Source organism: Arvicanthis niloticus, chromosome 17 (assembly GCF_011762505.2).
Source record: "Arvicanthis niloticus isolate mArvNil1 chromosome 17, mArvNil1.pat.X, whole genome shotgun sequence".
Taxonomy (NCBI): Eukaryota; Metazoa; Chordata; class Mammalia; order Rodentia; family Muridae; genus Arvicanthis; species Arvicanthis niloticus.
Genome location: NC_047674.1, coordinates 16,872,370 through 17,116,162, shown reverse-complemented (window position 1 = coordinate 17,116,162; position 243,793 = coordinate 16,872,370). Strand labels below are relative to the sequence as shown.

Sequence of the window (243,793 nt, the reverse complement as noted above, 5' to 3'; positions counted from 1 at the left end):
AACCTCCTCTTCACTTTGCTTTCCCGGCTGCATCTCTTTCTGTCGACTTATGGTACTTCATCCTTCTATTTAAAATCACAGATATACCTTACACTTTTATTCCCTAGCCAAAAACCAAGCACTGTAAGGCAAGATCCACAGACATAGGAGGCCTTCCCTTCTAGGCAGCTATATCCCCTTATACCCATGTGCTTGTTAGTTAGGTTTTGATAGTTTTTTGTAGGTTGTTTGTTTTTGTATTTTATTTTGTTTTGTTTGTAAACTGGACACAAGTTAGGGCCATATGGAAAGAGGGAACCAATACTGAGAAACTACCTCTATAAGATTGGCCTGGAGGCAATTGTGAGGTCATTTTCTTGATTAATGATTAATTTGCGAGGACCCAGCTCACTATGGGTAGTGCCAACCTTGGGAAGGTGGTCCTGGGTTGTATAAAAAAAACAAACTGAGGGAGCCAGAGGAAATTCGCCAGAACGCAGGGTTTCTCCACGGCTTCTGCTTCAGGGTCTGCATCTAGTCCCTGTCTTGAGTTTTTGCCCTGACTTCCCTTCATGGTGAGCTGTCTGAAATAAACCCTTTCCTCCCCGTGTTGCTTTTAGTGATGGTGTTTATCACAGCAATAGAAAGCAAACTCGGACACCCTAGCCAGCTTTCCAGTGCCTGGCTTATTGTAAGATCTTAATATTAACTGAATAAAGGAATCGGCCATACTAGTAACGAATAGAAGGCAGTGATGCTGAGAGAAATGGAGACGATGATGACCTTGCTTTCAGGTTCTTGTCTCCAGCCACTTCCAGAGGCTTTCCAATTGTGTGTCCACTAGTCACAGCAACAGCGCCATTCTTGATACCTGTTGTGGATTAGTTATTTTTATCATCGTTGTCTTAAATACTTAATACCGTTTAAGGAAAGTAGTTTCTTTTATGCTTCTAGCTGGAGGGCTAGTCCACCATGATGGAGAAGACAAGGTGGTGAATGTGACTCTAGTTGTGGTGGCAGGAATGTGGGACAGCTTGCTCACAGTGTCTGCAATCAGTATGGGGGGTGGGGAGAAGAAGGGGAAAAGGTAGAGGGAGAGAGAGAGAATATGAAGGAAGAAATGTCCACAAGCCTCTTCATTATGTTCTGACTCATAGTCCCATTCCACCACCTGTCCACATATTCCTTCTCTCTCTGGGGTCAACTTACTGCAAGTGGCCATACCCCCAAAGCTATCTTATCCCTTAGATTGGCTTACTTTCTGTGCTTTTTCTCCAATTCTGGGCACTCAACTGAACAGTTCTCCGCCACCCCCATCCCCACCCCCCACCCCCATCACATTTTAGGTCTCTCTACAGACAGTCTCTTCTACGTTTGTCTGACCCACTTTATTTTCTGTTCTTTCACGGCTAAAACTCTGTAGTTTGTCCCAACCTTTCGACTTCTCTCACACAATGAGGCAATATCCACCAATTGAGGTACATTCATTCCCATAGCCCCTTCTAACTTTTAGATTTTCTCACAAATTACAGAAACCTATTGTCCTACAAAAGTCATGGAAACCATTCTCATATTTTCTAGGGTCTTTGATCAATATCCAAGTATTTTTTGATATTCTACAAAAATCCTTTTAAAATTCTTGGGATTCTTGTTTGGATTTTAATGGACTTTCATATTTTATTTAAATTTCTCTGCCTGGGAAACTCTTCACCTGTTTCTTTCAAAGTGCACTGTCTGTACCTATCCAATTTACCCTTCTTGCACTGTTTGACTTCCAGCTAGGTTCAGTTGTTTTGAACAGCTTCCGAATGGGCTATTCTTGATGGACACACTGAGATTCCTTAGCAGCCTTGCCTACTATCTCTATTTGGATAATCAAACATTTAAAAACAGCATTAATGTCTGATCAGTTGGATTAGTGAGTTGAAAAAAAAAAAAAAGACTCTCAAGCCCAGTGTCCTAGACACATCCACAGAAAGTAATTTAAAATAGATGATAGTCATATACCATTGGATTCCTGGGATAGTCTATGTCGGTGAATTTTCAATTTTAACTTAGCCACAGAGAAAGGATTGTGTCTAGAAAGGGAAGAAGAATCCTGCTGCAAACAGAGCAGGACAAACAGCAGTGCCTATTCGTGGCAGAATTGCTTATGACAGACACCCACTGCCAAACAAGAGATCAGGAAAAACAATCCTCTCAGGGCTTGCTTCCTTGGAAGCTGGTTGCTGGCTTGTTTCTGAGGAGAAAGTTTTCATTAATCTGAGCACACATCCCAATAATTGTTTCTGAAAAAAACTCCCAAAAGTCAATGTGTCTTCAAATTTCCTCTCACTTTAATCTTTCTGAGGTTTCAAAGTCTAAGATCACTGATTAAAATTCTGTCTCGATACTTACATTGCAGAACACAATTCTCTCTATAGCTAAGAGCATATGCCATTCTTTTTAGGAAAACTAAGTGTCTTGGCAATTGCTATGCATTAATTGTTGATCTTCTGAATTCAGTCATTGGTGGTGGGCATAATATTTTATCAATATGTAAATATGAAAACACACCTGTGGGACATTTGTGCTTGCATTTCTCCACTCGTGTTATAAGAGCACAGGGTCAAATCAACTGGATCCCCCATGGCTGTACATCTCTCATGGCTCCTGCAGACTTTCCAGCCTCCCTTCCTCTCTGGGTGTGTCTGCTACTGGACTCTGGATGATCACTGGAAAACTCAGGACAGTAGCATATTCTCTCTATCACAACATCCAGCCAGCAGTTTCTTTGAACTAATATTTTCACACTGTAGGAGTTTGTTTAACAACAAGAAGTTAGTGGAGTACTTGAAGCAGAGATTTTTTTTTTTTTTTTTTTTTTTTTTTGAGACAGGGTTTCTCTGTGTAGTCCTAGCTGTCCTGGAACTCACTCTGTAGACCAGGCTGGCCTCGAACTCAGAAATCTGCCTGCCTCTGCCTCCCAAGTGCTGGGATTAAAGGCGTGCACCACCACCGCCCGGCGAAGCAGAGATTTTTTTTTTTTTAATGCAGTGTTTCTGGATCCTTTCAATGTGTGTGGATTAACTAACTGTTGCCAAGTGCTTTTCTCTTCCCTCTGTGGTCTTCAGCAGGGGAATATTTTGCCACTACCTTGAAGAGGGTGCCCGGTGCCCCATTCCCATCTTATGTTCCTAGACTTTTCTCAAAATTCACAGACACCATGACTTTCAAGGAGAGAGTGTGGAACCATCTTACCTACATTGAAGAACATGCATTTTGTTCCTATTATTTCAAAATTGCTGTAGAAATTGCCTCTGAAATTCTTCAGACCCTGGTGACTATGAGAGAACTCTTGATCCCAGTGTCCATTTGGATGTTTTATACTGACTTTGTGCTGGAGTTCCCCAGACCTGTGGTGCCCAACATGGTTTACATTGGTGGGATCAACTGCCTCCAGGGGAAGCCACTTTCCAAGGTATGTTATTTCTCCTTTAGCACATGAAGTGTGTCCTTGCTTTGGACAATAAAATTTCCTTATAAATCCATGATTTGTTGTTATATTAGTTACATCTTAGATTTCTTCCTGGATTAGAGAATTATTTTGTGCCAGGTCCTTATAAATCCATGATTTGTTGTTATATTAGTTACATCTTAGATTTCTTCCTGGATTAGAGAATTATTTTGTGCCAGGTCATTAATAGAGCAAAAATGTATGTATCACTTCCTTGTTGACATGTTTGTGTATATTCATGGTATAATTAGATAGAACTTGGAAACATAATCCAGATTTAAGTGTGTATGTGTGTGTATGCATGTAATGAAAGTTGAAAGGAGAAGAAGAGGCCTTATGTGAGGCAGGGAGGGGAAAAAGAGAATGCTGGGATATATAATACATAAAAGTATGAAGGGAACTCATTGAACTAAAGGAGGAGATCAGTAAAAGAGGCCAGAGGAAGGGTGTAAGGTCTCACTGGGCAGGTTTTAGCCTCTGAGCTCTCATCATGATTAGGGGGAACCAAGATATCCTTGATGTGGTTGCCAAAGCTCTGATAATCCAGAGCTACCTGAATCTCTTGCTTGGGGCGCTGTCTGTCTATGTTCCAACCATCCAACCTGTTTTCTGTCTCTCAAACCATCACATTTGACTCTTTTTGGGGGCCTTCATGGCTATTGCCTTCTCTGAAATCCTGCTTCTCCCACAAGTATCTGTGCAGAACATACCTGTTTGAGTTTGGTCTCAGTGATATCTTTTAGGAAACTTCCCATGATCCCTGTAAACAGCTCAAGTTCAGTTTCATGGTGGTTGGGGGCATTTTTCTCCTAGGATGACTTATCACAATGCCGACTGGTAAATTATTTTCAAATCTCTCTGTCTGGTCTGTCATGCTTCCCTGTGCATCAACATCCCCAGAGCAGAAATCAGAGTTGACTCTATGTATCTGTCCAGCCTGGTGTCAGGAGATCTTCTGTTGGACATATAAAAACAGGGCTGGAATTTAGGGCTGTGTGAAGGATTTTTTCCTCTTGCTTTATGTCATATTTTATGACTGGCAAATTGTGCCATTTCCAAGTCCAAAGGGACCTGTGAAACATGATGCTGGAAATGGTGGCTGATGTCCAGTCTTTCAGTCATTAACCCAAGTGTACCCCAAAACACACATACACATGAATGTGCCTCTTCCACCCCAAACTTCCAAATAGGTACACACACAAAGACCCTTTGGTACATAGCATGGAGATAACATAACTACAAATCTGATTTTTTAATAAATAAAATTCCTGGTCCCCAATAAGTTATTCGAGTGCCTAAAGACAGTTCTTTTGATGCTGTGTTTCTGGACCCTTTCAATGTGTGTTGCCAAGTACTTTTCTCTCCCACCCGTCGTCTTTCACCAGAGTTTTTGTCACTATGTTGACGATCATACTCAGTGCTCCCATCCTCTCTCTTACATTCTCAGATCTCATATCTATCCTGCAAAGAACCTAGTGTGAGGAACAGGAGCAGTGGTGTCTCCACAGTTAATAGGTATGCCAAGGTGGGAAGTGTCATTCCTCCTGGTCTATAAAAGATAACAGTCACACTTTGATGCTTATGTCCTGGTTAGAGATGGGGCAGAATCAGGGATGTCTCAAGCAGAACAATGCCTGCAGGAAGAATTCTATGTTCTCCTCTTCCTCACAATTGGAGAACCAAGGTGGGGAAAAAATGGTATTATAAGCCTATTGGTAAGAGAACATAAAGACCAATGCTGGTAGAGATGGGAGCTCCAGTGGGTCATTAATGTTTGAAGAAGGAAGAAGGGGAATGGGAGATGAGTGTGGTTGAGTATGTTTATCACAAGGAGGGATGGGGCTGAGGGACTTCTTTTCAAAAACCGTTTTGGTCTGCCTGATGATCACACAATAGAAGAATTGGGGTCACCATGAAGGAGTACCTGCCTCATCACATTTCAGTCTTTAGCTGGGATGACAATACCAAATGCCCACTGGGAATGTGCTGAGACCCAGTTGTAAACTGCCAGACTAGAACCTACCTATGATGGGCTGTGTGCAGGCACCCCTCTCCTGTGATGTCAGATAGATCCACATTGGGGTTTGGGATCAGTTGGGAAGGAGGATGTTATCATCAGGAAACTTAGAAGAGAATTCAGACTAGATAATCCTTGAAAGGACTCTAGCCAGGCACAGCATTTCATCTGTTAACACATCCCATAATAGCATAATAAAGAGGTTCTTGATAGCCAGTGCTTTACAGCAGTGCTTCTTAAACTATCTGGTTAAAGAAAAAGAAAGAACAACTCAAATTGATTATTACTTTATCATAGATGATAGAGATTGTATAAAAGAGAAAATATAAGACCCTGCATATTGGTGATGGACTTGGTTGATGAAGCAATACCCTTTGCTATGAGAGTCTCAGCTCGGTGCTGTGGTACCTCCCTGGTGCCTGAACCTGCGCTGTGTGCTGGAAATAGACCCAGAACAGCGCTATTTTGGACTTAAGCAAAAAGAGTTTGCATGACTGCTGTTCAGTCAGAGATAAAACAAGGTTAGAGTTCTAGTTAAACATGCTAATACATTGCCAAGTGTCCTAATGACTCAACTCGAGGACTAAGTCCAATGTCATCCCTTAGTGTTCTTGTTGCCTGTTTGGGAACCTGGCAATGTTTTTGTTCTTAATCTGTGATGACATCTAGAAGTCTTAAGTCCGATGACACTTCAAAGTCTTTAGCAAAGATGAACCCTTGGTTATTTTACCTGGAGCTAATAAACATGGCCATCAGAATTGGAGGGCTCGGACCTTGACAGGCTTCAGAGGCTCAACACTCTTCTTCTGTCTTCTGTCTAGATGTCTGTTGAGAAGCCAGGCTCAGAAATAGTCATCCTTTCCTGGAAGGAAAAAAAGGAACCTTTCCATTGACTATCAAGCAGGCAATATTTCAGAGATACTGCTTTTATCATGGATGGTTCATGGATTAGTGATGTACAAGGGTTCTGTAGGAGGATAGAATTTCTAGTCTCAGTGCTTGTCAACAAAGTCTCAGATCTGTGAAGTTGTCACACCAAGAGCAATGTAAAGTTGTTTTGGCTCTGTCTCAGCCCTTCCTAATACAATGTGTCCTTTAGTGAGGGACTAGCTTTGCTGTGACCTCCTCTAGCATTCTGTGCCTCTTCCTCTTGACTAACTCATTCTTCACTGCCTACCCTTCTTAGCCTACCTTCTTATGATGTACAAACAACACATGATGCATACTGAGACTCCATATAGGTCATGAATTCTGAATTCTAAAAAATCAAAATACATTGTTCCATTACTCTTTCAAAACTAGTATTACATTAGAGGACATAATCTTTCCAAAGAAAAGATCACACTTTTTTTTTTTTTTAAATTTGGAAAATACACAGGTAGATATTTCAGGTAGTGAAGTTCCTTAATTTTTATTCTTGTGGCTGAATCACTACCACTGAATTGAATTTTCCTCATGCATATAAAAACTGTCTTTGCTGCCTGTGCTTTGTTGTCTGTTTTCTCCTCCTGTGTTATAAGAGCACAGAATCTCAACCCCATCATTATATGGAGACTTTGATAGGATTGCCACCCTATTTTAGGAAGTTTCAACTGTACTAGGTTTCTACATGGCCACTTAAATACTATTCAATTCTAGCTGGTTCTCCTCCTTATGGTCTCACTCAGTATCATCTCTCTCCAAGTTTTGCCTCCTCTGCATCCTCCAGTCCACCAAAAAAAATATATTGTTTTCCTTTCCTAGGAAGATCCATGTGCCCCTCCTAGTCCCTGATATTGGGAGATGGGTTTGTGCACTAAGAATTCAGATGCTGATTTCTCTACCCAAGGATCTGAAAGCAGTCTGGACATTGTCACTGTCATTATTATTGGGGCATCTCAAAAGCCAAAGCATTGTTTCATAACTCATTCAAAACTGTTTCTGCAATAGAGGGCGTGATCTTTCCTAAGCAAACATCATGACGCTTTCTTATGTGGACAGCACACAAAAGATATTTCAGCCAGAGCAGTTAATTATTGCTTTTTTGAGTAAATCATTAACACTGAATTTAACCCCACTTAAAAACATACAAATACATGTGTCCACTGCAGTAGGTCTCATGCCTTTACTTTTTAACCAGCTCTATTAGAAAAGCCTATGGTCATAGCAACAAAATTGTTCTGGGCTGTGTGGTTTTACTATGGCTTCTGCAGGCTTTCCATCCTCCCTTCCTCTCTATGTGTGCCTGCTGATGGCCTCTGGCTTGGTCCAGGCAGGCAGGCTGCTGGTGGTGCCCATGGATGGGAGCCACTGGTTCACCATGCAGATGGTTGTGGAGAAACTCATTCACAAAGGCCATGAGGTGGTGGTAGTCATCCCAGAGGTGAGTTGGCAGCTTGGGAAATCACTGAATTGTACAGTGAAGACATACTCGATTTCCCACACTCTGGAGGATCTGGACCGTGAGTTCAAGTATTTTTCTCATACTCAGTGGAAAACTCCAGAATACAGTACACGTTCTTTACTGACAGGCTCAGCCAAAGGTTTCTTTGAACTAATATTTTCACACTGCAGGAGTTTGTTTAACGACAAGAAGTTAGTGGAGTACTTGAAGCAGACTTCATTTGATGCTGTGTTTCTGGATCCTTTCAATGTGTGTGGATTAACTGTTGCCAAATATTTGTCCCTCCCATCAGTGATCTTTGCAAGAGGTGTATTTTGCCACTATCTTGAAGAGGGTACCCAGTGCCCAAGTCTTCCTTCTTATGTTCCTAGAATTTTCTCAGCATTCACAGACACCATGACTTTCAAGGAGAGAGTGTGGAATCATCTCTCCTATTTTGAGGAACGTGCATTTTGCTCCTATTATTTCAAAACCGCTTTAGAAATTGCCTCTGAGGTTCTGCAGACCCCGGTGACTATGACAGACCTCTACAGACCAGTGTCCATTTGGTTGTTACGCACTGACTTTGTGCTGGAATTCCCCAAACCTGTGATGCCCAATGTTGTCTTTGTTGGTGGGATCAACTGCCTCCAGGGGAAGCCACTTTCCAAGGTATGTTATACATTCTTTAGCACATGAAGAGAGCTCTAGGTTTGAAAAACATAAAAAGAAATTCTTTACTGAGCTGTGATTTTTTTTAATATTACTGAATATGTAATTTCTTTTGAGTAGGAGAATTGTTTTGTGCCTACTTACTAATTAGAAAAATAATTCTATATAGGTATCTCATTGATGTGGATATGTACTCCTGTGACATATATTGTATGTAAATTCCAAGGTACAACCTAATTTTCAGTATATATATATATGTGTGTTCATATTTGTGTGTGTGTGTGTGTGTGTGTGTGTAGGTCATGAAATTACAAAGGGGGTGGGGTAAAGAAAACATGGATGAGTAAGAACAAAGACAGCAATGATAGACATGTTATATCAAAGCAGAAGATTTATTATTCAGGGACAAGAAGAGAACATAAGGAGCTGAGGCTGGGTACCAGGGGAGTGGAGTAACCAGAGAAAAGCACCGCACATCTGAAAAATGCCATGATGCCACCAGATAATTTTTATTCTCACCTAGAAAAGTAATTTGAAAAGACAACAACAACAAAAACAATAATAACACCCCTTCAAGCAACATTTTAATGTTTTTGGAAACAATGATAAAACACATCAAGCCTCAGAGCAGCTCTCCCTATTTGTAGGTTGTTCTCTATAGGAGTATGCATACAGTTTGCCAAAATTTCAAAAGTTATTGATATGTTACATAGGATGGAATGTGTGTGATTTTCTTTTTTTTTTTTTTAAAGAAAATACAATAATAAGATAAAACAGAAACCATCGTATCAAAGTTGAACAAGTCAACAGAAAAATAAATGTGCCTCAAGACAAGTCACAAGAACCATACTATTCTCATAGACAAGAATGTGGAAACAGCTTGTTGACACATTCAAGAGTTCCATAAAAGTACTAAACTGAAAACTATTGTACATCTGCAGAAGACCTGGTGCAAACCCATGTTGGCCCTGTGCATACTGTTTCAGTGTTTGTGAGTTCATATGAGCTTTTCTGAGTTGTTTTAGAGGGCTTTGTTCTCCTGGTGCCCTCTGTCTGTTCCTTCTCCCCAATGCTTGCTGCCTCCTCCTCCTTGGCGTTCCCTGAGGTCTGAGGGAAGGGATTTGATGGAGACATCTCCTTTAGAGCTGTGTACTCCAGGGTCTGTCTCTCTGAAATGTCTTGCTGTGGTCTCTGTGCTTGTTCCCATCTGCTGTAAGAGGAAGTAGCTATGCTGATGGCTGAAGAAGACATCAACTATGAGTGCAGCAGAAAACCAGTGGGAGTCATTTTATTGTTACCTCTTTCTTAAACAGTTCAGAAGTATTTGGTTTTCTCTGAGCTCTTGAGGCTGTCTAGACCCAAGCAGTGTCAGGTGTGAGTTCCATCTCATAGGATAGGCCTTAAGTCAGATCAGACACTGGTTGGTTAATCTCACAAGGTTGGTACCTCCATTGCTCTAGCATATTTACAGTCAAGACAGATTGTAGGTCAAACCTTTTGTGGTGGGCTTGATGATTCCTTTCCCTTTGGTATCCTGCAGCATACCTTTCCATGTAATAGAATCTAGAGCATGGGGTTGAAGGTTCTATGCAGCCAGCAGCTCAATCTCTCCATGTTCAGTGAGTTGTGTGTGTGTTGTCTTCAACACTGGGACCTTGCTGTCATTGTGTGGAGAGCAACCTATTATCTTGGCACGGCCTGGGTTGTTTGTGGATTTCCATGGGGTCCTTTTGACCCACAACTGAATTACATGAACCTGAGTCCCAGTACTGGGGGCTTCATTTGGAGAGAAGATATGGCAAGCAGTGTTTTTGTCTCCTTTACGACATGTAGACCTTGCTAGCATTGCCTTCCCGTTACAAAAAGTTTCTACTGCACTGGGCTTCCACACTGCCACTCAAATGGTCGTCAGTTCTACCTGGCTCTTCCAACAACCTTTCCTTAGCCTCTGCTCCCCTTCCCCATCCTACCTGATTCTTCCGTTCTTGTTTCTTCTCTTGGCTCTAGTCTACTCATAAAAGCTATTCTACGTTCCACTCCCAAGGAGATCCATTTTTCCCTTCTAGTCCCTACCTTTATGCCTAACCTCTCTGGGTCTATGGATTGTAGCTTGGTTATCACTTATTTAAAGGATAATATCCAAATATAAGTGAACACATACAATGCTTATCCTTCTGCGTCTGGGTTTCCTTACCAAGGATGATTTTTTTTTTTTTTTTATAGTGCCATACATTTGCCTACAAATTTCATGATGACGTTTTTGGATTTTTGAGATCAGGTTTTTCTATGTTGCCCTGGCTATCCTGAAACTCACTTTATAAATCAGGCTGGCCTTGAATTGTGAGATGCACCTGCCTCTGACTCATGAGCGCTGGGATTAAAGGTTTGTATCATGATTACCTGGCTCAACTTCCTGCAACCTCTAAGGATTCAGGTCTGTTATTATTCATGATCATTTTAGCTAACTTGGTCTTTTTGGTTTCCATATGAAGTTGAAAATTGCCCCTTTTTTGTCTGTGAAGAATTGTGTTGAAATTTTGATGAGGATTACATTAAATCTGTTGATTGTTTCAGGGAGGCGGATCATTTTGAACTATGATAATCCTACAGATCCATGAGCATGGGAGAGCTTTCCATCTTCTGATATATATTTCCATATCTTTCTTCAAAGACTTGGCTAGAGTTCCAAAGATATTTTTTATTGTTTAAGGACATTGTGACAGGTGGTGTTTTTCTGATTGCTTTCTCAGTCTGTAATTTGAGTATAAGAGGGCTATTGATTTTCTGAGTTAATTTTGCTGAAAGTGTTCATTAGCTATTCAAGTTTCTGGTGGAATTTTTAGGGACACACACACAAATATATATAATATTTTCTGCAAATAAAAGGAATTTGACATCTTCCTTTTCAATTTGTATACCCCGATCTGTTTCAGTTGCCTTATTGCTCTAGCTAAGACTTCAAGTATTGTATTGAATGGGTGTTCAAAGAGTGGACCATCTTAGGCCACGTGGTGGTGGCCCAAGCCTTTAATCCCAGCACTTGGGAGGCAGAGGCAGGTGGATTTCTGAGTTCAAGGTCAGCCTGGTCTACAGAGTGAGTTCCAGGACAGCCAGGACTACACAGAGAAACCCTGTCTCAAAAAAACAAAAACAAAAACAAAAAACAAAAAAAGATACTTGATGTTCTTTTTCATGCATTTTGCTTGCCAATATATTAGAGACACAAGCCAAAGCTTAACTGTCCTTTAGTGGTCACATTACAATCTTTTCATAGAATGACCTTATTTTGTAAGTGATGCTTAAGTGATATTTACTTCCTTTCTCTGGATTTTGTGAAGAAGTCTGTGTTGACTGTTCTTCAATACATACTTTACATCCACATGTTTCCATAGTATATTCTGATGTCTCATGAAGCAAGAGGTAGGGTTAGTGGGTAATACATCTGTGCATGTGCCACACTTCAGCACACCCCACACAGTTAGTTACACACACCACCCTCACCGTCACCCTCACCACCATTACAAACTTTAGTGTCACTCACACACACAATGCTCAGCCACATGCAATCACATATATGTGCATATGTGGAGGTTCTTGATAAAGAGGTTGTATACAGTACAACCACAGACCTAAATAAATGAACAAACAAACAAAAACAACCCTGGGAACATATATGTGTCTTATTATTTTATATGGCTGCCATGTTTCACAGTTACTCTTTGTGTTGCTGGGGAACAGAAGTTATGGATGGATTTATATGTGTGTGTTAAGATAGAACCTGTGTGACTATATGTGTCTAGACATGTATTTGTGTTCGGTATGCTAGGGGATTTGATGATGGTCTTATAACACAAACCCCATAAATCTCTCTGGAGAATTCTTTATAGAGGTGTAATTACATCTCACAGCAATGGTGACTGTATGGAGTTGTCATGTACACAAGAGGAACAGCATTGGTTTGGCCTGCACCAGTCTTCCCCTCACAGGGTGTCCTCTGGTGTGGCCTTCTCTGACAATCTTTCCTTCTTCCTGAAAACTGAATGTCATATCTTACCTTCTTCCATTCCTAGCCCCTGTTATGAGGTTCAGCCAAGCAAGCACACTGTAAAAGCAGAGACTCTTAGTGGGGTTCATAAATTTTCTGAATTCTCACAATCCAATTATCATTTCGTAACTGTCTTTAAAAACCTGGCATTGCCATAGAGGGCATGATCTTCCAAGGCAAAGATCACAAGCTTTTCTTTTTGGAAAACATGTAAATATCTAGTCAGCAAAAACAGCTCATTAGTTATTCTTCTGGATAAATCATTGGCAGTGAGTTTAACTGCCCTTGAAGATGAAAATACACGTCTTCACTGAGGAAGGTTTGTTCCTTGTGCCTTTTCCTGCTACTGTGCTAGAGATGGAGATAGAGTCTCACTGGCTAGATTGCTCTGGGATATGCTTCTTTCATGGCTCCTGCAAAGTTTGTCAGCCTCTCATTCCTCTGTGTGTGTGTCTGCTGCTGGTCTCTGGCTTCATCCAGGCAGGCAGGCAGGCAGGCAGGCAGGCAGGCAGGCAGGCAGGCAGGCAGGCAGGCTGCTGGTTGTGCCCTTGGATAGGAGCCACACTTTTACCATGAAATCTCTTTTGGGTAAAATGTCCCACAGAGGGCATGAGTTGGTGGTTAATGGTTCCAGAAGTGAGTTGGCAATGGGGAACACCCCTGAGTTCTCCAGGGAACACTTATTTGGCTTCTCACACTCTGATGGATTAGTGTTTTGCTGACACTCAATGAAAAACTCAGGAGATTGAGTATGTTTTCTGTAACAGTGACCTCACCTGAAGGTGCTTATGTCATCACCTTTTCACTATGTAGAAGTCTGTTTAGTAAAAAGCAATTAATAAGTTACCCACCACACAGTTTTCTGATATATTCCTTGACCCTTTTGATTCCTGATGTGTGCAACTTAGTGGTTGCAACTTATGGTCTTTCCTTTCAACCTATGTTGGTCATCAGGGTAATATTTATTCTAACGTTCAAGGAAGTACTCAATGCACCAGTCCATTTCCTGTTGCTGGACTTTTCAATCTTATTAAACCCACATAAAACACACAGTTCTGATACATCATTTATAATCTATATGCTTAATTGGGCATATTTAGGGCTATACTATCTTAGTCCCCAGCTATAAGACCCCTTGTTACTTGCTGTTTCTCCTGGCCAGTAGGTTCTAGTCCATGGTGGCTTCCTCTTCCTCTGTCTTCTCTGTCTCTCTTCCTCTCTGCCTGCAACTCCCTCTCAAGCCTCCAATCCCACATTTCCCTTCCACTGCCCAATCATAGTTGACCAGTTAAATTGGGTGAAAGTTCACATGGCATCACATGAGTTAGTGATGGCAACCACCTCTTGAGGAACCAGTATTAGCATTAGAATACAAGCAGCATCAGGCCAACCCACTACAATTTCCCATGTTTGTAAGCTTCCCACCTACCTCCCAGATACAAGGGCTTTCTCTCTTCAAAGAGGGAGTGTGGAATTATTTTTGCGTTTTGCTTGAACAATTATTTATCATAGAAATCACATCTAACATTCTCCAACCCCCTGAGACAGTGATCTCTACAAAGGCACATTTTGTGTACAGACTTTCCTTTTGACTATTCCAGGCCTGTGGTGGTCAACATGGTCTTCATGGTGGGATCAGCTACTACCAGAGAAAGTCACAGTCTCAAGTGTGTTATCTGTCCCTTATCATAGGACAGATGGCCTGGCTTCGGACACTAGGAGGGAAACATTTCTCATTATACTGTGGTTTGTCATTTATTTTTTCATGTAGACAGTTTCTTGCTCAATGAGTTACTTTTTGCCAAGTTACACAATTCTAGTTACCCAATCTTATTAACTTGCCTCTATTGGTATATATATATATATATATATATATATATATATATATATATATCTACAGTTGAATTAGTTCTTTATAAATTTCAGATTGTTTAAAAAAATATCCTGGTTCAATTTCAGTCTCTTCATATCAGTCTTATATTCCATCTCTGGGTTTCACACTTAGATGATGAGTATGCTGTTTTAAAAATTATTTGAAATAATTTTGAAATGTGTGTATACATAGGATGTATCAGTTTATATTCCTTTTATTAAAATTACATATAGTAATTGGTTGGGAATAGTGTACCTTACTTTGTGCTTTTTAAGATAATAGATCAGAGATATCTTCATAAGCAGGGCTTAAAGATTTGCCTTAGTCATTTAAGTGCCTTAAAATGTTCCTATTTTCATCCAATCAGTAACAATAGACACTTGAGCTTTTGCTTCATCTTTCATGATGGACAGAAGTGTGCCAAGCATCCTGAAATACCTGTTTTCTGTTTAACTCTTTCCTTTTTTGTTGTCATTTTTATTTCAGCCTGGTGTCCTACATACAGAATGGCCATGTCTACTTGTATACATGTTATTGTATGTGTATCACATAGCACATCATAATTTGAGAAATAGATTTGAAGCTACAAATAATGTGACAGTAAGATCAGTGCTGGATGACAGTGGTAACTTTCCCACTGCCTGACTCTTCCAGATGTTGTCTAATTAATAAAGTTATATATTAACTTCTCTTGAGCAATAACATTGTTTATAGCTACTTTTTTCTTGATAATACTAGAAATTGAACCCCATTTCTTATACATGCCATGCAAACAAGCTACTACCGAGCATATCCTCAGCCCTCCTTTTATTTTTTGTTTTGAGATGTGTCTGACTGAGTTGACCAGGCTGCCTTTGAACTCACTCTGCAGCCCAGGCAGCCCCAATTCAGTATCCAGTGAGTAAACCCAAGGCCATCCCTAAAGATTACTTATCTTGGTTTTTAATCAAAATCTTCAGATTCATACAAGGGACCCTCTATAGTGCAACGGATATCTTTCTTACACCCCTCAATCTATCTTTTAAAAAGAATACAGTGTGTGATGAGTGGTAGTGTCTGTCAGGTGTGTGAGTCTGTGGACCCCAGAGTGGGACAAGGATGAGTAGTGATAAGCAGGGACATATCTCCAACAAGGTATGACACTTATTTGTTTTTCCCTAGTTCACCATGGCCAGTGCTGCACACTCGTGCTTTTTAAACTGTCTGACAGTGAGGAGAAAGAAAAGAAAATATGCGATTTATTATGGGTTCATGATTTCATGAGTGGTACTTGAGATCTAGACAATGGGAAACCCCAGGGATATCCAATGTAAGTCCTTGGTGATGGGATTGCATAACCAGACAAATTCTGGTGCACTGAGAGTCTCTCCACAGGTGTCCCATGTGTGTCTGTTCTGCTGTCTCCAGGATGGAAGGGAACACTGCACCTGCACTGTGTGCTGGGGACAGATCTGGGACAGCACTGCTTTAGATCTAAGCAAAGGCTTAACATGACCATGGTTTAGAGGGAAGAAAAAGTGATTAGAGTCCTTCTGTAAACAATACCGGCCTGCTGCCATGTGCCCCGATCGATTGATTACTCCATATCACCTGTCAGATGGCATCTGGGCCCATTTTTTCCCTGCTACCTGTGCTTCATTTTCCTTCAGAAGTGTGAACAAGGTGTGCACGTTGATCACTATGAACTCTCTCTCCTGCTTTCTGTCTATTAGATCTTGAATGGGTGTTTCTGTGTCATTTCCAAAAGAAAAGAATGCTGTTAGTGTTTCCAAATGGCCCATTGAAGAAAATCAGAAATGCACAGCTACCTGACATCAAGTTACTCTAGGTTGGGAAAGATTTGGAAGAGGTAAGTGGTGTGACAAGGAGCTCATCAGGTGCAGGGGCAGTTGGGGCTGCTTGAAATCCTGGGCTTAGAACCTGGCTCTGGTGTCAAGACACAGCTTGAGCATAGTGCTAGGGTGTCTGGTTTGCCCTTCTCATGCACTTTTCTTTACCTGAGAACTACTGTGCTTATTTATTTCATTAAATAGTTGTGGGTCACTTAGAAGCAAAAGTAAGGAGGGCAAATACTTGACAGACGGCCAATGTCCCCAAAGCGACCTTAGCTGCTCAATGCAGATGAGCTGGTGGGCAATGGGCCAACCCTTGTGACCAGCTGCCCTTTATTCCTCATCTCTGCAGTTCTGAGTGCTGCCCTGCTGGATAGAGGAATTATGTCTTTCAGTGTCGATAGCTGTGGGCAAGCTCAGTAGGTTAGAGACCTGGAGTCTGGTCCCATACGGACTGGATACATGTTTTCCTGGCTTTTTCTTGTTGTTTTATTTTTGTTTGTTGACACAGCATTTTTCTGTGTAGTCCTGACTATACTAGAACTCACTCCACGGTCCAGGCCAATCTCAAACTCACAGGGATCTGCCTTCCTCTCTTCCTCCTGAGTATTGGGGTTAAAGGTGTTTGCCACCACCCACCTGGAGCATCCTGTGTCTTTATTGGAGTGTGACTTTTCTTTTTGTACTGAATAACAGAGTCCTTGTGTGGCTGTGGGCTGTGAGAGAGTACTCTGCTTTCTCATCTTTCCTTTGCCTCTCAGACCTGCTTGAATCCACTGGCATTCAAAGGAGTCCATGTATGTGATGTCTATGAGCAAGTAGGGTATTCACATATGCCTAAGTATTTCCATAGTTGGCTTCTCTTCATTCCCAGTTCTAGTGCTAGGACCAGGGAGTCAGACCCATGCCCAAGGGCAAAGGCTCCAGTGCCTGTTCTGTCCTAGAGATGCTGAGACCCCCTTTTATTTATTGTGCCAGTGCTATGCTATTTAATGGCAGTAACCTTGAAGTATACTTTGAAAACAGGTATGTGACACACCACAGCTTTGTTCTTTTGCCTTGACTAAGTAGATTCCTTTGTGGCTCCCTATGAACTTTAGGATATTTCTCCTGTGTGAAGGCTGTTCTTTTGTATTGTAGTAGGGATTACACTAAGTCTGTAGACCTCTGTGGGGATGTCCTTGTTAGTTAGGTTTCTGTTGTTTGGAAAAGTACCGTGACCAAAAGCACCTCAGGGATGAAAGGAATTATTTCACCTTCAGATTGCAGTCTATCATGAAGGGAAGTCAGGGCAGGAAGTCAAGCAGGGTAGGAACTCTAGAGGCAGGAACTGAAGCAAGGCCATGGAGGAACACTGTGTAGGTTTGCTTGCTTTTTCCCCCGGCTTGCTCGACCTGCTATTTTACATAACCCAGGACCATGTGCCCATAGGTGATACTGCACAGAGTGGACTAGGCCCTCCTGCATCTGTCATGAATCACAAACATGACCCATGGGCTACAGGTCAGTATCAAAGGGGCAATTTCTCAGTTGAGGTTCCCTCTTTCCAAGTAACTCAGTTTGTGTCAATATTGTGTGATATTTTAACAGTACTAATTGATCTTACCAGTGAGCATAGGATGTCATGCATTATTTTTTCTTCCTTATTTGTATTGATATTTTATAGTTTTCATGACACGAGGCTGAAAAATCTGTTCTAAGTCATTGGGGATATCCTTTGTGTATGATATGTTTCTTCTTTCTTTTAGCTTTGGGGGGATTATTGTCATGTGGTCAGAGGTTGGGTGGGGAGAATGACCACACTGGGACAAAAGCTAGGTTGATCTTTCCTCTTGTGATTTTCTGAAATTGACAGACATCTTGGCAGGCACTACAGAGGCAGGGCCACTGATGTCTGGCTGAGGGGTGGATGCTGCCCACTGTGAACACCTTGTCTTTCTTCTTTCTATTAGAGGCACAGATGCAGTGTTTAATCTGTGTTCCCTGTGCAGTGTGACAAGAGAGAGCTCCCTGGAAGCACCTCAGAATGCTGGGGAGATAACCTCCAGCCAGAGAGTTTCCCCCACTACTGATATGCTCTGGGGAAGGGAGTGGATTGATGGGACTGAGGTGGTCTTCTTATGGTTCTCAATTGGATTTCATTCACGGCTGTGGACCATGAAGCAAGGTGCTTCTCTCTAGGCATTCAAGGACCAACAGTCTCCTGATTTGTGGGTAATTGCTAATGAAAATTTCTGTGAGCAGAAGGAATTTGAGAATTCAGATTGTGCCAATTGCTGATTCACTGTCCTCAGTTTTGTCAAACACAATGATCAGAAAGTGCCACGGTCACTGAGTCACATGGTGACTTGGAAAATGTTCAGTTTTGCTTAGGTTCCTCAAATGATCTGTGTTGTCTTCCTAAGGAAGATCATATAACAATATTGGCTGCAGAACCCCTCACCTACTCCTCCTCGGATCACCTGACATATTTCCCATGGAGGGAATCTGTAAACCTGTGTAATATCATGGAACTACATGCAATAATACAGATGTTTTGTGTGCTTGCTCTATGCAGGCCCACTATAGCTTCTTCCTATACTTGTGGCCTTGCATTGGTTTCCATGTGCTTGAGGATTCTGCTTCATCTTCTGGTCTTTCTCAAGTAATTTTTCTCCTCCTCTTTCTCATTCTTCTTTTCCTTCTTCTCTTTCTCCTTCTTGTTATTTTTGTAAAGATACACATTTGTATTCTAGACTATAATTCTAGAAGTATCAAATAGTGACAGTCTTCGAGAGCCAGAGCTCATGTTGAATTTTGTAGTTGGATGGACTATTGCCTTTGCTTGATTGGATAGCTGGTCTTACTGTTGTTAATACACTGTCAGGGTAGATGTTGGGGTTTTATAGTATTTCTTATCAAGTTAATCATAAGCTATTTTCACTGGCCAGGCAAATTTTCAATTTGTATCTGACACTAATCAAAGCTGCAAACTACTCTCTGAGTTTAGGGGACCAGATCTGCACAGAACCCAATGTTGAACAGAGTTGATTGTGTATCTTCTGGGGCAGAGAGCTATGTAATATGTTTTTCGATAAAATGAGTGGTTATCTGGTTTACCAAGTAGGTCAAGCCTGGTTGATTTGAGACCTGGCATGTCCATTCCAAGAAAATGTGTCCTTTAGGGAGGGAGCTGCTTCTGTGGGACCTCTAGCACTCTAAACTGTTCTTGGGTGACCTTCACTGTCCGTCTTGCTTAGCTTCACTTCTAATGATGTACAAATGACCATGTGGTGGTTGTAGAGGCCCCTTTAAGGCAGCATCTTAATTTTTCTGAGTTGTCAACATCCAAATCACTGTTTCACAACTCTTTCAAAACTGTTTCTGCAATAGGTGACATGATCTTTTGTAAGCAAAGATCATAACCCTCTTTTATCTGGAGAGCACCTAAAGGATATTTCAGCAAGTGCACTTAATTAATTATTGCTCTTTTCAGTAAATCATTATCACTGAATTTAACCTGACTTGCAAACAGGCAAATACACGTGTCCACTGAAGTAGGTCATGTGCCTCTACTTTTTAACCAGCTCTATTAGAAAAGCCTACGGTCATAGCGACAAGATTGCTCTCGGCTGTGATTTTACCATGGCTCCTGCAGGCTTTCCATCCTTCCTTCCTCTCTGTGTGTTCCTGCTGCTGGCCTCTGGCTTTTCCCAGGCAGGCAGGCTGTTGGTGATGCCCATGGATGGGAGCCACTGGTTCACCATGCAGATGGTTGTGGAGAAACTTATTCACAAAGGCCATGAGGTGGTGGTAGTCATCCCAGAGGTGAGTTGGCAGCTTGGGAAATCACTGAATTGTACAGTGAAGACATACTCGATTTCCCACACTCTGGAGGATCTGGACCATGTGTTCAAGTATTTTTCTTACACTCAATGGAAAACTCCAGAAAAAAGTATGCGTTCTTTAATGACAGGCTCAGCCAAAGGTTTCTTTGAACTAATATTTTCACACTGCAGGAGTTTGTTTAACGACAAGAAGTTAGTGGAATACTTGAAGCAGACTTCATTTGATGCTGTGTTTCTGGATCCTTTCCATGTGTGTGGATTAACTGTTGCCAAATATTTGTCCCTCCCATCAGTGATCTTTGCAAGATATATATTTTGCCACTATCTTGAAGAGGGTACCCAGTGCCCAAGTCTTCCTTCTTATGTTCCTAGACTTTTCTCAGCATTCACAGACACCATGACTTTCAAGGAGAGAGTGTGGAACCATCTCTCCTACTTTGAGGAACGTGCATTTTGCTCCTATTATTTCAAAACTGTTGTAGAAATTGCCTCTGAAGTTCTGCAGACCCCAGTGACTATGACAGACCTCTACAGCCCAGTGTCCATTTGGATGTTACGCACTGACTTTGTGCTGGAATTCCCCAGACCTGTGATGCCCAATGTTGTCTTTGTTGGTGGGATCAACTGCCTCCAGGGGAAGCCACTTTCCAAGGTATGTTATATATTCTTTAGCACATAAAGGAACCCTAGCTTTGGATAATATAAAAAGAAATTCTTTACTGAGCTGTGATTTATTGTTTCTCCTATTGCATATGGAATTTCTTTTGTTAGACAATTGTTTTGTGTCTGCTTACTAATTAGCAGAATAATTCTACATAGGTGCCTTAATGATATGTATATACACACCTGTGGCATTATTGTATATAAATTCCAAGGTAGAATCTAATTTTAAAAATATACATATGCCTTCATATTGGGTGTGTGTGTGTAGGTCATGAAATTACAATGGGGAGAGGAAAGAAACCTTTCATGGGTAAGAATAAAGACAGCAATGATAGACATGTTACATCAAAGTAGAAAGAGGATTATTCAGGGGCAAGAAGAGAACATGGAGCTAAGGCTGGGTAGTAGGAATAATCAGAGAAAAGCACCACACATCTGAAAAATGCCATGATGCCACCAGATAATTTTTATTCTCACCTAGAAAAGTAATTTGAAAAGACAACAACAACAAAAACAATAATAACACCCCTTCAAGATGCATTTTAGTGTTTTTGGAAACAATGACAAAACACATCAAGCCTCAGAGCAGCTCTCACTATGTGTAGGTTGTTCTCTATAGGAGTATGCATACAGTTTGCCAAAATTTCAAAAGTTATTGATGTGATACTTAGGATGGAATGTGTATGATTTTCTTCTTTTAAAGAAAATACAATAAGATAAAACAGAAACCATCGTATCAAAGTTGAACAAGTCAACAGAAAAATAAATGTGCCTCAAGACAAGTCACAAGAACCATACTATTCTCATAGACAAGAATGTGGAAACAGCTTGTTGACACATTCAAGAGTTCCATAAAAGTACTAAACTGAAAACTATTGTACATCTGCAGAAGACCTGGTGCAAACCCATGTTGGCCCTGTGCATACTGTTTCAGTGTTTGTGAGTTCATATGAGCTTTTCTGAGTTGTTTTAGAGGGCTTTGTTCTCCTGGTGCCCTCTGTCTGTTCCTTCTCCCCAATGCTTGCTGCCTCCTCCTCCTTGGCGTTCCCTGAGGTCTGAGGGAAGGGATTTGATGGAGACATCTCCTTTAGAGCTGTGTACTCCAGGGTCTGTCTCTCTGAAATGTCTTGCTGTGGTCTCTGTGCTTGTTCCCATCTGCTGTAAGAGGAAGTAGCTATGCTGATGGCTGAAGAAGACATCAACTATGAGTGCAGCAGAAAACCAGTGGGAGTCATTTTATTGCTACCTTTTTCTTAAACAGTTCAGAAGTATGTGGCTTTCTCTGAGCTCTTGAGGCTGTCTAGACCCAAGCAGTGTCAGGTGTGAGTTCCATCTCATAGGATAGGCCTTAAGTCAGATCAGACACTGGTTGGTTAATCTCACAAGGTTGGTACCTCCATTGCTCTAGCATATTTACAGTCAAGACAGATTGTAGGTCAAACCTTTTGTGGTGGGCTTGATGATTCCTTTCCCTTTGGTATCCTGCAGCATACCTTTCCATGTAATAGAATCTAGAGCATGGGGTTGAAGGTTCTATGCAGCCAGCAGCTCAATCTCTCCATGTTCAGTGAGTTGTGTGTGTGTTGTCTTCAACACTGGGACCTTGCTGTCATTGTGTGGAGAGCAACCTATTATCTTGGCACAGCCTGGGTTGTTTGTGGATTTCCATGGGGTCCTTTTGACCCACAACTGAATTACATGAACCTGAGTCCCAGTACTGGGGGCTTCATTTGGAGAGAAGATATGGCAAGCAGTGTTTTTGTCTCCTTTACGACATGTAGACCTTGCTAGCATTGCCTTCCCGTTACAGGAAGTTTCTACTGCACTGGGTTTCCACACTGCCACTCAAATGGTCTTCAGTTCTACCTGGCTCTTCCAACAATCTCTCCCTCAGTCCCATCTCCACCACCTCCTTCTCACCTGACTCTCCTAATCTTTTCTCCTCTCTTGGCTTCAGTCCACTCACAAAATGTATGTTCCACTCCCAAGGAGATTGATATGATCCTCCTACTTGCTTCCTCTATTCCTAACCTTTCTGGGTCTATGGACTGAAAGTTGTTTATCACTTATTTAATGACTACTATCCAAATATAAGTGGACACATACAATGTTTATCTTTCTGCGTCTGGGTTTCCTTACCAAGGATGATTTTTTTTTATAGTGCCATACATTTGCCTACAAATTTCATGATGTCGTTTTTGGGTTTTTGAGATCAGGTTTTTCTATGTTGCCCTGACTGTCCTGGAACTCACTGTGTAGACCAAGCTGGCCTTGAATTGTGAGATGCACCTACCTCTGACTCATGAGCGCTGGGATTAAAGGTTTGTATCATGATTACCTGGCTTAACTTCCTGTAATCTCTAGGGATTTAGGTCTCTGTTGTTCATGATCGATTTAGCTAACCTGTGCTTTTTGGTTTTCATATGAAGTTGAAAATTGTCCATTTTATGTCTGTGAAAAATTGTGTTGAAATTTTGATGAAATTTATTGCTTCAGATATGGGGGATATTTTTAACTATGATAATCCTATAGGATCCATGAGCATGAGAGATCTTTCCATGTTCTGATATCTTCTTCTATTTCTTTCTTCAAAGACTTGGCTAGAGTTATGAAGATATTTTATATTGTTTAAGGATATTATGATAGATGTTGTTTATCTGATTTCTTCCTCAGTCTTTCATTGTAAATAGGAGGGTGTCTGATTTTCTCAATTAAATTTGTCAAACATGTTCATCAGTTTTTGGAGTTTCCTGGTGGAAGTTTTAGGAACACTTATATACTCTATTGTATCATCTGCAAAATAAAGGCAATTTGACTTCTTTCTTTTCTGTTTGTATCCCCTGATCTCTGTCAGTTGCCTTGTTGTTCTAGTTAAGACTTCAAGTACTACATTGAATGGGTGTTCAAAGATTGGACCACCTTAACAAAGTCAGAAAGATAGTTGATGTTCTTTTCCATGGATTTAACTTGCCAATACATTAGAGACACAAGCCAAAGCTTGGCAGACTTGTCGATGCTCTTTAGTGATCACATTACAATCGTTTCATTGAATGACCTTATTTTGTAAGTGATAATTAGTGATATTTACTAACTTTCTGTCTTTGGATTTTGTGAAGACAACTGTGCTAACTGTTCTTCAATACTTTCTTTACATCCACAAGTTTCCATATAATGTTCTGATGTCTCATGAAGTTAGAGGTAGGGTTTGTGGGTAATACTCTGTGTATGTGTCACACTCATGCACACCCCAAACACTTAGTCACAAACACATACACCAACCACCACCACCACCATCACCCTCACCACCACTAAAACCCTCAGTTTCACTAATTCACACACACAGTGCTCAGCCACACACAATCATATATATGTGCACATGTGGAGGTTCTTGATAAATAGCTTTACAGGTGTGAATTAGGGTTTTGCTGACACTCAGTGAAAAACTGAGTGGATCAGTATGTCTTCTCTAACAGTGGCCTTAGGTGAAGATTCTAATGACATCATCTTTTCACTATGTAGGAGTCTGTTTAGCCAAAAGCAATTAGTAATTGTGTTGGTTTGAGTAAGTTTGACTCCCATAGACTCATATGTTTGCATGCTTGGCCCATCAGCAGTGGTATTATTAGTAGGTGTGGTCTGTTTGGAGTAGATGTGGGCTTGTTGGAGGATGTATGTCACTCCGGAGTGAGCTTTGAGGTGTCCTTGTGCTAAAGGTCTGTCCAGTGTAGAAAGAGTTTCCTCCTGGCTGCCTGTGGAATCCAGTCCCCTTCTGCTGCCTACCTTTGTGTCAATATGTCGAACTCTTGAGTCTTCCAGTACCTTGTCTGCCTGGAGACTGCCATGCTTCCCACTATGATGATAATGGACTGAATCTCTGAAACTGTAAGCCAGACCCAATTAAATGTTTTCCTTTATAAGAGTTGGTCACGGCTTCTTTTCACAGCAATGAAACCCTAACTTAGACAGTAAGTTACCCACAGCCGAGGTTTTCTGATGTATTTCTGATGTACTTTTGATGTGTACAACTTAGTGGTTGACAAATATCTTTCCCTTCTATCAGTGATGGTCAGCAGAATAGCATTTGCTGTAATGTAGAAGGAAGTATCCAGTGCACTAGTCTCTTTTCCATGTTTCTAAGCTTCTCTCGCTCTCCTGCTTCCCAGATAATATGACTTTCTCTCTTTAAAGAGAGAGTGTGGAATTATTTTCCTTTTTTGCTTGTACAATTATTCATCATGGAAATCAACTCTGAAATTCTCTAAACTCCTGAGACAATGATTTCCACAGCCACGTGTCAATTTGGTTGTTGTGTACAGACTTTCATTTTGACTATTTCAGGCCTATATGATGCTGAACATGCTCTTCATTGTGGGATCAGCTGCTACCAGAGAAAGTCACTGTCTCAAGTGTGCTACCTGTCCTGTAGCATAGGTCAGGTTGCCTGGCATTGGGCACTAGGGGGAAAGATTTCTTACTAAACTGTGGTTTGTCATTTATGTTTACCACTTCGACAGTTTCTGGCTCAATGAATTACTTTTTGCCAAGTTACATAATTTAAGTTACTAAATCTTATAAAATTGCTCTCACTGGTATATGTGTATTTACAGTTGAATTAGTTATTTATAATTTTCAGGTTGTTTAAAAATACTGGCTTTATTTCAATTTTGTCTTAGGGTTTCATTGCTGTGAAGAAACACTATGACTAAGGCAACTTTTATGATTTTTCTCTCATTTATAATTTTTTATAATTTGGTTGGGGCTGACTTACAGTTTCAGAAGTTCTGTTCATTATCATCCTGGCAAGAAATGTGGTAGTGTCCAGGCAGATATGGTGCCGAGAGACAAGGAACTGAGAGTTCTACATCTTGAACCAAAGAGAGTCAGGAGAGTACTGTGTTTTCCTCAGGCACCCAGGAGGAGAGTCTCTTCCACACTGGGTGCTGGCCTGCTCATAGGATCTCAAAGCTTACCCCTGACAGTGACTCACTTCCCCCATCAAGGCCACATGTCTTAATAGAACCACATCCCATGTACTAAGTACATCCAAGCCTCCACAATTCCCTTCTAATCACTGTTTTAATCTGTCTCTGGGTTCTTCACTTACAAAGGTGCTTAGGCGATAAGTATGCTACTTTAAAATTTTTTTCTTGAAATTATTTTGAAATGTGTGTATACATGGGATTCATCAGCTTATATTTATTTTATTAAAATAACATATAGTAGTTGGTGGGGAATAGTGCTCTTTTCTTTGTACTTTTATTTTTAGACAACAGATCACTGATATCTTCATAAGTAGAGCTTACAGATTTGCTTAAAGATTTAAGTGCCTTAAAATCTTCATGTTTTCAATCAATCAGTAATGCTAGACATGTAAGCACTTGCTTCATTTTTTGATATGGACAAAAATGTGCCAAGCATCCTGAAATACCTGTTTTCTGTTGAACTCTTTCTATTTTTGTTGTTTTGATTCTTCTCTTCCTCTTCTTTCTCTTCTCCCCTTCTTCCTCTTTCTTCTTCTTATCTCAGTCTGGTGTCCTAGATTCAGAGTGGCCATGTCCAGTTGTATGCATGTTATTGTATGTGTATCATATAGCATAACATATGTTTGAGAAATAGATTTGAAGCTACAAATAATGTGACAGTAAGACAGTGCTGTATGACAGTGGTAACTTTCCCACTGCCTGCCTTCCTCCAGATGTTGTTGAATTAATAAAGTTATGCTAACTTTTCTGAGCAAAAATATTGTATGTAGCTACATTTTTCCCTCAATAGTGCTGGAGATGAAACCCAAGTTCTTATACATGCTAGGCAAACAAGCTACTACTGAGCCATATCCCCAGCCCTCCTTGTATTTTTTTATTTTGATTTACTGAGTTGACCATCAACTTACTCTGTAGCCCAGGCAGCCTCAATTCAATATGCAGTGGTGTGCTGGTTTGGGTACAACCAGCTTCGATAGCTCTATATTGAGTGGCATTATTAGGAGGTGTGGCCTTGTTGAAGGTGTGGTGATACGGAAGGAAGTGTGTCACTTTTTCTTCCTTCTGCCTGAGGTTCAAGATGTAGACCTCTCAGCTGTCTCTCCAGTACCAAGTCTGCCTGCATCCTGCCATGCTTCTCCCTATGATGAAATTTTGTCCTTTATAAGAGTTGCTGTGGTCACCGGGCAGTGGTGGTGCATGCCTTTAATCCCAGCACTTGGGAGGCAGAGGCAGGCAGATTTCTGAGTTCAAGGCCAACCTGGTCTACAGAGTAAGTTCCAGGACAGCCAGGACTACACAGAAAAACCCTGTCTCCAAAAAAAAGTGTTGCTGTGGTCATGGTGTCTCTTCACAGCAATGAAAACCCTAACTAAGGCAAGTAGATAAGCCCAAAGTATCCCTGAAGACCACTTATCTGCTTAATAATAAAAACCTTCAGACTTATATAAGGACATTTTATAGTGCAATGAATACTTTTCTTATGTTCTCTCATCTATCTTTTTAAAAAGAATGCAGTGTGTGGCAAATGTAGTCTCTGTCAGGTGTGTAAGTCTATGGACTCCAGGGTGGTACAGGGATGAGTAATTATAAGAAGGGACATATCCCCAACCAGATATGACACTTGTTTTTCCCTAGCACACCATGACACTAAGAGCTGCACACTGGTGCTTTTCAAAGGTCTGACAGTAAGGAGAAAGAAAAGAAAACATACAGTTTATTATGGGTTCATGATCTTATGAGTGGTACTTGAGATCCTAAATGATGGGAAACCCCAGGGCTACCCAATGTAAGTCCTTGGTGATGGGCTTGCATAACCAGAGTCTGGTGCACTGAGAGTTTCTCCACAGGAGTCCTGTGTGTGTCTGTTCTGCTGTCTCCAGAATGGAAGGGAACCCTGAACCCGCACTGTGTGATGGGGACAGACCTGGGACAGCACTGCTTTAGATCCAAGCAAAGGCTTTACATGACTACTTTAGACAGAAGTAAAAAGTGATTAGACAGATTTAGACAGAAATAACTCTTCCTCTAATAGGAGGAAGAGTTCATAGTGACCAAAGGGCTTGTCTTGTTCACACTTCTGCTTGTCAACATAGTTCCAGGAGACAAATATAGCCAATATGGACTGTGCTAATAATGCAGACCTGCTGCCATATGCCATGATCAGTTACAACATGTCACATGTCAGACAGCATCTGTGCCCATGTTTTCCCTGCTACCTATGCTTAGAAATCTTGCCAAATTTCTCTCCACAGGTATGGACAAGGTGTGCATACTGATCACTATGAACTCTTTCTCCTGTTTTCTGTCTATTAGATCTTTTTTCTTCAATTTATACCCCAAGTCCAGCTCCTGAACCCTGCCCTCCCCTCACATAGCCCCACCCCCATCTCCTTTCCCCTTCTATTCTGATAAGGAGGAACTCCCCATCCCCTCCTCATACCAACCTATTCTGGTTGATCAAGTCACTGCAGAACTAGGCACAGCCTCTTCCACTGAGGCAAGACAAGGTGGCCCAGTTAGGGGAACAGGATCCACAGGCAGGTAACAGAGTCAGGGACAGCCTCCACTCCAGTTGTTGGAGGACCCACATGAAGACCAAGCTATGTATCTGTTCCATATATTCAGGGAGGGGGGTTCTAGGTTCATGCCCTTTGGTTGGTAGTTCAATTTCTGGGAGCCCCCAAGGTCCAGGTTAGTTGATTCTGTTGGTTTTGTGTGTGTGTGTGTGTGTGTGTGTGTGTGTGTGTGTGTGTGTGTGTGTAGTCTGTATCCCCCCGCCCCCCGGGCCCCTCAATCCTTCTTCCAACTCTTTCACAAGACTCTAGCTCCATCTAGTGTTTGTCTGTGGATCTCTGCATCTCTTTCCATTGGCTGCTGTGTGGAGCCTCTCAGAGGACAGTTATGCTAGGCTCCTGCCTGCAAGTGTAACAGAATAACAGTCAGGAATTGGTTCTCACCCATGGGATGGTCCTCAAGTTTGGTCCATCATTGATTGGCCATTCCCTCAGTCTCTGCTTTATCTTTGTCTTTGTACTCCTTGTAAGCAGAACAAGTTTTTGGTCGAAGGTTTTGTGGGTGGGTTGGTGCCCTTATCCCTCCACTGGGAGTCCTGCCTGGCTATAGGAGGTTGCCACTTCAGGCTCCACATCCCAGAATGCTAGAAGTGTCAGCTAGAGACACCCTCATAGACTCCCTGGTCTAGATTCCTCATAGAGCCTCTGCCATCCCAGGTCTCTGGCCTGTCATAGAGATCCCCTCCCTCCCATTTTCATTCATTCTCCAGGTGCTCTTTCTCCATCTCTATTGAGAAGTCAGGTGTGATTCTGATAAGTCTGCTCTTATATGTAACTTTGCCTTTTTCCCTTGCAGCTTTTAGTATTCTTTCTCTGTTCTATACATTTAATGTTTTGATTATTATGTAGTAGGAAGATTTTCTTTTCTGATCCAATCTATTTGGTGTTCTGTAAGTTTCTTTTCTCTACTAAGAGGTTTTTCAACTCGATTTTTCAAATTGTTATTTTCACACTGTAGAAGTTTGTTTAGTGACAAGAGGTTAGTGGAGTACCTTCAGTAGAGTTTTTTTGATGCTGTGTCTGGATCCTTTCAAGGTACGATGCTTAACTGCTAACAAATACTTTTTGCTCCCATCTGTGGCCTTCACGAGAGTAGTATTTTGCCACTATCTTGGAGAAGGTTCCCAGTGCTCCAGTTCCCTTTCTTACATCCCCAGACTTCTCTGGCTTCTCTGATAGCATGAATTTCAACAAGAGACTATCCAACAAGTTTATTGACTTGGAGGAACATTTATTTTGCCATGTATTTTTAAAAACACTCATAGCATTTACCTCTGAAGTTCTCCAAACCCCTACAACAGCTTATTCTCTCTTCAGCCACACATCTATTTGATTGTTAAGCACAGAGTATGTTTTGAACTATCCCAGACCTGTGATGTCCAATATGGTCTTCATTAGAAGCATTAACTGCTACCAGGGAAGCCACTGGCTGAGGTGAGTTCTTTCTCCTTTGTAGCATGAATAATAAGCTTGTCATAAACTGTTAATGAGAGCTTTTCTTACTAATCTCTGAGTTCTCATGTTTGGGGATTCTTCCTGGTTGTGTACTGTGGGGCAGTGGGCTGTAAGGGGCAGCTGGGTACCTGGTTGAGCACAGGGCTCAAACCCTGGAGACCCTAAAGGGACAATAGTTGTTCGGCCTTGTTCCTGGGCCCTGGTTGCTCTCACTTAGCTTTAGCCCTCCACAGCCTCTCCCAAAGAGAGGTTTGTGGCCATCAGTCATGTAGCACAGGTAGAGGGTGTGACTACAGGCTGCAGAGCCTCAAGACATCTCCATATTCATGAGATACCTAAAGGCCAGAGGGCGTAGTCCATTGAGCATTTCTTCCCAGACCGTCCTCCTACTTACAAAAGGTATTTAACATCAGGCCCTCCCTGAGAACATGAGGTATAGCTTCATCCACTTTCCACTGTGACAATAAACGTTTTAAGACCTGGACTACCTCTCTTCTTTGGGGCCCTGCTGTGGGGACCGTGGAGAAGGCCTTCAACTATAGAGCCACCCTCTAATCTCCCACCTACAACCTCTCTGCGTTCCAGCCATGGAGCCCACTAACTCAAGCAAGTAACTCAAGCCAGCTGAGGCCCAGCCAAGTGAGTCACCACGACCAAGAGTCTCATTCCCTGCAGGCTTCCGCCAGAGCTCACCTTCTTCCCCTTCCTGCTTTCAGCTGCTGGTCGATCCAGCCTATATGTCCTGTCTCTGTCCTTCTGCAGCCTCTCAGCAGGGCGGTCACCTCCTGGCCCGGGTATCCCCAACCCAAGATCTCTGGCCCATGCGGGGGTCTCAGACTGTGTTCTTTCTACCCTGGAGTGGAGTCATTCGGCATCTCACAGCCCGGCTTTCACCCAGCTCAACATGGAGTGAGCACAGTTGAATTCCTGTACTTCTGCCTCTGTGAGCTGTGGCCCTAGCCCCTTGGGGTGGCAGACACTCGGGATCCACAACTCAGCCCAACAGGACCCACACCCACACTCACACCACAACCCACAGTGTACCATTCATTTGGTGGTGCATTACTGCTTTTTAGAAATCTGTGCTTGTTGATGTGCATTGGTGAGTCGGTGATAGTCTAGCATATAATCACCTTGATGCATTTAAATATTGTGTTTGGAAAAATGGTGAAACTTTTGTTTTTGCTCTTTTCATACCATATTATGTTGACAAACATTTAAAGAAGTTTTGTATTTATCAGTTTGAGGGGGGTTGTTTTATAAATATTATGTATAGTAACAAATTTGTGGGTCTCCCTGCCCTAGTGGATCATCAGCCAATTCAGTCCACAAGGGCAAAAGGAGAAGAGACATTGAACCTCATGGGACCTGCAGTCAGTTGGCAGATCAGCTTTACTTAGGGTGGTTGAAGACTTATAATTTTTGCATGGACTGAGGGTAGGGACATCCAGAACAATCAAAGACCATTGGCTGGGGTTTAGAATACCTGGAATGCCTCATTACCATGGGGGAAGCATTTCAGGGATCTTAGGTGCTGACCAAACAAGTTTTGTCAGGAGAAAGAAAATTGATCCTACAAACTAATTGTGGACAATTGACATTCCTCAGGTCAAGGGAAGTATAGGGTGTATGTCAAAGAAGGAGAAATTCTGCTAAAATCAATGGTAGACTTAAGACTTCATTAAAACAAAAACTAACATTAGCCTGGGCATAAGGTTCTTTTTTTTTTTTTTTCCACGTTTCAACTTCAATCTTGTAATCACAAGCTATCATTTAACCTTGGGTGTATACACCCTAAGCCCTACCCTCTAGGGCAGCATTATCCCTGGGGCATAAGGTTCTTTATCTTCATTTTGTACTTCCTATTAACTGATAGCAGTTTTTGTTGTTGTTTGGTTTTTTGTGCTTTTTACCTTTCAGTAGTAAATTTATCATGTTCTATTTTCAAATAAAATTTTTATTTTGTATTCAATAGTCTCCTACTTGCATACAATTTATTTTGATCAAATCCACCCCTCCCCACTTCATCTTCTCCAATTCTTCATACCCTTGCACTAACAATGCATTGTTTTAGGTGTGCCTTTGTCTTTTTAACAAACCAATATTGATAGATACTTAGTTCCAGACTGGAATAACCCTTCCAGTCCTTCAAATTTTAAATCATTTCCTAATACTGCTAATTTTCTCAGCAGCACAGAGCCCCAGAGGCAGAGTGGCTGGAGCTAGGTAGGCACACAGCACATTTTAGTGCATCTGGCTAATTGTTTTTGCAATTCTGTTGCATACATTCTTGCACTTGCCTTTTGCCATCTGGTTAACTCTAGTGCTACCTGCACTCACTGTCTCTGACTGGAGCCTGCCCTTCCAGTTATCTTGCTTGTGTCTGAACTCCTCAGGGTTCAGATGTCTCTGTGATCCAGTGATCCTGAGCTCCAGCTGCTCTGAGTGCAGTGGCTCCTCTAGGATGTCTCTGGCTATGGTGTCTTCACGGGAGCAGATCATCTGGGTGTCTGCCCCCGCCACAAGGCCCAGGCAAGGGGCAGAAGGGGAGTGGTATTCCACAAGGGCAGGGTTTGGGTCTCTGGTGGGTCCTGAGTGCTCCCTGCTCCCAATTGTAGCTCTGGGGCTTAGGGAAGTGGGTGAATGTTCTTACCTGCTGCTCTGAGTTCAGTGGCCTCTCTAGGATGTCTAGGGATATGGTGTCCACACAGGCACAGATCAGTTGGGTGTCTGCTCCAGCCACAAGGCCCAGGCGAGGGGTGCCTTTGTGTTTCTAATCCACACATGTGAATACATATTTAATATCCCAGACTGTACCAATCGTTATCCTTAGTCTTGTCTATCTTTCTGTCTTTCTTCTTTTCTTTTCCCTTTGTTTGTTGGTTTCCTTTTTTCTTCCCTCCCTTACTCCCTCCCTTGTTCCCTCCCACTGTTCTTTCTTTTTTTTCTTTCTTTCTTTCTTTCTTTCTTTCTTTCTTTCTTTCTTTCCTTCCTTCCTTCCTTCTGAAGACCCCCATACTCGGGAGACCCTTCCTCAAGCCTCCGGAATCGAGACCACCCAAAAATCACAAGAAACCATACCTGGATGCAATCAGCAGAGGTTTATTAGAGGAGGAGCCGGAGGTCAAAAACGACAAGCTCTTTAGCTCCAAGAGCAGGGTTTTTGGCCACGTGTGGTGGGATAAAGGATCTTTTATAGCATGGGGTGGGGGGGAGGAAGGCATTTTCACGCGCTTACACATGATTGGTTGTTTTACAAATTTTGAACATAGCACTGGGAAGACCAAGGGAGGGGTAACCAAGAACAGTGGAACATTTCAGAGAATCTAGCCCAAATGATCTAGAGTCATGTGAGATCACTCTGCACACTCATTCTTCTCAAAAATGTGGTTTTCACCATGCTATTGTGTTCTATCCTGCCATTTCAGATTACTATCTTTACTTTTTCCGGCTATAGGGCTATGGCCCCACCTAGGTGGTAGCATCTTTATCTGTAATCAGGAATGCCTTCCTGCCTTGGGCGAGGCTTGGGGAATGTAATCCAGCAAGTGTCCTTCACCTGGAATGTGAAGGCCTGAAATCTTATTTTCAGTTCTGAGTTCTGTAAGGTGAAAAATCTACACATGTTTCATAAAATGGCCTTTATAATTTTTCACTCTACACTTCCTTCCTTCCTTCCTTCCTTCCTCCCTTCCTTTCTTTGTTTTCTTTCAAGTTAGGACATCTGCTTGCCTCTGCCTTCAGAGTGCTGAAACTAAAGGCAGACACCACCATCCCTGGCTCTTAAGATCTTTCTTAAACACAGAGTCTTTCCTAATCCTGCTATTTTCTCAGCAGTACAGAGCCTCAGAGGTAGAGTGGCTGGGGCTAGGTATGCACACAGCACATTTTAGTGCATCTGGCTAATTGCTTTCCAAACTTTGAGCAGCTCACCACTTGGTCACTGTGTGAGAGTTTCCCGTGGTGCCCCCTGCTTCTCTGCATATGGTCCAACTTGTAAAGTTTTGTGAGCTTTGGTGATGATACATTTTGTGTGGATGCTTCTGTGTTTACTAGCTGTTTCAGTAGGTAGTTGGGACATTTGTGTACTTCCTCCTTGGTGAATTACACATTGGTATCCTTGTACCAATCTGTCCAATTGCTACCAGCATCTGGAGTTCAGGAACATTAACACTTAGCCCTTCAAATATGTGCTGTACCTTTTTCTTAGCTGTTTATTTTTCAATTTGTATGTGTAAGGAGTTTTGCTTTGCTGTATGTATACCATGTGCATGTAGTACACACAGAAGTCAGAAGAAGGCATGGGATACCCCGGAACTAGACTATGTGCCTCTGTACTGGTTGGTTGTATCAACATGATACCAGTTGGAGTTATCTGAGAAAAGGAAACCACAACTGAGAAACTACTTCCCTAAGACTGGCCTGTAGGCAAGCCTGCATTTTCTTCATTAGTGATTGGTCAGGCAGGGCCCAGGCCAGGGGAGGCAGGGCCCAGGCCAGGGAAGACAGGGCTCAGGCCATGGGAGGTGTGGTTCTGGGTTGCATAAGGGAGCAGTCTGAACAAGCCATCAGGATCAAGCCAGTCAAAAGCATTCACCCTTGTCTTCTGCTTTAGTTTCTGCCTCCAGGTTCCTGCCTGGATTTCCCACCCTGCAGTCTTTTACAGAGGTATTGTGCCCTGAGAGTGGAAAGCTAAAGTCACCCTTTCCTTCCTAAGTTGCTTTTGGTCATGGTCTTTTGTCACAGCAACAGAAACCCTAGCTAAGACAGCTTTAAAGACTTTGGAATGACCTGCTGCTTTAAGTTGTTTAATTTAGGATTCAAGTGAATTTAGAACCAACACTGCTTTTCTCTCTCTGGATCTGTTTTCTAACAGCAGACCTGTGCATTTTCATTCTCATTCTGCCTTATTCAGCATTTTAAAAGACTCTGTTTATCTGTAAAACAATAACAGCAGAATATTAAGATGCATACTTGGATTTATTTGTGTAGAATGTATATAGCACTTTACCAAGCAAAACACATGCATTCATTGACAACATAGTTTTCAAAACTTATCAGAATTAAAAATATGCTTAATATTAAGATAATTGGGATAACAACAAACTATGCTTATCCTCATGATCACTTGAAATAATTCATGGGGCCAGAGATTTGATTCAGTGGTTGAGAATATCACCTGCTTCTCAGAAGAACCCAGATTTAATTCCCAGCCTCCACATCACAGTTTGTAAAGTAACTCCACACCCCCAGATTTCTTCTGATCTCCATGGGCACCACATGAAGATGGTGCACATACATACATGGAGGCAAAATGCACAACACATAAATAATAAATAATAACTTAAAAATATACAAAATAATCAGTAATATACCCAAGTTTAAAAAATTAAATAAAGGTTATTATTTACAAATCTTTGTAAGTATGCCAAGGATGGTGGTGCATGCCTTTCATCCCAGCACTCATGAGGCTGAGGCTGATGGATCTCTGAGTTCAACATCAGTGTAGTCTACAGAGTGAGTTCTAGGACAGACAAGGCTACACAGAGAAACCCTGTCCCAAACAAGTAAAACAAACAAACAAACAAACAAATAAAAAACAAAAATTCCCAAACCAAAAATCAAAGCCAAAACAGAAACCTTGCTGATAAATCAAAACATCGCATATCAAAATTAACCTGACCCAAAGTCTATACAGTTCAAGGAATGTCTGTCGAGTTATAGCCACTCCTCTGAATAGATGCTGTGCTGAAAGTCAAAGGCTTTCTTGTAGATGAGTATTTTTCTCACATTCTAGTGTATTGGGTGAATGAGAGATTTTCAATAAATTGATGGGGAAGGGAGACAGTGTTATTTCTGAGTTAGGACTTTCAAATTGAAATGTTGCTCTCTTGTCCTAGCAAGATCAGGTGAGATATGGGAGTGGTCACAAAAAATCAAGCAGAAACCACAAAATGGACAAGATGCCATTCATAGCACCAGGAAGAGTACACTAAAAATAGGAAAAGTAAGAATACCTTCAGAGTGGTTGTGGAGACCAGACAATAATGCAAGTCTGGTGGAAAATCAAAATGATACCGCCCTGTGTAGAGCTTTCTGATAGTTTGTTAGCAGTGAACACTGGAATTTCCTCATGAACTAGCAGCCTTTATCCTAGTTGAAGGACTTGAGATCAATTCCTAAGAAGAACCTGCATGTGGTGCTGATGGCAGCACTATTCAAAGTAGCCACAAGGTGGAAACACACCCACAGATGCTGGAAGGCCATGAGAGACAGAGCCACAGCTCTGTGGAGAAGTTTCTCCAGGAACTGAGGGGCATCACAGCAGAGCTCTCTGCTTCTTCATAGAGCATGTCTGCTTATGGCTTCAGGAGCATCAGAGGGGATGTTGTAAGGAGGTTGATGGTCAACTTCCTTTAAGTCCCTGGAGTGGTCCATGGAGATGGTTGTTGATCTCGTGTCAGCAAGTCAGAAGACAGAGTGTTTGGAAAAGGAACAAGAATCCCACTGCATGTGCACAGATACCAGCAGTGTTGCTCATCTGGCAGAGTTGATTCACTGTCTCTGGGAAGGACAGGCTCAGGAACTCCCCCTTGAGGCTTGGAAGCAGAGACAGCAAATCTCTTTAGAACAGAGTCAGTCTGGTCACCTAAAAAAAAGTCCAGATTTTGCTTTGAGACCAATACTAAAACTGTAAACTTCTTTGATACTTGCTTCCTTTTGTAAAAACATTTAGACTCCTTAAGGTCCAGTATATTTCCTCATAACTATTTCAAGGCTCACATTGTGTGATACTGCCCAAGAACAGGGTCACAAGCCATTCTCCTCAGGAAAGCAAACAAGTATGTTTCTCAATAATGGTTGTTCAGTTTTATTGTTCTCCCAAGTAAATCATTGTCTTGAATTGCTGTGTGAGTACACATTCTTCTGAAGGTGGAGATTTATCTCTGACTCACACTTTCTCTGCTGTATTAGGAGAGCACAAAATCTCAGCAGTCCTATTGTCTTGGGCTGAGTTTCTCCCATGGCTCTTGAAAACTTTTCAGCCTCTCTTCCTCTCTATGTGTCCCTGCTGCTGGCCTCTGGCTTGGTCCAGGCAGGCAGGCTGCTGGTGGTGCCCATGGATGGGAGCCACTGGCTCACCATGCAGATGGTTGTGGAGAAACTCATTCACAAAGGCCATGATGTGGTGGTAGTCATCCCAGACGTGAGTTGGCAGCTTGGGAAATCACTCAATTGTACGGTGAAGACGTACTCGAGTTCCCACACTCTGGAGGATCTGGACCGTGAGTTCAAGTATTTTTCTCACACTCAATGGAAAACTCCTGAACACAGTACACGTTCTTTCCTGACAGGCTCAGGCAAAGGTTTCTTTGAACTAATATTTTCACACTGTAGGAGTTTGTTTAATGACAAGAAGTTAGTGGAGTATTTGAAGCAGACTTCATTTGATGCTGTGTTTCTGGATCCTTTTCATGTATGTGGATTAACTGTTGCCAAATATTTGTCACTCCCATCAGTGATCTTTGCAAGAGGTATATTTTGCCACTATCTTGAAGAGGGTACCCAGTGCCCAAGTCTTCCTTCTTATGTTCCTAGAATTTTCTCAAAATTGACAGACACCATGACTTTCAAGGAGAGAGTGTGGAACCATCTTCTCTACATTGAAGAACATTCATTTTGCCACTATTTTTTAAAAACCGCTGTAGAAATTGCCTCTGAGGTTCTGCAGACCCCGGTGACTATGACAGACCTCTACAGCCCAGTGTCCATTTGGTTGTTACGCACTGACTTTGTGCTGGAATTCCCCAGACCTGTGATGCCCAATGTTGTCTTTGTTGGTGGGATCAACTGCCTCCAGCAGAAGCCACTTTCCAAGGTATGTTATCTATTCTTTAGACATGAAGAGAGCTCTACATTTGAAAAATGTAAAAAGAAGTTCTTTACTGAGCTGTGATTTACTGATTTTATTACTGAATATGTAATTTCTTTTTGGTTAGAGAATTGCTTTGTGCCTACTTACTAATTAGGAAAATAATTCTATATAGGTGTCTCATTGATGTGGTTGTCTACTGCTGTGGCATAATTTTATATAAATTTTAGAGTACAATCCAATTTTTAATATATATGCATGCCTTCATATTGTGTGTGTGTGTAGGTTATGAAATTGGAAATGGGAGTGGAAAACATGAATGAGTAAGAACAAAGACAGCAATGATAGACATGTTACATCAAAGCAGAAGGAGGATTATTCAGGGAGAAGAAGAGAACATGGAGCTAAGGCTGGGTACCAGGGGAGTGGAGTAGCCAGAGAAAAGCACCACACATCTGAAAAATGCCATGATGCCACTAGATAATTTTTATTCTCACCTAGAAAAGTAATTTAAAAAGACAACAACAAACACAACAATAATAACAACAACAAGACCCCTTATTGCTCTGGCTAAGACTTCAAGTACTATATTGAATAGGTGTTGAAAGAGTGGACCACCTTAACAAAGTCATAAAGATACATGATGTTCTTTTCCATGCATTTTACTTGTGAATACATTGGAGACACAAGCCAACACTTAACATATTTGGTACTGTCCTTTAGTGATCACATTACAATCTTTTCATTGAATGACCTTATTTTGTAAGTGATAATAAATGATATTTACTAGCTTTCTATCTTTGGATTTTGTGAAGAAGACTGTGCTAGCTGTTCTTCAATACCTTCTGTACATTGAAATGTTTCTGTATAATGTTCTGATATCTCATGTGGCAAGAGATAGGGTTGTTGGGTAATACTTCTGAGCATGTGCCACACTCATGCACACCCCACACACTTAGTTACACACACATACACAAACCACCACCACCATCATAACCACCACTACAACCATGACCCTCAGTCTCACACAGTAATTCACACACACCATGCTCAGCCACATAATCACATATATGTGCATATGTGGAGATTCTTGATAAAGAGTTTGTATGCAGTACAACCACAGACCTAAACAAACAAACAAAAATAACCCTGGGACCATGTATGTGTCTACCTTAGTATGTCCATGTGGCAGCCATGTTTTACATATAGTGTTTTTGTTGCTGAAGAACAGAAATTTTATGTAGAGTTATATCTGTGTATTGAGAAGGAAACTGTGTGACTGTATGTATCTAGGGATGTGTTTGTGTTCAATGTTCTACATCCTACCGAGGGGATTTGATAAAAGTCTTGTAACACAACACCCATAAATCTCTCTGGAGAATTTTTTTTTTATAGAGGTGTAATTAAATCTTACATGGGGTTGCCATACACACAAGTGCAGCACAGAATGGCTCTGCACTAGCCATTCCCTACTCAAGGTGTCCTTTGGTTTGGGATATGCCTTTCTGCAAACTTCTCTAGCATTCTTTCCTCCTTCCTGCCAAGTAAATGTCAACTCTTACCTTCTATCCTTATTATGTTTAACTATGCAAGCACATTATAGATGCAGAGAGTCTTAGTGGAGTTCATAGTTTTCTAAATTCTCAAAATCTAACTACACCATTTAAAAACTGTGTTTGAAAACTGGCATTGCCATAGAGGGCATGATCTTCCAAAGGCAAAGATCACAAGCTTTTCTTTTTGGGAAAATACACAAATATAAAGTCTTCAGAAACAGCTCATTAGTTAATCTTCTGGATAAGTCATTGGCAGTGAGAATAACCACCTATGAAGATATAAACACATGTCTTTAGTGAGGTAGGTTTGGTACCTATACCTTTTCCTGCTACTGTACTAGAGATGTAGAGTCTAATAGATTGTTCTGGGGTGTGCTTTTCCCAGGCTTCTGCAGTTTTCCTAGCTTCCCTTCCTTTGTGTATGTGTCTGCTGCTGGTCTCTGGCTTTGCCTAGGTATGCAGGCTTCTGGTGATGCCTGTGGATAGGAGTCAAACCTTTACCATGAAATCTCTTTTGGAAAAGCTCACCCACAGAGGCCATGAGTTAGTGGTAATGGTTCCAGAAGTGAGTTGGGAGTAGGGAAAACCATTGAATTCTCCCAGGGAAGACTCATCTGGCTTCTTACATTCTGGTGGAGTAGGGTTTTGCTGACAATGGAAAAGTCAGGGGATGTGTATGTTTTCTCTAACAGTGACCTCAGCTGAAGGCTATAATGAATGACATCATCTTTGCATTGTGTGTAGTCTGTTTAGCAAAAAGCAATTAATAAGTACCCACAGAAGAGTTTTCTGACCCATTCCTGTACCCTTTTGATGTGTGCAACTTAGCTTTTGCCAAATATCTTCCCCTGTCTACCTATTGAAGGGTCCTATTCATCCCAGTTTGTCTCCACTCAGAAACTAGGACATAAGCCTTTGCTCCAGCAGCAGATCCAAAGTCCTGGAACAAGACAATAAAATCTCCCACTTGAGGAACAACCTAAAGATAGCCACCTAAATAAAAGATATCTTATCTCAGGATAGGCTATCTGTCCTGGGCAGCCCATCCTGTTGTTAATCATTCATGGTGCTAGAATCCTATGGTTAATCATTCATGATGCCCATCTGGGGCATCCCAGCACCCATCAATGAGGTTTTAGATTACCTCACCCTAACAATATAATAGCAAAATGTTTACCTATCTTAAGCTTCTGTAGCTGACCTGCTTGTCTGAATTGTTCTAAGGCTAGAAGCTGCTGAGTCTGGCATTTAACACCCCATAGTAAAACAGCAGGGGACTAAGTAAAGTAGCATTTGTTCTATCTCCACAGGAACTGCTGGGCTCTAGGTTGAAGTCTAAGGAAGAAAAAAAGGAGGGAGGCCTGTCTCTGCTCTATGTCCTCAGCACTTGTATGTCTTTCAGAGTGTATGGTCAAATGATAAAAAGTTTATCACAAGTTTGCACATAAATTCAGGTCATAAATTAAATAAAAGGTTTATAACAGAGAATTTCCACATGAGTATCCACTAAGAGTAAGTATCTGGGTTAACATTCATGATTTGTTACTAGCTCTACAGGTTCATGGAGAGTTAAAGACCATAACTAAGTTATCCTTGAAGTTTTGTATAGATAAACCCAGTCATTATTTTATCTTCTGTCTGTGCACTTATAGTAAATCCTTAGGGAGTCCTCAATTACTGGCCAAGTCCCAGAAGGCTATCTGGGCACTTGTAGACTTTGACCTTAATTAGCAGAGTTTTCCCATATAAATTCTTAAAACAGTTTCATTAAAGTAAAAACTAACATTGGACATAAGGTTCTTGATCTTCATTTTATACTTTCTGTTAACTGATAGCTGGGTTTTTTTTTTTCCTTTCAGTAGTAAATTGTACAGATAACTGGGTTCACCTGAAAGGAAGGCTGGGAATGAAAGGGGAATGGAGGGTGAGAGAAAACATGGGGCCAAGACAACCTGAAATAGTTGGTAATGACATGGTAGAACTACATTTTTGAGAGGAATGAGTGTGCAGAGTGATTTTCACATGACTCTAATCATTTAGGGTGAGTACCTCTGAAATGTTCCACTATTTTTATGTTTTCTATCCTTGACAACCCCTCACCCCCCCTCCCCACTGCCCTGGTTTGTGGCGTTTCCCTTTAAAACCCTTCTCAGACTGGCTGGCGGGGTTGAACTCTACTCCTGCGCGACTGTGTAGTTAGACCGCTGGCTGCCAGCTTTCTTCCCTAATAAACCTCTGCTGATTGCATCCAGGTATGGTTTCTTGTGATTTTTGGGTGGTTTCGATTTCCTGAGACTTGAGGAAGGGTCTCCCGAGTTTGGGGCTCTTCAGTTACATAAGTCCCAGTATCTATTAATCCTTTAAAACTTTTTCTTCAATTATTAACTTAAGACTAGGTCTCATGCTAGTAATAGATTGAACCCAATATACATTAGAGGAACCAAAGCCATCTTGTCCTCTCTCTTTCTTAACAAATTTGGATGGAAGCAGATGCAAAGGAACTAAAACAAATTGAGCAATTCTTTGCCAGCAGGTACAGTTACAAGCAGACGTAATTTTAATTTCTCAAGCATAATCATTATCTATAACTCTTGGACCATAAACTGTCTGTTGTGAATGTCTTTGGGTCTTAGATTTACCCCTCCTCTGCAAGAAACAAGCAAGGCAATAAACAAATTCCAGAAAACACCTTTCTAGGAGCTGGTCATGAAGACCAAGACAAAAGGAATGTTTGTCACCCAGTCTTCTGCTGAGCTCAGACTGTGTTGTCTTAATTCAAATGTAAATGTTCTTAATCTCGCCTGTTTCCTGAGGCCTGGCCCAAAGATTATTTTTTGTAGGCCTATACTGTGCCACAGTTGTTGGGTTTTTTTCTTAACTTTAATTTAACTCTACCTGCTGTATCTTCTTCCCTATAAACATGGGTAAGTCAAAAAAATCCCAAACTCACGATTGAACTGCCAACTGCAGCCAATGGAAAAGTGGCAGTTTAACCATATTTTTAAGTTTCTTTTGCAACATTAGAGTATAACCATAATTCTGGGAAACAAAACCAATTTTTAATGATGTAAACAATCCATTTTTTTCTAAAATAAACACCAAGTAGATTACCTTTATGTTACCTTTATGTTTTGCTGCCAGTTCTTATATATGAATGCACGATAGTGCAGCTTTTAATATCTCATTAAAGAGACATTGTTTTTAAATCTTATCTTTATACATCTGGTCTCTGAATGACTCCAACCCTGAGTTGCCAGTCTTAAGCCAACTTTTTGTTACCAAGGTTGCAAATTTTTAATCAAACCTAATAACTTATAGGCCAATAATCTATAACCAAGACATGTAGAACATATTTATACCTTTAAAACCAATCAGAAACAAAAATGAAGTGATGACACATCTTATATAATTTAGACCAAACAAATTTTCTTGCTTTTCCTAGCTGTTATTTCAAGAGAAAAGCACCTTGTCACAGAGATTTTTCTAGGACAAACAACTCTTAGCTTCCTTATAAAATCCAAAAAAACTGCTGGTCCCTTTAAAAGCAGCTTATACCTACAATCAATTTTTGGAAAAGCTCAGCTCGACTCTTAGCTACAGTTGTAAGGTAATTTACTTATCAGCTTCTCCCATGCATATTAAGACTGCCTTTAAAACCAAGTTAAATTAGGTCAAGGGTTGGATACATAGCAGCTTTAACCGTTTTTTTGTTTGTTTGTTTGTTTGTTTGTTTTTTGTTTTTTTTTTTTGTTTTTCCTTTTGAACATGAAACAGAACACCAGTCAATGAAACAAAAAACAGACAATTGACACATGTGGACATTGGCACGTCAAGGACAGACAATAAACAAAGAAAGCAGAATTACGGATTTCTCCTGTAAAAGCCAGAGAAAATTGCAAGACGTGTCTTGAATTTTCTCCTGTTTCTAGGAGAGTTCTGAAACAGCTTTTTCATTCTTTTTTTTGCTGACACAGCCCAGAGAGGACAACTGCTTTTCTGAAGCCCTTTCTCTCTCTCATATTTAAGATCTAACTCTTCATCTCTTTCTTTAGGAGATATAGTGGTGGCTACTGATATTTACTACTCAGTGCCCTGATTTTTTTTCAGTCTTCCAATTCCTTCTAACCCTGCTCCTCTCAGCTGAGGCAGCTCTTAGTCTGTGGGCAAAAGCCTATTTAGAATTCTCCTATCCCAAATTTCGTTGTCACTTCCTACGTGAGGTTGGTGTTGGGTCAACACTTAATCAATCTAAACAGTATCCCCTTAAACACACTTCCTGCAAACACAACCTTCAAAAAATAACCATAACTAGCGCTAGTATCAATCGTGTTTGCTGCTTACCAAGTGTGCAGGATACTCTTTTTCTTCCGTTTTCCATAGAGCTCTACCCCAAGACAGCGTTCCTCAGCTGGTCTTCCGTTTTCAGGCCCCAAGTTGCAGCACCATTCTGTAGCTACAGATAACTGGGTTCACCTGAAAGGAAGGCTGGGAATAAAAGGGGAATGGAGGGCGAGAGAAAACATGGGGCCAAGACAACTTCTGATCAAAGCCCAAAGTTTAATATTCTGCTTTTAAATATAAAGGGAAAGCCTCACCCCCCCTCCCCCAACAGAACTCCTTATCACTTCAGCCAGTGTGGGTGAGGGGATTGCAGCCTGGAGGTATCTCAAGGCAAAGTCAGCAGGCAGTCTATTTTTCTTAGCTCATGTAGCAGACAGCAGGCTGCCATGCCTCCTGGGTCCTATAGTTTGGTCTACCTTGGCAAACAACTCCTTCAGGCCTGCTCAAGGCTGGAGGAAGGGCACAGTAAACTTATGTTCTCTTTTCAAATAGAATTTTATTTTGTGTTCAATAATCTCATACAGTCATACAATTCATTTTGATCAAATCCACCCCTTTCCAATCCATCTTCTCCAATTCTTTATACCCTTGTACTACCAATGTGTTGTTTTAGGTGTGCCTTTGTCTTTTTAACTAACCAATATTGATAGTTATTTAATTTCAAATGAGATAACCATCCTAGTCCTTTAAACTCTAAAGCATTTCCTAATCCTGAGATTTTCTCAGCAGCACAGAGACTCAGGAGCACAGTGACAGGGTCTAGGTAAACTCACAGCATGTTTTAGTGCATCTGGTTAATTGCTTTTAGCATTTTGAGCAACTTTACCATTTGGTCAACTGTATGTGAAAGCTCTCATTTTCCTGTGTCCTCTTCTGTTGTGAATATTGTTCAACTTTTAAAATTTTGTTTATTTTGAGGGTAAAAAATTCTTATTATAGACAAGCTCAAACAACAACAACAAATACTTCAAGACTGAAGTCTAATCTCTTCCCTCCTAGAGGAACTCCTTGGCTTCTGTAACCATCCATTATCATGGTTGACTTCCAGTCAATGTCCCCTTCCAATCTTCAAAATACTTATTGAATTGCAAAAATGCTATCATGTATTGCAATAACTGGGCTGGCATTTTACAGAGCTGTCTCATTGTAGTTTTTCTACACTGGAAGTGAGTGTACATTGGACTAGCACATGTCATAGATAATATTATATGCTTGGAATTCTATCAGTCTCATAAGACGCAGGTATTCCATTTTTAATGATACTGAGATTGATTTGATACTGAGAGACAGGTGGTCTTTTTCTTCTTTGTAGTCCTGAAGGAACTCTTGTTCTTTTACACAGAGAACTTGTCAGATTGGACAAGTTTTAGCCACTGAACTCTCACCATGATGAGGGAAAATCAAGATGTCCTTGATGCAGTTGCCAAAGCTCTGGTCATCCAGCCACTACTTGTCTCTTCTTCTCTTCACTGCCCCTCTGTGTTTCTGTCAAGCTGCCTTCTTCCAGTCTTTCAAGCCACCACATTCCACTCTTCCTTAGGGTTTTCCTGACTTCTATTTTTTTTCTCTAAAATCCTTTGTCCCACAAACACTTATTCAAAAACTACTTGTTTTGATTCTGATTCTAATGATATATCATTGGAAAGCTTTCCATTAGCCCCTGAGAAGGTCACCTCTTCAAGTTAAAGATCTTGTGGTGCCTGGAGACATTTTTTTAACTTTCATATCGTAATCATAGCTGGTGATTCATCTGCTGACCTTCCCACAGTGTCTACACCTCTCCATGTTTTAATTGCCTGGTGCAGGAACCACAGTTGGTTTCCTACTGCCACGTTTCCAGAACCTGCCTGGAACTTGGAGCACATTTGCTGGATGAATGCAAATGGATTGACATAGAGGGCTGTGCCTAAGGATTTGTCCTCAGAAGGCACTGGCTAAGTTGAATTGTGGGGCCACCAGACTTGGTATTGCTATGAGGAATCCAGAGGGACTTGCAGGACAAGATGCATGGAAATGTTCATTGCTTTTTCATAATTTAGTTCTATTCCCATGCATTCTCAGTGTCAGTTAGGAACCCTGGGGAACCCACAGTGTGTTGGATGATTAAGGTAGGTTTGAAAGAGCCAGTAGAGTGACTTGGGGGTATGTTCAAAGGTAGTTAAACTTAGTATACGGAGTTTGAGAACATGGCTTTTGGAGCCATCCAGTACTGACTCCCCACATCACCCTTTACTGAACCTTGCCCATCTGTAAGAAGTTTCCAGTGCAAACAGCTAATATCCAGATGAAATTCCATCACATATTGAAAGTGTCTGCCATATAGCAATGATTCCCCAGTATCCCTGGTGAGGTAGACATTTTGCATTGTCTAACACAGCTGCTTCCCATATCCACAGTGTTAATGGGAATAAGCACACCTCCAGGCCTTTTCAAAATAGTCTGAGCAAATGTCACACTTCTCATGTTGAGACCTTCCCACAAACAACTGTGTTCTGATGGGTGAAGAACTTGCAAGTTAGATAGAACAAAACATAATATGCTCTCAATGTTATCCTAAGCCCTTGCATGCAGGACAGCAAAATTAGGATACCTATTTTACATATAATAAAATTGAATAAATTGTCCAAGATTACATTGCCCAAGATTCATTGTTGTATAGTTTGAAGTTGCCTAGTATGATGCTTCTACATTTGTTCTTGCTTGTGTTGCCCATGGTTACATTGGGCCAATGGACTCTTTCATGGTCAAAACAAACATATGGATTGTTCTGTTTCTGTTAAGAAAGCCATTGACACATTTATAGGCAACACATTGAATCTGTAAATCAGTTGAATATTATTGACAGTATGACAACATAAATTCATTTAACCAGGAGCACAGGCTATCTTTTTTTGTTTCTGTTTTTATTTCTCTTCAAAGTTTTTTTTCCCCCTCTTCGGTGTTTTGTAATTTTCAATGTGAAGAACTTCCATCTCTTTGGTTAAATTTACTCCTAAGTATCTTCTTTGGGGGGTAATTACTATAAATGGAATTTTCTCTGAGTTATTTGTGTGTGTGTGTGTGTGTGTAGTTCATAGCTAGTGTGAAGGACACTACTGATATTTAGTGTCTTCATTTATTGGTTCTACCTTGTTTTCCTTTTTGTGGTGGAGTCTGTGGGGATTTCTATATTATGAAATCAGCAAGCACTGACAATTTCACTTCTGCTTCTATGTGGATGCTGTACTTCTCTTGCCTAATGTATTTGGCAACAGCTTCAAATATTATATTGGCCAGAAATGGGAACAGTGAGCATTCTTTTTTTTTTTTTTTTTTTTTTTTTTTTTTGAGATCTTAGGGAGAAAAATTCATGTTTTGTGATATAGACAATATCTTAAGATTTCTATTGCTGTGATAAAACACCATGACCAAAAGCAACTTGAAGAAAGAGTTTATTTTGAGTTTACATCACCAAGGAAATCAGGGCAGGAACTCAAGGCAGGACCCTGGAGGCAGGAGCTGAGGCAGGGGCCATTGAGGGAACTACTTATAGATTTGCACCTCATGGCTTGTTCAGCTGCTTTGTCATAGCACCAGGACTACCAGTCTAGGGATGGCATTACCCACAAGGGCCCCTAAGGTAATTCTAGGTAGGTACCGCATTATTACAGATCTGTTAGTTACCTTCTAATTTTGGAGACAGTACTTTTGCTGTTCCTAAATTCTTGCTGCCTCTTGGTTTTGTTTGTTTGTTTGTTTGTTTTTGCAGTACTGTGTTGTGAAGTTTGCTCACATGTGCTGCTTGTCTACAAAGGAGTACTCCAAAGCCTCCACAGCACGTTTACTACTCTCAACATTCACTGGGTTTTACACACATCCCATTTTATGTTTCAGACCTGAATTTGAGTCTTGTGTGATGTGTTTGATTTTCAGCTTATTGTAGGTACACATTATTCATAGATTCATAGTTTATCCTTGATAGAAGGAGGAAATCTACTGCATACTCCATCCTGACAGGCCTAGAGTGTTGTGACTGTAGAAATTTTTTGCTTTTGCCATTGTGATGTGATGTAAGCAATTGGTGGTCCTCTCAGGTTAAAGGACATTAGGGCCTGTCCATCAGGTCTAGTGACCTCCCTAAGTGGTTGTTTATGTAAGCTTTATCCTTTATCATTTACTATTTTTATTTTGTTTTGTTTTTGCAAGCCAGATCTAATTGTGCGGCTTAGGTTGAGCTCAAACTGAGCTGCTGGAGTTACAGGCATGTGCTACTACACCTTGCCGCTCACTCATTTTCAAAAAACAAATTTGCTAGGTAAAATATTGTTAGCTAGTATCCTACCCCCTACCCCTTGCAACACCTTGAATATATCATTCTATTTTCTTCTGGGCTGTGGGGAATGTCCTGACAACTCTGATGACAATGAGTAGTCATTATACTTTATACTTTATACTTATTTCTGTGTGATTTGTTTCCTACCTGCCTTAGTCACTGTTCTTTTGCTGTGAAGAGAAACCATGACCATGATAATTCTTCTGAAAGAAAGCAGTTAATTGGGGGCTTGCTTACAGTTTTAGAGGCTTAGACTGTTATCACCATAGGGGAGCATAGCTGCAGGCATGGCAGACATGGTGCTGGAGAAGTCATTTAGAGCTACATCCTGATGTATGGGGGGGGGGGGGGGGAGAGAGAGAGAGAGAGAGAGAGAGAGAGAGAGAGAGAGAGAGAGAGAGAGAGAGAGAGAGAGAGACTCAAAGGCTACCTATGGGTGCTATTCTTATTCAAACTACCCTACTACCTTTTTTGTTCTCAGAATTGTTCACTGTCTTTAGTCTTTGGTAGCTCAGAGTCTTGGTGTGTGCAGTTCAGGTACCTGAAAATCTACTGGCAATCTTTGTTTCTTTTCCTCCCTCTTTCTTCAACTTTTGTCCTATGCTAGTTTGACCTCTTTGGTGCGTCCTACCATTCCTGCAGGGTCGCCTCATCCCTTTTCCTCTGTGTCTAGACAGTTGCAGCTGCTCTGCCCTATTTTCTGATCTGCCTGGGTGATCAAGTCTGCTGCTGAAACTTTGTTTTTGTCAGTTTGGTTGTTGTATTCGTCATCTGACTTTTTACTGTCTGTTGTTCAACTCCTTTTTTTTTTTTTTTTTTTTTTTTTTGCCTACTGTCATTAAATTTTACTCCCTATGTTCTGCTAGTCTGTTGATCATTTTTATGACTCTTGTTCTGAATTCTTTCTTATTTCATGGATCTCAGCTTCTTTGTCCCCACTTAGTTTCTTTCATATATGTCACAGGTCCTTGATTCTCCATTAATGTCTTTGTGTTGAAAAGTCAAATTTCTGCTTTGAATTCTTGACCGATTCTCTATGGGTGATACCTATTGTCATTTATTCTAGCCCATATCTTTGAGTTAGAAGGCTTCTTGGGAGCTTCCTAGTTGACTAAGATGAACACTGCTTCTGTGCTTATAGCTGGGTAGAGCTACTGGCAGGCTTTGCTGATGCACAGTGGTGGAAGTCTCTCTGCCTGTGCAGGGCCAGTTGGTAGGTCTTGTTGACTGAAGGGGGCTGCTGATCAACTTCCCTGATCAAACACAAGTATGGCCTTTGGTGTCTGAGATCCATAGGATTGGGCTGATTTCCTGTCTGGTCAGGATCATTAATCAGGGGATCTAGCTGAATGAAACTTCTGCCTTATACCTTTTATACCTAACCTTTTATACCTTATTAGTAAGGGTTTTCTATAGGAACAAAACTGATGGGATGGGTATATGTTAAAAGTGGGGTTGTTACATTGGATTATACAGTACAGTACAGTACAGTACAGTACAGATAGTCTTCTAATAATGGCTGTCTTTACACTGGAGAGCCTGAGAGCTTGGTTACTGCTCAATCCATGACACTGTATACCTAACAAGTCTTAAGATGGCATTGAAGTCCTAGATAATTCCTGGAGAGCCACTGGTCATCAGTCAATGTTGGAAGCTCAGTGAAGCCTAGTTCTGATATCAGGAAAGGAATGTTATTAGCATTTTGTCTAAGCTCCATCCCACAGTTACCTGGCAACAGCCAGGTATGTCTGACTCACTATAAAAGGGGCTGCTTGCCCACTCCTCTCTCTCTTGCTCTTGCCTCCTTGCTCCAGCTCTCCCCTTTCCTCCTTCTCTCCCTATTTCCCTTCCCCCTCTCTCTCCATGAGCTTATGGCTGGCCTCTACTTCTCTACTCCTCTGTTCTCTCTCTCTCTGCCTTTCTCTGTCTCTACTACCCTCTCAAATCCCCTCCCCATACCCTAAATAAATGCTATTCTATATTATACGGTCGTGTGGCCAGTCCCTTGGGGAGAAGGGATGCCTCAGCATGGGCACCCCCTTCCCCACATCGCACCACACATTCACCAAAATATATCCTCTCTCTTTCTTTATCTTTTTATAAACACAACAAATGTAGTAGAAGTGCCAGCAATGAGATAGATAAACTGTCCAGTGGAGCTTGAAGGCAATGAGGTCAAAAGCCAAATGTCCCTCTGGGAACTCCTTTTACCTGGACTGCCACTAGAAGGCACCATCACATTCAACATGGGTCTTTTTTCCCATTCCAAATAACTTGATGGAGAAAAACTCTTACAGGTCTGACCAGCAGCTTAGTTTTTAGATGGTTCAAGATCTGATCAAGGTGATGACCAGCATGAACCATCACAGCCAGCCCCCACGCTTTTCTGAAGTGGGCAGGAATGCAGCTCTTTGTTTATCTAGGGAAGTCAGACTGCACTCTGGGATGTGTTAGAAACGCAAAAGCATAAAAAGGGATGCTAATTTGAATGTCTTCCTATGCCTATGAAGACTGACCAGGCTGGTTTTGTAGGTGAGCTAGGATTTAGTAGTTATCTCTGGATAGGTTCCATAGCTGATAAGTGATACAAAGGTGCCATGGAAGTATGTCTTTGCTTCCTTTCTTTGATTCCATGTGGTATGACTATGTCCTTTCTCCTAGTAACGTCTCAGCCATCAGATATCTTTAGAGTGGTTCTGGGAACTCCAGGGAACACTAAGGACTTTGTGTTATGAGCACTAGCTCACCTCTGTCAGAAGGTTGATGTTCAGGGTAAATGATCTCCTTATCTTCATCGCACTGATTTGGGGATAGGAGTTGGGTGGTGTGATCTGAGTAAGACAATTGTTCTTTCTTTTTTACTTTACTTGAATTTCATGAAGTTCTGGGACCCATTCATGCTTCCTGGCCTTGTTTTCAATTGTTAAGGTTTCAAAATGAGATCTTGGGGAATTGTTAGTTTATTATTATTATTATTATTATTATTATTATTATTATTATTATTTAGGGGGGAAGATCGGAGCCTGTCTTCCCATACCAGAAACATATAGATGTCACATTAGCCATTCTTTGGTTGGTTTTATTTTGAGACAGGGTCTATTATATAGCTCCAGTTGTTCTAGAACTTGCTATGTATACCGGGCAAGCCTTGAACTCACAAGATCTACCTGCCTCTGCCTCCCTAGTACTGGAATTAAAGGCATGGCATCCTAGATGTTTTTAAGTCTTCATAAATGATCACCTGACTGTTCCCCAGTCACCAAGGTAAATAGATGACAAAGTATATATCTATTAACAGTGACATTTAAGGTTAAAAGGAACAATGTTTTGGCACTAACGAGGATCACCATTCCCCCCACCCCCCAGCTATAACATTCCTTGCTAACTGTGCCTTATTACCTTATATATGCCACTAAGCTACCCATGAAACTATATAGAAAACCTGCATGATGCAGTTGAGTCTGAAGACAAACTCTTTTTGTTCTTCTCCGGAGAAGACATAGCTGGATACTGTGCAAACAGGATGAATACACAAGGAAATCATATGCCCTGACTTCAAGGAGTGCTTAAGGGACTATGGGACAAAATTACATAGATTTCTTGTGGAAACCCACAGCAGAGGTCTCAGCCTCTCTTTAGAATATGTGACTATTCATTGCATTGGACCTATGAAAGGGAAAAGTAAGAGAGATGGCAGTCACATGCCACCAGGTCCCTGGAGTGGACCATACTATAGTTGCCTATCGTACTTTAGCATATCCCAACTCTCCAGGAGTTTAGATGTGGAACAAGAATCCTTCTGTAGACTTTGCTCATCTGGCAGAGTTCTTTCACTGTCAGAAGGGCCATACCCAGGACCCTCCCCTTAGGCCTTAGAAGCAGAGGCAGCAAATCCCTTTGGGACACAGTGTAGTGGCCTAAAGAAAGTATCCAGATTTTACTTTGAGATCAATTCTAGAAATTCGAGATTCTTTGACACTTTCTTTCTTCCTCTTGGGAAAATGTTTGGACATAGATTCAAGTGTATTTCTTCATAACTATTTCTAAACTCATGTTAAGTTATTCTGCCCAAGAAAAGGGTCATAGGCCCTGCTTATCTAAAAAACAAACAAATAGGTATCTCAATAATGGCTCGATTGTTATTGTTCTCAAAAGTCTGTCATTGTCAGGGAGTGTATTTTCTTAATGAATGTGAGTGGATGCCCTCCAATGGGGGGAGGTGTTCTAGCTTCTACAAGCTTTTCTTTTCCCAAATTAGAAGAGCACACAGTCCCAGCCCGTGTATTCTCTTGGGCTGCATGTCTCCCATGGCTCCTGCAAACTTTCCAGCCTCCCTTCCTCTCTGTGTGTGCCTGTTGCTGGCCTCTGGCTTGGTCCAGGCAGGCAGGCTGCTGGTGGTGCCCATGGATGGGAGCCACTGGTTCACCATGCAGATGATTGTGGAGAAACTGAGCCACAGAGGCCATGAGGTGGTGGTAGTCATCCCAGAGGTGAGTTGGCACCTGGGAAAATCACTAAATTTCACAGTGAAAACTTACTCTGTTTCTTACACCCTGGAAGATTTAAACGACCACTTCAAGTTTTTTGCTCACAACCAATGGAAAACTCGAGAAATAGGAATGTTTTCTCTACTGAAGCATTCGGGCAAAGGTTTCTTCGAATTACTGTTTTCTCACTGTAGGAGTTTGTTTAACGACAAGAAGTTAGTGGAGTACCTGAAGCAGACGTCATTTGATGCTGTGTTTCTGGATCCTTTCGATGTGTGTGGCTTAACTGTTGCCAAGTACTTTTCTCTCCCATCTGTGGTCTTTAGTGGGGGGATATTTTGTCACTACCTTGATGAGGGTGCCCAGTGCCCCAGTCCTCCTTCTTATGTTCCCAGAATTCTCTCGAAATTCACAGACACCATGACTTTCAAGGAGAGAGTGTGGAACCATCTTTCCTACATGAAGGAGCGTGCATTTTGCCCCTATTTTTTCAAAGGTGCTGTAGAAATTGCCTCTGAAATTCTTCAGACCCCGGTGACTATGAGAGACCTCTTCAGCCCAGTGTCCATTTGGATGTTTCGCACTGACTTTGTGCTGGAGTTCCCCAGACCTGTGATGCCCAACATGGTCTACATTGGCGGGATCAACTGCCTCCAGGGAAAGCCACTTTCCAAGGTACATCATCTTTCCTTAAGCAGGTGAAGAGAGGGTCAGCTTTGAATGATGAAGTGGTTCTTCACTGAGCAGTGCTTTGTCATTTCCATTTGTTGTTTTCGAGTTTTGTTGTTTTTTGGTCCAACAGAATTGCCATAGTGCGATTTTTCACCTTGCTCTTTGATATGTGTGTGAACCACTGACATTCTCATAATCACCAGGCTGCATTCATTATTGCTTTTTGAAATAGACTGAGAAGCACAGTAAGAAATGAAGCTTTGGTTTGCTCCTTCCTGTACTCTACCTCTTTTTAAAAAGCACTCTCTGGAGCTTTGTGTGTTTCCCAGGTTCTGGGAGGTAGTTCACAAATAGTCTGCTGTTGTAAACATCCAGAACTGTGTCCTTAAAACAAGATGCAGTGTCAGCCTGGACAACAGTGTCTTCTCTGTCCCTTTTCACATTCCAACGATTGATAGTCTTCACCAAAGTAAATTTATCGTGGTCTTTAAAAGTAGTTTTTGATTTTTTTATTTGTGAATCTTATACATGTATGGAATGGCTTCTGAGCGGGTCTACTCCTGCTCCATCCTCTCCAACTCTTCCCATGTGGTCACAGGGCAAGTATGTAGTTTTAAATTTGCCTTTGTGTTTCTTTTTTTAATTTATTTTTTATTGGATATTATATTTACATTTCAGATTTTATCTCCTTACCCCATTCCCCCCACCACCCAGGAACTCCTTATCTCATCCCCCCTCCTCATGCTTCTATGAGGATGTGCCCCCACCTACCCCCCACTCCCACCTCCCCACCCTCAAATTTCCCACCCCACTCAGTGTTCATCCTTCATGGGACCAAGGATCTCCTCTCTCACCTATGCCCAACAAGGCCATCCTCCCCTACATATACAGCTGGAGTCATGGGTCCCTCCCTATGTGCTCCCAGGCTGGTGGTTTAGACCCTGGGGGGCTCTGGTTGGTTGGTATTGTTGCTCTCCTCATGGGGCCACAAACCCTTTCAGCTCCTTCAGTCTTCTCTCTAACTTCTCCATTGGGAAACCCTTGATCAGATCAGTGGTTAGCTGTGAGCATCCGCCTCTGAATGTGTCAAATTCTGGCAGACCTCTAAGGAGACAGCTCTATCAGGCTCTTGTCAGCATGCAGTTCCTGACATCCACATCAGTGTCTACCTTTGGTGACTGCACATTGGATGGATACCCAGGTGAAATGGTCTCCAGGCAGCCCCTCCTTCAGTTTCTGTCCCACACTTTGTCTCCATATTTGCTCCCTTGAGTATTTTTGTTACTCCTTCTAAGTAGGACTGAGGCATCCACACTTGCTCTTCCTTCTTCATGAGCTTCATGTGGTCTGTGAGTTAAGTCTTGGCTATTCCAAGCTTTTGGGCTAATATCTGCTTATCAGTGAGTAAATAGTATGTGTGTTCTTTTGTGATTGGGTTAACTCACTCAGGATGATATTTTCTAAATCCATCCATTTACCTAAGAATTTCTCGAATTCATTATTTTTAATAGCTGAGTAATACTCCATTGTGTAAATGTACCACATTTTTTGTATCCATTCCTCTGTTGAAGGACATCTGGGTTCTTTCCAGCTTCTGGCTATTATAAATCAGGCTGCTATGAACATAGTGGAACATATGTCCTTGTTATAGGTTGGAAAATCTTCTGTGTATATGCCCAGGAGTGGTATAGATGGATCCTCAGGTAATGCTATGTCCAATTTTCTGAGGAACTGCCAGACTGATTTCCAGAGTGGTTGTACCAGCTTGCAATCCCACCAACAATGGAGGAGTGTTCCTTTTTCTCCGAATCCTCGCCAGCATCTACTATCAACTGAGTTTTTGATCTTAGCCATTCTGACTGGTGTGAGGTTACCACCTCTCAGGGTTGTTTTGGTTTGCATTTCCCTGATGACTAAGGATGTTGAGCATTTCTTAAGGTGCTTCTCAGCCATTCGAGTTTCCTCAGTTGAGAATTCTCTGTTTAGCTCTGTACTCCATTTTTAATAGGGTTATTTGGTTGTCTGGAGTCTAATTTCTTGAGTTCTTTGTATATATTGGATATTAATCCTCTATCAGACGTAGGATTGGTAAAGATATTTCCCCAATCTGTTGGTTGCCGTTTTGTCCTATTGACAGTGTCCTTTGCCTTACAGAAGCTTTGCAATTTTATGAGGTCCCATTTGTCAATTCTTGATCTTAGAGCATAAGCCATTGGTGTTCTGTTCAGGAACTTTCCCCCTGTGCCTAGGTATTCGAGGGTCTTCCCCACCTTCTCTTCTATTAGTTTCAGTGTATCTGGTTTTATGTGAAGGTCCTTTATCCACTTGGACTTGAGCTTTGTACAAGGGGATAAGAATGGATTGATTTGCATTTTTCTACATGCTGACCTCCAGTTGAGACAGCACCATTTGTTGAAAATGTTGTCCTTTTCCCACTGGATGGTTTTAGCTCTTTTGTCAAAGATCAAGTGATCATAGGTGTGTGAGTTCATTTCTGGATCTTCAGTTCTATTCCATTGATCTTCCTGCCTGTCTCTGTACCAATACCATGCAGTTTTTATCACTATTGCTCTGTAGTACAGTTTGAGGTCAGGGATGGTGATTCCCCCAGAAGTTCTTTTATTGTTGAGAATAGTTCTCCCTATCCTGGGTTATTTGTTATTCCAAATGAATTTGCAAATTGCTCTTTCTATCTCTATGAAGAATTGATTTGTAATTTTGATGGGGATTGCATTGAATCTGTAGATTGCTTTTGGCAAGATGGCCATTTTTACTAAATTAATCCTGCCAATCCAGGAGCATGGGAGATCTTTCCATCTTCTGAGATCTTCTTCTATTTCTTTCTTTAGAGACTTGAAGTTCTTGTCATACAGATCTTTCACTTGCTTGGTTAGAGTCACTCCAAGATATTTTATATTATTTGTGACTATTATGAAGGGTGTCATTTCCCCAATTTCTTTCTCAGCCTGTTTATCCTTTGAGTAGAGGCAGGCTACTGATTTGTTTGAGTTGATTTTGTATCCAGCCATTTTGCTGAAGTTGTTTATCAGGTTTAGGAGTTCTCTGGTGGAAGTTTTAGGGTCACTTAAGTATACTATCATATCATCTGCAAATAGTGAAATTTTGACGTCTTCCTTCCTATTTATATCCCCTTGACTTCCTTTTGTTGTCTAATTGCTCTGGCTAGGACTTCCAGTAATATATTGAATAGGTAGGGTGAGAGTGGGCAGACTTGTCTAGTCCCTGATCTTAGTGGGATTGCTTCAAGTTTCTTTCCATTTAGTTTGATGTCGGCTACTGGCTTGCTGTAATTGCTTTTACTATGTTTAGGTGTGGGCCTTGAATTCCTGATCTTTCCAAGACTTAACATGAAGGGATGTTGAATTTTTTCAAATGCTTTCTCAGCATCTAGTGAGATGATCATGTGGTTTTTTTCTTTGAGTTTATTTATGTAGTGGATTACATTGATGGATTTCCGAATATTGAACCATCCCTGCATTCCTGGAATAAAGTCTATTTGATCATGATGGATGATTGTTTTGATGTGTTCTTGGATTCGGTTTGTGAGAATTTTATTGAGTATTTTTACATCAATATTCATAAGAGAGATTGGCCTGTAGTTCTCTTTCTTTGTTGGGTCTTTGTGAGGTTTATGTATGAGCGTAATTGTAGCTTCATAGAATGAATTGGGTATTGTTCCGTCTGTTTTTATTCTGTGGAATAGTTTGAAAAGAATTGGTATTAGGTCTTCCTGGAAGGTCTGATAGAATTCTGCACTAAAACCATCTGGTCCCAGACTTTTTTTGGTGGGGAGACTTTTAATGACTGCTTCTATTTCTTTAAGGGCTATGGGACTGTTTAGATGGTTTGTCTGCTCCTGATTTAATTTTGGTACCTGGTATCTGTCTAGAAAATTGTCCAGTCCTTCCGGTCTGGGCCAGAGCACTGAGCAGATCTGGGGTGGCAGCTCTGCCCCCCAACCTTCAAGAACCCAGAGGAAGCAGGGATCCCAGGTGCTCTAACTCGGGCAGTATCTTAGAATACACAGCCTTGGTGTATCTACTCATCAAGTATACAGAGCAGACCTGCCCAAACCTCCGATGTCCTGGAATTCCATCTGGATTCAGTGAAGACACAGCATCAGAGGATTATCAACTTACTCTTCCCCCCCACCCCTCTTCTAATATCTCAACGCCCGTAATCAGCCTGAAGAAGTTACAGAAGAGTCAGCGCCCCTATTCCCTGGGCTTGGGGACTAATGTGGTTAATAATGGTCTGTCTTTCTAGGGAAAAGTAGTGGTTTTGTTGGAACAGGGAGGATTAGCTAGGACTTATTGCACAGCCATAACCTATTGGTAGAAATCTGTATAATTATTATCAAGATGAAGTTATAATTTCTTAAATGGTACAAAATTTACTTTGATTTCAAATTTAAGGTTTTCATTGGTACGAGCTCCTTATTAATATAAAAGTGAGATGAATATTGATACTCTCATGGGCAATGTGCTTGTATAACACATTTAGGAATACAAGGCCTAGACCCAGTCCTTCCTTAACTTTTTTTAACTGATTTGGGATGGTTAACCTATGAGTTAAGGGACTATAGCAAATTTATGGCTTTGAGTTAATTGTTAGGAGGTTAACCATATTTTATTTAGAAATAGCCAAGAGGAGTGAACAGACAACAGTCCAGGTGACCTTACATGGATAGTTGGTTTTCAAAACGTCAGAAGTCCATAGAATTGACGCTACAAAAATTTATATAAATGTCCATTCTGATTAGAGACCTGTCTGCTCCTGACAGCTTCCTGTTGTGGATTCTAAGAAGAAATTGAGCATCCTTGGAGTTATGCCAGTTGTGTGGTGACAGCCACTAGGCAAGAATTGCCTCTTTCCATCTACAGACTAACTACTGTCCAGAAGAGGACACACATGCAGAATAGTCGACTGATTATATCTGCCCAGACAGAGTAATCAGCCCTTAATAATCCTGCATCACTAAGGTCTGTCAGATGACTCTGGGCCAGAAGGCTGAAGATTTGATGCTCGAACATTCGGTAGTATAGGGGCTTCTCAGGTGTTCAGAGGTCTCTATAAATTGGCTAAGTTTTAGAAGCTATGTTTAGTGCTTCCCATAACTTCAGTTAACTCAGTCATTCTGGATTTCTGACGGGGTTGAAGACCCATAGTCTCATAGCCAATCCTGGCTATTTACTTTGAGAGAAAAGATCTGAGTAGATAGTTTTCAGCTGACATTCATTATTAAAAAAAAAAAAAAAAAAAAAAAAAAAAAAAAAAAAAAAAAAAAAAAAAAAAAAAAGCCAGGATCAAAAGTAAGTGTTTTAGTTAGAAGAGATGACAGAGGTTCTGGTTAGTCAACAAAATGATGGACTGGGTATTAGAACTATCTTATACCTCACTGGTACAATTAGGAATAAGTATGCTCTAACTGTATTTTGAGAGAAAAGTTTTACTTTAACAGGAAGAGTGATATGTAGGAGGAGCTAAGTGGGAAGGAGTACTGAGAGGAAGAGATGGAGTAAGGAGAGAAGATGAAGGAGAGGAGAAGCTAGGTGATGAGAGAGAGAAAGAGAGAGGGGGCATGGAGGCACATTTCACAGGTCTCCACCAGTCAAAGATAGTCTTTATATCTAGGTTGGGTATTGGATTACCCTTCTGATTGAGCATTACCAAACTTATAAATCCTTTGATTAACATTAAAAAAAAATTGTATAAAAGCAAAAAGGAAAGGGGGGCATGGGACAGGGGTTTTCTAGGGAGGGGAAATGGGGAAAGGGGATGGCATCTTAAATGTAAATAAAATAAAATAAAATAAAAGAAAATTGTCCATTTCATGCAGATTTTCCAATTTTGTTGAGTATAGGCCTTTGTAGTAGGATCTGACGATTTTTTAAAAATTTCCTCAGTTTCTGTTGTTATGTCTCCCTTTTCAGTTCTGATTTTAGTAATTTGGATACTATCTCTGTGCCCTTTGGTTAGTCTGGCTAAGGGATTATCTATCTTGTTGATTTTCTCAAAGAACCAGCTCCTGGTTTTGTTGATATTTTGTATAGTTCTTTCTGTTTCTACTTGGTTGATTTCAGCCCTGAGTTTGATTATTTCCTGTCATCTACTCCTCTTGGGTATATTAGCTTCTTTTTGTTCTAACGCTTTCAGGTGTGCTGTCAAGTTGCTAGTGTATGCTCTTTCCAGTTTCTTTTTGTAGGCACTTAGAGCTATGAGTTTTCCTCTTAGTATTGCTTTCATGGAGTCCCACAAGTTTTGGTATGATGTGTCCTCATTTTCATTCTAAAAATTCTAAAAAGTCTTTAATTTCTTTCTTTATTTCTTCCTTGACCAAGTCATCATTGAGTAGAGCATTGTTCAGTTTCCACGTGTATGTGGGCTTTCCATTGATTTTGTCATTATTAAAGACCAGCCTTAGTCCATGGTGGTCTGATAGGGTACAAGGGATTATTTCAATCTTTTTGTATCTGTTGAGGCCTGTTTTGTGACCAACTATATGGTCTATTTTGGAGAAGGTACCATGAGGTGCTGAAAAAAAGGTATATTCTTTTGTTTTAGGATGAAATGTTCTATAGACATCAGTTAAGTCCAATTGGTTCATAACTTCTGTTAGTTTCATTGTGTCTCTGTTTAGTTTTAGTTTCTATGATCTGTCCATTGCTGAGAGTGGGGTGTTGAAATCCCCCACTATTATTGTGTGAGATGCAATGTGTGCTTTGAGCTTTAGTAAAGTTTCTTTTATGTTTGTGGGTGCCCTTGCATTTGGGGCATAGATGTTCAGAATTGAGAGTTCATCTTGGTACATTTTTCCTTTGATGAATACGAAGTGTCCTTCTTTATCTTTTTTGATTACTTTTGGTTGAAAATAGATTTTATTTGATATTAGAATTCCTACTCCAGCTTGTTTCTTGGGACCATTTGCTTGGAAGATTGTTTTCCATCCTTTTACTCTGAGGTAGTGTCTGTCTTTTTTTCCCAGAGGTGCGGTTCCTGTATGCAGCAAAATGCTGGGTCCTATTTATGTATCCAGTCTGATAGTCTATGTCTTTTTATTAGAAAATTGAGTCCATTGATATTAAGAGATATTAAGGAAAAATGAGTGTTGCTTCCTGTTATTTTTGTTATTAGAGGTGGAATTATGTTTGTGTATCTATCTTCTTTTGGGGTTGTTGGAAGATTACTTTCTTGCTTTTTGTAGATTGTAGTTTCCCTCCTTGTGTTGAAGTTTTCCATCAATTATCCTTTGAAGTGCTGGATTTGTGGTAAAGATATTGTGTAAATTTGGTTTTGTCATGGGATATCTTGGTTTCTCCATCAATAGTGATTGAGAGTTTTTGCTGGGTATAGTAGTCTGGGCTGGCATTTGTGTTTTCTTAGCATCTGTATGGTATCAGTCCAGGATCTTTTGGCTTTTATAGTCTTTGATGAGAAGTCTGGTGTAATTCTTATAGGTTGGCCTTTATATGTTACTTTACCCTTTTCCCTTACTGCTTTTAATATTTTTTATTTGTTTTGTACATTTGATGTTTTGATTATTATGTGAAGGGAGGTATTTCTTTTCTGATTTAGACTATTTGGAATTCTGTAGGCTTCTTGTATATTTATGGACATCACTTTCTGTAGGTTAGGAAAGTTTTCCTCTATAATTTTGTTGAAGGTATTTACTGGCCCTTTAAGTTGGGAATCTTCACTCACTTCTATACCTATTATCCTTAGGTTTGGCCTTCTCATTGTGTCCTGGATTTCCTGGATGTTTTGGGTTAGGAGCTTTTTTCATTTTGCATTTTCTTTGACAGTTGTGTCAATGTTTTCCATGGTATCTTCTGCACATGAGATTCTCTCTTCTATCTCTTGTATTCTGTTGGTGATACTTGCATCTATGACTCCTGATCTTTTTCCTAGGTTTTCTATCTCTAGGGTAGTCTCCCTTTGTGATTTCTTTATTGTTTCTACTTCCCTTTTTAGATCCTGGATGGTTTTGTTTAATTCTTTCACCTGTTTGGTTGTGTTTTCTTGCAATTCTTTAAGGGATTTATGTGATTCCTCTTTAAGGGCTTCTACCTGTTTACTTGTGTTCTCAAATTCTTTGAGAGTGTTATTTATGTCCTTCTTAAAGTTCTTTATCATCATAATGAGAAGTGATTTTAATTCTGAATCCTGCTTTTCTGATGTGATGGGGTATTCAGGGCTTGCTATGGTGGGAAAACTGGGTTCTGGTGATGCCAAGTAACTTTGGATTCTGTTGCTTACATTCTTGCACTTGCCTTTTGCCATCTGGTTAACTCTAGTGCTACCTGCACTCACTGTCTCTGACTGGAGCCTGCCTTTCCAGTTATCTTGCTTGTGTCTGAACTCCTCAGGGTCCAGATGTCTCTGTGATCCTGTGATCCTGTGATCCAGTGATCCTGAGCTCCAGCTGCTCTGAGTGCAGTGTCTCCTCTAGGATGTCTCAGGATAAGGTGTCTTCACAGGAGCAGATCAGCTGGGTGTCTGCCCCCGCCACAAGGCCCAGGCGAGGGGCACAAGGGGAGTGGTGCTCTGCAAGGGCAGGGTTTGGGTCTCTGGTGGGTCCTGAGTGCTCCCTGCTTCAAGTTGTAGCTCTGGGGCATAGGACAGTGGGTGAATGTTCTTACCTGCTGCTCTGAGTTCAGTGGCCTCTCTAGGATGTCTAGGGATATGGTGTCCACACAGGAGCAGACCAACTGGGTGTCTGCTCCAGCCATAAGGCCTAGGCAAGGGGTGCCTTTGTGTTTCTAATCCACACATGTGAATACATATTTAATATCCCAGACTGTACCAATCGTTATCCTTAGTCTTGTCTATCTTTCTGTCTTTCTTCTTTTCTTTTCCCTTTGTTTGTTGGTTTTCTTCTTTCTTCCCTCCCTTCCTCCCCCCCTCGCTCCCTCCCACTGTTCGTTCTTTCTTTCTTTCTCTCCTTCCTTCCTTCCTTCCTTTCGTTCGTTCTTTCTTTCTTTCTTTCTTTTTTTTTTTCTTTCTCTCCTTCCTTCCTTCCTTTCTTTCTTTCTTTGTTTTCTTTCAAGTTAGGACATCTGCTTGCCTCTGCTTCAGAGTGCTGAAACTAAGGGCAGACACCACCATCCCTGGTTCTTAAGATCTTTCTTAAACACAGAGCCTTTCCTAATCCTGCTATTTTCTCAGCAGTACAGAGCCTCAGAGGTAGAGTGGCTGGGGCTAGGTATGCACACAGCACATTTTAGTGCATCTGGCTAATTGCTTTCCAAACTTTGAGCAGCTCACCACTTGGTCACTGTGTGAGAGTTTCCCGTGGTGCCCCCTGCTTCTCTGCATGTGGTCCAACTTGTAAAGTTTTGTGAACTTTGGTGATGATACATTTTGTGTGGATGCTTCTGTGTTTACTAGCTGTTTCAGTAGGTAGTTGGGACATTTGTGTACTTCCTCCTTGGTGAATTACACATTGGTATCCTTGTACCAATCTGTCCAATTGCTACCAGCATATGGAGTTCAGGAACATTAACACTTAGCCCTTCAAATATGTGCTGTACCTTTTTCTTAGCTGTTTACCTTTTGATTTTTATGTGTAAGGTTTGCTTTGCTGTATGTATACCATGTGCATGTGGTACACACAGAAGTCAGAAGAAGGCATGGGATACCCTGGAACTGGACTATGTGCCCCTGTACTGGTTGGTTGTATCAACTTGATACCAGTTGGAGTTATCTGAGAAAAGGAAACCACAACTGAGAAACTACTTCCCTAAGACTGGCCTGTAGGCAAGCCTGCATTTTCTTCATTAGTGATTCCTCAGGCAGGGCTCAGGGCAGGGAAGGCAGGGCCCAGGCCAGGGAAGACAGGGCTCAGGCCATGGGAGGTGTGGTTCTGGATTGTATAAGGGAGCAGTCTGAACAAGCCATGAGGATCAAGCCAGTCAAAAGCATTCACCCTTGGCTTCTGCTTCAGTTTCTGCCTCCAGGTTCCTGCCTGGATTTCCCACCCTGCAGTCCTTTACAGAGGTATTGTGCCCTGAGAGTGGAAAGCTAAAGTCATCCTTTCCTTCCTAAGTTGCTTTTGGTCATGGTCTTTTGTCACAGCAGAAACCCTAGCTAAGACAGCTTTAAAGACTTTGGAATGACCTGCTGCTTTAAGTTGTTTAATTTAGGATTCAAGTGAATTTAGAACCAACACTGCTTTTCTCTCTCTGGATGTGTTTTCTAACAGCAGACCTGTGCATTTTCATTCTCACTCTGCCTTATTCAGCATTTTAAAAGACTGTTTATCTGTAAAACAATAACAGAGCAGAATATTAAGATGCATACTTGGATTTATTTGTGTAGAATGTATATAGCACTTTACCAAGTAAAACACATGCATTCATTGACAACATAGTTTTCAAAACTTATCAGAATTAAAAATATGCTTAATATTAAGATAATTGGGATAACAACAAACTTTGCTTATCCTCATGATCACTTGAAATAATTCATGGGGCCAGAGATTTGATTCAGTGGTTGAGAATATCACCTGCTTCTCAGAAGAACCCAGATTTAATTCCCAGCCTCCACATCACAGTTTGTAAAGTAACTCCACACCCCCAGATTTCTTCTGATCTCCATGGGCACCACATGAAGATGGTGCACATACATACATGGAGGCAAAATGCACAACACATAAACAATAAATAATAACTTAAAAATATACAAAATAATCAGTGATATACCCAAGTTTAAAAAAATTAAATAAAGGTTATTATTTACAAATCTTTGTAAGTATGCCAAGGATGGTGGTGCATGCCTTTCATCCCAGCACTCACGAGGCTGAGGCTGGGGGATCTCTGAGTTCAACATCAGTGTAGTCTACAGAGTGAGTTCCAGGACAGACAAGGCTACACAGAGAAACCCTGTCCCAAACAAGTAAAATAAACGAACAAATAAGAAACAAAAATCGCAAACCAAAAATCAAAACCAAAACAGAAACCTTGCAGATAAATCAAAACATCGCATATCAAAATTAACCTGACCCAAAGTCTATACAGCCCAAGGAACATCTGTCGAGTTAGAGCCACTCCTCTGAATAGATGCTGTGCTGAAAGTCAAAGGCTTTCTTGTAGATGAGTATTTTTCTCACATTCTAGTGTATTGGGTGAATGAGAGATTTTCGATAAATTGATGGGGAAGGGAGACAGTGTTATTTCTGAGTTAGGACTTTCAAATTGAAGTGTTGCTCTCTTGTCCTAGCAAGATCAGGTGAGATATGGGAGTGGTCACAAAAATGCAAGCAGAAACCACAAAATGGACAAGATGCCATTCACAGCACCAGGAAGAGTACACTAAAAATAGGAAAAGTAAGAATACCTTCAGAGTGGTTGTGGAGACCAGACAATAATGCAAGTCTGGTGGAAAATCAAAATGATACCGCCCTGTGTAGAGCTTTCTGATAGTTTGTTAGCAGTGAACACTGGAATTTCCTCATGAACTAGCAGCCTTTATCCTAGTTGAAGGACTTGAGATCAATTCCTAAGAAGAACCTGCATGTGGTGCTGATGGCAGCACTATTCAAAGTAGCCACAAGGTGGAAACACACCCACAGATGCTGGAAGGCCATGAGAGACAGAGCCACAGCTCTGTGGAGAAGTTTCTCCAGGAACTGAGGGGCATCACAGCAGAGATCTCTGTTCTCCATAGAGTATGTCTGCCTATGGCTTCAGGAGCATCAGAGGGGATGTTGTAAGGAGGTTGATGGTCAGCTTCCTTTAAGTCCCTGGAGTGGTCCATGGAGATGGTTGTTGATCTCGTGTCAGCAAGTTAGAAGACAGAGTGTTTGGAAAAGGAACAAGAATCTCACTGCACGTGCACAGAGACCAGCAGTGTTGCTCATCTGGCAGAGTTGATTCACTGTCTCTGGGAAGGACAGGCTCAGGAACTCCCCCTTGAGGCTTGAAAGCAGAAGCAACAAATCCTTTTGGAACAGAGTCAGTCTGGTCACATAAAAAAAAAAAAAAAAAAAAAAAAAGTCCAGATTTTGCTTTGAGACCAGTTCTAAAAATGTAAGCTCCTTTGAAACTTGCTTTCTTTGGTAAAATATTTGGACTCCTTGAGGTCTAGTATATTCCCTTGTAACTATTTCTAAGCTCAGGTTGTGTGATTCTGCCCAAGACAAAGATCACAAGCCCTTCATCTCAGGGAAACAAACATGTTTTTAAATCAAATATGCTTGTTCATTTGTTAGTGTTCTCCTAAGTAAATCATTGTCCTGAACTGCTGTGTGCGTACACGCCCTCCTGAGGGGGTGGATATTTCTTAAGTTCACACTTCCTCTTCAGTGTGAGGAGCACAGAGTCTCAGCAGCTGGATTGCCTTAGGTTGCACTTCTCCCATGGCTCCTGCAGACTTTCCAGTCTCCCTTCCTCTCTGTGTGTGCCTGCTGCTGGCCTCTGGCTTGGTCCAGGCAGGCAGGCTGCTGGTGGTGCCCATGGATGGGAGCCACTGGCTCACCATGCAGTTGGTTGTGGAGAAACTCATTCACAAAGGCCATGAGGTGGTGGTCGTTGTTCCAGAGGTGAGTTGGCAGCTGGGAAGACCACTGAATTTCACAGTGAAAACGTATTCAGTTTCTCATACTCAAGAGGATTTTAACGGGGAGTTCAAGTTTTTTATGGACGCACAATGGAAAAGTCAACCCGAGGGAGGTGCACTTCCCCTCCTAAGTACTCCAGCCAAAAATTTCTTCGAATTACTGTTTTCTCACTGTAGGAGTTTGTTTGAGGACAAGAAGTTAGTGGAGTACCTGAAGCAGACTTCATTTGATGCTGTGTTCCTGGATCCTTTTGATGTGTGTGGATTAACTGTTGCCAAGTACTTTTCTCTTCCCTCCGTGGTCTTCAGCAGGGGAATATTTTGTCATTATCTTGAAGGTGGCAGCCAGTGCCCCAGCCCTCCTTCTTATGTCCCCAGAGGTCTTTTGAAACTCTCAGACACCATGACTTTCAAGGAAAGAGTGTGGAACTTCCTCTCCTACATGGGGGAGCATGCATTTTGTCATAAATTTTTCAAAAGTGCCACAGAAATTGCCTCTGAGGTTCTGCAGACCCCAGTGACTATGCATGACCTCTTCAGCTCAGTGTCCATTTGGTTGTTACGAACTGACTTCACCTTGGAGTTCCCCAGACCTGTGATGCCCAACGTGATCCATGTTGGAGGAATCAACTGCCACCAGGGAAAGCCACTTTCCAAGGTACATCATCTTTCCTTTAACTCATGAAGAGGTTGGCTTTGGATGAAGAAGTTACTCCTTACTCAACAGTGGTTTGTCATTTACATTTTTCTTTGTCAGTTCTTTTGATCTAATTCTTTTGACCATTCTCACTTAATCGTGCAGTTGTGTGGTGATAAGTGTCTTGCTTGTGGATGTGTGTGTACCACTGACATTTTGTTTATAATTACCAGCCTGCACTGTTTTAGGCAGAAGAGTGGGAGGCACAGTAAGAAATGAAGCTTCCCTTTGCTCGTCCTGTACTCTACCTGTTTCTGTGCAGCTGCTTCTGGCTCTGGATCTGGTTCCTTAACCAGTTGGGCTGTTTGCATTTCCTCCGTGGGAAATGATGCACTCAGGTCTTTAACCATAGTTAGCAATGACCCTGTCTCCATTCGGGGATATTAGCACTCAGATGTTCATGCATGTGGTGCATGGTTCTTATGTTTTTTTGTTGTTGTTATTTGTTTGTTTGTTGTTGATTCTTTTCTGGCTGCTTTTCTTTTAATGTACATAATTTTTATTTGTGGGAGTTCAAACTGGTTAACTTTCCCCTTTGCTTTGCTTTTTAAAAAAAATTTTAGTTTTTAATATGTTTTGTTTTTTCTGAATCTCAAATATCTCAATGTTTTCATCACTCATGTTGTATTCATATTTAAATTCCTGTATAGGCGATCACATTTTTTATCATTTTTTTTTTACACTTTAAGACAAAATAGAATTACATCGTGACTTTCCTCCCATCCTCTCTCCAACCCCACGTGTGTTTTTCTACTCTCAAACTTTTAGCCTCTTGTTTGATAATTATTGTTACATATATATGTGTGTTTCACAAAAATGCAGATACAAGCTGTTGAGTGTGTTTTTGTTTTGTGTATTTGGTATCAGGGCTGACCACTTTGCATTGGACAGCCAATAAAGGACTCATGCCTGGGAGAGGCTGACTCCACCCCCTGTTGGTTTTGAGCCTAACATTCTTGGCGAGTACATTGTACCTAATCGCTGGTGTCTTATCTCAGTGTATACTTTGGCTAGGGATGGGTTGTGCTTTGCTGACTATGGTTCTGGCCACTTACAGGGTCCAGCAGACCTTGTAACTGGGCCACATTTTCTCACAAACTGGCGTATTTTCATGTAAAAAAGGGACTTCTTACACAACGTGAACTAACGTTCCTTCTACAAGGTAGAGGAGGCAGATTTATCTGTGTCTAAGTGAGGAATGGGGGCAGGTGGGAAGGCTCAGGGGTAAGTGCTGTTCTAGAGGATCTGGTGTAATTCTCTGCACCCACACAGCTGCTCATCTTCTGCAGACGAATTCCTAGAGGAGCTGATGCCCTTCCTCTGGCCCCTAAGGGCAACGGGCACACAGGGATTGCACAATTTAAACAAACTGTAAACCATGAGGTGAGTCTCTCCATCCTGTGGAGGTCATGTGAGGGAACTGCAGGGGCAGCACCTTAGGAGCGTGAGTCAGCTAGCTCAGAGATATTCTTCTTCTCCCCTTTACTCCCCATGCATACAGTGCCAGCACTACCCAGGCCATGAGTGCACCCTTTCCCTCCTTCCCAGGGTGGGACCAGGAACGCTGAGCAATAGTGATATTACAGAAGCTCATTGCACCTCTTCAAACTTTACGGATATTAAAGCTGTAAATGATTTTATATCTATATACCTATATAATCTGGATTATTGAACCATGGTTTTACAGATCAGGGTTGTTTTATATTTATATATGGTTTTATGTATCTGCTAAAGGATTTATATGTGGGAAAGGTCCTTTATATGTGGAAGGTTATTTATGCATAAATAAGAAGCAAGACAATGTCACTAAGGATGTTCAGATCTCAGAGGTAGCCCTTTGACTAAGAGCATGCACACGGTGTATGTACTATGGTAAAGTTTCATTGAGTGACCTCTGGATGTATGTATTCCTTCAACCCTGTTTCAGGTGAGAAGGTTATCTCTCTTGGAAACCCACATGGGTTTTATGTTGCTGGAGAACAGGAATTGTAGCCTGGATCTTGTGTCTGATAAGAAGGAAACAGTTCTGGGGACAAAGTTTATGTATAATTGTGTGTGTGTGTGTGTGTGTGTGTGTGTGTGTGTGTGTCTGAGAGAGAGAGAGTGAGAGAGAACGAGAGCGAGCATGTGCATATGTATGTGTGTGCTCATGCCTGTGTGTGTGTGAGCATGGAAGATGACATCACATGTCTTCCTCTATTGCACTCCCTCTTACTTTCTTCAGTCACTGTCTCTTCTCACTGCAGCTCTACTTACCTACTTCTCTAGACTGGCTGGGCACTGAGCACCAGGACTCTTCTTTCTCTGCCTCCCCAGCATTCCACTGGGAATGCAGGTACAGGCTTGGTGCTGCTTACATGCTGCTTCCTGAGAGGCCTGGGTACCAGCAGCCTGGTGATGAGAGAATGAAGACAGGACAGACACACATACAACAGTGCTGGAATTTCTTGAGGTTCTCTGCTTCTCAGCTGGCCCATGTGGATAATGGCTTTGACAATTTATCATGGACAATTGTTCTCAGAATCCTTGGCAGGTCATGCTCATGTCAAAATACTCATTCACCAGGCAGTACACTCACTCAGGGCTTCCCACACTTGAATTTTTATGTAGATGTTGGAGGTCCAAACTCAGGTTCTAACTTTGCATGGACTGTTTGTGTAACTTTATGAATTGAGTTGAGTATATTGTTTTGTGGCTACAATCATACAGATATGTGTTAAAACATTAAAATGACTGTTAATTTCAAATCAACAACTTGATACAACCCAGATTCACCCAGATTATCTATACTGGGTTGGCCTATGACAGATTATCCTGCTTGCTACAAATGATGTGGAGAGATCCCACCTGAGAGCGAGAAGCACCATTCCCTGCTTTGGGTCCCTGGACCACATACAAGTAGAGAAAGCTAGCTAAGTACTAAGCATTTGCACGTTCATTTTTCTCTGTGTTTGCTTGAGGATCTTCTGCCTGCTGCATCAGGTTCTTGCCATCTCGACTTCTCCATAGTGATAGACTAGAACCCAGACTTGCAAGTGAAACTAACCCCGTGTCCCCTGTGCTTCTGTTTACCAGAGTATTTCACCACAGCAGCAGAAATAAAACCAGGGCAGTTCATCAATTTGATTTTGCCATTTTTGTGTTCTGGATTCATTTTTTGTCTCAAATTGTTTTGTAGGTCTTCTGTCATCTTGTAGGTCCTAGGCCTCTTATTCATGGGCTCAGGTATCTGAAGGATTTGGAAGGGTGAGTTTCTGAGAAGGGAATTCCTCTACATGGCTGACCTTTCCATGAAATTGTCTCCCATAAACTTCCAGACCTCCTTCCTACTCCAAATGCCAGCTGTCCTTCATTTACTTTGGGGGGCGGCATCTGCTCATTATCTGTTCACTCCACTTGCATGTGCCCCAAACCCAATTTGTTGTTCTTCAGAAATCCCTAGGTGAAAGCTGACCTTTCCCTCTACAGGCAGGAGAAATGTGATGCAAGACATCCTAAGCCTGTAACATTTCCCTGGGCAAGACTTGGCCTCTTGGGCAATTCTTTAGGGATCAAACTTAGGAGTAACTGACATGGTACATTCACTTTTCTGGTGCTCAGTACTGAAACAGTCCTGACACCTGCACATCCCTGTGTCTGTGTGTCACATGTACACACACACACACACACACACACACACACACACACACACACACACATCAGTCTAAGAAACAGTAAAGTTAAATCTCATCAACAAAGCTTGCAAGTCACCCCTCTGGTGATGCTATGACAGATCCTTGCCTTCCTCTTCTGCCCTCTTCCTAATTTCAGCCTATGATCCTGTGGGCCTGCTAGAAAGAATAATAAGCCTTGCCCCTTCCAGTACCCAGATGAACCTGATGATTTTCCTAGCAAGACTGCCAGGAAGGACCCAGACCTCAGGCCTTGGCAAGATGTGTGTCTGTCATTAAGAATCCAAGGATACAGTTCCTCTTGCTTCCTCCAGTCCATGCCAGCTTGCTTAAAGACTTTCTCCAGAGAGCTTTTGTGGAAGAAGTCTTGCTCAGTTGCTCAGCAAGGACAGAGGTGCAATGTGCTTCCTTTGTGAACCCCTGAGGAGTGGTTTCTCATTGGTGTGAGCCGGTATGGCAGCACCTCTCTTGTCTATTTTCATTCTGAGGAAAAAAAAAAAAAAACCTGATAATACCACAGAAGCCAGAGATCTCAAACCAAGCCAATGCTTTATTGCAATGAACATTTGCATGTGCAGATGTGTGGACAGAGGGACATACTGTGACGGCTTCCATGATGAGATATATTCTATGCTTTTTGTTGTTTTGTTTGCTTGTTTGTGTGTTAAAGGCAAAGGGCAGATAATGAGGGGAGATGGGTGGGTCTGGGGAGCACAATATGAAACTCACAAAGAATCAATTGAAAGTAAAACAAAACCGAACAATCCCACCCCCCTCCCTCCCCTCCAGGATGCCTCACCCCAGCTTGGAGTGAGTGGAGTCTTTGTAAGCCTCAAACAAAAAAACTTTCATCTTGGCTGCGTTCCTTGGGCCAGGCTTGCCCTTGGGCTGGCCCCTTCAATCCTGCCTTCCTGAGCCCCAGCTCACTAGGGGGCCAAGGTTCAGGCAAGTGCTGGCAAGCTGTTCTGAATGTGCCTGTGCGTGACAAGGTCTGGATGAGCCAGTTCTTTGATGCAAAGAACACCCTCTCCCTGGGCAGCCTGATTTCCACATCCATCACTCCCTGGCCCGCCCTCAGCAAGGATTAACAAACAGAACAAAAGTAACCCCCAGTCTTTGGTGGTGGTTAGGAAACCCGGAATTCAGATGCTGGCTGATGGTGGCTGACTGAAAACCGACTTCCAGATTTCTTACTCTTCCTCAAGGGCCCTCATCACTCGCTACCTAGAGGCCAGGTCTCTAACCTTACTGTATTAAAGGCAAGTAACAGATTTTGCATTGTGAAAGAGCAATACAGAATTTGAAAGATATGAATCTTTGTCTTCACCTCCTGTCCTGAGCTTCACAAATGCCTGTTGATTTTATGAGGGGCAGGAGGGAAAAAAAAAAAAACAAAACTGTGCTGGTTCCTTATTTGTAATAAGCTGTTTTACTGTGGTTTTGTTTTTGTTTTTAGCTTATGCTTAACGGGCTACTTTTGGAAAGTTTATAAGGAGGGGAGCTGGAACCAATTTTGAAATTAGAGGCAAGGGCAGAGAAAGGGGCTGAAGTTTGGGTTGATTACTGATCAATGGTAATTTAATCAATCAGTCCATCCCCTGTATTTCATAATGCGTCCCATGTGAAAGCACAGAAAGATTGGGTTGGGACCTTCCAGGATGCTGAAGCTGTGGAGGATAGGCTGCTCCAAGAGCACGGGGACGTCCATGTCCCTCCCCCATGCCCTTGGCATTTCTACACTGCTGTCTTGTGGCACTGTGTGTGCTACGTCCTGTAATGAACCTCTGACTGAGTTCTGTAGTTCTCTGAGTGGTTCTAGCAGAGCCACTGTGAAGCTGAGTAAAGGAGCCTCTGATCTGTAGCCAACTCTGCTAAGTGGCAGGCTTGACTCATATATGCCTGGTAACACAAGTGCTGTGTCAATGAAAGTATGCAAAGGAAAACATTGTTTTTTCCTTATACACATGTTGACGAGTCAGTGACCAAATCCTCAAAAGGGAGCTGGTTTCTGTGCTCGTCCTTCCTGGACTGACCTTTTACGATTTGATTGAAAATGAAACACAAGGCTAAAAGGGGACAGGCAGCCCCAATGCTAGTTCACTCTCCCACAAACTGGAACTGGGAGCCTCCTGTATGCTGGACACTGATCTGGGTGCTGGAGGCACAATAGAGAGAAACACTGGATATGGTAGGGTGGGACAATAGAACACTGATTGGCCCTACCCTGCACATGCTACTGGTAGTTGGGAGAGAGGCAATAAATGCACAGAAGGTGAGAGAAAGATGACAAAGAAGAGAAGGAGCCCCAGAGCGACAGGTTGGGCTGCTGGACCACCAGCTCACCATGTCACAGATGGGACACCAGCAGAACTTCAAAGGAAGGGGGTGACCAAAGCTGACATTGTAAGGCCCACTAGAAAAAGAACTCACGGTCCGTGGAGAACTGCAGACGCACCCCAAATCACTCACGAGAAACACATCTTGATGCAAACGCAAGAGGTTTACTGGCTAGCCAGGGCTGTCCTCCCTTCCAGCCCGTGCAGGGGCCTGAGGGATTCCGCAGCCACGAACAAAAGAAGTTTACAGCTTTTAAGGGTGAATCTACAAACCAGGTGGGGGTGGAGTTAGGGAAGGGGGAAGGCTGAGAGTGGAGTTAGGGAAGGGGGAAGGAGGGGGAACAGGTCACTAGGTCATCGATACATTTGATCTCAAATTCCTAAGATGCATGGTGTGTCACTTTATAATTGGCTATTTCGAAGTAGTTTCACACTATATATCATGAGCTCCAGTTCAAGGGGGTCAGGCTTATCTCAAACTTTTAGCATCCTGGCACCAACTGTCTCAGGGCTGTTAGTTCAAAGCGCGGCCAGGCTAATCTCGGGCCCATAGCATCCTGACACCATGAATCTTAAGGTTTGTTTAGTTAGGGCCATCTGTTCAAATGGTCAGCTAATTTCCTGGGACTGAGGCAACACGGTGTTTGACTTACAGGTTTTTATGTCTTTGCTTTTAAGAGTAGGGTTCAGGGGATCAACTTATGATTTTTCTATCTTTCAACATCTTGTTTATTATACATATCATCTAGGGGGAGCATCTCTGAAGAGACACCATGACCACAGGAGCTCTTAGAAAGGAGAACATATAATTGGGGCTGGTTTACATGTGAGAGGTTTAGTCCATTATATTCATGGCAGGAAGCATGGCAGCATGCAGGCAGACATGGTACTGGAGAATAAGCCAGAAGAAGTTCTACATCTGAGTAGGCAGGAAGCAGGGACTGGGAGAGACACTGGACCTTGGCTGGAGCACCCGAAACCTCAAAAGCCACCACCAGTGATACATTTCCTCCAACAAGGCCACATCTACCCCAACAAGGCCACATCTTGTCCAAGGCCATGCCTCCTAACTTTTAAAATAGTGCCACTTCCTATGAGCCCATGGGGCCCCTTTTCATTTAAGCCACCAACCGGAGAGCTAGAAAGCTGCAGCCCTCTGGTCACCTCAGCCTTGAGCTCTGCTGTCTCTGGAACATGCTGATCATATGTGCTCCTTGTTGCTCTCGCTCTCCAGAGCTCTGTCATTTTTGAGAGATCAATGGCAGGAGTCAATAAGAAAGGCTTGGGCCAGCCTTAAGTGTGAATGTTTACATCCTGCCAATGTCAAACAAGGGGTTTCAAAATACATTCTAGGAGCCCTGTAGCTTTTTGGTGCCTATTTTGGGAAACGACTACACATTTCTCATATAAGTACCAAAATTGTCACTTGCTTTTCCCAAGCGCATCTTTTTCCAAGGGTACAGTGGAATTTCTTCTGGAAGGTTCAGGGTATGTGTCATTGCAACAGAACAAACTGTAAAGCAAATTAGGGATTTCCAGCTGTTACTTAGGAGGCAGACAGTTAATGGACTTGAGGAACAAAGCAACTCTTAGACAGTTTTCTATCCTCTCAACCTGAAACATGTAAGCAAAATGAATTTGTTCTTATTTGTGAATGTTAACCAGGAAGTGTCTGTGTGTGTTTGGGTATGTCAGCTTTGATTTTCAAATAGTCCCTTTGACTTCTTCAGCCCACAGGCACATTTTGAAGGTCTCTGAAGGCCTTTTATGTCAGACCTAGGCTGTCTCCTAGTTGGCTCACTGCACACTCACTCCATGTGAGGCACTGCCTGATTCTAGAACTGCAAATAAAATCCACTTAAGTTCTCTTCTAAAACTTTGTTTTGAGATTTTATTGATTTGAATTGTATGTGTATGGTTGTTTGCCTATATGTAAATATGTGCATCATGGACATGTCCACAGAGGTCAGAAGAGGATAGCAGAGCCCCCGGAGCTTGGTGTACACATTAGCTGCTGTGTGGGTGCTGGGAATTGAACTTTGGTCCTTTGGAAGAGTAGCCAGTGTTCTTAATTGCTGAGCCATATTTTCAGACCTTCTTATGTTTTGGGGACAAACACTAATGTACTCCAGGCTATCCTCAAACTCACTATGTAGCTAGGATAACCTTGAACTTCTGATCCTTGTGACTCTACCTCCTGGAATGCAAAGATTACTGACTAAGCAAGAGTTTTACCAACCAAACTTCGTACCTAGCTCTCCATTAGGTTTTAAAAACTAAACTTGTCATCATTTTTGGCCATGTGATGACTGTGAAGGAATCCTAAGACCAAGAGTTTATGAATGATTGAGCAGAGGTAGCTAAATTTAGTTTCTTTCAAAGCCACAAGGGTTACAACTAATGTCCTTTGCTTAGGCAGCCACCTCAGTTTCTTGCACATAGAAGGCTGGCCATAGCTGCATTCTGAGGTTTGAACCATTTGAGAATATGGGTGGGGGTTAAGGCCTAACTTTCGTGTTCTAAGAAACTACACTGAAGTCAAATAGCCAGTGCTTTTGAAATTGAGCTTGGTCCCACAGTCATTGCAGATGGACTCAGTGAAGGTGAGATCACTAGGATGGGTCCTGCCCTAAAAGATTGGCATCCTTTAATGATAGAGCCACATAGGTCCAAAGACACATAGCAGAAGGTGAGGATAAAGAATTCTGAGGGAGGGTTCTGTGCTGCTTTGAACATCAAATATGTCCTCTGTTAAGTTAGTGCCTCCACCTTGTTATGAACAAAGTTGGCAGGAAAGTGTCAATGCATTGACAGAGAGCCATTTCTCTAACCTTACAAGGCCCAGGTCTGCTGGGGCCTCCAGAGCTCCCTCAAAGTAATGCTTAAACAGGAGCACAGACCCATTGCAGGGATTGTCCCATTAGTGGAGAAAAAGATAAGGAATCTAGACTCTCAAAGGAAGGCTGATACGCTGCACAAAGTCAGCTGCCTGCTTAATATGGTTAAATATTAATTTAGCTTCCTTCATATTACAGGGGGTGATTTAGAGCAAGGGAGAGGAGACTATTGAGATCACTGGGTGAGTGAGAGGGAGTGGCTTAGAGCCCTAAGACTTCAGGAGTGCTCATTGTTGCTTTCCCTTCCCCTAGGATGACTTGCCTTCTTCCTGCAGCCCAGAGACTTCCTGCAGGGTTTCTCTTCTTAGTGCTTTGGGGCTCAGTTCTAGGTGGCAAGCTGCTGGTGGTCCCCCAGGATGGAAGCCACTGGCTTAGCATGAAGGACATAGTGGAACATCTCAGTGAACGGGGACATGATATTGTGGTGCTAGTGCCAGAAGTCAACTTGCTTTTGGGAGAATCCAGATACTACAGGAGGAAAAGCTTCCCAGTTCCCTATGACCTAGAAGAGCTGCAGAGCCGTTTTCGCTCCTTTGGAAACAACCACTTTGTTCCCAGTTTCCCCCTGATGGCTCCTCTAAAAGAGTACAGGAACAACATGGTTATCATCGATTTGTGCTTTTTCAGCTGCCAGAGCCTCCTGAAGGACTCTGCCACCCTCAGCTTCCTCAGGGAGAACCAGTTTGATGCCCTGTTCACAGACCCGGCCATGCCCTGTGGTGTGATCCTGGCTGAGTATCTCAACCTGCCCTCTGTCTACCTCTTCAGAGGTTTCCCAAGCTCTCTGGAGCACATGCTTGGTCAAAGCCCAAGTCCCGTGTCCTATGTTCCCAGATTCTACACCAAATTCTCAGACCACATGACGTTTCCCCAGCGGCTGGCCAACTTCATTGCTAGCATCTTGGACAACTACCTATATTATTGTCTGTATTCAAAGTATGAAACCATTGCCTCAGACCTCCTCAAGAGAGATGTGTCCCTACCTGCCTTACACCAGAACTCTCTGTGGCTGTTACGGTATGATTTTGTGTTCGAATACCCGCGGCCAGTCATGCCCAACATGATCTTCATTGGAGGGATCAACTGCAAGAGGAAGGGAGAGCTGTCTCAGGTGGGTGGACTCATGCCTTCTGGCTGCATTCTCTCTTCACTGGCAGATGTGCTTCCTGTGGGCTGCACCCCCTCCTGTATTTGGCATCAGCTGTCTTTCATTGGGAAGATGGGATCACATGACACAGTGGTACTCAAGAGAATGCCAGGCTCAGAGTAAGAGGATATGTGTCCTTGAAGCTGGATAAATACAGGTTTCTTGCTTGGCATCAGAAGAAAGTATGATTGGTTCAGTGATCTGGTGACAGTTGCAGAATCTTTGAATGAACCTTAGAAATATTTGGTCCACAGAGGTGAAGGCTTGACTCAGGGGACAGGTCCAGATTGAATCCCCCTCAACCAGTTCTGTGGCATGCTTATTCCTTTGGCCCTAAGCCAGAGGTCAGCCAAGAAAGTTCAGAGGTTCTAGCTTCCAGGGTTTTGCTGTCACATGGTCCACAGCTAAGGAAGCATGGACAGTTTTAAATGAATATTGACAGCCATAGTGGAAAACTCAAAACAAGCAACAACAAAGGAAATGGCAGAATGAGGGAGAAAGTGGAGGACAGAAGGGAGGGAGAGAAGAGAAGGAGAGAAAAGGAGGGAGAGAGGGAGAAGGAGATGGAGAAATGGAGAATAAATAGGAGAGGGGAGAAAGGATATGTCATTGTGAATAAAATAAAGGCTGGGTTTGAGTGCAAGCACACTGTCCTCGCCATCCCCCTCCCCACAAGTGCTGGCTCATCCTTAGCGTGCACCTTTTAAACCATGCCCTTTAATCCAGTGCACACACTGCCTGTCATGTGTGGCTTCCCTCAGTGTTTGCCTTCTTCCCTTGGAGATTAGGAAACATTTTGGCTGTCAGTTTCTGTTAATCAGTTATAAAGGCTGGAGTCCAGGCTCCCACGCGGTATTCCACATCAGTGTCTAAAGTGCTGGAGATTTAGCTAATAATTTAGGTAATATCAGGTCAGATGAATGTCTTTAAATGTCTAATATTGTTTTGTTTATCTTTAAAAAATCTGTCTCTTATAAGTGAGTTTAAAAAAGGAAACTGGTTTAATGATTACACTTTAGTGATTTTGTTGGTTGTTGTTGTTTCCTGCCTGTTGCTATGATAAAACAAGCTGACCAAAAGCAGATTAGAGAAGGGAAGGATTTCTTTAGCTTACACTTGCAGGTCCCAGCCCATCCTTGAGTGGAGTCAGGACAAGAACTGAAGCAGGAAGGGACAGGCAGAACCCTTGTGGAGAAGCTGCTTGCTGCTCAGTCAGGCTCAGGCCTAACTAGGTTCTCATACAGTGGACCCACCTGCCCAGGGAACACTTCTGCTCACAGTGAGCTCGGCACCCCACACCAACCAAGGATGGAGAAAATCTCCCGTAGACCAGCCCATAGACCAGTCTGACCTAGGTGATCTCTCAGTGGAGAGACTCTCTTCTCAGGTGAATTGAGGTTGTGTCACAAAGGAAACTATGACAGTTTATGTATAACTTTTTATATTCAGATTGGTCGACAGTCATGACAATTCCCATTCAACCCAAAGACATCCCTTAACCCTAACCCTGGACAATCTTTATCCCCCAACCCCATCTCCATGGACTTGCCTATCATGGAAATTTCAAATAGAATTTGTGATCCTTTGTGTCAACATTCTTGTTATGTTCTTAAAGCTCATTTATGTAGAATGTATCAGCATTTCACTTTTGTGGCTGACCACTCTAGCTGCTCCTCCACGACTTTTAAGAACAGTGCAGGGCTGTGCCACCCCACCTTCTGTAATTCCCTCCGTGCTGAGGAAGAAGCTGCAGCAGGAACCATTGGGAATCACAGTCCTCTTGCAGGCCTTAGAGACTCAAGTTGCATCTCTTGGCCCTGGTGTGAAGATGTTTTCTGGAATGTTTCCAGCAACCAGCACCCTCACTTCTTTCCTCTGGTTCCCCACAGCCTTTTATTCTTCTCCGGTGTAGAGATCCCTTATTCTGCTGTCCTCATTTACCCCTCCCTGTTCTTGTTTCTTTCCTCTGGATATCCCCAAACTATGTAGCTTCTTTGTTGTTAGCAGATATAGAATTCTGAAAAGTTCCCTCAGTAGATTCATGTCAAGGGTTCTTGAGTTTGTGTTTCTTCCAGCTAGCCCCATCTATGAGAGCAGCCAGCACCTGCCAATAGGGTGCCCAGACATTATAGATTTATCTGTTGGTGCAGTGTATGAACCAAGGCAGAAAGACAATGGTGCTTCTTTGTTCTGTTACATTGTTTTTAGTCAACGTCTATGTTTTATAATGGGCCAGGTCTTGAGAATGGGAAGAGAGATTTAAATTTTATTAGACAGTTCATAGCTGTGACAAGTTTCTAAGAGAAATGGGTTAAAGCAGGAAAGGTTTAGTTTGACTCGTGATTTCAGAAGCACCAGTTCATTGTAGATTGGTTCTATGTTCTTTAGGCCTTTGGCAAAGGAGAAACATCATGGCAGAGAGGCTATCAGGGAGTGGCTATTCCTTAAAGGACAGGCAAGTATAAATGTATCTGTGGAGAGTCAGCTCCTTCATCAATAGTGCATCCAGGTGGGGCTTTCAACAAAAGAGCTGTTTTTTTATGGCACACTTCAAATCAAAACTCTGGGATGACACCCAGTGATTGCACAGGGGACCAAGGCATCAGGCACTGTTCAGAGCTCAACTGCAACTTGTTAGATATGGAGGATAGGGGTGGAAGCCATAAAATGAAATGGATTCCCATTGTCTTTCTCAGGGATTGGAAGAAAAGATGTGAATTGTGCCCTTAGTGGGAGCAGTGGCTCATGGGAATTGTTCTAGGAAGGAAGTGAGAAGGTCAGAGTCTTTGAAGATGAGGATGCAAAACAGGACAGTGGTGAAGGGCGGGGGGGGGGGATTTATTCTGTGTTGATTAACTTCAGGACAATGACGTGCTGTCCTGTGTCAATCCACTTTGTCAGGTGACCTGGTGGTAAGATGAAGGAACTAATGTGTAGTGGCAATTCTGGAATTTTGATTACTTTAAAAACAGAAATATAAGAATATGTTTTTGTTTTAATCCCAGGTGTAGAGATATGTGGCTGCTGAGGACTGTCCACAGCAGCTGACTGTGATTTGCCTCGTGCTCTACCAAAGGCCTGTTTTTGCCAGCTGCTGACAGTTTCTGTGATTGTGTGACATTTGGAATTCTGGGAACTTTTCAGAGAACATATAAATAGTAGGGTACTGCTAGTCAGGGGTATTGTTGGTTGTTCAGGGGGGTTGGTTGTGGCTTGTTAGTAGTTGTACCACATGAAAGAAATTCGATTCAGGGATCTCTAACTCTCTCCCCTCTATCATTCTTTCTCTCCTATCTAGTGTTAGAGGGTGAAGCCAGGGGGATAACTGGTGGGAAAAAGAAGATCCCACAGAATAACAAGGACCAGCTAGCCTAATGTAGGGAGCACACAACCTGGTGAGGAAAGTTAACTGCTCAGGGCTTCTGGAAAGATGGCCACAGGACTCGTGGTCCACATGTGAGGGCACACAAGGTCCCTGTTCTTGCTGGATGCCCTGCCCTGGGCTGAAGGTAGACAGGTGCTGATGTTCCCCATGGAGAGCAGCCACTGGCTGAGCATGGGGGATGTGAGGGAGCCACCAGACTCTGCTCTTGGCTTCAGAGTTCAGTTCACACCCCATTCCTTACACCAAGGAAGAACACAAGTACAGTTGCTTGGTGCCTTTCAAAAATCCTAAAAAGAATTATTTATTTATTTATTTATTTATTTATTTATTTAATGTATGTGAGTACACTGTAGCTGTCTGTCTTTAGACACACCAGAAGAGGGCATCAGATTTCCATTGCAGATGGTTGTGAGCCACCATGTGGTTGCTGGGAATTGAACCCAGGACCTCTGGAAGAGCAGTCTGTGCTCTCAACTGCTGAGCCATCTCTCCAGCCCCTGAAGACACTTTTTAAAGGTGTGGCATATTTTAAAAAGTTATCTGCCTCCCATGTGAACTCTTTCCTGGATCTATTGCACATGTCTCTGATTGGGCAATGAACCCAAGTTCCTCCTATATGGTTTTCACAGGTCCTATTTATTTATCCCTGTGACTCAGTACTGGTCATGTGCACATCCCAGCAAGGTGTTACTCTGTCAGGTCTCTGTTGCTGTGTTTGCCCAACTCATGGTTCAGGCCGTGTATGTCCATTCTTTAAGAACTTTATTTTCATTTCTTACATCTCTGATCCTTCCAAATATCAACCCCTTTCTTCTACTAGTCATTAGTACATTAAAGTACTGGAGTATCTGTAGCTGCATGCTTCTAGTTTGCAATGTTTACCAGGAACACTCAGAGTCCAGGATGAATACAGAAGTCTGCAACTCCAGGATTCAGGAGAATGGAACTTTTGGCTGAGCCATATCCCAGGCCAGTCCAAAGCATGGGGCTAATTAAGCCTACTTTACATCATTGCTTAACCTGGTCTGGACTGAGAGTGCTTTGGGTTTTGGTGATTCTCATCCATGGCTGTTAAGCAGAACTCTCAGTAGACCTTGCTTTATAATACAGTCATCTCAGTTTGAGTGTGAAATATCTTCCTATAGTCCCATACTGAACAACAACCAGCAGCTTCAAAAACTGTTCCTGATCATTACAGAGACACCCAGGTAAATGAACCCCTGCAGAGCCACAATTCCTCCTCCTTGTCTGGGGCAAGCTGACTCAGCAATGTTTCTCATCTGATAGGATAGCGAGTGCTCCTTGTGGGTGGGGAGGGAGACTTGAGCGAGTCTTTCAATAGGGTTACAGTCAGAAATGTTACAGTGTAAATCCAAACACAAAGCAGTGCTCAGAGCTCTGTTAGGTGTCAGGCCAACCTGTTAGAATGTGGCCAGCAGAGAATGAGGTCCAGAATGAGATGGGTGTAGACAGCCTTGGTTTTTAAATGGAGGAAAGCCAGATATGAACTATGATGTCTTCTAAGGAGAGCGTTCTGTCACAGTTTTCTAGGAGAGAAACAACAAGATCAGTAATGTGTTTGTGTGAGGCAGGATTGAGCAGGCACCAAGGGTAGATTTATCTTTTAATGATTGATGCCTGAGAGCCAGTGCCACCCAATGACATGGCTTTGGATGGGAGATGAGAGGAGGAAGAAACAAATGCCCAGGGTCATAGCCTGGTGAGGAAACCTGTTCTTGTGGGCATCCACTGAGGTGATGATGGGACTTTCTTAGTGAGTGTGAGGACACACCCTCCTCTGGAGCTCCTACAAGTTCTCTTTTCTCCAAATTAGAAGAGTGCAGAGTGGCAGCCTCTGGATTGCCTCAGCTCTAATTCTCCCTGTGCTGCATTTCTTCATTCGTGACTGGTCAGGCAGGGCCCAGGCTCTGGGAGGCAGTGCCAGCCCTGGGCAGGTGGTTCTGAATTGTATAAGAAAGCAGGCTGAGCAAGCCACGAGGATCAAGCCAGTTAACAGCATTCATCTTTGGCTTCTGCTTCAATTCCTCCCTCCTGGTATCTGCCTAGATTTCACAATTTAAATTTGCTTAATATTTAAAATCATTGAAATAATAACAAACTGTCCTCATCCTCATGATCATTTAAAATAATTCATGGAGCTGAACATTTGATTCAGTGGTTGAGAATATCACTTACTTTTCAAAAGACCTATGGTTAAATTTCAACAACCACATTATAGCTATAAAGTAATTCCAGGCCCACAGATTTCTTCTGATCTCCATGGGTACTACATGCATGTGGTGCACATACATGCACAGAAGCAAAACACACATAAATAATAAGTAATACCCCAAAATGCACAAAAAAATCTGTGATATACCTGACTTTAAAAAATTAAGTAAACTTTATTATTCAAAAATACTTGCAAATATGCCAGGCAGTGATGGTGCACGGCTTCAACCCCAGCACTCAGGAGGCAGAGGCATGCAGATCTGTGTGTGCTTAAGGATAGCCTGGTCTACAGAGCAAGTTCTAGGGCAGCCAGGGCTACACAGAGAAACCCCACCTCAAACCACCAAGCCAACCAGACAAAAACAAAAACCTTGCAGATAAATCAAAAGATCACATACCAGAATTAACCAGGCCCAAAGTCTATACAGCTCAAGGAACGTCTGTCAAGTTAGAGCCACTCCTCTGAATAGATACTGTGCTGAAAATCAAAAGGTTTCTTGTAGGTGAATATTTTTCTCACATTCTAGTGTATTGAGTGAATGAGAAATTTTCAACCAATTAAAGGGAAAGGGATACAATGATATTTCTGAAGATTGGCACTTCAGTGTCAGGACTTTTTTCTCTTTTAGCTTTGTAAGTAAAACTTTTATTAGAATACACACAATATATTGTCATTTCTTTTTTTCTTAGTTTTAAATTATTTTATAATACATTTACATGTAAATAGGTTAATATACTATATACATTTATTTAATCTTTTTGTTTCCAACTGAAAAAATGTTTAATTAGGCACATCTTACATGATAAAGTTCAGAGCATCTCAACATTTCTACTTTAGTTTGTGAAAACTGGACTTTTCATAAACTCCCTGGGATATTGTCATTAGATGTTTGATGCCCTTTTATGTGCTACCTCACCAGGTGCCTAGGGTTGGGACCAGAGAGTGGTTTGGTAAGTACTTGGATGACTGAAAATCTAGAACCTCTATTTTGCTGATGAATAGGTCTTCCAGAAGGCTGTTTTTAAAGCTATCTGCTTATTGATCCTCAGCAACTAAAGTGGACCCCCAGAAGTATGTCTATGGGGTACCAGTCAGTCCTGTGAAACTTTAAAATCCTGTCTAATTTTCTTCTTTGAAGCCATGTGCAATCTATCCAACACCCTCTGGAATTTTCTCTTTTTTATGTTTTTCTGAAATTTTTATTTTTCTTTATGACAGGATAAACCTATATCGTGTATTTGTACCATACTTCCATTACCAATTGATAGGCATCTAGGCAGATTCTAGTATTTTTTTTTTGCAATTGTAAACAGAGCATCAACAAATACAGATATGCAAGTAACAATAAAGAAAGAAGTGGATACATAAACAAGATCTGAAGATTGTCAGTATTAACAGACATAGTAACCTGCAAGGAAAAAAAATTCATGGAGTCTGGGGCTAATTTTGATTGTCAATTAGATTAAATCTGTAATCAACTAAAGTAATTGGGCACACTGTAAAGATTCCCCCCCCTCTCTCTGTGTGTGTCTCTGTGTGTCTCTCTCTCTTTCTTTCTTTTCTTCCTTGACCAAGTTATCATTGTGTGGGGCATTGTTCAGCTTCCATGCGTATGTGGGCTTTCTGTTGTTTTTGTTGCTATTGAAGACCAGCCTTAGTCCAGGGTGATCTGATAGGATGCATGGGATTATTTCAGTCTTCTTGTATCTGTTGAGGCCTGTTTTGTGACTGATTATATGGTCAGTTTCAGAGAAGGTACAATGAGGTGCTGAGAAGAAGAAGGTATAGTCTTTTGTTTTAGGATGAAATGTTCTATAGATATCTGTTAAGTCCATTTGGTTCATAACTTCTGTTAGTTTCACTGTATCTCTGTTTAGTTTGTGTTTCCGTCATCTGTCCATTGATGAGAGTGGGGGTGTTGACGTCTCCCACTATTATTGTGTGAGGTGCAATGTGTGCTTTGAGCTTTAGTAAAGTTTCTTTTATGAATGTGGGTGTCCTTGCATTTGGAGCATAGATGGTCAGAAATGAGAGTTCTTCTTGGTAGATTTTTTTCCTTTGATGAATATGAAGTGTCCTTCCTTATCCTTTTTGATGACTTTTGGTTGAAAGTTGATTTTATTAAATATTAGAATGGCTACAGCAACTTGTTTCTTGGGACCATTTGCTTGGAAAATTGTTTTCCATCTCTTTACTCTGAGGTAGTGTCTGTCTTTGACACTGAGATGGTTTTTTTTTTTTTTTTTTTTTTTTTTTTTTTTGTATGCAGCAAAATTCTGGGTCCTGTTTACATATCCAGTCTGTTAGTCTATGCCTTTTTATTGGGGAATTGAGTCCATTGATGTTAAGGGATATTAAGGAATAGTGATTGTTACTTCCAGTTATTTTTGATGTTATTTTTATGTTTGTGTGTCTACCTTCTTTTGGGTTTGTTGAAAGAAGATTACTTTCTTGCTTTTTCTAGGGTGTAGTTTCCCTCCTTGTGTTGGCATTTTCCATCTATTAACCTTTGTAGGGCTGGATTTGTGGAAAGATATTGTGTACTTTTGGTTTTGTCATGGAATAGCTTGGTTTCTCTATCTGTGGTAGTTGAGGGTTTTGCTGAGTATAGTAGCCTGGGCTGGATTTGTATTCTCTTAGGGCCTATATGACATCTTCTTAATATAGAAGATTCTTCTTAGGATCTTCTAGCTTTCATAGTCTCTGATGAGAAGTCTGGTGTAATTCTGATAGGTTTGCCTTTATATGTTACTTGACCTTTTCCTCTTACTGCTTTTAATATTCTTTATTTATTTTGTGCATTTGGTGTCTTGACTATTATGTGACCGGAAAAATTTCTTTTCCTGTCCAATCTATTTGGAGTTCTGTAGGCTTTTTATATGTATGAGCATCCATTTCTTTAGGTTAGGGAAGTTTTCTTCTATAATTTTGTTGAATATATTTACTGGCCCTTTAAGTTGGGAATCTTCACTCTCTTCTATACCTATCATCTTTAGGTTTGGTCTTCTCATTGGGTCCTGGATTTCCTGGATGTTTTGGGTTAGGAGCATTTTGCATTTTGCATTTTGCATTTTCTTTGACTAGTTGTGTCAATGTTTTCTATGATATCTTTTGCACTTGAGATTCTCTCTTCCATCTCTTGTATTCTGTTGATGCTGCTTGCATCTATGACTCCTGACCTCTTTCCTAGGTTTTCTATCTCTAGGGTTGTGATATTTTTATTGTTTTTATTGTTGTTATGATATTTTTATTGTTTCTATTTCCATTTTTAGATACTGGATGGTTTTGTTCAATTGCTTCAACTGTTTGGTTGTGTTTTCCTGTAATTCTTTAAGGGATTTTCATGTTTCCTCTTTAAGGGCTTCTAGCTGTTTACCTGTGTTCTCCGGTATTTCTTTAATGGAGTTATTTATGTCCTTCTTAAAGTCCTCTGTCATCATCATGAGATGTAATTTTAAATCAGAGTCTTGCTTTCCTGGTGTGTTAGGGTATCCAGGGCTCACTGTGGTGGAAGAACTGTGATGATGCCAAGTAGACTTGGTTTCTGTTGCTTATGTTCATGCCCTTGCCTCTCCCCATCTGGTTATCTCTGGTGTTAGCTGGTCTTGCTGTCTCTGACTGTGGCTTGTCCCTCCTGCAAGCCTGTGTGTCAGTACTCCTGGGAGACTCTCCAGAAGGAATTTGGGTATGGAGAGTTCCAGGCCCAGACAGAAATTGGAAGAATCCTGTCCCAGGCTGCTCCTCAATTCCTGTGTCCTGAGGGCTCTGGGCAGGTCCCTCAGAGCAGAAGTGGTGGTCTTACTTGTGTTCACGGGCGTGTCAGCACTTCTGGGAGACCATCTCTCTCCTGGCAGTATTTGGGTATGGAGCTCCATGGCATGGAATCAGCTCAGGGCCCAAGCCTGTTAGGACTATTAAATTCAAGTGTTGCTCTTTTCTTCTTGCAAGATCAGGTGGGCTATGGGAGTTGTTACAAAAATGCAAGCAGAAACCACAAGATCTACAAGATGCTATCCACAGCACCAGGAAGAGTATACTAAAGGAAAAGTAAGAATAGCTTTGGAGTGGGTGTGGAGATAATAATGCAGGCCTGGTGGGAAATTAAAATGATACTGCCCTGTGTAGACCTGTCTGATAGTTTCTTAGCAATGAAGATTAGATTTCCCTCATGAGCTGGCAGCCTTTATCCTAGTTGAAGGACTTGAGATCAATTCCTAAGAAGAACCTGCATGTGGTGCTGATGGCAGCACTATTCAAAGTAGCCACAAGGTGGAAACACACCCATAGATGCTGGAAGGCCATGAGAGACAGAGCCACAGCTCTGTGGAGAAGTTTCTCCAGGAACTGAGGGGCATCACAGCAGAGCTCTCTGCTTCTCCATAGAGCATGTCTGCTTATGGCTTCAGGAGCATCAGAGGGGATGTTGTAAGGAGGTTGATGGTCAACTTCCTTTAAGTCCCTGGAGTGGTCCATGGAGATGGTTGTTGATCTCGTGTCAGCAAGTCAGAAGACAGAGTGTTTGGAAAAGGAACAAGAATCCCACTGCATGTGCACAGATACCAGCAGTGTTGCTCATCTGGCAGAGCTGAGTCACTCTCTCTGGGAAGGACAGGCTCAGGAACTTCTCCTTGAGACTTGGAAGCAGAGGCAGCAAACGCCTTTGGAACAGAGTCAGTCTGGTCACATAAAAAAGTATTTGGATTTTGCTTTGAGACCAATCCTAGAAATGCAAGCTTCTTTTAAACTTTCTTTTTTTTTTTTTTTTTTTTTTTGTAAATCATTTGGACTCCTTAAGGTCTAGTATATTCCCTTGTAACTACTTTTAAATTCACATTGTGTGATACGGCCCAAGAAAAAGATCACAAGCCCTTCTCTTGAGGGGGGGAAATTATGTTTCTTAATCATGCTTGCTCATTTATTGATGCTTGTCTAAGTAAATCGTTTTCTGTAACTGCTGTGTGAGTACACGCCCTCCTGAGGGGGTGGATATTTCTTAAGTTCACACTTCCTCTTCAGTGTGAGGAGCTCAGAGTCTCAGCAGCTGGATTGCCTTAGGTTGCACTTCTCCCATGGCTCCTGCAGACTTTCCAGTCTCCCTTCCTCTCTGTGTGTGCCTGCTGCTGGCCTCTGGCTTGGTCCAGGCAGGCAGGCTGCTGGTGGTGCCCATGGATGGGAGCCACTGGTTCACCATGCAGGTGGTTGTGGAGAAACTCATTCACAAAGGCCATGAGGTGGTGGTCGTTGTTCCAGAGGTGAGTTGGCAGCTGGGAAGACCACTGAATTTCACAGTGAAAACGTATTCAGTTTCTCATACTCAAGAGGATTTTAACGGGGAGTTCAAGTTTTTTATGGACGCACAATGGAAAAGTCAACCCGAGGGAGGTGCACTTCCTCTCCTAAGTACTCCAGCCAAAAATTTCTTCGAATTACTGTTTTCTCACTGTAGGAGTTTGTTTGAGGACAAGAAGTTAGTGGAGTACCTGAAGCAGACTTCATTTGATGCTGTGTTCCTGGATCCTTTTGATGTGTGTGGATTAACTGTTGCCAAGTACTTTTCTCTTCCCTCCGTGGTCTTCAGCAGGGGAATATTTTGTCATTATCTTGAAGGTGGCAGCCAGTGCCCCAGCCCTCCTTCTTATGTCCCCAGAGGTCTTTTGAAACTCTCAGACACCATGAATTTCAAGGAAAGAGTGTGGAACTTCCTCTCCTACATGGGGGAGCATGCATTTTGTCATACTTTTTTCAAAAGTGCCACAGAAATTGCCTCTGAGGTTCTGCAGACCCCAGTGACTATGCATGACCTCTTCAGCTCAGTGTCCATTTGGTTGTTACGAACTGACTTCACCTTGGATTTCCCCAGACCTGTGATGCCCAATGTGATCCACGTTGGAGGGATCAACTGCCACCAGGGAAAGCCACTTTCCAAGGTACATCATCTTTCCTTTAACTCATGAAGAGGTTGGCTTTGGATGAAGAAGTTACTCCTTACTCAACAGTGGTTTGTCATTTACATTTTTCTTTGTCAGTTCTTTTGATCTAATTCTTTTGACCATTCTCACTTAATCGTGCAGTTGTGTGGTGATAAGTGTCTTGCTTGTGGATGTGTGTGTACCACTGACATTTTGTTTATAATTACCAGCCTGCACTGTTTTAGGCAGAAGAGTGGGAGGCACAGTAAGAAATGAAGCTTCCCTTTGCTCATCCTGTACTCTACCTGTTTCTGTGCAGTTGCTTCTGGCTCTGGATCTGGTTCCTTAGCCAGTTGGGCTGTTTGCATTTCCTCCGTGGGAAATGATGCACTCAGGTCTTTAACCAAAGTTAGCAATGACCCTGTCTCTGTTCGGGGATATTAGCACTCAGATGTTCATGCATGTGGTGCATGGTTCTTATGTTTTTTTTTTGTTGTTATTTGTTTGTTTGTTGTTGATTCTTTTCTGGCTGTTTTTCTTTTAATCTACATGGTTTTTATTTGTGGGAGTCCAAACTGGTTAAGTTTCCCCTTTGCTTTGGATGACAACTTTTTAAAAAAGTATTTTAGATTTTAACATGTTTGTTTTTTCTGAATGTAAAATATCTGAATGTTTTCATCACTTACATGTGGATGTTTTAAATTCCTGTAATTGAGATTATATTTTTGGTCACTTTTTACATTATAAAACAAAATGGAATTACATCATTACTTCCCTCCTATCCTCTCTCCAACCCTACCCATATTTTCTCACTCTCAAATTGATAGTCTCTTTTTCTTGACAATTATTGTTACATATTTGTGTGTGTTTCACAAAAATGCAGATATAAGCTGCTGAGTCTGTTTTTGTTGTGTATATTTGTTATCAGAACTGACCACTTTGTATTGGTCAGTCAACAAAGGATTCCTGCCCCGGAGAGGCTGACTCATCCGGTAGACTATAGATTTTGTCTAGGGCTGAGACCCTGTGGAGTTCTTCCCCCTTTACACTGGCATACCCATTGATGGTGCCAGTATTCTGGTTTCATTTATGCAGAGACCATTCACCGCAGACTTCTCACTCTTGCAGTTTTTGTGGGCCCTCTTTCACAACATGCAGAAGCTGTGATGTAGGTATACCCATCCGGGAAGAGTTTTTCACTTCCTGTGGCAAGCCTTTGTGTGGTGTCAGGAAGGGAAAAAACTGTGCCCCCCAATGCCTTGGAAGCAGAGGCAGCAGCATGTCCTTGAGCAACGGGTATGGTTGTCTAAAGATTTTTTCCCCCTACTTTGCTTTGAGACCAGTTCTAGAAATGCAAGGTTTGTTGTTGTTTTTTGATTTGTTTGTTTGTTTGTTTGGGGTTTTTTTGTTCACTTTCTGCTACTTTTGGAATCCTTGGTGTCACACATTACTTCACAACTGTTTGTAAATTGCCCTATGGCATGTTGCCCATCTCTGTGCAGTGCTAATAGCTTTTTTTTTTTTTTTTATCATGTAAACATACAAGTAAGTATGTCAATGAGGAATGCTCATTTCTTATTTCCCGCATTGGTACCCACTGCCCTGATGGCTTGTGAGTCCATGCCCTCCACAAGGGAAGGTTTGATCCTATACTTCCCCCATGATGAATCAGAGCAGCAAAAACCGAAGGCTGGATTGCTTTGGTCCATGCTTCTCCCACATCTCCTGGAGGGTTTCCAGCCTCCCTTTCTCTCTCTGTGTGTGTCTGTTGCTGGCCTCTGGCTTTGCCCAGGCAGGCAGGCTGATGCTGGTGCCCATAGATGACTATCACTGATTTACCATGCAGAGAAGTTCAGCCGCAGGGTGCATGAGGTGGTGGTAGTCATGCCAGCGGTGAGTTGACAACTGGTGCAATCTCTAAATTTTATTGTAAAGTCTTACTCAATGTCTCACACTCTAGAGGATCTGGACCACAAATTGAAGATTGTTATTGACAAGGAAAGACATAGGAAGATAATAACTTTCTCTATTAATGAGTTCATCGAATGGTGTTTTTGAATTTTTCTTCCCAGGGAAGGAATTTGTTTAGTGACAACATGCTAGTGAGTACTTGAAGCAGAGTTAATTGGTGCTGTTTTCCCTGATTCTTTCACTGTGTATGGCTTGACTCACCTGAGTACTTGTCACCCCCATCCACAGCCTTTAACAGAGAACTCTGATGCCACCATCTGAGAGAGTGTGCTCAATGATTCTGCCCTGTTTGTTACATTCACAGAGCCCTTTTGGGATTCACAGATACCATGACTTTCAAAGAATGAGTGGGGAACCATCTCTGCTACCCGTGGGAGTATGCATTTTTCCAGACTGCACTAGACATTGCCTCTGAGGTCTCAGATACCTGTCATAATGCCTGACCTCTTCAGCCAAGTGTCTGTTTGGGTGTTACACACTGATTTAGTGTTGCAGTTCCCCAGACCTGTGATGCCCAACATAGTCTTCATTGGTGGTGTCAACTGCCATCAGGGAAAGCCACTGCCTAAGCTATATTACCTCTCCTTCATGGAGAATGATCTGGCTTGATGGGGCTCCCTCATGAGTCCTTGCCTAGTATGTGCGAGCTTTGAGTTTAATTCCAGTAACCCTACTGTATGGCTAGCTTTATGTCAATTTGACATAAGCTAGGATCACCTTGAAAAGGGACTCTCAATTGAGAAAATCCCTGCAAAAGATTTGCTTGCAGGCAATCTGTGATGCATTTTCTTAATTAGTCCTTGATTTGGGAGGCCCCAGTTCATTGTGGGTGCATCTCTAAGTAGATTTTCCTGGGATGGGGTGTATAAGAACCAGGCTGAGCCATAAGGAGGGACAGTAAGCAACTTTCCTCCATGGTGTCTGCTTCAGTTCCTGCCTTCATGTTCCTGCCCTGCCCTCCCTTAATAATGGACTTTAAGCTGTAAGACAAAGTGAAGACTTTTCTCCCCAGGTTGCTTTTGGTCATTGTCTTAGTTAGGGTTTCCACTGATGTGAAGAGACAGCATGACCTCAGCAATGCTTATAAATGCAAACACAGAATTTGGGGCTGGCTTACAGTTTCAGAGGTTTAGTCCATTACTGTCATGGTGGAAAGCATGGTGGCATGCAGGCAGACATGGTGCTGGAGAAGGAAGGACCCAAGTGAACCACACTGTGCACTGTTTGAGCATACACAACTTCAAAGCCTGCCTCCATAGTGACACACCTACTCCTACCAGGCCACACCTCCTAACCGTGCCATTCTCTATTGGAGTATAATTTTAGCACAAGTGTTGCATGCATGCACATATCTAATGTAAAGAAAATCATTGCACCTGAAATTAATGTAGGATCCCATGGCAGGCTCAGGATAACATTCTTGATTTTTCTTTTTCTTTTTCATTTTGATTTTTCTAGTAAGCCCTAGGCATTATTCCAGGCACTTCCTGACATTCCCCAGTTAAATGATTGCATGAATGTTTCTATTTTGGTGACATCAAAGATCTGTTTAACCAGAAACTATGGAGAGATATTTCTCGACTTTTGCTTTTTAAAACCAGGCTGTGCTAAGAACTCTTAAATGCTTTTCCTACATTCAATGTTTCCAGACTCTGGCTCATCCCCACAGGCCAGTGTTCCAGGGAGTAAGGTGGGTGGGTTGGGTAATATACACATCTCATATATTTTAAAGTGTTTGAGAAACAAATGTCAAATCTGGAAACTAACATAACTAGATCATGGGAGTTTCAGTCTTTTCAGATCCTTGCCAAATATTGAGATTGTCCATGTCTTAAAATCTGTGGGTTTTCTGGGGAAACCTCCTGCTCAGTGGTGTCCACTTTTACTGCTTGTGTTCCTGGGCATGTGAGTCACTATTGTCTTCTGCAGTTTAGTGAGTTACATATGCACATTCTACAGCCATGGCAGAGATTTAATGATGAGTGATGTAAGCTTCTTGAGCATATGCGTCCCAACATCTCATGTTTTTGTATGGCCTACAGTGTTCCTCTGCTCCTGGCTCTTCATCTGTTTCCATTTGGAATTTTCACTTCACAAGAATCGAATCAATGAAATTTATTTTTGGTAACATTTATATTTTAGTTTTTAAATTTTTTGTTATAAGCCAAACACACATTTTCTCTGTGCTACAGTTAAAATGTTTAATTCTTCTATGGTCAATGACCTTATTTATATAATTTTTTGGTAAGAGATTTTCAAAAGATATAGCATAAAGTATACATTGTGTGTGACTTCTCCAAAGAGAGCCTTAACATTCCCGAACTCCCATGTCTGCTCGTTTCTGTGCTTTGTCCCACTAGCTTGTTCACAAGTGTGTGCTCAGACCCTATTCTGATTGAACAACTTTGGAGTGAGTTAGTGTCCGGAAGACAGTCTCCCCAGTTGAATTCCCAGTTTTCAGAGTTTTCTTGGAGAACTCCAATATGCACTCTCCTTCCTAAAATTTAAAATGGTTTTGTTTGATTCTAAAAACCAACGAACCAACGAACCAACCAACCAACCAACCAACCAACCAACCAACCAAATAGAACCTGAGCATACCACTAGACCCTGTTAATATCTCATTATGTATTTTTCTCATTTGAGAAACATTAGCAGGGTTTTCCTTGATATCTTCCTATTTGGAATCAGTCTGCCTTTTTGCTGCTTCAGACCTTGCTTTAAATCTGTTGATAAAGATTTGTCAACGTGCATTATGTACATACCTTTTTATTACAATTTCTTCCCTGGTATTTTATTGGCCTGGGAGAAATTGTAGTACAAATTGTGGATTTTCCTTTTCCAGATTAAATGGAGACTGGTCAAGCACTGCTTTGCCTTGGCTTGCTCATCTTGCATACAGCCACACTCATGACCTTTGATTAGTTTTAGAAAAGTTTGGGTATACAGTGTCGTACTCACAGAGTTTTCTCTACAGAAATTATTCTCTTGCTAGAACACATAACTCTAAAACATTGTGGAATAATATTGTGGGTTCAGGGTCATTTAAAGTGTGCTCCAATCACTTGCAAGTACAAATGTCTTCATAACAGTGAAGGTAACATTCTTGTCCAGTCAGTACATCATACTTAATCTCTGGTGTCTTATCTCACTGCATACTTCGGCTAGGGATGGGTTGTGCTTTGCTGACTATGGTTCTGGCCACTTACAGGGTCCAGCAGACCTTGTAACTGGGCCACATTTTCTCACAAACTGGCATATTTTCATGTGAAAAATGGACTTCTTACACAACGTGAACTAACGTTCCTTCTACAAGGTAGAGGAGGCAGATTTATCTGTGTCTAAGTGAGGAATGGGGGCAGGTGGGAAGGCTCAGGGGTAAGTGCTGTTCTAGAGGATCTGGTGTAATTCTCTGCACCCACACAGCTGCTCATCTTCTGCAGACGAATTCCTAGAGGAGCTGATGCCCTTCCTCTGGCCCCTAAGGGCAACAGGCACACAGGGATTGCACAATTTAAACAAACTGTAAACCATGAGGTGAGTCTCTCCATCCTGTGGAGGTCATGTGAGGGAACTGCAGGGGCAGCACCTTAGGAGCGTGAGTCAGCTAGCTCAGAGATATTCTTCTTCTCCCCTTTACTCCCCATGCATACAGTGCCAGCACTACCCAGGCCATGAGTGCACCCTTTCCCTCCTTCCCAGGGTGGGACCAGGAACTCTGAGCAATAGTGATATTACAGAAGCTCATTGCACCTCTTCAAACTTTACGGATATTAAAGCTGTAAATGATTTTATATCTATATACCTATATAATCTGGATTATTGAACCATGGTTTTACAGATCAGGGTTGTTTTATATTTATATATGGTTTTATGTATCTGCTAAAGGATTTATATGTGGGAAAGGTCCTTTATATGTGGAAGGTTATTTATGCATAAATAAGAAGCAAGACAATGTCACTAAGGATGTTCAGATCTCAGAGGTAGCCCTTTGACTAAGAGCATGCACACGGTGTATGTACTATGGTAAAGTTTCATTGAGTGACCTCTGGATGTATGTATTCCTTCAACCCTGTTTCAGGTGAGAAGGTTATCTCTCTTGGAAACCCACATGGGTTTTATGTTGCTGGAGAACAGGAATTGTAGCCTGGATCTTGTGTCTGATAAGAAGGAAACAGTTCTGGGGACAAAGTTTATGTATAATTGTGTGTGTGTGTGTGTGTGTGTGTGTGTGTGTGTGTCTGAGAGAGAGAGAGTGAGAGAGAACGAGAGCGAGCATGTGCATATGTATGTGTGTGCTCATGCCTGTGTGTGTGTGAGCATGGAAGATGACATCACATGTCTTCCTCTATTGCACTCCCTCTTACTTTCTTCAGTCACTGTCTCTTCTCACTGCAGCTCTACTTACCTACTTCTCTAGACTGGCTGGGCACTGAGCACCAGGACTCTTCTTTCTCTGCCTCCCCAGCATTCCACTGGGAATGCAGGTACAGGCTTGGTGCTGCTTACATGCTGCTTCCTGAGAGGCCTGGGTACCAGCAGCCTGGTGATGAGAGAATGAAGACAGGACAGACACACATACAACAGTGCTGGAATTTCTTGAGGTTCTCTGCTTCTCAGCTGGCCCATGTGGATAATGGCTTTGACAATTTATCATGGACAATTGTTCTCAGAATCCTTGGCAGGTCATGCTCATGTCAAAATACTCATTCACCAGGCAGTACACTCACTCAGGGCTTCCCACACTTGAATTTTTATGTAGATGTTGGAGGTCCAAACTCAGGTTCTAACTTTGCATGGACTGTTTGTGTAACTTTATGAATTGAGTTGAGTATATTGTTTTGTGGCTACAATCATACAGATATGTGTTAAAACATTAAAATGACTGTTAATTTCAAATCAACAACTTGATACAACCCAGATTCACCCAGATTATCTATACTGGGTTGGCCTATGACAGATTATCCTGCTTGCTACAATTGATGTGGAGAGATCCCACCTGAGAGCGAGAAGCACCATTCCCTGCTTTGGGTCCCTGGACCACATACAAATAGAGAAAGCTAGCTAAGTACTAAGCATTTGCACGTTCACTTTTCTCTGTGTTTGCTTGAGGATCTTCTGCCTGCTGCATCAGGTTCTTGCCATCTCGTCTTCTCCATAGTGATAGACTAGAACCCGGACTTGCAAGTGAAACTAACCCCGTGTCCCCTGTGCTTCTGTTTACCAGAGTATTTCACCACAGCAGCAGGAATAAAACCAGGGCAGTTCATCGATTTGATTTTGCCATTTTTGTGTTCTGGATTCATTTTTTGTCTCAAATTGTTCTGTAGGTCTTCTGTCATCTTGTAGGTCCTAGGCCTCTTATTCATGGGCTCAGGTATCTGAAGGATTTGGAAGGGTGAGTTTCTGAGAAGGGAATTCCTCTACATGGCTGACCTTTCCATGAAATTGTCTCCCATAAACTTTCAGACCTCCTTCCTACTCCAAATGCCTTCATTCACTTTGGGGGGAGGCATCTGCTCATTACCCACACAGGGTAGTTCCATCCCAGGATCTATTTGTTCACTCAGTGGTGTGTGCCCCAAACCCAATTTGTTGTTCTTCAGAAATCCCTAGGTGAAAGCTGATTTTTTTCCTGTACAGGCAGGAGAAATGTAGTGTTGCAAAACACCCTGAGTCTGTATCACCTCCTATGGTAGGATGCCTCCTCCCCCATATCTAGGAGAAATGTAGTGTTGCAAGACACCCTAATTTTTTATCAGCTCCCATGGCAGGACTGGGCCTCCAGGATAGAATCTCTACCCTTAAGAGAAATGTGGTGATGCAACACACCCTGAGCATGTAACCTCTCCCTCGGCAGGACTGAGCCTCCCAGTCAGCAGTTCTTTAAGAATCAAATTAGGAGTGCCAGACATGCCACATTCCCCTTTCAGGTACCTAGTACAGAAACAGAGACATCCCCCACACTTGCATAGCCCCGTGTCTGCGTGCTGCTGAAGCTGTGGAGGATAGGCTGCTCCAAGAGCACGGGGACGTCCATGTCCCTCCCCCATGCCCTTGGCATTTCTACACTGCTGTCTCATGGCACTGTGTGTGCTACGTCCTGTAATGAACCTCTGACTGAGTTCTGTAGTTCTCTGAGTGGTTCTGGCAGAGCCACTGTGAAGCTGAGTAAAGGAGCCTCTGGTCTGTAGCCAACTCTGCTAAGTGACTGACTTAAATCCTCATGCTAGGTAGGTAACACAAGCATGTGAGTGAAAGTATGCAGAAGGAACACTTGAGTTTTTCATGAACATGCACTGCCCTCAGAGGTCAGAAGAGGGTATCAAAGCCCCCGAGCTTGGTTTACACATACTTGTTAGCTGCCACAGTGGTGCTGGGAATTGAACTTGGGTCCTCTGGAGGAGTAGCCAGTGTTCTTAACTGCTGAGCCACATGTTCAGGCCCTGTCCTGTTGTTGAGGCAAACACTCACATATACCAGGCTATCCTCAAACTCATTAAGTAGCTAGGATGACCTTGAACTTCTTATCCTTCTGCTTCTCTCCCCACCTCGTAAAGATTACTAACTACGCAAGTGTTCTACCAACCAAACTTCATCTCTGGTCCTCCATTAGGTTTTAAAAACTAAACTTGTGATTGTTTTTCACCATTCAATGACTGAAAGAATTGTTAATTTCAAGAGATTGTGGACAGTTGGGCTATACGTCACTAATTTAAGCTACAAGGGTTACAACTAATGTCCTTTGCTTAGGCAGCAACCTCAGTTTCTTGCACATAGAAGGCTGGCCATAGCTGCATTCTGAGGTTTGAACCATTTGAGAATATGGGTGGGGGTTAAGGCCTAACTTTCGTGTTCTAAGAAACTACACTGAAGTCAAATAGCCAGTGCTTTTGAAATTGAGCTTGGTCCCACAGTCATTGCAGATGGACTCAGTGAAGGTAAGATCACTAGGATGGGTCCTGCCCTAAAAGATTGGCATCCTTTAATGATAGAGCCACATAGGTCCAAAGACACATAGCAGAAGGTGAAGATTAAGAATTCTGAGGAGAGGGCTCTGTGTTGCTTTGAACATCAAATATGTCCTCTGTTAAGCTACCGCCTCCCCCTTGTTGTGAACAAAGTTGGCAGGAAAGTGTCAATGCATTGACAGAGAGCCATTTCTCCACTAACCTCACAAGGCCCAGGTCTGCTGGGGCCTCCAGAGCTCCCTCCAGGTTGTGCTTAAACAGGATCAAAGTCACCCTGGAGAGGAGTTGGTTCATTGGTTGAGATGAAGAAACCTAGAATCACCGAGAAGGTTAATGGTATGCACCAAGGCTGCTGCCTGCTTAAATGTGGTATCCTTTTCTTCATGTTGGAGGGGGTGGGGAAGGCAGGGAGGAACAAGATCATTGGGTGTGTGAGAGGGAGTAGCTCAGTGCCTTGCTGTAGGCTTCCATTTTTTTTTTCCAAAACCTACTTTTGTTTGGGTTCCTTAATGCTTCAGCCTCCCTTCTAGCCCACTGACCAAAAATAGGGGAGGAAGATGCTTAATAGGACAAGAGGGTTATGGACTTATTTGGAAGTTGTTCTTTGGGGGTGATTCCAATCTTAGTTGTCAGAATATGAGCAGTATAGTCCAATAGCAAAACACCAAACATGAATTAGTAGCAGCAGTCCAGTCCAATTGGTAATCACCAAACACAAATCAGCAGCAGTGGTTTGATCCAGTAGAAACCTTGAGGCTCCATCAAATCAACATGAGTCAGCAGAAATGGTAAGAAGCAGCCAGAACACCACGAGGTCTTTGGTGCATTTCTCTCTATGAAGCCATGATGAGAAAAGAACAGCCTAGAGTAGTGAAGACCAGCAAAGGGTTGCAAGGCATAGCAATGCAAGAGTGTCCCTAGCAAAGCCCAGTGAAACCAAGTAAAGACTATCGAAGCATTGCAAGGTATACCAATGTAAGAGTGGAAACCTGATGTCTGTGGGGTTCCACTGATACCCGCTCCAAACAGATATGCCCTCTCAAGTGTGATTTTCAGAAAATAAAACACACACGCCTGCCTTCTCACCTCACATGCTAAACATCTTCTCACAAGACAGCATCCAGGAAAACATCACCTGACAACACTTAGTTTCCACTTCACCCTGTGGCTTCAAGTACATTCTCTCTTGTTGTTTCCCTTCCCCATCCTAGCTTGCCTTCTTCCTGCAGCTCAGAGACTTCCTGCAGGGTTTCTCTTCTTAGTGCTTTGGGGCTCAGTTCTAGGTGGCAAGCTGCTGGTGGTCCCCCAGGATGGAAGCCACTGGCTTAGCATGAAGGACACAGTGAACATCTCAGTGAACGGGGACATGATATTGTGGTGCTAGTGCCAGAAGCCAACTTGCTTTTGGGAGAATCCAGATACTACAGGAGGAAAAGCTTCCCAGTTCCCTATGACCTAGAAGAGCTGCAGAGCCGTTTTCGCTCCTTTGGAAACAACCACTTTGTTCCCAGTTTCCCCCTGATGGCTCCTCTAAAAGAGTACAGGAACAACATGGTTATCATCGATTTGTGCTTTTTCAGCTGCCAGAGCCTCCTGAAGGACTCTGCCACCCTCAGCTTCCTCAGGGAGAACCAGTTTGATGCCCTGTTCACAGACCCGGCCATGCCCTGTGGTGTGATCCTGGCTGAGTATCTCAACCTGCCCTCTGTCTACCTCTTCAGAGGTTTCCCAAGCTCTCTGGAGCACATGCTTGGTCAAAGCCCAAGTCCCGTGTCCTATGTTCCCAGATTCTACACCAAATTCTCAGACCACATGACGTTTCCCCAGCGGCTGGCCAACTTCATTGCTAGCATCTTGGACAACTACCTATATTATTGTCTGTATTCAAAGTATGAAACCATTGCCTCAGACCTCCTCAAGAGAGATGTGTCCCTACCTGCCTTACACCAGAACTCTCTGTGGCTGTTACGGTATGATTTTGTGTTCGAATACCCGCGGCCAGTCATGCCCAACATGATCTTCATTGGAGGGATCAACTGCAAGAGGAAGGGAGAGCTGTCTCAGGTGGGTGGACTCATGCCTTCTGGCTGCATTCTCTCTTCACTGGCAGATGTGCTTCCTGTGGGCTGCACCCCCTCCTGTATTTGGCATCAGCTGTCTTTCATTGGGAAGATGGGATCACATGACACAGTGGTACTCAAGAGAATGCCAGGCTCAGAGTAAGAGGATATGTGTCCTTGAAGCTGGATAAATACAGGTTTCTTGCTTGGCATCAGAAGAAAGTATGATTGGTTCAGTGATCTGGTGACAGTTGCAGAATCTTTGAATGAACCTTAGAAATATTTGGTCCACAGAGGTGAAGGCTTGACTCAGGGGACAGGTCCAGATTGAATCCCCCTCAACCAGTTCTGTGGCATGCTTATTCCTTTGGCCCTAAGCCAGAGGTCAGCCAAGAAAGTTCAGAGGTTCTAGCTTCCAGGGTTTTGCTGTCACATGGTCCACAGCTAAGGAAGCATGGACAGTTTTAAATGAATATTGACAGCCATAGTGGAAAACTCAAAACAAGCAACAACAAAGGAAATGGCAGAATGAGGGAGAAAGTGGAGGACAGAAGGGAGGGAGGGAAGAGAAGGAGAGAAAAGGAGGGAGAGAGGGAGAAGGAGATGGAGAAATGGAGAATAAATAGGAGAGGGGAGAAAGGATATGTCATTGTGAATAAAATAAAGGCTGGGTTTGAGTGCAAGCACACTGTCCTCGCCATCCCCCTCCCCACAAGTGCTGGCTCATCCTTAGCGTGCACCTTTTAAACCATGCCCTTTAATCCAGTGCACACACTGCCTGTCATGTGTGGCTTCCCTCAGTGTTTGCCTTCTTCCCTTGGAGATTAGGAAACATTTTGGCTGTCAGTTTCTGTTAATCAGTTATAAAGGCTGGAGTCCAGGCTCCCACGCGGTATTCCACATCAGTGTCTAAAGTGCTGGAGATTTAGCTAATAATTTAGGTAATATCAGGTCAGATGAATGACTTTAAATGTCTAATACTGTTTTATCTTTAAAAAATCTGTCTCTTATAAGTGAGTTTAAAAAAGGAAACTGGTTTAATGATTACACTTTAGTGATTTTGTGTTGTGGCCCGAGCTTCCCCATGCTTGAGTGCCAGAAATGTTGAGAACTGTTCTATCCCAGGTTTGGGGTCATAAATGTCTCAGACTGTTCTGTCAATGTTGCAACCAGCACTGCCAAAAGCCTTGGGGGCTAAATTATTAGAGCCTGCACTGCCCCAAGCTGCTCCAGTCTGCGTGTCGGGGTTCAGCAAGAAAGAGAGTGAGGACGGACGTGAAGAATGGAGACCAGACAGAGTGTGATTCAATCTGGTTTATTCTTCAGTCTCTCTTCATAGTCCAAGTCCCAAGTCTTGAGTTCCTAGTCCCTAGTGCCTAGTCCCTAGTGCTTCCAAGTTCCAAGTTACTTCTTCCAAGTGCTAAGTGCCTAATACCTAATAATAATAATTCTTCCGAGTTCTCTAGTCCACGTGTCTTCTTTCTCAATGCCTAATTCCTACTCCAAGTTGTACTGAACTCTTCTTTCTGTCTCTTGCCTTTTATATGTCTTCTAATCCATGCCTCGAAGTCACACCTTTAAGCCATTCCCTTTGGTCTTGTCTCTAAATCTGATCTCTAAGTCACACTCTTAAGTCTCAGCTCTAAATCACAGCTTTAAGTCTCACACACCCAAGAGAAGACCCTGGGTATCTAAAACAAGATGTTATCAGAGTGTGCTCAGCTGTTGTAGGCTATTGTAATGAAGTCTCTTATCAGGGTATATGGCTCAAGATAGCTGCAAAGATGATAGCCGCCTTCTGTCGGCTCCCCACAATTTTGTTTGTTTGTTGCTTCCTGCCTGTTGCTATGATAAAACAAACTGACCAAAAGCAGATTAGAGAAGGGAAGGATTTCTTTGCCTTACACTTGCAGGTCCCAGCCCATCCTTGAGTGGAGTCAGGACAAGAACTCAAGCAGGAAGGCACATGCAGAACCCCTGTGGAGAAGCTGCTTGCTGCTCAGTCAGGCTCAGGCCTAACTAGGTTCTTATACAGTGGAGGCCCACCTGCCCAGGGAACACTTCTGCTCACAGTGAGCTCGGCACCCCACACCAACCAAGGATGGAGAAAATCTCCCGTAGACCAGCCCATAGACCAGTCTGACCTAGGTGATCCCTCAGTGGAGAGACTCTCTTCTCAGGTGAATTGAGGTTGTGTCACAAAGGAAACTATGACAGTTTATGTATAACTTTTTATATTCAGATTGGTCGACAGTCATGACAATTCCCATTCAACCCAAAGACATCCCTTAACCCTAACCCTGGACAATCTTTATCCCCCAACCCCATCTCCATGGACTTGCCTATCATGGAAATTTCAAATAGAATTCGTGATTCTTTGTGTTAACCTTCTTGGTATGTTCTTTAAGTTCACCCATGTAGAATGTGTCAGCACTTCACTTTTGTGCCTGAATATTATTATGAGTATGAATATCTCACTTTCCCCCCAGTTTATTGGCATTTGTATTTCCACAATTTGAACAAGTGTGTGTGTGTGTGTGTGTGTGTGTGTGTGTGTGTGTGTGTGTGTGTGTGTGTGAAGTAAAGCTCTTCTGGCGTGCCACCATATGTTCTAGGCTCTCAGGGTATGCTCCTCCTACTTGCAGTTCTGATAATCCTGTAGACTTGCCCTCTCTCTGCAACTCTTGTGCGCCCCCTCGTGGATATCTTCATTTCCTGAGTTTACATGGCTCTATTGAGGATCAGGCAGCTTTTAAATTCAGTCTCCCCTCTGCAAAGCCATGGGTTCAGGCTGACCACTCCAGCTGCTCCTCCACGACTTTTAAGAACAGTGCAGGGCTGTGCCACCCCACCTTCTGTAATTCCCTCCGTGCTGAGGAAGAAGATGCAGCAGGTGGAACCATTGGAGGTCACAGTCTTCTTGCAGGCCTTAGGGACTCAAGTTGCAGCTCTTGGCCCTGGTCTGAAGATGTTTTCTGGAATGTTTCCCCGCAACCAGCACCCTCACTTCTTTCCTCTGGCTCCTCACAGTCTCTATTCTTCTCCAGTGTAGAGATCTCTTATTTTGCTGTCCTCATTTACTCCTCCCTGTTCTTGTTTCTTTCCTCTGGACACCTCCAAACTATGTAGCTTTATCATTTTTAGCTTTCAACAGACTGACATGTCCCTTCTGTAGACTGGCTGCCAGCACTCAGCTACTGTTGCTTCTTCCATGTTACTCAGTCAGCCCACACTCCTGACAGTAGGCCAGAAAAGGCCACACAAAGAAAAGATGTTCACAGGAGGGCTTCCCTGGAACAGCTCCCCCAAGTGGGCCTGAGCAGCTCCTGCAAAGGTGTTTGAGCCAATCCTAGCCTGCCTCGCCTCTTCGGCTATTTGAACAGACCAATCACAACCTTTCCTCCTTAGCACCCACAGCAGCTCGTCTGCCAGACCAAGGGATGTGCTAGCTAGCCAGATGTCTTGGGTTGATCCATTGCTCAGTGATTTGGAGTTCTGGACGCAAATCCTCTGGTCTAAACAATACTGAAGGGACCCAGTGGACGTTTGCCCTCAGGAGTCAAGACAATCAGCTATAATCTTTGTATGTGGTTGTTTCAAGTCATCTACGGAGAGTTGAGTCTGGTTTGTTCTGGTTTAGGAGTACTCTGGCCGTTATACAAGTCATTTTGCTTAAGGTAGGCAACCCAGCATGGAGACTGTTTCAGCTGCTAATGAAGGCATCAGTTCGCCTTATCCACCAAGCACTTATTTTCAGGAAACTACATATCAGAGACTATTACCATATTAGTTTATTATTAAAATTATAGTGATTTTTTAATGGCACCCCAGAGAAGGTGTGTCCACCTAATCTGTAAGAGTAACACCACAGGCTGAAGAGGCAAGGCACGACGTTTCTTTGGGTACTTACAAGGGAGTGTATCTCTGTTCACATCTGAATTGTACTGAATGCCTCCAAAAGGGCAAGAACCAAGCACACACTCCAGGCCTCCACATTCTGTGTTCTTGGGCTCCACAGCCCAAGGAAGAAAACCTTTCAAATTAAAACCCTCTGCTGCTGTTCTGGCCATCTCCTAAACTCCTGGCATCTCTGCACTTAAGTTTGTGGTGAATGTCAAAGCAGTGAAATGCAGTTACACCTATGTGTGAACCACCATGTGAAATCTGGGAATTCTGGTCCTCTAAAAGAACCATCTCTCCAGCCCCTTCTTCAGGAAACATTTCTCCAGTGTTCTAGTTTCATTTCTGTCGCTGTGGTTAAATACCCCTTCACAAAAACAACTCAAGGGGGAACGGGTTTATTTTAACTAATAGATTCCAAGTTATAGCCCATCAAACAGGAAAGTCAAGGCAGCATGAAATCAAAAGCTATGAGGGCATGCATGCATGCTGCTTGCTTGCTTCCTTGCCTATACTCAGCTGGATTTCTCCACTGTTACACAGTTCAGGATCACTCTGCCTAGAGAATAGTGATACCCACAGTGGGCTGTGTCTTCCCAAGTAAGTTAACTCAAGAGAATCCCCCTCCCCTGCCACAACACAAACACACACAGGGCAACCCAAAATAGATGGTCCCAGACTGAGACTCTCTTCCTTGGTGAAGACAGTTTGTGGTGACTGTCCCATAGCACTTGTGCTCCCAAAGGTCTTTATGTGAGGCATAAATTCTATTGGAAGAACGGACTTTCACAGATGTGTATAGTCACCTCATCCATTCAGTCTCAGGTGAAAGCTAGCTTTTGTCAAGTTGTTTCTGTTACATCCCCTGCAAGGCAATGGGCTGGTTTGTGTGGACTTAGGGAAAAGCTCTTTCTCATTCTCAAATGTCTGCCTCTGGTGTGGGACCAAGTCTACTGAATTAGTTCTTACATGCCCATAACCAACCATGGAACCTCAAGCATTAAGTTAAATAGTTTACTCTCAGCAAACTATTCAAAGAAGCCAGTTCCTATAACACTGCTTCCTCGAAACGAAAGTGAATTCCCAACAGGTGCACATAGGGAGGTGGAGGGATCAGCAGCACTGTCTTGATGTGCCTTTCCACAGGTGTTCAGTGCAGCTGTGGATGCACACAAGATGCAACCCAAATCTAGATAGAGGAGTGGCAACCCACCTCCAGGAAGTAGCTCCCTACCTCAGTGGATGAATTGTTGGCAGCAGTTTTTTTTTTTTTTAATTTTAATTAATTTTAAAAAAATCTGATTTCTTGGCCAGCTGCCTCAACCACTTTGTGACTGTTGTGACCATTGCAATGGACATGAGTGGCCACAACCTAGACTTTGGTCATGTTGTATTGGTCTCATTAAAAGCCTATGGATGTGCTCTGACTCATGTGTAGAAGTGCAAACATTGAGCCTTTTGGATAACAGGCACACAAGTGGTTTGGGGGCAGACGGAAGAGCTGGAGAGAGAAAGAGAGAGGGGGAAGGAGGGAGGGAGAGAACTGAAGTTGCTTTTGGAAGAGGAGGCAAGAAAATCAAAATGTTAAACTCCAAGAAAGTATAAAATGCAAAGGAGGTTTTGCACAGTATACAGGAAGTGGTCTGTATGCATACATCTGCTCAGTGGTTGAATCTGTTTCCAGTGTAAATGTCTTAATTAGGCAAATTCTCTCCAAAGAACCAAGTTAAGAAGGGAGGCAGAGCTGCAGTAAAGTGAAATGATAGACGCCTCAGGGAGCCTGGACACATAATCACAGATGACCACAATCTACTTACCACCCATGAGGGGTAGCACCATGGGGTAGGACCAGCCTCCTGGTCTTCTTCTGCACCTGGGTCACATATTGGCTTTCTTGATCTTATGATCTGAACATGGGGGCTTACAAATTATATAGTCCGTGTGGCTCTTGGAGATTCCATCCTATTAGCAGTTGGGGCTGGCGATAATCTTAAGGAACATTGATCATATAGGCTACTGGAGGTCCAGAATGAGATGGGTGTAGACAGCCTTGGTTTTTAAATGGAGGAAAGCCAGATATGAAACATGATGTCTTCTAAGGAGAGCGTTCTGTCACAGTTTTCTAGGAGAGAAACAAGATCAGTAATATGTTGGCTTGAAGCAGGATTGAGCAGGCACCAAGGATAGATCTATCTTTTAATGATTAATGTCTGAGAGCCAATGCCACCCAATGACATGGCAAGGTTGAATGGGAGATAAGAGGAGGTAGAAACAAATGCCAGGGTCATAGCCTGGTGAGGAAACCTCGTTCTTCTGGGCATCTACCAAGGTGACTATGGGACTCCATTTGCCCCTGCAAGGATTATCAGGGCTGCTTCTGCTGTGTGCCCTGCCCTGGACTGAAGGTGGGAAGGTGCTAGTGCTTCCCCTGGACGGCAGCCACTGGCTGAGCATGCAGAACGTTGTGAGGGACCTTCATGCCCGAGGTCACCAGTCTGTGGTCCTGGCTCCAGAGGTGACCATGTATGTCAAAAGAGAAGACTTCTTCACTCCCAAAACCTATGCAGTTCCGTATACAAGACAAGAATTTAAACAACAAATAATGGGAAACTTTGAAAAGGTCTTTGACACCGGAAACATTGTGAAGACATTCTTTACAACATCTGAGGCTTTGAAAAATATGTCGGTACTTTTCTTAAAGACTTGTACAAATCTATTGCACAATGAGCCCCTGATCTGGCATCTCAACTCCAGTTCCTATGATGTGGTCTTAACAGATCCTGTGTTTCCATGTGGGGCAGTGTTGGCTAGGTACTTGGGTATTCCTGCTGTGTTCTTTCTACGATACATCCCCTGTGACATAGACTATGAGGCCACACAATGTCCAAACCCTTCCTCATATGTTCCAAGACTACTCACAAGGCTTTCTGACCACATGAGCTTCCTGCAAAGGGTCAAGAACATGTTGTACCCTCTGCCCTTAAAGTACATTTGCCATTTCTCATTCACTCCCTATGAAAGCCTCGCCTCTGAGCTTTTGACGAGAGAAGTCTCCTTAGTGGAGGTTCTCAGCCATGCATCACTGTGGCTGTTCTGAGAGGACTTTGTGTTCAACTACCCCAGGCCCATCATGCCTAACATGGTCTTCATTGGGGGCATAAACTGTGCCATCAAGAAGCCCTTCTCTCAGGTCTGTATTTTTAAGCAATTAGTACTCTATGCAGAATATATTTTCTAATGCTGACTTTCCTCCTGGTCTTTAAAAGGATTCTTCCTCTTTCCCCCATATCCTTTCATAACAGAAACTAATAGATTTGGGTCCTTCTCTTTTTACCTTATGTGTATGGGTTTTTGCCTGTATGCCATGTATGTTTGTGCACCACAGGCATACAGTGACCATGGAGGTCAGGGGGGAACATTGAATCCCTTAGAACTAGAATTAAAGATGGTTGCAAGCCATCATGTGGGTGCTGGGAATTGAACTCAGTTCCTCTGGAAGAGCAGCCATCTCTCCGGCCTCAGATCCTTCTATTTTTCTTTGGCCACTGGTAGGACTGGTGGGTGAGGTGAGCGTCTGTAATGGACTGAAGGGTGGTGGTGGGGCTCTACTGATAGTATCCATATGGCAGTGTATTGTTTTCCTGAGAGTGAGATTTCTGAACTGAGGCAGGAGCAGAGACATTGAGCTGCTGACCTAATAGGATGAGTTTAATGTAAGTATTTCTAGGTGAGGATAAAGGGACTTCAGATTGCAGTTGTCAGTTCTGCGGGCATTTCTACCATTTTCTAGTGTCTCCTTCAATATTTTTCTTCAGTGTTAAAAAAACAAAACAACTTAATTGTAGAGTTCTTTTCTGGCCATAATGAGCTTTAATCTAAAGTATTTCTACTTTCACAGTGTGTTGGCCATTGGTGATTTGGAAGACAACTGCTAATTTCATATTCTACCACTTTGAAGAAAGTGTTTCTCACCTCTCAGACTCTCAGGTGGAGTCTTTAGGGTCGCTTCTGTGTGAAGCCATGTCATATGCAAATATACAAATGAGGTCGCTTGGATGTCTTTTTTTCCTTTTTGTTTCCTGTTATTTCTTTCCTTTTGTTTTGTTCTAACAAGAATCCTGGTACTAGATCCGATGAGTGGACAGAACAGGTACCTTGTTTAGTTCCTGGTTTTAGTGGTGGTGCTTTGAATTTCTCTCCGTTTCCTAAACGTTGGCTACAGTTCTGAGGTACAGAGATTTTGTTATGTTAAGATATGTCCTTTCAAGTTGTAGTGTCTACAGGTCTTCTTGTATTAATAAATTCTAGGTTTTGGAAGAAAGCCTTTTCTGTATCTATTGGGATGACCTGTGAGCTCAGTCCTTTAGCCCACTTTACTGCTATTCTGTACGTATTGATTTGCCTGTGTTGAACCAACATTGCACCTCTGATATATAGCCAACTTGATCATGATTGATCTTTCTGATGTGCTCTTGAATTTGGCAAGTACTTGATTGAGGAATTCTTTATCTGTTCTCATCAGGGAGATTGGGTTGTGGCTTGGTTTTTTTCTTACATGTTTTTTTGGTTTGTGAATCAAGGTAATGCTGGTTTCATAGAGTTTGATGATGTTCTTTCCTTGTCAGTTTTTGTGGAGTCATTTGAAAAGCATTGGTGTTAGTTCTTTGAAAGCCTATCAAAACTCAGCAGTACTCCATGTGGACCCAGAGGTGCTGAGTTTGGAGGGCTTAAGTTACTGCTTTGATTTCCTATTTCTACTTCAAAAAGCACCAGATGGACTCTCTCCAGGTCCTAAATTGTGCCAGTATGTTCAAATCCTTTTACCTGTGTGCAGAGGATTAAGAAATGTATTTTTTTAGTACAATTTTGTTTTCAATTCAGTTTAATGTCTTCTGCACCTTTCTTAGAAACCCATGAAGGGTAGGATACTCGGTGACAGACAGTCCCAAGGCGAGCATGCCAAAAATGGTCTGAATGTGAGGCCTAGACTGTGTTAAAAGCATGGACTTCTCAGATGAGTGTGGACGGTCACATCCAGTCAGCTTCTCTGGTCTATATCCCCACGTGAAAATGGGGAGACATGTACACTTAAGTGGAGTGTCTCTTTTTTTTCCTCCAGCCTCTGCCACTGTTGTAGAACCAAGCTAGGGCTGACTGCCATGCTAACATGCCACTAACAACCATGGAACCTTGAGGTTCTCAAGTAAGTAGGTCGTCCCGTGGCTTCAGAAGAGTAAAAAGTGGACTGATTTAAACTACTACATTTGAGGTAACAGGCATCTAGTAGCATCCCTCTTTTACATCTCCCTAAGTTTTAAGTCTGGATTGACATCTTAACAATGATCAAATGCCCCCTCATCTTTTATATGTAACTGAAAGCCCTCATTTAAAATTCATTTTGATTTTTTTCATTTACTAATTCAAAATATAATTACACAATTTCCCTCCATCCCCTTTTATAACTCCAACTCTTTCCCACCCCCCCATTTCCTCATGTGCTCTCAATTTCCTGATCTCCCTTTCTTTAATTGCTTATATATGTATGCATAAATATGTAAATTCAACCTACTGAGTCCATTTGGTGTTGCATGGACATTATTTCAGGGCTGGTGGTTTGGTGTTGAATAACCAGTTTGGGGACTCCTTCCTGGGGGGAAGACTTCTCCCACTCTCAGCCTTCCTTAGTTGCCTGCAGGTTTTTTGTTTTTGTTTTTGTTTTTGTTTTTTTAAATATAAGAGTGAGACTCCTTGAGCACCCCCCCTCCGCCCCCCCCTCCGTCCACATTAGCAGTGTTAGTGGGTTTTTTTTTTTTTTTTTTTTTTTTCTTGTTCAGGTCAAGGTTAGGAAGCTATATTGTAGGGGTATCATTGGTGAAGCTTTCCTGTCATTGCTAGGAGACTTAATTTTACAATTGATTTTTGAGGAGGGGGGCGCTCTGGCTCTTAAGTCTATCTATCCCTTCCTCTGGTATGTTCCCTGGGCCTTAAGTGCAGTCCTTGTTTTGTGAGTGTATCTGTCCATTAAAGCTAGGCACTCCCTGATCAGTTGTTGTGATCTGCATATTGATGGATTGTAGCTCTCTGTAATGGTCTCCATCTGTTGCAAAGAGAAGCTTCTTTAGTGAGAGTTAGATGCTACATTTACCTGCTTGTCTAAAGGTAAGTAGTTACAATGTTAGAATTCAGTTAGGAAATATTCTGGTTTGGGAAAGTGTTGGTAGTAGATACTCCTCTAAGCTCTAAGACTTCACTAACCTCACGTTGTTTGTTGACTAGGTTTCTAGTAGCAGGTAGGATTTCCCTCCTGTTGAGTACATCTTTAATCTGACTAGAGAACTGTTGTTGTCACCAGATATAAGTACCACTATTGCACCTCTAGAGAAATCTTGTTATGTTGGTCATTGTGATTTGTAGGCTGCACAGCTGGGTTTTGCTCCACAGCACACACACACACACACACACACACACACACCCTACCCTTTGGCAGCTTGCTTAGCACCTTCCAGAATATTAAAGTTAATCCTTAGGGAGGGCCTTTCAGTTATACCTAGTTTTGAGACTCCAAGTTCTGTTTCCAAACAGCATGGAATCTTCAGCAATAGGGACCCACCTTCAACCTCTCTGAGGCAAGTAACAGCAGCAGCAACGGCCTGTGGTGTGTGGGAGTGCATGCTGACCAGTGGCTCAAAAGGTTGGCGCTGGGTTTTTGTAAGCTATAGTCTGTGGCCCTTGGAAGCATTTTTAGCCCATGGCTAAACTAACTCTATTTAAACTATATGTGTATATGTTTATAACTATACACATATACACTTAACTGTATTGCATGTAATTTGGGGTAAGAACAGTGATTCCTTATGGCTTTCAAACGTTCTTAGTGCTGTTTCCCTCTTCCTCCCCTCTCCTTCTGCATTAGCCTTCTTCATCCTCCCTAAGGCCCCTCCATTTTTTCCCAATTTTCTTTTCATGTCATTTGTTCTCTGCTATTGCTCCCCACTCCCCACCCACAGGAAACCTTTTACTTTCCTGCTTTCAATGGTTATTCCAAGTTATATACTCCTGATATCTGACGATTTGGAGCTAGGAACCACATATGGGAGAGAACATGTAACTTTTGTCTTTGTAAGCCTGGGGTGCCTCAGGATATTTTCTAGTTCTATCCTTTTACCTGCAAAATCCATTATTCCATTTTTCTTTATGGCTTTTCATAGTGTGCATGTACACTTGCTTCATATCTACGCTGATGGCCAAATGACTCTTCATTATTTATGTGCATTTGAAAATTATATTTTATTTCACTTAAGGCAGAGTCTTGTTATTTACCTCTGGTTGAGCTGGAACTCACTATGTAGTTCAGACTGGCAACGATTGGCCTGCCTCTGCCTCCATGGTGCTGAAATTAAAGGCGTGCCCATCCACACTCAGCTTTTTATTTAAACCCAAAGCATAATTAATGTTCTTAATATCCTTCACTATGAAGTTGTAAAAAAAAGTATAGTTAAAAATGATTCAGAGCAAGTATATACCCTTCTGCAACATGTCTAGCAAAATGGGATGTGGAAGATTGGCAGCTTGTGTGGCAAACACTTCTCCTGCCCAGAAAAGATGAGCAACCATGATTTCTCAACATCTTTAAAGACTTAAAATTAAGACAGTTATAATTAATATCTGTTGTGTGCCTCTTCACAGTTTTAGTCTAGAGTTATGTCTCTTACTCAGCTGAGCCACAGCACCCATGACCTAGTTTATAGGTAAAATCTTTTTCCCCCCGATGTGGGTATTTGAATGAGCCTTGAGGGCTTTCAGAGCAAACAAACACTGGAATTTCACAGTGGGGAGAAGTACCAACATTGTTCTGAAATGATCTCCCACAGCTGTCTACTGAAGTCAGATGTGGACCAGCTGTGTACTTTGAACCTGGGCAAAAGGAGTGTGTTTTCATCCTCCAGGTCCTGAGAGACTCTCTTATCAACAGGTTGTAGACAGTGTCTTTTCTATACTGAGAGCAGAACTGGCAGGGACGACTACAAACTTCAAGCTCCCACTTAGCCACCACCTGCTCCCCCTAATTTTCTTGCTTTTATAGCCTGGTGGTGGTGGGGGCTCATTGGTGTTTCCCAGGGAAAGCAGCCATTGAAAGAGCATGAAGACCATTGTGAGGGATCTCCATGCCTGAGACCTCAAGACTGTGGTCCTGGCTCCAGGTGTTTAATCTGTACACTCCTTTATGCCTCCTGCCTGATAGCTGTTTCCCAACTCTCCTTGGTTTATTCAGTTGCTTTTGGCAGGGACAGGGGTGAGGTGTCCTACAACCAGGAACTAGCTACCTCTCCCACTGGCTGTGGAGCCGGTGAGTTTCTTACAAACAGTGGTAGCAGCATCAGAAGCAGAGACCAATGGCTATCTTCATCATTTCCAGATGTTCTTTGACCATTGTAACAAACAGGAGCAGCCTCAGCCTAGACCCGGGGCATACTACATGGTTGTGGGAGAAGAAAAGTGATAGGATTTTCTGTATGTTAAAGGCCAGAAACTGGGGATAGGGCAAAACTTACAGAGAAGTGGCAAGAACAAGAGAAAGAGTCAGGAAAAATACAATAGAGAAGTTGCTTTTGGGAAGGAAGTGGAATTCTAGACTCTTGGCCTCTTGAAGGGGCACAGAGGATTGCTGCACAGTGGCACCTGGTGGTCCACAGGAAGTATTTTTGCAAACACACACCTGCCCGGCAGTGGGATCTGTTAACATTAGAGGACTTCTCTAAGGCAGTGGTTTCTCCCCACCCAGAAGTTTCTCTCTGTACAACCATAACTGACAAGACTTGACAGAAGGCCATGAGTACCCTGAGGTGGAACGCTAGACATCCCTGGAACATGCCCAGGGGACAATGGAACCTCAGGGCAAGTAGGACCAAGACATGGCAGCAACTGCTGAGCACGTATGTAAGAAGTACTTGGAGTGGGGATCAGACTTCTGATTATATATGATCGGCTGACGTGGCCAGGTCAGTCTCAGAGTGTCTTTTCCATTTTAAAGGTAGAACACAGACCCAAGCTGTTCTCACAGACAACATCCATATCAGGATGTAGAGCTGCCAGTGATCATGGAAGAGTCTCATCACAAACTCAGGAGGTAGTGAAGGCCAAGATTAGTGTCCACCCAGATCCCTAAATAGAGAGCTGAAGACTGTAGTACTTATCACAAAGGAGAACAGAACTTCAGATAAGGTTAGATCCCAGGCCAGAAATAGAATCCATCTTATGAGTAGATCAAGGGAACAGCTCACAGAGGGGAGCAGGAAGGAAGCTGTTCTCCTACAGGCTGGTCTTGCTTGGGTCTGCTTTAGATAGCATTGACTTCCATGGGGTACAACTTTCTACACAGCATTAAGTAGATTCAAATAATCAAACCATGAGTTCAAAATTCTAAAAGTATTTCAATTCTTGGCACCTGACAACCATTTTAAATATACTGTATATAAATATAGTGTATATAAATATAACATGCTATTAAATGAGCTACCTAGAGACTTGAAATACTGTTTTTCCAAGCTGGCTCGGCAGTGATCTGTGTTCTATGATGTCATGAGTGCCACTTGAGAATGGAGAGAGAGAGATTTTAAGGAATTACTCGGTCGGTTGTGTCTAGAGAAGAGAAGATGGCTATGTCTGGAATCCAGCCATCAGCCACTGCTCAGAGCTCAGTGATAAACAGAGAGATGACGAAATGAGCACATACAACATTGTTTTGAAATTGGGGAAAAGGGAAGAGGTGAACCCTGATGGTTCAAAAACAGCTACAGATGACAGATGTCTTTCTACTAGAGAGATGATCTGGTCTATTTTCTCTGTGTGGGGGTAGGTGGTTGGGACATTACTGAAGGTCAGGCATGGATTTATTATGCAATGATTAACTGAAGGTGGGGATTGTGCCTACCAATGGCATATCATGATGCAAGGTGACTTCATGGTGGTATAAGATGAAGAAACTCATGTTTAGGGCACAGATAGGTAAGGAAGGTTCACCTCTATGGGTTTCCCTGGACGTGGCCACGAGAATGCATGTGTTTCCAGGAGGACTCTCAGGGCTACTGCTCCTGCTCTCTGCCTTGCCCTGGGCTCAGGGTGGGAAGGTTCTGGTGGTTCCCATGGAGGGCAGTCACTGGCTGAGCATGAGGACCATTGTGAGGGAGCTCCATGCCCGAGGTCATGAGACTGTGGTCCTGGCTCCAGGTGTGTCTGTGTACATCAAAGAAGAGGACTTCTTCACTCTGAAAACCTATGCTGTTCCATACACCAAGGAAGAATATAAGCATCACTTGCTGGATCTCTTTAAAATATTCTTTAAAACTGAATATTCTCTGATGATGATCTTAAGCAATATGGAACTCATGAAAAATGTATCAACATTCTACCTGAGCTGTTGCATGAGTCTCCTGCACAACAAGGGCCTGATTCAGCATCTGAACTCCAGTTCCTTTGATGTGCTGTTAACAAACCCTGTCAATCCCTGTGGAGCACTGCTGGCCAAGTATTTGCAGATTCCTGCTGTGTTTTTTCTGCGCTTCATCCCTTATGAAGCTGACTTTGAAGCTGCTCAGTGTCCAAGCCCTTTCTCCTATGTTCCAAGGCTCCTCACAAGGAATTCAGACCACATGAGCTTCCTGGAGAGAGTCAAGAACATTCTTTATCCCCTGCCATTCAAGCTCATTTTCCACTTCGCTTTTATTCCCTATGAGAACCTGGCCTCTGAGCTTTTCCAGAGAGAGGTATCCTACCTGGAGATCCTGGGCTATGCATCCATATGGCTCTTCAGGTTTGACTTTGTGTTTGACTACCCCAGGCCCATCATGCCCAACATGTTCTTTGTTGGAGGAATTAACTGTGTCAGCAGGAAGCCTCTCTCTCAGGTCTGTATTGGGCCTTCATCCAAACACTGGTTTCCATGTCTGGTTATGAGTTGCTCACTCACCTGCTCATCTTTTCAGGAACTTTGGTGAATTAAATCTTTAAGGCATCCACAGTTGGCATGTCAGGATTTTAGTGTCTAGTGAGACCCCCAGGATGCAATAATTAGGGCCTCTAATTGAGCCAAGGAGCAGTAGGGTGACTTCATGGAGTGTGTCCACCAGATAGACAGTATCTCCTGGACATGACATCTCCTGAACCTGGACAGGACCAGAGAAGCCGAGCTGGCTCTCAGATGTTCTGGGGCTATGTTTCCAGTGTAGGATATTCCTTAGTCTACAGCAGGCAGTGAGCCTGAAGTGAGCCTGGGTCTCAACTAAAGCTGGGAGGATTTTCTCCAAGGTTCCAAGCAGTTTGACCTGATGGTCCTGAAGTGCAGGCATCCTCCCTGGATTCCTTTTCTCTAGTTTCTATCAGCAGCTCTTCCCCTTGCTGTCTCCTCTGCTTTGCCTTGTGCCTGGTATGAGCAGGAACACAAGGCCTGTTCTCTTTGCTCATTGCCTTCACTGTCATGCTCCAGTACTATCTTGAGTGTGTCGCTCACAAACTCATGCTTTCTTTCTGTACTTACTGTTACACCATCACTTTCTACAATTGTTTTGGTTTCATAAATTCACAAAGTAATGAAGTTCCCTAAAATATATACATAAACAAAAAAACCAAACACTTCCCTTAAATAATCATCCAGGCTTTCTGTAAACATTCTCTTTCCTTAGTAGGGGAATACAGGCACAGTATAGGTTCCTATGTTTGGTCCCGATGACACCAACAGCTCTCTGCTCTGTGGTCACACAAGTTGGTGGAGACTGAGGATACACTGAAAGAGTTTAAGGGAGATGGGAGAAGAGGGAATGAACCTAGACTTATTGAGAAAGTCTGGGGAGAAAGCAGAATACGAAATTGGTAGAAAACTAAGCCAAGTTGGATGTATTTATTGTCAGCCCAGATGTGGAAAGTCACTGCAAGTTTGAGGACAGAGTTGTGACATGTCTTCCTGGGAGTGAGAGCTCCTGGAGGAGCAGAGTCACTGATCACAGGTATTGTTTTCAGCCTTTCAGGAGGAGGATGAAGTATCTAGTCAATTGGTGCTGTTGGTGTGTGTGCATAAGGTACTCACTGGGAAGGTGCTGTCAGTTCTCAAGGGAAATGAAGGAAATACAAGGAGAGCTTTTCGATTTTCCAGCATGTCTCAGGTCATACCAGCTACATTTTACTTGCCTCGTCATGTGGTCACGTCATGGTTCATGTTTGTAAATGTCCATGGATACAACCATACAGTTCATATTGTTTTATATTTTTTTGTAAATTAAAACCAGTTATAAATCTGCATAATTCTTTTTTTTATTATCAAATCATAATTTTTACTTTTTAACACAGGGGTTATAAACAGAAAAATGCAGGATGTGGGAAAGGGGAAATCTGCATAATTCTTAAGAAATTTTCTTTTTATTTCTGTTTATTTTTCTTGGAATTAACTTTTAGGTTAACACACAAGGAAATTTCTTTCACTCTGTGTCTTACCTTTTTATTGCTGTGAGAAAACACCATGCCCAAGGAAACTTGCAAAGAGAAAGCATTTAATTGGATGAGAGTCCAGAGGATTAGAGTCAGAACTATAACAATGGGGAGCATGCCAATAGTTAGGCAGGCATGGTGCTGAAACAGTAACTGAGAGCTTACATTGAGATAGCCACTATGAGGCAGAAAGACAGCTCACTCCTTGTGACACACCTACTCTAATATGGCCACACCTCCTAATCCTTTCCAAACAGATCCACCAACTAGGGACCAAGTATTCAAATATATGACCCTATGGGATTATTCTCATTCAAACCATTACTTGCTGCCTTCTTCCAGTATATCTGTTATTATGTTTTGTTCTTTCTTGTTTCCCTTCCCAAAAACCCTCCTCCAAGCTGCCTTCCTGCTCCAATTGGTCTTTCTTCCCCAAGTTAGTTCTTCATGCCTGCTGTTGTATTGCATCCATGTGATTATCTACTCCATCTCCTTCTCCTTTAAGATCTTTCTACAGTCTCATAATCCTCACTTTGGTTTTGTGTCTTACAGACATACTTATGTACATACATACATACATACATACATACGTACACACATACACACAGTGTGAGAGAGACAGAGACAGAGGAAAACAGAGGTGGAGAGAGAGAGAAAGAGAGAGAGAGAGTTCTAACTCTAGTTTTTACCTATCAGAAAAATAGATTTATGTTCTGAGTTTGGCTTATTTTCCTCAGCATATGTGGATTTATGATTCCATCAATCCACAGATGTCATGATTTACTTTTTTTTTTTATACTTTTTTTTAATGTGTGGATAAAAGGTCTTTGTGTATATGCAACACATTTTCTTTATTTGCCTAGCTATTTATCTGTTGTAGGCATGTTGTCTGGTCTGATGCCTTTCTATAGTAGCTGCTAGAGCAATAGGCATGCACCCGCAAGCATCCCTTTGATAAGTTGCCCGAGTGCTCTTTGGCTGCATACTCAGAGCAGTATAGGTGGGTCATATTGTAACTCTACTTCATGTTCTTGATTTGTTTATAGACAGCATTTCAACAAGAGGAAGCTCCTGCTGCCTCGGCACCCGGAATGCTGCTTCTTCAGGCATATACTTGGCCTATTTTTAGATTTTTGAGGAAGCCTCATGCTGATTTCTGTAAACATGGCTACACATGTTTATATTCCACCAGCCCTGAATAGACTGCCTCTGTCCCTGAATCCTCCCCAGCATTTTTTGTCTTTTGTTTTCTTGATGATGGCCACTCTGACTGAGATGCTGTGAGGAAGGTTTTATGCACTTCATCAGCTTTTTGATTCATTGGATGATTTAGGTTTTTCTGGTGTTTATGTAGTATAGTCCCTTATATTCCCTGGATAGCATCTCCTGACCAATGTGTCTCTGGCAAAGACTATTCTCCATTTTGTTGGCTGTCTCTTGCTCTGGTATTTATTTCTGTTTCTATTCAGAGATTCAGTTTCCTAAGATCCCATTTGTCAATTCTTGGGATTTTTTTCTTGCCATTTGGAAGCCCTATAGTAATTCCTAAATTCCTGGTGTAACATTAAGATGTTTGATCCATTTTGATTTATTTTTGTGCAGGGTGGGAGCTATGGATCTAGCTTCAGTTTTCTATGTATAAATCCAATTTCCCCAGACTTACTAGTTTTTTTAAAAAGCCCCACTTTCTCCAGTGTCTGTTGGAGACAACTTTGTTAAGTTGTAGGTGACTGTAGATGTGTGTTCATGTGTGGGTCCTCTGATCAGTTACATTAATCCATGTATCTGGTTTTGTGTTGGTGCCATGCTGTTTTGATTGCCATGGTTGTTTAGTGTAATTTAAAACCAGGTGTGGTGATACCTCTGCCATTATTCCTTCTGCTCAGGATGGCTTTGGCTCTTTAGGATCTCTAGAGGGACTTTCTCAGACCCACCAGCTATATAAATAATGACATGGAGTCATTTAATAGTTAAATGCTCAGGCCTTTTAGCTAGGGCAGTCTCCTAGCCAGCTATCTAACATTAACATGACTAACTAGCCTACGGCCCACCATGTGGCTAGCTCTGTACCTCTCTGCTCAGCTCCACTACATCTGCTCCTTTCTGTTCCACGCCCTTTTTCGAGTCCCCTTCGCCCACGAAAGAGACACGTGAAGCAGTGTTCGGGTGGTTACCACAGCGAGGCTTTATTCTTGTATCAGCAGAAGCAGAAAGACCCAAAGCCCGGGAAAGACACTGCTATATGTACCCTAGAGTGGCGTGTTCACTTCTGATTGGCTGTTCACTCATCACCCCATATTACGCCCCGGGGATGGGCAGTGACTTTGGCGCGCTTTTGCCTTTTGCACCTGCGCAGTTAGTTGTTTACTTGTGGGAGCACAGGATGCCCGTGCCATCTTGTAATGGCGAATGTTGTCACGCTCACTGCGGCTCCTAACATCTCCCCCTATCTATATATTTAAGATGGAACAGCCTATTGCCTATCAAGCGTGGCATCAACTCAGTGAGGGAAAGCAGAGGCCTGATCCCCTGTGCAAAATGAGATATTGTAATGGGTTTCTTCTCTCGTTGTCGTGCAATGAGGAATACTTCCCATACCCATCTCAATGCCTTTTGACGGGGAAAGGGAGCCTCCACCCTGGGGCGCTACCAGGGGAGGTTTCTTGGCATCAAACCTTTGTGCAATCAGGCATACTTTCGGGAAATCTATCCACACTCGTGGAACATTCCCTATCGAGTACCCACTCACAAACACCTCTAAATATTCAGGCACCACAGTAATTCAGGCAAGGGCTGGCTAGACTTAGACCTCTCATCGATCCAGTGCAATGGGGTGCATCGACTGAGGGTCTCAGTCATCAGCTGCTTTCTTAGCCTAGATAGCCAAATTTCAGGGGGAGATGCTTGCTCAAGGCTACGAGTGCTTGGGCGATAGCGACCTTGTCACGTTTTTGTTGGGCTCTGAGCTTGCAGACCAATCATAACATGAACACTAATCCACAACATAGGGCTGCACCAAACAGGCCTATCCCCACCCTTAAGAAAGAAGGAAAAGGCAGAGGTAAGCCAAGAAGTAAAATCGCCAGGGCTAACGGGGTCCACTCGTGTTCCATTAAGGTTCAAGATCCGGATCTGCAATTGCTGCTGCACCTGGTCCAACTCCCCAGTCCAATTCCCTTGTAAATAAGTGGAAAGATTATGGCTTTGAACAAATGTATCATTCACAAATCTCAGAGGTGTAATACCTAGATGTGGAGTTGCTGACATGCAGCTCATTTGAACCACATCCGTGAGCTGCTCCACATGGGCTTGGAGCAAATCAACCCTCTGATTGACCAACAGGATGCCTGATGCCAGGTATGCATCCACTTTCTGTAGAATGGTCAAAGCCTCAGAGGTCTTTTCTGAAATTTGATTAACAACAGTAGCTGCTGTAACCTGATCAGCCAAGGCTGTGCCAGCTGTCACAGCTGCAGCTGCAGAGATGGTAATAGCAGTGATAATGGCTGCAGTAATGCCAAAGTCTCTTTTATGTCTCAATAATGATGTAGTAGGGAAAGTTTCAGGATCAGCTTCTACTGGGATGGGCACAAAGGTAGGCACAACCAAGGCTAGGTCTAGTGATCCATTCCAGCATTGTGCCAAAAGGCATGTAACATTCTTACAATCCAAGATATCAGAATTATTCTGAAAGTTGGATAACATAAAGAAAAATGGGGGGTCCACACACACCGACACCAGTTGTGCAGATGCATTCCTAAACACCTTATTAATTTTAATGTTATTCAAATGGCTAGAGATATTAGATCGTGTAGCTGAAACATTTTGTACTTCATGAGATATACCATTCAACAAGACAAAGGAAGATACACCTTTTTTAACATTCTAAACAGTGGCTACAACACATAATTTAATTGTGTTGAAGCAGGGTAAACTCAAAAAAATACACATATGATTTAATTACATATACTGTCTTCTCAATAGATGAGGCATCTGTAAATATAGTAAATATAGCAAACATCTTTTTTATGGTCTGCATGCATAGGAAATTTTAGGAAATATAAAAGCATGTATAGAGAAAAACTGTAACATATGATTATCAAATTTGTCTAAAATGTCATGTAATAGGCCAAATTTAATAATTCAATAACCAATTTAATTGTTATGTGGAATAAAGAATAAACCTTTTATCTAAAATGTTTTTAGGATTTTATCATATAAACTTTATTTGTAAATGAAGAAAGACAAATCCATATTAATGGTTTCTTTTGTCAAAGGGCTATTGTGGACATATGAGTAGTAATAACACAAACAGCCAACAATTTATTATAGTCTATATAATTTATCTGTTGATAACTAACAGCTTACTTTATTTTCAGCAAAGTTATCTATCTTTTATTAGTTAATTGTCAAGGGGAATTAGGACTTGCATCCGTTTGAAAATATCAAACAGAGGTTTAAATCCTCCTATGGTAAGCTTAAGATGAGGTTTTAGCCAATTAATATCTCTAAACAACTTTTAAAAATCACTAAGAGCAAATCAAGATTAAAAGTAAACCATTTTCTTTTTGCATGTACACTCATAAGCCAGAAGATGGCGTTACATCCCCACCACAAATGGTTGTGAGCCACCATGTGGTTGCTGGGAGTTCAGCTTTTATATTTTAAATTATAAGTCTAGCCTTTAATGGCTGAGCCATCTCTCTAGCCCCAACTATCTATTTTTATTAGAATCTTCTGTGTCACAATCTGATTAGGATATAACTGAGGTCTCAAATATTGAAAGACACTGTCTTTGAATCTTTTTTGGAGCAATAAGTACTCTAAAAAAATTTTTTTTAAAGCTCGTTATATTGGAGCAAAGGCTTGCGGAAAAAACTTCTTTAGAGAAATCCACTAATAAAGTATCACACAATGAGTAATATACACTAAAAGATTTAACCTCTTAATTTTTTGTATTAAAGCAACAACAATATTTATATATATAAAATGTAAAACAATTAACCATTTTCTGAAGCAATTATTTCTAACAAATATTGCTTCATGGGCTCTTAAAAATTATGAATAAATTTACTGACTGTAAACCTCTCACCTTTACCAGAAATGTAAAGGGATGGTATAAAAACATCTTTTATATCTATAATAATTCTATAAGCATTTACTGAAATGGCAGCTGGAGTAGGCAAGTTAGGCTGTATAAATCTTAAATTTGAACTTTATTTTGGATTAATTTAATAACCAATCTTTTTTTAGTCCAATGAATATATCGGATAAAAGCCAACCTTATTCTCTAATAATTGTTACATATATTAGAGGAATCCAAAGCATCTCATTTTTAACAACTTTGAATATAAAGGAATTAAAACAATTTGAACAATATTTTATCAGCAGGTACAATTATACTCATGGAGGGAAGTAGGCATAATTTTAATGTCTCCAGCATAATCATAACTTTTAGCCCACAGACTGTTGTAAAGTCTTTGGGTCTTAGATTTATCCCTCTTCTCACAAGAAACAATGAAGACAAAAGACGAATTCCGGTAAACACATTTCTAGGACCTGGTCGTGAAGACCCAGGACAAAAGGAACTTTTGGCACCTGAGCTGCAGAGCTCAGTCTGCATTGTCTTAATTCAATGTAAATGCGCTTAACCTCCCTCCGGCCTGTTCTCTGAGGCTTGGCTAGGCCTGAACTGTGCGATTTCGACTTTAACTTTAAACCTTAAATTTAAACTGTAAACTTTAAAAGACGCGTGTTGTATCTTTTCTCTATAAACATAGGCAAATCAAAAATTTTCAAACTCTCGGTTGAACTACCAACTGTAGCCAATGGAATATTGGCAGTTTAACTATGTTTTTAAGCCTCTTTTGTAATATTAGAGTATAACCATATTTTTGAGAAACAAAACCAATCTTTAACGATGTAAGCAATCTATTGTCTCTAAAATCAAAACCAAGTAGATTACCTTTATGCTATAAAGTTTTGCTGCCACAAAACAAAGTGTAAAATTTAATGGAAAACTTGTAGCATTATTAATTTACAGTTTACAGCATATGAGGCCAGTGATGGGCCATAGAAATAGCAATACCAAAATATGGCCAACACTCAGCTCTCTGCTGGTACAGCAGTCAACAATTGAATACACAGAGACAACCTTCACACAATGTATGAAAGATTACCCCCAACAAGGATCCTCTGTGCTTCCATAGGAGTTTTGTGATTTTTTTTTCTATTATTGTAAAAAAAAAGATTATAAATTTATGGGAGTTGTATGGCTTTTGCTGAAAGAGCTAATTTAACAATATTAACTCCTTTCATTTATGAGCACGAGAGATTTTCCCATTTCCTAGTGTCTTCTTCAGTTTTCCCCTGCCCAGTACTTTAAGATGCTCTCTGTCCTGGTCCTTCACCTGCATTGTTTACCGAGATACTTTTTGAGACACTTGTTAATGGGATTGCTTCCTTGATTTCTTTCTCAGAATATTTGCTAGTGATATATATGAAGAAAACTAATTTTGTATGTTAGTTTATATAATACCGTTTTGATGAAAGTATTTATTATATTTAACAGTTTTCTGGGGGAGCCTTTGTCATCTCTCATTCACAGAACAATATCGTCTGTGAAGAAGAATACTTTGGCTTTTTCCTCTCCTAATACATCTACTTTATCTCTTTCTCTTGTCTTGATGTTCTAGCCAGACTTTGAATACTATATTGAATAAGAATGGGAAAAGAGGGCAACTTTGTTTGTTCCTGATTTTACTGGAAGTGCTTTGAGTTTTTCCCCATTTGGTATAATATGAGCTATAGTTTTGTGATACACAGCGTTTATTGTGTTGACATGAGTTTCTTTGTTCCAAGTTTCTTTGGAACCCTTGTTGTGAGAGAATGCTACAGTTTTCCCAAACCTTTCCAACATCTCTTGAGGTTTTCATGTGATTTCTTTTTCTTTGGTTAGTTTGACTCAGGATTTGCTCGTTATATTTATTATTTTTCAAAGAACCAAGTTTTTGTTTTGTTGATTGTAATTTTTAAAAATTATATTATATTTCTTTCTGCTCTGAACTTAATTCTTTCTTTCCTTGTATTAATTTGAGATTTAGCTTGTGTCCATTTTCTGTCCAGGCCAGCTGGACAATCAAGTGGGACCCTTAGACCCTGTGGAGAGGACTGAGATGCGAGAGAAAATAAGGAGGCACAGCAAGTCAAGAAGTCTGATCAAGCTGGCAAAGATTTTTATTGTTCACACAGGTTATATACTCTGAAAACAGGATCTGGGGAGGGGTAGGAAAGGAAAGAGGGCTTTGCAGGTGGAGGAAGTTAGCTGCAGCTGTGGGGTCTAACTAAGTTATTCTCACAAAGCGTTTCTGTTATCAGGGGTTCTAAAAACACCTATCTAGCAGGATGTTGGCTAAATCTAAAGATCAGGAGGAAGGGTTACTAAGGTGGGTTCCTATGAGGCCTTTTTTGAAGTTCTGAGAACTGACAAGTGGATCATGGAAGGTAAGCAGTAAGAAGAATAGTAGATAGAAGAGCCAAGGGTGAGTGTTTGCCAAGAGTAAGGCCTTGCCATGGCTTCCCACAATTTTCAAGGACAGAAAGTATACTCTTTATGTAATTGGGGGCTCTTTAGGATTTTTAAAGGTAGCTATAAACTTGTAGGCTAACCATCCCTTTTAGGACTATTTTCCGTGTGTTCCATGGGTTCTGGCACAGCATATCTTTTTTTCTGTTACATTCTAGGAATTTTTAGTTTTCTTTATTGGTTTTCCCAATGACTTAGTCATCATTCAGTGGTGTGTTGGTTAGTCTCAATGATTCCGTGTCTGTTCTCTTGCTGTTGATCCATTGTGGTTGGGTAGAATACCAAAAATTACTTCAGTTTGCTTACATGAATGAGGACTTTCTTGGTGTCCTATTACATGATTTAATTTAGAGAAAGCTCCAGGGACTGCTGAAAACATTGTGTATTCTGCAGTGTTTGGATGCAATGTTTTATAAATATCTGTTTTATTCATTTGACCTATGAAGTCATTTTGGTGATATCTTTCTGCATTTTTTTTCCAGGCTAGGATGCCCTGTGTATTGGTGAATGTGGGCTACTGAAGTCACCCATTATTGTCTTGGGACATCTTCCATTGTTTGTCTTGTTGAAATGAACTCTGATGGTCCCTAGGGAGCAGTAGCACATTATAGAGTTTTATTAGTAGAGAAGTGATAAGAAAAACTGTTCTTTGGTATCGAGGCAAAAGGTTAGGGCAGTAATAAAAGCCAGGTGTGGGTTTATTCGGCAATTATTAACTTAAGGAGGGTACTGTACCACCCAATGACTTCATGAGAATAAGAAGATAGGAAATAACTTAAGTGGCATAGACATGTAAGCAGGTAAGACTGCTGTGAATTTCTCCGGCGTTAGCCATGGGAATTCAAGTGTTTCTTCAAAAGCTCTCAGGACTGCTGCTCCTGCTGTGTGCCCTGCCCTGGGCTGAAGGAGCAAAGGTGCTGGTGTTTCCCATGGAGGGCAGCCACTGGCTGAGCATGCAGGATGTTGTGAGGGAGCTTCACGCCCGAGGTCACCAGACTGTGGTCCTGGCTCCAGAGGTGACTGCGTACATCAAAGGAGAGGACTTCTTCACCCTCAAAACCTACAGCGTTCCATACACCAAAGAAGAGTACAGGCACCAATTGCTGGGCCACTTTCAAAACCTTTTTGAAACTGAATTTTCTCTGAAGTTACTTTTACAGAATTTGACAGCTGTACATAATATGTCAACATTCTATGTGAGAACTTGCATGGGTCTGCTGCACAACACAGCTCTGATCCAGCATCTGAACTCCAGTTCCTTCGATGTGGTTTTAACAGACCCTTTTTTCCCCTGTGGGGCAGTGCTGGCCATGTACCTGCGTGTTCCTGCTGTGTTTTTCCTGCAATCCATGCTCTGTGAAATAGATTTTGAGGCAACAAACAGTCCAAATCCCTCTTCTTATGTTCCCAGGTTACTAACAATGAATTCTGACCACATGAGCTTCCTAGAGAGAGTGAAGAATATGGTTTACCCCTTGCCATGGATGTATTTTTGCCATGTTAATTATGGTCCTTTGGAGAGACTCGCCTCTGAGCTTTTGCAGAGGGAGGTATCCTTGGTGGAGATTCTCAGACATGCATCTGTGTGGCTATTGAGAAAGGACTTTGTGTTTCACTACCCCAGGCCCTTCATGCCCAACATGGTCTTCATTGGAGGCATAAACTGTGCCAATAGGAAGCCACTCACCCAGGTCTGTATTCAGTCTTTATTTAAATGTTTCCAGCAAGATTGTGTTAAAAACACAAACAAAAGTAAAATACTCTGAATTGCTGTTACCCACTCACTTTTCTAGGGCTTTCTTTCTTTCTTTCTTTCTTTCTTTCCTTTTTTTTTTTTTTTTTTTTTTTGGAAATTCTTCTAATTGCCTGTGGTAAGTTAAATTCTTATGGCATTCAGAGTTGCTACTTCAAGTCGTTAGTGGTCACTGAGGGCTGCGAGGAAGTCCTCTACTAGGACTGAGGAGAGATAAATGGTGGGACTCTGCTGAGTCTGACCACTAGCAGACTGTGTCTTCCTGTAGATGAGATTTTCAGAATCAGAGGAGGACCAGAGAAGCTGAGCTGAGAGCGAACAGACCCATCACAAGGAGTGGTCTTCTCAGCCAGAGGACCTAGCAAGTGGCAGTTGTTATCATGATAGTCTTCAATCGTGCTCTGTGGGAAGGGATGGTGTGTGCTCACAAGAGACCTGGTCACTCAGTCAATGTGGAAGCAATCTCATGGTTCTTTGCCATTTATAGCCTGTCTATTTTGAGACAAGCCACATTTCAAGTACTCCATGGTCATGTGATTGTTGAATGGTCACTGTGAATGTTCTGGGGCACACTCAAATTGCACATATTCATGTTTTGTGTATCAAAACTTGTGTCTGAATCTGCCCAGTTCCCAAGTAGGTGTCTAGTGTTGGTATTTGCTTAAGTTCTATTTGCATTTTAATGGTTTTACCCTGGACATGTACATGGCAGTTAGATGGTGGACTGAGGTTAATAGTATTTTGATTGTATAGCTTTTATCTTATTACTAAATGACATGCAATCAGGTTAGTGACTTCCTCAATCTGGGAGTTCATGTTCAGGGAATAAATGAAGGCACATTCTCAAAGTTTTATTCTGGTTTTTATGTACAGTATTGTTGGCAAGGTGCCTTCCTGACTGGCCCCTGGCTGAAGGTTCCACAGATTCTGTGTGCTCCTCCAACACATTGCTCAGTCTCTGTTCTTTCTGTCTATTGCATGTTATTCATTGGTACACTTTGGTCTTAGGATCTGATATTTATACCTTCTTAACAACAGTGGGGAGGTTTATGAGGTCTTATGAAAAAACTTATTCCCACTGTTAAAAATCTATCATAGTTTTGGGACCTAGATAGGGCCAAATACTAGCACAGTATGGCCCTGACCAACACAAAACCTTAAGGGGTTGATGTAAAACTGTGGCCTTCAGCCTGCAGAGAGACACGTTTTGATCCTCCAACACAATGAGATACTAAATATGAGTTTACCAACTGCTTCATCCATGTTTTCATTTTTATGACCATTATGTAGAAAAGGAAGCTAGAACTTAGGAGTTTGTCTGTGGGTGTCCATAGAAGACATATACTAGATTTTCATAGCATATAGATGTCAGAGACTGATGACTCATAACTATATAGAGAAGTGCCAGAGACACAAAGACAATCCAGAGCAAAAGACCGGAGCAATGGCTTGTGAAGACAGAACAGAATCTTTTTTCCCTGGAGTTTTCTTGATCCTAAAAGGATATAGAAGGCTGTTAGCACTGGACATGAGCTGCACAGTAGAAGCACCATGGGTATGCTTATATGCCTAGTGGTTGAGTTTCTTCTGAATGAAGATCTCTATCTAGGTCCTGTCTGAGCACACAAGTCAGAAAGATAATCGCGAAGTACAGTAGAAAACTATAGAAAGAAAACCTGCGTATCACACCTGAGACAAATCTCCTGAGGCAAGACCAGATTGCCTCTCATGTACAAGATTCCTGAACTGGCTGGTTCCATGTGTCAGCCTGACATAAGCTACAGTCGTCGAAGAAAGGAGCCTTGGTTGAGGAAATGCCTCCATGTGGTCAAGCTGTAAGGCATTTTCTTAATTAGTGATCAATGATGAGGGCCCAGCTCATGGTATGTGGGGATATCCCTGGGATGGTAGCCTTAGGCTGTGTAACAAAGCAAGATGAGTAAGCCATAGGAAGTACTGTATGTAGTAAGGAGGTAAGCAGCACTCCTCAATGGCCTCTGCATCAGCTCCTGTCTCCAGGCTTCATCCTTGCTTGAGTTCCTGTCCTGACTTCCTCCAGTGATGGACTAAGATGTGGAACTGGAAGCCAGATAAACCCTTACATCTCCAATGTGCTTTTTGGTCATGGTGTTTTGTTGCAGCAATAGAAATTCTGTCAAAGGCGTGTACCCTCACCTAGTCCTTGATTTTGTTTTCTGCATTTGGAAAATTCAACATTGTGACCCACCAAAGTGTATCCCATGATAGACAGTGTCCGTATCAGAATTAGTAGCTAGTATGAATGGTGAGAGAGCAGCAGTTATAAGTCTCAAGATCTGCTAAAGGCTTAAAAGAAGCCCGATGTATACAACCCTCAGTATTCAGCAGTAAGCCTCTCTCTCAGGTCTGTATTGGGCCTTCATCCAAAGAGTGGTCCACCAACACTGGTTTCCACATCTGGTTATAAGTTGCTCACTCACCTGCTCGTCTTTTCAGGAACTTTGGTGAATTAAATCTTTAAGGCATCCACAGTTGACATGTCAGGATTTTAGTGTCTAGTGAGACACCCAGGATGCAATAATTAGGACCTCTAATTGAGCAAAGGAGCAATAGTGGGACCCATGGAGTGTGTCCACCAGATAGACAGTATCTCCTGGACATGACATCTCCTGAACCTGGACAGGACCAGAGAAGCCGAGCTGGCTCTCAGATGTTCTGGGGCTCATATGTTGTTTCCAGTGTAGGATATTCCTTAGTCTACAGCAGGCAGTGAGCCTGAAGTGAGCCTGGGTCTCAACTAAAGCTGGGAGGATTTTCTCCAAGGTTCCAAGCAGTTTGGCCTGATGGCCCTGAAGTGCAGGCATCCTCCCTGGATTCCTTTTCTCTAGTTTCTATCAGCAGCTCTTCCCCTTGCTGTCTCCTCTGCTTTGCCTTGTGCCTGGTATGAGCAGGAACACAAGGCCTGTTCTCTTTGCTCATTGCCTTCACTGTCATGCTCCAGTACTGTCTTGAGTGTATCGCTCACAGATTCATGCTCTTTTTCAGTATTTCCTGTTATGCCCTCACTCTCCATGGCTAATTTGGCCTCATAGATTCCCAAAGTAATGAACGTATCTAAATTAGAAAAAAAAGTTTTCACATTAAATAATATCCCAGGATTTGTGTAAATATTTGTGTAAATATTGTGTAAAAATTTTTTTCCCTAAATGGAGGAATGCAGGCAAAGTACAGACAAGGAAGGTCCTCTGCTCTAGGCTTCCCTGGACGTGACCATGGGGATCCAGGTGTTTCTGGGAGGACTCTCAGTGCTGCTGATCCTGCTCTGTGCCATGCCCTGGGGAAAGTTCTTATGGTTCCCGTGGAAGGGTAGTCAGTGACTGGGCATGAGGACCACTGTGATGGAGCTCCCTGCCCAAGGCCACAAGACAGTGGTTCTCGCTTTTGAGGTGACTCTACATCAGAGGAGATGACAAGTCTCCCTGAAAACCCATGGCATTCCATTCACCAAGGAAGAATATAGATATCACTTTCTAGGTTAATTCTTATCTTTCTTTGAAATGCAGTTTTTCTGTGAGGATGCCTTTAAAAATAACAAGTATGAAGCTATCACCATTCCCTAGGAGAACTTGTGTGGGTTGGCTACACAATCTCACGCCTGAACTACTCTTCCTTTAATTTGATGGAGACAGACCCTGTTTGTTTGTTTTAATTTTGTTTTTCTGTTTGCAATGTGCCTGGGTGTACCTGCTGTGTTTTTCTGCTCCATTTTCTGTGCCTTGTGAAATAGACTTTGAGGCCACACAATGTTCACTCTACCCCCCCCCCCCACTCCAGTACTGAGGCTACAGACAAGGCTTTCTTAAGAACATGCTGTACCCTCTGACCTTGAAGTACACTTGTCATGTATTTTCATTCCTTTTGAGAACCTCACCTCTGAGCTTTTTCAGAGAGAGAGAGGTTTTTGGTGGAGGTTCTCAGCCATGCATTTGTATGGTATGGCTGTTCCTAGGGGACTTCGTACTCGACCACCCCAGGCCAGTCATGCCCAAAGTGGTCTTCATTGGGGCCATAAGCTATGCCAGCAGGAAGCCACTCTCCCAGGTTTGTATTGGAGCTGTAATTTATCCCTACAATATTCTGGGCAGGGTGAGTTTTCTAAATATCTCACTTGCCTTTGCTCATTCTCTCCTGACTTTTCCAGGGATTTTTTTTTTTTTTTTTTTTGCTTATTTTTTTGGTTTTTTTTTTTTGAGTTTTCAGGATATCTACAGTTGACATTTCAGGTTTGTAGTGGTCACTGAGAGGTCTGCAGTGCAGTACTGAGGATCTGTACTAGGCCTGAGGCTCAGCAGTGACTCTCCCAACACTGCTTCCCTGTCTGGGTGCTGTCTTTGTAGAGATGAGATTTTTCTGAAGCTGGACAGATGCAGAGAGACTGAGCTGTGTCGTGACCCAAGTAGACATATATTGTTTCTAGATTTTCAGTAGCAAGATGAAGGAAATTTTTACCCAGTACTCCTTAACAGTGTTCTCTGGGAAGGGCTGGACCTGTGCTTACGAGGTGCCTGAGAACAGAAATGGAAGCAGTCTAGCATGTAGTTTCATTTACATGTTTTTACTACTAGGCACCTATCAGTCATGGCCATGCTCCAGAGTCATGGCATTGCTATGGGATCAATGTTTCCAAATGACCCAAGGATGCATCCAAACTGTCACACTTTTATGTTTTTGCATGTCTAATGAATTCCTGAGACTCTTTAGTTCCCAAGGAGGTAGCTTTTACCCTCCATTTCCTGTCATATTGTCACCAATATTTGCAGAGGTTTGATTAGCATTTTTAAATTGTTGTTACCCTGTAGATTGAAAGCTAATTTTCTATGTGGAGGCAATTACGTTGTTGTTATCTACTTTGCTCAGAGTGCTACGTGACATCTTTTATATCCCACCTATCAGATTCCAATCTCACCAACTTAGGCTATTTTCATATTACTCTGACCATTACTTCTAATTAAATATTTTAAGAATTTTTGTTAAACATCTAAACAGTATTTTAAAACTCAACTCCTATAGATTTTCCTTGGTGTAAGAATTCTGTCTATTCAGATAGATTGAATTTGATTTTATTCCTTCTACTTAGTAGTATAAATGCATCCCTTTTACATGATTGTTTTTCTGTCCATCTTTCATCTTACTTTTGTAATTTGGTGGCACTCTCTGTCTCTCCACGGAGATGCAGTGGAATACCTCTCTCCCATGTTTCCTTTGCTTACTAACAAAATCTTTTGTGATGATATTGGTCCAGCCATGTGAACTAGTCCCTCCACTTCAAGACCCTCAAGGACAGCTATAATCTCTTTGCCATGTGATGTAACATTGTCTCAGGTTCTAAGAAGTACCATATGGGCTTTGATCTGGTGTCATTACTTTGCCTTTAGCAGAGAATCCATTTGAATGAGCCCTGGATCTCATTCAAAGCTGGGAGATCTTTGCTAAGGCACCAAGAACATTAGTCAGCTCTCTTCCTTTAGACTCTCACAAGGCAACTATGGACTAGACCATGAACTTTGCTGACAGCATGGACTTTATTTGATGTGTGTAGGGTGACCTATCACTCTAGTGAGAGCCAATGTTTTTTGTCGAGTTGCTTTGATCTGTGTCCCCTGGATCCCACAGTGACTTGGGTGTACTTTTTAAATATTTTTGATCTTTACAGCACCTGTGGTAATTCTGAAACCAAGTTAAGGTTGAGTACAGGCTTAATATGGGGCTAGCCAATCCTGGAATTTGGAGGTATTCACTTGTATTTTGGCCCCAGGCTTTTGGATTGAGAATAGTCTTGGTAGCATTGTTATTCATTCATTGGAGAGATTAAATATGGATTGATTAACACTACTGAGATTTTAATGACCTGTTAGAGGAATGATAGTGATCCAGTTATACCCATTCTATTAGTTTATTTGTGTTTTCTTTAAGACTTGCTCTGTCCATTCTCTTCCTTTTATGGGCATGGCATGGACAGGAGTGGCCACTGCCCAGCCTCAGATAATTCTGCATGGATAGCCATAGAAGGGAAAAGGTGGAACTTGACATGATGTAAAACATGCAGGTGTAGGAAGCAAATGCAGGAAGAGAAAGCAGGGAAGTAATTTTGGAGGAGAAATTGCATAGGACTTACATGGACTCCTACCTTCCATGAAAGGTGATATGCAAAGGCTTCTTGTACAGTGTACAAGTACAAGGTAGCAGCACACAGGAGCCATTTTCACATGCACATCTGCCCAGCTGCTGAGCCTGCTGCCAGTTACATACTAAGGATGTGGCTCTGCTGCAGAGAGAAATCTCAACTTGGACAACCATGGGCAGCCTGACATGTGTGCAGTGTGGTGGGATTCAGGGCACCCCAGGAGCTCACCTGGTAGAGAGGGGAGCCCCAGGGCATGTAGAGGAAGAGGAAGGCAGTAACTGCTTAGCACTTGGTGAGAGCAATTCCTCCAGGCAGGTGCAGACTCCTGGTCATGTGCACAGTCCCCAGAGCTACAGTCCTGCCCTCAGCTGCATCTCAAATTTGCTTTGCCCAATTGATACTTGAGCACAGTGTCCCACAAGATCATGGCCCATGATATTCCAGAGAATCCAGCCTTGTAAGAATTGTGATCTGTCAAAACTGTAAAGTGGAGCCTCATCAGAATCCACAGGAGGCAGTGAAGTCATAGGTTTATGAACATCCACATCCTTTAGAGAAGTGCAGAAGCATGCGGCTCTCAGCATCTAGGAGAACAGAAATTTGGCATCGGCCAAACATTTGCAATACTTTGTCGCTGACCATTATAGTTTACACAGTCCAGGAAATACACACATCTGGAGATCCAGCAACCTCTTTGTTTCTCAAAGCTGACTTAGTAGTGCTCTATGGTGTACTGAAGCAACTTGCAGGGAGAAGAAGCCTGGACATGTTTCTGAGTACATCATGCCTAGCAGAGGGTATAGTAGACACCAACTGTTTTGGTTACTTTTCTATTGCTGTGAAGAGACACCATGGTTGGGAGGGGTTCAGTGTGAGAAGATGACCATCATGGCAGGCAGGCAGGCAGGCAGGCATGGCACTGGGGCAATAAGTGAGAGTATATATCTTATCCAAAGTTGGAGGCAGAGAGAGAGAAGACAGGAGGCAAAGGGAGAGAGAGAGAGAGAGAGAGAGAGAGAGAGAGAGAGAGAGAGAGAGAGACTGAGAGACTAGATTTGGCGTGGGCTTGTGAAACCTCAAATCCCACTTCCAGTGACACATCTTCCAAAAGGTCATGCCCCCTGATCCCTCCTAAAACAGTCCCCCCAACTAGGGAACAAACAATCTAGTATATGAGCCTACGGAGGCCACTCTCACACTAACCACCACTCTAACCCTCAGGCTCTTCTCAGAGCTTAATGACTTACAAAGAAGAAAGCAACAAAATCAAGTGAGTGAACCTTGTTTTGGATATAGGAGGAGAAGCAGGGTGAACTCTGATGTCCACTAGAAAACAGCCCCAGGTCACTTGAGTTTAACTAGCAGAGATGATAAGAGTGGTTTCTCAATGTGCAGAAGCAGAAGGGTAAGATGGTAGTCACTGCTGAGCCTGGCCTTATTCTGTAATGATTAACCGAAGGAGGGCACTGGGCCACACAATGACATGCTGAATGTTAGGGAGCATGGAGATAAGATGACGACTAAACTAGTGTGGGGTCACAGCCTGGTAATGTAGGTCCTCTACTATGGCCTTCTGGAAGGATAGTTCTGGAACACAGGATGCCCATGTCTGGCTTGTGTGGCTGTTGGCTTCCATAGATGTGAAACTGCACACACATCTACAAAATATTTTAAAACACAAGTGGAGTCAATGCTAGTGTTATATCAGGTGAGATGGTTCAGCAGGTTGAGGTGCTGTTTCAAAAGTCTTAAAGAATATTTCTAAGTCCAGTCTTTGCTGCATGCTTCTTCATGATTCTGGCTACTTGTATATCTATGAGTGAGCAGAGCTGATGGTACCCACTAGGCCTAGTTTGCATATATACAGTTTCTTAAAACTTGGCATCTGGCTTGTGTGTGCTTTGGGGCTCTGGGCACAGGGTAAGCCCTCAATGTTGAGGGGAGCCATCAGCATTACATTGCTGTTCTCCATAAACAACCTCCAAAATCAAATGTCCGCAGGAGGTTCATACTGAGCCTGGGCAGGAGAGTGGGGTCTCTCCTCCAGGCAGTGACCTCCTCTTCCACTGGATGTGGTTTGGGCAGTGTTCTTTCTAATGCTGAGAGCAATAGCTGAAGCACCAGCCACAGATTTCAGGTTCTGACCTCTCATCAGGCCTGCTCCCTCTATTCTCTTCCTTTTATGGGCATGGCATGGACAGGAGTGGCCACTGCCCAGCCTCAGATAATTCTGCATGGGTAGCCATAGAAGAGAAAAGGTGGAACTTGACATGAGGTAAAACATGCAGAGGCTTGGCAGGTATAGGAAACAGATGCAGGAAAAGAAAGCAGAGAACTAATTTTGGAGGAGAAATTGCACAGCATTTATCCAGACCCTATATGAAAGGTGAAATATAACGTGTGTGTGTGTTACTGCATTTATTTCAGACTTTAAGTGCAGTGAACAGTATCCAAAGCCATTTTTATATTCCATTTCATACATGCTCTACTAAGGTTTAAGAATTTCTTTTGTTTTGATCCATCCCATCTGTTCTGCTTCTTTCAGATACTACTCAGTCCATACCAATAACCTTGGAGGAGCATTATTTGGTGCTGGACTCTCCCAAGGCCACCATACCATAAAAGCCCCTTACATCAGACATAAACTGTGCTAATTCAGAGGTATAGCATTTCTGGCCCCACAATATTCTTGTTTCCCATTTTATTTTATTTCCCATTTTATTTTAAAATGCTTAAGGTGAAAGCTATTTTCAGGGTTTCATCAGTGCCCCCTCTATGGAAATGCAGATGTTTGCATAGCTTTACTGAGACAGCTCTTCCTATTAACAACATCTGCCAGAAATATAGAACCAAGTTGCATCTAAGGCCATTCCTGACATCCCACCAACCAACCTCGAAATCTTAGGATATGTGTTTAAATATTTTGCCCTCAACCTTCAGAGAAAATGTGGTTCTGGTAACACAGCTTTGTGGCTTCCAGACCTTGTAGAGATTAAATGTGAATTTAAGCCATTTAGTATGTTATGACTTGATACAAGCGTGATAAAAACTAAGAATTCGCCGGGGGGTGGTGGCGCACGCCTTTAATCCCAGCACTTGGGAGGCAGAGGCAGGCGGATTTCTGAGTTCGAGGCCAGCCTGGTCTACAGAGTGAGTTCCAGGATAGCCAGGGCTACACAGAGAAACCCTGTCTCGAAAAACCAAAAAAAAAAAAAAAAAAAAAAAAAAAAAAAAAAAAAAAAAAAAAAAAACTAAGAATTCCAATCTTGTAAAAGGGCAAGATTTAATTTTTAGCCAAGATTAATGGTCAACTATTAAGACATTGTCAACATCTGTGTACAACTAAATTATTTCAAAGTTACTTAAGAATGATATGAAAGTACTCATGTCACCAGGATGCACAAGGTATCCAGGGACAGTTACCTGAACTTGTACACTTCTAGCCCAAAGCAAATGCAAGGATCACAACTCTACACTAAACATCACTTCCTATTTCCAGGAAATAGTACTGTTTCCCTAGCCAGTAATCACAATGAACACCCAAAGCACGAGGCACATATTGACATTTTAAAATAAAATGGAAAACAAGAATATTGTGAAGGCCAGTCTTTGCCATGTGCCTCTTCATGCTTCTTGTTATGCTACATGCTACGTTTATGGCACTTGGTCAGCAGAACTAACAGTATTCCTTTGACCTAGTTTATATGTAGAAACATTGCTCAGACTTGGTATCTGGCTCTTATATGCTTTTGATCTGTCAGCCCACTTCAGGCCTTCACATTGAGGGGAACAACCAATGTTGCCTTAGTTCGATTTTCACCAGCACAGGTACACAGAAGCTGCATAGTGAGTCTAGGAAGGAAGGGGTCTTGCCTCCAGAAATACTGCCTCTTCGGTAGTGTCGAGAGTGTCCCTATTCAGGCTGACAACAGCGGCTAAAAGCAGCAAGCACAGATTCAGGTTCTGAGTGCTTGGCCACCTGTTCCCTTCACCCTCTTCCTTTTATGGGCATGGAATGGACAGGAGAGGCTACAGTCTATACTTGGGTAATTCTGCATAGACAGACACAGAAGGGAAATGACAGGGTTTGCTTTGAGATAAAATATACAGAGATGAGGCAGGTGCAGGACAAAGAGGCCTTTGGAAGAGAAACTGCAGAACACTTTTCTAAACACCTACCCTTCGTGAAAGGGTGAAATGCAGAGTCAGATTGCACAGGGCAGCAGTGGCACACGGGAGGCATTTTCATAGAAATATCTGCTGAGTCTGTTCCCAGTCTATATCTGTAGAGCATGGCTTCTCTTCAGAAGAAACCCTCAGCCAGGCCAACATGGCAGACTAACACCAATATGGAGAGACAGAATGCAAGACACTCCAGGTGCTCACCCAGTAGACAGTGGAGCCCCAGAGCTTGTAAAGGAACGTGGTGGCAGCAACTGGTCATCACATGGGGGGGAACTCTCTGAGCCAGGGCCAGATGCATGGTCATGTACATAGTGCCTAACCCTGGAGTCCTGTCCCCACCTGGCCTTCAAAATCACCTTTTCTTGAATTTCATTCCAATGCCCCCAGAAGATTGTAGTCCATGCTTTTTGGAGAATTCCATCTTTATCAGGATTCTGGTCTGACATGGATTGTGTGAGACCTGATAACGAACTTCAGAATGAAGTGAAGACCGAGATTTGTGTTCACCTAGGTCCCTTAACTGAGCACAGGATCCTGCATCCCTCAACGTTCAGGAGGACAGGACTTGAGACTGAGCCACATGCTTGAGCAATCACACTCAAGACTCTTGGGAGCACTTACAGCAGAAGCAGATCCTAGGATCTTGACTTAGAGATCTTTGCATCATTGCCATCTTTGTCAGCTACTTCAAATCCTGTTCCCTGATCACTTTCTTCCTAGCACCGTGAAGTATAAGTCATGGCAAAGGCATTTCCTCTTTGGTTTGGTCAAGCTGGTTTTGCGGTATCCCATATGCTGTGATTCATTGATTGTTACGTGAGAATTGGACAAGGGAGTTAATGAGCTACCATATAAGGTCGTATGCAGCAGACAGGTTATGTGGGAGACTCATTGTGCTCAGAGCTCAATGGCAGTCTAGGTGGGAAAGAAATGGATGTTCAGCACCTTATTTGGGAATTGTAGGAAAGCTAGAGGTGAACTAGTATGCCCTAGGAAAAGATAAGCCTGTCACAGGAGTTTTTATTAGGCAAGAAAAGAAGAGTTTACATTACTGTGGGTGAAGGCAGGCAAAAGGGCAGGGCATTAATGAAAGGCAGGAGGGGATTTATTTTGTAATGATTAACTTAAGGGCACTCAGAGTAGGAGGGTGGCCTGGTGATAAGAAAATGAATAAACTTACATAGGCACAGTGTGTGGAAGGGCCACTGCTGTGGATCTCTGGGGAGATGGACACAGGACTATGTGTGCTCCTTCGAGGACTCTCAGGGCTGCTGCTCCTGCTGTGTGCCCTGCCCTGGGCTGAAGGTGCAAAAGTGCTGGTGTTACCCATGGAGGGCAGCCACTGGCTGAGCATGAGAGATGTTGTGAGGGAGCTCCACACCCGAGGTCACCAGACTGTGGTCCTGGCTCCAGAGGTGACCATGCATATCAAAGGAGACGACTTCTTCACCCTCAAAACCTATGCCTTTCCATACACCAAGGAAGAATACCAGCAAGAAATCCTGAGCAACTCTAAGAAGGCCTTTGAAACACAACATTTTGTGAAGGCATTTTTTGAAAATATAGCATCTATAAGAAAATTTTTAGAGCTCTATGTACATTCTTGTTCAGCTCTATTGCACAATAAGACCCTGATCCAGCAACTGAATTCCAGTGTCTTCGATGTGGTCTTAACAGACCCCATTTTCCCCTGTGGAGCAGTGCTGGCCAAGTACCTACAAATCCCTGCTGTGTTTTTTCTGCGTTCTCTTCCCTGTGGCATAGACTATGAGGCCACACAATGTCCAAACCCTTCCTCTTATATTCCGAACCTACTCACAATGCTTTCTGACCACATGAGCTTCCTGCAAAGGGTCAAGAACATGTTGTACCCTCTGGCCTTGAAGAACATTTGCCATTTATCATCCACTCCCTATGAAAGCCTCGCCTCTGAGCTTTTGAAGAGAGAAGTCTCCTTAGTGGAGGTTCTCAGCCATGCATCGGTGTGGCTGTTCCGAGGGGACTTTGTGTTCGACTACCCCAGGCCCATCATGCCTAACATGGTCTTCATTGGGGGCATAAACTGTGCCATCAAGAAGCCCCTCTCTCAGGTCTGTATTCTGCTTTTATCTCAAGAATTTTCCAGGAAAAAAATAATTTTTTTACTTTCAAATTCTTATTTATCCAACACATCTTTCCAAAGGTGTCTCTCCTCTCCTGAGAGGCTTTAGTTAAATTAACCTATTAAGGAGTTCACCCTGCCATACTTTGGGTTTTCAGGGGCCACTGTTAGGACTAAAGGCTAAGTGAGGGGCTAGGGCTGAGGTGCTAGACTCAATTGGGACTGCCCATGTATCCAGACATGGTTTTCCTATTGGTGGGTATCCTGATTCTGCTCAGAAGCTGAGAAATTGAGCTGTGTCTTGACCTACCAGAGGGTGTGTTGCTTTCAGATTTTTTTCCCCGAAGGTTAAAGGAATCAGCATGTTGGGAGCCTCAGTGAGCATGTCAGTATCCGCCATTCCAAGATGGCGCGGACATCGTGTCCTCCCACTAGTAAACAATTATCTGCGCAGGTGCAAAGGCAGAAAGCGCGCCAAAAGTCACTGCCCAACCCGGGGCGTATTATGAGTAATAAGTGAACAGCCAATCAGAAGTGAACACATTACTCTAGGGTGTATTTAAGCTGTGCCTCTTCCTGTCTTTGGCCCTTCCGCGGTCTTTTCCGCTTCTGCTGTTACAAGTAAAGCCTCGTTTGTAGTAACTACCCGATCACTGCCTCCGTGTCCTTTTTCGCGGGTGAAGGGGACACGAGAGGCGTGTGGAACATCAGCAAATAGCAGTTGTTGATGTGGCAGCTTTTAATATTGCTCTCAGGGATAAAATGGGTGTGTGTTCACACAACACTGGAGCACTCGGCAGAGCTGGAAGCAAGCTAATCAGTAGTTTGTAGGATCAGTTGGATCAGCCACGTAACAAATGCTCACTAGTCTCTGTGCAACTAGGCAGCTACTGTAGATATAACAGAATTGTGTATTTCAAATTTTATATGTAGAAAACTAAAAGAAAAATAGTCTAAAGAAGTCTACCATTACAAAACTTTTTACTTTATCATAGGGTGAACGTAGAAAACAAGTTGTACATTTATGCCTGAGGCCACTGGCTACTTCTCAGTCAAGTCAGATCGTCAGGCAGTAATTGAAACTGTACAGAAATGGTTTCATGAAGATCTGAGGAAGTTAAATGAGTCTGTATTTAATGAGGAAACCTGTGAACTGGGTTTAGGGAAACGCAGGTCAGTAATCCTAGCACTAGGAAAGATGAGGCAGGATTGAGTCCAAGTCCATCGAGGCTGCATAGTAAATGCCAGAGCTAGGATAAATAATGAGAACCTGAGAGGAGAAGAGGGAAGAGGAAGAGGGGAGGGAGAGAGAATAGAGGGCAGGAGAGAGAGAGGAGATGAGGAAGATGAGGGAGAGTAGGGGAGAGGGGAACGGACTGCTGATAATGTGGAATTTGAAAGTCTAGAAAGGGAAGCTGATACAGATGAATGACTTCCTACAGTGGAGAGAGTACCTTTCTTCCAGTTTGGAGGCTGTGATAAAATCAAAGGGAAAGTGGTTACTTGGAAGCAGTAGTTTCTTCTGAATGCTCTCAGCCATGCTGACTAAGCTAAAACTGCATGTGAACCTCGTGCCAGTGTGACTGGCTTTTAAATTCTTGATTGATTTTAAGTGGAACAGGGCCTCGTAATCTTCTGGGTCTTACAGTGTGTTGCTCTTCCTTGCCTACTCCATTCTGGAAAATGAAGGAATCCTCTATAGTGTATTTGAATGCCTTTTTAAAAATTAGGCCATGTGTGTATGCGTATATGATTGCAGGTGCATGTGCGCCAAGGTGCTCGTGTGGAAGTCAAGAACTTCAACTTCGGGTTGTGGTTCTCTCCTTCCAGCCTAGGTTCCAGGGATCAAACTGTCAGGCTTGTGCTGGAATATGCTCTTACACACAGATCCACTGGTGGATTCAAGAGGCACAGGAAATGCTTTGACCACTATGACAAATATTTCCTAAAAGGTGACCTTCTACAGGCATGTCTTCACAAGTGTTTTGAGACAGAGCAATTTTTGAAGAAAGTTTCAAGCTTGACAATTCATTTAAAAAAATGCTTTTTATAGTTGGACCCGGTTGCACATGCTGTGAATCCCTGCACGTAGGAAGCAGAGTAGATTCCTGTGAGCTCAAGGACAGCCTGGCCTACATAATGAGTTCCAGTCCAGCCAGGAACTTTACATTTATAGCAGCACTAATTCAAGACAGATGAGTATTGATTCTTGTGTTCGCTCTCAACTGTTAAAACAAGCCAGAGCTGAAAAACCATGATCTCTGAGTAACCTTGCCATGCCAGGCTCTTTGCCTACCATGGACTCTCTGCAGACAATCTTTTTGTTTAAAGCAATTATATATAATTTAATTATTTTTATTTTATGTGCACTGGTGTTTTAACTGTATACATGGTTGTGTGAGGGTGTCAGATCCTCTGGAACTCAAGTTACAGACAGTGTGAGCATTTATGTAGGTGCTGGGAATTGAACCTGGGTCCTCTAGAAGAATAGCCAGTGTTCTTAACTGCTGAGACATCTCCCCAGCCCCGACAATCTTTTATCCACTGTGTAGTTTCAGACCCACTCATTATGTCCCACCCAGGGTGATGATTTACTCATTTAACTACCACAGAACTGTATGTGTTCATTATCCTGAAATCCTTGATACCTTCTACGAGTTCAGATAAAAAACCCATACCAACAAACTACTCAGCAACTTTTCCTTTTTTATGTATGTGCATATGTGTCATTTGTGTGTGTGTGTGTGTGTGTGTGTGTGTGTGTGTGTAGGTCCAGAACTGATGTCAGGAATCATCCTCAATTACTCTTGAACTTTTGCACTTTATCCAGGATCTCTCCAAAAAATAAAAAAATAAATCCAGAGCTTAGTCAATATGGCTCATGCTCTGGGGAACCCATGTCTCTGCCTTTTGAGGATTATCACCAGACCTTTATTTAGGTTTCTGGAGATGCTTGCCTAGTAAGCACTGAAACCCCTGGGCCATCTCCCCAATCCTTAGTGACTATCTTTATTAGCTCCTTGGGCTGGAGAAAACATTTTTTTGTTTGTTTGTTTCAAAGTCTGGTGGTTGGTCTGATTTGGGACCTTTCTAAATGTATTGCTTAGAAAGCAGCTACCCAATACTGCAGTGACTATTTGACATGATTTCTAAAGACCCTTGTGTGCCCTGTGGGGTGGGATTGACTCTTGTGCTTCTGCTGTGTGCTGTACATATTGTCACTGCATGAGGCTACATTTTCAGGGTAGTAAGGGTATCCAACATATTTTCACATAGTCTAAGTTTATGATAATGTGCTTAGGTCCCATGACCTCTTGGGAGAGAATTACAAAGTGTGGCATCTTCAACCTATTCAGATCCATTTTGCTTCAATGTCTTATGAAGTCTTCACAGATAACATTGAAGTGAGGTAAAATATTCTGTGCTGTGCTCTCTAAAGACAACCATCTTCTGCAAGGTCTATGAAGCACCCAACTGTGCTACAGAATGGACTCTATTGCTTATATAAGTGTGTGTGTGTGTGTAATATATATGGCAACCAAGGAGTTTGTATATCCTTCAAAAGGCACTTTTCACTTCCAGCATCTTCCATTGTTGTAGAACAAACTTAGGCACTAACCAGCCAAATGTTGAGACCTTGACTGATAAACATAACCCTAAACTTTCAGAGAGAGCACGATCCTAGCAACCCTCCTTTTTGCTCATTGAAATGAATTCCAGACTTCTACAAAACATGGGAAGAATAAGTGTGATACACACTACCAAGTTCGTGGTAATTCGTTGCAGCAGTAACAAGGATCTACTTAAGTCTACTTTGTTCAGTTTAGGTGCTTTAAAAAGCTTAGTTTTAACCTTTCATTTGAACAGTGGTTAATATCAATCAATATATTGTTCCTATATCAGCATGATTTTAGGTAAACTAAAAGCCATTCTTTTCAACTTATCTTAAACTAAAGACTCAATATATGTGTATCTTTCACCTCGGTTCGAATGTGGGGAAGTGGAGCTATAAGGTTCAAGGAAAGGTCTCTGAGTCGAATTTTCAACAAAATGGACACTGTGCAGTTTTAGGTGCTGTGAACAATGTTTCCTGGCACTAGCACATAACGGTGGTCTGCCTCAGGATTAAGTTTAATAAGTGCCAAAGGCATACAAGATATTTACAACAGGCATAAAGACCAAGAGAGATCCTATCCCTGCGATCCCAACAATAACAAGAGGCACCGACATGAGCTGCATATAATGTCTTGAATACAGTTGTTCTGAAAGTAGAGTTCCCTTGAAAACGCGTTTCAACAAAAAAGTCCTGATAGTCCTTACATCGCACTTTATGTCTTTACTGAGTATCGATGCGAAGCAGCTGCTCTTTGCCATTAATTATCAGGGACTTTAACTCTCCATCTTCTTCCACTTCCACCCTTTCTTGGCCATTCTCAACGATTCTCTTGGTGGTGATTTTTTTGCCATTAATTATTTCGGTGGAGGTTGACACCGACTTGTAGTTGCCTGCCGCCCCACCGCCGCAGGACATGGAGAAAGAAGAAAGGCCTGAGTTTCCTGGAGAACCGAAGGATGTGAATCCAGTATCTAACGAAGCGAAGCCACCCCCAAACCCTGGGAATTCGGTAAAGGAGGTAGAGAAGGGTACAGCCCCTCGGCTTCTGCTTCCACGGGTGCTCCTCCGATCCCCAAAAAAGTTCTCGAGCGGATCTCCGAAGAAGTCGAAGGAGAAAGGGTCGTGGCCCCCGAAGAACTCCCTGAAGACCTCGGCAGGGTCTCGGAAGGAGAAGACATACTGGAAGGCGTCGTGGAACGGGCTGCCCGCTGCGCCGCCTCCGCCCACCTCGCCCACCTCGCCGCAGCGGTCATACACCTCGCGCTTGCGGGCGTCCGATAAGACCTCGTAGGCCTGCGCCACCTGCTTGAACCGCCTCTCGGCCTCCTCCTTGTGCTCGGGGTTCTTGTCCGGGTGCCACTTGAGCGCAAGCTTGCGGTACGCCTTGCGGATGGCCTCAGCCGAGGCCTGCCGCGGCACGCCCAGCACCTCGTAGTAGTCCACCATGGCGGCTGGCCGGCCCGCGGCCTCGGCGCTGGAGCGCTGGTGGCAGCTGCTGAACGCCCGCCTACCGGCCGGGGCCGCACTCCCTTATGACGCAGATGTCTCTCATTGGCGGATGCGGGCGGTGCCTCAGCCTATCAGAATGGAGGGTCCCAGGGGTTGGTTGTGCTCCCAGGGGTGCCCAGTGATGCCCTTAGAGACAGGACCAAGTCTAGCATCCTTGCTGTTGTGATTGGGTTGTCCTACAGTACGAAGAACAAAGGACGACTTAGGGGAGAGAGGCTTTGACTCTGGCTGCCAGAGAAAAGTACTATTTCCTCCTTTCCTCCTCCTCCTCCTCCTCCTCCTCCTCCTCCTCCTCCTCCTCCTCCTCCTCCTCCTCCTCCTCCTCCTTCTCTCTCTCTCTTCTTTCCCTCCCTCTTCCTTTCTGCCCCACCTTCCTCCTTCTCTTCCTCCTCTCTACCACTCCTTTTCCTTACTCTTCTCCCCATCCCTTCTCCTGATGTTGCTTGCCCTTCTCTCCTTAGCTGTGTAGCTCAGGCTGGTCTTGAACTTGCAGTAATGCCCTGCTGCCTCAGCATCGTGCATTGTGGGTTTACAAGTGTGCCTCACAAAGCTGGCTTTTTAAAATGGATTTTTGTGCCCTGCCTCAAGTCTTCTTTCCATCAGCCAGGCAATAGGATAAGAAGGTTGACAAGAGTGGGATTTGTCTGACCCTGGTCTGAAGGGCAGTGGTTTGTGAGGAACTGAGGTTCTTGAACATCTTGTCTGCAGGACCCTTTGTTTTCATTTATACGGCTCTGTGAGAAAGTAAGACAATGAAAAACATGTCTATCAGGTGCACGCTAACATAAATCATGTTCTTAGGAGAAAATCGCTTCTTCAAAACAAAGGGTGATGCGCGTTTGTGTCCTTCAAATCACTCTAGCATTGGGCTTCACAGAACCGGATTCTTCTGCTTCTGCATTCAGTCTACTGTGATCTCATACATGGAGTAACCTTCGGAAAACTCCAGCATATGCCTATGAGAAAATGAGATCTTTGAAAAGTCAATATTTCTGTTGATGGAAATAGTTTCAACTTTGTCAAATTCCTCTGGAAGGTCCTTCGGGGATCCTCGGGGTTCCTTAGTTAACACTTGGAGAGCCATTGTTGTTCTGAGCAAAAATAATTGGAACTTGTGGCTGTTTTTGAAGCTCTGCCGGTGAAGTGTTCTTGTTGCCACTAATACTGTTGTAGTATCACTCCGGCCTTCCTTCAGCCTTTGCTTGACACTTGTTTTAATCTCCACTTCTTTGTGGGTTTTTTTTTTTTTTTTTTTTTGAACACTGTATGACCTTATTTGATCAGTGGTGAGGCAACATGCATCTATAAAAGTTACATAGTTCTAAAGGGAAATGGTTAACCAATGAACTTTTAAAGATTCTATCATGAAGGGTATTAGGTTTAATCAGAAGTGCTAGTATGCTAGAACAGTCATTTGAGTTTATGTCACAACCAGTGACTGAACTTGAACCTTTAGGCCTGGTACTTGGTACACATGAAATAAACAGTAATCAAATCCTGATTAGGAGGAAAGGGCACATGGATTGGACTAGTCAGAGGAGCCAGAGATGAGGAATACTCTGCAAAGTGACCCAGGGTCTAAGGAAGAGCAAGGCTAAAGGATTTGAGTTTTCTTATGGGCCCTATGAAGCTGTTGACCAAAGTACCAGAAGCAGTGGTGGTCTGGGATAATACAAGGGCAAACCGATAAAGTGAGGGGCGGAAGCTCTAAAGTAAGACCACAGCAGCTGCATCTGAAAGAGTGAACACTTGGCTTAAGTATTGTGTCTATAGTAAAAGTAGATGAGTTTTGTAGCTATCCAGTGGCCACGGATGAGTTTGCCTGAAAGGAGGGCTGGAAATGAAAAGGAGATGGAGGGGTGAGAGAAACATGGAGCCAAGACAAAGTTTTCTGATCAAGGCTCATTTATCGAAAGGCAATTGTGGGTATATAAGCACAAGCAGGGGAGTGCAGCAGGGTCACTAAACAACAAGTCCAGGATATGTCTGAGAAAAGCAAGATGTTTATCAGAGTGTGCATGGCTGTTGTGGGCTGTTTGCAAAAACATCATGCTAGAAAAACAAGTCTCTTGTCAGGGTGGAAAAGTTTCAACCTTCAAATATATGGCCCGAGGTGGCTGCAAAGATGATAGCCGCTTTCAGCTAGGACTTGCCTCCCAACAGAGTTTGTACAAAAACTCTGTTACTGAATGCACAGCTATGGACTGGCCCCAGGGTTGAAACCCTGCCTATGAGGAACATATCCATCTATTCTTGACTTAGCACATAGGCAGCTGTGGGAACTTCTAGATGATTAAACGGCAGGACAGAGAAAAATGCTGCAGAGATTTGAGGAAAACTACCTTTTCCTCTAAGGGTCCTTAGCTGATTCCCAGGACGACATAGAGCTTGTGTGTTTTGTTTAGTATCAAGCTCCATTCTTATCCCATCTAAGGAGCTAGATGTCCCATAGATGGGAATGTTAGCTTCTGGTTCTAGCTTAAAAAGAAATCCCTCCCATGAGTCACCACATTCTTCAAGGGCCTCCAAAGCAAGACCACATTCATGCTCTGCTCCATGTTTCCTCAGCAACCAGAGGTACATCTTGTGGTGCTCTGGGATTGTTTGGCTTAAGTGCTTCTCTGACTCCTGGGTCCCTCCTTACAGGCAATATCTTTATTTGAGTTTTGGCTCTGAAACCTAGCATAGCACCCAGAGCAGTCAAATTCACATGTTCCATATATATTGGTGAAGGAAGGGATTAGCTTTAAAGTTGAAAGGGCTTGGGTCTGCTCATGTTCCAGAGCACACTTGTCATTTGATTGTTTTGAAGTGGTTCTCCTTGTTGATCATAAGAGATGTAGATTGCTTTGCATTTTGATCAGTGAACAGTGTTCCATGGCCAAAGATAGGGTTGGGCCCCAACCATTCAAGTGCACAGTAGCTGCAAGAAGCTCTGAGGTAGCACATTGTCTGCTTTGCCTGTGACTCTGGGTTCTATCTCTGGCTCCATATAAATAAAAAAAAAAAAACCCTCAAGGTTCTGAATGATAACAGGAACACGTAGTCATAAAGGCATTAGAGTGTTTGCAGGCTCTTTGCCCCATATAAGCTGCAGGTGAGTTCTCACAAAATGGGGCTTCCACGAACTACTACTGATCTTTAAGTTTAACACGGATTGTGAGGGTTGGGGTCTCAGATAAAAGCACAGCGGAAGCAAAGGCATTGCTACATCTTTACCACTTACCAAGAACTAAGAGTGATGAAGTGACTGAGCTCAGGAAGGACTTAAGAGTTCAGAGTGCATTGTGCATGGTGTGTGTGTGTGTGTGTGTGTGTGTGTGTGTGTGTGTTTAAAACACACAAACAAAACTGGAATTCTGTTGAGAAAGAGTGAAGGCACAAGAAAAGAGGAATGAGAAGCGTCCTGTCAACTGTGAACCCTAGAACACCAAATCTTTGAAGCTAAGTTGTTTCCCCCTTAATGTTCTCAGCACAGCCACATGCCGCCAGGACTAGTACTGTGCTCAATACTGGGGTCAGGACTTTCTTCCTGGGGCTGTATGGAACATCAGTGGATCCCGAGAAAGAGTGCAGGCTGGGTTTTGCCCACAATCTGGCTGCTCACTTTGGGAGGCATTTCCATTCGGCAGCTCTTCCCCTAGTCTCCAAGGGCCCCAGGTAATGCTATTTGAATACCTTCTTGAGCTCAAAGTCCACCCTTCTGCCTTTTCTTCATTCATCATGGTGAGGGCATGACCTTAGGTTCACACCTTTCCATTCAATTTCTAACTAGCTGGAATTTCCACTAGAGATGTGTCTGGATGCTGCTGGAGACTGGAAGTCAAGAGTGCAGGCTTTAGGCACTGATATCCAGGGCTGTCTCTTAGCTCTGCTAAGGACTCTGGCAAATGTCTTTGCTTTCATCAGCCTAAGTATGCTTATAAAACGAGGGACATACCATCTGCTTTTACAAGACAGCACTCTGGGATAGGATGTGTTGCAGAGTGTTCAGCTTGACGGCACTTAACACATAGCACACACCTGACGGTGTTGACTTCAATTCAATCATTAGAATTTCCTCTTGGCCTCAGGCAAATGTGATGAGCACAAGTGTACTAGCTGGCCCTTACCTAGTTTGATGTTCTGTTTAGAATATATTTTCTCACTGCCTCTCTGAGGGACTCTTGGAGAGGACTTCTGTTTACAGACCCATGTGACTTTGCCTTCTTGGTCATTTTCTACCCCAGCCTGGTGCCACTCATTTGCATCCTCAAAAGGCCCGATTTATCCGTTTGAGCTGAGAGTCTGTCTCTCTTCATAGCGGAGTCCTGGAAAGGTGGGGCACTGCTCTGTGCTGGTTTCAGCTGCCATCTTGAAACCCAGCCCTGTCCTAGACTCACTAAGGAGGAAGTGAAAACGGCGGCAGAGGCTGTCTTAGTAAAGTCCTCTGCAAGCATAAGGACCAGAGTTTAAACCCCAGAAGCTACATGAAAATTCTGGAAACAGTTGACCATGCCTGCAATCGCAACACTGAGAAGCTAGAAAAAAAGAGGGAGATTTGTTAGTTCGGCAGCCTTCCTATCTGTAGCTTAACTGATAGGCTCCACTCCAGTGAAAGAGCCTGCCTCAAACACAAACTGTATAGCCTCTGAGAAATAACACCCAAGGTTACCCTCTGGCCTACAACCCTTCCCCCCCCCCCACACACACACACCACTTTTTTAAATGATGGAAATGATTAAGAGGAACCCTGGGCGATGATGGAGGGCTTCCATCAACAAAAGTGACATTTCAGTACAATGTTCCTTTCTTTCCAAAAGACTTTCTGAGTACCTGTTAATCTTACATGTGGCAAAGTGTTAGGCTTTGGCACTTTACAGTCCTTTTCTGCTCCCTTTTAACCCTTTCTGGCCTACGAAAATGCCAATTTAATGAGTCCAAAATGGCCAGAGACGGTTGGGCTCACTATATGCACTTTTAAAAAAAAATGCAATTTGAGGAAGGAATACCAGTCAGTTTGACTGCTGTTATTTATTAAGGAAGTCAGTAAAGCTCCACCCACTTTGTCACGGAATGCAAATGTTCTGTGTTCTTTGCCAGTTCGTTGACAGCTTAAGTCATGGGGCACAATCAAACATTAACTGGTTGCACAAGTTTCTTCTCATGAGTCATGAACAGGTTTAAGGTAGACCTCCGGTGGCAGCAGAGGGAGCGGTACCATGCCTGTGGTGTGCCGGAGCTTGCGCTTGCTTCTGCTTCTTCCGAGCCTTCTGTTGTATGTGTTCGGTCCCTCTGCGTCCCATGCTGGGAAGCTGTTACTGTTCCCTATAGATGGCAGCCACTGGCTGAGTATGCTTGAAGTTATTCAGCAGCTCCAGCAGAAGGGACATGACATTGTGGTCATAGCACCTGAAGCCTCAATTCACATAAAAGAAGGATCATTTTACACTCTGAGGAAGTACCCTGTGCCATTCCAAAAGGAGAACGTGACAGCTGCTTTTGTGGAACTTGGGCGGAGTGTCTTTGATCAAGATGCTTTTCTGCTGCGTGTGTTCAAATTATACCAGAGAGTCAAAAGGGACTCCAGTATGCTCCTGTCTGGCTGCTCCCATCTGCTGCACAATGCTGAGTTTATGGCCTCTCTGAAAGAAAGCCACTTTGATGCTATGCTGATGGACCCTTTCCTTCCCTGTGGCTCCATTGTGGCTCAGTACCTGGCTCTGCCTGCTGTGTACTTTTTGAATTCATTGCCATGCGGCCTGGATTTGGAAGCTACCCAATGCCCTGCTCCATTGTCCTACGTGCCCAAGAGTATGTCTTTCAACACAGACCGCATGAACTTCCTGCAGCGGGTGAAGAACATGCTCATTGCTTTGTCAGAGAACTTTCTATGCAGAGTTGTTTATTCCCCCTATGGGTCACTTGCCACCGAAATCTTACAGAAAGAGGTGACTGTCAAGGACCTTCTGAGCCCTGCATCTATCTGGCTGATGAGAAATGACTTTGTGAAAGATTACCCCAGGCCCATCATGCCCAACATGGTTTTTATTGGTGGGATAAACTGTGTTCAGAAAAAAACCCTAGCCCAGGTGTGTATTTGAACGGTGCCTTTCCATGTCTGTTGTTCTTTGTGGGAAAGGAACTTTCCATAGGTATGTGCTGAGGTCAGTGAGCTTGCTGGGTCGGTTTCAAGTGCTCTCTCTTCTTAACTTCTATTCTCTAAGTCTCACAGTCTTGAATTTGTCCTTGGCATCCTTTTCTCACTTACTTCTTTGTATACAGTGTTCTGGGAAAACATATCTTGGGCATTTTATCCCTGGGGAATTCAATTTAATGCAACTAGCATTAATTGTCAGAAGAACTGCTGTGTTTGGGACACTTCTCAGAGAACGGAGCTGTGTTTTATGAAGCATCCCTTTTTGGAACTCGTGTCCTTGATTCAGGCACTAGTAGCTCAAGTCTGAGGCAATTGTTCTTTAACTCTTATGGGTCCTGGCAGGAGTCACTCACTACCTTTATGGTCCTCGTTATTGTTCTAATGTCTAGATATTCTGACAGGAAGCTAGATATTGCAGTCTTCCCCTCCTTCCAGTAGGGCAAGGTGTCATCCCTCTGTCTGAGTGAGAGACAACCTTGGTAAAAGAATGAAATTCAGAACCACAATCATACATGTTGAGTCTGAAGTAAATAGCTAATAGGAGATCCAGGAAGCCAGAGACAGACAGATACTGATGAAAGAGACCAATCATGGAGGTAGGCAAGTTTGGGCTTGGCTCAAGGGAAAGACTTCTGGCAGGTAGTCTAAATGGATTCTGGGAGAGCAACAGATATTTTGTTCAGAGTTCAGAACCAACTCTGCAGCTCTTAGCAGAATGTAAGAAATAGTTAAAGTTCTCGTCAGCTGGAGAGAAGTATCCCTAGAGAGAAGGTCTTCCTTTTGGAGCATTTATCAAAGATTATTTGCAGCTAACATGTTGCCTCACTGTTAGGCTGTCCCAAGGACTGTGATGTTGTGGCAAAGTTTAGGGCATCTTGTGCCAAGTAGAGGGGACTCACTTTTGTTGGATCCACAAAAGTTGATGCAGAATCATTGTCCAACCTGCCTCTGTTGCTTACTCTATGGGCGTCTGTACACAAACTTGCGTGCCAGTTAAGCCTTAGCTAAATCCTGCTATCTGACTGTGGATGTTTATGACCCTACAGATCTGATTTTGTGCCAATCACACACTACTGGCTGCTGAGTAGGCGTGGGAGGCCATGCAGGAAGAAAAATTAGACTGATCTCTTTCCATATAAGATTACATGTATCTTGAAGAAGCAAAGATTCTAGACTGTAGGTAAGCTATGAGCTATCTGGAGGTAGCGGGAAAGCAAAGGGCACTTGGATGTGAGCTGCCTGCCACCAAGAAAGAAGTGCCTGGAGAGGGAAGGAAATCAGGATGCGATCCTAGAGAAGAAAGGCTTTAGAGCAACCAACTCCAGTGTGCTCTTAAACAGATCAAAATCCAGGGCCACGGCAGAAAAGCCTTGCCTGGCCCCTCTGACTCTTTAGATGGGCCCAGTGGGTGAGGCCAAGGTGCCACTGCTGTGATGATCCTCGGGAGTAGGGGTCTGCAACAGCCTGGCCCATAGGTAGGTGGAAGAGGGTTGTTCCTCTGGGAAGGTTGCCCAGGGTATGTGATCCTCATGTGTTCAGGATAGAGTTTGGTAGAAGTTTCTCTGTATCTTACATATAGGGGGATCAGGACATGATTTTCCCAGGAAATTTTGAATTTTAGTAATAAAAGTACCATGTTCCAGGCAGCTCCTCAGCTACGGGCAGCCTGGCATATCATACCATCATGCTAATGTTCTCCGAGTTCTTTGGAAACAGTTGAATCATCTGAGAGACTCTTAGTGGTTAGTTAGCTTATTAATAACGTACAGTATGGGAGAACTGCCATGCTGCTTAGAGTCTGTTTCCTGTATGGGGCCACAGGTAGGAACATGTATATGGACCTGTGTCACGTCCATGGATGCACATTCAGGTGTAGGCACACTCACGTATGTGCCTCTCCTTCTCTTATGGGAAGTCAGCACATTACCTGGATTCCGTATCTCCAGGGAACCCCACAGATAACCCTGTAAGCAAGAAATCCTCCTGAACTAACAGCGGACAAGAAGACAGTTGCCATGGTGATTTTTGTTTATTACATACACCCCTTCACTGACTTCCATAAGAGGAAAGTAACGTGTAACCTAATGTGATCGGTTCCCCAGGAATGTGAGGGGCAAGAGATGAACTAGAAATGTCTTTTTTTTTTGCTCTAGGAATTTGAAGCCTATGTCAACGCCTCTGGAGAGCATGGCATCGTGGTTTTCTCTTTGGGATCGATGGTCTCAGAGATTCCGGAGAAGAAAGCCATGGAAATCGCTGAGGCTTTGGGCAGAATTCCTCAGACAGTAAGATGGTTTTGCATGACTACTTCATATCTGTTTTTAATGACAGTTCTAACTCCAGAGTTATGGGTCTATAAATGCAGAATTTGGGGATCTGGAAATCTTCCGACATTCCGCAATGTTGGTGTTGTTATTATTGTTATTAGCATTAGACGATGATGATTATTACTGTTATTATATTTTGCAATTTCATTCAGACACTCCTACACAATGATCTGTCTCACTCAGATTTCTCCTTTTCTCTAGGAAACTCCAAAGTATTAGGGAGAAACTGGTTAAAAATAAGCATGATACTGTTTGTTTTTTTTTTTTTTTTTTCATACCAAATGATGCTGTTGCACCAAAAAGATTTAGTTTTTGTTTGCTCTTGCTTGGTTAGTTCGGCATTCACTTGCTTAGTTAAGAAAGTTTCCGTTTGCAGTGCAGAAAAGTGAAGAGTTTCCCGGCGCCTGGCTTGGTGGCTTCTCACACTCAAATCACCAGGCTTCAGCATCAAGATACAGTGTTGTCTGAGCTCCATGGACTTCCTATGCACCAGACCTCCCACCATGCAGAGGCCATAGGTGTTCTTTCATATGCCTGGCCTTTCCAGCTGGTATAGCAGATTTTTTTTAAAAAATCACATTGTGTTCTTTTATTAAACCCTGTGCTTTCTGTCCCTACAAGGTCCTGTGGCGCTACACCGGAACTAAACCATCAAATCTTGCAAAGAACACAATTCTTGTCAAATGGCTACCCCAAAATGATCTGCTTGGTAGGTTGAGGACATCTGGCATGGAGGTCAAACCAGGGTAAAATTAAGAAAATGACAAACATGAATGTTTTAAATGATTGCTTGGCTTGATTGTGGCCCATACACATAACACATAGCATATATCACTCCTCCCCCTCCCCCGCCCCCAGTTTCTACAATGGTCACGTGTAGATAACAATCCCTGGGGTATTCTTGGAATCTAGACATTGTGAGGCCGGAGAGCTCAGCATCCCTGTCTGTTGTGCTTCTCAGGTCATCCGAAGGCTCGGGCGTTCATCACACACTCTGGTTCCCATGGTATTTATGAAGGAATATGCAATGGGGTTCCCATGGTGATGATGCCCTTGTTTGGTGATCAGATGGACAACGCCAAACGCATGGAAACTCGGGGAGCTGGGGTGACCCTGAATGTCCTTGAAATGACTGCTGATGATTTGGAAAATGCCCTTAAAACTGTCATCAATAACAAGAGGTAAGTAATAGAAAAGAAAAAAACAAACAAAAGCAAAAAAAAACCTAAAAGCACCTACTTGTATTCATACCTATAGCATTTACAATCAACACAACCACAAATACATAAAAATCTATATTTATATAAGATAATGTGGGAGTTATTCCTCCTTATAAAATGACTTTATATTTTACCATAGAATTTGTTTAAAAATTTTTATTTTCCCTAGATTTAAAATCTTCAATTAAAAATAATATCACCATAGTAGGCATCTCATCGCTGAGATCCTGCAAAGAGAGAAATGTCCCATCTAAAGCTGTGTAGGGGTGGTGTTGGAGAGATGCAGCACTCTGTGGGTAAGAGCTCTTGCTGTACAGGACTGAGGATTGAGTTCAACCTCCAGCTTTTATGTGAGATGCTAGGCCTCAGCACAGTGGAAAGTAGAGGCAAGAGAATTGCTAGGGCTTGCTAGCTACCTGCCTAGATCCTGATCCAGTGAGAGACAGCCTCAGAGAAATAAAGTGAAGTGCTATAGAGGAGAATATTGTCTTACAGCCTTTGAGTGAATGCATAGACACACGTCTGCACAGACACAGATGTGCGAGCGTGCGTGCATGCATGCACACACACACACACACACACACACCCCATGAGATCACTTTGTCTCTACTTGAAATTTAGTATATTGCTGTCAAGGTTACTGGAACTATTTTGCTGAAGAGCTATGAGAAGACCAGCATGGTGACAGACACTTGTAATCTCAGCACTTTGGTGACAGGAGGATTGCTACAAGTTCAAGAAGAGTTCAAGGCTATATAGTCAAGAATCTATTTTAAGACAAAACCAAACAAACAAACACAAACAAATACAAACAAACAACAGCAAAAACCCCAGGCAACAGTTTAAAAAGTAAGGAGGTGGAACCATGGCTTGACAGTTAAGAGAGCACTTGCTGCTCTTCCATACAACCTTAGTTATTTCGCAGCTCTAGGAAAAGCCAGTGCCCCTTCTGGCCTCCATGGGCATTGCACTCATGTGTATACGCACACATAGAGACACAAACACATTAACTCAATAAAAATAAAATCTTCAAAGCAATACCGCAGCATTTTAGAAGAAATAGCAGCCAGTGGTAGATTTAACTCAGCACCGGCATGTTTGATACTCATGAGAACATGTATGTAAAAGAGTTTTGGGCACATGCGTCAGCCTGTCTTCTGTTGCAATAACAGAATACCCAGAATGCCATGACTTATGAAGGGTGAAAGTTTATTTGGCTCACAGTTCTAGAAGTTGTTGGGCTTCTCCAGCAGGGAAACTACATCTAAGGGTCTCCTGCTACCTCCCCACACAGTACAAACCTGGAGGTTCAAAGGATGTGTGTATGCAAGAGACAAACCACAAATGACATCCTTGCTTGATCACAGCCTACTCTCACAGTGACAGGTTCCAGCTCTCGGGACAAAGGCCACCATCTCTCTCAGTGTCTTCTCACCTCCCAAAGGTTCCACTCCCTTTCTGTACCTTCACACTGGGGACAAAAGTTCTCACACACAAGCTTGTGGGCAGCACATTCAAACCACACTACTCTTTCATCTGTAGTTGATGCCTCTTCAACTTCATTTTACCACAAGAAAGGCATAGTATAATTTCCTACAAAGAAATCACTAAAAGCAAGCAAGCAAACAAACAAAAACCAAAATAATAATAGTAATAATAATAATAATAATAATAATAATAATAATAATAATAAAACCCAACCAAACAAAACCCTTTTCTGGTTATATTAGAAACACGCTTCTCTTCTTAACTGGAGTCAAACCTAAGGGGATGCTGTCTGTTATGTGGGTGTCCAGGCACTAACGATTGCCTTGTGTTCAGCTACAAGGAGAACATCATGCGCCTTTCCAGCCTTCACAAGGATCGTCCTATAGAGCCTCTGGACCTGGCTGTGTTCTGGGTGGAGTACGTGATGAGGCACAAGGGGGCACCACACCTGCGCCCAGCTGCCCATGACCTCACCTGGTATCAGTACCACTCCTTGGATGTGATTGGCTTCCTCCTGGCCATTGTGTTGACGGTGGTCTTCATTGTCTTTAAATGTTGTGCCTATGGCTTCCGGAAATGCTTTGGGGGAAAGAGGAAAGTGAAGAAGTCACACAAGTCCAAAACCCACTGAGAAGTGGTGGGAAGCAAAAGAGAAGTATTAGTGCATTATCCAATCAGTTGAAACTTGGAAACGAGTGTTTATCCACGTTGTTTTTATTAGGGAAATAATTCACCATACATCATGTACCCAGAAGATTTTTTTTTAAATAAAAACAATCTAACTGCTGGCCACACCCATAATGAAAGGTACTGGAATGTGTGATCTGCTTCTCCAGTACCTTCAGACTGGATAACCCTTGCCGTCTGTTGGTAACTTACAGAAAGTTTGGCACTCTGCCTTCAGTGACAGCCCCTCAGTTTCCCCTGCCTCTGTCAGCTGATGGTTTCCTTTCCTGTTCTCAGACTGTTGTGACCTTCCCCAGTGTTAGCCATTCCTCACTGTGCTCATGAATTGTGGGTGGCACAGCCTTTGTAGCTTTGGGAGAAAAAGATGAGGCTCTGACCCTGGTGACCCTGTGTTTGAGATAATAATCATTGCTGTGTCTGGATTTGATAAAAACTAAAGTATGTTCTAAGGCAAGCACATCTGTAGTGTTACCAAACCAAAAATTTATCAATAAATTCATATAAATTGTATTACTACTCTTCTTTTCATTGGTGTTATATTTATTGGTTGCCAAAGTATATCCTCTAACTGTAAAAGCACTGCACGGTCATGAAACACAACTTGAAAACTAGAATGGATTCACACATGTGTACACACACACACACACACACACACACACACACACACACACACACAGAGGGAATTACAGTGGTCATTAATAACCATGGTTGCTCCCTAGTTTTGATTCTGAATCTTCCAAAGGTACATTTGCTGATGGCTTTGGGGCTTGCTGATGCTCAGCCTGTGGCATCATTTGCTGATGGCTTTGGGGCTTGCTGATGCTCAGCCTGTGGCATCACTGGGAAGTTGTACAACCATTAAGAGAAACCATTTGAGAAAGTTAGGTCTCTGGGGATGTTCTTTTGAAGAAGATGTTAGGATGGAAGTACCTTCTCTCTCTTTGCTCCCTTACTATCATGAAACAAGAAGCTTCTGGGACAGTCTTTCTGAGTATTCTCCTATTTTGCACAGGTCCCCAAGCAATGTAGCCACATGACCAGGGATGGAAAGTCCATTGCTAGCCCCCCCCCCCCCCAAAAAAAAAACCCTTTGCTCATGGGTTGTTACATCTCAGGTATTTGTTACAGTGACATAAAGTTTATTACCATACCTATTATTTTGACAAATACACATAAAATGTTACAGATATACCAGATATGCCTAAGCATTTTGTACCATTCTGTATTGGTCAGTTTTGCAGTGGTATAATGTTGGTTACAGTGGTAAATAACCAAGGCAAGTAACTTACAAAGAAAAAATGGCTGTTTAGCTTATAGATTTAGAGGTTCAAAGGTTATCCTGCATTGTCTCAGTTCTGTGAGGGTAGCAGAAGATAGCATATCAAACAGAAGCATATTCATGAACAAACCATGAGTTATATCTTGAACCAGGAACAGGGGGCTACAGTCTGGGCTATCACAATCCTCTTTGAGGAAAATCTCTGATGTCCTAAGGACATTCTAATAGGCCCTACCTGAAAAAAAAAAAGGTTTCCCTGCCTCTCAATAGCACACACTAGAGACCAAGATTTTATCACATAGCTCTTTGGAGGCATTTCAGATTCAAGCTATATATCCTGACCAAAAGTTCCAAAAGTTCATGTCCACTTGACAATTCAAAAGTGGATTAATGCCAGGCCTTAACCTAGAGAGGCAGAGGCAGGCAGATCTCTGAGTACAAACGCCAGCCTGGTCCACAAAACAAGTTTCAAGGCATTCAGGGCTACACAGAGAAACCCTATCTCAAAAAACAATCTAACAAACAATAATGGATTAATTCTATGTCTGAATCCAGTCCCAAAATCTATTGTTCTAGCAATAGGCGTCTAAGTCCAAGGTCTCAAGACTCAAGACAGTTGTGAGCCTCTGTAAAAAGAAAGAACCAGAAAAACAAATATGAAAACAAAACCAAAAACCAAATCACATACAAAATCAGTGGAGGCTAGACATCAAGTAAACATCCCCTATTCTGAAAAGGAGTCATGAAGAGATAAAAAGAGGCATCATCCCCCAAGCAAGAAAGGCAGAAACATCAAACACCAAAGATCTTTGTCTGGTACCAGGGACTCACTATGGTGGGATTTGGGCTCCCAAAGAGCATGGTTATTTCCACTTCTGTGGCTTCAGAGGTTGCATCCTATGCACCTCCCCTTTCAAACTGGTTTTCACACTTCCTGGATCCTTCCCCCACAGGTGTGGCAGGTTGATGATGTCTCTTCTGTCCTTGGGTCTTTATTATACCTTTGGCTTCTCCCTCTCAGCTTTACTACTTAACACTGCATTGGGTGTGGCAATCTAGCTAGACAGCTCTGCCTGGTTTCCCAGGCTTTGAGATCTGGTGGAAGCTTCCATGACCACATAACTTGTAACTTGCATAACTGTAAAACCAGCATCCAATGGATGACATTTGGGTCTCTTGCCACAAATACGGAATGAAGGCTGGCTGGATATGGAGATGTGAAACCTGGGTAGCCATGGGAACATAAAGTGCTCTCAATCTCCCGGAACGATTGGAAAAACTTCGAAACAGATTTTATTTGTCTTGAGCTTACACAGGTCTTGTGCATGCTGTCTTAACTGCTTTGAATTCATATGCAAAACTGCCCTGATGTATCCAGGAAACATTTTTTTCTCATAGTCATCGGTCTCCTCTGACTCCTACAATCTCTCTGTTCCCCTGCCTCCACAAACCCTCTGGGACTTGGGAGGAAGGTATAGGATAAATATATCATCTTTGAAGCTGAGCAGTCTAAAGTCTCTTGTTCTCTGCATCTTGATCAGTTGTGGGTATTTATGTTAATCACCATCTACTACAAAAAGGAGCTCCTCTAATGAGGGCTGAGAGATCCACTAATCTACGGGTAGAGCAATGCATCATTAAGAACAAGTTTAATGCAATGGCCATCTAGTCAAGCAACAGTAATAGTGGGCTCTCTCCTGGAACTATGAGTTGTCTAACTATGGGATCTTGAACCTGAAATTAATGCCAAGTACAAATTTCAACTTATGGAGTGTGCCTTAATTTCATTCATAAAGTACTTGGTTACTCCCATGACATAATGCCACCACTGTACCAGTGAGCATGTCTTGCCTGGCCAGTCATTATTGTAGCTCACCATGTTCATAGATGGGATAGGATTGGTGATTATTTTCTCTGATAGTGTGCATAGCACCTTCCATCACTACAAAAATTAGCCAGAAGGAGTGGAGCTTCTGAAAAAGTACCATTTTGAGTTCTTTGTGTTCTACGACTCAAGTATATAGTGTTTTCAGCAATAGTGACTTACCATCAGGTTCTGGAAGGTAATCAAGAGTGCTGGCAATAGCCTGTCATATTGGGGGAGTCCAGAAGAATCCCAGTGACCAACAACTCCAAATATACAAATGAAGAACATACTAAGAGAGAAATCAGGAAAATAATTCCACTCAGTCTCAAAAATATTTTGAAATATATCTAACCAAGGAAGTGTAAGACTTATAACAATAAACATTTAATATACTGAAAAGAGGAACTAATTAGATACCAGGAGATGAAAGATTTCTCATAGGTGGCATGATTAATATTGAGAAAGTAGCCATTTCACCAAAAGATATTTACAAATTCATTGTAATCCATCAACATTCCAATGCAATTCTTTAAAGAAATTTGAAAACTAATCTTAAATTTTATATGGAAACCCAAAGACCCATGATAACTGAAACAATCTTGAACAATAAAAACACTGGAAAGTATCACCCTTCCAGGTTTCAAATTAGTAGTGCAGAGCTGTAGTAATAAGAAAAATATGGTCCTGGCATTAAAACAGATACACTAAACAATGGGACAGAATTGAGGATGCAGATATAAGTCCATACACTTAAAGCTACTATATATTTTGACACATAAGCCAGCAACACATATTGGAGTAAAGGCAACAAGTACGAATGATGCCCGTCAAACTGGATACTTACATGTAGAAGAATGGAACCAGCTCTTTATGTCCCACCCAGCACAAAATTCATCTCCAGATGTATCAGCATAAGACCTGATTAGCCCACTGTCTCCAAGGTCAGCTTTCCTCAAAGTCTCAGTGCACACATAGAGTATAACTAAATTATTCTGATTCTTCCCTCAAAGAATGGGCATTATGGGCTCCCCTCACAGCATCATAAGCCTTCTCGAGGATTCTCTTCCAGATTTTCCCATCAATCCATTTTAACAGTTCTTCCAACCTCTGGAGAGTAACGATTTCACTCTTGGCACCAGTTTCCTCCCTATGTTATCTTCATGTTACTCTAAGGAAACACAAGAAGCAATTAACTGATACATATGAGATTTATATAATCTATACATTTAGGTTCGTTTCTTACTTCCAAGTTAGTACCCAAAGAAGAGAAGCTGGAAGGCTTAATGGAGTTGCAACACAAAAGAATGGGTTGTATGTGAATCAATCATCATTGTTATCATAAACTAAAAACTAAAAAAAAAAAAAAGAAAGAAAAAAGGACATTTTTGTTTGGAAAACCAATATAGCCCACTAATTCCCTCACCAGCTTCATTGTTCAAGTGCCCTCTATAGACAATTGATTAAAGGAATTTTGCTCTTAAATAGTGTGTGTGTGTGTGTGTGTTAAGGTTTGTATTCCTGCACAAGCATCATGACTGAGAAGCAAGTTGGGGAAGAAAAGGTTTATTCAGCTTACACTTCCACATTGCTGTTCATCACCAAAGAAAGTCAGGACTGGAACTCACACAGGGCAGGAACCTGGAGGCAGGAGCTGATGCAGAGGCCATGGAGGGGTGCTGCTTACTGGCTTGCTTCCCCTGGCTTGCTCAGCTTGTTTTCTTATAGAACCCAGGACCACCAGCCCAGGGATGGCACCACCCACAAGGGGCCCTCCCCACTTGATCACTAATTGAGAAAATGCCTTACAACTGGATCTCATGGAGGCATTTCCTTAAGGGAGGCTCCTTTCCCTTCCTCAGTGATAACTCCAGCTTGTGTCAAGTTGACACACAAAACCAGCCAGGACATTGTGCCAGCATGTATGTGTGCACTGTGTGTATGCAGGTGCTTGTGGAGGCCAGAAGAGGGCATCAGATCCCCTGGAATAGGAGGTGATGGGGAACTGTCATGTGGGTGCTGAGAATTAAACTCAGGTCCTCCGCAATAGCAGTGAATGCTTTTAACCTCTGAACCATCTCTTCAGCTTTGTCATTATGCATCTTGTCATGGGTTACACACTCATGCTGGGTGCCATTTTAAAAGATGTTCCCTATCTCTGCCCTGCTGACAGTTACAGCCTCTTGGTTGTAAAATATTTTTGGTTCTGAAGCATTTCCCCTCATGGTGAGGCAAGTGTTTGTCCTTAAGAGTCCTGACTTGCCTCAGCTGATAGAAGGATTCAAAGTTGGGCCCCCACCAGAATCCCTCATTTCTCCTCACTCTCTTGAATCCTGTTGCATTGCCATGAGAACTGCCTAAGCGAGCCTTGCCACATGGCCCCTCAACACTTGTATCTTCTCTGCCAACAGCAAGCCCTTAGCGCAAGTGACTCCAGTTGTATTTAGCTAGACATGACCCGACTCAGCACAGCTAGGGGACCTGTAGTCAATAGTTGGTTGTTTAAACATTTAGACAATGTTTGGTACATGCCAATTGCTGACACATTTACTTCTGGTTCTAATCCATATAATACTTGTGTATTGTATCTAAAGACCCCAGAGGGCAAAGGCATATTCTAGTCCTATAGCCAACATGAACAATAAAAAACATGCTTAGCAGAACCTGGTAGGCTTGTAGTCAACACATGTAGTCCTTAACCTGAAACATGTGACTTGAGAAATAACTAAAGATCATGAGAAGGCCCAGTGGGGAGGTAGAGGAGGTAGTGAGCAACTGTCTTTATGTTTTGTTTCATGTTGACTAATGTGTCTCCAATGGCCAGAATGAGGAACAGTACAGGGGTTTATGGGAAAGACGTATTTGCTGTGGAGTGCAGGAAAGCCACTTTAGTTTTGAGAGAGAGAGAGAGAGAGAGAGAGAGAGAGAGAGAGAGAACATACATTTGTGAGGAGGCCAGAAGAGGATGTTGGGTATCCTGCTCTGTCACTTTTTAACCTAATTTCCTTGAGACAGAGTCTCCCTCTGAACCCAAAACTTCCTGTTTTAGCTAGCTGACTGGCCACCAAGCTCCCAAGTGTCATCCGTCTCCACGCCCCCCCAAAATATAAAGTTACAAATACGCACAGTTATGACTGGTTTTTTATGTAGGGCACTTATTCCTAGGGAGGTAGGACTCTACTCACTGAGCCTTCTCTCCAGCCCAGAAACTCATTTTTAACCCTTTAAATTCCATGGAGTAGAAATGAGATGGAATGAAGAGTTAGAAGTAAGCAGTGAAGGAACTGGTTTGCTTTCTAATGTGATAAACACAAAAGCCTTTTGGGAAGAAAAGAGTTTATTTGGCTTATACATCCCAATCACAGTCAGTTAAGAGAAGCCAAGGTAGGGACCCAGAAACAGGAACGGAAGCAGAGGCCATGGAGGAACGCTGCTCACTGGCTTGCTCTCCTGGCTTCTCAGTCTGCTTTTTCCATATAACCCAGGACCACTTTTCCAGGAGTGGCACTGCCCACAGTGGGCTAGGCCTTCTCACATGATCATGAATCAAGAAGTTATCCCACTGTTGGAGAGATGGCTTGAATGTTCTTGAAGTGGACCTGGGTTCAATTTCTCAGCACCCACATGGTGGTTCATAACCATCTTTAAGTTCAGTTCCAGGTAATCCAATGACCTCTTCTGAGCTCCAGGGGTACCAATCTTGTATGTTGTACAGATATAACCTGCAGGCAAAACACCAGTACATATAAATAGGTCATTTTTAAAGATTAAAAAAAAAAAAAGATAATGTCCCACAGACTCACAGGCGATCTAATGAAGGCATTTTCTCAGCTGAGGCTCCCACTTCCAAGACATCCTTAGCTTATGTCAAATTGAGACAAACAAAACAAACCAACATTATATCCATCTAGCCAGTACAAACTCTCACTTGGTAAAATGGGCAGACTCAAAGTGGAATTTTAATGAGGAAACTTTGGGTCAAAATGACTCTGAGCCTTGGTCTGTCAACCTGAAATGCCTGAAGGATGTCCCCCAGACCAATGCCTTTTGTTGTACAAATCACTGATCTTAACCAGCTCTCTTAACAACAGGTGACCAGGAGATCTTTTGAGGTCCACTTTTGATTTAGGGAAGAATACTTATTCTTCTGTGTCTTTGAAGTTCTTTATATTCTGAGACTCTCCCAGTGAGAACACACATCCTCACCTGGCTGGTGAGTAGCCTAGTGACGAAGGAGTTCTCTCCCCTCAGCCATACCATCCCCTTCCCTCCCTTCAGCTGCTTTGACTCTACCTTTCTGTACTGGGCTCCACCCCCACCCCTTTGATCCTTGGCTGTAGCCCCCACTAGTGATTTCCTTTTCCCAAACAGGCCACCATACATCAGCCCACACCTCTGGGTACAGAAATATTTTATGGAAACTTGATGTGAAGCTTTGATTTCAGCCCAATGTACCTGAAACTCTGGTTGACAGTGCCTCGGGGAGGCAGTTGGATCTCAAAGTTCCAAGGGTCTGGGATATAACGGTGATGGTTCTAATGAAACCTCCAGCCCTGCCAGGAGTCCTGTTCCTCATGAGGATTACCATGGAGGAGGCTGAGTGTCTGTGGTGGACATCGGATCTTGCCATTGTTCATATTTTCTTTGGTGGATGTTAGACAAAGAGCAGAGATCTTACTCAGCCAACATTTTCTGTTCTACCCAGACGAAGACTTCGAGACGAGGCCAGTGTTTAGGTCCTGGGAATCCTCTGAAGAGCTATTATGGGTTGAAGGTTGAGGAACTGGGGCTGGAGGAGGAAGAATCTGGGGAACTTTGATCCTTTGAGGGGGACATTTGTTCTGGCTTGTCATTCATTAAGAAACTTTGGGTGTTGAACAGCCCTTGAAGTTAATAAGATGACTGAATTCCATAGTCCCAAATTTGTAATATCTAGAGAAAAGGGAGGGGACTGCCTTTACTAAGCATATTGGTTTATTGCTGTGTGACAAAGTATAACTACCTTAGCAGATTAAAAAAAAAAGGACCCACTATCTCAGTTTCCACATGGGCAAGAGTCTTGATGTGGCTTGCCTGGGTCCACTGCTCATGATCTTAGAGGACGCAGCCAAGTTGTGAGCAATGCTGCTTTCCTCTTTGGCACCCAACAGCCTTTCCTCTGCATGTGATGGTTGGCACAATACAGTTCCTGTAGTAACAGGACTGGGAAACCCCAGTTTCAAACCACATGGTCCCTCCATAGGCAGTCTGGATCATGGCTCTTCCCTCTCAGTGATGGCAGTGTCTTTTTCTAGTCTGTGAAGGGCCCCATGTGAACAATGTGATCCCGGAAGTCAATTCCCATCACCTTTGCCAACAATACAAGCAACTCAAGGAAGGAAACTCCTACAAGCATAGCATCTAATGGGACATCCTGTTCCTCTCCTTAGTTACTGGTTCAAGTGGAGCCACAGATTCTGCCCACACTGAAAGGAGAGTTTCAAAAAGCTTGTGAACTCCTGGGAGGTCATCTTAGGGAGTGTTGTCACAAAGAGTATTTATTAATCTCATCCATCTTGAAGGAACTTGAGGAGACATGAAAGAAGCCACCGAGTTGAATGAAGACATGCTGGAGGAAGCAGAGCATCTGGCACTTCTAGAGCCAGAGGATGATGGTAAGGAAGTCAACCACATCACCACACCACTGGTCCCTCTTGGCCACTCAACACCACACCTACACCATCTTTGTGTCAGGTACATTCTTTCAAGTCACCAACCTCCTGAACATCATGGACAGTGAATCAGCAAAGACAGACACCACAGTGCCAGGCCTGGACATGAGGAAGACCTTGGCTTCAGTGATAATCACAGAGAAGGCTACCACTGATCCCTGTGTGGTGATGAATGCTCTCATCCGCTGCCTGCAGGTGCCAGAGGTAGGGAGACCCTAAGCCACCACACCTCCTGTTTGACCAGATACATTTAGATGCCTGGAAGTTTACCTACCATTCAGCACACTCTTTCAGTCACCATGAACACAGCATTAAGGGCCAAGATACAGAGATGGCTGACACCAGAGGCATTCAAATTCCTCAGGGCTAGTTGGGGTTAGGGTGATTTGTTCGGGAGGCATCTCTGTATCTGGTGTGGCAAGATTGGGAGACACCTGGCTGGTGGGAACTGGTCTCTGGATTGACTGGGATTGCTTAGGTTGTCATAACAGAGGACCATAAGGCTGAAACTCCAAATATATATATCCTCTCAGTTCTGCATCCTAAAAGGCCAAAGTCAAGATACCCAATGATCAAGTTTTTGTTGAGGCTCCTCCTGGCTTACTGACACTATCTTCATGGCTTTTCTTCTATGGAAGTGATTCTCAACCTGTGGGTCATGGCTCCTTTGGGGATTGTATATCAGATATTTACCTAACAGTAGCAAAATTACAGGTATGAGGTAGCAATGAAATAATTTTATGGTCGGGAGTCAGCACAACATGAAGAACTGTATTAAAGGGTCACAGCATTAGGAAGCTTGAGAACCATTGTTTCATGGAGAGAGACAGGTGCTGGGAGCTCCAGTTTCTCCAAACAGACACCATTCCCTTTGGATTAGGGTCCCATCCTTCTGACCTCGTTAAGTCCGAGTTACCTCCCAAAGGACCTCCTCAAAATGCCATTCAACTTAGGGGGGTTGTGTCAACATATAGCTTTTGAGGGTATTTAATTCAGTCTATAACAGATTTCACTTTCTACCTCAAAAAACATTCACACAAACAACTGGTGAACTATATCCAGGAGTTGGCTGCCGCTGGGAGGGGCAGACTCTCTGGCATTGCTCATCCACAAACCTCAAGGCATCAGTCAGAAAGTACGGAAAAGAAAACATGATTATTTGCTGGCCTTTGTGTAAAGCACAGGTTGCACGTGGTGCATATACACTAAACCTGGGTTATCAAAGGTTCGTTTGGCAGGGACACTTGGGAAAACACCAAAAAGGCTACTTCAGGGGCAATGACAATAATAAGGGCTGAGAACTTGGTCTAGAGCCATGAAATACTTACTGAACAGTTACCACCGTCTCATTGTTCCTCTGTGTTCAGAGCTCAAAGCCCAGACTCAGGATGCTCCAGGTAAAATCACCCATGATTGAATAGCTAACATGCTTGTCTTGCAAACCCAGGGACCCAAGTTCAATCCTCAGAACTCACATAAAAAAATGCTAAGCATGGTGGTGTGCACTTGTAATCCCAGCAATCAGGAGGCAGAGACCGAAGAATCCCTGGGTCTGGATGGAGGAGGCAGCTTAGCCTCCCTGGCATGCTCCAGGCAATGAGAGACAGTCTTAAAAAAAAAAAAAACAAAAAACAACAACAACCCAAGGTGAACAGCATTTAAGGAACCGCACCTCAGGCTCTCCTCTGACCTACATTTGTATGCACACACTTGCACATATGCACACAAGCACATAGTAAGAGTCATTCTCAAATGTAACTGTCCAGATATGTGTGTCCTTGGGCACACAAGCCATCTGCCCAACTCCGTTCTAAACCAGGACACCTTATTTGGTGCTAAGGGCTGCCCACACAGAAGTTGCAGGGGAGAAAGAGATGCGTTTCCTGCCTCAAGTCCTTGGCCAGGGCAAAGGGCAGGGTGAACTTGCCTCTTGGGCTCTCAAGCCTGACACTATTTAGTGTGTGAAGGACCTCGTGTGTTGACCAAATGACACCTTTCCTGCTCAGCATTGACTGAGCCAAGAGAAATGATTTGCAAATTCTAGAGACAGGGAGTGTTGGGTGAGTGCACAGAATTGTCAGGGGCTGGAGATGGAGGAGATCTGAGACAAGATGGCCTTGGAGAGCCTGGAATGGAGGTGATAGTGGGTGGTGCTGGGAAAAAGCCCCACCCCTACTGCCACCTGCCATGCTTGCTCCCAGATTTCTACCCAGCGCAAGATGAACATCTACAACATCATGCAGGAGATCATCCAGCAGGAAGGGGAGATGGAGGAGCACTGTATACAAAGGCTGGTGGCCATTGCCTCCAAGCAGATGCGGGATATCACAGAGGTAGCGGGGCCTGGGTTCCACCATGCCTTCCTTCTGCAGACCCAGGAGCTGGACTGCAGCTGAGCCTGGTCCAGGCTGTCTCATAGAACTGAGGCAGACTGAGCCTGATGGAGCCAGGAGGGTACTAGAGGTGCCTCTCTTGTCCCCTGCAGACGGAGGGTTTCGAGACCGCAGAGGTGGCCAGTGAGACTTTGGTGGCTCTGTCCCGAAACCACTTCAGCTTGGTCATGTATGAACTGCAGCATCACCTCAAGCCCCTCAGCCTCACTGATGAGTTTGTCATTGTCACTCTGGCCAAGTTGGCCAATGGTAATGGTAGGGAGCTGTTCCCGGCAGGATTGGGCTGGCCTCTTGCTCTCTGTTACGCAGTTTATCTGTTTCTGGCCCCATACATTGAATTTCTCTCTTTCTCTGTGACATCTCCTCTATGTCTAGTCCTTACCACCAAGATTCCCTTTTTTGTGTTTCTGATTCACCTTTTCTATGTATGTATGTATGTATGTATGTATGTATGTATGTCTCCTCTCCCCCTTTATCTCCCCACACAACCCTACTCTGTTTTGTCTCTCCCCCTCTGTTTCTCTGCTTATTTTCTTCTCCTGCAAAAACATATGGAGCTCTTGCCCCCATGAGCCTGTGGTGGGTGCTGGGTCCCAGCGGTGAGGAAAACCTATATAGTCCCTGACTTCTGAAGGGGCCACAAACAAGGAAACAGGGAAACAAATGCTTAAGAGATGACAGCTATGAAGAGGATGGCCAAGATGGCTGTGTGGGAGCAGCTAAGGGAAGGGCTCCTAGAGTGACAGCTATATTCTAGCTGAGACTGAAGGATGGGAGAGAGACATATGTGTGGAGAAGGTGGGAACAGGGCCTTTACTGAGGACAGATAGCATCACTGTGAAGTCAGAGCCACTCATAGTCCAGAGAAGACCAAGACGCCACGTGTCCATTTCTGTAGAGGGGACAGTTAGAGCCGGAGGGGTCAGGGCATCGCCCGGCATGCGGGGGATGGAAGCCTGGCTGTTTGCTGAGGAGAAAAGGAGGTAGCAATTGGATGGCCCACAGGCACAGGTGGCTCTACAGATACTAACACCAGAGACCTGAAAGAAGGACCCTGCTGGGAAGGAGAGTAGAGGATTAGTTCATTGTTAGAAACACACTTTGAGTCTAGGGTTTGAGGAAATGTGAGAGGGCCTGGTTTTGGAAGGAAGGATGGACCTAGACTCCAGAGTCTCCTATGGGATTCCCTCATGTCTGAGTCCTGTCTGCCGTTTCTCTTCATCCAAGAATAGAGAATACCGAGTCTTCTTCAAGAGTCATACATATGTCCTTGAGACAGACATACTTCCTTGCCGGGACCCTCGCTCCGTTTCTTTCCACATCAGCCTTCTCCCTGTCCTGTGGGTTTCTGTCCCCCCCTCCTCCCCACTCCTAGATTCCTTGCTCCCTCTCACCTCCTTCCCTTTCTCTTCTTTTCAGTTCGCCCTTTTAAGCCCTTTTCATCTCACCCTATTCCCTGCCATATTATTGATGGCAGTGTTTCCTGGCAAACTCTAGAGTCTTAAGATGGTAGGTGGTAGGGCCACCCTCTCTGCCTTCTCCCTTCTCAACCCATTCCCTGATTCCCTGTGGCCTCTTGATGTCCTACAGTGTTTGAGTTCATGCCGTACATGGGCATCACTCTGGCTACCATATTCACGATGTTGAGACTTGCCAACGAAGCCAAGATGCGCCAGGTGATCTGTAGCGGTGCGTGTCTCAATGGGGGCTGTGGGTCAAGCTTTAACCAGAGGGAGAAAGGGGGTGAGGAGAGGTTTGTTCCCACCCCAGTGGTTGCTCAGTCTCATACTTTGTTTGGTTCACTCCCTAGTTAGGGCTTCCTGTTGCTTTGATAAACACTATAGCCAAAAGCTACTTGGGGAGGAAAGGGTTTATTTTAGCTTATAACTTGACGTCCAGCATAAAGGTATGTGGAAGCAGACACTAAAGCAGAGGCCACGGAAGGCTGCTCATTAGTTTGTTCCTCGTGATACTCAGCCTGCTTTCTTATACACGTTGGGACATTTTAGAAGACCGTGGCCATATCTGTGACTGTGTAGATTGTTCTGCACATAAGCATTTCAGAGAAAGGATAGTGACAGTCACAGGAAGGAAAAGACAGTGCACATATTCTCTGTTGGGCTTGTCTCGGTGAAGTCCTTGGAGGCTATTTACATTTGATCATCTGGCCCTGTGATTTGATTATTTGACGCTAGTTTGAGCCCCCACCCCCAAACCCTAATGTCTAAGAAAAAGAGGCTGTGTTTGTTGTTGTCCTTACTGGAATCTCCAGGCTGTGGTCCCACTTTGATCCTTCATCCCCAAGAGGAGGAGTTAAGACATACCTGTGTGTTCAGTCCTCATGTGGACATGTAGAATCAGGGGGGCTGCAAACAGTCAACAGAGCAGACAGGAGGGGACACAGTAACCCCAAGAATCCCAGGAAGGAGTCGCTCCAACCCTGACTCCTCTGACCCCACCTGCCTGTCCTGCTGCTTGCAGCCATGGAGACATTCTGTGAGACGGTGCAGTTTTACCTGAGACACCTGGAGGACAGCCTGTATCCCGTGATGACTGAGGACCAGTTTGCTGTGAAGCTCTTCCCAATGTACCGATACTTTGTGACCGTGTGGCTGCGCCACCAGGACCTTGAGGTGAGACTGGCTATGCTCAAAGGTCTCAGTATTCTCTGGGTTACACTTCCCAGAAGATGCTGCAAGGCTTCTGGGTTCAGCCTCATTCCTGGAACCCTGAGACCCTAGGATTCTGTGAATGCTGGATGGAGCAGGTGAAGGAGGCTTTCATCAAGGGCTAGAGCTTGGCAAAGGCCTACAAAGAGCTTTCAGATGAGGTCTTGAGACTTGAAGGCACTTACCCCACTCCAGGTAATCTCTGAATATCCTGACTGTGAACGTTGTGTTCATACCAACTCTAGAAGGCGGGGCCACTTTACAAACAAGGAAACTGAGGCACAGAAGGTTTGTTTTGTTCTGTTTGTTTGTTTTGGCACTTTGTTTGCCAAGGTCACTTTGTTTACATGCAGGACTCACAACAGGTAGTCTGGCCCCACTGCACTAACCATGCTGGGGGCTTTAGGGGGCAGCCTAGACACTGTCTATAATACCCCATCTGTATGATGCTGGAGAGTGTTTGAGTAACTGAGATCCTGGTCCTGCTGGGGCTCTGGAAACCTCACTTCCTACACAGGTAAAACTGGGGGTCATCAAGTCTCTCAGGCCCATGCTGAGCCTTCTCCTGCCTAATGACGACCTGAGGGAACAGGTGTACGACTATATCCCTCTGCTGCTGGCTGAGTTCCAGGGTGGCCTGGAGGCCCTCTTTGTCACACAGGTAAGGGCCAAACTCAAGAAACCCTGCTCTTCAAGAGTCCACAGGTACCAGCAGGCCCAACGTCTATACCTCACACGTTGCTGGGACTATGGGAAATAAGCTGTTATTACAGGTAGAAGCATCTCAAAGGGTCCAGGAGGCCACAGGGAAGCTATAGCTTTGTTTTTAGATATTTTAGGGTTACTGTAACTAAGAACCCTGGATGTTTGGACCCTTAAGCAGTTATACCCAAAGAGATTTTATGTCTTAAGTAAAAGGACACAGTCTGGAGCTCTGGGTAGAATAGGCTTTGGAGCCCCCACACCCTCTAACGTGTGAGGTAGAGATGTTGCGGGTTCTGAGTGTAGGACTGGCCTGGGCTGATGCACACTGAAATGGAGCAAATGTACAGGGCATGGGCCTTTATTGAAAAAACAAGGAGCAAAATGAACATGACAGGAACTGTGTGTATCGTTGTTAATGAAGAATAGATTTGGATTCATCCCCCCCACCCTGGTGAACAAGAGAGATGGAAATGGCCTTCTCGGTGGTCCCCAGCGCACTCTCCAACTTTATCAGACACACGAGTCATCCAGGGATGGTGGAAATGCAGGGTTGGATGAAGTTCATCTTGTAGAAAACCAAGCCTCTACACCCAGTCAGCTAATATGGGGTTGGGGTGGGGTCGGAGAACCTGTACTGTCATGCAACAAGCCTGCTGAGTAGCAAGAAACCAGAGTGGAACAGTCACCTGCAGCCTTCTGCCCAACTCTTCTGCAGGTCTTGAGGCAGATTCTAGAAGCATCAGTTACCACCAACACCCCCATCCCCCCAATGCTGCTACACCCCATTTTCACAGAGCTGCATGTCCAGGTGAGTGAGGCCAGTGGGGGCATCCCCAAGGCAATCAGCAGGAAACTGCCTCGGGCATGGTTTTTCCCTCCCCCACTGCATCCCGCCTGCTTGCAGGCACATGGGGCCTGTGCCCAGTGAGCTCCTCACTCTCCCTGCGCACTACTCCTTAGGTGTGCTCCAAGGCTCCAGCCCAGCAGCAGTTCAGCAGTCAGAACCTGATGGAGATCGTGCACTGCTTCATAGCCCTGGGTGAGGTCTGCAGGGACCTGGGGAGGCCCAGCCCCTTGTTGAGTGCAGGCATTGAGGCAGAGCCAGCCAGCCTTGACTGACTCGCTCCTTCTGCCCTGCAGCCCGCTCCTATCCCAAGGAGCTGATGAAGTTCTTCTTCAGCCAGGTGGAGATGAGCAAAGAGGCTATCCGTGTGGGAACACTGGCCCTGATCAGGGCAGTAGTGAGCGCAGATGGTGAGCCAGCTGGAGTGGACAAGCATCCACCATGGGCAGAGAGCAGGGGGAGACAGTGGAATTCCAACCTGGCTCCCATCCTATTCTTGTAGTCACTGTTGGGTGACCAAGTCTCTTGATTACTTCGTATTTCTCTGTCTTGAATTTAACCAGTACCATGGCCCCTCCATACCTCTGCCCTCTGGGCTTGACTTTCACAGCCTGAGTCCCGCTGCTCATCTTCAACTGTCGAGGCTGGTTGCAAGTCTGGCTGTTACCTTGCAGACATAACCCTAAGTCCACAAACTGAATATTTACCCTCAACACCCTCTCTTCACCTTTGTAGGTACCAGGTACAGGCCTGGTGTGTATTTAGACATTAATTTGCAAACCACTCATACACATAAAAATAAATAAATAACCAAACAAACCATTATTACACAAATTGTCTGGATTTCGCTGGATTCAGCTTGTGAGCTATTTCTTGCTTGTTCCTAACCAGGAGCCACCAGAAACTGGCTCCCCATGTGTCATTGATGAGTTCAAATTGCTGAACTATTCTGGGTACTTAGTTGGATAATAACCAAACCTTGAGTTTAACAATCCTTTTTCAACCCTCTAGGCAATAATTACCCAAAGACAATCTGATCAAGATAATCATTAAAACACTGCACTAACACAAAACATTAGACTAGCCTATGTGGAGGCTAGGGAGATGGCTCAAAAAAAAAGTGCTTGTCATCCAGGCATGACCAATTGTGTTCAGACCCCCAGCATCCATGTGAAAAGCTGAGTGTATCAGTGTATGTCTATAAATAGGGATTGGAGTCAGAAACCAGTGGATGCTTGGAACTCATTGGTCCTCCTGCTTAACTGAACTGAACTCAAAGTTCAGTGAGAGCTCCTGTTCTGGGGAAAAAAATGAGAGGAGAATGTTAAAGGAAGATACAGGGCATGGACCTCTGACCTCCACATGTGCGTGTGTGTATAGGTGTGTTTGTGTGTGTGTGTGTGTGTGTGTGTGTGTGTGTGTGAATACGGTTCTGGGAAGAGAGGGCTGTGCTCGGGGAGCCTACCACTGAGGGTCCTAATGAAGTCAGCCTGAGCCTGTGGTCTGTGGAAGCGAACTGAATGTGATGTGTCAGAGACAGGCCACCCGGTATCTTCTCGAGCCATAGTTCCCCAGGCTGGTCTGTCTCTTTCAGACCCCAAAATGAATATCAAGACCATCTACCTGGCCATCCGGGTCGTCAAGAACACTCTCTCTGACACTCGCTCTAAGGTAACAGGAAAGGGACTCTGCCAGGGTAGCTAGGGGTAAGAGATAGAGAATGGAATAGCTGACCTCAGCTTAGTCCTGGAATGGGGACAGGGCAAAGTCGAGTCAGTTGAGAGCTGCAGCTCTGTCACCGAGACCAGGGATTTTCAAAGCAGCATGCCCCCAAGGCTGCTAAGACCATGTATTCAATGTTAGAATGGGATGAAGATGTCTATGACGGGCCCAACTGAGACACTCATGTGAGGACCCTGCAGACTGATGTTTCAGCATGAGGAAGGCAGCAATGGGCGGAATGGGGGCATTGCCAGGTATCCCCTGAAATCCCTTGGCGCCAAGAGCACCTACAGTTCCCAGGTGTCTCAAGTCACAAGATTGTTAGATGCAAATATCCAGGCTGAAGCCTGGCCCTCCCTCCAGCTGTCCCCACCCTGTCCTCACAGGTACGGATGGCAATTCTACGAATCATTGGCCAGCTGGTTCTGTCAGGCTTCCAGGAAAAGATCAAAGGCTGGGGCCTGAAATACGTGTCTGTCCAGCTCACCTTATCTACCTACAAGCTGGTGAGTGGCCCCAGCACTAGCCCGGTGGGACAGCTCCACTTCAGAAATGGATCACCAAGTGCTGAGCAAAGAACAGCTCGCTGAGAACCTGTTTGGACCTATGTAGGTTCATGGTTACCCTTCAAGGTGTGGACCAGACTTGTGCAGTCTCCCAGGCATGAGACCCAGGCTCAGCCCTTAGCATCCTAGGACCCAGAGTCTGGACAGGGAGCCCTCTGGGGAGGAGGGAGACCACCCTTGAGACCTTGACAAGTTCCTGCCTGCAGGATCGCCCTGGTTCTGTCTTCTAGACCAATCGCCGGGAGTGCTTTTATCAGAGGGATTTGGAAGAGAAGATGGTCCACAAAGTAACAATGGATACTGTGAAGATCATAACTTCTTCTATCAGTGGCATGACCAATGTGAGTCACTCCCCACCCTGCGGGCCATTGCCATGACGATGGCTCCGGGCCGCATTCTGAAGGCTGGCAAAGGAACCTAGATATTCTCTACCTCTGTACCCCCAGTAGGTCTTAACATGTAGCAGCCACCGTATTGCCTGAAGCATGTGCGTTATTCTAAAGTTCCTCTTGGGGAGGGCATTCTACAGTTCAGTAAGTTCAGCTAGGGGGACTCTATATGACCTCAGGGACCCCAGGTTATAGGAGGAATCAGTGTACCTGATTTTAATGGGAATAGACGAGACACAGGAACGAGGCAGGGAAAACATATCATGACTTCATCAAGAAAGGGATGATTGGTTGTCCATGAAGCCATAGGCTGGATGGATGCCCCTGTCTAGTGGGAACTGGAGATGAGAGTTAGAGGCTGCAGGCTGGAGGATGCCTGAGTTGTAGGGCTGCAGAGAAACCTGTCGTTTTGTGCCAAAACTTCTCCTTCTGAAGTGTTATGCTCCTTGGGCCCCTCGGCTGCCTGCGCTCAAGAACAGTCTTCTTTATGGATTGTGAATTTTTCATCTCAGCTATGTGATGTGCGCACAGTAATGCTGGACTAGCATTTGGTTAAATAAGTGGGTACACTTGCTTGGCCAAGTTGACAAATATACCCAAGCATCACAACTGTCAGGCACCCCTGGGTTACTGGACTAGTTTGTAACTCAGAGGCCTCTGGGACCCAGAGGAAGGCCCTGGTCAGAGGATGTACTGGATATAGAGTGGATAAGAGGTTAGCAGGGCTGTGTGGATGCCATCTGGATACCTCTGGAAAAAAAAAAAATCCAGGGCGGGCAGGAAAGTTGGTTGAGTATTTGGGATAGCTTTTGGGATGCCAGGTAGAGTCTACACTGTAGGTGGAACCTGGCCAACACTAGACAGGGATGTAGGGCAGCATAGGATGCCTCTAACTGGTTCTGGGCCCTCCTCTCCCCATTCCTGCCTCCAGGAGTTCTGGGTGAGGCTCCTGTGCTACATCATGGAGACAGACTACACTGAAGCACTGACCCCCATCTGCATCAGCCTCACGAACCTGGCTGAGAACCAAATTCATGGCAAAGACACGGAGGCTGGAATTGCTGGAAAGAGCAAGCATGGTGGGTGGCATCCCTGGGTCAACTGGTGGGAACGGACAGGTAGAATAGCTCCTGGTCACCCTTGTCATAGAACCCTGACCAACCAAATTTCCCCTGCTCCAGGAAATGTCTAGAATCCTCCCTGCCATGTCTAGAGAGGGGTTAAAAGCCAACAGACTTGGGTAACCCATTCATCATGGCCTCATCTCCCCAGCATTCATCATGGGCAGGGCAGGGACGGGGCTCCTGACCCTAGCTCTAGCTGTGGCCTTTCTGGGTCCTTGTCCTGCCCAGCTTCTCTGAGGCATCTAGAGAAACTGTAGCATTCCTCTGTCAATTATTTGTCAACTGACTCTACTGTGGTCCACTCAGGGCAGGCACAGTCAGCACAGGCTATCAAGGGACCACGTTCGCCTGCACCATGTCACTGTTCTCCTTCCCTACTACCTCTGGTCCCAAGGGGATGCTCTCATGGCCCCGGGGCTTCCCAGGGTCAGGCATGATAGGAGGTAGGGTGATTCAGGAGGACTGTTCCTATCCAAGGATGACAAAGGATAGGGCCTGCCGTCTGAGTGCAAGCTAAGAAGCCTAAACAAATCTAGTTCTGTGTGACCTTTCAACCAGAATGTTGAGTCCTCTCCTGGTTCTCCACACCCACAGCTTCTCAGCAGCCCTGGCCCCCTCCCTTGCCCATCCATCTGAGCGCCATTGCTTCTCGGGTTCCCAAGGCATATAGTGACTGGACAGGAGGGAGTCAGGTTAGGGAATGAAATCACTCCTAGTTGAAGAGAGGCCAAGGTTTATAACAGGAGATAGGACATTGCCCTGGCAGCTCCATTAAAAAACAAACATCCGCAACCTAAAACACATCATCTAGACCCATGAGCAAAAGTCCCCCTTCTTTTTGGAAGGAGCCAATGATGTTCTTCATGAGAAATTCCCTTGGGCAGACCCATTCTTTATTGGGGTGAGGATAATAGTAATAATTCTGGAAAACAATCTTCAAAGTGTCTCCCTTGGGGGTTATAGGACACATCTTGAAATGGGCCAGGCATCCTTATCTGGGGTTCCTTTTCCTTCCTCAGTGGACCTGCCTGCACCCCAGAAGCTGCTGGCCCGTCTCCTGGTGAGTGGCTGACATGCTTTAGTCTGGTACACCCATTCGCAGTGACACCTCTTCCCTGAACTCCTCATTCTCTGTGCTCCAGAGGGAGGAGGGATCTGGGATGCAGGGAAGAGGCTGGATATTGGGCAGATTAGCATCCCAAGGTCTCTGCTGTCCTTGGGAAGATACATTAGGGACAGTGTGCTCAGATGTCTGGGGACCTGGCCAGGATCTGCTCTCAGACTCCTATGCCATAAAACACCTCTGCCACCAGAACACCAGTCATGGCCCAATCAGTCCTGTGGGCACTAATCAATGCTCTGTTGCGGGTCAGGGTCAGGGTCAGGAAGGAACCTAGGTCTGGCCTCTCATCCCCTTCCTACAGGCAGTGTCCCCTACAGGGGCCTTTCTATGCTGGGAATCCTTGAGCTTTGTTTGAAAAAATCATATACCCTGCTCAATTTCCTCTCTCTAGTGAAGATGGGGAACTCCAAGATAGGTAATACATGCCTGGCCCCGGCTCCACTGACTCACTGGGGCCTTCCAGGTGCTGATGTCATCACCCTACAAAGGAGAAGGTCGTGGGATTGCCATGCTCAACCTCCTGAGGACCCTAAGCCAGAGCATTGCTCCCTCCATGGCTGACATGTGGGAGCAGGAGATCCCTCTGCTGGTTCAGTACCTGGAAGGTGAGGTGCCCACTCTGTGCGCATGCTGGGGCACTCACTAGTTGTGTGCCTTGAATCACAAGAACTTGGGGTCTGGTGGGCCCGAACAGACCTTCTCTGGTCTTAAGAACTGGATGAATACCTTGGGGGATGTGGAAAGGGAGGTACTGAATGTGGTGAGCTCATTCACCGAGAGCCTCTGATGCTGGGGCAAGGAGGTTTGCCTGGGGAAGCAGAAGAAGAGAGCAGCCCATGAGACCATGTGCATTCTCCTGTAGAGCACACTGAGTTTACCTGGAACCAGAAGGCCTGGGAGGATATGCTTATTCAGGTAAAGGGGTGAACTGTCTCTGAGGCCAGAGTAAGGGAGAAGGGAAGGAACTTGGAAGGACATTTGATGTGGACAAGATTAGGGTCTTGTAAAAGACATGTTTCCCTCTGTCAGAGCAGACTTAACAAGGACGGTGCCTATGTCTGTGTGTATCAGTAAGGGAGAACTGAGTGAGCCAAATGCCTGGAAAAGCAATGGGGACAGCCTGCTTTTCCAGGACCGGCCTGACCTCCCAGCAGTCTCTAAATTCCACAGCTGTGCTCCAGACACACATAATGTTCGTGCTGGGCTGGCCATCCATCAGCTGAATGGAGTTCTACAGAAGGGCCCAGGAAGAACAAGCCCATATTCAGGGTCACATAGCATTTCCCGAACCCAGCTAAGAGTAAGGCTGGGCTTGCGTGCCTCTGCCACCACTGTCTTTGATTTCCCAGTTTCTGAGAAACTCCCTCAAGAAGACCCGTGGGACCAGCTGGAGCCTGCGCCTCAGCAAAGAGCTGAACAACCAGATCGAGACCTTTGACAGCCCGTCTTTGGAAAAGGTTTGTCCTCACAAGGACCTTGTAGTTGAGGCAGGGCGGAGGGGGGGGGCGGGGGGCGGGGATGGGAGGGGCCTCCGGGGATGGGAGGGGCTTATGACATACTTACATCGGATCAGGTAGCCCCATGACTACTTAATGTCCTAGAAAGAGAGGAAGTAATCTAATCCAGTGATTTTCAGGCTCTTAAAAAAAAAATCTCTTTTAGTCTTCCACATTCTGGTCCATGGTCACATGTACTTTTTTTTTTTTTTTTCAAAATATTTTCTCTTGTTCTTTTTTTGTAAAATTATAAAAAATAATTGAAAGGAATCAGAGAGGATCTCGGGAATTGGAAAGCATCCCATGTTCATGGATAGAGTTAAGATAGTGCTGTATCTCCAGACTCTGCGTCACCTCCACCACAACCCCAAGCCACCATCCTGTCATACTGACACATCAAAGCAAGGATATTCCACCTCCTGCCAGTGTTATCCTACGCCAGGAAGTAGCTGGGAAAAGTGATGCTCCTAGGTTTATGGGTGGGAACATATCTGATGGAACTTTGTATAGGGAAGGATTTGGCCTTCGCTGTTAAAATGTATAATATGCCTGCCCTTATGCAGTCTGACATCACAGAACAGACTGAATATTTATTTTACAGGATGTAGAAAATGCATATAAATACTTGTAAAAAAAAAAATCAGAACTCCCCAGTAGCATCACCTGAAGTATGGGAGTAGAAGGGCCTGAGGTTCTCCCTCCCTCCCACCCCTCCAGGGCTTTCTGTACAGGGCCCTGGGTTTCACCTTAGGCATGGGCCTGGAGGCTGACAGGGTCGAGGTGCTATTGCTGGAGCTTCTGTACAAGACAGACTATAGCAACGACTTTGACAGGGAGGTGAGAGTGCCAGCGACCCCTCTTATTAACAATCTTCCGTGATCTGGGTGGGTGGGGTCACTTGGGTTTATGTTCTTGCATGTGTGTACTTATATATCTCTCTGTATCCCCTGCTCTCACCTTGGCTGGGCTTCCCTGAAGGGCGTCATCCTGTGCTTTGGCCTGTGTGCCCGGGGCCAGGTGAAGACAGTGCTGAATGTGCTTCACGACTTTGAGGAGAGGATCCAGGAGTCGGAGCAATCCTGGCAGATCAGTGCCTGGAGGGTAAGGCTCCTCACTGCAAGGCTTGCTGTCAGGCCTTGAAGGCGGTGCTCCTAGAAAACAAACATCTTGCTGGGAACATCTGCATTATTTATGGCTGGGGCTGCAGTTGTGGGAGCTGAGACAACTGGGGTGGTCAGGCAGCTTTCCCAAGGCATCTGCAGAGCATCCACAATGGTCAGTCCTGCTGTGAGGTCCAGCCTGTTGCTTGACTGGCGGTCTGTTTGCTCAAGGCAGCCAAAGAAACAAGGTTGAGTTCAACAGCTGCCAGCTAGGGAATTAAATTGCCCACCCCCTTTTATCCCTTCTTTATGGCAAAATGAACACCAGAAGCACTTACCACAAGAACCCAATGAACTCATCATTGACACAGTGGTGATTTTAACAAATTGCTCTCAGTAGTGTTATCTCATGTTAGCCAGCCCCTCAGGGTGACATGGTTCCTGCTCGGCTGCCTAAGTAAGTCCTGTGCAGCTAGTCTCTGTTTAGGGATGTCTGTGCGAGCTTCCTCTGCATGTGTCACTGGACTGAACCTTCCCAGGGTGGGTAGATCCTTTGTCTGGTTCACTTCTTCCTGCCTAGTATCTGGTATGTAATTGGTGCCCAGTAAAATGACTAATGTATAAGTGCTCAAGGAAATGAATGGGTGCTTTAGCACCCAAGTAACAGTCCACTGAAGGCCTTATACTGACTTAATAGCTTCTTCAATCAGAGACTGTCCCATGCACAGCCAACCCAGCGCCTGCTCCCGATGAGCACTGTCTGCTCCCCTATTTTAAATTTTTCCCCATTTTCATATATGTGCATGATACGGATATGTACATATGCATGCTTGCACGTGCGTGCGCATCTGTGTGGGTGACATGCATGCAGGTATGTGCACACATGTGGAGGTCTTAGTTTGATGTCAGGAACCATCCTCATTCACTCTTCTACTTACTCACTAAGACAGGCTCTCTCAGCTAAACTCACCATTTGCTGATATGGTGATATGGCTGCTCAGACCAATCAGTTTGCTGGCTGGGGAATCCTCTGTCCGAGTCCCCTAAACTCCCCCCCCCCCCATCCCCCGCCTTCTGAAGCTAGAATACAATTAGGCTGTCACACTGAGAATCTAACCCTCTCCCCATCCTCATACAATTAATTTCCCTGCTCCTCCTGCATCTCACTTTCCACAAGGACTGCTTCTGGTGCAGTCCTCAACAAGTGTTTTTACCACTGAGGCATCTTCCCATCCCTGTATCCATATCCCTATATCTGTATCCCTGTATCCGTATCCCCTTTCACTGTCCTGCAGAAGGACCACCCCTGGAGGCGAGAGACTGTGAAGAGTGCCCTGATGGTGATGTACAGCTGTGTGTCCTCTTACTGCCACCCCCAAATGCTCCTTACCCACGTGGACAGCCCCATCACCGCTAAGATCATCCACCATTACTCCAGCAGTTGCCAGGTAGCCCACATACAGGGAGTCATCCAGCATGGTGAATGGGACGCTACACTCAGGAGATGGCTGGGGTCCCACCTGGCCATCCCCTGGGAACCCAGTGCTCACACCCTAACTTTGGGGACATGCTTCTGTGGATAAAGCTATCCTCCCCTGAGTGCTGCCAGTAACCTTGACTTCCCAGAAGTACAAAGCAAGCCCCAGTTCTTCCCACACCCTCCCACTCTCTCACCCTCCCCTCCTGCCTACTCACTTTCATAAAGAAGGGAAGTGAGCATTCTCCAAAAGGACACAGAGGTGTGGGATACTTTCTTGGAATGTCAAGGTAGATGAAAGTGGGAGAATTCGTTTTTTAAACTCATGGTATACAATACATATAATGGGAGGTGGGGAGATGACTGTCACTGAAAGTGCTTGCTACTCAAGCAGAAGGGTCTAAATTCGGATCCCCAGCTCCCATGTAAAAGCTAACTATGGTGGCAAGCATCTGCAATCTGGTGGATCCTCCTATCGTGAGGATAGGTGGATCCATCCATTCTGACCGAACTGTAATCTCCAGGCTCAGGCAGAGACCCTATCTCCATACATCCAGTAATTGACAAAGATACTCAACACTGCCCTCTGGCTTCCATATGCACACACACACATGCATATGACACTGAACCACGAAAAGACGCACAGAGCATAAAAATGAGCATTGTGACCATTCTCAAAACCACAGTTTACCACGGTTGAAGAACAGACAGGCGAGGGGGGCTAGCACTCAGAGCACCCCTGACGTGGAGACTCCTTCAGAGACAGGGAAGGATTGGGGGGTGAGGGGCATGGCTCAGGGCTCTCGTGAGTCCTTGGCAAACAGGTTCTCCCTCACATTCTTCTCTGGGCATAGGACATCAGCCTCAAAATGGCCTTCATGAAGAGTGTTGTGCAGGTCACCAACGCCATCAAAAGTATCCAAGACTCGGAGGACTTCCAGTTTGCCCACAAGTCTGTTCTTACAAGCCTCATAGTTGTGAGTGAGGACAGGGCTCCCCAATCCTGGGTGGCCTGAGGTCTAGCTCTCTAACTGTGCTCTGGTTGAAGTTCCTTGTGGATATCTGTGAGTTACCATGGGGGCTGTAAAGCCTTTCTGCCCCACTCTTGATTTGATCTACTGAATGATAGGCAGTGTGAACAGCTTTGGTGTATCGTGGAGGGGTTCATGACCCAAAAGAACATGAAAACTAGGGCAGGACCTTGTTTGACTTGTGCCCAGTGGTGCCCAGAAGAGGCTGGTTCAGGAACCAGTAGACAGAGGCTCACTGGGGATGGGTGGGGTGAGTTGATGAGAGACACCACCCTAGTGCTTTTCCTCAGGAAGAGACTTAGCAGACAGAGGTCAGAAGCAGGGCTAAAGAATCATTTGCACAGAACTTCAGTGAAGTTTAAAAAGAGTCAACTGTCTACAGGCCGATGGAACCTGTGCATCAGCCAACGCTTGGTCCTCAAATGTTGCCACATAGCTGACAAAGGAAGGGGTCCTGGAAAACCACCTATACTGCACCAGAAGCAGTCCTTGGAGAAAGAGATGCAGGAGGAGCAGGGAAATGGATGTTCACTGGCTCCTTTTCCCAGCCACTATACAACGGCCTAGCACAAGCCATTAACTAAGCATCAAGTCTTGAATAGGACAGGGAAACTTGGCTTGGGAAAGTGCATTGTGTGGCCAAGGACACACATCAAGTCACTGGTGACCCTGGACAAGAAGCCTGGGCCCATTGTGTGTGTTCCTTCTCCCCCTGTGCTTTGCTGCTAAATGAGCCTTAAAGAATGTGGGCATGTGGACCCCAGAGCTCTGTGCAAAGACCCAGGCCCTCCTCATTCTGGCATCAGGTCGTGTGACCACCCCTTGCTTTACTCAACTTCTGGGGGGAGCAACAATTCACAACCCTTCTTGTGCTGGACAGGCGATCATCAAAGCAGAAACACCTGACCACTTGGTTTCTCCCGTGAGGTCGATGGCAATGGATGCTCTCTCACAACTGAGGTGAGCTGGGGTGGGGCCTGCCAGAGCTTCTACTGCCTCCTGATGATGGGACAAAGTCTGTGACCACCACTCAGTGCTCCCCTTGGGCGTCCTTCAGACCTCATCCTTCCACCTCAGTGGCGGTGATGTTGGGCAGTAACTCCCCGAGACAATGGTAGGTAGGGTCCATCCCTCTCCAGACTGCTCTGTGAATTTTTTCAAGTTGGGTGCCTCTCCTGGGATAAGGAGGAGACTGGCAGGTATATAGGCTGTCCTCAGCAAAGCTGCTGAGGGCAGATTTTTGAATACATACCACTCCCCTCAGGAAAGCATAGATTGTTATATGCCAGGCAAAGTCTGAAGGGCCTTGAAGAAAAGACAAATGCATAGGCAGAATTATAGGTAAGAGCTGGTGACTGAACACCCTCTGTAATGCTTAAAAAAAAAAAAAAGTCTGCTATGAAAAGGTAATTTAGCCTTTGAACAATAGGAGCCATCAAAAAGCTAGTATAGGCTGACATTTGACTTTTGTCTTGAGCTGACGCAAGATGACTAGATTTGTTTGGGAGTTCAATCCCCACAGAGAGAACAGAGAGAGGTGAACAGGCAGGCGGAGCTTCTTAAGGCAAGATGTCTCCATTCAGCTCCGGGGCACAATAGATGCACCAAGAAGCCGTTACTAGAACTGAGCTTGTCCCAGACTAATGCAAAAGAATCCCTAAAGCCTGGACATGGTCCCTGGGGATACGATGGGGGGGGGGGGGTCCTTAAAAAGATGTCCAGATGATTTTAAGTAGCAGCCAAGATCATTCCTCCAGGCCTTGCCTAGCATAGAATAGTCTGCTCAGAGTAGGCAACAGGAAGTGAAAGACTGACTCTTGCACCCTCAAATCCTGCTTCCATCATAAATACAGTATTGAAGGATAGTGATCAGGTGCAACAGAGTTTGTAGTCAGGTGCACATGCCTGAGTTCCCAGTCAAGGGGCTGTGTCCTTCCCTCATTCTGGGACATGCCTCCCTTGTCCAGAGTAGGCAGTGCTCGGGATGAGCTTAGCCCCTAGTGACCACCCTTGCTGCTACCATGTGTTTCCTCAGCACACTGAAGCCTTTCTACTCTTCAGAGGAAAGCACAGAGTTGATGGATATCGGCATCCACACTGTTATCTCTCTCCAACCCCCAGGGGAAGACAATGAGTCCATTAAGGTAGGATTCCTCGGGGAAGCCTCCTTGTTCTCTGGGTCAGAACCTGGACGTTTGCATTGGCATAGGCAGGCTCCACTTTCCCAAACCACCTACAGGGCAGCAATTTGGGGCAGCTCTATTAGTCAGCATGAGCTAATGTTAGCCGCTGTAACAGGTAAACCCTGGGACCTCAGAGATTTCACTAGACTCAAGCTTATTTCTCATTTACAGTGAGCCCAGTGGTCAGTGGGGTGTGTATGCATGAAGATGCATCCTGTAAGTTGTCAGGGACCCAGTCTGATAGAATCTTCAACAACTGATTTCAGAGGTCCCTGGGTATAAGGGATGAGAACCCTTTTGTCTTCCTTCTGTGCTCAAGAATGCATTCCCATAGCCCACTTTCATGCCTCTCATCTCCTGATCCAGGCATAGAGACACCTGCAGAGTACTGGTAAGCAGCTATGTGTGCCTTTCATGGCTGCACAATGTGTTCTCTCTCTCTCTCTCTCTCTCTCTCTCTCTCTCTCTCTCTCTCTCCCTCAGACACTGTATACAAATGCCATGCATTCCCTAAAACAGCTGATGGAGGGCCTCATGCAGAGGCAGCTGGACCCCAAGGGGCTACAGGACACTGTGCATGTGAGTTACCTGGCAGAGGGGTCCAGAGCCAAAGGTGTCCACACCCTTTGTGGCAAGTGACCCAAGAGCCACACTGTAAGAAATGGCTTAGTGTGGCATGTGCTTTCATGTGCTTTTAGTCTATGGTTGTCTAGTTTCATTGCTTTGGGCTTGTGGTAAGACAAGACGTCATGGCAGGAGGGCAAGGTAGAAGAAGACTGTTCACCTCATGGCTGAAAAGTGACAGAGAGGGAGGACGGGATCCCAATATCCCCTGCAAGGGCATATCACAGCAACATCAATTCCCTTCACTAAGCCCATCGCCTAAAGATTCCATTACCTCTCAGCAGCAGCACAGGCTGGCACTGCTTTAACATATAGCTCTGTGTGTGTGTGTGTGTGTGTGTGTGTGTGTGTGTGTGTGTGTGTGTGTGTGTATTTATATAAGCCACAACAACAATGCTCACTGCACTGAACACACCTTTGACATTAGAATGTCCTGTCAGCAACACCTGAGCTGAGGTTTGGGATACAAGCACAACTTTCAAGTACTGTTCTTGTAAGGATACTGGAAACCTCCCAGTGACCCCAGCTTCACCTCCCTTCATGGTAGGGTTAGGCAAGAAAGTGTTTAGAACCATGCCAGAAGTATTGGCAGTCGAAATCTGAGTGGAGGGACCACGAGGTGAAATCTAGCCCTGGATGGAGCTGGCTGTCCCCAGGATGCTAACCCTGCTTCTGTGTTCTGGGCTCCTCACACAGCTCCTGGAGAAGTGGATCTTGTCAGAGAAAGAATGGGAACGGGAGAAAGCCATGGCCCTCCATCTCCATCTCATGCAGATCTACGTTCAAAGTATTGGTGTCTGCGTGAGTCCAGGGACCCCCATCCCACCTCCTGCCACTCTATGCTGCATCTGTAGAAAATGTCCTCATTCTCTTCAGGGGAGGGAGCACCTCTCAGATAAAGCTCCAGCCCAGGAGTCCCTTGGAAAGGGGCAGCAGCGATGTGCAAGCCTGGGCTTTGGGGTGGGTGAGGAAGCAGAGGATGGGATTGTAGCTTGGCATGGATCCAGGCTGCGTGGTGCCTGGGGCTCATGCAGCAGTTATCCAATGCAGAATACCACACAGGAAAGATACCATATACCCAGAATACTGAAATAAGTCACCACAGTCATAAAGCAAGCTTAAGAAGCATCACCAGCACTGGGAAGCGGAAAACAAAGTGGTATTTTATTGATCAATCAGCACCCATAGCCTGAGGTCTCTCTTCTACCTATGTTAGCTCTGAGCTCTGGCTCTCTTACTCTTAGAAATTGCTGTGGACAGGATAGTGGTTTGCCAGGACTAGATCTTGGGGTGGTGTGGGAAGGAAGAATAGGTGCAATGAAAGAACCTAAAGGATGTGCAGGGTCAGCGGTGCATACATCACCTAGACTCTACTATTCACATTTGATAACATTCTTGAAAGAGGAGGGGCATTGTTAACTGTACAGACAGGGAACCTGAGGGACCGCTGAAGCACCTGCCCAGGTCACTCATCTGCTGAGTAGGTTTCATGTTGGAACCTGGAGTTCAGTTGTAGGAATATGGCAAATGTCTGAAAGTTCAGAGCAATGAAGAACAGGACTGACTCGGGTGAATCCTGAGCTAGGATTTCTCTGATATTGGTTGACTGACCTCTAAGAGCCCAGCTCTGCGGCTGAGGAGATGTGAGCATAGATGGAAGGCACAGAGTGGCCAGGGCTTTCACACTGTAGTTGTCCTGTATGCTGTCCTTGGGCAGCCCTGGCTGTGCGTCTGAGTTTGGAGATCTGAGCCCTGACATCTCCTGTCTCTCAGATCCCTCTGAAGCTGGGGCAGTTTGGAATATTGGTTGGACTCATCGCTCCATGCACCTGTGATGTCCACAAAAGAACCCGCTTGGCCTCAATTAATGTCTTGTCCAGCCTGCTAGATCTTCATGGTATGGAAGAGACAGGACATGAGGGACATGTTGGGTGAGGGCTAGTCCTAGGTTATTAGTACAGGTGCCAGGGAAAGTATGTCCCATGTGCAAGCAGGCAAGAAGACAAGCATGTGGCTAACTTATAACAGAGGGGAGAGAGTACCCCAAGAGGGTCACAGAAGCGTCCAGAAAAAGGGGCTCATGGGATGAAGCAGACCCATTGAAGGCACAGTGTTGGACTTATCAAGCTTGCAGATACCAAGGGAGCAACAGAAGTGGATAGAACCAAGCTGGAAGAACAGTAGATAGGTGAACAGTGTGTGGAAGTGGTGTGTGCAAAGGCAGTCATGTTGAAGGAACAGTGAATGGAGGCTAGAAGGGAAGGGGTATGCCCATGCTGGAGGGCAGCCCAGGCTACTCACTCTCTCCTGCTGATTGTGTCTGACTGTATTCCCAACAGTAAGCCAGACGTGCTCTTTATGGGGAACTTCCAAGGAGCAGGAACTGCAGAAATGTAAGGAGGACCTTCAGGACACAGACATGGACAAGATTTCCAGTGCCTCCTCTAGAATCGCCAAGGTGACACTGGGCTGTGCTAGGGATGTCTCACTCTTTTATGCTGGCTGTATAGCCAATAGTATCACTCCGGAGATCACTTCTCAGCAGCCTTTGGCACACCTGATGCATCTGTATTGAAGTGACTTGTAATAGCCGGGACATAAAGGGTAGATACCTGACATTCCCTGGCTGACTCCTCCAAGACCCTAGTGAGTATGGAGAGGGCTCTGGGAAAGGTCCCATCAGACCCTGCACACTGGCTGTCTTAGTCACAGCTCTACTGCTGTGAAGAGACACTATGACTAAGACAACTCTTATAAAAGAAAATGTTTAATTAGAAACTTGCTTATAGTTTTAGAGACTTAGTCCATCATCATCATGGCAGGGAACATGGCAGCAGGCAGGTGTGGTGCTGGAGAAGCAGCTGAGAGCTAAATTCTGATCCACAGGCAGAGAAAGAGACTGGACCTGGCTTGGGTTTTTGAAACTTTGAAGTCCACCCCCCAATGACACACTTCCTCCAACAAAGCCACACCTCCTAAACCATCTAATCCTATTAATGAGTTCCACTCCCTAGTGACTAAGAATTCAAACATAGGAGCTTATAGAGGACATTCTTATTCAAACCACTATCCTGGCATTAGTTCCTGTGCATACTGATGAATACAAGTACCCAGAGCCATGAAATGGGCCCTGACCTTCAAAGAAATGGGACTTATAGTCATTTCTGCCTAAGGGGCAGAGGTAGTCTTCCTGGTGCCCACAGGAGTTTGTATAGCTGCAGGTTGAGGTCAGAGAGTGTCTGCAAGACAGTGCTGTGAAGAAGGGAATGTCTTGTATGAGATACAGGTAGAGTAAGGGCCAGTGATAAGGAGTGGAAGAGGCTGGATACACTCTGAAAGCCTTGGGAAACTGGGATACTCTTTCATTGCTCATGGCACAGCCTAGGGAATGCTGTTGCCCATGGTGGGCTGGGTCTTCCTTTCCTGGATTAACAAAACAATCTCCCACAGACCTGCCCACAGGCCAACCTGACCTAGATAATTCCTTATTAAGATTGTCGTTGCAGGTGGTTCTAAGTTGGAAACTTGGGAGAGGGGGAGTAGAGGGACCCTGGAATTCTGTCTTACTCTGGTCCTAGGTGGTCTGCCCAGAGTTTAACTGCGACGAGGTTGTCTCTCTCATCCAGAAGCTCTGTGAGAACATTGGGGCCATGGACCTGCAGCATGACAGGGCTGCTGTCACCTGGATAGGCATCTTCCTCCAGATGCGGGTCAAGGAGCTGGAGGACAAGGTAGCTGAACTCAGCAGGGGATGCTTTGAATTGGTGCTGGGACTGGCCTGCGTAGCATATACTGAGACTGAGTGCTTCCACCCAAACCAGAGGGTGCTAAAGAGGATAAAACAAAGTTCTAGAATGAGAAAGCTGTTGAGATGTAACTGGTCAGTGAGTAGATTAGGGACCACGGGTGCCAGGCTCTTTTCAATGTAGCATACACCTGCCCCTGTGAAGACACACTGAACATGTAGGAGGAAGAGACCCATAGGACTTCTGGGGAGGGATTTTGGGGTCTAACCTACCTACCATGTTCTCCAAGGAAGGTGTGTCCTACAGGGGCCATAAACTACCTTCATTTCTGTTGCTGTCATAAAGCATACTGACCACACACAATTTAGCAAAAATAATGGTCAAACTGGTGTACAGCTCCAGGTTTAAAGCTCATCACTGAGGGACAGTCAAGCAGCTAGTGCCATTATATCCACAGTTACAAGCAGAGAGCAACACATGCATCCTTGCTTGCTTTCTGCTTCCTTCACTTTTCCATAGTTTAGGGAACAGAGCCTAGGGAATGCTGCTGCCCATGGTGAACTGAATCTTCTCTGCCTCAATCAATTAAAACAGCCCTCCCTAGACCTGCCCACATGTCAACCTGACCGAGATAACTCCTTATTAAGATTCTCTTTCCAGTTGATTCTAAGTTGGGTTGACAATTTAAAATAACCAACACCAGTCCCAAATGCGCCCCCCCCCAAGAAGATGTCCGTCTCCTCCTCAGGTGGCTGAGATACTGGGTGCTATCTTAGTCCACCTGCCAGTGGTGGACCACCCAGAGGTGAGGCGGCATCTCATTGAAGGCATCCTCCTGCTGGCACACTACCACCAGGAGACCGTCCTCACATCACTTCTGAGGCAGCCGCTGCCCATGGAAAGGTGAGAGCCATGGAAGGTGGACAAGGCTAGGAAGAGCCTAAGCCCTGGGGCAGTGGCTTGCATCTGAGGCCAGGCAAGGCCCTGTGCCTGTGTCTCATGTAAGACATCCCTGCCCCTGGCCCTGTCAAGCCACTGACCCAGATCCCAGGTTTATTATTTCATTGGGTTGAGCTTGTATCTCATAGCTTCTCTCATGCCCTAGTTGTTCCTTCTAGGACAACATCCAAAAAGCCAGGAGCATTCTCTCATGGCGGCCCTTACCTGCGGGGAACAGAGGCATGGACAATAAAAGGCATGGCTCCTTAGGCCTGTGCCTCTGAGCCTCTGAGATATGTCAGCCTGTCTCTGTGCCCCGTAGAATATGTCCCAACGTGGCAAGTGACTTATCTATGTACAGCAGTCCCCTCTTTCTTGGTTAATTTTTTATTGTTTATTTCTGTGTATGTGGGTACATGTGCTGTGTGTGCCTGTACCCACAGAGGCCAGAAGAGAGAGTCAGACTCTCTGGAGCGGAGGTTACAGGTGACCGTGACCTGCCTGATGTGGGCGCTGCCAACTGAACTCAGGTCCTCTGCAAGAGCAGTACACACTCTTGATTGAATGCCGAGCTCTGTCTCCAGTGCCAACCCCCTTCTTTCTCATCATATCTTTAAAAATATTGCTGATGCCAGGGTATAGATAGGGTCATGGCAAGACAGGAAGTAAGTTTGGGAAGATACCAGAATTCACTTGGGCAAGGCCCAGAAAGAGGCAGAGTCATTCCCCAGAAGAGCCGAGCCTGTGTTGATCAGTGAAGTGAGATCAACTTGAGTAGAGAAAGAAACATTTCCTGAGAGGCCTCAGATCCACAGCAAAAGGGGCAGACGTGTGTGAAGCCTGGGTCTGGTACTGAGGTGTGGTGTTTCCTAAGTGTAGCCTGCAGGGTTCAAGGGGGAGGACTGTTCACACTTGGTGACCTCCTGAAAGTGGTGTGGTGGTTGGAGGATCAGAGCTGGGGGGGAGGGGGGCAGGGCCACATACAATGCACACACACACACACACACACACATATATATATATCAGCAGATATGCAGGGCTTAATGGCTTTCTTGGTGGCAATGCCACATGCTAGCTGTCACTTCCTTCCAATCTTGGCTTGCTGCTGAAACACAGCGATGCAGAAACTTTTGAAGAATGCAGCAGTTAACACAGCTTCCATTGATCAGAAGCCTGGAAGCGTTTAGCTATTCCCTTCATTCAGGGTCACACCAGACTGCCAGTGAGTGAGGCCGGGTTTCAGATCCCAAAGTCTTGCTAGGGGCACATAGTATTGGTAGAATTCAGACTGAAGCTGTAAGACTTTGTTTTGGACACATCCACACTCCTTTGTATTGGGTGTTAGGAGCAGTGTGCACCCACCTTCCCATCAGCTTCCTATGGATAACATCTAGTTATGTCTCTCCCCACACTGACTTCTCTGGCCTGGGCTCCTGCACTGGCTCCATGGGTTCGAATACACAGTTACTTGTTTCCTTGTCTATTTACTTGCTAGATTTGCTTGCTTTAGCTCTTTAGACTTTTCCAGATTCCCAGGTCTCTGTACCATCTGTACCCAACACAAGTCTCAGTACACTGATCTTTTCTTTCCCAGCAGGGCAATGGGGCTTCATCCAATGAGGCCATTATTCTTTCTAATTTCATATTATTTTTGTCTGGTTTTGTTGTTGTTGTTGGTTTTGATTTGAGACATGTAGCCCAGGCTGGCCTCCAACTCCTTGTGCAGCTGAAGCTGGCCTTGAACTCCTAACTTCCCCTGCCTCTACCTCCCAAATGAGGGATTTTAGACTTATATCATGATGCCTCATGAAGTCCATTTTCAAAGGTAGTTTGTCAGGCCCCTTGTCCTCTGGAGCCTTAGTCTCTTTTACTGTGGTATATGGAAAGAAAGAAAAAAAAAAGCCTTCCTGGAATATCAGCTCTAAACATTTAACTGGTACCCCCTGTGTGAGAATTTGTTCCTCCATTCACTATATCTCTGTCTCCTGTGACTATCTCCCCAAATTCCTGGGAGACATTTTGGGAGGAATGGCTGACAAAAAATAAATAAATAAATAAAAATCACTACAAGATGCTTGATGCTTCTTTAGGCGCTTGGAGGCATTGTTGGTTGTCCCTAGGAAGCCATCAAATGGGTGGCCTGGTGAAGCCAGGAGGCTGTGGCTTTCTTGCTGGTACCTTAGAAAAAACGAGGGACCTGCCCTGATTATAATATAACCATATATCTGGTGACCTTCTAGAATCCAACTCTTTGCTTAGGGGGTCACCAAGGGGTGTCCTGAGGAGTGCTATCCTGCCAGAGCAGGCTGCCAGAAAGCCCACCATCCCTGTCCTTCTTTGGCTAGCCACCTGACAGAGGTATGGCTAGCTGTGGCTGAGAATGTCCCCTTCGCACGGACCATGCTCCATGGCTTGCTGGGCCGACTGCAGTCCAGGTTCACTGCCAAGATAAATGCCACCTCCAAGGCTGACATCTGGCGCCTGGCAGCTGTGGACCCTCTGATGGTGAGTGGCAGGTGCTGGACCTGGACCCCCCACCCCCACTCCAGGGAAGTCAGGGTAGAATCCACCAGCCTTTCTCCCCGCAGACACTGTGTACCATCCAACTCCTCATGGAAAAAATGGACCAGGATGACAAATTCCCAGACCTGTTCCCTGACCTGCTGTATGCCTTCCTGCTGCAGCTCGGCAGCAGCCACGGGCCAGAAGCTGCCTCCCCTGTCCTGAAAACCTGGAGGCTGGTCCACACAGGGCCACTGCCCCAGGAGATGACCCTGCAGAGGTGCTCAAGGGCAAGTGGGCAGGAGGGAGGAGGGACGCGATGCAAAGCGGCCGACTTGGGCCAGAGCTGACCTTCAGCTTTTCCTTTGAGGCCACTGGGCTCCACAAGTCCTCCTGGGAGTAGGCTGAAGTGATTTTAACTCACAGCCTTTCCCCCATGTGTGTCCAGCACGGTGTGGGTTTCAGAGTGTGGAGACCCCTGTCTCCTGTGACCATTCCCCTTCAGTCTTCCTCAGCAGCCATCATCCTTGCTCGCCTCTCTCCAGGATCACCATCAAGTCCATGCAGCTTTTGGTCAAGAGGATCAACAGAGAGCCCCTGGAGCAGGCCCTGGAGGAGCAGTCTGTGTGGTCCCTGCTGGAGAATGGAGGCACCTTCCTAGAGGGCGTGAGCCTGATGGCCAGGTGGGGCCAGGACTCACAGGACTTCAAGGGTTCTGCAGAGGATTATCCCTGGGCACGGCATAGCTAGATGTCTCATTTCTGGGGTTGCTTACACACTGATGGATGTCCTGGACTCTGGAGTGGCAGCGGGGGCCAGAGAATGAGAGGTCAGAGAGAGGAGAGGCCTCCAAGGCCACAGTAGGTCCCTAGGCATTCTGGTCTCATCATCACAGCCCTGGGCATTTAACTGACACCCCTGCCCATACGCCGGTCATTAGCATAAGCTACCATGAATTATCATTGGCCGCATCTAATTAGTATGAATGTTAATTAGCGCAAGTCCGCATTAGGACTTCACAGCTCATTAGCATAAACCCTCGTTCAGCCCAGGCGGGGCTAATTAGCACAAATTCCCCAATTTATGCATATTTCGCACCATCAACTACCTGGGGAATAGAGAAAGACACAGAGACACTAAGAAGTCTGACTCAGTTCCCCTTCAAGCTGACTTTGGGCTCTAGAGTAGAGGACAAGAGCAGGCCCAATAGCCATCCCTGCGCTACCCTGTTTCTTCTCAGGCTGTGCATGCAGAACATGGAGAACTACATGCAGAGGCTGGCAGAGCTGGTGCTCACAGGCATGGGCTCCGAGGTCCTGAGCTGTTGCATCAGCAGCACAGCCATCTGTGTAGAAGTGAGGCATCCAGTCCCGGGTGGGCGGAGGGGTGCCAGTGGGCGGCGGGTAATTGTCTATGGGCTTCCTAGGGTGCCACATTTCCATGGCAGGCATCTGTTCTTTGAGGACTAGAGTTTAGGGGACAGATCTTGCTTTGTGTAGACATCCCCTCCTTTGCTACACCTGGTCTCATTTTTTTTTTACCTGAGGCCCGATATCCTGGGCAAGCGGAGGCTGAGACACAGCTCGTGCCCTGAGGGAACCAAACAAAAGGTTGCTTCTCTGCTTGGGCTGGGAGGTACTCACCTCACCACACTGGAAACAAGGAAAGTCATCATTGGCTAGCAGGACCTAGTTACTCAGTTGTATGGCTAGAACATTCGTGGAGTCTTGAAGGAGCTGGCCAGGAGAACTTTGGGAGAAATCAAACAGTGGCCCTGGACAGCTATCAGCAACCTTTTACTGAGAGCCTCATAGTTAAGATGTATTCCTGACTTGGGGGTGATGGGGAACCAGGTTATGAGTAGGGAGAGAGAGCCACAAAAGTACGTGGCTGGGTTCCAGTAAAACCCTGTGGACACTGACATGTAAACTAAACACACTTTCCATGTGTCATGATCCTTTGGGACATTTCCCATCATGTAGACACGTGGAAATGACCCTTGGCTTTGGACTGCGCTCCAGGCATCAAGCTTTCTTAGGCTCATAGATTCCTTCTACGTCTGTGCCCCTGTAAACTATTCATAATCATGACAGGAAGAGAGTTACAGCTTAAAGTGGCCGGAAGCCAGGCTAAAGGTCAGATGCAGGGGCCAGACACAGGGGCTGAGTCAAAGGGCTTAGTGAGAAATTTGGACTTTGTCCTGTGGGGTTTGTAAAATGAGGGTGTGGTCACCACTCACCACTCTGGCCCTCCCTGGATCTCCTCAGATTTAGAGGAATAGAAGAGCTACAGTGGATTGGGTGGTCTCAAGGCATTAGACTTGGCAACGATTACTGGACTCTCCCCCAGAAGCCACCCATGTGACGTTCAGTTTCCTTTAGGTATCTTTAAAACATGCTCACGAGCCCAGGGGACATGTCTCAGCACATAAACTGCTTAGCACAATGACCTGAGTTCAGATCCCCAGCGCCCTCCGAAAAACTGAGTGTGCAGCTATGTCTGTAACCCAGAGCTGGGAGGAGAAGGGGGAAGACGGGAGATCTGGGCCAAAAAGATCCAGGTTCAGGGAGAGGCCCTGAGGGCCAGGAGTCGTGGGACATGCCTTTAATCCCAGCATTCAGAAGTCAGAGGCAGGAGGATCTCTATGTGTTTGAGGCTGACCTGGTCCACATAGTGACACTCTGTCCAAAAAAAAAAAATTAAGTAAAGAAGGAAGGTCTCTGCATACTAGTGTGTGAGCACACACACTCATAATTAAAAAACACCCAGGGGTTCTTGAGCATGTACATTACGTATGCATCCCACTGGCCTGGAGTCTCGACATGCTTGAGTACAAGCCCAGTGGAGATTCTGCCAACTGACCTGAATTATGCTTCTTTCACGTTTCTGTGCAGACACTGGTAGGTGAGGCTCTTACGCATGGTGGCTGCCCTGTCATCTTAACAGAGGAAATGAATTATACTATACACAGGTCTCCACAGCAGGCAGCACTTGCGTTCCCTGCATGTTTCCGTATTGAATCCTACAGCAAAGCCGAGACAGCTGTACCTTTTCTGAATGAGAACACAGAAGCACTTGGCCCCCTCCCTCCTGCTCACAGAGTGGCCTTTCTGTGTATCATCCTAATAATGACTCCCCTGCCTTAGCACTACGCCTCAGGTAACTACGACACTCCCTTTTCTAGTTCATGAGTGACCCAGTTTTGCACCAGGAGAAGCTGCTGAGGCCGGTGGTACTGATGCTGGAGAAGGGTGCAGGGCAGGACAAAGATGAAACCCTGCAGGTGCTCTCTCTGCGTGCCTTGGGCAACATGGCTCTCGGTGCTCCCCGGAAGGTACCAAGCCGGCCTCGGTCTAAGGTCTCTGGACTGAGGGCTATGTGGGCACACACCTCCGGGAAGCTTGGGGTACTGCTGAGTGACCTGAACTCCTTTAGGTGAAGCAGTATCGAAAACTCCTGCTGGAAAAGTGCCTGGGCTCCCTGCAGGGACAGGTGAGCTGCAGCGCCATGGCTGAAGGCATGGAGGCCCTGACCAAGGTCCTGGCTGAGCTCCGTGAGGGAGACATAGGATCTTCTTTTGAAGCCATCTCTAAGCAGTGCAGGGCTTTCTTCGACAATGTGAGTCCAGACAAGAGCCACTCTGCCTCCCCCCCCACCCCCCTCAATATATGTATGCTCTGTTGCTTTAAGAAAATACCTGAGATTGGATGACTTATGAAACATAGTGGTCTATGTAGCTTATAGTTCTGGGATTTTTGATGTCTGAGAAGGTCTTCTGCTGGGTTGTATAAGCTAGCTTGGATCCTTGGTAGAAAGCCACACAAGGTCACTGTGAGAATGCCACCCTCAGCACCACATCTAATGCTGATGACCTCCAAAAGTCCCACTTCCAAAATGCCATTTGTATACGATCTGAGGAACTAAGTTTCCAACACATGAAATCTAGGTTGGGGCACATTCAAGCCATAACACTTCATTTTGCTCAAAGCCTGAAGAAATGAGGTGTCCCAGGGCAGAACAGTTTGGTCCTACATGGAGTGGTAATGTTCCTTGGGACCTTGCAACAACCATGGCTTATGCTAAGAGCTGGGGAATCAGCACCTTACAATCTGAGAGCTCAAGTGCTTCCATCCTGTGATGGGGGAGGAGTTCCCAGTAACTCACTGGGGCTCACTCACATTTTGGCAGCACCTCTGGAGACTTGTGCTGGGCAGGCAATGGAGTGTGTTCAAATCCCACATAAATCCTTACGCATGCCTTTGGGATACCCCCTTTCCCCAAGCTAGAGTCATGCCCGGTCTCTTGAGTGCTACATGAGTCCCGAGGAAGGAGGAACTGCCCTGATGGAAGAATCCAGAAAGCTCTGTGGAAATCTAGGAATTGGAATTGTCCATGGGGAAAGGCTGGGGCTTTGGGTTTTGCTGGGTTTCCTGATGACAGCCTGCTTGTACCTCTGGCTATCAGGAGAATGAGACGTTGCGGTTGAAGGCCTTTGCTCTCTTTGGGAAGCTTGCAAAGGTGGTTGGGATTTCCAAGAAGCATTTCTTCAAAGGGGAGGTGAAGAGAGGCTGGGTCTCCCTCCTGCTGCACTGCCAGGACCCTTGCCCCAGCGTGGCCCAGGTAACACCCCCCTTCCCTGTGTCCTATGATCTGGGGCCACAGTGCCAAAAAAAGAGAAAGGAGGACTTGCATCTGCTGGCTCAGGGAACTACTAGCTCTTCCACTCTCCGTCTGCCCCATTCCTCCTGTAGGCTGAGACAGGGACCATCCCAGGAACTCCTAAAGCAGGCTTATAAAAGGCTTCTCTGAGAGGATGCGTGCCATGGCTCCCCTCCGCTCTAGTCGCTGACTACAGCTATTGTCTGCCTATTTACTTCTCCTTCTAGAATATTCAGTACCTTACAGGCCATGTTGAGGTACCTGAACTTGGTCCCACTTACAATTGGCCTTAGACCTCTCCTTACGGCTCCCTATATGGCTAGCTGCTAGGGCTGTCGAGAGTTGAGAGGGCTTGGCTTGGTCTGTCACATCTCTTTAAGGCCCCAGGTCCCGAGAGTGAGGGAAATAGGGTGGAGGAAGGGAGAGTAGGAAGCCTGTCTATCCCAACTAAGCTGGCTTCATCTCCGGTTGCTACAAAGGCAAAGGTGCTGGCTGAAGGGGCATGTGAGGGGCACCTATCCCCCAGGGGCTGATTACAGATGCATGAGTGAGCTCCCAGGAGCCTCCAGCCTGACTCTTCTTTGCTCTGGAGCCCTTCCTGGGGCTGCTCTCTCTCTCCTTAGGGGAGATGCCACCCAGCGCCCTGCTTGTTGATGTCTCTCCTGCTGTCTTGTGCCCTGCATCCCCTCAGGCATGTGTGGCTACCATGTTTCAGTGTGTGCATTTCTGGGGCTGGAAGTCCCTGGAGAGTTCCTTTGGTCCCAGCAATGACAGCATCAATGACCAGATGACAGTTTTTCAGACAAACATGTGCTCCATTCTGGTGAGAAGGCCAAGTGGGGGACAAGGTTGGGTTTATGACCCTATTTTAAGGTTGGGTTTATGATCCTATTTTTACCTTTTACCATGAAAACACCCAGCAGGACAATGCAAGGGTACTTGTGTTAACGTTACTAACTGCCACAATCAGAGAGTAAAGAGACAAAAGTTAATTTTGACAATTGAATATATTTAGCCCCAAGTAACAAGATTACAGCCATTTCAAGATATGATCAGGGGAAACTTGTTATGTGGTATTTTTGCATTTTTGTTTGTTGGTTGGTTACAGTCTTCAAAGTCCAGGAAGGCCCCCAACAGGAAGGAATGCTCTTCCCCAAGTCATTTTCCACAGCCATGTGATCCTCCACAGCCAGGGGGCACTTGTTTTTTGCAGGCCCAGAAAAAGCCTGCTGTTCTCTGTGGCTTCCTGTTGGAAACAACAGTCTTCATGAAAAACAACTTGTCCAGGATCAGAATTGCTGCCTGCAATTTGGCAGGTGAGACAGATGTGTCCAGATTCAGGGGGGACCTTGAAGCCACTTAGTCAACCCCAGGTTTGGATGGGGGGATAAGCGGCTGAGCTCTTGCAACACCAGGTCTGCCAGCCCAGTTTCATGCTTGCTTGATCTTGCACACTGCCAACTTCAGCCAGATGAGACACTTGACTGATGTCTTCATAGGTCAATCTGTGCCTCTTGCAGGAAGGCAGCCAGTCCTGTGGGCCCGCTGACCCCTCACTGGAGTTAAGGCATGACTGTATATCTATCATTTCAGGAATTATCATGAAGCAGCTGTCTGCCCATTATCTGAAGAAGATGGACCTTGTGGGACTGCGGAATTGTTAAGTAGCGCTGACTCAAGCTGTAGAAATCTATGGCTCACTGACACCTTTGAGACCACGCTGGGGGTGGGGGTGACCCTTGGTTGTGGGCTAATGGGGAAGAAGGGGTAGCCGGACCTAGAGAGATGGCTGAACGTAGGGAGGGATTTCCAGGAAGAGCATTTGGTGGGTAGAGTCCATGTCGACACCATTCTCAGATATTTCTGCTGTCTCTGACCCAATTCCACAGCCAAGGCCTGTCCCTGTTGGTGGTGTCAGGCTGCCTGACAGGTCTGTGGAGAGTGTGGGGACAGAGGTTGCCCTGCCTTGGTCTGCAGTGGGTTGAGTGCATGTGGTCCTGACCAAAAGGCCCGTTCCTTTTGTTCCCACTCAGCTCTCCAGGACCTACAGCTAGACTCAGATGCTGGGGTCAGGAGGGCGGCCTTGGAGACCCTCAAAGTCCTGGACAGCTGCAATCAGCACTGGCTCCTGGCTTCACCCAGAGGACTACCATAGGTGGCCCTGATGTGAACTGCTTCATCAATGTCACACCTGCCCATTGCAAGGCAAATCATTTTTCATTTGTAGAAAAACTGTTGTAAAAGAATGAGTATCCATCCCTCCTCTCCCTCTGAAATATACCTCCATTGCTCTCCCAAGTGCAGGCTCCTGGCTATAGACACCACATCCCAGAGCCAACCATGGGGCAATGGGCAGCTTCGGCCCCGTAGGCATCCACATCTTCATCCTATGCTGAGCCTTTGTGGGTGTGAACAAGCAGTGCTCTCCCACGTGTCCTGATGTATACCCACACCAAGGCATGGTGCCAGGTGAGGGGAGGTGAAACTACCGTCCAGCCTGTCCCCAGAGACCTTGTTCCAAAAGCAAAAAGGCAGATGCATCCATAGCTGACCATGACACTGTGAGAAGCTTCACCTGGGAGGTAGTGTTCACACAAAGCCTACCCTCCCCTTTCCAGAGACCCGAGACTGAGGGGAGGTTATTTGTGATTTGTATAACACTAGATGGGGTGGTGTGGACCCAGAGTAAACCCAAGTCTAACAGGTGAATAGAACAGTGAATGCCCCGAGAGCCCTGGTGAGAGCAGACTGGCGTGTGTGTTATCTGTGTCAGCGCTCATCAAGCAAGCATGAGGCTTGGGTTCCATCCTTAGAGCCTCAAAAAAAAAAAACAAAAACAAAAAAAAAACAAACCAAACCAAAAAAACAACAACAACAACACCCCCCCCCCCCAAAAAAAAACCAAACAACAACAAAAAAAAAACCCTCACAGGTTTAGACAAACTGAGTTGTCACCAACCGCATAGAGCACCAACGGATGTGAAGAGTCTCTTACACTGCTCTACTGCTCTCCTGGGCAGTCATCTGTAAAGGCTATTCAGCAAGTTGACGGGCCAACTGTATCCACTACCTGTAAGTGGCTTCTATGAGTGTGGAGTGTGCCATTGTTATGCACATACACATGTCCAGCCCGTGTGGACCCCTCCAGACATCTAGGACAACAGAACAGGCTACCCCGTATGTTAGAGCAGTCCACACCAGTCAGCTTCCTATCAGTATCACAAAATACTTGAGGCTGAACACTCCTAATCTATATTTAACTTAGTTTTAGAAACCTAAGGCCATGTTGTGGACAAGAGATCTGGTGAGGGCCTGGTGTCAGATATGAGAATATGTGGGGGTGGAGCAGGCACCACTTGCAAATAAACAAACAACAACAACAACAACAAATCACTGCTACCACCAGCAAAAAACCCAACCAACCAAACAGTAAGCTAGAAAATTGGGAAGTCAGGCCTGGGCTTTTGTAACCACTCTGGGAAATCAATAAGGAGAAAGTCCTTAATTCTTGCCAGGAGGCAAAGTCCCTAATCGGTCTGAGATGCTTACTCCACCGCACAGGTGCACCCCTCTACCAGTGTTACTACCTGGGGACACACTTCCAATATAAGAAACTTTGGGGCAAGCTTCTGTCAGATGTGGAGCAAACCTGCAGTATCCAGTATTGAGTTAAAACCAGAGACGCTCCTTTAGCAGAGCTCATATACTCAACTTCCACCCTTGCTCAGTCCAACTCACCTTCCTCCACTAGGGAATACCAGCGGCCCCCTGAATTCTCAGGCAGGATTAGGCCCAAAGGAGGGTCTAGATATGCAGAGGCCATGACTACCCTGGAGGTGCTTAAGTCTGCATGCACTGCCAAAATAGGCATCCTGCAAAGTGCCAGGTTCTCAGCTCTCATTTATTGCTATACCAACTTGAGTTCTTCAAATCCAGACGAAGCCCTGAGCCCAGTGCAATGTTGTCTGGGCTCAACACTGTGTGTGTGTGTGTGTGTGTGTGTGTATTTAGGTCAGGAAGGTTACACAGAGCCCTCACAATAAAAACAGTACCTTTTTTTTGAGACAGGCTTTTACTCTGTAGCACAGGCTAGCCTTTAACATAGTGATCCTCTTCCTTTAGCTTCTCTAGGGCTAGCACCCCGAGTAAGCCAGCACACATGGTAGGAGCTTTGCTCTCATGTGATTTTGCCCCACCTCCGGGAGGTTTGTCTATAGCCAGAAAGAAATCTCAGCAGAGCTGGCCAAGCCTGCACCCTCATCTCAGCCTTCTACGCTCACAACAATTTACTAGCCGTTTGCCCCCAGCAGCTTGGCTGATGGCCACGGCCAATGGTCAACTGTTATGGCTGACTTACAGGTGCTGCCAACGTGGTCCTGGCTGGAGGCATGAGAAAAAGGGAGCCCGCAGGAAATATTGTAAGGCAAGGACAGGAGAAATGCCCTTCTGCCTTACACTGCAAAACATCCCAAGAGGCATTGTCACTAGACGGTTGGTTGCTTGGGTTGTTAGCACACACGGAATAACTGATGGCTCAGGAAGACTAGCTACTTGCAACTAGACACCACCTCGGTAGAATCAGAGGCCCCATGGGTGCTGCATGGCTGCAAGAACACTTGGAAATAATTCAGAATTATTTCAAACATTTCTTCTAAAAGCATCAAGGGTGAATCTCTGGCAGTTTTAGCGGGCTGTCTTTTTGAAAAACTGAACAGTCCTGTTTACTTCAAGGATCACTGTCTGGGGGCTCAAGTGTAGGTTCAACAACAACAACAAAGAAAAATGTGGAGCAGACTCTAGATGGCATGCCAAAGTGAGAAAAGAAAACTCGAGACAACCAAGTCCACAGACAGGGCTGACTGACATTGACAATACTAACCATACAACTTTATTTGCAAAACCACACCAGGAACTTTCCATGGTACCAGTTGCCCTGGAGGCGGGGCATTAAGGGCAGACAGGTCAAGCAGGGCAGCACACAAGCAATGCAAAGGCAGAGCAGACAGTCGTGGCACAGCATGTTTGAGGTGCATCTGAGGCCAGCCTAGGTGACAGGGACCCCATCTAAAAGCAAAACTAGAGGCAAGGGGGCAAGATTTTTAAACTTTAAAAATAAATCACGTTTCCTTCCTGACTGATGAGTACAATCCCACTAGTTCTTCAAAGCCTGCCACTGAACGCCTAACTTCCGCTCCACTGCACCTGGATAAATGATTATGCCTGCTGCGGGAAATCTCTTGTTGTTTAAGAACTCAAGGCACACTACAAAGGCTGCAATGACAAAGGTTGCTGCTATACCAGCTGTGTGCCCTGGGGGGGAAGTCAGCCCAATTTGAGTGGACTCAGGAGTCAGCAGGCACACAGTCTTCTTCCTAAGAGACAGAGACTGCCCATGCTACTGAAGGGTCCTTAGGTAGATAGAGTAAGGTACATAAAAAGGCTTACTGGCCTAGCACAAAGAAGGAACTAGCCTCTAATATCCTTCATATTATCACTGAATGTGGAGATCTGGTCCCCTCTCCAAGTAATTTATAGCTGAAGTAGAAAGAAAACAGAAAATAAAGCTATTTAGCGTTTAGTGTGGCTGAAGACGGAACTAGAGACAGCATCTGGTAAAGATCCTAAGGACAGGCTACTCAATTCCAGGGGAGCGGCGAGGAACTCCTGGGTACCAAGAAGAAGCTGTGGGCACTGTGACTACCACTAACAAGCAACTTGATTTAACACTCTGCAAAGTCAAAGTCCCCACTAACAGTCGGGCAAGAGAGGTTTCCAGGCTGCAGTAAAAGCAAGATTTTCTCTGGGCAGACACCAGGCAGGTGGGACTTCAAAGGTGGGGCATGTTGCACATATATAACCCCAGCTCCTTAGAAAGGCTGAGTCAGGAGGACCGCAAGGTCAAGATCAGTTTAGGCTACATTGCAAAACAGGGTTTAAAAACAAAGTGGCAGAATTTCATTGGCTCTAGAGTAGGAGGAAGGTCCAGACGGGAGGGCAAGGGACACAGCTGTATTCCTGGGACAGCTGGGGATGGAAGCAAAAGGCTGAGGACACAGGCTGGGTGAGGATGTGGGTTCTGGACTAAGGTTTCCGGTGACCTTTCTTCTCATCAGAATCCTAGATTACCCTAAGGTGACCTGGACACAAGTACACGCTCACAATCAATTCCCTAGTTTGGAGCAGGCCACCGTGGTGGCAGTTTGGTCTAGGAAAGTCAAGGGGGGCTCATGAGGTTGAAGCAGCTAGATAAATAGCTCAAGGCCAAGAGCAAAGGGAGACAGCTGGTAGGTGTACTCTGCCAGGGATACCTGCCACACCAGGCCAGTGAGACCCAGTGAGTGTGGCTGAAGTTGTTCAGCAGGTCTGGCCTTATTCCTTCTGGTGTTATCTGAGCCTATCCCAGGCAGGTCCCTTCCTCGAAGTTCCACCAGGGTGATACAGTTCAAAGTATTTTACCCATGGAAATAAATCAGAAACAAAACCAGCCTCAACATTTGGGAAGGAGGACCAGGAACAAGGTCACCTTGACTACCCAACAAGTCCAAAGTCAGCCCAAGCTATACAAGACTGCCTCAAAAACCAAATAAAACATCTCCTCCACCCCAGACTCCAAAACCAGAGCTCTAAGACTAAGCCAGGGAGTGTGCACAGGGTTGTGGGTTATGCCCCATGGACTTACACCATGTCCTCCTGAAGGGCATTCCCTGTGCAGAAGCAAAAGCATGGAAGGTAAAGATGGCGGAGTGGGGAAAGGAGACAAGGTAAGCAATTCAAGAGGAAAACTGCCATCGAGAATCCCCCGAATATGATTAAGACACACAGAAACGGCTGAGGCTGGCTGGAGAAGCCCAAGGGACCAACATCCCACAAGAAAGAACAGAGATGATGCTGTGATATGGAGGAACAGGGGAGACTGCTGGACAGAGGCCAAGGGCAGCCAGAGACTGCTCAGCACATGGGATGCTCTGGGCCCCACCTCCAAAAGGAGAAAGTGTCTGCCAGTGTCTTCTGCCTCAAAGCAACTGCTGACTACATATAAGCATCATGTCCAACAGACAAACACCCAATCAGCAGTCAGGATGCTCAGGGCCAGCCTGCTGCTCCTGAGGAATCTTGAGATTTGGACTGGTGAGCACACACCACTGGGTATGACAACTTGCGCCTCTTTGTTGACAACTGAGAGTCTCTCACAAGAGCACTAGCTCTCTGGACAGACACTCGAGCCTCCACTGCAGCTGAATCCTGTAGGATTCTTATGCGCCAGCTAGGAGACATTGACCATTTCTGGGAACTCTGGAATGGAGAGTCTGGATTTAATCTTTTCAAGTGCTCTGTTTCACCAGGAACAGCTGTAGCAGCTTTCATTGGAGATACTCTGCCACACGAAGTTGCCCTCACCCGCTGAGGTGACATGAGGCAATACTTCTGATGAAGTCTGCTGAATTCTTTTTTAAGCTCGTCATAGTGACTCTTCCCATAGCCTGGAGAACCTATGCATGGTGCCGAAATAGCTGTACTGGGCCATACTGCCTTTCTGATTGGTTCAGAATTATGTTCTTGAAGGCTGCCAGACCTCTGTTGAGAATGGGCTGGGCTTTGTGACAGGCTGTCTTCTGGAGAGGGACCGATGCTTAGAAGACAGCTATTTGTTTTGACAGATCCTCCCCTCAGGTCTTCAAAAGCTTTACCTGGCTTCTCTGTCTTTTCTCTGCTGAAAGGTGAACTCAGCCTGAGGGTCTCTACACCCTGGCGGCTGCCTGGACTTTTAGAACCATCTCTGCACATGTCTGTGGCCCAAGACTCTGTGGGGCCAGTCAGGCGAGGCCGTTTCCTAGAAGATAGGCAACATTCCTGATGAAGTTTGTCAAATTTGATTTTAATCTCTCTATACCATTTTTCTACCTGACTTGGACGCATCCTTGGTCTGGGAACCATTTTAACAGGTGAAATTAGCCACTGTAAGGCCTTCACCCTATTCTCTTGTTCAAGGTGGTATACTGTGTTTGAGTCCAAGTGCTTCTGAGGCATCACCTGGAGCTCCTTCCAAGCTGGACTGAGTTTATGGCCTTGGAGGTTGCTTCCTTCAGGAGAAATGCTTTTCAGTTCTGAGCCTGTCTTGTGAGGAGCAACATGCAGTAAGTTCTTGTAGTCTCTTAATATTCTGGCCTCTTTCTTGGGCTCTGAGCAGGGCGCAGACCCCTTCCTGGAGATCCTCTGGGAAGGCTTGCTCCTGTGGCGGCACGTCGTGTTCTTGTGCATCCGGTGCTTGCGTGAGAGCCTCTTCCTGAGCTGCCAGTTCTGGTTGATGTGGGTCTTGGTGGAGATGATGCAGGACGGCTTTGAGCGGAGCAGCCTACTCATGGAATGCATCATGCCGTCATATAAATCACTGATCGTCACATTGCAAATGTCATCAACCTCAAAGGACTGGTTGCTTATGCTGTTGCTGCTTGTCTCTAGTAAGGAGCTGTCATTTCTAGTCACAATGGTCATGTCAGCTAGGCAAGGGTACAAGGGCCCCTGGTCTCTGGAGGACAAAGCAGACATTTCAGGACTACCAAAGCTCTCTGCAGACATAACATCCTGGCATCCTAGGACAGAAACAGACAAAGTCAAGGGAAACCACCACTCAATCCACCCAGACTTGCCCACCAGGCAGGGAGCTCAAGAGGGCATCCCAAGCAAATCACAACAGTTTAAAACAGTACAAACAGAACCCCAGAAGGGTTAAGGAATAGACTCTTCTTGGAAGACTTTATTTCAGCTGTCAAAATTGGATTTCTATTCTTCACTCCAGCTTTGTAAAGGAAGTCTTCTCCCCCTTACACTGTTTAGAGATGGCTGTCAGCTCAAAAGCCAATATAACACACACACAGATGAAAACCTCAAAAAATTAATTAGAAAGAAAAATTCTACCAATGCAAACATTTTAACAAAAAAGCCAACAAAGGGGACTGAAGAGATAACTCAGTGCTTAAGAGCACTTGCTACTCTTCCAGAGCAGCAGAGTTTGGCTCCCAGCACCCACACCAGGTAACAGCCTTTAACTGCAGCTCTGGGGGCATCGATAGACTTTTTTAGCCTCCGTAGGTGCGCGCACATACGCGCACACACACACGCACGCACGCACACACACACACACACACACACACACACACACAGCAAAACAAAACAAAAAAACCACATAAATAACCCCAAACTCCTGACCTCTAGAGGGATGGCCAGGAAGTACCTATGCATGGTATAGCTATGACTTCTGCATTACAAGAGTTCCTCACAGATTTCAAAAAGAAAAATCCAACCTACAGAAATAGGAAAAGCCCCAAATGGAGCACTTGAGACAGCTGACACAGTGATGGCCACTGAAGGAGCTGCTGAACACAGTGAGTGGATCTAATACAAAAGTGGCCACAAAGGACATCGTGGGTCAGTTGGCAGAATTGTATCATGCCAATGAGAAGTTTCTGGCACATTCTAAACTTGTTATAATCACGGAGAATCACCCAGTTTTTGAAAAGTACATGTGAGGCATTTAGGGACATGTACTTGGCTACATACATGACCCAAATAAATCTATACTGCCCGTGTCCATCCTGTGTGCCAGGGAGAGTCAGTGAAAAGGCAACAATGAATGCTACCTCTGATGCACAAGGCAGACAGTTGGCTCCTGCTCACTTCTAAGTGCTGCTAGACTTAAAATGTTCATACTGGTGAGGACAAAGATCTATCCAGCAACTGGTATCATGACTACAGAGGGAAAACCAGCTCACCAAGAAAATCTGCAAGATAGCCTGGGCTACAGTGAGACTGTATCGAAGCAGTCTTTATTGTTTCTAGGACACGCACTTGTCGCTAACAGTTCGTTGCTGAGACACACACCCATGTGGAACACCCACCATCCACCATCGGTGTTGCCAAGAGCCCCAAGTCTCCAGAGATGAAAGACACAGTTCATGTCAAATCACTCCCTCATACTCACCAGGGGCTGGTGTGACAGGTGAGGTCACGGAAGGAACCCAAGTCATGACTGTGGTTTTTCCACCTCCCTTCTCTGCGTTCTGAAATCAGAAGAGTTTTAGATGTTAAGGTCTTGCATTTATGGATCTGGGCTCTCTCTAAAAACACACTGTCCTTGGATAACGTCAGTTATTCCCACTTCAAAACAAGTGTGCACCATAACATGGCTGGTTAGTCTTCAAGCTACAGAGGGAACAGGTGGCCTGAAACAACTGAGAACTCTGCCCACAGACACCTTTGTGGCAGCTACTCCTGGCCTGGCCACCGGTGGCTGTCATCTACTGTTACACTCCGATTAGTCAGAATGGCCAAAGGCCATGGAGACTGTGGGCAGAGGCCAGACAATTGGGCCTAATTCCAACCTTTTCCTCTGATCACATAACACCCAGAGTATACCACCTGCTGCTCTAGGTGAAAAAGAATATACTCCTAGGATAGTAATCAAGGGATCACCAAGCTGGCCACCAGCACGTAAGAATATCGACTTCATGTGAACTTGCAGCCACCACGAGGGGGAAAGTGCTTGTTATCTGACACTACTCCTCAGACATTTGGCATTAGGATATTAGGATGTCCTTTGTATTATGAAAGATGCTGACAGAACTTGGGTCACTAGAGGTGACATCTTCAGGGGAACCTCCAACTCCAGCTGCCCTAGTTAACATTAGCTGTCAACTTGACAAAGCCCACAGTCACCTGAAGAGACTCTCAACTGAGTAAGTCTTTATCAGGTGATTTGTTGGCATGTCTGTGAAGACTGTCTTGATTACTAACTGACCAAGGATGGCCCAGCTCACTGTGGGCGGCATCCCATGGCAAGTGGGCCTGGGCTGTAGAAGGAACGAGCTGAGGAGGTGCTGCAGTTCAGCAGAGAGCCTGTGCTGGGAGAGGCTATCCCTGCAGCCTTCCTCCTGGCTCCCTTTCACTCACCTCAGACCAGGAGCAGCAGGCTGGGGATCAAAGAGGCCTCACCAAGGAAGGTGGGGGCTAATTCCTCAATTGTGCAGCTAAGAGTTGTTGCTGCCCTTGCAGTCCTTGTCCCCACGGGATCTGAGCTATCCCAAGACAGGGGACAAGTCACCCCAGCATGACTCCCATTTCCCAGATTTCCCTGATGCTGTCTAGGTCCCTGGGGTATTCACTGAAGAGAAGAAAACGTCTGATAGCATATGGAAAGTGAGGAGACAACCATTCAGATTCCTTCACAGGCTCTGAGGACAGCACACTGAATCCTGACAAATGCACCCCAATTTGTTGTTAATGTCTGGTCAAGTCTAACCAGCACACACACATAGATTACCTTAAAATACTCTGCATCTTGAAGCAGTATATCCCTCTGGGTCAAGTACTTCCTTCTTAAATCAGTTGTCAAGGTGTTTTCTGGCACTGTAGGCTGATCAGAAAGAGAAATCAGAATATTGTTGGAATGCAGGTACCCCGGCCTTGTGAATGCTGAAGCAATCTGAAATCTCACAAATGTGTGAATACTTAAAGTCACTTCTCCACATTTGCTGTGGTATGGCCTCTCTGAACTTCCACAGACCCAGCATCTGATGGCAGGGTATTTACCCAGGATTCAGAGAAGGTAAAATGACCGAGAACACACAGCCTGGAGATGTTTGTGACAGTTCTATTAGAAAGGAGGGAGGCTGGAGACTATCTGAACACCTCGGCTGCTAACTGAGAAAACAGGAAAAGACAGGGAGAGTGTTCCTGTTCAGGGGCTCTAGGGACCCTGGCTCTCCCTACTCTCTCCTGATATCAGGAGGGTTCCAACCTCCCTTTCTGACAGCCAATGCCCAGGGCTGGGAAAGTGCTCTAATAAGTAAGTTCCATGAGGGCCGTCACCTACACCAACCAGCCAGGGAGGTGAGAATCAAATGGTACAAGAAGGCAGATGACTGCAGCCCTGGGGACACGGGGACAGGAGACTCAGGCATACACAGCATTTAGGTTAGTGACCTCTTGAGCACTCAAATTTTTAAATGCTGACCTGGAAGCACTTCCTTATGTTACTGTCTGAGGGTAAGGCTGCTGGTAATCCCACCCACATCTAGTGTCAGTCAAGGAGGATGGCATGCAGCGAATACCCTCCTGAACTACTCTGCCCAGCCACCAGTGTGAGAGGAACACTAGCGTCTGAGGAGGAGCTGGGACCTCGGCATCTGAATGGTAACCAGTGCTATGGCAGCAGTCTTGGGAGACATCCTGGAAGACATGCTCTCTGGCATGTACCTGATGCTGCCCAGTATCACCAGAAACTTCTCTCTTCGTCAAGTTGCAAGATGGCCAGTCCTCCTCCTCTGAGCTTGTATCTGCAATGCTGCTCTGTGATTCTAAAAGCAGAGAAAATCTCAATCTCACAGGTACTTTTGGTTCTCACTTGAGATATGGCTACCTATGGTAAGGATCCCTGTAGGTTCAAAAGTGTTTCTCTGGAGTTGGGAAGATGGTTCAGGGGTTAATCTGCTTATTTCCTGTGGTGGTTTCGATATGCTTGGCCCAGGGACTGACACTATTAGGTGTGGCCTTGTTGGAGGAAGTGAGGGTGGGCTTCGAAGCTCCATCCAGTGTGTAAGGGACAGTGTATTCCTGGCTTCCTTTGGATAAAGATGGAGAGCTCTCGATTCCTCTAGTGCTACCCCTGCCTACATGCTGTCATGCTTCCTGCCATGATGATAATAGACTAAGCCTCTTAACTTATAAGCCAGCCCTAATTAAATGTTGCCCTAAGAGTTTCCTAGGTCATGATGTCTCTTCATAGCACTGGAAACCCTAACTAAGACACTACCCTTCAAGAGGACCAGCGTGAGCTCAGTTCACAGCACTCATAACGGGGGGCTCACAACCTGTAACTCTAGTTCCAGGGAAACTGATACCTCATACACATAATTTAAATAAAATAAATCTTATAAAAAAGAAAATGTTCCCCTTGTTCCCATGATTGCCAGGAGCCTAGAGCCCTGGACAGTGAAATGTGACTAGGCAGGCTGAGGGACTGCACCTTTAACTTACCATTCACGGAAACACCCCTGGGTACTCATGACCTCAACATCCAAGGCAGCACTTAAGGAGCCATTTTGAGTAGCTTTAAGCAGTGGGCGAGACTTTGCATCTGAAGTGTTTGTGGAGCTAGGATCTGGGTTAATACCAGAGAATGAAGAAACCCTACAAGCAGCCATCACCACTGTCTCTCTGCTTTTACTTGGGGAAAAAAAAAATAGTATGCCCCCACCCCGCTTTGTGACACAGACTCACTACTATGTAGCTTTAGCTGGCTTGGAACTTACTATGTAGACCTAGCTGGCCTTGAACTCACAGAGCTCTACCTGCCGTTGCCTTGAGAGTGCTTGGATTAAACGTGTGCTCCAGAGTAAAGTTCTAAGGACGAACTCTGCAGTCAGGTTAAACCGTGTGAGGACTGTCTGGGCAGAGCAAACCAAAGCCGGCAAGGTGGAGCACCTTTCTGTAATTTGACTGCAAAGGGACTGAATGGAAAGAAAGAGTGGGGAGACAGGAAGAGCACATCCTAGGATGGGGAGACAGGAAGAACATATCCTAGGAGCCTTGTAGAAGGGAGAGAAGACAAGACAGACACCGGTACAAAGGTGTGTGTGTTGGGGGTGGGGATAAGGTGTTCCTTTCTATAGGAGCTGGTGCTCACAACACCATCCTTAAGGGCAAATCCTGAGACTCACTAAATGTTGACACACTGGGCAAGACATGGCTCCCCATCTTCCAAGGACCTAGGAGGACATACTGGGGCACTTTATGATAACTTATGTTTTAAAACATACTGCTTAGCAATCTAGATAAAACGTAAACAGTGAGGAACCCTCGTGTGTACACTGCTATAGTGGAGACAAGCCAGCCCAGTCCCTACCCTCCCTTTCTAACAAAGCAACACTCACTGGCTCCCAAGACTGGTGTGCAGGGTTATCAATACTCACCACCTTCTGGAGCTTGCCCATCTATTCTGTCAATCACCTTCAGAGAAGGGCCCTTGGGGCATACAAATCAAGAAACACAAGCTTGATTAAGTAACAGCACATTTCTAGCCACTGTATATCAAGACATCCACAATCCTTGCAGAGAATAGGAAGCTTTCATCTTCCTGTACATGCTTAATAAAGGGCCTCAAGGCTCCCAGAAAGTAGTAGAGAACACCATTGGTCACAGTAATCAGGAACTCACCGGGATGACCTGAGATCTATAGGCATTGATGCATTGTATGTTTATGGCCACACAGTGGCTGCTGCAGCTCCTGCCGGGTGGAGCTAGCATGCACTGTCTCACTGGTGCTTTCTAAAGCCTGTGTTCACTAGGCTCCATTAGGGCACACAGGTGCTTTTTAGTGACATGCTGCACTCAAGATAAAAGGCTGCCTATGATTTTAGAAGTCAGCACGGTGAGCAATGTCCTCTCAGGTGCTAGCTCTATGATCCCAAGGACCTGAAGTGGCCCAGCAGCACTGAACTGATCCTGCCTCCTGGACACCACATAAGCTGAGACCTCGAAGTTCTGTGGTTTCCAGTGTCTGAAGGGCAGAACTTTTGACATTCATGGAAGCCCCACGTCCTCAGAGACCCGAGACTACTGGTTTGGTACCTATGAAGAGAGCCCGCAACAAACCAGCATGGGGCAATGGAGGGCCCACCCTAACTTACTGCCTCCCACAGTCCTCAGAGTGGCATATGGGGACCAGCATAAACACTCTGTCTTGGGGTGAAAACACCAATAATAAATTCCAGTCATACTGTAGGGTCCCCAGCTGTCACTACAGGCTATGCGTGCCTACTTTTCTAGTCTTCAGAAAAGCTCTACCCTTTCTACAGACCCCAGGCAGAAGGTCCCCTACATTTTAAACAAAAACCTTACACAAATATTCTTGCTACCAGGACTACCATTCTAGCACTGTGCTATTAAAGAAGGGGTCACTTTAAGTGTAATGTAAACACAATGTATCCTGTGGCCTTGAATGAGGATGTCACAAGGACTGGGACAGGCTGCTCCTCAAGGACCATGCAAAGGGCTTCATCCATCAACCCATGGAATATACCAGGTGTGTTCACTTTCACATCTCTGGTGGCTTCCCTCATGACAGAGCCGAACAGCAATATAAACATACGACCGGCACACCCTCAAGTACCTGACGCCTTCACAGAAGATCCTTAACAGAGGAAGGTGCCAGGGCCAATGCCTCGAAACTGATGAGCAGCTTCTTAAGAAAAGACAACTGTAGAGCATGGGTATAATTCTAGCACTACAGGAAGCTGAAGTGAGAGTGGTGATTGTTTGAGGTTAGCCTGGGCAACACATCAAGTTCCAGGTTAGTTTGGGAGACAGTGTGAGATCCTATCTCAAAAAAACCAAAAGGCAACTACAGTACATAATAGCTGATGAAGATGAGAGCTCCTTAGAAAGGGGCATGAGGTGTGTTTCCAGATAGAAACTGAGATGGTACGAGTGACTACATAGAGGTTAGGGTAACCTAAGTATTCTGCCCTCCTATGGCTATAATAATCAACCAGGGAAGCTTAATTCCAGAACTGCTATTAATGCTGTGTAGCTTAATCTTGATGTTCCCTTCTGGGCAATGGGTTTCCCCAGGAACCACGGTTGCCTGAGACTCCATTAGACCAGACAGCCTTTCACTAATCACCAGGGCAAAAGGCCATACAAGTCTCACAGCAGGAAGGCAAACTGTGTTGGTGCCAACCAGGAAAGCAGCATCAGCTGTATTTACTAGCTGTAGAGCCCTGGCACCAGGAGACCCTCATTCTAGAGGCACAGAAAGGCAGGAGGCCATGTGGTTCTGTACTCTACCCCTACCCCCTTCCTTCTCCTCCTCTTCCTCCTGTTTCGCCTTCCTGGTTACAGAGGAAGAAAAGAGGCATTGTTTTTTTCTCAAGGAAATGAGATTTGGGCTTTTTTGGTAAGGACCAGAAAAAAGAGCTCCCAGCTGTCTCTAGGACATACCCTGCAGGTCCCCAAGCTGGTCCAGCATCCGTACACATAAGCTTGTTGTTAGGGCCCTGTGGACTATGATCGAGAAATAGTATACAAGAACCAGGAGATGGAAGAGACACTTCTTAGCGTATCTTCAAACAGGAGGGGAGAAGGCAGAAGAGGAGGTCAATGGCCTCCTGCAGCTCTCAGAGCACCCTGGCCTCCAGGCTCACCCACGCTGGGATCCAGTTACACCAACACCCTACAGTAAAGCATTAAGGCAGCAAGCTTGATGGTAAATACCTGAGTTTGCTCCTCGTCTCCTTTCTTTAACAGCCTTCCTCCCCAAAGTCTCAATCCTTAGGAAACAAAGGTGACAATTGAAGCAATCCAAAATGCTCGGTTTCTGTTTAAAGTGCTTTGATGGGAAACCAAACCAAGCGACACAGAAGGCATGCATTGAGAGCAATCCAGACTTTACAGTGCTGTCGGCCAGCTTTGTGAAGGAGAAAGTTTTTTTTAAAAACCAAGATTGGACAAACTTGTCATTAGTGGCAATCTCTCCTACCCAGAAGGCAGCAGCTTACCCAATTCCACCACGAACCTGAAGGGCTAAGGACAGCTCATATTCCAAATACATTCTATTCTTAAGCTATATATTTGGGGGTTGGGGAGTAGAGACACATATCATACATTTGGCCTCATCCTGGGAGTCATAGTGCTTTCCTAAGGTAATCTAGAAGCACAGTACAGAGAAGCCCATGACCAGAGAACCCTGGAGCTTGAGTGTACCAGCCCTGTCATTCACCAGCTAGCAGAACCTGTGTGATATACTTGGTCCTTCTAAATCTCCCAGGATAATACAAGTTACTTACAAAAAATGATGGGTTTGGAGATTTGAGGTTTATTATAACAGAAGCAGAAAAAGAATTACACAGTGCCCTCTCTGCTCCAGATTTTAGTAAGGACACGCCATTTTGTACTCGAAACCTGTCTGCATGTAACTCCTATACCCTCCTAAAAGCCCACGGGACAGAGACTTACCGTGTCCACTGTCCAGACAGATATGCAAAGAGGGAAGTTCAGATGACTAGCCCGGGCTCTCGGCTCTTGTAGTGGAACCAGCATGTGACTTCTGGAGGTCTGCCTGCACTGATCACTGTAGGACACTGCCTTTCCAGAAGATAGTAATGCTTGACTATATGGGCTACTTCAAATCAAGGCTTTGCTACTCTGGCTGAGTGGCCCCCATCTGTGGGAGTCTACATTTAATTGCATTTTTAAAAAAACTGCTTATGTTGCATGTTTGAAACTGAACTCTATAAAACTCATAAGTGTAAACACAGGTGAACTGTCAGTCCATGCAAACGATCTGTTCCCTGCAGTTAGCTCTCTGCTCCAGTCTCCACCTTAAGGCAGGATTTAATTCTATTGCACAGGGAAGGTCAGTAGCATGTTAGGAAAGGCCACGCCAAAAAGCGGTCTCTCAGAATAAGTAACAGGATGAGGGATTTGTGGTGAACTTGCTCGGACACAGATATACTGATTGACAACTGCAGCCCTAGGTACCTGTGTGCTGGCCAGATCTCAGGGAGGGCTATTATATGCCAATCTATATGGTCTCAACTCTTCAGACACTTCACTGTTCTCATACAACTGACACCAGGTTTTCACTGACAAAATGGGCCGCCATTCAAGGGTTGTTCAAAATATTCCAGACACTGCCCACCCTTTTCATGAACAGCTGAGCTGCAAGAACACAGAAAAGCCAAGAGAAAAAGACAAGAGACAGATGGCAGGCTTAAGAATTCCTATATTACTGTGTCCTGGTCCTGTCCAGCGAAAAGCAACCTGTTGCAGTATTGTAAAACGCTTACCCAGCATGTGCCTTGAACAGGCAAAAAGACAAAAAGGGTGCACTGCCCTTGTCAAAGAGACATGGACCCTTGGCAGACTGTGATCCGAAATCAGATTTTATCAATAAATGAAGAAAAACATCAGGGATGAGTCTTAGGGAAGGACGTGATCTCATCAAATACAAACATACTCCAGTTAGAGAATCCATGAGGTTTAAGGCAGTTCACAACATTAAATAAAATGGCTTCAGAGGAGTCAGAACTCCGGTGATGTAAAAAAAAAAAAAAACCAAAAAACCACACCCATATGGAGTACCCACGGTTGTCAACATCCTTATTTTACAGAGACACTGTACCGCTAATCAATTAGCTCGGACTTCCATGCCAGCTATTTTAAAAACCTTGCTGCTGCTGTGTCTCCAGGCATTTCTTTCAGAGAAATGAACTGGAAATCAGCAATTCATGGATTCAAGGTCCCTATGTGCGAGGGGGAAAAAGTGCTGCATTGCAAATTCTAGACCCCACTGATCTAGCACACTGACAACAGAAAGAGATGGCTCTGTACCGTAGGGCGTCTGGTAGGTCAGCGTGGCCATCTGCACCAACGGGTCGTCCTCAAAGGGCTGGTTGTACTGCGGGGAAGGAGAGCCGGGTCAGACGCCAGGGAGCTGGATCCCCTCCCTTCGCCTCAGCCGTCCCAGCCTACCTTTGCAATCAGCCGCTGCATTAACGTCTGGAAGCGGCTACGGCTTTCTTTGAAATGCTGATGCAGCCGGAGATGCTGCGGATCCATAGACTCCATGGTGTGCGCGGCTCACCGCCGGGGCTCAGCACCGGCCCAAGCTCGCTCACAGATCAAACGTGGCGCCCTGCGCGCCGATAGGGCCTTTCAAAAGTATTTACGCAACGGATCCAACGCGAGTTTCCGGCCGCCTCTCTCAGGGAGTACTTCCGGCAGAAACAGGAGGGGGAGGGAGGAGAGGGAGGGGCCACCGGAGCAGGTGGAACATGCGCATTATTTCCTGCGGCACTCCATCGCCCCCTAGAGGCGTCTTGTCGAGTTGCCTATCAAGGCTACTTCTTGGATCTACCAATTTTCCAGCTCTTGGGAGGGCTTGGGAAAAGCCAGCTCTAATGGTCCTCAAAGGAGTCAGGAAAGCCACTGTTCAAAAACCAGATATGTGTAAATGTGCTGATCGATATTATAAATGTGACAGAATCTGTGATTTTTATCCTAGGATTTTAATAAACTTTCTTTCCAGTTTCTGATTATAGGCTGTTTCTTGATTGGTATCTTGTTCCTTGAGGGGGTAGGGTAATTTGGTGTCCATTTTATGAGGGCATTTACTTCAATTGACATTTTAGAACATTTTCAGATATTATGGGAGGGGTTGTCTTCTCGAAGACAGGGGGGGGATTGAACCCCACTAGTTTGGTTTTACTGTGGCTTTATAACAGCTTCATTTGTGTGCTTGTGTTAGCGTGATTATCACATTATGGGAGTTAACGGAATCATTACTGTGTATCAGGAAATCCCTTGAGTCGCCTTCCTACTTCTTAGGCTGCCTCATAACCTTTTCATGCTGTCCCGTTGAAACTGAGGGCGGGAAGTGAAAGGTCCGGGACTCCCCAGAAAGGGGTCCACTTAAGTCACAGGATAGCACGCACCCAAAGGACACATGAGAGACCGTCTTGCTGTAAAGCACATGAGGTGGTTTATTAAATCAGAGCTCTGGGCCAGCCCATATCCCCATATCTCACATAGGGGATAGAGGGACTGACCTCGTGGTTCAGGGGCATAGCGCTTAAATATGGGCGGGGTAGGGAAAAAGCGAACTTTCGCGTGGGTGCACAGGATTGGTTGTTTTACCTTTTTTGAACACTAGTAGGCCGTACCATGGGGCAGGGTGTAGTTCTTCCCTTGGCCAGTCAGTTTCTGGGATGTTCTTAACAGGCCTTTGTCCTGTAACTCCCCCTCCTCTGTAACTAATTAGATGGACCCAAACCTGCTGGCAGGTGCTTTTCTACCCAAGGTCTAAGGCGAAAAAATTCACACATATTTCATAAGATGGCCTTTATAATTTTTCACTCTACAGAAGAAGAGCTTCCAGGCTCCTAGACTGCGGATGTCCACCCAATGTATTTGCAATAGGCACAGAAATATGCTATCAAGTCCCCTTCAAGATGCTCAGCTTCTGGGAGGGCCATCCGTTGTCCGGCTCTCTTGGGATTGGATGGAGGCTGCCTCATCCAATCTGTCCCTACCCCAGCATGAGCCTGCTCCATGTGGGGATGTGAAAATGTGTTGCTTCAGACCAATGGTAGTGGTGTCCACCAGATATGCCTTTCTGTCTCCTGAGTGCCTCCACGGCTTCCCCATCCTGATGGGCTTAGCTTCTCTGAACTGCAAACTTAAAATAACACTTTCTTTCTTTATCTTGCCTTTTGCTAGGTGTTTTCTCACAGTAATAAGAAAATACCCAAGACCCAATCAATTTACAGATAATTTTTGACTCCAGATAGAATGTTCATGACCACTGTTAGAAAGAGGCATAAATAGCGCATCAGGGTATGTTTAACCACATAGGTGGAGAAGGTTTCAGAATACTGATTGTCACTGTGAAAAATCAAAGCATTTACATATATGAAATGGAACAGATAATTTGGCCCAAATATTTATGAAAGTTAAAAGGAACAAAATTAAATAATAATAAATAGAATAATAAATCTTACCAAGGGTTAATAATAAGAGCATTTAGTAAGGGGTAGGAAGCCCTTCCGGGGAAAAGGACAAAGCTCAGAAATTGTCAACTAGAGATGAGATGGAACAGGCATCTGTCTTAAAACTAAATTAGGGATGAGGAAGAGCTAGTATGACGGCAGACATACGGAAGGTGCCGCATTATAAACCCTATTGCTTTATATGCTGACTTATGAAAGTTAAAAAGGACCAAACTAAATAGTCATGTACAGTTTAGGAGGTTAGCATAATTAAGCAATAGCAACAAATATCAGAGTGGGTGTGAGGAAATGGTTTCTCACCCTTCAGGGGAACATTTGCTTACGCAATGTTTCCAGAGGTCAGTGCGGCATGATGTAAAACAGGCTTTCAAAAACATGTGCTTTGATGCCGCGAGTCAAAATTTTGAAACCTAAGCAATTAAAGACATTGGCAGCAATTTAGCCTGGGGATACTTACAAATCACTAACTACAACATTTCAGTGTTGTGACTGTGCTGGGGCTGAGGTTCCATTAAGTTTTGAAGAACTGCATTCATTGACATCTAAAATGATAGGACATAAGGGTCTCAAATGGAGGTTCTAAACACACATGTCATAGACCGGTACTTTAAAAGTGTCTATGTTTTGGCTAGAGATAGGACTCGGCAGTTAAGACCCACACAGCTCTTGTAGAGGACCCAAGTCTGGTTTCCAGCACCTTTGTCAGGCTGTTCACAAACACTGGTAACACCAGCTCTGGTGCATGCATTCTGACCCTACTCGGCACGCACACTTACAGGTACAAAATTAAATATAAGAAATCTTTGAAAATGTATATTGCTAGAGGGATGTTAGAGGCTACAAATGGTCAAGGTCTGAGTGCAAAAAATGTTCCTTGCAATCATCAGTAAACTAGGACAAATGTTACGACAGTGACAGAAGAGTTAAGGTTTGTGTAGACTTTTGGTCTTATTGCAGGCACCTGCATGACAACAGGAGCGAGATAACATTTTAAATCACTATTGATTTAATTGCCTGTACCTAGACGCTTGTCTCTATTAATTTTAAACTTTATGATATGGCCTTGCTAGCTGCGTTCTGATTGGCTTTTGTAAACTGTTTGCTTGCTTTGCCTGCCCAGCAACAAAAATTGTACACAAGAGGACAACGTGCTCCACCCGGAGAGCACCATCTCGGAGAAGAGTGTTTCCTGACAGGACTCTCCACTGTTGTGGGGTCAGTTTGTTTTCTGAGGTGAATTGCCAGTGATATTTGCACATAACATCTGTGCTTTCATGGTGTGAGTATGCGTTTATGAACGCGTTTCCAGGATATATTCACATCGATGATGTTGTGATGGAATACTTTTAACATTGGTTTTCTTCTGCCATGTTTTCCAGAATGGGTGGCTGTCGTGCAAATATGAGCCTGTGTTATTCATGGAATAAAGAACACAGACAGGCAATCATATGTTTTTCCCTTCATTATACAAATCAGAGTCCTTTTATCCCAGTGAGACACATGGAGGATCCAGACATTTTAAACCTGACTCCACACAGCTGGGTCACGTTTTATCATCACAGCCCCTCGCCTCCCATCTTACCCAGAAGTATAGCTTTTTTTTTTTCCCTTGGGAAAATGGGGCTAAGGCTTTGGTGATATTTCTGTCCTACATTCATGTGGTAGAAAATTGCTTTTTCTCTTGTTCACCTTGGATTTTTTTTTTTTTTTTTTTTTTTTTTTTTTGCAACACAAACACATTCTTGGGGCACGATTAATGTGTTTTAATGGGCTACACATTTTAAAAATCAATGGAAGAATTTACATTAAAAATAGAACACAATTAGATTGATTTCAGTGACCTATTTTTAATTGATCCCATTACTTATGGGTCTGAGCATTCTCATGACATCTTTCTCTGGAGCATGAAAGGCCAGCCCTTTCTGCACTATATGTGAGTAGTTTTAAAACAGGAGGCATGAGATTAATTGATAATTTCCTAAAAAACCTCTCTTCCTTTTTTTAAATTTTCTAAAATCATGTTTCACTCTGTAGTTTATACATATTTTTAAAATTTTATTTATTTATATTTATATGAGTATACTGTCGCTGTCTTTAGATACACCTGCAGAGAGCATCTGATCCCATTACAGATGGTTGTGAGCCACCATGTGGTTGCTGGAAATTGAACTCAGGACCTCTGGAAGATCAGTCAGTGCCCTTAGCCACTGCCACGCCATCTCTTTAGGCCACCAGTTTATACATATTTTTAAGTCTCTTAAAAAACTATCGACTGTAGGAATGTTCTAGGTTCACCCTCAGGCCTCTTTTCTTGGTCTAGCACCCCAGTGCAGATCTTCCCCCTCCCACATTTTACTAGGGTTTTCTAGTTTCACTCCTGTTGATAAAATAAGGCATTCTGATCAAAATCGACTTGGGAAGGAAAGGGTTCATTTGAGCCTACAACTTCTGGTAACAGCTGGAGCCGAAACCACTGAGGAATGCTGCATCCTGGCTCCCCTGACCCCTCTGGCTTATATGTGGAACTCAGAGGACAGTTGTCTTTCCATCCAGCACCTGGGTTCTGAAGATTGGACTCAGGCAACCTGGCTTTGTGGCAAGCACCTTTACCTGCTGAACTAACTTGCCAAGCTGGGGTTTATGGACCCTGTAATAGTTGCTTTTCTGTTTCCTTGATAAAATACCAGGTAGAAGGAACTTAAAGAAGAGAGGGTTTATTCTGGCTTACAGTTCCAGAGGGATAGAGTCCTTCGTGGCAGGGATGCATGGCATCAGCCAGGAAAAGCACGGTGGCAGGAACAGGAAACTGGAGGATCCCGTTTTTATCACATACAGGAAGGGAAAGCAGAGAGAGAGAGAGAGAGAGAGAGAGAGAGAGAGAGAGAGAGAGAGAGAGAGAGAGAGAAGAACAGAATGGTGGAGCTCTAGTAGGCTACTGAAATACAGTTATGTCTTCTCATGAAAGTCTTCCTAAGAATACTTTAAGTGCTACAAATTTCTTGGTAGAACTAGACTAGCCATAAGTTCCTATACAATGTGACCCTGAGGTTGCTTTAGGTTAGCTGCCTGACTATTTAACTGTCATCTTGCTTGTTTTCTGTATACATCACAGTTATGGTTTATTTGTTTTACCCTTAAAAACTAAAACCAACTAGAGATTGGAGCTGATTTCCCACTAATCTGCTTGAGACAGTCCCACCTGCAATTAAAGAAGACTCCATTTTATTTATTCAGGCCTCTCAGGAGTCTGTCTCTTCAGGTACCCCATATCAGGGCATACAGAGCTGTGGTAGTTTGAATAGGAACGGCCTTCATAGACCTATGTGTTTGAATGTTTGGACCATAAGGAGTGGCGCTATTAGAAATTGTGGTCTTATTGAAGCAGTGGTGGCTTTGTTGCAGGAAGTGTGTCACTAGGGGTGGGTTGTGAGGTCTCAGATGCTCAAGTCAAGCCCAGTGTGGCATTTTCTCTCCCTGCTGCCTGCAGATCAAGATATAGAACTCTCAGCTCCTTCTCCAACACCATGTCTGCCTGCACACTGCCATGCTTCCTGCCATGATGATAATGAACTAAACATCTCAAACTGTAAGCCATCTTCAATCGAGTGTTTTCCTTTGTAAGAGTTGCTATGGTCATGGTGTTTCTTCATAGCAATAGAAACCCTAAGACAGAAGCCCACCCCTAGTAATCTACTTCCTCCAGCAAGGTTCCACCTTCCAAAGGATCTATAATCTCACCCAACAGCAATACAAGGTATAGACCAAATATTCAAAACTATGACCCTAGGAGGCATTTGGCATTCAAATATCTACAAACCACAACTCAGTGTTAAAATCAGAATCTTGGCTTTGAGTTAAAAAAAAAAAATGGAGGTCAACCAGTAAGAGGCAGAGTGGGTGTTTATTATGAGAGACATTTCAAATGTTGATTTTGAGCATGAGGGTTGACAGAGTGAGAGAAAGACACACACATACACACACACACACAGAGAGAGAGAGAGAGAGAGAGAGAGAGAGAGAGAGAGAGAGAGAGAGAGAGAGAAATGGAATCTTGGAGCCTTTTAAAACCTGTAAGCCCGTCCCTAGTGACACATCCTCTCCCTCAAGGCCACACCTCCTAATCCTTCACAAACAGTTTCATCAGCTGGAGACCAAGTATTCAAACATATGAGCCTATGGGTGCCATTCTCATTCTTAAGTGGAAAAAGTAGCTGAAGATTGAATTTCTATGAAAACAATAAGGTTTACACTTCAGAGACTCTCTCCGTGCGGCTGCTCTGTAATGTGTTGACTTGACCTTAAATGTCACAAACACCTTGGTAGTAAGATGTTCTACATGTGACTAGAGAGCACAGTCAACTCCTTCCACTGTAATTTCTTTCTGTCAGTAGCTATTGGATAGCCTTTGGTTAGTTATAACCACTGTTTGCGTTCTAAGGAAAGTAGGGCCAAGAGAATGTCTGGTCTGGTCCAAAGTGGGTGTGTGACACAGTAGAGTCACTTCTATATATTTACACTTCGTTGGTGACCCCACTCTAGGAAGGTCATCTAGGAATATCCCTATCACCCACTGCCCAAGTTCACTCAGGGTAGTAAAGGGAGACAGATTGCTTTTGACCCAGCATCTGAATATTTAGGGGAGGAGAGGTGGCGAGTACACCTTGAAATTGGACTGTAGAAAGTTCCTTTGATTATGAGAAATATAAAACGGAACACAGAGGATTTGATTCTCATCTTGGCCCTTCTCAGAATGAAATTTTCTCTCCTGCTAGGAGTGTACCTTACGGTTATTAAAAAGATAATGAGAATTATGCAAAGTGGATTTTCTTTTCCTTATGACATAAGATGGTAGGAGAGGTGGTGTTAGTCTGGACTGGAGCAGGTGTTTCTCTGCTCAGCTGCTTCATTAGGAGGGTGGGAGGCAGGGAAGGTGTGGGGAGGAAAGCCTGGGGGGGGGGAAGAGGGGGGATAGAGAAAGGTGGGAGGGGAAGTGGGGGGAGGTAGGAGGATGAAAGATGGAGGGAGGGCGGGAGGAAGGGGGAAGGCAGGAGGGGGAAGGTGAGTAAGAAGGGAAGTGGGGGAGGTAGGGAGAGGGGATGGGGAGGGAGAAGGTGGGTGAGGAGGGAAGTGGGGGAAAGCTGGGGGAAGGGAAGGTGGATGGAGGGAGATAACAGGAGGCAGACAACTCTGTATTTGTCAGAGATGGAATTCCATGCTTCCTCCTTCTAGTTTTTTAGGTTAGATTATCTAGTACTTTCTATGTCCTGCATACTTCTGCAGCATCAGCTCCTAGATTTGTTTATAGGCTTACACATTTACAAGGTTTTACTTTCACGTTTGCTTAGTTATAACCACTGTTTGAGTTCTAAGGAAAATAGGGCCAAGAGGATGTCTGGTCTGGTCCAAAGTGGGTGTGTGACACAGTAGTCTATATATATATATATATATATATATATATATATATATATATATATATATATATACACACTTTGTTAGTGACCCACTTGCATTAGTGCTTCGTTGTTATCCAACTTAACAGAACTGCCAGGTTTGTTTCCTTTGCACTGAATTGAGATGCAAATATTTTAGACTAGGTTTGCCCTCCCAGCCTACAGCATGGTGTAGTAAGTGTGAACCGGATTACAGTCAGTATGCTTGGGCTCAAGATCCCAGCCCCTTTCATACGGACTTTTGAAGACCATTCCAGATACAAACTATGGCATCTATTCTGAGCAATCCTCAGGGTATCAGTGAGTATCATGTTGCTCTTATTGTATGTTTTGTCTTGGATAATATGATGGGATTGGCTGATGGCTCCAAAAGCAATTTCCTTCCATTTAGTAATGACAGTAACATGCTCATTGAGCAGGGTGTGCTTTGGATCTACTGATCTTTCCATTGTCCCAATGAAGGAGAAAGGTGACTTGTGTTGAGACCCCAATTCTGCAATCTGTAACCAAGGCTACTCTGGGCAATGTGTCTGAGCCTCAGTGATGCCATTTGTAAAATGGGAATACTATTGCCTTTGTAGAGTGATGGAGATCACACCAGCGAGACAGTGCTTGGTACTAGCAAGCTGGTTCCTAAGGTACTGTTGATCCCTAACCCTGCAGGCGTGGGTCTTGGGAACAGGCACGAGGGAGGGTCTGATTCCCAGCCACACTGCAATGATTGTCGTGGGATAGACAGGCATGTGTCAAGCCAGCATGCAGGGAGGAAGAGAGGTGGCTGCAGGTTCCTTTTAGACTTTCCATCTAAAAGATGTTCTTTTCTGAGGTCCAAAAGAGCTACTAACTTATTTCAGAGAATAACTCTTGAGTCTAACTTTCCAAAAATGCAAATGGGAAACCGAGTAAGTGTTAATGCGAATCCGAGGGCGAAGATTTTAAATGTTCACGGCCCGGGCCCCAGCTAGATTACTTTCCCGGTCTGCTTTTTGGAGGACAGAACACTTTTATTTCCAGTGCCTGCTTTCCGCATCTTTTTTTGGCTATTACTGCACGCCTACCGTGTTGCCCACACAGCCTAATGGACTGCTTTGCCCCAGAGGGGTCTAACTACATCACACTTCTTTGCCATAACCTTGAAATGACCAGGTCAGGGTACGACTCTTGAATGTTTCAGCTCTCCATTTTATTTATTTATTTTTTATTGGAGTGTGAGGAGGCGCTTACGAACCTTTCAGACAGCACTGAGAATCAGGGTGAGGAAATTTCCACACCACCGCTCAGGTTGCACTCCCATTAGCAGCTCCTCTGTTGAGAACAGAGATGCAGTTCTGAGTCCCACTTATGCATGTGTGGCGGGTGGGGTGGGGAGTGTTATATATCTGTTATGATGTTTCTCATCCTTTAATTGAATGCACATCATAGGGAGAGGAACATGTCTATTAAAGTCACAGAGAGTTCAGTTGCAGAACTGAATGAAACTGGGTGATTAGGGTCAGCTATCCTATTGCTGCAGAGAGCAGGTAGCAGGAGACTTTGCTCCATCGTTCATGATAGAAAATAGAACTGATACAGGTTCAGAGGTGAGCCTCCATGGCTTTGCCAGACCATGCGAGACCTCAGTACTACTCACTCTTGTGAGTCTTATCTACAATTCTACCATCCTGGAAATGAGAAGGGTGGGGTTCAGAATTGTCTTACTGCTGCAGCCACACACAACCATTGGAGCTTATGACCATGGAACATATGAATAAGAAGTCCTGCTTTCCCTCTTTGTTGAAGGGGACAGAGCAACTGACAGTGTCACAGCTGAAAGGACAGTATCAGCAGTGTCATGAATGTCTTTGTCATTGTTAAATCTTTCCATCTTTACTGTTGCAGAAGATCAGAGAAAAGTCACCATGACGGTCATGAAGCAGACACTGACATAGCCCCGCAGAAGCCAAGGAAGGAGATGTGGGCTGTATACCAGGTACTCTGCCTGAGCCTGCTTAGGCTAGCCCTTCACACTTAGGGATGAGAATACCCTCTCTTTTCGTTTTACATGTAAACATGGAGGCCTATTGTATGCTATGTGAGAATGTGCTGTCATCTTGGGCTGATTTCCCTGGAAAGAGCGAGTCTCTGAGATAGAATTTAACAAAAGCCGTTTATTTGGGGGCTCGGGGTGGCGGTGGGAATGAATGGATGAAAATGGCTCTGGACTGCTGCTCATTCCGTGCCAGACCACTAGGGGGCTCCCGAGCTAGGTGAGCTGCTTCGTGGTTGACCTTAGACCAAGATGGCAGGTCTCTGGACACCTGCGAGGACCACTCTTCTGGTTCCAACCATCTCAGGAGAGGTACCACCTTGGGCCAGGGAAAGTCTTCAGTAGAAGCAACCCCCAATGGGGCTGCTTTCCGTATGCCAGGGCTTCTCACTGGGCAGACACTTTAAAGGACCACGGAAATGTTTTAACCTTTAAAACATTTGTATTTCTAGTTTTAATTATGTGAATATGTGTGTCTCTGTGTGGGTATGTGCACCTGACTGCCTGTGGAGGCCAGAGGCATCGGATCCCCTGGAACTGCAGTTGCAAATGCTTGTGATTGAGAGAGCCCAGTGTGGGTGCTGGGGACAGAACTGGATCCTCTTCGAGAGCAGTGCCTCTTAGCCACTGACCCATCTCTCTGGCCTCAGTAACTTTTAAAATTGAAATAAAAGTGGATTTGGTACAGCCTAGACTGATTTAGTCTTTATACGGGCATAACACTATAATTTTTGTATCTATCCCTCCCCCCGCCTTTTAAAATAAGAGTGGGGTCCATGAAGGCAAAAATAATGATGTTGAGTTATAGTGTGGTCTCCTGGAGTCTTTCATCAAAGGAGAGCACTCTTCAGAGTTGCTGAGTTACACAGCTGCTTCCGGCACATGATTATTCTAGACTATTAAAAAGATTCCTTTTTTTCTTCCTGTCTTCCTAGACCTTTGATCTAGTCAACCGCCTGCCAGCCACTGCTGCATTTGCCAGTGTGTCTGCCTCATGTGTTTGTCCTGTTTCATACCTTTGTGTGTTTAGTGTTAAGAATTAGTGTCCTTAGCTTTCCAGTGCTAACCAGCCCTGCAATGTCCTAATTTGCCCTTTTCTGCCACTGGATTTTATTTTCATTAATCGTCAAATTAAATACAGAAAGGGACACAGTTGGTTTGGTATGAGCTTCCATGTGTCCTTCTAAACACAGCGTCTGTTCTTGATACGTAAGGACATTCTTGAGAAGCAGGCAGACAAACATGTGAAAAACAAGAACAGGCAATTCACAAAGAATCAAGGAGCATGAAGGCATCCAGGTAGTAGTTGTCGAACAGTGTCTAGGTTAAAGTAGCAAGTTCCAGCTGAGAATGTAGTTCAGCCCACACACTGCGGGGAGCCATGGATGGGACCCCAAGCACAACACAGTCCATGTGTGGTTGAGCACACCTGTACTCTTAGTACTTAGGAGACAGAGGCAGAAGGATCAGGAGTCCAAGGTCATCTTTAGTTACATAGCAAGTTCACAGGCTAGCCCAGAATACATGAGGCTTCAACTGAAGAGACACACACATGCAAAAGCTAGTTCACTATTCAACTCTGAAGTGCCACAAAGCAAGCCCCATGTTAGAAAACACATGATGAGAGAGAAACATTTTCTGATACAAGGAGTATGAGAAGTTATACACATTGTCTGGATGAACAGGTAATAGACAGTAATGCCAGTGATGCCTAGCGATGCTCTTAGCAATGTTACTCTTTATACCAGGGAGCACCATGGGAGGAGACAATAGAAGAAGACAGAGAGATACATGGTGGGAAAACTTCCTGAGTCCTAAAGCATAAAGCAGAGAGTCTCCTAAAGTGGGAAGGTTTCTCAAAAGAACGACACACAGGAGCTAAACAGAACCCAGAGCAACTCATGGCTGAGCCTCTGTAGATGGGGAGAGGAGAGTGAACCAAAGAAGAAAGAAAAGGTAGAAAATCCTGCTAGGGGTCTGGAGTCAGAGAGGATCATGGGAAATATAAATTCTAGTGCAGAATTCATATTTTTGATGCTTGGATAAACCCTGATGATGGTGACCTGCTCTCTGTCAAGGAAGACCATGCCAAATGCTTGCAGGTTGTGGTGACTTTCTGTAGGGAGAGGCTAACATGGCCTTCCCTTCCCACCACCCCCAAGAGGATAAGGACTCAAAAGACAGCAGAGTTAACCCTCCTGAACCTCAGTGAGCCCCTGCTGCCTCAGCCACAGGTTTCAAGTGAGGAGTGAAGGAACGTTGCTTGTGTTACTAGCATTTGGAAGGTGACCTTTGAGAAACCAGCGTAGTTCCTGGGCCTGTAGCAGAGTGGGTGCTGTAAGCCATTCCCAGCTCTAGGGTTTGCACACTCATCCCAGGGAAGGGGAGAGGACAAGCGTTTTTAGGATATCCTCTCTGCTCTGGATGAGAAAGGCAAAGAGTCTTCTAGGAGGTCAAGTCTGCAGACCTCGAAGTGTGAGAGAGAAAAAAAAAAATACTGTTGCTCTTCAGAGTGTCTATATAAGCCACGGTCTTCCTTCCCTCAGAGTCAATGCTGAGTTTTTACAGCATAGCACGAGTGAATTTTGGGGCTGTTATAGGTATTATTTGGGGATAAGGATGATGAGGTTGGGAGGACAGAAGATGGCTGGAATGACTCAGTTAACATTTGGAGCCTGATCCAATATGATCCAATATGATCCAATATGATCCAAATGATGAAACATTGGCTAATCATCTATTGACTGTCCAGAATATGCTACCTTTTTGAGAAATGTCACTGGCTGAGGCTAGAGAGACAGCTCACCGGTTAAGAGTGCTGGCTTCTCTTCCAGCGGACTGAAGTCTGATTTCAGTCTCCATGTTAAATATTCACAACCCCAAGTTCTAGGACATCTTGTGCCCTCTTGTGACCTCCATGGGCACTGCATGCAAGGGCACATACTCCCAGAGACACACATAATTAAAAACAAAATAAACCTATTTATTGGCATGGTAAACACAGATCATAAAGACTGCTTCAAAACAGAATGCCTGAAAACTTCAACAGGTTTTCTCTGCATGAGCTCAATCTCAAAAGATCTCACTGGTTCTCCAGTGACCAAGCCTGCCATGTTGAAGCTGGAGATTGCCTTGAGGGAAAGTCATTCTCTGGACAGTACACAGAGACAGACATGTGTCTTAGAGGTGCTAATTCTCGAATGGTCAAAGGTCCTGTCTTTCAGTTATGGTGTTATAAGTATCAATTTGCCCATTAGACCTACTCACTGGGGGACTGTGGGAAGGCCTGATGGGGCAGAGCAGGCAAAGAGGAGGGCCTGTGCTCTTAGTCAGGAACTCCTGTGAACCTCTGCCTTTTGAACTTTGAACTCTGCAGCCATTAATGGTGGAATTTAGTCGATGACAACAGAATTTTTATCAAGTCAGTTCAAGAGTTGGCTGACCCCAGGAACATTGGTCTCAAGAGATTAACTCCCTATCAGGGTAGTGGTTCCTTTACAAATAGAAAAACAGATGTTTCATGTTAATCAGTGCCAGCACAAAGTGTCCTCCATGGTTCCTCCTTCACATTCTGGTTTGAGCACCTACCCTGACTTTTATTTTAGGATAGATCAAGACCTGTAAGCTGAAACAAACCCTTTCCTCCTCTTTTTAAAAAAATTATATATATATATATATATATATATATATATATATATACATACATATACATATGTATATGATGAGTACACTGTAGCTGTCTTCAGACACACCAGAAGAGGGCATCAGATCCTGTTACAGATGGTTGTGAGCCACCATGTGGTTACTGAGAATTGAACTCAGGACCTCTGGAAGAGCAGTCAACATTCTTAACCACTGAGCCATCTCTCCAGTCCTGTCCCCTCTTTTTCCTCTTCTTAAGTTGCTAGTGGCCATGGTGTTTGTCATAGGAACAAACACCAAGTGAGAACACCTTTCCTCATTGCTTCTGCCATCCCTCAACCTGCCATATATCCATCTATTTGCTTATGGTCATCCCCTCCCCGACCCCACCACACCCCACCCCACCTGGAAAGAATTGCCAGGAAGCCCCTTCTCTTTCTGTGCCTTTCTGCTTTGAATGGTGTCTGGTACAGGGGCAGAAACAGTGATATTTCCTCAATAAACAAATTAATGCAAAACAAGTGTGTTTTCACCACCATAATATTTATTATACAGAAAAAAAACTGGAAATAGTTCATTTGCTCAAAAAAGAGGGGGTACAGTTAAATATATTATGGGTTTTTCTAAAATAGGATTGTTAAGTCTTGGAAATATATCTGACATTAAAATGCTCATGAACCATTAAAGTAGGTCAGAGAGGAAGTAAAATATACAGTGTGAGCGGCCTGCTTTTAGGACGTGTGCCTTTGTGGCTCTTTCTTCTCCTGGGGCACACACTGTGGCTGTAACTTTTGCAGTTGAAGGTGTTATGGCAATATCAGTGTGGTGAGACAATCAAGATGGATACCAAAATGGCTAGCGGGAGGGTAGCATATACAGTTTGGATACGCTGGACAGGCAGATTTGTGTCCTTAGTAGGATGGACTGGGGTGGCATGATTTCATCATACTACTTAGACCAGCATGTGATTTAAAACATTCAAATTGTTTGCTTTTTGAAAATTTCCATATGGTAGTTCCTCCCTCCATCACAGAGTTAAGGGTGGAAGTTTAAGTGTGTTTCCGGGTTCCTCTGCTCACCCTCTTTCTTCCCTCTCTCTCTTCCATCTATTTCATTTTGTGAGAAAAGACCTTGCTATGTAGTCAGACTAGTCCCAAACTCACAAACTTCCTACCTCAGCCTCCCCAGTCCTGGGGTCACAGGGCTTGCTTCCTTTCTTTCTAAATTATTTGTTTATCTTTTAAAGGTACTAATAGGGAAAGGGCATACAGAGACTGAAGGAAAGGCCATCCAGTGACTGGCCCAACTTGGGATCCATCCCACGGGCAGGCGCCAAACCCTGACACCATTACTGATACTAAGTTGTGCTTGCACACAGCAGCCTAGCATGGCTGTCCTCTGAGAGGCTCTACCAAAAGTTGACTGAGACAGATGCAGATATTTACAGCCAGCCATTAGACAAAGGTCGGGAACGCCTATGGAAGAGTTAGGGGAAGGACTGAAGGAATTGAAGGGGATGGCAACCCCCTGTAGGAAGAAAACAGTGCCAACTAACCCAGACCCATAGGAGCTCCAAGAGACTAAGCCACCAACCAAAGAGCATAAATACATGGGCTGGTCCATGGCCCCTGGCACATATGTAGCAGAGGACTGCCTTGTCTGACCTCAGTGGGAGAGGACACACCTAATCTGATAGAGACTTGATGCCCCAGGGAAGGGGGATGCTGGAGCAGGGCAGTGAGGTGGGGGTGTGGAGCACCCTCTCAGAGGCAAAGGAGGGTGTATGGGGTGAAGAATTCTGGGAGGGGGACCGGGAAGGGGGGCAATATTTGGAATGTAAATAAATAAAATATAATAATAAAAATTAAAATAAAAGGAAAATTTAAAAAAAAAATAAAGAGAATTTTTTTGAAGATTTTCACTAGCTTAAAAAAAAAGGGTGTTGAAGAGTAAATGACATCTTTAAAGATTTTTGTCACAAAAGCTAAAACAAAAGGAAAACTAGTAGAGAGTGGACTCTATAGTAGTTCTGCAGCCCTATCCCAGGACAGTGCAAACAGACCAAGCAAATTTCCATGGCACATGCTGCACAAAGCAGGGGTCACCGAAAGTGAGGACTCCCTGGTGTGCACCGGATGCTGAGCTGGTGGGTCTCAGTGCCTGCTGTCTGCAGATCGGACTCACCTGAAAGGCAGGTAATGATGCCTGGATGGCTCAGCTACACTCACATGTTCTACAGGATGGTATATCAATCAGAGTTCTATGAAAAATGAAACCAATAGTCTATCTATCTATCTATCTATCTATCTATCTATCAATCTACATATCTATTGTCTATTCACCTATCTATCTACTACCTATTGTCTATTCATCTGCCCAATCTATTGATACCTCGTCTCCATATCTATCTATTTGGGGAAAATTCATCAGAACAATTGTGATGTGTTTATACAGAGCATCTACAAGCTTTAGACCCTGGGTTCTCAAGTATAGTCTAGAAGTCCCAAAGCTTCAGATTTGGGAAAGCCAATAGTGAGACTCTCAGTCCAGATTAGAGGCTTACAGACCAGAGGGTTGGTTAGTGAAAGTCCTGGAGTCGATTTAGAGAGCCTGAGTTTCTGGGCCCAGAGCAAGAAGAGAAGGGTATTCCTGCGTGCGCGCGCGCGCGCACACACACACACACACACACACACATATATATATATATATATATATATATATATATATATATATAGAGAGAGAGAGAGAGAGAGAGAGAGAGAGAGATCTCCACCTTTGGAAAGGAACACCTCACAGACACAGGGCAAGGAGTAATACTTGATCTTTCTATCTATGTTTCCTTAAAAAGTGATTTGTTTTTATGTATATGAGTGTTTTGCCTGCATATGTCTGCAGCATGTAGTGCCCTTAGAGGCCAACAGAGGGCGTCATTTACACATATCTATGAGCTGTGTTGTGGGTTTTTTTTGTCTCAAGGTCCAGGTCCTCTGGAAGAGCAACAAGTGCTCGTAACCACGAGACATCTTTAGCTTGTCTAGTTCTTACTTAAGTCAATCCTATTGGCACTAGAAATTAACCACCCCAAGTGGCCTGGGCTTAAAAACATGATTTTAAAATGTTAATCATGTGTGTCTGCTTCGGGGATATGTGCACATAAGTGCAGGTGCTCTTGGAAGCTACATCTCTAATCCTAATTTCGATTGCCTGAGCTACAATTATAGCTAGTTGTGAGCCACCAGGTGTGGATGCTGAGACATGAACTCTGGTCCTCTGCAAGAACAGAGCTTCCTCTCTAGCAGTCTGATCTGCTTGTCTTTATGTTAAGTTCTCCAATGAATGCAATGTATAGTACAGTTTGAGAATCACAACATTAATTCACTTTATATTTCACAACACAAAACGCTCGCACCATCTTCAATGTATACCCATTTTATATGGTTACAGGGACTGATGTCAGCCAACTTGCCCCAGGGTCAGTCACACAGATAGACTGTAATGAAACTTACCAGAGCACAGGCAGTCAGGCTTTGAGGCTGATCTATCCGCTCCTACACTCTGCATGCAATGCCAGATGCCTGGGCTTAGTGCTATTTATTGCACCATTTGACTGAAATATGAACCCATAAAAGAGCATCATATATTCAAAAGTACTTTATAGCAGACAAGGAACTATTTAAAGATGATAAACGTTATTTCTAGTTTTACCATACCCCATTTGCATCTATTCTACTGAAGGAAGAAATTTGAGACTTCATCAATTTTATATGTTCATTAAAAAAAAAAGAATCAGGCCGTCAGTTCTGTCTCCTCCTCTTCTTCTTCCTCCTATTCCTCCGCTTCCTTTTTTTTTTTTTTTTTTTTTTTTTTTGAGACAGGGTTTCTCTGTGTAGCCCTGGCTGTCCTGGAACTCACTCTGTAGACCAGGCTGGCCTCGAACTCAGAAATCCGCCTGCCTCTGCCTCCTCTTCCTTTTCTTTTCCTCATCCTCATCCTTATTCATGTAGCACAGGCTAGACTCACACTTGCTATGTAGGCAAGAATGACTTGAACTTTTGGACCTCTCTTGCCTCCACTTCTGGAATCCTGGGATAATAGATGTGCAGTGCCTGGCCTAGTTTATATGGAGCTGGAGATCAAATCAAGGACCTCATGCATGCTAGACAAGCATGAGTCCCATCTCTAGTTCCATTTCTGTTATTTTTCCAGACGATTATTACCATCATCAACACTAATTACATTAATTTGAAATAAAAACTGCTTTTGTCAGAAAGTTAAGGGGGGGGGAATTTGGATAAAAATAATGTCCTGGGATTTGAACCAATGAAGCACATCTAGTGTCTAAGCATGTCACCAAGGTGCAGTTTTTCTATACTTCAGAAGGATTTTTTCTGCTGTCTTGGGTAATATTTGTTAATTATAACGTATATGCTAAGCCTGCTCCTTGTGCCTGCCCTGGGAATCCCAGATTGTCTAAGACTTTCCAGGCTTACTAGGAGTTACTGGTGGGGAGCCTGGTGCATAATGCCATAGTTACCCTCCTAGTGATTCATGACCCAGAGAAATAGAGGATGAGAAGGGGCAGGAGCCATCTTAGGAGGGTCTTCAAAATAGCAAGTGCTTGAGATGGACCCTTTCATAACCTGATAAGGGTTAGCCAAGCCGAGAAAGTGGAAGAGAAAAATGTCAAGGTAAGAAGGTAATACAGCAATTCACAAAATGAGGAGAAGGAAATGATAGAAGAACCCACTATGAGGATCAGGTGGACAGACAACTGGTCAACCACAGAAACCAAGGGATTCTGTAAGGTGATTTGGAATTGAGTTTGTTGATGCAGCCTGGAAAAGAGATCTCTCAGTTTTGGGTTCCATGCAGTGAGCTCACCTGGACATGAAAACCACCATCTCTAATCTCATGTTATGTGACAGTCTCATTGAGACATCCTCCCCATCTTTGCAAAAATTTGTGTTCTGTAGAGAAGCCACTTTTGTTATCATGAAATGCTTAAAACCAGAAAACAGTACAAAGGGAGAGAGAATACAGCATGTGAGCTCAGTGCTGGATCTGAGTTTTGAATTTGCTCAGTGCCCAGGGGCTGAGCATTCTCTATTTGGTTTTGTGTGTGTGTGTGTGTGTGTGTGTGTGTGTGATCAGATGTGATGAAGGAACCTGAACAGAGTCCAGTCTTATAGGTGTGGGCAGGTCACCCAGTGAGTCAGGATAATTCCTACTGTGTCCACCACTTTGGGTCACCAGAGATTCTCTTAGAAAGACAATCTCCCATGTGATTGGAGAGAAAAAGAACAAAAAATGTTGCAAATATTCTCAGCATAATTTTAGGTGGCAGAGGATGTGGGAAATAGCTGCACATTAAGAATGGCATGTGATGTTGCTGGAGAGATGGCTCAGTGGTCATGAACACTTTCTGATTATGCAGAACCCACATGGTGGCTCACAACTGCCTCTATCTCCAGTTCCAGGGGATCCAATGCTTTCATGGTCTCCTGGGGCATTGTATGTTCATACGTGCAGGTACTCACATATAAAATAAAAATAAATGTTAGGTTTTAAAAAATGACACTTGGGAGATGAGGGAAAGAGAATTGAAAGTTCAAAGCCATCCTTGGCTACATTGTGAGTTCAAGGACAGCCTGGGGTCCATGAGACCCTATCTTTTTGGGGGTGGGGCTTTTTGAAACAGGGTTTCACTGTGTAGCTCTGGCTGTCCCAGAACTCACTTTGTAGACCAGGCTGGCCTCCAACTCACAGAAATCCACCTGTCTCTGCCTCTCAAGTGCTGGGATTAAAGGTGTGTGCCACTATTCTTGGTCATGAGACCTTATCTTAAAATTTTTAAAATGGGCTTTCATTTCAACTGCTGATTTTTTTTTCTTTTTGTGTCAGTCATAGGGGAAAAAAATAATCCAAACAGAAACTATAGTCTGTCCCTTTAAAGAGCACATTTGGGCACCCAGTGCTAAGTGATGCTTAGCATACAGCTTCACAGGACTCAATAAATAATTGATATAAATTAATGGCCAATGAAAGAAGCATCCGTGCTAATCTATAATTACGGGAAGCAACCTCATATATTTTTCATGAAAATGTCATTTCATTGCAATTTTTTTTCTAAAATTCTGTGTATTTAGAATTTAAATGGCTTTCAATAATTGCTTTCAACTGCTCTCCGTGGCGTGGAGGCTTCCCTGTCAGCATGGGTGACTGAGAAGCACAGAATTCAATTGTTGTTGTTCCTTGCTTCTGATTCTGCCTGACTTACTGGCCTGCATGATGACATCAAAGAGTGTAGGCAAGGATGATCCATAGTGACACTTCAGCACCTTGTCAATGTGAGCAGGGTCTCACAGTTCCAACACCTCAGCAGTGTACAAGTGCTGACAGCTACATCCCACTTGCAGGCTGGCCTAAGAGCAAGTTACAGCCCCGCAAAGAGGGATCCACCTCCTTGGGTGCTCTGGGCAAGGACAGAGGTTTTCCATGCTCTGAGTTCACATCATTAACAGAGCAGTCATTCAGAGAAAGGGCAATGAGGGGCAAACAAGTGAGGACAACTGAAGGAGAGTCTGGAGAGTCTGAAACCACTATGTGGCTCTTTCTGCTTGGTAAACTGATTCATCACTACAAGTAAGGTTTCTGGGGTATCAGGCAAACTGATTTTTTCTAGTAAGCTAGAACACAGACAAATCATTGCTAGTAAGCCATATATAGAGAGGTATCGCTTTATAGTTTTGACTCTGTATTCTCACCCGTGACAGAGGGGTACCAACTCCTTACAATTACTCAGAACAGTTGTGCTGGGATTGGCAAGTGTTTTGATGAAAAAGAAGATAGAAAATGAAAAGTGGGAAAGAACTAGGGGAGAGGGAAGGAGAGGGAGAAGGAGGAGGAAGAGGAGGGGGAAGAGAAGAGAAGGAAGTCGGGGAAAGAATCATTGAGAGCTCTCCTGTGTGTTTGTACTTCCGGATTGGGTCTCATTATTAGTCTACATTATTATTATTATTATTATTATTATTATCGTTATTAATTATTATTATTACTACTACTTGACCCTAGAAATAAATTCATTTGCAGACAAGAGTCTCCTGATAAAGGTAGCTTTAAGCTTCAAATGGGGCAGAGAACACCAGACGTAGGGTGGTGGAACATGGATAGGGAGCCCGTTTGTTCAGTTTACTGTTGTATTCTACAGAGTGGCCACAGAAATAGCCCTGGTGGTAGGTATCTGAATAACTCAATCAATTTACCCAAACATTGGTGGTTACTAGGTACCGACTGTCTCAGGAACCATGTCAGATGCAGGGTCATCATGCTAGTTACAACCCGTCTCTAAAAGCATTGGATAGCAGAGGGGAAGGCGTTTTATACCTGAGCTCTAGTCTTTGACAGGAACCAACTTTGTATGGAAAAATTCACAGGAAGATGTTGAACATATATGAGCTCAAATGATTTATTCCATCCTTGGGTTGGTGAAAGGGGCCAAAGATAATTTTAAAATATACACAAATTCAGTTATAGGTCCCATGACTCCACACTGGTGGGTATTCATGATGTCTTGGTTGTCCGCCATATTGTAATTTTGTTACAGAGAGTCTTAGCATTGACCCTCCTCTTTCTTGTGTCCTCTGGAGCATCCTGGGAAAGGCCCTTATGGAGTCTCGGCTAAGCTGACAGAACACTGAGAGCTAGGTGCTGTGCAGGGACTTCATAAGTGGGTTATTTTATAAATTAGGGGTGAAAACACAATCCCAGGGATCAAAGGAGACAGATGCAAACTGAACATCATATGGCCCTGATATTTCTATATTTCTGTGCCCTCACTTCAGTCAGGAGGGAGGTGTCCTGGCCTGTTTTTTTTTTTTTTGTGCTACAGTGAGGGGTCTGCTTCACAGGCTGGGTCTGCTCTGTGTTTTTGTTACTGGCTGTTGTTGTTGTTATTGTTTGTTTTTTGGTTTTTGACAACATAATATAAATAACCACTTTGTCTGGATTCCCACCATCTTTCTCATCTTTTCTTGGTTATAGCAGTTAATGGGTCAATTAATCAGGGTCAATAAATTAATATCACAGTGCTGATGGAGCTCTCAACTGGTGTCTTGTAAGCCACATCATCAGACAGGATAGTGTGTGCTGTGCCTGCCTGTAACATATCGAGCTTAAGCTGCTGTGAAGTCACCCTTCAGCAAGCATTTGAACTCCAGCCACTCAAAAGGGCTAATAAAATGGAGAAAGGATATGCCCATTCCCAGTGTCTCTTTCTGTCACTTTCATACGATATTATGAGGTTGTAAACCAATTAAATCCCCCACAAAGAGAGGGAAACTGAAGATGGAGTTAAAATTTGCTGCTTATGTGAGACTTGTTCAACTGCTGTGTTCCATTTGTACTGTCCAATAAACAGTACAGACATGGCTTAACACCACAGGACTCCTCCTCTTCTTACTGTGTGTATGTGCGTGCACACATGTGTGTTTGCACATGTACCACAGCACAAATGTGTCCAGAGAACAACTTTTGGGAGTTGATTCTCTCCTTCCACCTTGTTGAGGTGGGGTCTCTTTTTTTCTGCTGTGCTGCATACAGCAGGCAAGTTGGTCCATGAACTTCCAGGTGATTCCTTGGTTTCTACCTTCCATCTTGAGATGGGAAAACCAGATGCATGCCACTTGCCAAGTCCCACTCTTTCACATGAACTCGGAGGAACAAACTCAGGTTGTCACACTTGTGGAGCAGGTGCTTTAATGTCCTCACCCTCACACCCACCCCGAGTCGTCTCATTTCTCATCTCCATTTTGTCTTCTCTTGTTATTTAGTTATCGTTTTCTGAGCACTAAATTTAGTCCAGCTTCTGTTTTAGGTACTTAAAACACAATGGGAAATACAAGAGACAAATTCCTACTCCCAGCTAGCTTGATTTTGGTGTGTGACAGAAAATTAACGAACATATTAAAAACAGCAGCAACAAAACGAAACCAAAGAACATCATAGGTTCTAGTGAATATAGTTGGGAGCTCTCTTATTCTTTGGCCTATGTAATAGTCTCCCTGTAATATGTCTGTTTGTGATAAAACACTCCCTCTCAAAAAGTGAAGCATTATTTTTGAAATTCTCACATATCCAATCTCATCTGATGGGTTCCATAGCCTTCTGATGTGCATCTGTGAGATGAAGGAACAAGAGGGAAGTAAGAGGAAGGAGGGGAGGAAGGAAGGATGAAAGAGAGAGAAAAAAGGGTGGGGAGAGGAAGAAGAAGGGAGGAAAGGGTGGAAAGAAAGGAAGGAAAGGAAGAGGGGATGGACGACAGAAATGAAGGAAGGAAGGAAGGGAGGGAGGAAGGAAGGGAGGAAGAAAGAAAGAAAGAAAGAAAGAAAGAAAAAAGAAAAAAAGGAAGAAAGAAAGAAAGAAAGAAAGAAAAAGGCAAAAGTAAGAGGGAAAAGACCTCTTGCCACTAGCTGGGCCCTGTCAGTCTCTTCTTCATATCTAGAGCTGAGAGAGGAATGTTTATGTTGCATTTATCAGCCTTGGAAGCCCTAGAAGTGGTCTTTAGTGACAACACCCTTAAAGTGCATGATGCATCTCAGGGTGGAGGAGGGCACTGCACTGATATCAACTGGACTTGGCAAGTGGCGTGCATCTGGTGCTCCCACCTCAAGATGGGAGCTAGAGACCAAGGAATCACCTGGAAGCTCATGATCTAACTTGCCTGCTGTATGCAGCGTGGCAGAAACAAGAGACCCCACCTCAACAAAGTTCAAACCCTTCTAGGGCCATAATTTTTCATTAATTTCATCATTCCTACAAAAAAGTCATGTGACCTGTCTTCAAGAGCTGGAAAAGCAGACGAGACAGGCTGTTTTGAATGTGAACAGTGCTCCTGAAATAAAAAAGGCTTGCCTCCTGGAGGGTGCTGTGGACTTTTAGAAGGTGTGGCTTTAAGGGAAGTCCCTAGACCACTGGGGACATGCCCTCAAATGGTTTCTCTCCCTCCTGTTTTATAGCTTCAGATGAGTCAACATGCTTGGGTCTGTGCCCTTGCCATGGCTACTTACTGTTCTCACCAGACTCCAAAGGGATGGGGCCAGTTGACCTCAGCCTTGACCTCCCCTTTCGTGGGTTTATCTTGTTCTTTAGAAGGAGACTGTACCATTTCCCCACACCCCCCAAACCTTAACACATCTGACTCCATGATGGTAGTGCTAATCAGGCCATAAAACTCAGTGCTTAGACAGCTTCACCTGCCAAAACTAAAACAAAGACCTAATTTATCAATGCCATCATTCTGGAGAATGTACTAACCTTACTTTTTGGCATCTATAGTTGTGATTCTAGCTAACTGTTCTTGTTAACTGAAGTATGTCAACCTAGAATATGGGTTTTGTGCATAAAGACTTATAGGTGAGTAAAAGCTTACAGTGAGAAAGGCTTAGTGCTATAGTAGGACCCTAGTGTATCTGCCAGCTGGCTCATAAAGACTTTCTGTTGACTTAAACTCATGTCCTGGTCTTCTCTGGTGGACACCCCACAGGAGAAACTGCTCCAGGCCCTCTGCTGTAGCAATGAGAAACAGAATCCTGCAAGAGGCAAACACTTTGAAAATTACACAGTATCCCACAATTATGAGATCCATTCAATAAAAACATCTTGTCTTATAAGTAAGTCTGTCAAAAGCACCATAGGACTTGGCTATTGAGGTGATTAGATTTAGACTCAAGTAAGGGACTGGCATATAGATGTCCTGTAACACCATTTCCAGGAAGGATGAGCCTCATCCAAAGTGGCAGCACCTTCAGGCAGCAGCCCAGATACAACAAACTTCGAGTTCTGCTTTGCTGGCCTGACTTCATTTCTTGCTGATGAATACATCTGCTCTGTCACAGGTGAGTGCACCTCACCTGTGCACATGAGAGTTTGTGTTTGAAAGCTTATTAAAAATAGGAACTCATGGATCTGGGGAGATGGCTCAGTTGGTAAAGTGCTTGCTGAGCAAGCATGAAGACCTGAGTTCAATCCCTGGTACTTATCTAAAAATCCAGAACTCACAATCCCAGAGCTGAGGAGGTAGAGACAGAGAAGATCCTGGAATGCTTTCTCCAGTCAGCTTAGCTTAAACAGGGAGCTCCAGGTGTCAAAAAATAAGCAAGCAAAAATGAGTGTGGACAGCTGACCTCTGTCCTACACAAATTCTCACACACATACAGGTGTACATACAGGCACACACACATATAAACATGAATTTCTTCTTGGGGAGATATCTATCTCCCCAAGAAGAAATACACACACACACACACACACACACACACACACACACACACACACACACAGAGACATGTGTGTGTGTAAATATATACCATATATAATATGAAGGTGTTATATGTGATATACATTATATATAACTATACATAATTAACAAAATCTATCTGAATTTTGGATAAGATGTCTCACCCAAAGAGACCAGAATCTTAAAACTGACATTGATTCTTTTCTTATTTAACTTGATTTTGCTGGACAGACTTCCTTGTGTGGGGGTTTGTAGCCACTAGCTCAGTGCTTACTGCAGCTAGTGCCTGGGCAGGGACAAGGCTACAGGGGCTTGTACTATGACAACATCCTCTCTCTTGTTGGAAAATGTCTTTCCCATCAGGTTACTTTTGGGGCAGATATTTAATTCCCATCTGTGATGGCCTGGCTATTTTCATCTCTGACATTCGAACCCTTCTGCTCTCAGGGCCCTCTGTGGGATGGCAATGTTACTAATGACCCTAATTATGCATGGTTACCCCTACTCTCTCCATTACCTCCATCACCCTTGGCCACCATGCTTTTAAGGGAGGGTGCCTGGTCCCTGGTCAGAAGCCCAGCAATGGCTCTGAGAAGCCACATGGGCCTGGAATATGTTTTCTTTGCTGTGCTGTTACCACATAAGAGTGGCCAGGAATCACTCAGAGCTCTTTCTGTGATCTCAAAGTTTCAGTAATTTGGATAAAAGGGAAGAAATGGGTTCTTATTAGAGCCCTTTAGAGCCCAGAGCTCTAAAATGGGACAGGGCAAGGTCAGATAGGCCAAATTGAAGGCCATGTGAATTTTTAATACTTTCTGTCTCGCTCAGGCACTAAAGCACACCCAGAGAGGCAAGGGAATGCATTCCTCAAAAGCTTACACCCCCCACCTCTTCTCAGCCTTGCTGAAGGCAGGCTATTTGAAGGCAGACATTTAACAATATGGTTTAAATAAAGTCTTGGGGGCCTTTTGAAATTATTTACTTTAGGTCTCATGAACTCTTTTTAAAAAATCCATCCATCTATCCATCCATCCATCCAACCATCCATCCATCCATCCATCCATCCATTCATTTTCTCTTTAGAGACAGTGCCTCAATATGTAGCCCACATTGGCCTCTAACTGGAGATCCCAATCACTGAGATTTTAGGGGTATCCTACCACGCTTGGCTCATTTTGTTTGATGGTTGGTTAGTTGGTTTTTTTAAGACCCAGACTGGCTTTGTACTCACTATGGCCCTGCCTCAGCCACCCAAATGCTGGGGTTATAGGTCTGTGCAAACGTAGCTCTGTAGCATCACTGACATCAATGGCTTGGATTCAAAAACACCTCTGATGGCTAGGGGTCTTCAGATGCTGTGGCTGGAGTGTTCAGTCCTCAGGTATTGTGTCTTTATCTCTGGCATGTGGGGGTAAACACTATGATTTCATAGTCAGTGTGACATCTGAGCCAGAGCCTTGCAGGTGATGTCCATGACAAACTGAGCATGGTGCTGCATGCCTGTAGTCACAGCAGTGTGGTGGCAAGAGGCAATAGCTTTGGCCAGGACTAAGACTATGCTATGCTAGCCTTCCCAATTACTTCCCTTCTAGCATGGGAAGTTGTCTCTGCATGATGCGTACACCCAACTATACCTGATGCCTCTCTCCTTGTCAATGCCTCTAGGGGAAGACCTGGGTTTCTGGAAAGGGCAAGGCCCTGACCTATGTGGACCTGCATCCTCATACAGGGTCAAAAGGGTGGGACAAGAGCATAGACCCTGTGTGGCCTCAACATGAAAGTAGACTCTCTATGTAGTTACCAAAGGGATCTTCACTTTAAGCATCTTTCATGGAACAAACTCATCCAGAGAGGGAAGGACTCTGCTTTGTGATACTCTGTAGCATCCCCATGAGGGAAGAAGTGGGCTCAGTGCTTGAGAGAGCAGAGCGCCTCTAGCAGGCGTGAAGGTAATAGGGTTGGAGAAGGAGCAGACTGGGAAGATGGAAGGGAGACCCAGCTGGTTTTCCAGCTTCTTTCTGCAAGAGGAGGCACCTCATAGGGTTATATGCATCGGAGCAACTTGCCATGAAACTGCCTGCTCACTGGAGGCAAACCGCCCATTTGCTCCTCTTTAAGGAATTGTTTGTGTGTTACTGGAAGTCTCTCCCATGACTGCGGTTCCCATAGTCCAGAAGCAATCCGAGCTCTGGTGGGAATTCCCTGTGCTCACTTTAACTGCCCTCTCTCCTGTCTTGTCACATGAGATGATGAATGCTGGGGTAAAATCAGTAGCTTCTTTGTGTCGTTACTCTCTTCCTGCCTGCCTTGCTCCATACTTGAGGGCAGCATGCTGGCCCTACCTGCCCTGTGCCGTCTCATGGTGGCATCTGCTTCGTTGGAGCTGCAGTGTTCAAGCACTGCTGAACCTGAGAATCATCCATTTCCTTAAGTCATGCCTCTCTGGGGATCCTGAAAGTTCAGCCTAGGATCCTAGGGATTCATTCTGTGTGCATTGTCTACAGTGTAGGCATAGGACTTTAGTATGCAGCAGAGCTCAATGTTAATAGGACACATGAGCACGCCACTGCTTCATGTGGGGCTGGGCAGCAAGCTAAAGTCCCTTTCTCCCTATAGTTCTCCCCAAAACAAACAGAATTACAGAGGGCAAAAGGCATCAGAGTAGGAAGGAACTCTTTTTATAAAGATTTATTTTATTTTAAAGGATGTCTATGTGTGTGTGGGGGTGAGTCTTGCGCATGTGAGTATAGACACCTGTAGAGGCCAGAGACTTGAGATTACTTCAAGCCGGGTTTGCAGGCTGTTGTGAACCGCCCAGCATGGATGCTGGGAACCAAACTTGGGTCCTCTGCAAGAACAGCGAGCTAGCACTCTCTTAGCTGCTGAATCATCACTGCGCCTCCAGGTAGGAAGGATTCTAATTGGGTTGGTCTATCACCATGGCTGGCCCTTTGAGGACACACCTGGAGCATGGTGACAGGATTCCATCTTCCTAAGCTTTGTTCACAATACAAGAGTGAGTAAAGAACCAGAGTCAAACCAGAGCCAGTCTCACTCAATATTTTTAAAATGGTTTTCATTGAAATAAAATATATATACCACGTGATAGCTACTTCTCCACCACCATGACAAAATGGCTGACAGGAGCAGCGTATAGGAGGGAGGGGCTTGTTTTGGCGCACAGTTTCAAAGGGTTCAGTCCACCAGAGTGGGAAAGGCGTGGGGGCAGGGCTCAGTCTGTGGGGGTGGGGCATGTGGCAGTAACTGCTCACACTGGGTTGGTTGGGAAGCAGAGTGCTGGAATTAGGGGCTGGGCTCTAGTCCTCAGTCTAACCTCTAATAAGCTACGTCTCCCCACCTCCGGTTAGCTCCATAGCCTCCAACTTTGCACCAGTGACTGGGGACAAGTGCTTGTAATGTGAGCCTATGCATGTGTGACTGCATTGCTGATACAATCTGAAACAGAGAGTTTGCCATTCAGAACCTTTTCAGTGCTCGGTGATGTCAAGTGCTTTGTAGCTATCACTGTCAGCCACTTCTAGTTTATCCAATACTGACAAGTGTTCTCATGGGACAGACATCCAGAAAGCAGAGCTGGGACAGCCGGTGAGTATGGATTTTGCAGAAAGCACGTGAGTGCCCGTGTTTATCTTAATAGGGACAAGGATCCATGGAGAAGCCACCAAGGCCAACGCTGTTTCTCACCTAAGAAGCCTGCTTGGCGAATGGAGTTGGATGGCTTTGCTTATGGCCGCCCTCTCCTGGTATTGAGAGGTAGTGCAACCACCTAACATTAAAAATAAAAGTCCTTGCCTAATAGGATGAATTGGGGGAATTTTGTTAAGTCTTGGGTAAAATGACAGACCTTCACTCTGCACACCCAAACTCATATTCTGCCTGTATTTTTACAGTTATTGGCCTCATTTTTTACACTTTATTTTTCTTTCATATGAGTGCTTGCATATGTGCATGTGTGCAGGTGTGTACAATGTGTACCTGCCTGTGTGTTGTATGCATGTGTATGTGTATCCTTGTGCATTCAAGTGTGTGCAGGTACATGTGTGTCTGTGGTCTGCACACACACGGAGGCCAGGGGTCAACCTCAGGTCTTGCCCCTAAAGAGCTATTTACCTTGCATTCTTTCTAAAGTAAGTTGGTTCTTCGATGAGTTTTTACAGGTATGTAATGCATTCTGGTTACCTTCTTCCCAGCTCTCTCTAATCGCCTGCCTCCTGCCTTCACCTGTTCCTTTTCAGATCCATGATTGTTCTTGTTGTGAGACCCACTGGTTTAATGGGGGCTATCTGTGAAATCACTGGATTGAGATGATCTATATTGGAGCCTAGTGGGGTGGGGGAGGTTACTAGTGTGAACGTAACTGAAGGTAATGACTTTGCATTTTTTTGAATCTATTCATTTAATTCAGCAGCCCCAGAGTCTCTCTCCCATCTTTGTCTGGCTATTGATGGGCTCTTTCTTGTGCAGGCATCTGTGTTTGTTGAGAACGCATGATTGCAACTGGCCGTGTCGTATCTAGGAGACAGCATTCTGTAGCCTGCTCCCTTTGCTCCTGCCCTTACCGTCCTCTCGTTTGCAGAGCTCCCTAAACTTTATGAAGAATGGTGGAAGCATATTGTTTAGGGCTAAGCACTGAACCATCACTTATTCACAACATCTGGCACAGCCATAAGTCTTTGCTTTTGTCTCACTTCACTGTTGCCATAGGCCACGGGGGCCAGGTTCCAGGAACATGTTTCTCAGGACTATGCACCGCCATGATTTTTGAGACAAGATCTCCCCGCTGCCTGAAGCTCACAGACTAGGGTAGGCTGGTTGGCCAGTGGGCCTCACTTGTTTCCACCTACCCAGCAGTGAGGCTATAAGTACATTGCCACAGTGCCTGGCTTTTATGTGGGGTTGGGGGGGTGGTCTATCAATTAGACTTTGAAAGCATGTAGGCTGATAGAGCCATCTCTCCAACTCTTTTACTTACTTCTAGATGATTCTAGATGGCTTTCAGAACATGGTAAAGATACTTAAATGGAACTTGCTTGGCTTGGCCAGATGATGGTTTATTGGTTTTGATAACAAGATGTTTGGATGAATAATGAAAACTTATGAGTTAAAGTGAATAATCTGACCCTAGTAACTAAAGAAATCGATGAGGGCGTCCCGCCTGACTTCACTGTCATGATCTGGAGACTCAAATGGTTTCCTTTGCTTCTTATGCTTCTCTCTGCACTTTTAGATCAAGCTGCTCTGCTGAGGGGAACTGAGGCAGTGAAGGCTCATATCAGCATCCATGAGATTTCTTTGCATTTCTTGGGCATCTATGGTGGTAACAGTCATTTCTTTCCTCTTGGTTTTAGAGACTGGCAGCATGAGGTCGAGGTGGTAGTGCTGTTTCACTGTCTCCCTGTGGCTCATGGATGGGCATCTTCTCCATGGATCTTCACAGGATTACTCCATTTGTGTGTTTCTATGAAGGCTCTTTTAAAGAAAAAAAAAAAAGAGCAAAGTTCAGTCTGATAGCTTCATTTTGCCTTTATCACCTTGTTGCTATGTGTTGTTGTGATGGTGGTGGTTGTATGTTAGCTGCATGTGTTCATATGGCTATGTGCATGTGGGCATGCATATGTGTGTCCATACATATGAAAGTTAGAGAGTTTGTCTTTGGGTGTCTTCTTCAATCATTCGCCAGTTTAGTTTTTGAGACAGTCTCTCACTGAACCAGACAGAGCTTAGTGATTTACCAGGCTGGCTGGCCAGGGAGCTCCAGAGATCTGTCTGCCTTTGACTTCCCAGCACAGAGATTACAGATGTGTGTACCCCTAATCCCAGTTTTTAAGTGGCTTCTGGGAATTCAAACTCAGGTTCTCATGCTTCCATTGCTAGTACTTTACCAATGGGTCCTAACCCTTTAGTCATCCCTTTAAAGACCTTATTTCTAAGGAGGCTCATATTTGGTGGGTGCAAAGAGTCCATTCTTCAATGTAATATGTTAGAAGGACATAGTTCAGATCATAATAGAGACTACAAACCACATTTTGGATGAGATAACAAGGCTGAGCCATGCTTGCAGGAAGCCTAAAGCAGCTTGTAGTTCTAGAATGCAGGTACCTCTCCGGGGTCTGAGATCCTTCAAGGAAGGCACCTGCACTAGGCACTTTTGTCCCTCAGGGTCAACTGTCATCCTATCCATGATGCTCAGCATCAAAGACGTGTTGCTTTGCCTCGCTCCTTCTCGGTAAGGACCAACACATGGTCACTGTCACAGCACATCCAGGTCTCCTGCCTGACGTTCAAAGTCTGGTCAGGCTCTGAGTCTTCAGTGCCACGATGCCATCCAGTCTCAGCTCAAGGTTCTCAGCACAGTCCCCAGGCAGCAGACTGCAGCAAGTCTTCTGCTTCTACGGGTTCTCTCTCTTGTTACACTTTGAGCCCATGATGAAATTGTACAACTGTGTCATAACCTGTACCGATCACTTGACGACACATGCTTTGATTCTACCCTTAGACATTTAGCTTGAAGTCAGGAGCTGGAATGGGTAACCCCCAATGTCTTTCCTTTTCTTTGTTCCCAGTCCTTTTCAGTTTGCTTGATTTTTCTATTTAGGTTTTTTGTTTGGATTCCTTGCTTCCTCTGAAGATT

General features: G+C 44.1%; 7 protein-coding genes, 1 long non-coding RNA gene and 3 pseudogenes across 19 annotated transcripts; 8 read left to right on the top strand and 3 right to left on the bottom strand.

Moving 5' to 3' along the window:
* Positions 1-322: 322 nt before the first annotated feature.
* LOC143434817 (uncharacterized) lies at positions 323-14,916 on the bottom strand. Its single transcript, XR_013104599.1, has 5 exons — positions 13,714-14,916; positions 6,223-6,354; positions 5,499-5,737; positions 4,186-4,430; positions 323-850 (listed from the first exon to the last, which is right to left on the bottom strand). It is a non-coding gene; the product is annotated as an uncharacterized LOC143434817 (long non-coding RNA).
* Positions 2,540-3,466, top strand: LOC117722734 (UDP-glucuronosyltransferase 1A8 pseudogene; annotated as a pseudogene).
* LOC117722733 (UDP-glucuronosyltransferase 1A9-like) lies at positions 7,563-15,104 on the top strand. 3 transcript variants are annotated; one of them, XM_076914851.1, is made up of 3 exons: positions 7,564-8,526; positions 8,696-8,752; positions 9,279-13,387. In XM_076914851.1, exons 1-2 carry the CDS (start codon positions 7,672-7,674, stop codon positions 8,705-8,707), a joined length of 867 nt encoding a protein of 288 aa, XP_076770966.1. In that variant the 5' UTR covers positions 7,564-7,671; the 3' UTR covers positions 8,708-8,752; positions 9,279-13,387. The 3 variants fall into 3 exon arrangements, with proteins under 3 accessions (XP_076770965.1, XP_076770966.1, XP_034377893.2); XM_076914850.1 differs by lacking the exons at positions 8,696-8,752; positions 9,279-13,387 and adding an exon at positions 14,931-15,104 and having other exon boundaries at positions 7,563-8,526; XM_034522002.2 differs by lacking the exon at positions 8,696-8,752.
* A 4,700-nt stretch (positions 15,105-19,804) lies between these two features.
* On the top strand, positions 19,805-154,530 carry LOC117722735 (UDP-glucuronosyltransferase 1A3). 7 transcript variants are annotated; one of them, XM_034522007.2, is made up of 5 exons: positions 19,805-20,755; positions 150,452-150,583; positions 151,247-151,334; positions 151,587-151,806; positions 153,667-154,530. In XM_034522007.2, the coding sequence occupies exons 1-5, from the start codon at positions 19,820-19,822 to the stop codon at positions 153,962-153,964; spliced, it is 1,674 nt and encodes a 557-aa protein (XP_034377898.2). In that variant the 5' UTR covers positions 19,805-19,819; the 3' UTR covers positions 153,965-154,530. The 7 variants fall into 7 exon arrangements, with proteins under 7 accessions (XP_034377898.2, XP_034377901.1, XP_034377900.1 ...); XM_034522010.2 differs by lacking the exon at positions 19,805-20,755 and adding an exon at positions 65,379-66,251; XM_034522009.2 differs by lacking the exon at positions 19,805-20,755 and adding an exon at positions 87,014-87,886.
* On the top strand, positions 27,510-31,712 carry LOC143434802 (UDP-glucuronosyltransferase 1A8 pseudogene; annotated as a pseudogene). The gene is made up of 3 exons (XR_013104561.1): positions 27,510-27,534; positions 29,171-29,755; positions 30,362-31,712. The product of XR_013104561.1 is annotated as a UDP-glucuronosyltransferase 1A8 pseudogene (transcript).
* Positions 36,672-65,938, top strand: LOC117722699 (UDP-glucuronosyltransferase 1A9-like). The gene is made up of 2 exons (XM_034521962.2): positions 36,672-37,655; positions 65,771-65,938. Exons 1-2 carry the CDS (start codon positions 36,801-36,803, stop codon positions 65,780-65,782), a joined length of 867 nt encoding a protein of 288 aa, XP_034377853.2. The 5' UTR covers positions 36,672-36,800; the 3' UTR covers positions 65,783-65,938.
* LOC117722698 (UDP-glucuronosyltransferase 1A6-like) lies at positions 66,113-76,479 on the top strand. Of its 2 annotated transcripts, none has more exons than XM_076914849.1 (2): positions 66,113-66,251; positions 75,447-76,479. In XM_076914849.1, the coding sequence occupies exons 1-2, from the start codon at positions 66,208-66,210 to the stop codon at positions 76,462-76,464; spliced, it is 1,062 nt and encodes a 353-aa protein (XP_076770964.1). In that variant the 5' UTR covers positions 66,113-66,207; the 3' UTR covers positions 76,465-76,479. The 2 variants fall into 2 exon arrangements, with proteins under 2 accessions (XP_076770964.1, XP_034377851.2); XM_034521960.2 differs by lacking the exon at positions 66,113-66,251 and adding an exon at positions 71,054-71,220.
* On the top strand, positions 104,287-105,952 carry LOC117722736 (UDP-glucuronosyltransferase 1A5 pseudogene; annotated as a pseudogene).
* LOC117722737 (dnaJ homolog subfamily B member 3) lies at positions 137,032-142,615 on the bottom strand. The gene has a single exon (XM_076914852.1). The coding sequence runs from the start codon at positions 142,094-142,096 to the stop codon at positions 141,371-141,373; it is 726 nt and encodes a 241-aa protein (XP_076770967.1). The 5' UTR covers positions 142,097-142,615; the 3' UTR covers positions 137,032-141,370.
* A 7,153-nt stretch (positions 154,531-161,683) lies between the features above and the next one.
* Positions 161,684-196,462, top strand: Mroh2a (maestro heat like repeat family member 2A). Of its 2 annotated transcripts, XM_076914833.1 has the most exons (42): positions 161,684-161,887; positions 162,725-162,817; positions 162,897-163,078; positions 165,076-165,207; positions 165,360-165,522; positions 166,858-166,956; positions 167,749-167,900; positions 168,454-168,597; positions 169,357-169,449; positions 169,602-169,680; positions 169,782-169,895; positions 171,080-171,156; positions 171,594-171,713; positions 172,004-172,114; positions 173,094-173,241; positions 174,306-174,346; positions 174,873-175,014; positions 175,272-175,324; positions 175,759-175,866; positions 176,623-176,742; positions 176,884-177,006; positions 178,301-178,453; positions 179,337-179,459; positions 180,394-180,473; positions 181,549-181,657; positions 182,180-182,275; positions 183,017-183,121; positions 184,094-184,217; positions 184,660-184,778; positions 185,899-186,051; positions 186,815-186,969; positions 189,351-189,510; positions 189,594-189,787; positions 190,053-190,190; positions 190,748-190,862; positions 192,692-192,841; positions 192,943-193,125; positions 193,972-194,127; positions 194,858-194,989; positions 195,380-195,482; positions 195,760-195,825; positions 196,200-196,462. In XM_076914833.1, the coding sequence occupies exons 2-42, from the start codon at positions 162,739-162,741 to the stop codon at positions 196,319-196,321; spliced, it is 5,016 nt and encodes a 1,671-aa protein (XP_076770948.1). In that variant the 5' UTR covers positions 161,684-161,887; positions 162,725-162,738; the 3' UTR covers positions 196,322-196,462. The 2 variants fall into 2 exon arrangements, with proteins under 2 accessions (XP_076770948.1, XP_034377651.1); XM_034521760.3 differs by lacking the exon at positions 161,684-161,887 and having other exon boundaries at positions 162,458-162,817.
* A 2,546-nt stretch (positions 196,463-199,008) lies between these two features.
* Hjurp (Holliday junction recognition protein) lies at positions 199,009-212,891 on the bottom strand. Its single transcript, XM_076914834.1, has 8 exons — positions 212,695-212,891; positions 212,554-212,620; positions 210,436-210,491; positions 208,134-208,185; positions 206,419-206,519; positions 205,484-205,576; positions 204,146-204,224; positions 199,009-202,757 (listed from the first exon to the last, which is right to left on the bottom strand). The coding sequence occupies exons 1-8, from the start codon at positions 212,788-212,790 to the stop codon at positions 201,250-201,252; spliced, it is 2,052 nt and encodes a 683-aa protein (XP_076770949.1). The 5' UTR covers positions 212,791-212,891; the 3' UTR covers positions 199,009-201,249.
* Positions 212,892-243,793: the final 30,902 nt, after the last annotated feature.

Bases quoted from the DNA above. Each gene is read 5' to 3' on its own strand.
- LOC117722699 (XM_034521962.2), top strand. From the start codon at position 36,801: ATGGCTCTTGAAAACTTTTCAGCCTCTCTTCCTCTCTATGTGTCCCTG.
- Hjurp (XM_076914834.1), bottom strand. From the start codon at position 212,790: ATGGAGTCTATGGATCCGCAGCATCTCCGGCTGCATCAGCATTTCAAA. The intron at 210,492-212,553 runs GTACAGAGCCAT...TTGTTTCCTAAG, and splicing joins GACCTACCAGACGCCCTACG to GATTGAGACTTTGGGGAGGA. The intron at 204,225-205,483 runs GTAATCTATGTG...TTCTGATTTCAG, and splicing joins AAGATGCAGAGTATTTTAAG to AACGCAGAGAAGGGAGGTGG.
- Mroh2a (XM_076914833.1), top strand. From the start codon at position 162,739: ATGAAAGAAGCCACCGAGTTGAATGAAGACATGCTGGAGGAAGCAGAG. The intron at 163,079-165,075 runs GTAGGGAGACCC...GCTTGCTCCCAG, and splicing joins GCTGCCTGCAGGTGCCAGAG to ATTTCTACCCAGCGCAAGAT. The intron at 168,598-169,356 runs GTAAGGGCCAAA...ACTCTTCTGCAG, and splicing joins AGGCCCTCTTTGTCACACAG to GTCTTGAGGCAGATTCTAGA.
- LOC117722698 (XM_076914849.1), top strand. From the start codon at position 66,208: ATGTTGGAGGAATCAACTGCCACCAGGGAAAGCCACTTTCCAAG. The intron at 66,252-75,446 runs GTACATCATCTT...CCCTTCCCCTAG, and splicing joins AGGGAAAGCCACTTTCCAAG to GATGACTTGCCTTCTTCCTG.
- LOC117722733 (XM_076914850.1), top strand. From the start codon at position 7,672: ATGGCTTCTGCAGGCTTTCCATCCTCCCTTCCTCTCTATGTGTGCCTG. The intron at 8,527-14,930 runs GTATGTTATACA...TTTTTATTTCAG, and splicing joins AGGGGAAGCCACTTTCCAAG to CCTGGTGTCCTACATACAGA.
- LOC117722735 (XM_034522007.2), top strand. From the start codon at position 19,820: ATGTGCCTCTACTTTTTAACCAGCTCTATTAGAAAAGCCTACGGTCAT. The intron at 20,756-150,451 runs GTATGTTATATA...TTTTTGCTCTAG, and splicing joins AGGGGAAGCCACTTTCCAAG to GAATTTGAAGCCTATGTCAA. The intron at 150,584-151,246 runs GTAAGATGGTTT...TGTCCCTACAAG, and splicing joins TGGGCAGAATTCCTCAGACA to GTCCTGTGGCGCTACACCGG.
- LOC117722737 (XM_076914852.1), bottom strand. From the start codon at position 142,096: ATGGTGGACTACTACGAGGTGCTGGGCGTGCCGCGGCAGGCCTCGGCT.